The following is a 264,745-nucleotide window of genomic DNA, read 5'->3' on the forward strand; positions in this document are numbered from 1 at the left end:
TATACACATGCCAGTGTGTAGTGTATCAGTAATATACACATACCAGTGTGTAGTGTATTAGTAATGTACGCATACCAATGTGTAGTGTATCAGTAATATACACCCACCAGTGTGTGGTGTATCAGTAATATTCACATACCAGTGTGTAGTGTGTCAGTAATATACACATACCAGTGTGTGGTGTATCAGTAATATACACATGCCAGTGTGTAGTGTATTAGTAATATACACATGCCAGTGTGTATTGCATCAGTAATATACACATACCAGTGTGTAGTGTATCAGTAATATACACATACCAGTGTGTAATGTATCAGTAATATACACATGCCAGTGTGTAGTGTATCAGTAATATACACCTACCAGTGTGTAGTGTATCAGTAATATACACATACCAGTGTGTAGTGTATCAGTAATATACACATACCAGTGTGTAGTGTATCAGTAATATACACCCACCAGTGTGTGGTGTATCAGTAATATACACATACCAGTGTGTAGTGTGTCAGTAATATACACATACCAGTGTGTAGTGTGTCAGTAATATACACATACCAGTGTGTAGTGTATCAGTAATATACACATGCCAGTGTGTAGTGTATCAGTAATATACACATACCAGTGTGTAGTGTATTAGTAATGTACGCATACCAATGTGTAGTGTATCAGTAATATACACCCACCAGTGTGTGGTGTATCAGTAATATACACATACCAGTGTGTAGTGTGTCAGTAATATACACATACCAGTGTGTGGTGTATCAGTAATATACACATGCCAGTGTGTAGTGTATCAGTAATATACACATGCCAGTGTGTAGTGTATCAGTAATATACACCTACCAGTGTGTAGTGTATCAGTAATATACACATATCAGTGTGTAGTGTATCAGTAATATACACATACCAGTGTGTAGTGTATTAGTAATGTACGCATACCAATGTGTAGTGTATCAGTAATATACACCCACCAGTGTGTGGTGTATCAGTAATATACACATACCAGTGTGTAGTGTGTCAGTAATATACACATACCAGTGTGTGGTGTATCAGTAATATACACATGCCAGCGTGTAGTGCATTAGTAATATACACATGCCAGTGTGTAGTGCATCAGTAATATACACATACCAGTGTGTAGTGTATCAGTAATATACACATACCAGTGTGTAGTGTATCAGTAATATACACATGCCAGTGTGTAGTGTATCAGTAATATACACATACCAGTGTGTAGTGTATCAGTAATATACACATGCCAGTATGTAGTGTATCAGTAATATACACATACCAGTGTGTTGTGTATCAGTAATATACACATACCAGTGTGTAATGTATCAGTAATATACACATGCCAGTGTGTAGTGTATCAGTAATATACACCTACCAGTGTGTAGTGTATCAGTAATATACACATACCAGTATGTGCTGTATCAGTAATATACACCTACCAGTGTGTAGTGTATCAGTAATATACACATACCAGTATGTGCTGTATCAGTAATATACACATATCAGTGTGTAGTGTATCAGTAATATACACGTACCAGTGTGTAATGTATCAGTAATATACACATACCAGTGTGTAGTGTATCAGTAATATACACATGCCAGTATGTAGTGTATCAGTAATATACACATTCCAGTGTGTAGTGTATCAGTAATATACACCTACCAGTGTGTAGTGTATCAGTAATATACACATACCAGTGTGTAGTGTATCAGTAATGTACACATACCAGTGTGTAGTGTATCAGTAATATACACCCACCAGTGTGAGGTGTATCAGTAATATACACATACCAGTGTGTAGTGTGTCAGTAATATACACATACCCGTGTGTAGTGTATCAGTAATATACACACGCCAGTGTGTAGTGTATCAGTAATATACACATACCAGTGTGTAGTGTATCAGTAATGTACGCATACCAGTGTGTAGTGTATCAGTAATGTACACCCACCAGTGTGTGGTGTATCAGTAATATACACATACCAGTGTGTAGTGTGTCAGTAATATACACATACCAGTGTGTGGCGTATCAGTAATATACACATGCCAGTGTGTAGTGTATCAGTAATATACACATGCCAGTGTGTAGTGCATCAGTAATATACACATACCAGTGTGTAGTGTATCAGTAATATACACATACCAGTGTGTAATGTATCAGTAATATACACATGCCAGTGTGTAGTGTATCAGTAATATACACATACCAGTGTGTAGTGTATCAGTAATATACACATGCCAGTGTGTAGTGTGTCAGTAATATACACCTACCAGTGTGTAGTGTATCAGTAATATACACATATTAGTGTGTAGTGTATCAGTAATATACACATACCAGTGTGTAGTGTATCAGTAATATACACCCACCAGTGTGTGGTGTATCAGTAATATACACATACCAGTGTGTAGTGTGTCAGTAATATACACATACCAGTGTGTAGTGTATCAGTAATATACACATGCCAGTGTGTAGTGTATCAGTAATATACACATACCAGTGTGTAGTGTATTAGTAATGTACGCATACCAATGTGTAGTGTATCAGTAATATACACCCACCAGTGTGTGGTGTATCAGTAATATACACATACCAGTGTGTAGTGTGTCAGTAATATACACATACCAGTGTGTGGTGTATCAGTAATATACACATGCCAGTGTGTAGTGTATTAGTAATATACACATGCCAGTGTGTATTGCATCAGTAATATACACATACCAGTGTGTAGTGTATCAGTAATATACACATACCAGTGTGTAATGTATCAGTAATATACACATGCCAGTGTGTAGTGTATCAGTAATATACACATACCAGTGTGTAGTGTATCAGTAATATACACATACCAGTGTGTAGTGTATCAGTAATATACACATGCCAGTATGTAGTGTATCAGTAATATACACATACCAGTGTGTAGTGTATCAGTAATATACACATACTAGTGTGTAATGTATCAGTAATATACACATGCCAGTGTGTAGTGTATCAGTAATATACACCTACCAGTGTGTAGTGTATCAGTAATATACACATACCAGTGTGTAGTGTATCAGTAATATACACATACCATTGTGTAGTGTATCAGTAATATACACCCACCAGTGTGTGGTGTATCAGTAATATACACATACCAGTGTGTAGTGTGTCAGTAATATACACATACCAGTGTGTAGTGTGTCAGTAATATACACATACCAGTGTGTAGTGTATCAGTAATATACACATGCCAGTGTGTAGTGTATCAGTAATATACACATACCAGTGTGTAGTGTATCAGTAATATACACCTACCGGTGTGTAGTGTATCAGTAATATACACATATCAGTGTGTAGTGTATCAGTAATATACACATACCAGTGTGTAGTGTATTAGTAATGTACGCATACCAATGTGTAGTGTATCAGTAATATACACCCACCAGTGTGTGGTGTATCAGTAATATACACATACCAGTGTGTGGTGTATCAGTAATATACACATGCCAGTGTGTAGTGCATTAGTAATATAGACATGCCAGTGTGTAGTGCATCAGTAATATACACATACCAGTGTGTAGTGTATCAGTAATATACACATACCAGTGTGTAGTGTATCAGTAATATACACATGCCAGTGTGTAGTGTATCAGTAATATACACATACCAGTGTGTAGTGTATCAGTAATATACACATGCCAGTATGTAGTGTATCAGTAATATACACATACCAGTGTGTTGTGTATCAGTAATATACACATACCAGTGTGTAGTGTATCAGTAATATACACATGCCAGTGTGTAGTGTATCAGTAATATGCACCTACCAGTGTGTAGTGTATCAGTAATATACACATACCAGTATGTGCTGTATCAGTAATATACACATACCAGTGTGTGGTGTATCAGTAATATACACATATCAGTGTGTAGTGTATCAGTAATATACACATACCAGTGTGTAGTGTATTAGTAATGTACGCATACCAATGTGTAGTGTATCAGTAATATACACCCACCAGTGTGTGGTGTATCAGTAATATACACATACCAGTGTGTAGTGTGTCAGTAATATACACATACCAGTGTGTAGTGTATCAGTAATATACACATGCCAGTATGTAGTGTATCAGTAATATACACCTACCAGTGTGTATTATCAGTAATATACACATACCAGTTTGTAGTGTATAAGTAATATACACATGCTAGTGTGTAGTGTATCAGTAATATACACATGCCAGTGTGTAGTGTATCAGTAATATACACATGCCAGTGTGTAGTGTATCAGTAATATACACCTACCAGTGTGTAGTGTATCAGTAATATACACCTACTAGTGTGTAGTGTATCAGTAATATACACATGGCAGTGTGTAGTGTATCAGTAATATACACATGGCAGTGTGTAGTGTATCAGTACTATACACATACCAGTTTGTAGTGTATCAGTAATATACACATACCAGTTTGTAGTGTATAAGTAATATACACATGCTAGTGTGTAGTGTATCAGTAATATACACATGCCAGTGTGTAGTGTATCAGTAATATACACATGCCAGTGTGTAGTGTATCAGTAATATACACCTACCAGTGTGTAGTGTATCAGTAATATACACCTACCAGTGTGTAGTGTATCAGTAATATACACATGGCAGTGTGTAGTGTATCAGTAATATACACCCAACAGTGTGTAGTGTATCAGTAATATACACATACCAGTTTGTAGTGTATCAGTAATATACACATGCCAATGTGTAGTGTATCAGTAATATACACGTACCAGTTTGTAGTGTGTCAGTAATATACACATGCCAGTGTGTAGTGTATCAGTAATATACACGTACCAGTGTGTAATGTATCAGTAATATACACCTACCAATGTGTAGTGTATCAGTAATATACACATACCAGTTTGTAGTGTATCAGTAATATACACATGCCAGTGTGTAGTGTATCAGTAATAAACACATACCAGTATGTGCTGTATCAGTAATATACACATACCTGCTATATTGATGTTTGCAGAACACTCTGCAAAAAAACATAAAAGAAATTTATGGATAATTCTTCAAATTACCAAAATATACAATACAAAAAACATTACAAATTTGTTTATATTGAATGTATAATTTCCATGAAATAAATGTAATTTTAAATATAATATTTGTTGGTAGCAAAATCATTCATGCACCAAGAGAAAGAAATCGGTGTGGTAATTGTGACGTCATAGACATTTGTAAGACACATCTTTCAGAAGCTTCATAGCAAATTGTTTTATCGAATGCATAAATTTACAAAAAAAAACAGAATTATTTCAATTATTCAAAACTTACTGTCGCCATCTTGGTCGTCAGCTGTTAAGATAAAACATATATGTAATGAATGAATAAATAATTACAATATATATGGTATTTATATGAATTGCATGTATACGTGCGCAATATCGTAATGTAATTGTTATCGCGTATCTCTTTGAAATTAAAGTGATTTATATAAATGTAATTGTCATTTAAAATATATATTAGGTACTACTCACGTTCATCCGTGTTTTCAGCAGCTTGAAATAAAAACAAAACATTTCACGATATCAGAATGACAAGGAAATACATTTATATTCGTGTTGTCAGGAACACAAAATATATATCACCAAATTTTAAAAATTGCTCACAACGACAATTAAGCGGTTTACAGTACTGCTACAGAGCAGCTCGTCAGAACGAGAAGTAAAATAACCTTCAGATTAAACGTGGGAAACGATGGATTGTGGGAAAATCACACACATGCGCAGCGCGACGACCACCGCGCTTTAAGGTAGCTCACTTCCATTACAACATTAAAAAAATTGTTGTGTGATAATTAACATAAATGCAAATCATTTATTTACTGGGAAAGAAGAATGTGTTTTCAATAAAGTATGTTTTAGACATTACGTAATACTCACGAGCATCGGTCGGGTCCTCTGTTGATAGAAATATATACAAAACATGTAATTAGAACTACAGACTTCCTGGAGGCGGAGCTACGTCACGGAATGTTCTACGTTGCTAAGACGCGCACCACTGTACACAGGGAATCTGTGAGAGCTGTTGTGAAACGCCGATCGAAAGCCGTGGCGAAAACAATTAAAAAAATTCGGCAAAGGAGCACCCCAACGTATATAGGTTTACATACAACTACGTAGTCAAGCACACCGATGCCAAATACTATTGAGCAATGTACCCAATGTGTATGTTACGAAACTGGACTGAACTGTATGAATGTACCCCCATGATACGTCAACAGGTGTCACGTGACACTATGTTGCACGTGGCCTGGTCTTTCAAGACCCGGGTACAATTTTATTTAATTTATTGTTTACCATCCATCTAGGTGGATGTCTAAATAATGTCCAATCAGATCAGTCGTTTTGTGTCACGTGATTTACCTCTACAATAACGTGTACATGGCTGAATACACACTTTGTCGTGTTATCGAGCTCACCAAGTGAATGTGACTATGTTATGCTATGTTTGGTATGTATCCCCCCATCTCCTGAATAAAGTTATGTACAGTAATTACCACCTATCTACTGTTAGCCTCGATTCACAATTCTGACATGTATTTTATTTAGTGTAAAACATACCTGTTAACATAACACAAGCATCATCATTGTCTGGATTAGAGTCTGTTTTCATTTTAAGCACTGCACACAGACAGGTGTACTGGTCACATTTGGCCGTGTCTGCTGGTAATGTGATATCACCCTCAACGGTGCCAGTTGCATTACTTCCAACCGATATAATTTCACTATAATCTGCCAAACTGGACTCTACGGACTTATCCTCGTATTGACAGGCATCTGTGTAGTAGAAACGAACGCCTAATAGGGTGTCTGCGACACTCGAGATTTCACTGTACGGTAGACTGAAGGACAAATTCCGTTCTTGTTTGCACATGGATTTGAAGAGAGTCTCAGTAGTAAACGATGCTCCTGCTTGTGTATCTAAATAAATAAATAAATAAATAAATAAATAAATAAATAAATAAATAAATAAATAAATAAATAAATAAATAAATAAATAAATAAATAAATGAATGAATGAATGAATGAATGAATGAATGAATAAATAAATAAATAATTTATAAATAAATAAATAAATAAATAAATAAATAAATAAATAAATAAATAAATAAATTAGTTTGATTAACTAATAATATGACAGAACCCCACACTCTCCCCATCACTTTCGCTGCATATGAAAGTTATTTTCACGAATGATGCGGTGTCTCCTGCGGCCGTACTTTCACTCGGCAAGTATATTCATGTACCCTAAGAAGAACACATTTTACTTCTAAATATTGTTTATTTCTCCTATGTTTCAAAAAAATGGTACCCCTGAAGGGACTACTTTGTTTGCTCTCAGATCTCATTTGCATATGGAATTCGGAAATACCGATTTAAATTCAGGGACGAATTAAAATATACTACAAACAGAACATATGTAATATTATAAATTAAGTTTTCGGAAAAATCCACGAAAAAGTTGGTATATATATCTGTCTTTGCATATAGTAATACGTCTGTATTTGCGTATAGTAATATGTCTGTATTTGCGTATAGTAATATGTCTGTATTTGCGTATAGTAATACGTCTGTATTTGCGTATAGTAATATGTCTGTATTTCCGTATAGTAATATGTCTGTATTTGCGTATAGTAATACGTCTGTATTTGCGTATAGTAATACGCCTGTATTTACGTATAGTAATACGCCTGTATTTGCGTATAGTAAAATGTCTGTATTTGCATAGAGTAATACATTCGTATTTGCATATAATTATGTCAGTATTTGCGTATAGTAATACGTCTGTATTTGCGTATAGTAATACGCCTGTATTTGCGTATAGTAATACGCCTGTATTTGCGTATAGTAATACGTCTGTATTTCCGTATAGTAATACGCCTGTATTTGCGTATAGTAATACGTCTGTATTTGCGTATAGTAATACGCTTGTATTTGCGTATAGTAAAATGTCTGTATTTGCATATAGTAATACATTTGTATTTGCATATAATTATATGTCAGTATGTGCGTATAGTAATACGTCTGTATTTGCGTATAGTAATACATCTGTATTTGCATACAGTAATACATCCGTATTTGCATATAATTATATGTCTGTACTTGCGTATAGTAATACGCCTGTATTTGCGTATAGTAATACGTCTGTATTTGCGTATAGTAATATGTCTGTATTTGCGTATAGTAATACGCCTGTATTTGCGTATAGTAATACGCTTGTATTTGCGTATAGTAATACGTCTGTATTTGCGTATAGTAAAATGTCTGTATTTGCATATAGTAATACATTCGTATTTGCATATAATTATATGTCAGTATGTGCGTATCGTAATACGTCTGTATTTGCGTATAGTAATACGTCTGTATTTGCATACAGTAATACATCCGTATTTGCATATAATTATATGTCTGTGTTTGCATATAATTATATGTCTGTGTTTGCGTATAGTAATATGTCTGTATTTGCGTATAGTAATACGCCTGTATTTGCGTATAGTAATACATCTGTATTTGCGTATAGTAATATGTCTGAATTTGCATATAGTAATACATCCGTATTTGCATATAATTATATGTCTGTATTTGCGTATAGTAATACGCCTGTATTTGCGTATAGTAATATGTCTGTATTTGCGTATAGTAATACATCCGTATTTGCATATAATTATATGTCTGTGTTTGCGTATAGTAATATGTCTGTATTTGCGTATAGTAATACGCCTGCATTTGCGTAAAGTAATACGTCTGTATTTGCGTATAGTAATATGTCTGTATTTGCATATAGTAATACATCCGTATTTGCATATAATTATATGTCTGTATTTGCGTATAGTAATACGTCTGTATTTGCGTATAGTAATATGTCTGTATTTGCGTATAGTAATACGTCTGTATTTGCGTATAGCAATACATCCGTATTTGCAAATAATAATATGTCTGTATTTGCGTATAGTAATACGCCTGTATTTGCGTACAGTAATACGTCGGTATTTGCATATAATAATATATCTGTATTTGCATATAATAATATATCTGTATTTGCATATAATAATATATAGTAATACGCCTGTATTTTCATATAGTAATATGTCTGTATTTGCGTATAGTATTATGTCTGTATTTGCATATAGTAATATGTCTGTATTTGCGTATAGTAATACGCCTGTATTTGCATATAGTAATATGTCTGTATTTGCATATAGTAATATGTCTGTATTTGCGTATAGTAATATGTCTGTATTTTCATATAGTAATATGTCTGTATTTGCGTATAGTAATACACCTGTATTTGCATATAGTAATATGTCTGTATTTGCGTATAGTAATATGTCTGTATTTGCATATAGTAATATGCCTGTATTTGCATATAGTAATACGCCTGTATTTGCATATAGTAATATGTCTGTATTTGCATATAGCAATACGTCTGTATTTGTATATAGTAATACACCTGTATTTGCGTATAGTAATATGTCTGTATTTGCTTATAGTAATATGTCTGTATTTGCGTATAGTAAGACATCCGTATTTGCATATAATTATATGTCTCTATGTGCGTATAGTAATACGTCTGTGTTTGTGTATAGTAATACGCCTGTATTTGCGTATAGTAATATGTCTGTATTTGCGTATAGTAATACATCCATATTAGCATATAATTATATGTCTGTGTTTGCATATAGTAATATGTCTGTATTTGCGTATAGTAATACGCCAGTATTTGCGTATAGTAATACATCTGTATTTGCGTATAGTAATATGTCTGTATTTGCATATAGTAATACATCCGTATTTGCATATAATTATATGTCTGTATTTGCGTATAGTAATTCGCCTGTATTTGCGTATAGTAATACGCCTGTATTTGCGTATATTAATACATCTGTATTTGCGTAAAGTAATACGTCTGTATTTGCATATAGTAATACGCCTGTATTTGCGTATAGTAATATGTCTGTATTTGCGTATAGTAATACATCCGTATTTGCATATAATTATATGTCTGTGTTTGCATATAGTAATATGTCTGTATTTGCGTATAGTAATACGCCTGTATTTGCATATAGTAATATGTCTGTATTTGCATATAATTATATGACTGTGTTTGCGTATAGTAATATGTCTGTATTTGCATATAGTAATACGCCTGTATTTGCGTATAGTAATACGCTTGTATTTGCGTATAGTAATATGTCTGTATTTGCGTATAGTAATACGCTTGTATTTGCGCATAGTAAAATGTCTGTATTTGCATATAGTAATAGATTCGTATTTGCATATAATTATATGTCAGTATGTGCGTATAGTAATACGTCTGTATTTGCGTATAGTAATACGTCTGTATTTGCATACAGTAATACATCCGTATTTGCATATAATTATATGTCTGTGTTTGCGTATAGTAATATGTCTGTATTTGCGTATAGTAATACGCCTGTATTTGCGTACAGTAATACATCTGTATTTGCGTATAGTAATACATCTGTATTTGCGTATAGTAATATGTCTGTATTTGCATATAGTAATACATCCGTATTTGCATATAATTATATGTCTGTATTTGCGTATAGTAATACGCCTGTATTTGCGTATAGTAATATGTCTGTATTTGCGTATAGTAATACATCCGTATTTGCATATAATTATATGTCTGTGTTTGCGTATAGTAATATGTCTGTATTTGCGTATAGTAATACGCCTGTATTTGCGTAAAGTAATACGTCTGTATTTGCGTATAGTAATATGTCTGTATTTGCATATAGTAATACATCCGTATTTGCATATAATTATATGTCTGTATTTGCGTATAGTAATACGTCTGTATTTGCGTATAGTAATATGTCTGTATTTGCGTATAGTAATACGTCTGTATTTGCGTATAGCAATACATCCGTATTTGCAACTAATAATATGTCTGTATTTGCGTATAGTAATACGCCTGTATTTGCGTATAGTAATACGTCGGTATTTGCATATAATAATATATCTGTATTTGCATATAATAATATATCTGTATTTGCATATAATAATATATAGTAATACGCCTGTATTTTCATATAGTAATATGTCTGTATTTGCGTATAGTATTATGTCTGTATTTGCATATAGTAATATGTCTGTATTTGCGTATAGTAATACGCCTGTATTTGCGTATAGTAATACATCCGTATTTGCATATAATTATATGTCTGTGTTTGCGTATAGTAATATGTCTGTATTTGCGTATAGTAATACGCCTGTATTTGCGTATAGTAATACGTCTGTATTTGCGTATAGTAATATGTCTGTATTTGCATATAATTATATGTCTGTGTTTGCGTATAGCAATATGTCTGTATTTGCGTATAGTAATACGCCTGTATTTGCGTATAGTAATACGCTTGTATTTGCGTATAGTAATATGTCTGTATTTGCGTATAGTAATACGCTTGTATTTGCGCATAGTAAAATGTCTGTATTTGCATATAGTAATACATTCGTATTTGCATATAATTATATGTCAGTATGTGCGTATAGTAATACGTCTGTATTTGCGTATAGTAATACGTCTGTATTTGCATACAGTAATACATCCGTATTTGCATATAATTATATGTCTGTGTTTGCATATAGTAATATGTCTGTATTTGCGTATAGTAATACGCCTGTATTTGCGTATAGTAATACATCTGTATTTGCGTATAGTAATACATCTGTATTTGCGTATAGTAATATGTATGTATTTGCATATAGTAATACATCCGTATTTGCATATAATTATATGTCTGTATTTGCGTATAGTAATACGCCTGTATTTGCGTATAGTAATATGTCTGTATTTGCGTATAGTAATACATCTGTATTTGCATAGAATTATATGTCTGTGTTTGCGTATAGTAATATGTCTGTATTTGCGTATAGTAATACGCCTGTATTTGCATATAGTAATATGTCTGTATTTGCGTATAGTAATATGTCTGTATTTTCATATAGTAATATGCCTGTATTTGCGTATAGTAATACGCCTGTATTTGCATATAGTAATATGTCTGTATTTGCATATAGTAATATGTCTGTATTTGCATATAGTAATACGTCTGTATTTGCATATAGTAATACACCTGTATTTGCGTATAGTAATATGTCTGTATTTGTGAATAGTACTACGCCTGTATTTTCATATAGCAATACGTCTGTATTTGCGTATAGTAATATGTCTGTATTTGCGTATAGTAATACATCTGTATTTGCATAGAATTATATGTCTGTGTTTGCGTATAGTAATATGTCTGTATTTGCGTATAGTAATACGCCTGTATTTGCATATAGTAATATGTCTGTATTTGCGTATAGTAATATGTCTGTATTTTCATATAGTAATATGCCTGTATTTGCGTATAGTAATACGCCTGTATTTGCATATAGTAATATGTCTGTATTTGCATATAGTAATATGTCTGTATTTGCATATAGTAATACGTCTGTATTTGCATATAGTAATACACCTGTATTTGCGTATAGTAATATGTCTGTATTTGTGAATAGTACTACGCCTGTATTTTCATATAGCAATACGTCTGTATTTGCGTATAGTAATATGTCTGTATTTGCATATAATAATATATCTGTATTTGCATATAGTAAAACGTCTGTATTTGCGTATAGTAATATGTCTGTATTTGCATATAGTAATACACCTGTATTTGCGTATAGTATTACGCCTGTATTTGCATATAGTAACATGTCTGTATTTGCGTATAGTAATATGTCTGTATTTTCATATAGTAATACGTCTGTATTTGTATATAGTAATACGTCTGTATCTGCAAACAGTAATACATCCGTATTTGCATATAGTAATATGTCTGTATTTGCATATAGTAATACGTCTGTATTTGCATATAGTAATACACCTGTATTTGCGTATAGTAATACGTCTGTATTTTCATATAGTAATACGTCTGTATTTGCGTATAGTAATATGTCTGTATTTGCATATAATAATATATCTGTATTTGCAAATAGTAAAACGTCTGTATTTGCGTATAGTAATATGTCTGTATTTGCATATAGTAATACACCTGTATTTGCGTATAGTATTACGTCTGTATTTGCGAATAGTACTACGCCTGTATTTTCGTATAGTCATACGTCTGTATTTGCGTATAGTAATACGCCTGTATTTGCATATAGTAACATGTCTGTATTTGCGTATATTAATATGTCTGTATTTTCATATAGTAATACGTCTGTATTTGCATATAGTAATACGTCTGTATTTGTATATAGTAATACGTCTGTATCTGCAAACAGTAATACATCCGTATTTGAGTATAGTAATATATCTGTATTTGCATATAATAATATATCTGTATTTGCGTATAGTAATATGTCTGTATTTGCATATAGTAATACGCCTGTATTTGCATATAGTAATATGCCTGTATTTGCGTATAGTAATACGTCTGTATTTGCGTATAGTAATATGTCTGCATTTGCATATATTAATATGTCTGTATTTGCATATAGTAATACGCCTGTATTTGCGTATAGTAATATGCCTGTATTTACATATAGTAATATGCCTGTATTTGCGTATAGTAATATGCCTGCATTTGCATATAGTAATATATTGTCTGTAATTGCGAGTAGTAATACGTCTGTAATTGCGTGTAGTAATACATCTGTGTTTGCACATAGTAATACGTCTTTATTTGCGTGTAGTAATACGTCTGTAATTGCGTGTAGTAATACATCTGTGTTTGCACATAGTAATACGTCTGTATTTGCGTGTAGTAATACGTCTGTAATTGCGTGTAGTGATACATCTGTGTTTGCACGTAGTATTACGTTTGTGTTTGCGTGTAGTAATACGTCTGTAATTGCGTGTAGTAATACATCTGTGTTTGCACATAGTAATACGTCTGTATTTGCGTAAAGTGATACGTCTGTATTTGCATATAGTAATACGTCTGTGTTTGCACATAGTAATACGTCTTTAATTGCGAATAGTACTACGCCTGTATTTTCATATAGTAATACGTCTGTATTTGCGTATAGTAATACGCCTGTATTTGCATATAGTAACATGTCTGTATTTGCATATAGTAATATGTCTGTATTTTCATATAGTAATACGTCTGTATTTGCATATACTAATACGTCTGTATTTGTATATATAGTAATACGTCTGCTTCTGCATACAGTAATACATCCGTATTTGAGTATAGTAATATATCTGTGTTTGCATATAATAATATGTCTGTATTTGCATATAGTAATACACCTGTATTTACATATAGTAATATGTCTGTATTTGCGTATAGTAATATGTCTGTATTTGCATATAGTAATATGTCTGTATTTGCGTATAGTAATATGTCTGTATTTTCATATAGTAATATGTCTGTATTTGCGTATAGTAATACGCCTGTATTCACACATAGTAATATGTCTGTAGTTGCATATAGTAATATGTCTGTATTTGTATATATAGTAATACGTCTGTATCTGCATACAGTAATATATCCGTATTTGAGTATAGTAATATATCTGTATTTGCATATAATAATATATCTGTATTTGCATATAGTAATACACCTGTATTTACATATAGTAATATGTCTGTATTTGCGTATAGTAATATGTCTGTATTTGCATATAGTAATATGTCTGTGTTTCCGTATAGTAATACGCCTGTATTTACATATAGTAATATGTTTGTATTTGCATATAGTAATATGTCTGTATTTGCGTATAGTAATATGTCTGTATTTGCGTATAGTAATATGTCTGTATTTGCGAATAGTACTACGCCTGTATTTTCATATAGTAATACGTCTGTATTTGCGTATAGTAATACGCCTGTATTTGCATATAATAATATATCTGTATTTGCATATAGTAATACACCTGTATTTACATATAGTAATACGTCTGTATTTGCGTATAGTAAAATATCTATATTTGCATATAATAATTATCTGTATTTGCATATAGTAATACACCTGTATTTACATATAGTAATACGGCTGTATTTGCGAATAGTACTACGCCTGTATTTTCATATAGTAATACGTCTGTGTTTGCGTATAGTAATACGTCTGTATTTGCGTATAGTAATATGTCTGTATTTGCATATAGTAATACGCCTGTTTTTGTGTATAGTAATATGCCTGTATTTACATTTAGTAATATGCCTGTATTTTCGTATAGTAATATGCCTGTATTTGCATATAGTAATATGCCTGTATTTACATACAGTAATATGCCTGTATTTGCGTATAGTAATACGTCTGTATTTGCATATAGTAATACGTCTGTATTTGTATATAGTAATACGTCTGTATCTGCATACAGTAATACATCCGTATTTGAGTATAGTAATGCATCTGTATTTGCGTATAGTAGTACGCTTGTATTTGCGTATAGTAATACGTCTGTATTTGCATATAATACGTCTGTATTTGCGTATAGTAATACATCCGCATTTGCGTATAGTAATAGTCTGTATTTACGTATAGTAATACGTCTGTATTTGCATATAGTAATAAGTCTGTATTTGCATATAGTAATACGTCTATATTTGCGTAAAGTAATACGTCTGTATTTGCGTATAGTAATACGTATGTATTTGCGTATAGTAATACGTATGTAATTGCGTAAAGTAATACGTCTGTAATTGCGTGTAGTAATACGTCTGTATTTGCGTATAGTAATACGTCTGCAATTGCGTACTGTAATACGTCTGTATTTGCGTATAGTAATACGTCTGTATTTGCGTATAGTAAAACGCCTGTATTTGCGTATAGTAATACGCCTGTATTTGCGTATAGTAATACGCCTGTATTTGCGTATAGTAATACATCTGTATTTGCGATAGTATTACGCCTGTATTTGCGTATAGTAATTCGCCTGTATTTGCGTATAGTAATACGCCTGTATTTGCGTGTAGTAATACGTCTGTAATTGCGTGTAGTAATACATGTGTGTTTGCACATAGTAATACGTATGTAATTGCGTGTAGTAATACATCTGTGTTTGCACATAGTAATACCTCTGTATTTGCGTATAGTAATACGTCTGTAATTGCGTGTAGTAATGCGTCTGTATTTGCACATAGTAATACGTCTATATTTGCGTATAGTAATACGCCTGATTTTGCGTATAGTAATACGTCTGTAATTGCGTAAAGTAATACGTCTGTAATTGCGTATAGTAATACGTCTGTATTTGTGTATAGTAATACGTCTGTAATTGCGTATAGTAATACGTCTGTATTTGCGTATAGTAATAGGTCTGTAATTGCGTATAGTAATACGTCTGTAATTGCGTATAGTAATACGTCTGTATTTGCGTATAGTAATACGCCTGTATTTGCGTATAGTAATACGCCTGTATTTGCATATAGTAATACGTCTGTGTTTGCACATAGTCATACGTCTGTATTTGCGAATAGTAATACGTCTGTATTTGCGTATAGTAATACGTCTGTAATTGCGTGTAGTAATACGTCTGTGTTTGCACATAGTAATACGTCTAAATTTACATATAGTAATACGTCTGTATTTGCGTATAGTAATACGTCTGTAATTGCGTGTAGTAATACGTCTGTAATTGCGTGTAGTAATACATCTGTGTTTGCACATAGTAATACGTCTGTATTTGCGTGTAGTAATACGTCTGTGATTGCGTGTAGTAATACATCTGTGTTTGTACACAGTAATACGTCTGTATTTGCGTGTAGTAATACGTCTGTAATTGCGTGTAGTAATACATCTGTGTTTGCACGTAGTAATACGTCTGTGTTTGCGTGTAGTAATACGTCTGTAATTGCGTGTAGTAATACATCTGTGTTTGCACACAGTAAAACGTCAGTATTTGCGTGTAGTAATACGTCTGTATTTGCATATAGTAATACGTCTGTGTTTGCACATAGTAATACGTCTTTAATTGCGTGTAGTAATACGTCTGTGTTTGCACATAGTAATACGTCTAAATTTACATATAGTAATACGTCTGTATTTGCGTATAGTAATATATCTATATTTGCATATAATAATTATCTGTATTTGCATATAGTAATACACCTGTATTTACATATAGTAATACGGCTGTATTTGCGAATAGTACTACGCCTGTATTTTCATATAGTAATACGTCTGTGTTTGCGTATAGTAATACGTCTGTATTTGCGTATAGTAATATGTCTGTATTTGCATATAGTAATACGCCTGTTTTTGTGTATAGTAATATGCCTGTATTTACCTTTAGTAATATGCCTGTATTTTCGTATAGTAATATGCCTGTATTTGCATATAGTAATATGCCTGTATTTACATACAGTAATATGCCTGTATGTGCGTATAGTAATACGTCTGTATTTGCATATAGTAATACATCTGTATATGTATATAGTAATACGTCTGTATCTGCATACAGTAATACATCCGTATTTGAGTATAGTAATGCATCTGTATTTGCGTATAGTAGTACGCTTGTATTTGCGTATAGTAATACGTCTGTATTTGCATATAATATGTCTGTATTTGCGTATAGTAATACATCCGCATGTGCGTATAGTAATAGTCTGTATTTACGTATAGTAATACGTCTGTATTTGCATATAGTAATAAGTCTGTATTTGCATATAGTAATACGTCTATATTTGCGTAAAGTAATACGTCTGTATTTGCGTATAGTAATACGTCTGTATTTGCGTATAGTAATACGTATGTAATTGCGTAAAGTAATACGTCTGTAATTGCGTGTAGTAATACGTCTGTATTTGCGTATAGTAATACGTCTGCAATTGCGTACTGTAATACGTCTGTATTTGCGTATAGTAATACGTCTGTATTTGCATATAGTAATACGTCTGTATTTGCGTATAGTAAAACGCCTGTATTTGCGTATAGTGGTACGCCTGTATTTGCGTATAGTAATACGCCTGTATTTGCGTATAGTAATACATCTCTATTTGCGATAGTATTACGCCTGTATTTGCGTATAGTAATTCGCCTGTATTTGCGTGTAGTAATACGTCTGTAATCGCGTGTAGTAATACATGTGTGTTTGCACATAGTAATACGTCTGTAATTTCGTGTAGTAATACATCTGTGTTTGCACATAGTAATACGTCTGTATTTGCGTATAGTAATACGTCTGTAATTGTGTGTAGTAATGCGTCTGTGTTTGCACATTGTAATACGTCTGTAATTGTGTATAGTAATACGTCTGTATTTGCGTATAGTAATACGTCTGTAATTGCGTATAGTAATACGTCTGTAATTGCGTATAGTAATACGTCTGTATTTGCGTATAGTAATACGCCTGTATTTGCGTATAGTAATACGCCTGTATTTGCATATAGTAATAGGTCTGTGTTTGCACATAGTCATACGTCTGTATTTGCGAATAGTAATACGTCTGTATTTGCGTATAGTAATACGTCTGTAATTACGTGTAGTAATACGTCTGTGTTTGCACATAGTAATACGTCTAAATTTACATATAGTAATATGTCTGTATTTGCGTATAGTAATACGTCTGTAATTGCGTGTAGTAATACGTCTGTAATTGCGTGTAGTAATACATCTGTGTTTGCACATAGTAATATGTCTGTATTTGCGTGTAGTAATACGTCTGTGATTGCGTGTAGTAATACATCTGTGTTTGTACATAGTAATACGTCTGTATTTGCGTGTAGTAATACGTCTGTAATTGCGTGTAGTAATACGTCTGTAATTGCGTGTAGTAATACATCTGTGTTTGCACATAGTAATACGTCTGTAATTGCATGTAGTAATACATCTGTGTTTGCACGTAGTAATACGTCTGTGTTTGCGTGTAGTAATACGTCTGTAATTGCGTGTAGTAATACATCTGTGTTTGCACACAGTAAAACGTCAGTATTTGCGTGTAGTAATACGTCTGTATTTGCATATAGTAATACGTCTGTGTTTGCACATAGTAATACGTCTTTAATTGCGTGTAGTAATACGTCTGTGTTTGCACATAGTAATACGTCTAAATTTACATATAGTAATACGTATGTATTTGCGTATAGTAATACGTCTGTAATTGCGTATAGTAATACGTCTGTAATTGCGTGTAGTAGTACGTCTGTAATTGCGTGTAGTAATACGCCTGTATTTGTGTATTGTAATACGATGCTGCAACACAATATGCAGCAACATAGTATGTAAATGGTATTAAAACATTGACTACACACCGACGTACCAATGAATGAGAATAAAAAACAATACAGTAACAGTATCTATGTTGTAATAAAACACTGAGTATAGCATATCAGGCGATGACAATGAATATGACGTGTATTTATACTCACCCTGTGCTGTAACGGTGGATGTCACCATAGCAACAATAATCAAGACCAACATTATTGATTCTATATAGACAAAAAATATTAATAGCTGTAATTATATCTTTTGTGACAGACATAGACATGTTGAAGATTTAAAGGTATACTCAAAATAAGTCACATGACGTGGTCGCATAATTGAACAATGTAAAAGGCAAATATAATATGTTTTTTTATAATTGTATGAGATAAGTGATTCTAAATTGTTGATATGTTCTTTTGTAATAATCATTTAATAAGACGTCCTTTATACATTTACTGCATACATTCGCTTGTGGACAATACCTAAGAAGGCTTCTCTCAGTCAATATACTTTGGACAAAAGACCTAGTAAAAAAGAGACTATTTAGAAAAAAATTACAGTCTTTCATTGTAATTGTAGACACAATACGCTGAACGAAAAACTGCCCACTATTGAAAGTAAGCACCTCCCTGTTCTTTTTTCCATAACCATCATTATTATCCTGGATTGTACAGTTTATTCATTGGAAAACGCCCGCTTCTACTGATAAACAGTTTCTTTGTTGAAACCTGTTCTTCTTCACTCCTTGGCCACAGAGCTTTATTTCGAGATTGTGTTAACCATGGCATCAGAAACGCACCCTTTATACCATTCTCCTTCGCAGAGACTATGGGTCTTTTATTACTAAGCTAGGTAGTCGCCAGGGAACGCCCCCCCCCCCCAACAGTTGGGCTCTCTGTGGCTCCCTAGGCCAGGTTATAAGCTGGAAGAGGGAGAGTACCTATATACATGTTTTAAAACTTTTATAGACAGACTAACAACGCCTATTGTACGTTTGAATTGGGCATTACGCCCGTAGAATGCGTGCCTTAGAAGACCTTGCTGGTAGTGTATTGGCTTGCTTTTACCTGCTTTGTATGTCGTCCCAGTGCCAAACGCACAGGCGCATACTTTTCGATCTAACCGTAATGCAATCGGCTTTTCGATCGTCGTTATATCTGTTCAAATCGTCCAATTTTTGTGTGAGTTGCAGTATTTTTCATATTTCCCCCCGTTTTCCTCTACAATATTAAAGCATTGACGTCCATGATTAAAGCAATAACCCAATTTCCCCCCGTTTTCCTCTACAATATTAAAGCATTGACGTCCATGATTAAAGCAATAACCCAACTACCCTCCGCCGCGCCGAAGGCGAGTGTATTGATAGATACTAGTATTGTAAAATTCACGACATATATGTATGAACTTAGGAGCACGTATTCTAAACCATCTTTTATATGCAGACGACATAGTCTTGATGTGTCCATCTGTTGAAGCTCTACAAATGCTTGTGTCAATTTGTGAGAAATATGGAGTAGAACATGATAAATCTCACACTATAAAAACAAAATGTATGGTCTTCCTTCCCAGTGCATGGAAACATAATGGTATTCCCAACGTCTATTTGTATGGTAAATCTTTAGAATATGTTTCAGTTATCAAATATCTTGGTTACGTTGTGTCATCGTCAGGCAGTGATTGTCAAGATATGCAAAGACAGCTAAGGTCAATATATGCAATGGCGAATATGATTTTGCGTAATTTTGGTCTCGGTTCAGAGAATGTGGAATGTACACTTTTTAGAGCGTTTTTAAACAATATTAATTGTCTTAATATTTGGTGTAATTATAGTGTTCGGCAGCTAAAACAAAATGAAAGTTGCCTATAATAATGCCATACGATTAGTTTTTAAACTAAGACGTGCCTCAAGTGCTAGTTCTAATTGTGTCAGTAGAAATATTTTATTTTTTTCATCTCTACAGAGACAATTTTGTACAAATTTAATATGCGACTTTTTCAAAGTGAGAATGGTGTAATTTTCGATTGCATTAACTGCGATTCTTTTTATAAATCAATCTTTTTGGTACCATTACAGGCGTATTTTGAATGTTTATATGTTTGTTATCGTTTTATTTTAGTATGTTTCCTATTTTATTTTTACATTATGGGCTGTGTACCTGAAATAAAAAAATAATAATAGTATATACACGAGCCGTGAATTGTGCAATATCGAGTGGTATACACGACTTCGGCGGGAGGTTATTGTTATTATACTTATATCGCTGCTACGGGCACCGGTAGTTATCCTCGCAGTGTAATGACTCGTGACCGACACATTGTCCGTGTTCAAGATCTGTTTGTAACGTATGCGTCACACATAGTATTTGTGTATATTGGGCGACGGGCAACTGGGTATGCCCGTGTCACACAGCCGTATCAATAAGTTTTTTTTAAGTTTTTAATTTTTTTTTTTTTTTTTTTTTTTTAATTTTGTTGGCGTTTTTTTTTCACGTTGCATAACGCCATTATTGCCTACCAAGAAGACACATTATAGCAAACGTTGTACTGTGCGATAACTACATTGTGTATGTTTTTCAAATAAACCACAATTATTTATGACGATGCGCTGTTTCGTGCAAGTACGGAACTAAATAAGAAGCTCTGTGATGCAAGTAAAAAACTGCTTTCAAAACATTGCGTGGGTCCAGTTCTCGTTGAAAGTCTATGATTCAATAAACCCTTCCAAATCGGATAGGAATGCATGATGTTACGGAATTAAAGCGGGGGAGTCGTCACCTGCGCATGCGTCAGATGGCCATAGTGTGTCATTGTTTACAAACAAGCGTCTACCCATGAGCCTTTGCGTTTTTAGTGTGTGTTGTTATCGTCGCTTGGGACTCAATTCCCGCGCGTGCGCAGGTGACGACCCTCCCGCTTTAACACCTTCAGTTTAAATGATAACATATATGTACCAAGTAAACAACTGGGCGGACCATGCAAATTACATTCCTCATAATGCACTGGTGCAATCCCTGTGATTGCGGAGCCGCGCTTTACACAATGCTCTGTCGCCAACCAACAGTTCGTTGTTTGTATTTTACTCTATATAGTACAAGAAGTCGAGCGTTTAACTTGGTCCCAAAGTGAAGGCATTATTGCTACATTGTCACATTCCGACTTTTGTTCTGCAATTCTTCATGGAAACACATTCCAACAAAGCACAACAATGCGGACCCTGTGCGGAACTGAAATGTATTGCCCGAAAATCAGAAACCCAACGTACACAGAACTAGATAATTTATTTATTTACTCATAGACCCGGATTGTCTTTTATTTACCAGGGCCGCAAATGAGCTGGGCCGGACCGTCCTGACACCGAACCATAGAGGGTCACCCATCAATAGCACGTTGGTCTCGGCCAACCTCTTCATATCTTCCATGCATATTGCTATTTTATGTCCCTCGATTTTAAGTCTTTGAACGTGTTGTCGGCAGTGTTGAACTCGCGGTCTTACAAAATATTAAAGCGCGGTAGTCGTCGCCCTGCGCATGTGCGACATTTGTGTTGATAAACACTGATTTTTCCACAATCCAATGCGCTATTCAAATGGAAATCACAAGTATGAGGTTTGACCTGAGCCCGACTTGCACTGATTACCGCCGGTGACTCCTTGATAGCTTCGAATAACATGAAAATTACCTAATTAAAGCTTGGAAACGTCTCAGTTCTTACTCGTTGATCTGCGCAACAGTCAAAGTCGCCATCTTTTTTTATATGAGACCCATATATCTCGCTCATGCGCAGCGCGACGACTACCGCACTTTAAGGTTGCGATTATATCATGGAGGTGAGTTGATGCGTCGGTTGATCGCCGCTCGCACTGCACTGAGACTCGATCTCCCGTACATCTCTCCTAGTCTGCTTAGTATGACGATTACAATTTTTCAATTGAATGGTTCACTGTTTTCGACTATGCTATATCAATGTTACGTTCTTTCTTCGTCATAAGCAAGTATAATTCGTTATGACTGCATCCACTACTTTGAACTCCAAACAAAACGTGTAACGGGTCAAACTTATGCACCAATGTTACCACCTTAGTTTTATTGATAATATTTTGCAAGAGAAAGCCCTGCTGAGAATAGAAAACTAAAACGACAATGTTAACGTTAAATTAGATGAGCACACGCTCTGAGCGTAAACGGAAACGTTGGCTAACGAGGGTCGTTAAATAAACACACATTGTTTACGACGGGTAGCTTATCACCCATTATGTGAGAATCGTCAACAGCAAAGTATACAGATAAGGTGTTATCATTTAAATCATTCCAAAGATAAAAATTATGCAAATATCCACGAAACGGCAGTTGTGGCTATTTGTGTTAGCCTTTAAAATACTATAGTACTAGTTTGAGCAGCGTCTTTCCGAAATTTCGATTTTTGAAAAGTTAGGATGACGGTTTAAGTAAACGTTTTAACATTTTTTGAAAAATTAAGAAAAAAAAATCCCCGCTTGCTACCTTAATTTCGATTAAATTTTAATATAAATTATGAAAATATTGCTGGTCCTTACTTGGTAGGTATGTCGTCACTTGATTTGTGTAAAGTTAAATAAAGTGCCCATAACGTTGATACCATACACGCATACACACAAACCCTCGCACGCAGCTCAATCACTTGCACATTCTTCCCCGCATTGATAGGATCGGCTGATTACAGATACATCTCACCTGGGATGACCATACAATAAGGGTTTACCCCTGTCCTGTGCGAATATACCACAAACGTTGGAAGCCTAATCCGCTGAGCGCGATTTATTGTCTAACTGGTTAATCCGTTTAGGCAATACTTTTGAATGATTTTCATATATAATATGCATAATTCCAATTCCAAACCAAGCCAAACATTTGTTTCAAACGATTAACATTATATAATTACGTGAACAACGGCCAATAATCACCATCACCAAGTATATACTGTACTTTTAGAAATGTTCTACTCACTTGAATATATATAGTTCTCGAAAGAATGCCGATGTTGTGGGTTGTGCCTGACTGCGTTGTATTCAGATGTCGTCGTGTGTCTGCCCTGGTCTGCAATGTCTGTACGTCGAAACGGATTGCTATTATACGTTGTTTCAAATAACGACGTTGTCTCGAACATTATTCCTCAACCATTCAAAAGCACGGGAAAATGAATATTCATACGTTGTCAAGGACTCTGTTTATTGTTGTTAAATATCACGCATCTAATATTTATTCATCCAATAAGTGAAGTCGATGACGTAATCGACACACTGTTCAACGTCAGAAGACTGCGGGACGGGAATAAAAGTAGTTGGACACAAATTAAACCATGACAACTCACTGATACGTTAATATGCATAATGCAAATGACGTCACATCACGTGGCTCTGTGAATACCTAATCATTATTTTATTTATCTCAGTAATATTATGAACCCGTTTAATATGTCGATAATTACTTAGAATGAATTTATGACACAACACTTGAAGTTGTACATTAAAATAGAACAAATTTATTTTTGGCAAATCGGGGGGTCCACTGTTAGCAACTTTGGGATACGAGCCAGAAACAGTAGCAAGCAAACCGGTATACATGGAAAGCACCACAGTGGACCCCCTAAGCAGAAGTAGAAAACTTACAGCAAATAACAAGATTAAAAACTACAAGTCTTAAAACACAGTTACAAAATATTGCAAAGGTTACTGCAGTGAGAACTGTTAGTGGTTAGTAGATGAGGTGGTAGTAGGACAGTGGGAACCGAACCTACCAGAGGTGAGTTAGGGGTAGAGGCAGTGAGAGCTGCAACTACATGAATGGTTATTGGTAGAGCGATGAGAACCGCAACTACGTAATGACAAGGTTAGGTAGGTTGAGGCAGTGGGAACTGCAACTACAGAAATAACGACAGCGTGGCTGTACCTGGCAGGTGGTAGAGATGGTGAGGACCACAACTACACATGAATGGTTACTGAAATGTTAGTAATAAAAACACTTGAACAAAATTGTAAACTTTACACTTTGTAAACGCACCTTATGGTGATTATCTTGGGGAATAAATGAGCACAAGTAATTGCGAAGTCCCCAAATGATGCGATATAAAATATCGCAGAAAATCCCCAAGATTAAAGGAAATTTTTAATTAATATTAAAAAAAAAAATAGAATATAAAGTACAATTACTAGTACAAATTCAAGGCCTACTGCACTACAAATTAAGTGCATCCCTACATCAACTTTCCACATCCTGTTAATTTAGTCTACGAGTTGTTAGCCAAGGCAGTAAGTGCAGAGCCCAAAGTTACATCTGTAGTATGGATGTATCGCACATAACTATCTGATGACCACCGGCCGAGTGCCTTTATTAAGTGGTCCTGAATTCCGGCTTGTGCTGCAGACGATGCAGCTCCAATCCGAAAAGAATGTCCAGAAAATTTAGACGAGTCCAAACCCAGGCGGTTCAGAAGCTGATGTAAGTAACCGAGTTACACAGATCGAGTCAAAGGCAGGTTGTTAAGGGGTGCTCTGATTTGGAGGCAGGATTCTTTTTCAATCTAATGGCCAAATATTTTCGAATGGCAGCCACTGGGCACATACGATCGTTAGAAAAGTAATTTATAACCGAACCTCGCCGATACTGGTCCGTCTTTGAGGATTTGAGCATAATAAAAGCACGATCATCACCCCCAAAACTGACATCCTCAATGCAAAGATGAACGTTGCTATCAAAACTTTCCTTACAAATAGTAAATTCCCCGCAACGCAAACAACCAAAAAATGCCACTAAAATTACTGTTTGCACCAGAAGGTCAGTATAAGGGGAGAAAACCGTTTCATTTAGTGCTGAAAACATTTTGGCAACAAGTTCCGTTGTAAATGGGAGGCGAAGCTTAGTACGTTGTCCTGACTTTCTTTTGATAGAACGTAGAAGCAAATTTAATCGCACAAGAGATGATGCATTTGGTGATTGCCAAGGATTTGGTAAGCCTGCCTCGAGATAGGCAAATCTGACACCAGCTAAATAAAGTCTGGTAGTAGAATCGCTTAACATTAAGTGCCTGGAGCAAAAAGTGACAAAAAACATAAGTAGATCTTCCGAAATTTCAGGCAAACATGACTGAGAACATGGAACATTGTGCATGCATACAAATCTGACAAACTGGTGTAAGCCTGTACTGTAGGCTTGTCTAGTCTTAGGTGTAATTGATAAAGTCCAGATACATTTCATTTCTTGTTCTAGATGTGGAGAACTGCATCGAATGGTGGACACTGTGACATCTCTCTTGCGTTTTGTGCTAGCATACAAAACTTTTGAAATTGAAATCGTGAGAGTGCATCAGCAATTTCATTCTGTTTACCCGGGAGAAACGTAGCTGTCACAATGAAGTTATAGTCCATAGCACAAAGAGTCAGGCGACACAAAAGTGCATTGATGGTGTAACAGTGCGATGAAGCCCTCCCTTTCTTGATAATACGCACAGTGGCTTGATTGTCGCAGTTAAACTGTATTCTGTGCTGTGACCACCGTATTCCCCATAACATGGCGGCAATAACAATTGGATACAGTTCAAGTAGAGCCATAGATAATTCATCACTGCGATCCAAATTTAGTTCTCTTGGCCAAGCATCACTGAACCAGTATCCCTGAAAATAACCACCGAACCCTTTAGTGGAGGAAGCATCGGTGAAAATTTTCAAGTCTGATGCCCAGGTAATTTTACTGTTGAGGAACATGTGCATCCCATTCCAACCTTGTAAAAAATGTTTCCACATTGCTAATTCAAGTTGACAATCCTTGTTTAGTGAGATGTGGTGGTGCAGTTTAGATACCGACGCTGCTAAATTTAGGAGGTGGGATATAAATGATCGCCCTTTACTTTAGCTGCAAAGTTAAGGTGACCCAAAAGCGACAACATTTCCCGTTTTGTGATCGTTTTCCTCGAAGTGAACTCAGATATTCTGCTGATAAATCGGAGTTTCTTATTTTCCGGTAGAAAGGCCATCAAGTCTTTGGAATTTAGGATAATTCCCAAATATTCCAATTCTTGTGAGGGTCCCTGCGTTTTATGTGCTGCCAAAGGAATGTTCAGTGATTTGAAGATCAGAGTCATAATAGCCATTGTACGTGTGGCGTTCTCATCTGTATGGTCAATAGTTAGGAAGTCATCCAAAAGATGTAGAATAAACAGCACATTAAACTTTGTGCGATCCAGCATACAGCTTGGGAAATACTATCAAATATTTTTGGACTTGAATGTGACCCAAAAACTGCACAGGAAAGTTTAACCAGTAGTAAGAGTAAGTCGGTCGACGCCAATACACAATACACGTGTTATTCTTCATTGAATAACAATACAACAAATATTCACTACAATTATATAAAGAATCAATTCAAAGTATGAATATATTGAATCAATTCAAAGGTGATTCGCCAGTGACCTACTTTAAGGGTTGCGCAGTTCACTGACTCGTCAATTACTCAGCCTTGCACTGCCGATTTAACTGACAAACACTATGAAGTCACCCGTGAAAATTGTGCATGAGAGTATTGATAAACGTGAACTGTCTGTCTGTCTGTCTGTCTGTCTGTCTGTCTGTCTGTCTGTCTGTCTGTCTGTCTGTCTGTCTGTCTGTCTGTCTGTCTGTCTGTCTGCCTGTCTGTCTGTCTGTTATACTATCGCACACGACAATGAAAATAGGTCGACTGACAGGGGAGATAACAACGAGATTCTCAGTTCACTCTAGTCTAAAAATAAATAGTGTACGTGATATAGTGTAACAATGCATTGTAAATAAAGCTGTGCGTAACAATAGTGTGTTGTGACAATTATTTTTACTACTATTGTCTATTATCTTTTAATGTCTTTTATGACTTTGTTGACATAATAAATATATTTAATGTCTCTGGTGCCCTAGGTAACACAATCTCGGTCTGAAACTGGGTGGTTACCAGTAGACACGGACGTTTTCCAATCATATGAACTGAACAAATCTGGAGAATAATGTTGGTTATGACAAAAAAGCATGGTTAGAAGAATAAGAGTGATGTCTACTTTCAATAGTGGAAGTCTTTGTTCTAAGCAGTCTTTACTTACTAGTTTCTTTGTTCTAAGCAGTCCTTACTTACTAGTTTCTTTGTTCTAAGCAGTCCTTACTTACTAGTTTCTTTGTTCTAAGCAGTCCTTACTTACTAGTTTCTTTGTTCTAAGCATTCCTTACTTACTAGTTTCTTTGTTCTAAGCAGTCCTTACTTACTAGTTTCTTTGTTCTAAGCAGTCTTTACTTACTAGTTTCTTTGTTCTAAGCAGTCTTTACTTACTAGTTTCTTTGTTCTAAGCAGTCCTTACTTACTAGTTTCTTTGTTCTAAGCATTCCTTACTTACTAGTTTCTTTGTTCTAAGCAGTCCTTACTTACTAGTTTCTTTGTTCTAAGCAGTCCTTACTTACTAGTTTCTTTGTTCTAAGCAGTCCTTACTTACTAGTTTCTTTGTTCTAAGCATTCCTTACTTACTAGTTTCTTTGTTCTAAGCAGTCCTTACTTACTAGTTTCTTTGTTCTAAGCAGTCCTTACTTACTAGTTTCTTTGTTCTAAGCAGTCTTTACTTACTAGTTTCTTTGTTCTAAGCAGTCCTTACTTACTAGTTTCTTTGTTCTAAGCAGTCCTTACTTACTAGTTTCTTTGTTCTAAGCAGTCCTTACTTACTAGTTTCTTTGTTCTAAGCAGTCCTTACTTACTAGTTTCTTTGTTCTAAGCAGTCCTTACTTACTAGTTTCTTTGTTCTAAGCATTCCTTACTTACTAGTTTCTTTGTTCTAAGCAGTCCTTACTTACTAGTTTCTTTGTTCTAAGCAGTCCTTACTTACTAGTTTCTTTGTTCTAAGCAGTCCTTACTTACTAGTTTCTTTGTTCTAAGCAGTCCTTACTTACTAGTTTCTTTGTTCTAAGCAGTCCTTACTTACTAGTTTCTTTGTTCTAAGCAGTCCTTACTTACTAGTTTCTTTGTTCTAAGCAGTCCTTACTTACTAGTTTCTTTGTTCTAAGCAGTCTTTACTTACTAGTTTCTTTGTTCTAAGCAGTCCTTACTTACTAGTTTCTTTGTTCTAAGCAGTCCTTACTTACTAGTTTCTTTGTTCTAAGCAGTCCTTACTTACTAGTTTCTTTGTTCTAAGCAGTCCTTACTTACTAGTTTCTTTGTTCTAAGCAGTCCTTACTTACTAGTTTCTTTGTTCTAAGCAGTCCTTACTTACTAGTTTCTTTGTTCTAAGCAGTCCTTACTTACTAGTTTCTTTGTTCTAAGCAGTCCTTACTTACTAGTTTCTTTGTTCTAAGCAGTCCTTACTTACTAGTTTCTTTGTTCTAAGCAGTCCTTACTTACTAGTTTCTTTGTTCTAAGCAGTCCTTACTTACTAGTTTCTTTGTTCTAAGCAGTCCTTACTTACTAGTTTCTTTGTTCTAAGCAGTCCTTACTTACTAGTTTCTTTGTTCTAAGCAGTCCTTACTTACTAGTTTCTTTGTTCTAAGCAGTCTTTACTTACTAGTTTCTTTGTTCTAAGCAGTCCTTACTTACTAGTTTCTTTGTTCTAAGCAGTCCTTACTTACTAGTTTCTTTGTTCTAAGCAGTCCTTACTTACTAGTTTCTTTGTTCTAAGCAGTCCTTACTTACTAGTTTCTTTGTTCTAAGCAGTCCTTACTTACTAGTTTCTTTGTTCTAAGCAGTCTTTACTTACTAGTTTCTTTGTTCTAAGCAGTCCTTACTTACTAGTTTCTTTGTTCTAAGCAGTCCTTACTTACTAGTTTCTTTGTTCTAAGCAGTCCTTACTTACTAGTTTCTTTGTTCTAAGCAGTCTTTACTTACTAGTTTCTTTGTTCTAAGCAGTCCTTACTTACTAGTTTCTTTGTTCTAAGCAGTCCTTACTTACTAGTTTCTTTGTTCTAAGCAGTCCTTACTTACTAGTTTCTTTGTTCTAAGCAGTCCTTACTTACTAGTTTCTTTGTTCTAAGCAGTCCTTACTTACTAGTTTCTTTGTTCTAAGCAGTCCTTACTTACTAGTTTCTTTGTTCTAAGCAGTCCTTACTTACTAGTTTCTTTGTTCTAAGCAGTCCTTACTTACTAGTTTCTTTGTTCTAAGCAGTCCTTACTTACTAGTTTCTTTGTTCTAAGCATTCCTTACTTACTAGTTTCTTTGTTCTAAGCAGTCCTTACTTACTAGTTTCTTTGTTCTAAGCAGTCCTTACTTACTAGTTTCTTTGTTCTAAGCAGTCCTTACTTACTAGTTTCTTTGTTCTAAGCAGTCCTTACTTACTAGTTTCTTTGTTCTAAGCAGTCCTTACTTACTAGTTTCTTTGTTCTAAGCAGTCCTTACTTACTAGTTTCTTTGTTCTAAGCAGTCCTTACTTACTAGTTTCTTTGTTCTAAGCAGTCCTTACTTACTAGTTTCTTTGTTCTAAGCATTCCTTACTTACTAGTTTCGTTATTCTAAGAATTTGGTATAATCAGTCCTTACTTGCAATAAATACTTCATTTGAGTTGATAAACATTGATTTTCCCACAATTCAATTCTTCCAATGGAAACCAAAAGTATGAGGTTTGACCCTGGCGCGACTTGCACTAATTACCGCCGGGGACTCGATACCTTCGATACCTTCCAATCACCTAACAATACCTATTTTTAACAAACTTGATAACGTCTCAGTTTGTATTCGCTGATCTGCGCAATAGTCAAAGTCGCCATCGTTGTTCATATGAGACCCATATATCTCGCGCATGCATGGCGCAACGACTACCGCCCTTTAACTAATTCCCATAGCCAGAACACACCTAGACCCAAGTAATGTACGAAACCTTGCAAAATTATTACAGTTAATTATCCTGTTAAATAAATTAAAGTAATACCTTGGGAAAACATATTCTATCATTTAGGAATACGTCACAAACATCCGGGCATTTTCTGTGGTTATCATTTCGATACCTGACATTTTTTTCTAATTTCTACTGGTATATAAATCGCACACACAGACATTTAATGACGTCACAAACCAGTTTCGCATTTTACAGTCTGCTGGACGACGAAACAAGAGGACTTCGCTTGACACAGACTCACATGCTGGTTAGATTTTTATTCATGTTAGAGCAATGAACTAGTCAAAAACCACGTCTTTTAAAGTCGCCGAGAAAATTAACTGTGTTTAAAACCCACTAGAAAGTACACTGCATTTTGCTCGAGGATTATCCTTAGAATATTTTCAGATGAATTGTACAATTACCTGTGGTGTCACTCATTTGTTTACAGAGAATTTATACAATAATATACTTCTTATATTTCAGAACGAACTATTTTTAGTGGAATTACAAAACAGACCCCATATACGACGAATAAAAACGAATTACTAGTAAGTAAGTTTCCTATTTAATATTTATTGTGGTTATTTAGGTAAGGTATACGTTAATGTGTCCTTTCTCATAAGTGATATAGAAAATGAGTTTTGTTTTGTTTAATAACATATGCCTTACACAACAGTCAGATAATATGTATGCAGAGGGGTCGAACATAATTTTATTCAAAATTACATCGCAGACCCGACGCTACAATATACTTAAATGATTAGCGTCTCTGTGATATTTTAAGATACCGTATAACTAATAAAATAGGTAGGTTGTATCAATGCAAAGAGATGAAAATTGCAGTATCAAAGAGATGAAAATTACAGTATGAAAGAGATAGAAATTACAGTATGAAAGAGATGGAAATTACAGTATGAAAGAGATGAAAATTACAGTATGAAAGAGATGGAAATTGCAGTATGAAAGAGATGGAAATTGCAGTATGAAAGAGATGGAAATTGCAGCATGAAAGAGATGGAAATTGCAGTATGAAAGAGGTGGAAATTACAGTATGAAAGAGATGGAAATTGCAATATAAAAGAGATGGAAATTGCAATATAAAAGAGATGGAAATTGCAGTATGAAAGAGATGGAAATTACAGTATGAAAGAGATGGAAATTGCAGTATGAAAGAGATGGAAATTGCAGTATGAAAGAGATGGAAATTGCAGTATGAAAGAGATGGAAATTGCAGCATGAAAGAGATGGAAATTGCAGTATGAAAGAGATGGAAATTGCAGTATCAAAGAGATGGAAATTGCAGTATGAAAGAGATGGAAATTACAGTATGAAAGAGATGGAATAGATATATAAAAGAGATGGAAATTGCAGTATGAATGAGATGGAAATTGCAGTATGAAAGAGATCGAAATTGCAGTATGAAAAAGATTGAAATTGCAGCATGAAAGAGATGGAAATTACAGTATGAAAGAGATGGAAATTGCAGCATGAAAGAGATGGAAATTGCAGTATCAAAGAGATGGAAATTGCAGTATGAAAGAGATGGAAATTACAGTATGAAAGAGATGGAATAGATATATAAAAGAGATGGAAATTGCAGTATGAATGAGATGGAAATTGCAGTATGAAAGAGATCGAAATTGCAGTATGAAAAAGATTGAAATTGCAGCATGAAAGAGATGGAAATTACAGTATGAAAGAGATGGAAATTGCAGCATGAAAGAGATGGAAATTGCAGTATCAAAGAGATGGTAATTGTTGTATGAAAGAGATGGAAATTACAGTATGAAAGAGATGGAATAGATATATAAAAGAGATGGAAATTGCAGTATGAAAGAGATGGAAATTGCAGTATGAAAGAGATCGAAATTGCAGTATGAAAAAGATTGAAATTGCAGCATGAAAGAGATGGAAATTACAGTATGAAAGAGATGGAAATTACAGCATGAAAGAGATGGAAATTGCAGTATCAAAGAGATGGTAATTGTAGTATGAAAGAGATGGAAATTACAGTATGAAAGAGATGGAATAGATATATAAAAGAGATGGAAATTGCAGTATGAAAGAGATGGAAATTGCAGTATGAAAGAGATCGAAATTGCAGTATGAAAAAGATTGAAATTGCAGCATGAAAGAGATGGAAATTACAGTATGAAAGAGATGGAAATTGCAGCATGAAAGAGATGGAAATTGCAGTATCAAAGAGATGGAAATTGCAGTATGAAAGAGATGGAAATTGCAGTATGAAAGAGATGGAAATTGCAGTATGAAAGAGTTGGAAATTGCAATATAAAAGAGATGGAAATTGCAGTATGAAAGAGATGGAAATTGCAGCATGAAAGAGATGGAAATTGCAGTATCAAAGAGATGGAAATTGCAATATAAAAGAGATGGAAATTGCAGTATGAAAGAGATGGAAATTGCAGTATGAAAGAGATGGAAATTGCAGTATGAAAAGATGGAAATTGCAGTATGAAAAAGATGGAAATCGCTTGAAGACTCTTGTGAAAATGTTTCAATGTTCATGTGATTAGAGTATATTATGGCATTGGTGTGAATTGGATGTTTGCTGCTTGAATGTGTTTGGTGGTGTTTTGGTTTACCTATATGGTAAAGAACTGTTTTATGATAGATAGATAGATAGATTTGGCAAGGCCACCAATACATGTATGTCAGTAACATATTATGGTTTGGGCAAGGCCGTAGGAAGCAAACATTAGTTGGTCCGGCCATCCATCGAGGGCCGTAGGCCCGAGGCGTATGATGACGTGGGCCGAAGGACCATGTTTGCTCGGGGGACGTGCAGAAGTGGTCCGGCCATAGCCAGTACGGCGGTACGGTTCCTATGGCCTTGTTATATGTTACCATAATGCAACATCTTTTGTTGTTCAACACACTCCAAACTCCAGCAACGGTGACCAGTTTATGTAATTATATGTAGATTTTTTCGATACAATATATATCCAAGAACAGAAGAAATTCTTCATTGAAAAACTGGAAAAAAGACTACAGTATTTATCTTGATTTCAAACATTAACTAATGGAATTATCCTACATTATATACGCTCATTAGAGTAAAAGGCTGAAACAGTGATGCAGTTTCATGGCATAATTCATTGTTTTTTATAGAATAGTTTACTAGCCACAAAGTTTACATTGTTTTGAAAGAATGCGCTCTTAAATATTATAACTAATAAATTGCTATCCACGAGTATCTTTAAATGAACCATATCTGTAGACCGGGACCTTTTTTTTGTTTTTGTTTTAAAAAAAAATTAATTAATTGTTTTAAGTCCTTTTAGCGTGATCGCGAAAACTAACGTGACCGCGAAAGAAATCCTGACTGGACGCATCTGCGGGCATTTGACTGCTATTAATTATTCATGATGTCATTGATTATTCATGAGTGGGTGTTAATCACGGAAACATGTGAATGTTCTGCTGCTAGTCGTATCTTGTTGTTTGAACTGTAAATGTAGCTGACACGGGATACGCTCTTGTACTGTAGTGTGGTGTAGTGTAGGTTAGAATTATGGTGGTAGTGATGATGGGGTTTATTTATTTCACTCTTAAAAATGACAACTGAAATGTGATTCAAACATCGAAACTGCATTCTGATTCGTTGTCAGTGCCAGACAACAACGCAGGGGATCACCTGCAGATGCGTCCAGTCGTTGATGTTTTTCGCGGTCACGTTAGTTTTCGCGATCACGCTAAAAAGGCTAAATTGACAATTAATTAATTTTTTGTCCCGACTTTGCCAGTCTAAAAAATCTGGTACACGCTAATCTATGATAAGCCCCCAGACCTAGAGCAGTGAAATTTGCAAAATACAGTCTGACCAGATTGGATGTCGCCATGTCGCCATGTTGTCAGCATTTCAACATACAAGGACTATTATGGAGCACATCTTTACCTATTTGAAATATTTGAACAACAATTGACTCATAAAATGTCGGACCAAAATGCACTATGGCTGAATCACAAAACACTTTGTTAATTTCATATAGAGTAAGCTTTCTGTTTAATAGCCCTAAATATGTATACAATAAATTTCAATCTACCACGTTTATCATTTTTTGAGTCACTTCCAAACGTTGAGGGCGAAAGCCAATGTAAGTTGATATTCCTGTGTGAATACGCGGATTCTTCGTCAAACCTGCACGCAACTATGAAGACTTGTCATGTCGTATGTAGAACATTAAAAACACGTACACGTACTTACGTCGATGTGTTCCTGTGATAACCTCACAATAGTAGTAGTCAATGAAAGCCTGTGTAATTACGATTTATTAATGATGTGATCCGTCTCTATGGCAACTCGTTGTAGTTATTGTTGGTAACTAATTAACACCGAGTCACGCTGGTTACCATGTTTGATTGATGCAATGGAGCCTGTCGTTGCCAGAATTTTGCGATGGTCATCGTCAGAGCAAGTTGATAAATTGCGTGCGTATTGGTATGTTGAAGGACTAGAAACGAAAGAACTATCGTCACTGAGGAAAAACAGAATAACCGAAAAACTGTCGTCACAGAGGATAAAGAGAATAACCGAAGCAACTGCAAAATGTGTGCAGTATTGTATGTGGACATTGTTAGTACAATTAACGCATGCGCCGAGCTGTACGTGAAATTTTGGTAAAATCACCCATGCGAACCGACTTTTAAGATTGGACTATCAAGTTGTTTTATGTAACTATTTTAGATAGATAGATAGCTATATATTTAAATAAAATAATATTGGTATATTTCTTTATGGTTGTATATTTGTAATATTAATGTATTACCGTGATCCCGTCCGTGTGCTCATTACCATAAAAACTTAATTTAAACCAGTATATACAGCCTCAGAGAATCTGGCATGTATTTGTCATGAATTAGTTTTCGCGCATCTGCTGACGGACTTGGTTAGCTGGTTACTAGTGAATGGCTGTGTTATATCTGTCATCATTTAGGCTCATGCGAGGTCCTGGAACTTGACTCAGTGGTTTGGAACTATTTACGATATAACCGTCGCCATCCGGTCTACTATTTCTGACAGTTGGTATGCCTAGTTTATTAATATAGCGGACGATTAATCAGTAGTTATGACGTGTCCAGTACTTAGCGTGATTGGCTGTATTGTCATGATTTATATTTTCATGTATTTCGGTGAGGCCGCTTTTTGCAGTAATAGCGACTTCCAATGGTGATCCCTGGATGATCCACACCTGCTCGTAACTTGTCATGATCAGATTCATTCGTATGTTAGGGAATTAGTGATTGGAACAACTGGCTGATATAATGGTCGACTATGGAAGTTGGTTAAGTCAACGAGGCACCGATAAGTATGAGAGTTATGTCTGGCATCGGGGGCAATTAATCTGACATTATGGCGTGTTGAGTACTTTGCGTGATTGGCTATATGTGTGAAGGCCGTGCCTTAGAGACTTTTTACTTCTCTGTAATTGGTTAACAGTTGGAATGTGAATAAAACCGATCTCAGTTAGTTGTGGCATGCTCTCGACAAGGCATTCTTGAGGCGGCCGTGGGAGAGTTACAACGCGGCTGAGACCAAATGTGACACAATTCGATTCTCTGTGTGTCTTTGTTCGATAGAAAGGTGGAGAATTCCCCGAACTTGGTACCTCTGAAGTGAAGGTTTAATAACACACTCGAATTAATCTTCCACAGTATGATTGAAGGCTACGCCTTAGAGTCTTTGAACTTCTTTGTAATTGGTTAAGTTTTGATAGGTAATAAACGGTCTAAGGCCTTGGTCACGGAGCTCCACGAGGCGAGAGAGTCTTGGTCAGTCCTGGGCAGAGTCTCGGACGAGGCAGTTTGCCTTGAGGCGTTCTCGATATGGCTAAAGACTAGCTATTGTGTGTGTCTATTTGACTGTAAAGCTTAAGTGACTTTTCCGATCCCGTACCTCAAGTGGACGTGATATAGACACGACGACGAATATTCCCCCATGACATATTAATAGTATTTGTTTGACCTTAAATTTTACACACAATAATGAGATTATAGTTGTTGTATTCTATTTGTATCTGTAATGTTTTGACTGGACACCAATCTGCCTTCATGCAGTTGTGATTTATTCATTTTACAGCAATGTTATCATTAGTCTAGATCTGTACTGGTAAGGTAATATTTCGTATATGTTAATAGAGTGTAAATGAGCTTGGTTATTGACAGTTAAATGTAACCTTGTGCTTCAATACATCCTCGGTGTCCTAGAACACGATTGGGTAAAATTTAAATCCGACGTTTTAAACACATGGATATCGTATTGTTTGAATATGCAGTTTTTGTGAATGCGAAAAAATTCAATATTGGAAATGATCTTCTACCGCACCAAAAAATGAATAAGCGTCCTGAACATGCTGTTAAACCGACGATTTTTTTTTTTTTATAGATGATTATTCGTTCACCTATTAAGATTAACAATATATCCAACGTCAAAGGTTTTGACAGATGCGTAATTCTAACTAAGATGGCTACATTGCTGATCATGTTCTTCGCGTCAATGTGCCCGATAATAACCGGCACCGACGTATTCAGTAAGTACTTGGTGATATGCTTTTGCCTTTGTGTGGCTGATAATCAGCATCTTCTGTTGTTTGCCTAGAGAGACAAACACAATTCTTCACATTTATTTGTTTTTTGAAGTTATTCATTCTCATGTTACTGTCACTCATTACAATGCATGTTTGTCCGTGTCTGTAGTATTATTGTTGGTTGGTTGATGGAAGTCAATGGATGGTTATTTGGTGTGCATGTGGTATTGCTTTTCTGGGTAAAACCTCGGCGGACATGAGAAACGACCAACTATATAGGAAATGGCCAATCATGTTAAATTGCATGTTTTTGTCAAAAGGTGTGCATGAATTGGTATTGTTGGTGTGAAGTTCCGGTAATGGTTATTCACAATACTTGCGAGATTTTGCATAAACTACAAAATTACGTTTGTTTTCAAGTGGGAACAATAACTGTTCTATTTATTTATCTTCAAAAAACTAAAAAAAAAAAAAAAAAAAAAAACTGTGAAGCGGTAGAAAACTATTTTTGTATGCAACATTTTTCTTTCGAGTAAAATTAGACAATATCTTCCTAAATCAGGAAATGATTTTTATTAGGTCTTGAAATCAGCAATTCGTGTACGAAAAAATCAAGATTACCCAAGATACGTTGCGATGAGGCATAACAAATTTGCCCAGAGATCTGAAAAAGTCGGAAAAATTAGTGATACATTTAAAGGAGTATCCCCGCTCAGTTTGTACGATTTTCTTTTCACTTCTTGATTTTCATAAATAAATCCCTTTCTAGCCCTTACTCCATCAGACATAACGATTCAATGCCTATCATCGTGAATGTATTTGTTTTTTCAGCCAAAGCAGACCCTCCTGGTCCAGTGGTTGCTGGGATTGGTACCAATGTTATCATAACGTTTTATTTTAAAGTTGAACCAAATGAAACTTATCCATTGCTTATAGCACATAGCGTACATCGTTTCTATTCTAGTCTTTTTGATAGCATTCCCACAATTCAACGTACCACTAGGATTGAAGATGATTACTTTTTGGTTAATCTAACATTGCTCGATGTAGTACCCAGAAGTGCTGGAATATACGGTTCTACAATTAATTATACCAATTTTACATACGTCGAAGTGGTTGTGCCAGCAGGTCAGTAAGTGACACCAATACACCTAAACTGAAATACGCAATTTCTAACACTAAATGGAATTTCATAGAATATTCATGAAATGTTCAAATGAATTACATAACAGGTTTTATTATTTGGTCCATGTTTTGTTTTTTTGACTTTGCATGGAATGTGATTTCGAGATCAATTCATTATTTGTATTTTACCTAGAGTTATTTTTGATAACGGCCATTTTAGGTTTGACTTAATTATGGGCATCTAATTATAATTTCCTACTGGATGTAACTGATATTAATATATACATCATTCATGTATTTATCATAGTTCGAATTTTATGGGTTTTTGCTTTCGATAACTTTACACGGCCATCTTGGATTTGACGTAACTATATTTTCCCAAAAGATATTTCAGTAAATTCTTTCGTTTGTTCAAGGTTAAACAATATGATAATTGACATTAATTTAATTGCCGCCCAAAAATTTTTTTGGACTAAAAAACAGATTTCTAAAACAACAGCAATGAAATATAATTTTATCATTGACAAATTTGCTTACAATGTGATATTCAGTCACCAAAATTTAACCTAATTTTATACTGTCTGTCCAATGATATTTACTATAATCAAGTTTACAGGATTATTGCAGAGAAAGACAAGGAATTTGGGTTATATAGACAATAATAACCGGAGTGGTAGGGAACGGATGTATTCAAACAATACTACAAAGGGCGTGCTGCACAGGCCTGTTATAGAATTACACCGGTGAAAAAGGTAGAATTATGCCGTTGTGGGGTCAGTGCGAACACTGGTGTTCTCACTGGCTCCACAACATTTACGGTGTATTTCTAATCTCTGTGAACCAGGTATACCTAATGTGCGTACGTATATTCTAAAGTGGGATGTTTTAGTGATTCCATTTTATGGTTGTTGTGCGTGTTCTTACGTTTCGCATTCTTTCCACGCTATCGATAAAGAGACATTGCTCGAAACGTCTAGCTATTTACAATAGTTACTTTAAGACAACAGTATTGCTTAATACTATATAACTTATTTATCGGGCCGAGCAGCGTTTATTTAATTACTTATTTTACAATAGTTACCTTGTTTGAATACTAAAACAAAACTGTGATAACAAGAAACAATAAACCTGTCAAAATCGACGTTAAATTGGGGACTCTTCATAACATAATTCTTAAGTGTGTTTATTATGCAAATAGGTGATATGATCGACGCGTAACCGAAGGCCCCCTAGTTTACAGCGGCGAAGTGCATATGCCGAGTTGCATTATATTTTTCATTTTCATGTCCCATGTGTAATTACCTAGCTTCGTTGCTGTATAAACGTACATTGTCGAATACATGTATTACTATACATCAAGTATCAGCGTACTGCCAGAGTGCATACTTTGTAACCTTATACAGAACACCAATGATAATGTATTATTGTGTTCAACAGCATACTGGCTTCCAAATAACTACGTCGAAGTCCGTGCCGGAGATACAATAACTCTAACATGTATAACTTGGCCGATCTTAGACATGCTTTATTATTGGAACCAATCACAACATGGTCTGCTCGAGGAGTGTCTCTGACTATCATGATCGATAAAATCTCAATAACCGACGCAGGACGTTACGCATGTACCAGTCAAGACGTGAATGACTCTAGCATAACATACACTGAAATGCTCGACTTGAACGTTACAGAAGGTACTATAATGTCCTTGTCGCAGGTTTCTCGCCCATAGAATCAAGTATCAGCTCTCATCGATTATTACGTACTTTCCAAGTACCAAGTGCCTGACAGGTTTATTTGTAGTGACGCGAAATATTAACTCATTTGATAAATTGTGATCCTCACAATTTATTTTGTGTCAATTTATTCAAAAAATTAAAAGGCTTTCTACAAATGTTAACGACAATACACAATTGATAATTGACCCTCTTCCATACCCATATTCATAACATGTTTAACGGCAAGCCGCATGTCATATGTATAACACTGTTTTCCTTCTGATTTTCAGGGCCTTGGGATGAGTATGATGGCTCCGCAGGGGCAGGTAGGTGCGGGTAAAGATATCACTGCTCGGGTTAGTTTACACACACATACTTGAATTTTAATTTTAATCAACATAATTATAAACATATGAAAATATACTCGCACTGAACATAATCACAAAATGCAAAGTACGTCACGATATTAGAATGTATGGCATAAATGATTTTTTGTTTATGTAAAATAAGCATATCTGGATATACAATGTTGAGTGGAATTGATCTTCCCAGCGTAGTGGTCAATCCTTTTAAACTCTACCCATCAAGAGTCAGTGACCAGAAATTTTAAACTCTACCCATCAAGCCTCAGTGACCAGAAATGTATACACTCCCTGGCCATTATTGTATACTAGCACATATTTTTTCATCACAGGATTTACATCATGAATGTTTGTTTTTCGGGAATCTCTGATAAATAACTGGGTTCAATTCAATTTTATGCTGCAACGATTTCTGTTTGATACTTATGTACAATAAGACTCGACTATAAAGCTGGAATGGGCTGAATTGTTTTGGAAACAAATTTAGAGTGCACGGCGAATTGTTGATTCCAGTATAAAGATACAAGAACCAATATAACAATTAATGTTTAATGCTTTAATTTGTTCAGGTGATACATTTGATGAGTATTTCGTGAACGTTACAGTAAAACTAAAGTACTCAAATCAAAGTCAGTCGACGTCTGAACATGATGTACAATATCCTAAAAAGTTAATGTATCCATATACATGTATTTTGGACCGCTACATTATGTCACACAGATTTCTAAAAGTGTTTTTTTTAAATGATATAAACTTTCAAAGTTTTAGAACAGAATGGAAAATGAAGTTTTTTTGTTGTAATTCAAAATGGCTGTGGCTTATACAAAACACCTCACAAAGAATTTATTCTGTGATTATTTCTATGATAATTTATTCAAATTAGTTTAGGTTTATTATTCATTTATTCATAAAACGAAAAAACAACAACAATAGTAAACTATAAAGATAATGGTATTAAAGGTCAAAGAAGTCATGTATGCCAATGTTAATCTAGGAGAGTAGTATCTCGGGCGTCTCGAGACAACCAAGGAACCTCGTTGAAATGAGACACATGCGAATGCACTTCTGTTACTGGCCATGATTACTCAGCTATGTGAGTGTCCTGCGCAGGTTAACCCGACGACATATTCGTAATCAAAGGTCAAAGCTGTTATTAAAAGCAGATATGTTTTCTATGATATGTATTTATTGAGACATATCTGTCTTTCGATTTAAATAACCATCTTCTATTAATCACATTGCAGACACAAAGCCAAACGTGACGTCATTCCTGATGATAATTGGTGGGGTATATATGCTGGTACAACATTACTTATCAGTATTGTCACCGATGTATTAAGTTATAGAAATGTGTAGATGTACACACTCTTGTGACCGTGTTACAGTTTTATAGTTTTGTGCATTACAGTACCACGGTTTTTAACAATAATGTGCTTGAATTTCCTTTTTTTAAACATGTAATTATCATTTATGACGAATGGGGAACGGACTTCTTTACTTCTACTGTGTTTAGTGTTCTAGAATGATATTGCCGAAAGAGAGAATTCGTACCCGCTATACGATTTTTTTTTTTAGTTTTCAAAAGCTTCTTGTCGGTAGTTCTAAGAGCACGACTAGGTAAACATATTTGAATAAGATGTTCAATATATTTTTCGGTTAGATAGTTTAAGGCCTTGAAAGTTAATAAAATGATTTTGTATTGAAAACTGTGATAACGTGGCAAGCATAAAGAGACTGTAGGGCTGGAGTTATATATGCAGAACGCTGTATTTCTAACTCTTAGGAACATAACAGTAACTGATGTTTATGCTGTAGAGTCATTTATCTTGTAAAGTTTAAGAATACCCACATTGCATGCAATTACCTTGATTGTAAAACAATGCAGCAGAAAAGATATAATGGTTGACATAATTCTGCTCATATCGTCATAGTTGTTAATATTGTTGTGGTTTTAATTACTGGAAATGAAATGATTGTTGTTGTTTTGTTTTTTCGTTTTTCGCAAACATTTTTTCTTTTCCTTGGCAACAAATTTGAGTTTTTGAAAACAAATATTGTTAGTTGCTAATCTAAGTTCTTAATTTTTCGAATATTCATGAACATTGCCCTTTGTGTGTCACAAAATTGAAAACTCATTTATTGAAAATTAGTTAGTATACGAAGATGTATAATAACAAGGTTACCTCAAAGTATGCACGAAGACAGTACAGCGACAGTATAGACCAACACGTAGCAGAGGTCGATGCGACGGTGTACTGTCTGAGTGCATACTTTAAGGTATCCTCTTAATAAACTTATTACTATACATCTTTTGCATTCAGGGATACATCATGGGAATGTTTAGAACAGAATCAGCGAAATTCTTTGTGCTTGTTTTTATTATTAGAGGACGCTTACGCGCGTAATCATTCCATATTTGGAATTCGCATGTCCTAATATGGTAGGATGAAAATAGCCCGTAAAATACCGCAAAATCACGGCACGCTGTAACTGTAATGGTGTTACGGTGACAGATGTATAATAATAAAGTAATCATCACTGAAACATTACAGTGTTATTCACTATACAGTCAGATAATTATTAACTACTGAATGTTGTGCAGGTTTTGTTCATTGCCCTATGCGAGAATGGCTGATATGAACTCAACTTGCATGTCATTTGCTGACATAGACACTGGTCTTCATTACAAAAGTTAATACCATACAATTTATCTTCTTTTGCAGATTTAAACACGTAGTAAAAATAAATATTAGCAATACATGTGTGATATGTGTTTTCACTATCGTCAATATCTATTGCTGCTTTTTACATGTATTTTATAAGAATAGTCTTCACACGAGAACTTTTCTTGGATATACAGCCTGTCACTAGGCTTTGTTTGAATGAGCCTTTATACATATATATTTTGAAAGAATTTAAGAATTTAATGCGTATTTTTAATAATTCTGCACATGATTATTAATGTGAGATTATAAGGAGTATACCTCAAAGTATGCACGAAAACAGTACAGCAGGAGAATCGACCGACGTGCGATCCTGTTTCTCGTTTTACTAATTCACATGTTCCATTTCTACGTAATAGCCCTAAATGCGATTAGACTGTACCTTGAAAACTTTAATTCGTCTGCGGTACGCTGTGACACTCCTCTAGAAATATATAGTGTTCATAACTCTCCTTGTTTCGATCTTTTGTTTTTGTAATGGCATAGTATGCTAGTAATTTCTGATATATTTGTTGTTCTTAAAGTTGTTATTGTAATTTGAATATTAAAATTTTATCGACAGAAAGGAGCCGGGCGACGCCAAATGGCATAGAAAATAAAAGTACATCATTTCCTTATATCATAAAATTCAAACTATCACCAACCTATAGTGTGTTTATTAAACACTCACCATCGCGTAAAGCGCGGCAAAAATTATCTGTTTGAAGTAGTTTTACCCGGAATTTAGGTAGATAGACCTTATGCAACTCTAGTGACAGCCATTTACTTGAGGTCGAACGAGGACGAATTTACTTGGCTAAATGACGTCATTGTAGATGTTCTCTCGAAAATTTGAACAGCTAAAAAACGTCGGGATTGGGTCGTTTGCTACTATTCATAGTTTGTTATTGACCTGTTTATATTCACTGATATTGTCTATTGTTTCTATGTCCTACATGCTAGGAAAACAATTTATTTGTACATTTATCTCCAACGACTGCGGGCAGTATACACATGCCTTTGAAGCAAACGACATGTTCGCTTCACGGGAGAATCCAACAAGCCCATCAGAAACACCTACCCTAGTGACGTCATAGTGTAATCGTTCGACCTGAAGAAAATGGCTGCCATCATAGTTACATGTGGTCTGGAGAAGTAAATCCCATGAAAAGCACATCAAACTAATCGTTGTTTTGCGATTTTTGCGAGAAAATATTATGCTTTTGACGACTTCTATTTGCGATACCGTTTGGCATCACACGTTACGCAAAAAAAACATGGCTTTTCTGTGTCGATGATGTCTTAATATCTAAAAACAACAAATCTTAGAACATCAAACGTGAAAGAAAGAAATTACTATAATACCGTGATAGACACTAGAGACTGACACAAGAGTAGCAATGGACCCGCAGTTATTGGGAAAAAAGTTCTTAGACTGCCATTCGAGCTCAACAGTTAAATAGCGACAACGTTGTGGAACGCGATTAAAAAATGTTGGTTGTCGCATTGAACCACGCAGTTAGAAGTTTAAAAGACATACTTAAAATTCGAATGAAAGCCCAATATTAACTGACAATCATATGTACTGAGCGTATAATGTTAAATAATAGCGTACAAAGACGTGCAAACCGATTGCAAAGTTCTTAGAGTTGGCTGGAAGTTTGTCCTAAGTGGTTTTCTTTTCAAAACAAGAAGTGGAAAATCCTGAAAAATTACTCAAAAGTAGTGTGAAAGCCGATATTCGGAATATTAACAGCCATCCATACGAATTGGATATATAATGTTAAGAAATATAGTACAAATTTGTGCAAAGCGATTGCAAAGTCGATAGAAAGTGGTTGTCTTTTCTAAACCCGCAGTAGAAAGAAAAAAGCGGTGAAACGCCCGGTAAACGATCCTCCAAAACTTGAATTATCTTCTGAAGCATGTAGAGGTCATAGATCACATCCGGAACATATGTGTCATTACTATGAAGAAATAGCGTACAAAGTTGTGAAAAACAGATTGAAGAGTTGGTATATTTGATTGGAAAATCTAGCTAAGTGGTTGTCTCATCGAACCCCGCAGTTAAAAGTTTGAAAAAAATGCTCAAAAGTCGATGAAAGCCGAATATTAACATCCAACCATACGAATTGATCATATATTATGTTACAAAGTTGTGCAAAGCGATTGCAATGTGGAAGAAAGTTCGAAAAAGCGGTGAAACGTCCAATAAATGACCCTTAAATAGTTGAATTATCACCTGCAGAATGTAGATGTCATAGGTCAAATTCGGAGCACAGAAGTGCTATCATTATGAATTTGAAACATTTCCTAACATTAAATGGCAACCAATTAACGTCAATGGCGGGGCTTTACCTAAGATCTGATCCATAGATACTGTCTTTGTTTCACTCTATCCTCGGGGGGACATCCAGGTATGTTCACCGCCTGGCACACCACGGGGGGCACACCATCACAGTAGAAACAAGGCCGAATACTCCCAGAAAGGGATAGTTGTTGAGACTCTACTGAACAGTGTAACAAGATTAACCCTACATGTGCAACATTTATACATTCAGCTGCTCAGAATTACTTTCAAAGTTGAGTTTGTGCTGTTTCCTTGACTTTAGCTCGTGAAGAGCCCATAGAAATACATAGTACAGTGGTGCGCGTCTAAGCAACGTGGAACGTTCTCTGACGTAGCTCCGCCCGAGGATACAACAACTGCTAAAGCGCCCTCTATAATGAATATCGACTGGGACATCAGCTTAGCTCGAGAAGCATTGCATAAGCCTCCTTTCAAACTGGAATCGACGTCATTGGAAAATTTTAGTTGCAAACCAGTCTTCCAGGCTAGCTAGATTTCACGACGAATAATGAAAAAAAGCAGGATTTAATGCAACTTCTATTATTACCCCTCTCCGTCACACGAAGTATTCTTGCCCGGGTTGATTCCTGCGTGGAGTATACTAAATAATTGTTTCTTTGCAGTGGGAAAACAGAACAAAGCCGCGTCTCCGATGACCATGAGCCGGCGAGTTTAAAGCGGGGGATTCGTCACCTACGCATACGTCAAGTGGCCATAGCTTGTCATTGTTTACAAACAAGCGTCTACCCATGAGCCTTTGTGTTTTTAGCGTGTGTTGTTATCATCGCTTGGGACTCAATTTCCGCGCGTGCGCAGGTGACGACCCTCCCGCTGTCCCCAGTTGAGGCATGTGTTGTGGCCACATTTTCCAAGTATCTTTTTTCAGATTTCAAGTTCCCGTTTACAAAAGTACAAAAAGTTTTTGTTAAGCCAAATAGATAATCAATCCTACAACCTCTCTGGTACACCATCCATTGTACGCTAGCTGAGGAATCTTAGATAGCAAATATAAATTAGCTACAATGAGATGCAAATCAACAAAATAATAATCGTGAAGTTTCAGAAGAGTTATGTAAGTTCTGGTGGCACACACCTATAATCTGGTTGTGGTGCCGTCTATTCCCGGCGTACATTGCGCGAGACACACCGAGAGCCCATAGCAACATATGATTTGAACTCCCAGTCCGCTCATGAATGCGGTCAGCAAAAATGTATCGCTGGACTGACTTGTAGTATTACAAATACTGATAATCATCGTTTCTATAGCAACAGACTTCCTCGACACGCGTGGTACAACCTGATCTTATCAGTGCGTAATTCTCAACAGGTGGTAGATGTGTACACCGGACGGAGCCGATAATACACGTCATCTTTGGAGATGTCGTATACATATTAATTTATTTTACAATTAACTGTTTATTTTAGCGTGAAATTAACCAATAGCAAGAGTAACACGTCGGTATTGTTTACCAGTTATAAGAGTACACATGGACATAGGCATTTTATAATCACCTACAATCATTCATTCATTCTCTAAGGCCGTACTCGTGTGTCACTGTCGTGTTTTACTGATCTCCGGTGAGTATATATTCGATACATTATTTTGTTATGCATCTTCTTATTTTCTTATTTAAAGATTTCAAAAATTAAATTCCATATGAAATGTGACTAAATTACTCTGATGTTACCACATTTTGGTTTTTACATAAAACGTATAGCCAACGCGACAGTACTGAGATCCATTAACACTCGTGATGGGTAAGGGGTACTTACTGTCGCTACACGCAATGAAAGTTGGTGTACAAAACTATGCCAGTTCGCTTTTGACAAAAAAAAAAAAAAAAAAAAAAAGCAAAAAACACGTACTAGAAACATACGCGCTAACATAGTTGTTGATTTATTAGTTGGGATGAACACCGCCAAAGCGACAATTGATTACGCTCTTCTAGAGTATATTGCACAGTCAAAATTACGGTCTAATTTGAAGCAAACGCGTGTAAGTAAAACAAGTCCTTCCACTTACTCAATTTACTCGTATAAACGTGGGAATTTACTGATTAAACACATCTGTGGGCTGCGATGCATACAGAGACGAGATAACACGTTGGCGAACTGTCTACACATGTTTCAACAAGGTGAAGTAAAATGCAATATGGGATATTTTATCAAATAATAATGAAAATGATATAGAGCTACAGCCGGTTACAGTTCAATATGGTTCTTGAAGAATTGCTTGTTATAAAGTATATTAAATACCACTGATACCGGTCTAGAATATCCATGGATACACGTCTGATCTATTAGTGTATACAATACAATAGAGAACAGAGAATACCTGTTATAGACTACGAATTATAAAACCAGCTTCTCCATAAATCAAACACGATTTTCTTAAATTTCTTTGTTTTTCGGTCCTAATTCTACGCTGGTAGGTAACTAAGTATGCAATGTTTTTTTTTTTGCATTTAGTTATGAAAAGAACACAAAATTGTTTACATTTCTCTATATCTGTTACTAATAACATGACTGGGTCAATTTTTTAATATATTTCCCCACGTATTTCTGCTCCAGTGGCAATGAACATTTCAATATGCTGCATGTGACTTAAAAAGTGACTTCTAATTATCAAAAAAATACTCATTGTATCTACAAATATAAATATGATCCTTCGCAGCCAGAAACAAAAAAATCACTTGATCAAACAAAACGAATCGCTGTAACTTCTGCAGATAAAGTGCAATTAGGTTTTCCGAAAGGTTTTGTTACTTCAAAGCTAAGAGGGCGCTCATGATAGTTAATGATCTGTTTAGGATCGGGGTTTTAACCAACGTCTGAAAATGTACTAATTCATGCAGTAAAACATGTCTTTTTAGCTAGCATGTTATTTCAGCTAATTTAGCTAATCCACAATTTCGCTAAATTAAGATGTCGCTAATTAGAATAGAGTATGTTCTCACAGTGAGATTATTGGCACTTTAGCTAAATTAAGATTCAGTTAATTCATGCGTTGTGTCAAATTCGCTAAAATGATGTGTTGCTATTTCAAATACTTTTTTGATCTAACATATGTTCCGATCGTTCGCGGAATCAATGAACAATATCTATAAACATAAATGTAAAATACATTGTTTGTTTTCGTGAAATTCGAACACGCGCTGCGTGTGGACTGTAGCGCTTTAACGATGACTGTCAACATTCAATAGATATGGGTAAGTGGTTGGAATACGGGATCCTGGTGGCGATCACATGTCTGTGTGCATTTGTCAGCACAGACGAAGACAAAGAGCATCACAAAAGCAAATACTATCAAAATCCGACCAATCCGATGATGCTGGACTACACGGCCAGTTTGGAAGAAATCTCGTGGCGTGTTGAAGAATTGCAAGAAGACGACAAAGCTCCATTAAAGAAAGCTGGACAGGGAATGACAGTGCCGTTCAATTACATCGTCGTTCTGAAGGTAAACGAAGTAAACTATTTTATTGGGCATGTAATGGCGCTATACCAATACCTTTCTGTTTCAAAAGCACGTAACAACAGTCCAAATTTGCCGCTGTTATACAAAGTAAAATCGTCATTAATTTGTTATAACATTGTTTGTTTTACCATTATTAGGAAGGATATCTTCGTATGGCAGTTGATGATATAATTCAAAATGTATTCAACTTCTGTGAAGCTCATGAACTAGTGTGCATTTCGGAATACCAGTACTATACGGTTTTCAGTGGGTTTCACATGGAGATGCCGAATATCGTGATGGAAATGGTAAGGTTTTCACAATCAACCACGTGAATACTTTGGTTTATTCACGTGTGATCACTTTTACAAGTTGTGGAAAAAGAGATTAATCATTTGAACACCAAAGTAAACTTTTCTCACATTTGAAAAAAAAAAAACTTATCCATACCCTTTAATATGTTTTCAAAACGTGCAGACAATGGCCAGAAATTTCAGAACTTGGAAAATGCGCGTGCAAAATGTTGGCTGCGTCGATAATTTTGCGGGAAATACGCTGGGATTCAAAGTGTGATTGTGGTAATGTATGCTAATATATACACAGTATGCTAATGTATGCTAATATACACACAGTATGCTAATATATCCTCAGTATGCTAATGTATGCTAATATATACACAGTATGCTAATGTATGCTAATATATACACAGTATGCTAATGCATGCTAATATATCCACAGTATGCTAATGTATGCTCATTTATACACAGTATGCTAATGTAGACTATAATATATACACAGTTTGCTAATGTAGACTATAATATATACACAGTATGCTAATGTATGCTATTACATACATAGTATGCTAATATATGCTGATATATACTTAGTATGCTAATGTTTGGTAATATATACACAGTATACTAATGTAGGCTATAATATATGCACAGTATGCTAATATATACTAATATATACACAGTGTGCTAATGTATGCTAATATATACACAGTATGCTAATGTAGACTATAATATATACACAGTATGCTATTGTATGCTATAATATATGCACAGTATGCTAATATATGCTAATCTATACACAGTATGCTAATATCGGCTATAATATATACACAGTGTGTTAATGTATGCTAATATATACACAGTATGCTAATATCGGCTATAATATATACACAGTGTGTTAATGTATGCTAATATATACACAGCAGTGCTGATATACTTTCAAGTGTCATACTTGTAACTGCTTCTGAATTCTAGATTCGGCAATTGAAAGAGGTGTCTTTTGTTGAAGAAGACCAAATTTTTCAACTGGAGTACGCATCAGACGAAGACGTCAACGATCTTGAAGCCACCGTGGAAGTTGACGATGACGAAGGCGATGGGAATAAGGAAGCACTACAAGAAGAGCTGTTGGACGAGGACCGGAAGAAGGGAGTGCCACCCAAGAAGCGAGAAACCAGAAGAGAGAGAAGAGAAAGGCTGGAAGCAGAAATGACGGCTGAACAAAGACTAGAGTTACGTAAACAGCGACGATTGATGGAACTTGATGGGATCAGAATAGAAGCATTCAACGCTAGGAACAGGACTGTGGTGTGGAATCTTGATAGGCTTGACCAACGTATTTTACCTACCGATGATAAATATGAGCCTGCCGGTAAATGTTGTTTATTGATACAACACGAATATCTGATCATCTGTCGATATATTGATGTTAAGATAAAATTTGACACTCGAAAACAAATCTATTTTGCATCCATTCCATTAACTACTTGTAAATGTGTTAATGAATTGAACGATGACTCTATTTATATTGATATACGTTGTATCGGTGTAATGTAACCAAGTATCTAAAAATATCCTTAATTCTTTAATTGCTAGGTACCGGTGAGGGCGCCCATATATACAGCATAGGGACTGGTATACGTTTAAGTCATAAGGAATTCGAAGGAAGAGCATCCATGTTTTTTGATCTTCATGCGGACGAGGAAGTATGTATTAACAATTTTGACAGATATCTATGTTGTTTTTGTGTATTTTAGTGATTGCGCGGTTTGGATATATTTACCTTAGAAAGACACATCTATACGAGTTGTGCGTGTGTATGTGCGTACGTAGACGCGACAGGCAGCGGTCTTAAAATACCGCATATTACAAATGTTGTCCCACAGTACTGTTTTGACGATTTATTGTCCTATGTATTCATGTATTATGCCCGTGTAATACATCTTCCATTAAATTCAATACATCGCTTTCTGTCAGTATGACGTAGATGGATGTATACAATGTAGTTTATAGCAATTCGGTAACGTAATAATGACGTAGGTGGCCTGGGTCTATACAATGACTGTTTGATCGTGTGCCAGTAGTTTGGAATATAGTAAATCTCTCGATAAAATCGACACTACGAACTCATTTCTTGATTTTTATAAATTTCAATGGCAATCCAACCAGCTAATCAACGAGTGCATTGGGCAATGAGGTAGTTTGAACACTTTTCAATGCCAATTCATTGGCCAAAAGCAACCTCTCTTTTCAGTTTTAATTGTAAGACAAGGGAATGATTTTTTTTTGGTCGATTTCAGCATTGTTTGGTGTCAACAGATCAAACATTGATAACGTGAACGATATTATTGTCATCCATTCAAGTCATAGATTAAACGATTTGTAGTTAAAGGGCGGTGGTCGTCGTGCAGCGCGTGTTCGAATTTCATGTAAATAAACAATGTATTTTACACGCGTTGTGTACGTCGCTATGAGTCCCATATCGAACAGTACGCCGAGCGACGACTGACGCCCTTTAACAGGCCCGTTTTTTTTGGGGGGGTTGGGTTCGGGGGGTTCGGTCGAACCCCCTAAATTTTGGAAGTGAATAGATTTATGATCGTAGATTAGAAAAGAATAAAACAAACAGTATTAATTAAAATAATTATCATCGTTTAAATCACTTGACTCAGTGAGGTAACTATCAGACTCGGTCGAAATTGCATAGTAATGAGCATTTAGGTGACAACGAGCTTTAAATGTCAACCGTGAAGTTACGCCGTCTCAGTTCAACAGCTGCCAGTTGTTATAAATGGGAAAGCTTTTATTCGGTGATTCCGCGATGGTGTAATGAAGATCGCGTTCAAGCAGCTGATGTTAAATATTAAAGCAACATTGAAACAATAATGTAATGGTAGTCACTCTCTGAAGGATGTGGTGGTCCTGAATAGGTCCGTTTGTATTGTGCTAGTGTTCGCCCAGTTAGTAAAGTGTGGGGTTCGAACGGGATTGACACGACAACACGACACTGTCCTTTCATATTGGTTCATTAGTTTTGTATTCTTCAAGTTAGTGATGGCATATATACTGTTTTGTTCTATGTGTATCAGCCAAATGTAGTCAACTTACTGTATTAGTACGTGTAGCCTGTGTTATTGTACAGCTAAGGGTTGAAAATATCATTAAAAAAATGCCGAAGATTTAACATCACGAGTTGTATAGGTTGAAGAGCTTCTTGCAGCCAACAATTTACCCCACAGTGTTGCTTCAGCACTGAAACTATGCGATAAATCATATTTTTCAAACATATTTTTTACACGTTTTTTTGATGTCTTAGAAAATTTTCTATATTTTTAGTGGGTTCATAAAAAGGAGATGTAGTCATTGAAGTTTATTGAAACCGCTGCTAAACTGCTACTATATGCATATTATTTTACCGCCCTCTAAAAACAGATTTACAGTAAACCAACAAATTTACGTACTGCAAGAAACTTGGTAGTATGCCATTGGTTAGTGCTTTTAATTTGTTTGATGCAATCATTGTGCCAGCTATTTCTTATGGTAGCGATATGGCGGTACCAAAATTCGGAAATCGAGAGGGTACAGACAACATTTTGCAGATATCTACTTAGCATTAATAGTTGTACAAACAATGTAGCGATGTTGGACGAATGTGGAAGGCTGCCGTTATGCTGTGGTTATTTCAAGCGTTGTATCTTATATTGGTTAAAATTAAATAATAAATAGCTGGAACCCCAAAAAATGTTATATCATGCTTAAACGATTAGACAAGACCGGCAGACTTACTTGGGAAACCTACATAAAAATTTCCTGTTCAAATATGGTTTCGGCATTGCCTAGTTTGAAAAACAAGTTGGAGATACTGCAAATTTCTTAGGGATATTTACTCAAAGAATAAAAAAATGTTGTCAGCAAGAATGGCATGCCTCAATTTCACAATCATCCAGGCTGTGTACTTTTGAAAAAATCAATGTAATATTATAACCTGGGAGATTTATTGGCAAGCAATTATAGACTAAAATATATACTGACGAGTTTTCGCTGTTTTGGCCATAAACATAATGTTGAATTAGGCAGACACACACAAATACAGTTAGATCAATAAATTTTTAGTTTTTGCAGTGATACGTTTGAATTTAGCATGATAGAAAATGAAATTCACTTTGTTTTTATATGTTCATTTTATAATGATTTAAGGGCAGATCTTTTGTCAATAATTTTATGCAATTATGCTATACTGACAGTCTGGGCTTACTTCGTCGCTACACAAACTGCCACACCATATATCAACTAGCTCTGTATCTTTTAAAAGTTTTCAAGCGCCGAGATAAATATGAATCCAGCTTAACTTAGTACCATATGTTTACATGGATGTTGTATTGTTTTTAAAACGTGATATGCACTTTTCTACCCATTACATTTTGTACGGTGTGGTGAGGCTCTGTACAGAAATAAAATTACATAATTGACTAATACTAAAATGAATAATTGTAGACAGATTTCGACATGAAATTGTGTCACTTTTATGTGCGCTAACATCTGTGAAGAGCGAAAAAGCTCGTGAGTAGCATTCTACCTTCAAAATTTTTGGACAATAATGCTAAGATACGTACAGTCTTGTCTTTTTGGTGTACGACATTTTGCCGTAATGGATCAAGGGTGTGGGTGTGTTTGTCTGTGGGTGGGAAATGGCCTAGGACCCCTTCTCTAAAATGGTAAAATAGTTCAAAAATCTTATGTGGAATAACTTACCAACGTAACACAAAGTAAACCAAAGTAAACCAAAGAATATAAAAATGTATGTAACAGAGCTCAAACACACTTTTTGAATATTATAAAATTCACATCAAATATATCATTTATAGTTGTTTTCGAACCCCCTATTCAAAAATACGGGCCTGTTTAAACAGTGCGGTTTATAGAAAATTGTACGTTTCCATCAAATTGAAATTGGGTAATTCTCACGCGCCACAGACAGTGAGACCACAACTTTCTTACAATACGATTGAAGTTCGATATGGCACTCATAGCGACTTATACAACGCGCGTGAAATACATTGTTTGTTTACGCGATGTACACGCGTGTACTGATATGAAGTGAGATGCCATTTCTGCCTACGACTTGACTGATAATTATTGCTAATATAAGTCTGCACGTTTTGTCATCGCTACAGCATCCTGACTGTCATGGTCACGGTACTCAAGTCGCAGGCATCGCTGGAGGCAAGAAGTATGGTGTTGCTAAGAAGGTATCTCTACTAGCCGTGCGTGTTTTCACATGTGGTGGTTACTCACAAACAAAACACATAATGGCCGGTGAGTAGTCGATATAGATGAATTTATATGCGTATAGCGGATAACTTTAAAAAAAAATAGTATTTATTGATTTTCAGCCCCAAGTGACTGTGATGGTCAATTGGAATCATTGGATAGCCGGTGTCACCCGGGGGTGTCACGCGAAATATCTTCCCTACGCTAAACCTTCCGGGTGAAGTTGTTGCACATGCGCAGTGAAGTTCTTGAATTTTTGATGTACTAGTATTCTTCGCGATATACTTGCCGTTGGGTATACTACATGTAGTAGTTTAGTGGATTCTCATATATAATACGTTTAGGAAAATGAATGTTCTGCTGGTAGAATATGGTGTCAATGTCATCGGGAAACCATGGCAACTTCAAATATTGAATATTGATTCATCGACGGCGAAGGGCTAAGTTGGCCTCAAATCTAGGAAATTTCGGCCACGGACTCGGACGTTTCGGGCACATACATGTTTTATTTCTTATCGATTGAGTGCTTGCAGTTATATATTTATACTTAAATTATTTCTTTCTTTTACATTTAGTTAGTATGTCCATTGTTGCCAGTGCGGCGTAGTTATATTTGCATTTGTCACTACAATATTTAGTCTAGCCTGACGTGCAGGCGTGAGTAGGCCCTCGCCGGCCGAACAGCGTTAGACCTCACCAAGTGTGTTGTGTTTGGAGCACCGCGGAGGGCGCACCTCACGCAACTCGTCAGGCTATACTTCGTCCAGATGTTTATCAACATGTTTAATCTACACGTCATGATCATGTGCATATTTTCATGTTTATCTTATAAAGTAAATGCGCCATTTACGTTCGAAGTTAAGAAGGTAGTCCCAAATTTTCCGGTACATAATACTTCTATTTCATTTAATGCGATAATTACGTCCGATGTTCCAAAATATCAATTAACACGACATTGCTAAATATTCCGACTTTTAAAATGACATGTGCGCAATATTATCTACACTTTATTCAATGCGTTGTACAAGTGTCGTTGGTAAGCATTGTTTTAGTAGAATAGCGGAAAGTATATCGCACCGGAAATGATTTAATTGATTAATTCCTGGCTTAAATCACGCGTAGATGAAAGAGGGGGGGGGGGGGCAAGGGTTATTTTCGTTCAACGTAATTGCAATATTTTTTTGTTCGTACTACATAAATTGAAAAAATAAATTCCGTAATTCTGTAATCACAGGCTAGACGTACAACTTAATCGATCAAATATTTTTTTCGTACACTGTAAAAATGTGTCATTTTTCTCGGTACGTACAAGAATTTACATCCAAATAAAAAAATCGTAAAGAATAATCCAGGGAAATTACATTATAGAAACTGTAAAACGACTAGATGACACAATTCACTACAAAATTGAATGTCAAGACGTAAAAGGCCCTCTAACCGAATGAAGAGCATTACGAGGGTAATATGCGCGTGCATCTCCACACACGGCGCAGCAATGGCGGTGAATTTGAGCCGGAGAGCTCTTCGGACAATTCAATGTTCCTTTTTTTAACACTGTAAACTGTAAAAACGTCTTTTTATTCCTTGTAATTTGTAAAAAGCCCTTTTTATTTCCCGTAAAACCGTACCAGCTACCCCCCTTGCCTCCCCTCATGAAAGGGCGATAGTCATCGCGCCGCGTCGTGTTCGATATGGGACTCATAGCGACGTATGCAACGCGTGTAAAATACATTGGAAATTCGAACACGCGCTGCGCGACGACCACCGCGCTTGAACATATTGGATTACGATGTTCATTAGCAATCAGCGCAAACATGTATTGTTTTCTGTTGTTTCGTCTAATGATTGCTAAGTTATGCCAAAGATAAATAATATGCTGTCTCAAATCATCATCACAGTTCTTGAAACACTCGCTGTCAACGTTCACGAACATCACGTGACGTAAATGGATTTAAGGTCACGCCCTCTAGTGGCAGAGCGCTTCTCAGGCGTGAATGGTGACACGTAAGCCACTCTGCAGTCGTTCAAATGACGCCCGACTATACCACAGTCAGCTAGCGCACATCTGATATAATAAAATAAATGCGATATTTACTATATGGGGGCCGCCATCTTGAATGACGCATAAAACTAAATAAGAGACAAGTTGTGAAACGCGTTTTTCAGATTCCTACAAATCAGGACAAAAATACCAATCTTTCACAAAAATACGGTCCGTTGGGGTTATATTAAGCCAACCGATAACAAAATTCGGCCGAATTCGTCGTTTTTGTGTGGAAAAATCCCTTGCATACGAACACCTAATTACGCGAAGAACATAGAACACTAAGCCGGGGTATTACGTGTGCGCCAGCTGACCGTGGACTATACAACCAACAACATGATCGACATCGCTTTCACTCATATGCGTTATTAGAACTGTCTATTTGAAAGGATACATAAAGCTATGTAGTCAATACTGCAAAAGTTATCAACAAATGTAAACGTGACAAATGTTAGCATGTGATTTGTTTGATATTTACTCTGTTTGTATTTTACTCTTGCTCTTCAGGTTTTGATTACATCGCCGAGCATGGAAAGAAGGGTCCCATACAGATGCCGTTCCTTGGCGCAAGATCAAACGTCACCGATTTAGGAGTAAACAACTTGTTTAAATTAGGATTTCTCTCTATAGCGCCCGCTGGAAACAACCAGGGAAATGGATGCTTCCTATCGCCGTGCAGATCAGCGGGGGTGAGATTCTTTATCTCGTGAATTGTTTTCACTCATATTCCCACAGTGATTATAATAGGAACATCCGCGGTGGTCGTCACGCCGCGCATGTGCGATAAACATTGATTTTCCCATAATCCATCCTAACTGACTAAATCACGAGTACGAGTTACGAGTTTTGCCCTTTGGCACCACTTGCATTAATTACCATCGGCGACTCTTTCGACACCTTCCAAACACCTAATTGAAGCTTGGCAACCTCTCAGTTTGTCTTGGTAACCTCTCAGTTTGTACTCGTTGATCTACGCAACAGTCAAGCTCAACGTACAACGTTTTCCAAGAGTTTTTACTCAAAGCGGGGGAGACGTCACCTGAGCATGCGTCCGATAGCCATAGCGTGTCATTGTTTACAAACAAGCGTCTACCCATGAGCCTTTGCGTTTTTAGCGTGTGTTGTTATCGTCGCTTGGAACTCAATTCTCGCGCGTGCGCAGGTCACGACCCTCCCGCTTTAATTTATGTTCTACTTAGTTACTTTGCAAGTAGAACATTTGTGGATGGATGCGAACATGTGTCCTCACGTCAGGAAAATTGCGCCCATATTCGGGTATCAATATAGAACAAATTATTAGAGGTTACCGAAACTTGACAACCGTTGTGCATTTGGGTTTCTGTGAATATTTTATTTACATGTATGTCTATTCGTATATTCCCTTATTCGTTTATATTAGGAATAGCACTTTTGAAAACTGGAGGCTGAAGGATTGTTTAAAAAAAAAAGTGCATAAACAGTAAAATGCACATTTTCAGGACGACTCCATGGTGTAAAAACGAATGAGGAACAAAACAAATCGTCGTCCGGAATATATTAACACAAAATAAACAAATTATATTAACGCAAAATAAACAAATTATTTACACAAACATTGTGCATTTGTTTGTCCACCTGAGTCCGCCTACATTTTGCAAAAGCGTAAAAAGATGAGTATGTTTGTCAATAATGTTGATGTTTTTCTAACCAGGGTCTTTGTGTTGCTGGGTTACGGGACGATTTCCAGGATGAGCGTGTGCATTATTCAAATCACGGTCCTTGTGTTGATATCTTCGCACCCGGCGGTTATTGTGAAGCCGCCTACCACACACACGACGACATCATTCGGCGATGGGCTGGCACTTCCTTTAGTGTCCCTCACGTAGCAGGTATGGAGAATTATATTGAACCAATGTACCATGAATACAGTAGTATGATTGGATGATATCCTGTTTTAATTTATGAAAACCATTGTTAAAGCACGGTAGTCGTCGCGCTGCGCATGTTCGACATTTGTGTTGATAAACATTGATTTTCCCACAATCCAGTGCGCTCATCAAATGGAAATCACAAGTATGAGGTTTGCCCTGGGCGCGACTTGCACTGATTACCGCCGGTGACTCCTTCGATACTTTCAATCACATGAAAATTACCTAATTAAAGCTTGGAAACGTGTCAGTTCGTACTCGTTGATCTGCGCAACAGTCAAAGTCGCCATCTTTGTTTATATGAGTCCCATATATGCACAGCGCGACGACTACCGCACTTTAAATAGAGCGTACTGTACCATTATTCAAATTATGAATACAAAACATTGATACTACAGCTGTATCTTTCGTAAATTATTTTGGGCAAACGAACTAAAATTAAGGACATTATGATATATAGATAGTTTGTCAAAGGCCGTCAACAAATTTGCTGAGCCTGTGTGATTTATTGGTGCGTACATTCCGACTTATTTTGCAGGTGTCGCAGCGATAATTTGGGGCAACGAACCGGACCTGACCGCAGCTGAGGTCAGACAGAGGATTCTGGACGACGCCAGTGAAGTGCCGTTGAGATTCGCATTGGATTCACCACAATTGATTCTCTACACATCAGCCAACCCACAACCACAGCACGAATTCACCCCTGAAGAAGGTGAGTGTCACATGGCATGATTCACGTGACGTGTCATGTGATCAAATAATAATCCGATTGATGTGTTCATGAAATTATGAAAACATCCCAGTGTCGGGGTTGAGGTGGGGGGGGGGGTACCCCACAAAGAGTGAATCTTTAATCAGTTCCTCTAGATATATACCTGTAATAATAATTGTAGATATATAAACATTTATAGAAATACACATGATTAGAGATTTTGAATTAAATTGCAATCCTATATAGGGATCCAATTTAATCAAAATAATTAAATTATATGGTTACTCTGTATAGGTAATAGTAATATATCACAAATCGCGGTTTAGTTGTCGTCGTATATTCCCGACTTTGGTTCGTTTTTGAGTAGGTGTGATATTTTAATCATGAATGTTAAAATGATGTACACCCATTTCCAGACCCTTGCTAAAACAAAAAAACAGCGCCATCTGACGGAACATCTATAGCTTCCCGATGGAGGCATCCCTTCACAAACCCAAATGGGAGAAAGGGTTAAATATACACCGCTCAAGCTTTGATTTTAAAACTATTCATGTGCCAGTGATCAGTGTTTGGGTGAGTGGTCAATGTTTTCAATGAGCGAGCGAGCGAAAAAAAAATGCGATTAAAATGCGGTCGGTTTCCGGTCGGACAAGACCGCGTGGTCGGAAATTAAGCGATAAGTGGTCGATGTAAAAGCGGAAGGTTGGGCGAAATGAGTACTGTAGGACCATGTTTCTCCGACGAAGTCTCGACCGACAATAATGCTGACAATGGACGTTAGATAAACACGCATTGTTTGCAACTGGAAGCTTATCACCCGTTATATCAGAATCGTCAACAACAGAGTATACAGTTATCATTTAAACCTTTCAAAGATAAACATTATGCGAATATCCACGAAACGCTAGGCTTTTCTGGTAGTGTTTTAAAACACTAATTTGAGCAACGTTATTTCGCAATTTCGATCTTTTGTAAACCTGGGGTGATGTATCAAGGTCTAAAGTAACCGTTTTATCAATTTTTGAAAAATCAAGAAAAAAGTTAAAATTTCCCTTCATGCTACCTTAATATTGATTACTTTTCTTTCAAGAGACGTGTGTGCATTTCTTGAAGCGCTGAAATTCATAAACCCTGTACAGAATTATTTAACAGGAAAAAAAAAATGAAAATTTCGATGATAATAGTTTAACATAGTGCAACCTAAAATGCAATATTAGACATTTTTGTAGTCAAGAAAGTACCAGGATGTATAACCTTTGGGGGTCACGCTTACCGTATCCATCATGATTCACGTTAGCATCAGTAACTCTGGAAAATACAACTTGATCTTACATTATGCAGTAGTGCAGTCTTGCAATTCATTTTTTTAATTTGAATTATGGCTGGTCATACAAGACATAACAGAAGTTGGGTGTTCATTCTTAGAACGTGTTATAGAAATGTACTACTGTTTGGAATCGGTAATTCGTGTTTGTTCAAATATGCAGTTGTTATCGCCATGGTTACATCTACTTCTGAATAATTTAAAGCTGATTCCCGACTGTCATATATCATTTAAAAACCTGTATGAGAAATATTTGTGTAGTGAACTAAAATTTTGTATATTTTGTGTAATTTCGCAAGTACCACTATGATGCGTAAGGTGTTGTTACGTATTTATTGTTTTTGTTTTTCTCTAAGTCTTCTTGTAAGTAAGTATTAATGGGCTATCGATATTAAATAAAATTAACAGAACCGAACTGATTCGTTTCAACCTGCCACGTACTGTACGATCTGAATGTTAAAGGGGGGGTGGTCATCGTGCCGCGTCCTGTTCAATATGGGACTCATAGCGACGTATACAACGCGTGTAAAATACATTGTTTGTTTACATGAAATTTGAACACGCGCTGTGCGAGGACCACCGACATACAGTGGCCCCTCGCTAAGTCGCGGGTGTTGGGATCCAAGCAAAAACCGCGACTTATCGAGGGCCGCGACTTACCGAGGGACGTCGTGAAAGAGGGAGGTCGTGCATTGAAAAACATATAAAAAGCACATATAAACCCTCGGTTTAGTTAATTGATGTATCATCACATGTGTCAGGCAGTATTCGAATAAAATCATGATTATGTTTGCTGTAAACATTGCGTTGATTATTTTGTCTAATATTATGTGGACCGCTTGCTGTTGCTTGTGACTTCGACGGTAACAGCTTCCAAAATAAACCAGTTTCATCGCAATTATAAACATGTTCGTCAAAATAACCACCTTCATAGATAATTTCTCTCAATTTTTCGGGAAAAGTTCCGACAGCGTCAATGTTCCCAGATCGAGCTTCGCCTTGGATTGAGACTGCGTGTGTCGATAGCGTGTCTTCTTTGCCATCGCAAGAACCACCCTGAACTGGCCTTAAATTCAAAGTCGTCATATCTGAGTTGTATGCTTTGCATTGGGTGATGGGACCAGATAGTGGAGTTCCGGCAGACCGTTCTTAAAGAAACGTAAACAGCTTTATCGGTGTCATCATTGTCGGACACTTTCGCTTGTTTTTCTGTTCAGTCCCGCCTCTTGGTCAACTTTGAAAACAAATTTACTTTTCATTTTTTACCCACCCACGAATAGTGGGCTCAACCACGTGCAACTTAACTTGGTTTGACACGGTCGATCGCCGTGAGTTTATGGCGTACGAACAGGCTGTATAGCTTTCGCTTTGACATGCTGCTCAATTGAGAAATAGAGATCAGAATTCTATGAATTCAACTCATTGTAGCGAGTTTTTGTAGAGGTATACCAAAATGGGACCGGCCAAGAAGTACGTACGGTCACTACTCGACACCCCTGTTGACACCTTGAGTAAGGCCGCCGTCACCCATTGCGTCTCAGCAATTGACGGACAGTGGGTGTTAAGTTGTCTCTTTAACGGTTAGTTAAAAACACTATGCCACGAAACATTAGTCTTTGTACTTCAAAATTGCTGTCAAAACACAATAGAAATTTTGGGAGCCATCCAAGTACCCGCGACTTAGCCGAATCGCGACTTACCGAGGCGCGACATAGCGAGGGGCCACTGTATTTATATTTGCTTCTTCAAGGAGAAGTTTCAATTTGCTTTCGAGTGAAAAGAATGCTAATGGTTTGTGATGCCCATCGTCTGATAGTAAAGCGCCATATTCATTGTGGAAGGCGCCATATTCTCCGTGTAGCGCGCCTCGCATATTTGTTGATACGCGGCCTCTAAATCGAACACGACATGGTGCATCCACTGCGCATGGTGTTTCAATTTGAATTTAATTTACGCGTAATTGACAAGTTTTTATTATTTTGTTTACAGCTGAGTGTTACAGGGAAGGATGTGAACAATTTTTCCCGTTCCCAGAAGGCGTCGAGCTGCCCCCGCCAATAGAGGAAGAAGAATGAAACAATTCCATTGTTTGAAAACTAAGAAGAATGTTAGATAACATAGTTTTCAAGAAAAGATGATATTATAAGATTTACGAGCTCACTTTAATCTAGATAGAATTTGGAACGAAATATGTATTTTTAATAAGTCTATGTTTATGATTTACTAGTATTTTGAAATTGCTTCTTTGCAGCACACGATGATTACCACAAGAAAAGTAAGGTGAAATATTTCTGATTATTAACTTTAGAGTCTTGCGAATGCACCAATCAGCATACCCCTTTCATTTTTAATGCATATCTATTTGTAGAATCAAACAATTCGTGTTCTAAATCTAACGAAAAAACGCGGATTGGTCATTCGCTTCCATGACGCTTATGAATATTCAAATTACATTTCCCAAATAAGGACTTTTACCAACTAATTTTGGAATGTAATGGGGAAAAAAAATTATTTCAATACAACGAAATAACCCTCCAAAAACAAGCTGCTCTTTAATTGGCCAAACTGTATTTTCATCGGAAAAACACTATTTATGCAAACTATTCATTGTTTGGATAGCAACATCAGCAGCATGTCCTGGTAACGTTGAATTCTAGGAATTTAAATCATGATTTATGAATTAACATTGTCTAGGAAGAAAGGTCAGGTTCAATGATGATAGCTTGCTGTATGGATTTATTTTCTGAGAAAACAAACACAACGTTTACCTAGTTATTACAACATAAAATCCTGTGTGTGTGTAATTAATTGATGAGTTCATTCCACAGAGTTTTTTTAAAATAAATAAATAAACTTATAATGCTTGTATACGTTTATTAAATTTATTAATTTTATTTTGCAGGCCTAGAATAAATGCGCTTATTGAGTTCGTGCCAGACTATAATCTCTTCCCGTGGTCTCATAAAGTCGATGCGCTCTTGTATAGAATATATACGCCCTCTAAACTTGTTCCAGCATACAGTCTCTTTTTGAGGTCTCTCGAGCTTATATGCATTTTCTGAAGAATCCCCAAAACTCTTATCCGAAAATATATGTGCTTCCTTAAATTCTGGAATCTAGCCGAGAATCTTTGCTTTGAATCTATTCCTAGTTTAGAGTCTATGCTAGAATTTATGCTTGTGATGTATCCCTAGCGTAAAATCCAAGCCTTTGGTGTATCCCTAGCCTATAATCGACGTCTTTGATGTATTCCTAGCCTAGAATCTACACTTTTGATGTATTCCTAGCCTAGAATCTACACTTTTGATGTATTCCTAGGCTAGAATCTATGCCTCTGATGTATCTCTAGCCTAGAATCCACACTTTTGATGTATCCCTAGCCTAGAATCTACACTTTTGATGTATTCCTAACCTAGAATATACGCCTTTGATGTATCCCTAGCCTAGAATCCACACTTTAGATGTATCCTTAGCCTAGAATCTACGCCTTTGATGTATCCCTAGCCCAGAATCTACGCCTTTGATGTATCCCTAGCCTAGAATCTACGCTTTTGATGTATCCTTCGCCTAGAATCTATACTTTAGATGTATCCCTAGCCTAGAATCTATGCTTTTGATGTATCCCAAGCCTAGAATCTACGCTTTTGATGTATCCTTAGCCTAGAATCTACGCTTTTGATGTATCCCTAGCCTAGAATCTACGCTTTTGATGTATCCCTAGCCTAGAATCTACGCTTTTGATGTATCCCTAGCCTAGAATCTACGCTTTTGATGTATCCCTAGCCTAGAATCTACGCTTTTGATGTATCCTTAGCCTAGAATCTTCACTTTAGATGTATCCCTAGCCTAGAATCTACGCTTTTGATGTATCCCAAGCCTAGAATCTACGCTTTTGATGTATCCTTAGCCTAGAATCTACGCTTTTGATGTATCCCTAGCCTAGAATCTACACTTTTGATGTATCCTTAGCCTAGAATCTACACTTTTGATGTATCCCTAGCCTAGAATCTACACATTTGATGTATCCCTAGCCTAGAATCTACTCATTTGATGTATCCCTAGCCTAGAATCTACACTTTTGATGTATTCTTAGCCTAAAATCTACACTTTAGATGTATCCCTAGCCTAGAATCTACGCTTTTGATGTATCCTTAGCCTAGAATCTACACTTTAGATGTATTCCTAGCCTAGAATATACGCTTTTGATGTATCCCAAGCCTAGAATCTACGCTTTTGATGTATCCTTAGCCTAGAATCTACGCTTTTGATGTATCCCTAGCCTAGAATCTACGCCTTTGATGTATCCCTAGCCTAGAATCTACGCTTTTGATGTATCCCTAGCCTAGAATCTACGCTTTTGATGTATCCTAAGCCTAGAATCTTCACTTTTGATGTATACTTAGCCTAGAATCTACACTTTAGATGTATCTCTAGCCTAGAATCTACACTTTTGATGTATCTCAAGCCTAGAATCTACGCTTTTGATGTATCCTTAGCCTAGAATCTACGCTTTTGATGTATCCCTAGCCTAGAATCTACACTTTTGTTGCATCCCAAGCCTAGAATCTACGCTTTTGATGTATCCTTAGCCTAGAATCTACGCTTTTGATGTATCCCTAGCCTAGAATCTACACATTTGATGTATCCCTAGCCTAGAATCTACACTTTTGATGTATCCTTAGCCTATAATCTATGCTTTTGATGTATCCCAAGCCTAGAATCTACACATTTGATGTATCCCTAGCCTAGAATCTACACATTTGATGTATCCCTAGTCTAGAATCTACACTTTTGATGTATCCCTAGCCTAGAATCTACACTTTTGATGTATCCCTAGCCTAGAATCTACACATTTGATGTATCCCTAGCCTAGAATCTACACTTTTGATGTATCCCTAGCCTAGAATCTACACTTTTGATGTATCCCTAGCCTAGAATCTACACATTTAATGTATCCCTAGCCTAGAATCTACACTTTTGATGTATTCTTAGTCTAAAATCTACACTTTAGATGTATCCCTAGCCTAGAATCTACGCTTTTGATGTATCCTTAGCCAAGAATCTACACTTTTGATGTATTCTTAGCCTAGAATATACGCCTTTGATGTATCCCTAGCCTAGAATCTACACTTTAGATGTATCCTTAGCCTAGAATCTACGCCTTTGATGTATCCCTAGCCTAGAATCTACGCTTTTGATGTATCCCAAGCCTAGAATCTACGCTTTTGATGTATCCTTAGCCTAGAATCTACGCTTTTGATGTATCCCTAGCCTAGAATCTACGCCTTTGATGTATCCCTAACCTAGAATCTACGCTTTTGATGTATCCCTAGCCTAGAATCTACGCTTTTGATGTATCCCTAGCCTAGAATCTACGCTTTTGATGTATCCTAAGCCTAGAATCTTCACTTTTGATGTATCCTTAGCCTAGAATCTACACTTTAGATGTATCCCTAGCCTAGAATCTACACTTTTGATGTATCCCAAGCCTAGAATCTACGCTTTTGATGTATCCTTAGCCTAGAATCTACACTTTTGATGTATCCCTAGCCTAGAATCTACACATTTGATGTATCCCTAGCCTAGAATCTACGCTTTTGATGTATCCCAAGCCTAGAATCTACGCTTTTGATGTATCCTTAGCCTAGAATCTACGCTTTTGATGTATCCCTAGCCTAGAATCTACGCCTTTGATGTATCCCTAGCCTAGAATCTACGCTTTTGATGTATCTCTAGCCTAGAATCTACGCTTTTGATGTATCCCTAGCCTAGAATCTACGCTTTTGATGTATCCTAAGCCTAGAATCTTCACTTTTGATGTATCCTTAGCCTAGAATCTACACTTTAGATGTATCCCTAGCCTAGAATCTACACTTTTGATGTATCCCAAGCCTAGAATCTACGCTTTTGATGTATCCTTAGCCTAGAATCTACGCTTTTGATGTATCCCTAGCCTAGAATCTACACATTTGATGTATCCCTAGCCTAGAATCTACACTTTTGATGTATCCTTAGCCTAGATTCTACACTTTAGATGTATCCCTAGCCTAGAATCTACACTTTTGATGTATCCCAAGCCTAGAATCTACGCTTTTGATGTATCCTTAGCCTAGAATCTACGCTTTTGATGTATCCCTAGCCTAGAATCTACGCCTTTGATGTATCCCTAGCCTAGAATCTACGCTTTTGATGTATCTCTAGCCTAGAATCTACGCTTTTGATGTATCCCTAGCCTAGAATCTACGCTTTTGATGTATCCTAAGCCTAGAATCTTCACTTTTGATGTATCCTTAGCCTAGAATCTACACTTTAGATGTATCCCTAGCCTAGAATCTACACTTTTGATGTATCCCAAGCCTAGAATCTACGCTTTTGATGTATCCTTAGCCTAGAATCTACGCTTTTGATGTATCCCTAGCCTAGAATCTACACATTTGATGTATCCCTAGCCTAGAATCTACACTTTTGATGTATCCTTAGCCTAGATTCTACACTTTAGATGTATCCCTAGCCTAGAATCTACACTTTTGATGTATCCCAAGCCTAGAATCTACGCTTTTGATGTATCCTTAGCCTAGAATCTACGCTTTTGATGTATCCCTAGCCTAGAATCTACACATTTGATGTATCCCTAGCCTAGAATCTACACTTTTGATGTATCCCTAGCCTAGAATCTACGCCTTTGATGTATCCCTAGCCTAGAATCTATGCCTTTGATGTATCCCTAGCCTAGAATATACACTTTTGATGTATTCTTAGCCTAAAATCTACACTTTTGATGTATTCTTAGCCTAAAATCTACACTTTTGATGTATCCCTAGCCTAGAATCTACACCTTTGATGTATCCCTAGCCTAGAATATACACTTTTGATGTATTCTTAGCCTAAAATCTACACTTTTGATGTATCCCTAGCCTAGAATCTACACTTTCGATGTATCCCTAGGCTAGAATCTACACTTTGTATGTATCCCTAGCCTAGAATCTATGCTTTTGATGTATCCCTAGCCTAGAATCTACGCTTTTGATGTATCCCTAGCCTAGAATCTACGCCTTTGATGTATCCCTAGCCTAGAATTTTAGATTTTTCGTTTTGCTCACTTTTGATTGACTAGCAGCCATCTTTGTCCCATAAATTAGTTAAACATGTCAACAACCATTTCTCATTAAAACTTATAGATGACATCCCCCATGAGTAAATTGTTCAAACATTTAGTCAAACAGCAAATGACATGACAGACATGGATGTACGCGATTTCTCAAAAAGTCGGAGACACAAATCGCGTATAAATAGATGACAAACATTTAATTTGTCGTAATTTGAGTCAAAATGATTCATTTCTGACACTCAAGTTCATTTGAATTTTGTACAAAGGCAAAATATAATGAGTTTCATATTCATGTTCATGGCATTTCCTTGACTTCTATGTCTGTTTTTGTCCACAAATGTAATTTAACCCAAATAAAAACAGGGACTATTGAGAATTTTGGTCAAATTATTGTTGTCAAATTAGTGTTATGAACATTGAACACAAGTTTTCTGACTTCACAAACTTGACTGAAGTGCTACCTGAAGACCAGCAAAGGTATATACTACTAAAGAAAACTTGAAGGGCTGGGCGAGACATCACATTTAGCCGTGACATTAGACTTGAATTCTAGTTGGTATACCATTATGCACCGCCTTTATGCATGTACTGTCTGTATTCTTTGCTTGTTCCTTTTTGTAGCAAGTAGGACACCACCATTTTCCATTCTTAATAAAGCCCACTGTTTGCATGCAAACAAACTAGACATTTCACTAGTTCAAATGTAACAGACTTTATCAATATTGATGCTATAGTGCAACACTGCCTGTCAAGTTGCTTAAAAGGCGGTAGTCGTCAACAAAGACTTTGACTGTTGTGCAGATCAACGAATACAAACTGATACATTTCCAAGCTTTAATTTGATAAATAGTAAAGGAGTAAACGGCGGTAATCAGTGCACGTCGCACCCAAGTCAAACCTCATATTTGTGATTCCCATTAGAAGAGGGCATTGGATTGTGGGAAAATCAATGTTTATCAACACAAATGTCACACATTTGAGGCGCGCTTTAAATTAAAATTAGAGTTATTAAATTTACAAATTTATGTTGCCCGTAACTTTAAATAATTAGTATAATTATAATTAATTAGTTTTAGCAACTAAATGTGGACGTTCAATAACAAAAATGTATATCTGCCCTAACTCGAAGTTCTGTTAACTGTTAAATTGAATATCAAGTTACAGTTTGGGCATGGTTTCTAAAATATGGGTGTGCTTATTTTTGCAACTCGATGTTCATAACTTGTTCGTAACTTCTATTAAGCATCTTGCATTGAGTACTGCTGGTTGTGTTTTCATTCACAGTAAAGCCATTTGCTGTGCTGAGTGACAAATGAAACGGCTTTATATTCACTTCAACTTTAGAGGGCAAAGAAAATCTCTGCTTCAGAATGACCACACCCTGTGATTGGGGAAGCAGAGATGACGTCTGGTAGCCAAGAAAACTAGAACAAATCACAAGAACTTGGACAAATCAGAATGCCAGTACCATTAAAATACTGTTCTTTTGTAGCTTTGTACCTATCACACTTTAGATGCAAACCTGCTAATTTTGTAAACCGATTAGACTGCCATCAGTATACTGCCCTTGATAGTAGTCGTTTGAAATGCAAGTGGCAGTGACATCATGGCATTGAACACACACACACACACACACTGGTAACAATAGCTTTTCCCAAATTTATTATTCAATTTAATTTTGCTGTGAGAAAAAAAAGAACAGCACTTTCACAGTGAATCCAAAATAAAAAAAAAATAAAATAAAAATAAACACCTTGTTGATGATATCATTGACATTTGTGAAGCTGCTAAAGTAACACAAACATTTGAACATGAAAAAAAAACAAAAAAAGGACTACAAACAAATGCCGATATGCTTGTGTACCTCTCTTCAAAATACAATTATTGTACCTCTCAGAAAATACAATTTTTGATGTTATATGCACCTGTCATTTCTTGAAAATTCTTTGCATGTATTTAGAAGTACCAGTCAAATGGCTCACGTCAGGTGGTTGATCAAGATGAACTTCAAACTTCATACATATAGAGAATAATTACATATGCTGTCAAGTCAATGAGCGTGATAATTTTCACATTTCGGTACTTGTTAAAGAAGCAATGACACGTTGGCAGAAATTGAAAAACAACCATGCTGTTCCAATCAATCAATCAATCGATAGACATTGATTACAGCTGAACTAAACTCACAAAACTAAAAGTAATTTAATTTTAACACAGATCAAAAAAAAAAAAATTAAAACAAAAAAACTTTAGATTGGGATTCAACAATCATCCACCAACATCCCAGGTGCAAGTAAATAGCTAACTTTGAAGCCATGAGTTATGTAAAAAGTTGGCAATTGCCAATTGGTTCAGAAACACAGAAGTACACAGTTCCTAGATTTCTAGACTGTTAAATAATTTAATGGCTACAACCAATGTTATAAACATGAGAAAACTAAATTAATAACACATACTACCTAGATTTACAGTCATCAATAACCAATTCATTTGTGTTTCAACTAATAACTACAGTATTTTTGTTTACGATATCTCCACCTACAGCAACAGTATTGCATATTACGAAATGACACACAGAAATATGTCGGGTAAGTTTTTTTTTTTTAAGTTTCCAAATTACGTGTCAATGTTAAGTGTACAAAGAAAATGGAAATAAAGCAGGACTTACACTCATTAGAAATTTGATGTACTTTTTGAATTCTACTGTATTAGAGATTCGCTTTTAATAGAGCAAACGCACAAATCTGAGTACTTGAATATTAATAACAAATTAGTGACAACTCTCCGAAATGCTATAAAGCATTCAAACATTTGCTTTACAATCAACTTACTGGATAAAAAAAAAAAACAGGACAGATGACTGTATTACAATCAAGTATTATCCAAGAGACCTAGTCTACGATCTGGTGCCTCCAGAGGGCGCAACTACCTACTGAACTGTCAATAAAACAACAGTGTAGAATAGAAGAAACACTTTAATCCACTCTAATCGAGACTGATCTGTACACAGAATTTCCAAAATCCATGGATTCTCATAGACTTAACACTGACACATATTTATCTATATATAGAACAATACTATTAAAAACCCAAACAAAACAATATTTTTTAATTATTCAGGCCAATTATTACAGAAATAAGCAATGAAAGGCTTGCTAGCATTTGTAAAAATACAATTGAAAATAAAAACAAATTATAAATAATTAACATTGATCCTCTCGATATCGCCTGTGCAGAGCCTACTTTCTACACGTTACTATGGTTACTTATAATATTACAAAAAAGTCTGACATGGGCTTTGTATATTTCCACCTATTGTTAAGGAGAGCCAATACAATAACTTGCATATAATCATAAAGACCTGAGAGTTCTGAAGTGAGGTTTTCCACCAACAGGACTTTTTGTAGTTGTTGAGTTCCTTGTTCTGCGATAGTTTTGATGTCATGCCTTTCATATTTTAGTTCAATTAGTTCGTCTCTTCTCTAATTAAAGCCAAATACTCAAATACCAAAAAAAAAAAAAAAAAAAAAATTGAAAACAATGGTGTTTTGATCTTAGGGAAATTTCAAAGCTAGCACAAACTATTTGGCACTATCTCTAGAAACTTTTCTTCAAATTGAAAACTGAACTGATCCAGGATATGTTAAATAATAAAATTAACAAACCGAAATCAATGGATGTGGGAAACTACTTTTTATAGCGAGTCTTAAATTGAAAGAAAATATTTGTAGAACATATGTCTTGTATAACCCAAACCAGCAGCTGCCAATGCAGGAGCTGAGTGATTATTATTACATAAGTGATCTGATAAGAAAACATTGTTGTAAACAAAGAGCAACATTTTCTCTTGATACAAATTAAGGGCTGACCATTTGAGATTAAGGGGGATGTTTTCACATACACATGTATCCAGTTGACACTTCTGTTCAAAATAGCAATACAGGTATTTCCATACCCTATTATAAAGAACTCGCTGGCAGCTGACTCCTTAAGTTCATTATTGGTTTCAAGGGTAAATTTTACTCAGCAGTATTATCACTGATACGGTTAACAAAACTTTGCTGATTTGAAAAATCTTTCTTACTTTTTGCCTTCACCCTTAAATTACTATCACTTATAGGCAAACATGCATCACTTCAAAACTCCCGGCTGTACAAGTGACAACATTTTTTGTTTGTTTGATTTTTTTAAAAATCCTGGCAGATTGCCAAGGACTTGGTAACTACACTATGATGGCAATATTATTATTTAGTAGAAGTGGAGATATTTAACAATCTAAGAAATTGGCAGCCATCAATAATTCCAGCGCAATTTCCGGAGCAATTGGAAACTCTGGTATCTCTGTTGAACTGTTGGTATAGCGCACCTTGTACGTGAAATACATACACACTTTACATAGCACATGAGAACTGCAGGAAAAAAAGATTAATAAGGTTAGGTTGAAAATTATAATGATCTGACCTCGTAGCAGGTGACATACATAAGTAAATTTTTTTTTTTTACAGCTATGACCTTCACACAAATATTTTATCTGATTTCCTTGTTGATTTTTGGTCAGACTGGCATTACCAACAGTTAGCATATGGCTCATACTGCTTTATATCCGATACATCAAAAGATCCAGACAAAATAAACATGACAAGTACAAAGTACAAAGCAGTTTTACTACTACATCAGTGTTTTCTCCAGATTTCAAAAACATTTAGGGAGATTGGTGCCCTTTGTTGAAAAAAAAAGGAAGAAAGATTGTGAAAATTAGGGGACTTTTTCACTCAACCTTCAGGTTGAAAAAAAAAAACATGTTTTTTTTAATGACTACTGCTACAGTGTTCATATTTTTTTTCTCCAATGCTTTCTCACCAATGAACTGTGAGTGGTGGCTTCTCAATAAATAAATGGTTAACAAGTACATGCACCTTTCTCTAACCTACAAAAAATTGAAATTGTACAACGTGCATGTGCATGTGCAGTCAGCAATATCAACACGAATAACCCTCCCAACAGTATTTTATGACAATCACTATTGTTTGTTTCTAGGTAACAGTATCAATACAAGGGTGTGTTGTCAACATTCAAATTCAAAATTAGCCAAACCCAATTTTGATCCCCACATGCACAAACACATTTAGAAATTAGACACATTTATCATATATTTCAGAGTGCCAACATGAATGAATTGTGTAAATCACACAATTGCTTACAGTATATTAGAGAAAACTTGGCTACATTAGACAATTACAAGCATGATATGGTAACTGACAGTGTCTTTATACTCAGTATACTGTAAACCACGTAAATTTTACAAGAATCAAATTTCAACAAGTTCTTGGGTGAAAATTTGTAGCACTGAAAATTTTACAAATTGCAAATAATTATCAAAAATCCTAGCAGGCAAAATTAAGCATTTCAGAGTATGTCATGCATTTGTAATATTTGATTTAAAATCCCACACTTACGGTATTTCTCTGAAGTTTACTTCATTCGTTTCATTCTCAGCAAATTGACCTATGGTTTGAATGAAACACAAACATAATGAGTAAAAGATTCAATGTATTCAAAACATTTCCGCACTGCATCCCACAAACCTGGTCATCTCAAGTCCTGGTGAACAAGTCATTGAAAATGACACAGTCCCCGTTAAGTTCTCTTTGTGCTCGTCATATTAAAGCGGAGGGGTTGTCGCGAGCATGTCCTTGAAACTTGAGTTCCAAGTGGCGTATACAACAGATTGTTTATTTACATCAAAACACGTGTTTCGTGTCATAGTAATATGGCCAAAATAAAAACAGTCGTTATTCAGCCATCTTTGATCTGATTATGAAACACACTGATATGTATGATGTGTGTGCCAAATACGAATGAAAATGGTACATAAATTGTGGAAATATAGTAGTAAGGCCAAAAAGTCAGATGGCTGTCAATCGGCCATCCTTGACCAGATTTTGAAACGAATTGTCATGGACATGCATCCTAACATGTATAAAGTACATGTATGTGCCAAATTTGAATGAAAACTGACAGAGCACGTCCAAGATACTGCATAAAAAAACAAAAACAAGATACCTGCCAGTCGACCATCTTTGATCCAATTGCAAAATAAATCGTCATGGACATGTATCCTAACATGTATAATCTATGTACCAAGTTTGAATGACAACTGACAAAGCATGTCCAAAATACAACATTTTCAAAAAACAAGATGGCTGCCAGTCGGCCATTTTGAATTGAATCACTAAACCACTGCATATGCATATGTCCCACATAAGGTACTAGGCACATGCAAAGAATGAACGGAATCGGTCCACAGGATTCTGAAATATGACGTTGGATAGACTGACAAACGGACAGACGGACACACAGACGGTCGGACAGACAAACTCAGGAACTCACGGACGGTCGGGGACATGTATCCTAACATGTATGATCTATGTACTAAATTTGAATGAAAACTGACAAAGCATGTCCAAAATACGCCATTTTCAAGAAACAAGATGGCTGCCAGTCGGCCATCTTTGATTCAATTGTGAAATAAATCATCATGGACATGTATCCTAACATGTATAATCTATGTACCAAGTTTGAATGAAAACTGACAAAGCATGTCCAAAATACAACATTTTCAAAAAACAAGATGGCTGCCAGTTGGCCATTTTGAATTGAATCGCTAAACCACTGCATGTGCATATGTCCCACATAAAGTACTAGGCACATGCAAAGAATGAACAGAATCGGTCCAAGGGATTCTGAGATATGACTCTGGACGGACGCACGGACGGACACACGGAGACCGAATTATAAGTCCCCGTTTTCGGACTTGGTCCGAACGGGGACTAATTAGGCACTGATGATTCAAATGTAATAATACACACGTATAACAACTGTTATTCAAAAATTCATAATTTTTAGGGAACTGACTACTGGCTTCAGGTACTAGGTTGGGCCAGGCTCAGTTGCATGGACAAACTACACTTTGTCGCAAGCTATTAATTAAAAAATTACACAGTGCGTAGGCTAATGGATTAAACTACACTGTGAATAATAGGAGGAAGCATGCGTATCACCACCTAGCAGTTGAACATTATATTATCACCATAGTCATAAGGTCATATTGGAAACCACTACTTGTTAACTTGAATGCATCATTGGTAATTGTTATACTTCGCAGTTTGTCATTAAAATCAAAACTAAGAACAAAGTTTGAGCTTTTTTACACTGCCCGAGTATATGTAGCTCTCTGAAAAGTACAACAAACATGGGACAACACAAAATGTGAATTTTGATGTTTCCACAGAATACTTAAGGTGTAACTGAATTGGGCCAATTGACTTTTTTTTTGTGTGCAAAATTTATTTATAAACAACATTATGAAAGTGAAAAATGTACATAAATTAAATAAACGATCAATAATAATGTTCTGGATAAGGAAACCCCCACGTCCAATTTCTTGGCAGACTCAGAACGAGGCTCCAGCTAGAGAACCTAATTAGCATACAAGGGTGATTTGTGACGTCAGGAGGGTGAATTTGTCATCGTGGTGTGTGGTTCTTACCGGGTCCACTTAACATAGCTTTTATAGTTCCTGATGTCAGAGCATGGTCTCTTTTAACAATGAACTCCTGTCCATCTGAGGATACTAACTTCACATACATAGCATCAGGGCCTTCACATCCACCATACTGCTTGTCCTCATCTCCCTCCTTGTCTTTGGTATCAGCCATTGCAGATCTGCCTGCAAAAGAATACAATGTAATTGTTTTTCGAGTTCAATAACTTTCAGAAGCTGCTTTTCAACAGTTTTATAGTACACTGTAGTAAGTCTCACCATAGGGCTTGCAGGTTTCTGCCCAGCCTGATTTGAGTGCCAGTCGCTAATTAATATTCATGAGCTAATTAATATTCATTTTTCCATTCGTTACGATTTCACTAATTTAAGGTAGAGATGCAGTTTATTCGGCTTGCTTTTTAATTGAGTAATTAGACAATGAAGATGGTATTATATATCCAACATGTTATATATTTTCTGAAAGCTTATTATACAAACTTTGTAAAACTTGTCTTTATTTTAAATATCCAGAATGCGTTTTTGATTTTGGGTCAAAAATATGCTTTTTTGGACAAAAGTGGTTTAAAAAAAATTAGCTTAAAAACTTCAAGTCCGTTTGTGGGTAAAATTACATCACTGGATACTTTGGTATACTACTAATTCAAATGCGTCCACTCATCTCTCTAACGGCTTTCAAAGTCGCACAGCATGACCTCAAAGTTCACTCTTTTCTATTTTTGCATAATTTATATATATGCCGTAATAAACTGTCTGGACGCATTTTGAAGGGGGGACACCTTGTCAATAATGTGTGAAATTTTCGAGGCAAATGGCCAAAGCGTCTATCAGCTATTTTAATTTAAAACCCAAAAATTCACCAAAAATAGAAGATCAGAAAAAGGCTAATTTGCATATTTGGGTGTTAAACCGGGAATTACTGCTTTGTCATACTTTGTCATACTTTCTAGACTATTGAAATTGAAAGTTAACGTATAGACATAGACATTTTATGTAAAATCGTTGGACCAGAACAACTGCTCTTGAATATATAAATCAGAAACACGTCATTCATACCAGTGTTTTGATGGGGTCGGTAAAAACACGTGTCAATGCCCAGTAAATATGACGTCATCTCATGAATTATTAAACAGGAGGCGGTCCTAGGAAGGTGACCTTTTATCACGATCAAAACATCATGGCTTCTCTTCGATGTATTTTCAATAAAAAATCTACGAGTATTTCAGAGCCTATGGTTTACCGTGAAGAGTACAAAGTGGGATATTAAATTATTTATCCTCGATAATTGTTATGTAGTATTGAGAACTAACTCCAGGAAGCGAACGCACAATAATGACAAATCGCGTAATCCTAGAATCGAAACGCGAGGCACAGAAGTTTTGTTCAGCGTTTCCAATCCCATTTTTCCCACTGCAACATATTTGTTAAAAGAAATATTTGAATTCTGTTCGTTTTTTAAGAAGGCATTTTTTTATTTTTTTACGATTTTGGTAACGCCTTATTCAGGGATTTTCTAAGACAGTCGCAGACAATCAGCGCACGGACGTACGTACAAAACATGCTGTTGTACTACCGGCGACGGTCGCCTGCAACGTAAAAGTTCAAAAATTTCGACCGGTTTTAAATAATTTGTGTTGGATTAAATAATTAGTGTTGGAAATCTGACATGTTTTAAGAGTGCAAAATTAAGGTGCATTTTCGAGCGGTTGAATTTTTCCGAATAGAAATCAGCAAATGAAAAAAATCGGAGTGCTAAACAGTGTGTTAGTTTTAAAAAAATGGAATCTCCATCAAATTGACGTAAACTTCCCCATTTTTCACGGAAAAAGCAAAGGTCGTGGCCGAGTTGCAGGCTAAAAAACTCAAAAATCAAAACAAAATCATCAATCAGTAAGTATTATGACAAGGAAAACAAAACATCAGACGCGGAGAAGCGGTCAGCGCATCAAAAGAGTTGTTAATGTATCAAGTTACCTCTCTCTGTGATTTATTTTTCATTGAAATTATTTGCTTGTTTTCAATTAATTTTAGCGTATCTCTGCAATTTATTTTAGCATTGTCAGTTGTTTGCTTCATTGAATTAAACGGAGTTCGTCCGGTTGCAAACAAAGCTGTCTCGCACTACCTAGCAAAACTTGCGAATGATCGAAGTACAGGTACCCATTAGACAAAAGATACACGAAAGTTTGTATCTCCCCGACCCAGTGCAATATATCCGATTAGAATCAAAGCTCACGTGTCCCTTATTTGAGGGACCAGATTCTGCCGTAAATTCGGGATGGGATTTAGAAAAAAAATAGGACTTTTAAGGTGTATTTTGGCGTCATTTTCGGACATTTCAATCATTCCTGAATGATGCGTGAATTGAATGAACTATGACCCGTACAATCTCGATTTGCATATTGTCAATCAAAGGTCCTGTTATTTGGTTACTCATGCAAATTAGGCAATTGGACATAAACATTGCCACGTGTGAGTGTTTTTTATTTTTAACCAGAAAATAAACAGCAATTTTAATGGTGTTCCAATAAGAATTCATTGGTCAAATTTTCACAGAATGTTCTTTAGATAAAAATCAATATAAAAAACGAAAAAAACTATTTTTGATTAAAATTCACAAATAAACTGCATCTCTACCTTAATTATTTTAACTTTTATTTTAAATATTTCAATGTAAAATTACTCTGCTTTGAAAAAGTGAAAAAATATACACTTTATTTTTGCAATCACGTCTAAAATACGTATTTTGAGACATTGACCTCTGACCTGGCAGCCATTTTTTTTGTCAAAGCATGTCGTCCGTTTGTTACGAACAAAGTGGAAAAAAGAATTTAATTGTTTTCTTTACTAATGGAATGCTGGTAAATCACATTACCGGTAATAGTGAAAAATAAGTATTTCTTGTATCGCTGACTGAATATAGCTTATGAATTTAATTTTATGAACGAGTCATGAAGCCAAAAACATCAATGAAGTTTACTACACTCGAGCGCAAGTGCAGATTAAACGAACGACAGCTTGACGCATCGCTGCCAGTGAAGTGAGCAAGTTATTGTTCAACTCGACAAATCCCACACACAACTAAACTTGCAATGGTAATCCTTCCTTCTGTTTATTTATTGTTGTCTTCCCTTCCATTATCTTGGTGTACGACTTATTCTGATCTGGTTCGTTTGTTAAAACTAACAGAATGTCAATCGGAGGTTAAAACAAAAACACATTAGGCCGATGTCACACGTTTACGTTGATTTTGAACAGCGGTGTCTTCTTTCATTAAAGTTTTGTTGTGTGCTATTTTTTGCATTGTGGTGTTGCGTGTTAAAACCAACAATGACAATAGAATGATGGTCCAGTGGCCGACATCCTGTGTGTATCATAAACAAATAGAATAGTGCCGGTCGCCAACTTTTTGTCCTGGACAGAAATTCTGAGTGCCGGTCGCATGCCCATCCTATATTTACAATAGTCTGTTACTGGTATGGCACATGCACAAGGAACTGCAGTTCTGCAAGACGGCTATCACATTTGCCAAGTAATTTTTTCAACAAAATCATTGCCAAATGATTGTAGTACAACACTGCGTTGTGTTGTGTTAACCATCCCACACTATTTGGAAATTCATGAGTACATTCGGCTGGCACGCCCCAGCATTCTGATTGGTCAAATGATCCTGTTTAGCATTGTTCTTGATATCTTGCACCCAGTGTCATGACTATCAGGGGTTTTCCTAGAAAAAAAAAACTGCAAGAGGGAGCACAGCAATTCAGCGGCGCCACTAAGTGGGGGAGATAGGGTTCTCCCTACCAGGGTATGGAGTTTTTGATAATTCTAAGTTAAAATGGAACATTTCATGGCTTCCTTAGGCCAAAATTACTATCAGTCAGGTCACAGTTGAAGACTGTGGCCACATGTGATCTCTGGACAATCAGAATTTTATGGTTGCAAGAGGATCTGCTTCCTAGGGTAAGGGAGTGCATGGCCATGGCATGAGGGCGCTGCACCCATTCAAAAAAATCCCTGACTATTGTATTTAGGCTTAAGGTAGAGATGCAGTTTATTTGACTTGCTTTTTAATTGAGTAATTAGACAATGAAGATGGTATTATATATCCAACATGTTATATATTTTCTGAAAGCTTATTATACAAACTTTGTAAAACTTGTCTTTATTTTAAATATCCAGAATGCGTTTTTGATTTTGGGTCAAAAATATGCTTTTTTGGACAAAAGTGGTTTAAAAAAAATTAGCTTAAAAACTTCAAGTCCGTTTGTGGGTAAAATTACATCACTGGATACCTTGGTATACTACTAATTCAAATGCGTCCACTCATCTCTCTAACGGCTTTCAAAGTCGCACAGCATGACCTCAAAGTTCACTCTTTTCTATTTTTGCATAATTTATATATCCATGTTAATTGCGGACTTGTTATTTTTGTTCCACTCGCCGTAATAAACTGCCCGGACGCATTTTGAAGGGGGAACACCTTGTCAATAATGTGTGAAAAATTCGAGGCAAATGGCCAAAGCGTCTAGCAGCTATTTTAATTTAAAACCCAAGAATTCTCCAAAAATAGAAGACGAGAAAAAGGCTTATTTGCATATTTGCGCGTTAAACCGGGAATTACTGCTTTGTCATACTTTGTCATACTTTCTAGACTATTGAAAATGAAAGTTAACGTATAGACATAGACATTTTATGTAAAATCGTTGGACCAGAACAACTACTCTTGAATATATAAATCAGAAACACGTCATTCATACCAGTGTTTTGATGGGGTCGGTAAAAACACGTGGCAATGCCCAGTAAATATGGCGTCATCTCATGAATAATTAAACAGGGGGCGGTCCTAGGAAGGTGACCTTTTATCACGATCAAAACATCATGGCTTCTCTTCGATGTATTTTTAATAAAAAGTCTACGAGTATTTCAGAGCCTACGGTTTACCGTGAAGAGTACAAAGTGGGATATTAAATTATTTATGCTTGATGATTTTTATGTAGTATTGAGAACCAACTCCAGGAAGCGAACGCACAATAATGAATAATCACGTAATCCTAGAATCGAAACTCGAGGCACAGAAGTTTTGTTCATCGTTTTCATTCCCATTTTTCCCACTGCAACATATTTGTTAAAAGAAATATTTGAATTCTGTTCGTTTTTTAAGGAGGCATTTATATATTTTTTTCCGATTTTGGCAACGCCTTATTCAGGGATTTTCTAAGACAGTCGCAGACAATCAGCGCACGGATGTACGTACAAAACATGCTGTTGTACTACCGGCGACGGTCGCCTGCAAGAAGAGAGCTCCAGCTCCTAAAAGTTTTAAAATTTCGACCGGTTTTAAATAATTAATGTTGGAAATCTGACATGTTTTAAGAGTGCAAAATTAAGTGCATTTTCGAGCGGTCGGATTTTTCTGAATAGAAATCGGCAAATGAAAAAAATAGGAGTGCTAAACAGTGTGTTCGTTAGTTTAAAAAAAAATGGAATGTCCGTCAAATTGACGTAAACTTTCCCATTTTTCACGGAAAAGCAAAGGTCGTGGCCGAGTTGCAGGCTAAAAAGCTCAAAAATCAAAACAAAATGATCAATCAGTAAGTATTATGACAAGGAAAACAAAACATCAGACGCGGAGAAGCGAACAGCGCGTCAAAAGAGTTGTTACCGAAATGTATCAAGTTACCTCTCTGTGATTTATTTTTCATTGAAATTATTTGGTTGTTTTCAATTAATTTTAGCGTACCTTTGCAATTTATTTTAGCATTGTCAGTTGTTTGCTTCATTGAATTAAACTGAGTTCGTCCGGTTGCAAACAAAGCTGTCTCGCACCACCTAGCAAAACTTGCGAATGATCGAAGTACAGGTACCCATTGGACAAAAGATACACAAAAGTTTGTATCTCCCCGACCCTGTGCAATATATCCGGTTAGAATCAAAGCTCACGTGCCCCTTATTTGAGGGACCAGATTCTGCCGTAAATTCGGGATGGGATTTAAAAAATAAATAAAATGGGACTTTTAAGGTGTATTTTGACGTCATTTTCTAAGTTTTACCGTAGTCATTGACGCCTATTCAAGAGTATGATGTTTATTGTGACTAGCGTGAATGGGTAAACTTCGTTTCGACAATGAGCAGTTATCACTGTAAACAATGTTAAATTATTCTTCACATGCTCAGTTTATTTTTTGAGAACAATTATTTAAAAATAAAATCTCTCAGTCAATCAGAAACTCGGATTCATGCCTTCAAGGAAAGTCATGTTTGGACGCTCACATCGATTTTGTTTTTCGTTCGGTGGGCTGATGCCTTCAGTGTAGCTTTTGCCTCTTCCGACATAGAAATCATCTGAATCTTCTTTCTACCTCTCCTTCTTTTCACACCACGCATAATGTAATGATAAAAATTAGAAAAAAACGCTGAGGAAATATAATGTTTGGTTTGCTAGCGAGCGAGAACTGATTTAAGATTAATTGCACATGCGCGTAATTGAATGAACTATGACCCGTACAATCTCGATTTGCATATTGTCAATCAAAGGTCCTGTTATTTGGTTACTCATGCAAATTAGACAATTGGACATAAACATTGCCACGTGCGAGTGTTTTTTATTTTAAACCAGAAAATAAACAGCAATTTTAACGGTGTTCCAATAAGAATTCATTGGTCAAATTTTCACAGAATGTTCTTTAGATAAAAATCTATATAAAAAACGAAAAAAACTATTTTTGATTGAAATTCACAAATAAACTGCATCTCTACCTTAAATGGATTAAAACAGTGATAAAAATAATGTGCCAAAAGACCATCTTGGCATACAGCATAACATAACTAAAGCAACAAGTAAATTATTCATTTATGCCATTTATACGCACTTATTTGCATAAGATACTGAAGGTAAACAAAATCGCAATTGATGCATTAAAATCAAATTTTTTGTTTGAATTAGACCACACGATGATCAAAAAGTTAAACATTGGCAGGATAAAAAGTTCATATTTGTTTTGAATATGTGTTTAGAGAAATCAATGCTTTGCCATTTGGTGGAATTTTGATGGCCAAGTCAGCAACCTCAGTTCACCTCATTTGAATATTTGAGTCGGAAATATCTACATCAGTTGACAAATGTGTCAAGATAACACACCATTTCAAGAGAGTTAGCATCATTCTCTCAAAACTGTAACTGTATTGTAACATCCGCAAAGGCATGGCGACAAGGTCTCGTTTCTGTCAACAGTAACTCCCACCAAAGCGGAAAGTCATTCAACATATGTGTTTGATCATTTAGTATTGTCACAGTGGTTGTTTTAATTCAATTTCAATACATTTATGCAGGATTTCCGGGGTTGTATAAGTTGCACAAACATAAATGGCAGTAGACACCAGGAGATGTACTGATAAGCTTTCTGGAAATTAGGTCCGATGAATGCATTTCTGTTGCTATTGTGTTAAACTTATCAGGGATCTCGCCAGCCCAACGTGGAGTATTGTTGTAATTTATTATTCGTACCATCAATTTCTAAAATGTATATATTCACAGTAATGAACGAACAAATAAAACTTCCGAACTTTCAAAGTTACGACGTGACATAACTTACTTCGCGATGTTATACACTGATTATTCCTCTTACTCAGTTATGATGCCAAGCAAAAAATGTTACTTCGTTTTTTTGATAATGTCAGTACAAGCTCACTATATTCATGAGGTTTTCATTTTGGATTTTTAGGGCTCAATACAATATATTAAAATGCACTTTTAAGTTTATGTGCACTTCTATTCAGATATGGTTCTTATATTGCAAATACCAAAAACAGATCTGGGACACAGTCAGGGTGCATACAGTGTAAAGGTGCTGACTATAAACAAAAATGATGTTAGAATTGAAATTAATGTTACAATTAGGAATGTCTACCAGCAATACATTACAAATAATGCAATAAATCAAATTACACACCTGTAATGAAAATATTAGTATTAAACACATACAGTTTTAATACCATGACAACGCTATTTATATTACTAGTAGTTTGTTTGAAACAATCTAATGCTGGAACTTGGTGTTGTTACTTGTAGTAACTATACATAGTCATTAAAGGCCCCTGTATACTATAAATACGCTCCTAAACAATAGGGATATTGTCATGCTGTAGTAAACAGCTCCAGCCAAGCTCCGGTAAAAATGTGTTTTCTCGAACTTACAGGTCGATTATGTCGTGCCAAAGTGGATGCATGTGACTATGAATATCACAGCAGTGACTGTGTGTAGTATTTATGACAATAAATAATGTACGAGCTGAGATTTTGGCAGATAAAAGTAAAAAAAACACGAACCGGGGAAAGGGACGCGCTACTAATCTTGAATAATTAATTACTGTCAATCAAAGTCACGTGATGTTGGACCGCTGAAACAGGTTGCGTCATAGGCTATGCAAGTGATTAACAACACTCATTAGCATAGCCACACCTCCAATTCACACTTGCCCTGGGCAAGTGAATTGGGCCTTTAATAGTGAATAGCAGTTGAATTGTTGTTGACAAAGTCAATTCATTACACAACACCATGATTTATTTCATGCAGTTGGGCAGTGAACTAAATTGGATATTTGAAAAATGAACAACTGTTTGTGTCTCAGTTGTTTACAGACAAGACTCTGTTTCTGTGAAAAATATATTACATTATGAGAATGATTGTACATTTACGATTTAAAACAGGAAGTAGCAAAAAAGAAAGTCTGATTGGTTTGACAAAAATGTTGTTTTTCTAAGAAACTCTTTCACAGACGATTCACCTAAAACCAGCGAATGTAATGGTAAAAATAAATCAACGAAGAAGACCCTGACAATGTTGGACAACATAATTGAAACCCAGACTGCGAATACGTGAATGACTAAGGGTTTGAAGCTACTTGATGTTGTCGTACGAATTCACACTTGTTAAGTACATGATCAACATAGTCAAAATATATTATTCCCCACTGTCTATTTGAACTATTTTAAACGTGGCATATAACAACAATGACACTAAAAATCAAAAGACATCAAAACAATACGTTCGACAACTTTTAACGGAGGTTTATTCGGAGCACGCGTTTGTTGCCATTTCATAGGTATTTCGATGACGGCATTAGTTCCGCAAACGAAAGGCCGCATTTTCTCAAAATACAGCCGCGATTATTGGGCGATTTTCACTCATGATCGTAATTCGTGTGATCATGATTTGCTGTATATACTCTTGATGGAATATGGTTATTTTAAACTCAAAGAATGTTGCTTATTACCTTCGAATTGTTGGTGGTATTTACAGCAGATCCGTGATGTTTTGTCCTGCTTCTTGCCAACCGGCGAGGCTGAAATACCCGGATGCTTAACCTGCGACCTAATTTATCTCGCAGTGGATCATGGGTATGACATGACCCGAAAAAATAAAATGGCGACGTCCACAAGTAAGCATGGTAAATTAGGAAATAGATTTAAGAAGAGGAAAAGAGGTGGAATGAAAGACATAATGTCCAACGCAAACTGGAAGACTGTAGATCTTGGTGACATGGATCTTTCTCAGATTGACGAAGCCGGAGAAATCGTGTGTTTTGAAGAATTGACAGATTATACCGTACTTACGACATCGGGGTCGAAAAAGCAAAAGATCGCGAAATCTCCAAAAAAGTCGGAGGAAAAAGATAAGGTACGGGTTTACCACATCTTGAAATAACTACTTTTTCACATTCGACACTGTGACGACACTAAGAAACTCCATCTTGGCTGAATCATGGACATACTCATATAAACTGTGTGTGTGTGTGTTTTGTTTTTTTTTCAAATGCCACTGATAAACTTTTGAGCAATATACCATCTCTAATGTACTCTCAAATAACAATCGTTGAGAGCTATGATGAGTGTTCTGTTCTTGTCAGATAAATGTAGCACTGTCATTGTCACTGTTTTTCATGTTCCTGTGAACAAAACTGTACTGTAACACGGTTACTAAGAAAAGAAGACATCATCAACCAAAAATTTCAAAAAAATATCATTTCTGATGCATTTGGGGTCCTTAAAATTGTTGTATATAGATATTAGGATGTTATTGGCACAGAAGAAGTATGGTTCCTTCCATGCGTAACACAAATGTGCGACACAGTATTGCAAATAGAAGCTGACAAAAGCAAAATATTTTCTTGCATCTCACCATCAAAACTATTGTCGAAGCTAAAACCATTACAAAAAATATTAGTTGATGTTCTTTTTTGGGGATTTAGTGCACCAGACCACAATGACAATATGACGTCACTTGAGAAGATACACTATATTTCAGATGGACTTGTTAGATACTCTGTAAGTGAACATGTTGTTTGCTTTAGATGCATGTTGCCCAGGGTTCTCCCCAGAAAAAATGCATAGCGCCAGGACTAATTTGCATAATAATTTGCATATCATTTACATATCTTTCCTTCATTGATTAACAGAACTTATTTACAATTATGAATATTAGTGAGCTCAGTCACAGGGCAAATATTTTTTTTTAATGGAATCAACACATTATGTTTCACAATTTAGAAGAGTTTGAAACATTCTCGAAATACAAATGCTGCAGACTAAAATCAAACACAAATACATTATTGTTGCAATTTAATTGTTTTGTAAAACGTTGAAGGAAATGCATTCAAAACGTTAAGCCAGATTTATGTTCACGAATCTCATAATTTTATTCACTCCAAAAACATTCTCCTTCAAAAAATCGATCACGTAATTAATTGACGTATTGTTGTAATTTATTATTTGTACCATCAACTTCTAAAACGTTTACAATTACAGTAATGAGCAAACAAATAAAGCTTCAAAACGATCATCAAAGTTACGACGTGACATAACTTACTTGGCCATGTTATACACCAGTTACATGTATAGCAATAATTCCTCAACAAATTTTACTTCTTTTTTTTTTTGATATGAAATGTAAGTAAAATCCGACTTATTTTTATCGGGAGCGATTATTTTTGATCACTTTATCGCTTCGGTAAAAAAAAAACAGACCCGCCATGATGTTTGTGAAACATTAGCATGTGTCCTTTGACCCGATGGGTCAAGAATTCCATTAACCAATCAAAATGCCGCATGGTAATGCCGGTAGAACCCGAAGTTTTCCGAATGGTAGTGATCATAAAAATTACATTGCGGAAGTAAAGGTCTCATGCCACTAATTAACCAATGGCTGCTCGTAGCCCTCAATTTAAATGCCTAGCAAGAACCAATGAAATTTTTTAAATATTATTTTTCTCAGGTGCTCCCTGTTTGAGGGCGTAATCACCTGGGTCAGAGGTGAGACCAACATGTGGTCTTTTGTTTACTACTTAGCGGCTGTGTACCTGTGGGTTTATTCTGTGTGTTAATGGATGTTCTAATCTTGGTGTTTTTCCAGTGATTTCTCTTGGTGCAATCCAAATACAGTAGGTGTGTCTTGTTTACCTGAGATTTGCAAGAGTTTGAGCTGGCCAACATGTTAGTTTTTTTCATATGGTTGATTACTGGCATGTTGATTTCCCATTTTTGAGCCATATTTTCAACTTTCTTCGTCATTTTTATATAGCAATCTCGTCATATGTTAACATTGTCGTCTATGGAAATTCAATTAGTGGTATGAGCCCTGAAGTAACAGTTTGCCTAGAACCACCTGAGGTTGTTGTTTTAACCATAATTATGGCTCTATTCACTGGAATTTAGTCATTTTTGGCAGATCTCATCTTACATAACCGAAGTTTACTTTGACCTAATTATTATAAGTTTTGACCTCTCATGACCTTGCATAGATCTGATAATTATGAGGTTGTGTGTTCAAGCACACATTTCATGAGATCAGCTCCATTTATTTGGCAGGTATAGTGCAAAGTAACTGGGAATCTTTTTTATTTTTATTTTACCACTTTTCTTGCTTTGTATTCAACTATTTAGACACAATGGAGTAATTTTTTATCCAGAAATGTCATATTTTGCTATGCGTTTCACCCATTTCTGTCAACCTCTTATATCTTGGTTGAAGATTTTGAAAATTTGTAATTTGGTATATTTTTTGCCCTAATCTTATTAATTGGCTGTGGTTGGGCTGTGGTCTGTAAATATAAATGTTTTTATTAAACTGGTCCAAAAATTTTATTCATTCATCAATGAATTATTCATGTCACCACTAATTTCAATGGCTCTAGGAATTCTGAGAAAAATGCTTAACCCCATTTTATGGGTTTTTTGTCTTATTTTCACATTATGGCAGACAAACTTAACAATTTGTAGTGCGGTCATTTCTAATGTACCCTATTCAAAGTTTAATGAGGTCAAAATCCCAAATATTTAAATAAATTCTCAAAATTGTGTTGTGTATCTTGTCACTGACAAGAGTTTTGCATACTGTCAGTATATTAGCCAAGTATTACAACTCTTTCAATTTCACAATTATTGCTCTTTTCTCAGAATTTTTGTGAATAGTTAGCTAATTAATCCCATCTTGAGTTTATTATTGAACAGTGCATGTAACCCCCCCCCCCCACCCACCCCCCCAATTAATCAGAAATCCTGTTGATTTGAATTTAATTTGATCAGGGATGTGTAATACGAGTATTTTATATTTAGATCCTTTTCTTGTTTGTATATTTTTATTTTTATTTCTTTTTAAATCATAAAATTGTTTCGTTGAACTACTTTTTTTCACATAAGATTTGATTAAGCTTTTTATGTTGAGCAAATTCTATGTGTGGCCATGGTAAATCAAACCACTGTTGTGTTTTGGTATATCCAAGGTTGCCCGTCACAGGTCTCCGGCCTAAATGCAGATACCGTGGAATTGTTTTTTTGTTTTTAATTAATTGGAGAAATAATGAGCTGATGAATTGAGACTTTTGATTCAGTAGAATTTTTTTTTTTTTAAATTATATTGATAAACTACTTTTAATTGTCATTATTCTATGTATTATTTCTAGAAATTAATTAAAATTACTAATCATGCCAAACGTTGGTCTGTACTTGTTTGTGGTGAATGAGAACATTATATTTTACAGTACTGCATCTAATAATCAGGCTTATATTCATTGCCTACCATCTATTTTGGTGTTATGCTGAGTGTGTATGTTGCCACTTTCTACAACTAATTGTCTGGGTATAGGGCGCCACCAAGTGGTATATTTTGATAAATAACTCCCAGGGTTTAAATTTTGGGGATTTTTTTTGCATGGGAAATTACTCGTCTAATGATATTCCATCATATATAAGATCAACAAGAACTTTATTAAACCTTCTTATTTCTCTTAAGGTCTCATGCCACTAATTAACCAATGGCTGCTCGTAGCCCTCAATTTAAATGCCTAGCAAGAACCAATGAAATTTTTTAAATATTATTTTTCTCAGGTGCTCCCTGTTTGAGGGCGTAATCACCTGGGTCAGAGGTGAGACCAACATGTGGTCTTTTGTTTACTACTTAGCGGCTGTGTACCTGTGGGTTTATTCTGTGTGTTAATGGATGTTCTAATCTTGGTGTTTTTCCAGTGATTTCTCTTGGTGCAATCCAAATACAGTAGGTGTGTCTTGTTTACCTGAGATTTGCAAGAGTTTGAGCTGGCCAACATGTTAGTTTTTTTCATATGGTTGATTACTGGCATGTTGATTTCCCATTTTTGAGCCATATTTTCAACTTTCTTCGTCATTTTTATATAGCAATCTCGTCATATGTTAACATTGTCGTCTATGGAAATTCAATTAGTGGTATGAGCCCTGAAGCGATGTCGTAGCACGATGTGTTGGCATCAATTGAAAACTGCATGACAGCTTTCGAAAGAGGTGATTTGCAATTTTTAAAAGGTAAATTAGGTCTTGAAAGAAGAGTTTTTACATGATTCGCAATGATAACAGTTCAAATGTATTTTACCAAATCACGCAATAAACACGTTTTTTTCTTGAGTAGCGTGAACTGATCGTGAACTCCGATTTGACCATGTTATATCGAGGTGGAATTGATTTTGAAATAATTTTAGCTTTCAATCTAAAGACTCTGTCTATCGCAGAAAGTATTTACTTACAAACAAAGAGGTGCTAATTCCACAAATTGGACTAGCCGCTACGTATCGTGCGACTAGGTCTATTGTTTATATATTATAATCCACAACTGGCAGGATGCATGTCGGTCGGTACGTAATTATACCAACAATCAGAAAATAGTCCACGTCGGAAGCATTTCCGTGGTGGTCACTAATTTTGAGTGACGGTCGGGGCCGACCGGCGTGGCGAACAAAGCTTTTTCATATCTGATATTGGCATGTCAAATATGAAATCAAGCGCCGAGGTGGGAACACATAGCGCCGAGGTCCCAAGTGAAGCGCCGAGATTCACAGGTATAGCGCCGCGGACCTCGGCGCTAAAAAGCCCTGGGAAGAACCCTGTTGCCCATAGTCTTTTGAGGGGAATGAAATAAATATATTCCCATACATGTTGAATGTAGGGAAAATAAACAACAACAGTAAATACCAAGAAGTACATAACAAACTACGATGTACTAATAGTAGCAGTCAACTCTTTCCTAGCATTTTAGCTGAGGGAAGTTCTACTACATGTCATTTAAAAAAAAGTAATTTTGTTTACGTCAACCTCATGAAAATGGCTGTCACTGGAGTTACGCACGGTTAAGCTTGTTGAATTCTTGAAAAAAAAACTTCAAACGTATCAATTGTCATAGTTTTTTCGCACTGGTGATAATGTTTAACGTACTATCGATCGGTGATAGTTTCGGTAGTGTGATATAAGGAAATCATATTGACTTATTTGGGATACCATTTGGTGTCACCAGAGGTACATTACTTGGGGTTTGTAACTACGGTGACATGATACCAAGATCCCGTCACAATCTCGCTCTCGCATAAGCGTTCCAACTCAGAAAAATGCGCATGCCCGAGGTAACTAGGATACTGGGATGTCCAGGTGGATCAAAATAGCTGCCCATGATATGACGGATTACGAGAACTATATTTTCTGTACATTTTCGATGTATTACATTTTTCACTATGATAGTGACAAGAAAAGTTTTATTTTTTCATTACAAACCTTGAACATTGATATATATCATGTCAGAAAGTCGTAGCCTCAGTCTCGCTATCTACGAGAAGAGACTTGAATGGGATCTTGACATGATGTCACCATACAGTACTATGCGAGTTGCAAACCCCAAGTAATGTACCTCTGGTGTCACTCATTTGTGTTACATTTATGGGGTGGGGGGGGGGGGGCTGAGGAACCACTGCTTTTCTGGTTTGTGTACTCTTATTCTTTATTAAAAATTTTAGAAATGCAATTTAAAATGCAAATATCGATTGACTTACTCTTGCGGAGGTGTATGGCTCCAATCAGTTTTTCCTTCCATAAATACACATTTACTAAAATGGCCAGTGAGTGAGTGTGGTGGGGTCTATAGGTCAATGAGAACTCTATCGGTTGACTGACAAGTTTCACATGTATAAATAAAGCTGTATATTTTTTTTTTCAAAAATGGACATTATGACATTCAGGTTTTGTTTCTAATAGGACACAGTGAAAAACACCAAGACTGGGGGAAAGAAGAGGAAACTTAAAGATGATGATGATGAACCACTGAAAAAAAAGAAAAAAAAAACAAAAAAACAAGTAATTATAAGAAGAAGTATATTTTCATTATACCCTTTGTATGCCAAAGCCAGTGATCACAAAATAGTTTCATTTTTAGTCTGTTGTTTTCCACATAAAATGTTGCGAACATTTTAAATTTTGTAATCAGGAGCTACAACTAATGTCACGTTTTGTCTGATTGGTTCAAAATTAAGATTGAATTCAGTCAAAAATACAAAAATAGTGAAGAAATTTACATAAATTTTAGCGGAGAGAAAATAATTTTGTGCTCTAAGGATTAACTATGATTGTTAACCCACTTTATTAAAAAATAATAAGCATTTCATCTGCTAGGGATGAAACAATAGTAAACATTTTAATTAAGATTGTCAGAGTATTATTTGTTACCTGGGGGTTAACTCATTGCTGAATCAAATTCATTTCTCTGAAATGGTGAAAGAAATACTTTATCACCATAATGCAAGTTTATCCACCGACGATAGGGCTTTGTAACTATTTATTGTGCTTCACATACATAAATAAAATCATGATGCAGATTACCAGACATGTACATTTGCAGAAACTTCATAAACTTAATGCATGTGAAAATGAGGGGGGGGGGGGTATTGAATGTACCTGCAATGAGAGATGTAGCTTCTGCCTACATAGAATAGTGAAGACTTCCTTCTGCAGATTAAAAAGGCTAAAGATGTGGATCAAGAAAACAAAGATAATCCTAAGCTTAACGACATTGAAGAGGAGGAGAAGACCACTGATGATGAGACAGAAGATGAGGAAGAATGGAAGAGTGAGTGATCCTAATATTAATGTGCAGTGGTCGTCGCGCAGCGCGTGTTCGAATTTCATGTAAATAAACAATGTATTTTACACGCGTTGTATACGTCGCTATGAGTCCCATATCGAACAGGACGCGACGCAACGACTGCCGCCCATTAAAATTGTTTCATGTGGATTATAAATTGTACTCTTGTAAATTTGTGCTGTTCTGTTGCAGAAATTGATATGTCGTCGTGGTTGAATCTGCTGATACCTGAGCCCATTCTACATGCCCTGGCAGATCAGAAATTTACCTGTCCAACTCCAATACAACAACAGAGTCTAATCCCAGCCATTAGAGACTATAAAGATATCATCGGAGCGGCTGAAACGGTGAGTCATTAATTGATGCAAATTCTAATTATAATAATTACTACTGTAAACCGCTTAATTTTCGCTACTAGAAATTTTCACATTTTGATGATTTTGTGGTATTATTGAAGACAAAATTTCATGAAAGTCAATGACACTGTGTCATAGGTCTGACTTGCAAAATTCACGAAAATTTGTGAATAATAAATTGATACCCTAAGATGCACTATGTGTCAGCACTAGCACTTGCAATTTGCACATTCAAAAAAAAAGTCAGGAGAGACAACAGTGACATTCAATGTCCAGAACTGTCGCCTGGCACAGAAAATATTTAAAAAAAAAAAAATGATTACCTATCAGATTCAGGTATATTCTCTCATGACTTGACTTTGCATTTAGTCATGACCTTTGAAGGTCATACATCCTGGTACTTTTGGATGTTCATGTACGTAGTCAAAGACTATAAAGTGTGAATACAATTCTAATTTTTAAGAAAGGGAAGAATGTGAATTTGTCTTTGGTGTTGGGAAAAGATGAAATTATGTATCGGTGTTTGCATTTTGGAGAAAGTCAAAATTATCTTAGACTTTTGTTTGGATGTCTTTTTGGATTTGAAGTTCATTTTGAAGGTACACCGCATACATAACAAATCTTGAGAAAATGATCACTTTTGTCAATTAACGAATTTCAAAAAAAAAATGCCCATGCAAATTTAATTATGAATTTAATATATCATGTTCCAGAAATAGATTTTTGATGAGTTGAATTTAAAATATTGAAAAAAAGTTATATTCGCTTGATTAGATTTTTACTGAATCGTCCCTTCAGCGAAAATAAATTCCAAGTGAAAATAAAGTATTTTACAGTATCAAAAATTATCATATGGCGTAATAGAACGTGACACAGTAAGAGACGTTGTATATGTGCAAACCAGTCTTCCAAACCTAATATGGCGCGTTTGGAAGGTAGGACAGTCTGTACTCTTTTTCGTACTACTGAGTGACCAGTCTCGTCGGGAAATCAAACTTGACACTAACCACTTAACCATCACTCAGGTGTTTGCCACTGTTTCCCGTCCCTATTTCTCTAGTATATTCTATTTAACTAATATTCGTGCTGTGTTTTTTAGGGAAGCGGTAAAACATTGGCTTTCGGTATTCCTATCCTGCACCATATATTAAACATACAAGAAAAAGAAAAGAGGCGCAAAGTGAAAGATTTGGAGACTGGCGAAGACCACCAGCATCAGGGTTGTAATGACTTGTTAGCATTGGTATTGACACCTACCAGGGAATTAGCGATACAAGTCAGAAACCATCTTGTTAAAGTTGCCAAATATACCGGAATACACGTATGTTGTTTACTAGTATACTCATCATATAAATTTCAGTCTAATATATATTGCATTTTTCAAGCCAGAGCTTTGTCGCCAGAGTTATGTATATTCTAAATTTTGTTACCCTCCTCAGATTGCAGTAGTCGTTGGAGGTATGTCGAAGCAAAAACAAGAAAGAATTTTGAAGAAAAAGCCACAGGTTGTCATAGCAACACCTGGTAGACTATGGGAACTTGTACAACAGGTAGAGATTCACTATCATGTTTTAATTGGAGTACAGTACAGTGATGGGTGGGCTGGACCATCATAGTCTTTAAGTAAAGAATATTATATTCCCTCATATGTCCTTTTAATTTCATAGTTTTTGAGTGAATATGTTTACTCCCTAACAGATATATCAAATTCAATATTATTGAATGCATTTCCAAAACATGAAAAATATTCACACATACATGTACAATCACTGAACAATCATAACTTATAAAAGACATCTCAGGCATTTTGGTCTTCTGGGTCTGCTTGATACTTCAAGCTATCAGAGAGCTCATACTAAAAATATTTTTGAGAATTAGTTCCCTTAAGTATTATATTGTGCTTATTTTACATATGTCATTATTAATTAATTCCTGACATTCCATTCATGTTGGAGACATTGTTGATTATTTTGTTGAAAATGGCCGCCAATCAGCCAACTATGATTAGATCATGAAAAGGATTGGAAGTGCACCAGCTTTGATTTAATAAAATCAGTCACACATATTATGTCCAAATTCATAAACCCCTGTTTCAGATTAACAATTAATTCATATGCTGTAACCATGGTAAGGTTCTTCACCTATTTTAATTTTTTTCCCTCCAATTCTTCCCAAATCTATTTATTGTGAAATTGTCTGTTCTGATTCTAGGGTGACACTTATCTGAACTCAGTCAGTGATGTCAGATATCTTGTTATAGATGAAGCAGATAGAATGGTGGAACGTGGTCACTTCGCTGAGTTGACTTCTATAATAGACTTAATCAATGGGTTAGTATAGTTTCCCTGTTTCCATGACAATGGCACTTAAATGTGTTCCTGATTTACCGATACTTTAAATAAAGCTGTCAGTCACTGGAATTGCACCATGGTATTGTGGGGATGTATTATCTGTGATTGTACGCTACATGTATTGTTAAATATTGATAATTCAATGAAGTAAAATTTGAGTTGTAATGGTAACTCAATTTCACTAAGGATTTGTAACATTTCAGTTACTGACTTTAATACCATGACAAAAATGGTGAATTGAAAGGTTCAATCAGCAATCAGCTAAACTGAGGTTAATTTACATACAACAGTAAATACATGCTCTGTCAGCTACTCCTTAATAATTCAATTCATACTCTGTGACATTACCGTAAATGACTAATTTGTTTATTTGGCAAGAATCGGCATTGTTGAAAAAAAGAAACATTCCACTAGGTCACATTTTTAATAATGTTATAATAATAATGAATAAACTTTAAAATTAATATCATCAGATGCAGATTTGCAAATTGGTAAAAAATGGAAAATTTTGATACTGTAGAATACATTGTACTTTATTTTTGCTATTTTTGCCTCAGTGAAACTAAAATACAGCGAATATACCTTTTTTCCTATTTTTATACATTCAACTCATCAAAAATCAGTAAAAATAAATTTAATAACATAACACCCAAAAAGTCTTACAAAACACTCAAAAAGCTTTTTCAGCGAAAATTAATTCCAGCTAAAATAAAGTATTCCACAGTATTTGATTTAGACACTATATAGTATAGTAATTTGGTGTAAATTATTGATTATGTGCTGTGTTAATTTACAGAAGTAAAAAAACACACAAAAGGCAGACATTTGTGTTCTCAGCCACGCTAACTATGGTGCACCTGGGACCAAAACGAAAATTAATGAAAGGAAAGTTTGACATGAACAAGACACAAAAACTGGGTATGTATTTATTTACTGACGATAAATGTATGTCATGTGATGCGCAGTAGCCAATGGGTGATGTTAAATTAACATATGCAGAGTCATGTGATATACAGTAGCCAATGGATGTTGTTAAATTAACATATGCAGAGTCATGTGATGCACAGTAGCCAATGGATGTTGTTAAATTAACATATGCAGAGTCATGTGATGCACAGTAGCCAATGGATGTTGTTAAATTAACATATGCAGAGTCATGTGATATACAGTAGCCAATGGATGTTGTTAGAATGATTCGCATATAGTAGGTTGTGTTTTTTGATAGATCATGTGATATGCATACTACTTATTTTCAGATTCACTAATTGATAAAATTGGAGTTCGAGAAGATAAATTAAAAGTGATTGATTTAACAAAAAAGGATGTTGTCGTGGATACGCTGACTGAAGCAAGAATTAATTGCTCTACAGATGAAAAGGTATTCAGTATGATGTCTGTTAGTGTTCACGTGTTCATCACAGGTTGAATTCCATTGAATCATATTAATTGAAATGATCTTATATTGATACTGTATTTGTTGTATCAGAAGGACATTTTTAATAAAATTGTTCACAAAATTGTATTTATTGTATGCAGAATTTCTGCCATGGACCAGCAGTATACTTTAAAATACTTTATTTTAGCTGGATTTAATTGGATTAGACTTTTTGGTGTTTTGTATGGAATTTATTTTCACTGATTTTTGACAAGTTGAATGTAAATTATAGGAAAAAGATATATTCGCTGGATGTTATTTCCACTGAATCATATTGAAAATGAATTCCAAGCGAAAATAAAATATTCCACAGTAATATATTATCATAGGCTTGATCAGTAAAATAGAATCTTTATTGACCACTAATAGACACCTCTGCCATTTACCAGTTTGTAAGTACATACACTTAGTATTCGAAACATTTCTGTCTTCTACGTAAGCACACACACTACTGATGTATTCCATTTAAGTGAGTTTCAAATTTGATAAAAAGTTTTTTTTGAATATTTTGAACAAGGGATTTTTCTTTCATAATATAGTGTTATGTTGCTAAAACATACACAGAAACGTAAAACTTAAGGAGGATGCAATGGATACTTAAATATCGTGATATTTTATATGTCACATTGGACCCATCTTGAAAATATCACAATTGGCTTAATGTCTAGTCACAGCATAATAATATTTGAACAGTTCAAATTTATTCAGTGATATGAGCACTGTCCCTCAATCAGTTTGTTTGAAAGAGTGCCAAATTTATTTGAAACTTGCAACAGTCTTGTATACCATTACTGTTGCACTGTGTACAAGATTGGAGAGATTTACACCTTGCCCTTTCTAGATCAGTCTGTAGAGACTGTGATATGAGGCAGTGTTCGTGTAGTGTTGGTATGTATTTTTAGCCCTCATTGAACTGAGTCTGAAAGGGAGCTCGTGATTTGGATTCCATTCGTCTGTCTGTCTGTGCAATCTCTTATAAAATATAATTTTGTTTTCCTCCACAGGATTTCTATTTATATTATTTCTTATTGCAATATCCCGGACGGACACTAGTCTTTACTAATAGTATAGACTGCATACGACGACTTATATCGATACTAACGTTATTACAATGTAATCCACTGCCGTTACACGCAAACATGCATCAAAAACAAAGACTGAAAAATCTTGAACGATTTACGTCAAATCCCCATGGGTTGCTATTGGCAACAGACGTCGCTGCCAGGGGATTGGATATTCCAAATGTTCAACATGTTGTACATTACCAAGTGCCGAGGACGTCAGAGGTGGGTGAAGATATTTAATAGTCATACATAATGATTATCATAAAATATAACAACTCCTAGAATGCGCCTTTTCTATAAATTAATATGCTTCAGAATAAACCAGTGGTAATTTCGCATCAGACCAATATTTAAGAAAGAATTATAAAATTGCCACGGCTAGAGAAGTCTATATGTTTATCTCACCTAAACTTACTTTTGATCTGCTGATCATTTCTCATATATTCTTATCTCTTTCTAGACGTACGTTCATCGTAGCGGGCGGACAGCACGTGCCACTAAAGCGGGTCTGAGTTTAATGTTAATCGGTCCCGATGATTCTGGATTTTATAGAAGAATGTGTAAAACGTTAAACAAAGGTATAGACTTAGTGTGATATTCTGAATATACTATGGATGTATCTGAAAATATACATGATGATGTATTTACAATATACTATGGATGTATCTGAAAATATACATGATGTATTTACAATATACTATGGGTGTATCTGAATATATGCATGCTTGCTGGTTGATGATGATGTATTTACAATATACTATGAGTATATCTGAATATATGAATGCTGGCTGGTTGATGATGTATTTACAATATACTATATGCATGATAGTTGGTTGACGATGTATTTACAGTATACTATGGGTATATCTGAATATATGCATGCTGGCTGATTGATGATGATGTATTTACAATATACTATGGGTATATCTGAATATATATGAATGCTGGCTAGTTGATGATGTATTTACAATATACTATATGCATGATAGTTGGTTGACGATGTATTTACAGTATACTATGGGTATATCTGAATATATGCATGCTTGCTGGTTGATGATGATGTATTTACAATATACTATGAGTATATCTGAATATATGAATGCTGGCTGGTTGATGATGTATTTACAATATACTATATGCATGATAGTTGGTTGACGATGTATTTACAGTATACTATGGGTATATCTGAATATATGCATGCTGGCTGATTGATGATGATGTATTTACAATATACTATGGGTATATCTGAATATATGAATGCTGGCTAGTTGATGATGTATTTACAATATACTGTATGCATGATAGTTGGTTGACGATGTATTTACAGTATACTATGGGTATATCTGAATATATGCATGCTGGCTGATTGATGATGATGTATTTACAATATACTATGGGTATATCTGAATATATGAATGCTGGCTAGTTGATGATGTATTTACAATATACTATATGCATGATAGTTGGTTGACGATGTATTTACAGTATACTATGGGTATATCTGAATATATGCATGCTGGCTGATTGATGATGATGTATTTACAATATACTATGGGTATATCTGAATATATATGAATGCTGGCTAGTTGATGATGTATTTACAATATACTATATGCATGATAGTTGGTTGACGATGTATTTACAGTATACTATGGGTATATCTGAATATATGCATGCTGGCTGATTGATGATGATGTATTTACAATATACTATGGGTATATCTGAATATATGAATGCTGGCTAGTTGATGATGTATTTACAATATACTATATGCATGATAGTTGGTTGACGATGTATTTACAGTATACTATGGGTATATCTGAATATATGCATGCTGGCTGATTGATGATGATGTATTTACAATATACTATATGCATGATAGTTGGTTGACGATGTATTTACAGTATACTATGGGTATATCTGAATATATGCATGCTGGCCGGTTGATGATGATGTATTTACAATATACTATGGGTATATCTGAATATATACTTGATAGTTATATGAATATATCATTTTATGTATGCTGGTTTGTTGTATTGCCAATATCAAATGCCTCTGAATGATTCATTTTGGGTATTTTAGTCACTACATGATGTATTCACAATACACTATACATTGAAATTCAGCTGAATATACCCACATGTGTATGTGATGTAATTATGATCAAATTTGATAGCAAAACAGCATTATTCAGATTTTTCTTATTACAAATACATTTTTTTTTTTCAGATGATGACATGCCTGTTTTTCCAGTTGAACTGAAGTATTTAGCTGCAGTCAAGGAAAGGGTCAAATTAACCAGAAAAATTGACAAAATGGATCACAAATTCCAGAAATTAAAACATCAAAATGATTGGTTTACAAGAAATGCAGAGGAACTCGATATAGAACTAGATGAAGATTGGTATCCTTTTAAGGCGGCCATATTAAAATGAAAAACAATAGCGAACTTAGAGGATCTTGTTTTTTGTATTTTAAACACTTTATTGAGTCATCCTATGGAAATACATGAAAGTTTGCACTGTATCTATATTACATATTTGTGGTGCTTTCTGGACTTGTTTGATGTGAAGTTAACCTTTTTCAGTAAAAGACTTTCTCACCAAAATTATTCTGCACTTTTTTCTTGTATACATTAATATTTCTGGAAATGAACCTTAATTTTTGAGGCAACAGACAAAATTTGAGACGATTTTCAGTTTTACTCAAAATATTTGGCTATTTTTGTCCCAATCATCTGAAGGAAAGTTCAGACTATAAACAAGACTATTTTGTGAGTTTGTGATGAAAAGAGGGAACTGGTGGTGAACAGGTTAATATCACTAAATGTGGTTGTCATAAAACTGTTAAATTTGACCTACTGTAAATGTGTTAAATCTCCGAGTGTGTAACCTTTGCATGTAGCATATAATCTTGTAACCAGCGGGGCACATTACAGTGCCAGATTAGTCCTACCATTTGTCGCTGATAGACCATTTTCCGTTCACTGCGAGAATCACGTGTTATGCGTGAAATCGAACGTAAAAACAGGACAAACAAAGGTCATAGCGTCGTAGTCGCGTCAAACATCGCGTGGGATTCGACAAACGCGAAAGTATTTCGGGGACATTTCCATGCTTAATAATGTGCTGTCCACATTTGATGATAGGCAATTTCGATTAAGTAAGGGTATTCGGAAGCAATATTCTTCTGTCGAAGATCGGCCGGTCAATGTAAGCTACGAAATAAAGAAATTCTATTTCAAAATCAAATCGTTCGATTTTTGCGGCAGACGTTCGACGCGCGTCTTTCATGCATCTCGCGAGATCTCGCAATTGTACGGAAAATCACCTATTGATAGCAATCACTGGGGATGTATGCGTTATCATATTTTTCTTAACTAACAAACCCAGTTTACACGATCTTGGGGACAGTGCAGAACAGAAAGATCATCGCAAACATTTGAAATCACTTAGAAGTAAGTAAAATCAAGGAAGTAATCTTTTCTCACTAGTTTTCTCGGTCAGTTATCAGTACTGATGAACAGTATAACAAACTGACACTTTCTTGCTGTTCTGTTTATTCTTATTAGTGTCGGTGAACATTTTTCTCATGATGCATTTTCCAAACTTTATCTTGTTGAGTGGTCTCAGACTGATGTTTTCATTGTTCAAACTTTTCACCACCAGACCAAATTTTTTTGGAACTTTTTCCTATATTCTACAATAATGCTGGTAATGAATAATTATGGATTTGACTCAAAAACATTGGTTATTTTTGTCTCAATCTTCTGAGGGAAAGTGCAGACTATAAAGAGGACTTTTTTTATAATTTTGTGATGAAAAGAAGGAACTGGTGGTTAAAAGTAAAAAACAAAAGTGTCACCGATTTATTGGCATGCTTTGAAGTTATCACCCTCTTCACCATTTTTACGTTCAACCTAAATTTTAGTGACTTCATAAAATGCACTAAAATTATTTCTCAGATTATGTAAATTTACATTTCAATCATTTAGTACCATAATGGTCATGTGTGTATTCCATTGATTCAAAAATATCAACATGTTAGTGAACCACTTGTAGTATTCCACTGCTGTATTATTGTGACCTGTGACCTTGTCTTGTAATTAAATATGTGGGCATGCTCAGTAGCGCCTAGCAACCAAGGAGCAGTCATCAGTTGGTTAAATAAACAAACCAGTCTTTTCCCTCAGATAAACTGTCTCATAATCATTATTTAAGAACATTACAAGACTCAACACTGATCTTGAAATTTCTACAAGGCACTGTTTTTGAAATTTTGCAATTGTTCACCTATTATAGAATAATACACATGCAAAAATGTACAGCGCCCTCGCAGTGAAAAGACTAAAATAACCTGAGTCAGTCTGTAAGAATATTCAACTCGTTGACAAGTTATAAATGTGCAAAATTGGATTCTTGTGAATAGTCTTGAGAATTTGGATTCTGACGGTTTCACCATTATCCAGAGAAAATATCAGACCAGAAGTGGAGATCAAGTTTGAAGGTTTAATTTTCACCAAGAAGTATATTTCTCAAAACCTGATTTATGCAAATCATATCATGAATATTCATAAATTAGTGATTCCAAACAGTTTGAGTTTTACACTTAAAAGTAATACTCGTTACCTAGTATACAGGTAGTATGCAATCAGGGATTTTTAACTTTAAAATTTTTAACAAGGGTCACAAAAGGAATTCCTACCAGTTTGTTTATCACTGAGAATAATTTTAGGTAACATTCAATAACAGTTCAATATTTTATGTTTTGTAGGTAATTTGAATTCAATGTTGAAGACCACTCTTTTCCCAAAAGGGTTTTCTGCACAGTACCCAACAAGAGGGGGTCAGTTTACCATGCCATATAAACAAGGTATTTATCCTGTTTGAACAGACTATACATTTGTCATCTTTCTCCAGGGTTTTTTAAACCCACATCCATAAGCAGCAATTTTTTCATAATTTTCAATACATGCAATGCTTGCTTCGGGCAGAAATGAACGTGCATGGAGGTAAAATGTAAATCAGCTCATATCTTCGATCCAGTCCAAAAAATGATCATGTCTAATTTTTCTCTGCAATGCATCTTTGTAGAATAGTTCTGATGTTGTCATATTCATAGTGATACACACTTTTTGTTGATTGGTTTTCCCATTTTATTTATTTGTTAGAAGACGATTTGTTTTGTTAACCTCTTTTGATCATTCCTCTTCTATGTGCATGCAAATAGGTTTTGTGTCGATGAAATTTCTATAACATTATTCCTTCTCAAATTCTGTGTTCTCAAATCAAATGTTTATCAATTTTCTACAACTTAAACACAATTTGTTCTCTCAGTTTCATCTGCAGTTGGTAAAAGCGCTACAGATGCTGTTGATGCAGTGAAACAAGGTACCCATGGAATGAAGAAAACACCTCTGGTCCGGTTTCCGAAAGGGTCAAAACAGAAAAACAAACATAAAAGGAAGAAAAAGAATAAGTGAATAAAATGTATAATGATTATATTAAACAAAAGTGAACCATTTTGATTAATATCTGATGTACGTTTTTATTGGTTTTAATTCCATCACTTGTGCAAATCATGTTCAAGTCTTGTAGGATCTCAACCAACCAGAATTCTTGTTTCAGACCACTTTCTAGTAAGACATGCACTGATTGGTGCACAAATCCCATCACAGAAGAACTGCAGTTTGAGTTGTAATTTCAGGTTCAGTCAGATGTAGAGATGATCTACTCTGGTGGTGACCGTGACTGACATCTCTGTATACATCTTATGTCAATCCTGTTTAAACCAGAATTTGATGTTAGAAAAACCTGCCAACAGACAAGCTGCTTTCTGATTGGTAGAGTTGGGTAGCCAATCACAATCACAATCTTGTATAAGGTAGATTTGCATTGACTAATAGTACATTTACATAATGTATATTCCAAAGCATATATCAGTGTCAAGTTTACAATAAAAGCCACTGTACACATTTTATTTATTCATATGAATATATTTTTTAGCCTTCATCTGTGACTGAATGAAGTTCTGAGCCATTCATATTTCGAATAGTCATAGGCAACTATTTTGTTTTTATTTAAAATTTTCCTCGCCCATTTGTCTGTCACGCTTGACCAAAAACTAACAGGGACTTCATCATTGAAAAATCTCAGCAATAGTTACCACATGGGCAGTACATGTTTGCATCAACCTCTACATACTGTCTTTGTGAATTCTTGTGATAACCTTATAGTACTACTAAAGTGGTGTAAATCTTGTGCAATCATTAAAACGACCCCAGGATTGTGTTGATCTGATGGTAGTTTGCATATGGTGAGTGTTTGAATAATTCAAATCATACCACTTGACGTTGAAACGATCTTTTGCCCCCTCCCAAACAACCTCAATTGGAAATTCAATAGCTCAGTCTGTAGTGTTCGAAATGCTTTTTTGAACTCATCAACTACAGATGTTGCACGGTTATTTGTAGCAATTACATTCTGCATACGTATAAAAAAATAGTCACATGACCAAGACTGGTACAATTTCTGCAACTTCACACATGATATGTAAATAACCAGTTTGTGCACAAGTAGATCTGGTATTTATGAACCAGGTGAATGAAAGTTGACAAAGTAGTTGAAACCACTATATATTTACGTTCAGATGATGTGCACATGTACTTTTCCACTATTGCCGCGTTACTTCAATGGTCTTGTAAACTCTGCCTTTTGTGAAATTTACAAAATACTGACAATTGAAACAGATTTGGGTAACTACAGGGACAGTTGCACAATGAGAGGATGAATTGCTTGCTGCACTATTAAAGTAGCAATGTATGATCAGACATTCAGAGAATGAACACTAAACAAATGTATATCAAGGTGTCGCAGCCTTTTATTGGTAACATACAGTGATAATCGACTACACAAGGTGACAAAAAAATTATATTTATCGCATCAACTATTTAGAGTCTACTTAAATGAAACAAATATTTCATCCAACAAAATCACCTGTAATTGATAAACTATGACAAAACTTTCTAATCGTGGTGGCAAATCAATATCGCAATTATAATAAATTTCTTTATGTTTTTGTCCATAAAACGTCAAAATACAATATAAAATGTGCTTAACAGTAACAGACAACAAGATACAATCGGCATATTTGTGATAAATATGGATGCAACATATCCACAAGAGTTTGCGAGGATATGGAAAGGTGAATATATACTTCAAAATTGTTTAATTCATACATCAACAGTTCAAATGACTAAAACTGAGGAATAAATATGATGTGGATAAATGAGTATAAAAGTGATTTTTTTTTTCGACACTGAAGAGAAGAGATTTATATTTAATTAGCATACCACCATATAGGAGGTAGTAAAATTACTCCGAACATTCAACATCACATTTTGCTAAGCAAATACTTTACATAAAGTTAGTCTCAATATGAAACTTTCATGAATTCACTCTGGCAACCATTTTGTATTGAAATCTTGACGAATTTAAAGCTCACCACATTCCTTCACTAAGTAAAATACCAACACCAAAAACCCCTCAAAAAATTGCATTGATATAGTCATTACATTTTTTTTTCAAAAATTCATTTCAAATCTATTCGATGATTATCAAGTTTCAAAAGTCCTAACTCTACAAACATGGAAGCTATCAAAAAATTGAATAGAACAATTTTCTGACAAAAATAGCGACTAAATTTAGAAAATTTTGACAAAAAGCTGTTTATTATATGGCCAACTGTATTAACTTGATGGTTTGTCATGGACACAAGATCTTACTAAAAATACAGGTTTAATCATTGAGTGTGGTACAGCGCAAGAGTTAAAACGAGAAAAATGTGTAAAGAATTTGCATGTTATTCTTCTGCATTTTTTTTTTGTGAATTGTTGTAAACCTTAAGGAATTGCATGAACAAATCCCTTGAGAAATTATTTCAACATCGCAACAGCATGATTAAGCGTGTCACTGTTTTTAGTTTACTTTTTTTGTTCGAATCGAATGTTCTTATCCATAATTACACTAGATAATGGTTACAGTGTACTGATTTAATTTGAAATTAATAATACATTCGTACAGTTTGTTTTTAGAAAGGGTTGGTCTTCTGTTATTGCTGGACAATTTTATTAATAAATGTTGGCCAAATTATGCATTTAATGTCCATATACCAATGACATTTAAGGGAATACTACTTGACTCGTATAAATACAATAAAATTAACGAATGTCAGTTTTTTTCAAAATTAGTAAGATTGCTGTCTGAAGCAAAATTGATTTTCGTATACATTTATAACTTTCAAAGACAAATATATATCAAAACGAGTAAAATGTGTTGAGATTCTATTTAATTTGATATGGTATGGAAGAAAGTGCATCAGCAGCCATAATGGACCTAGCTTGATAAGTACAGGTAGTGGTTAAAACCAGCCTCAAATCTAGTGTGGAACCCTGTAAACCTATTCCGAAAAAAGTTTAATTTAAGAATCATATACAACCACACTAAGTTTGACGCCATAATGAATATCAATTTGTATTTATATTCTAGACGATGACATTTCTACGGACTCGATTTTCGTGGACAGACATTCAGCACCACTCGTTAGACTGGGAATAGTTTGGTGTTAAAAATGAAATTATACAAATTCTTGCAATACTTAGACAAATTGGAAGAGCTATCATCTTTAAAATGTTTTGTGGCAGTTATTAATATTCAACAAAAGGAAACCTGGTTTAATTAAATAAACACCTCTATACCGTAAAGGTTACAAAACATTAATGTGATGGTACTATAGAAATTCATTCTTTCAATGTGAAAAATAGACACCTCAATAAGGCTGGGAGTGCTAACTAAATGATTCAAGGAAATCTATAGAAATCATTGCCATGAAACAGTACTGAGAGAATTTTATTTGGCAATGTGGCAGACAAAGATTTAATAATGTATGTATGATTAGAGATATTTCATTTAAATAAGAATAGAACAAAAGATTCTCATTTGTAATTAATTTGTTTTATAAGATTGTGTACTAATTTTTATAACCATTGAAGTTGATATGCGATGACCCCATTCTGCGAGAGTAATGAATACTATGGATGCGAGTCGGTAATCACAGAAAAGTTCAATGATAGAAATGAGCAAGTTTAACCTTTTAGATGATATAAACGTACAATACAAGCCCTATAAATAAATCTCAGCTGAAAAAAAATATAGCAATTCAATTTTTCACCTATGAACTTTTCACCTATGAACTTCAAAAAATATCTTTGTCGCTTGTCAACTTCATCTATGAACCTCTGGATTAACAAATTATGAGTGTGGTCCCAAATATTTTAAGAGATCAGAAAAAATACCAAAATTACTTCACATTACAATTTTCTGAACAAAATAGAATTTATCACTGGGTGGGTATTTTTAGAACATTTTCACTACAAGGTTACATTGCATTGTGGGTACACATATGACACGAGGTAAGCAATTTATCTTAAACTTGCAATGCAATATGGGAATAACTGGCATACAATGAACAAGGTAATCATTAACATTGTGTCGGCTTTAAGGGGTTAGCATACGTTCAATGTGTTTTTTTTCAATATTTTTTTATTTTAAATTATTGATGGTTATGACAGTATCTATGACTGTGCTTTTATTCTAAACAAAAACTCCATTTTATAAGGCATATTTCGACGTTTTTTTTGATTGTTTATAAACACAGACGTCAAGTTATATATCGTGTCTCAATATAGTAGGGCAAAGACCTGTAAAAACTACTAGATAATCTTCGCTAATAACTAGCAGACCAACATTTCAGGTAAATCATAACATTTTTTTTTTTTTTGGTACAAAAACAAGTTCCATATTCAGCATTTTCCCATAACCATTGCAAGCAGAGCCATTCTCACGTACATTCCGCATTCTGCTTGACGGAAATAAGCCGCTCTAGGATCAGAGTCAACAGCCGGACTGAAAAAGACGAAAGCAAAATACTGAGTTACAACACATCCTCTAAATCCACATAATAGAGAAAAATTCCACATTGACACCAATGAGCTTTATTAGCAAAATAACTTGATGACAGTGTGTGATAACTTGATGACAGTGTGTGATAACTTGATGACAGTGTGTGATAACTTGATGACAGTGTGTGATAACTTGATGACAGTGTGTGATAACTTGATGACAGTGTGTGATAACTTGATGACAGTGTGTGATAACTTGATGACAGTGTGTGATAACTTGATGACAGTGTGTGATAACTTGATGACAGTGTGGGATAACTTGATGACAGTGTGGGATAACTTGATGACAGTGTGTGATAACTTGATGACAGTGTGTGATAACTTGATGACAGTGTGTGATAACAGTGTGTGATAGCTTATAAAGAATGCACGCATGTACCGGTAGCTATACCATTTAACTTGCATCACTTTAAAACAGATGTGAGTACAATTCTAAAGCGTTTCAACTGAATGAGATCAAGGGAAATCACAATATGGCAGGTAGTGATACGTCCCCGAAGTCCTCAAGAATTAAGGGAAATTTGCTTAATTTATTCCTCAAAAATAAAACAGTCATACAGCAAATAGGGATGAAAATAGAGGGAGCCAGATGCTCCTACAACTTTCCCAAGGACCCTAGTTTAATTTTCCATGGGCCTGTTCCCACACATCAAAGTTTTATCTTTATATTATGCAAAATGCGTCACGAAGGCACGCTGACTCCTAGCGAAATATACATGCAAGGCCCCCTTCATTTCATGATGGTCTTCCAAGATTTTGTTCTGTACAATTCTACACTTTACTTAGATCCCTTGCAAATATGAATTTTAATATGCGTTGTACCAGAGGTACATTACTTGGGGTTTGCAACTACAGTGACATGATACCAAGATCCCGTCACAATCTCGCTCTCGCATAAGCGTTCCAACTCAGAAAAATGCGCATGCCCAAGGTAACTAGGATACTGAGATGTCCAGGTGGATCAAAATAGCTGCCCACGATATGACGGATTACGAGAACTATATTTTCTGTACATTTTCCATGTATTACATTTTTCACTGATAGTGGCAAGAAAAGTGTTATTTTTTCATTACAAACCTTGAACATTGATATATATCATGTCAGAAGGTCGTAGCCTCAGTCTCGCTATCTACGAGAAGAGACTTGAATGGGATCTTGACATGATGTCACCATACAGTACTATGCGAGTTGCAAACCCCAAGTAATGTACATTGTACCTCTGGTTGTACTCAAATTCAAATATTAACAGGTAGTCTCTAAAAAATTGGGGCAGCAAGTTAGCAAACTTGCTCAAAAATTCGTTAACTACATTGATTTTTTTACTAAAGAAGATGACTTACTATTTGAATCTAGTCATTTCTAAAAAAAACACAATATTTTAAATAACTTTATGAAGTTTCACAGAAAGTTTGCAAACTTGCTGCCCCAATACTTTCAAGACTTGCTGCAATTTAAAGGGGAGACTGCTATAATTCTGACCTGATTTCATTCACTCTTGGCAACGGATGCATCACCACCATCCTGTCTTTAGCACGGGTCATGATATGCGGAGTCAAGACAAAGTGACCAGCAACCTAGAAAATAAGACATTATAAATGAGAACATTACATTACACAAATCAAACAACTTGACACTGGCCTAGAGCTATAGCATACCAAGCTTTCAAAATCACAAAACATCTTACAGCAATTCCAGGCACTGATTTGACGCAGAAGTAGTGAAAGCGCTTGGAAAGAAGCTAAACTCTTAAAAATTACAGAGTATTCTGACTACATATGTGTAATATTAGTAGTATCAGTAAATATTGATGATAACGATGTACATTTTTAAAAGTAAGAGTTTTCATGAGAAAAAGCAAAAGCGTGGAAGTTAAGTCACCATCACGCTGTACTGCATGAACATACATAAACCGTAAACAGGGAGCATTTCATTAATGTTTTTAAGAGAGGAAGCCACAATTTGTCCCTGTGTACACTGTGGTTATTAAACTGCGTACATTTCCAGAAGCAGTAGCTACATTGTCAATTGCACTTTTATGATGCACATAGTGGCCACTGCTGACTAATTTGCATTCCAAGCCTCATTTTCATGTCCCCTGCAACGATACGTATGGCGAGCTACTGATATGTTCTATCAATGTGAAAGCTGGGCTTGAAAGTCAAATTTGTCGGTAATGGCCGCCACATGATAAAAGTGAATTGCACCATTTCACGTCAATTACACATTGGATAGACCCTGCACTGCAACGGTTTCTATTTTTTTAAAGCAGGTGCAGTTAAAAATCAACTACGTAATCAATTCTAGTTACATGTCAACATCGTCAAGACGTGAACGGAATGTAATACTGTACGACACATACCCTTTTATATTCGTCCTCTGTGTTGAATCTTTCTCTCTGTATACGCGTCATATATAAAACGTCAGTGCCTGGCAGCGCTTCTTCTATCGATGTATATTCCTCCTATTGAAATGTACAATTTTGATTACATGCATTTTTGTTGACATCACAAGTTTTTGCTGAATGAGCTTTTTTTTTTTTACTCTTTAATAGCTTGTAAATTTCTATTGCCCTTATGATTATTATAGGACCTAACAAGCACAAGTCTTGCAATAAATAATTCATGAAAAAAAATCTAGCCAAAGACCATTTATTCGGCTGAAGCCTTAGATTTCACCACGATTTACTGTATGTTGCGTGCCCTTAAACAATGATGAGATTCACTTCAGCTCATTTGCATCATCGAATCAGAACTCACGATAGAAACGACACATTACTTAATAAAATTAAAATGGTCCAATATAGAAATGAATGTGTCGCTAGCTTTTTCTCTGAATGAGCTTACTGACCATCCAAAGAAAGCGCTTAGTGCTGTATCTATATGGAAATAATGTGTTTGTTGCAACGAAGAACGGATCGAACAAGTACATATGTTATCAGTTTCGATAGTTTTGTCAGTTTACATAGTGTAATCTGTTTCAAAGTTTTTTTTTATTATACAATTCTGTCAATAAGTATTGTGTAACCTTACCTGGGCAATACCTTTCTCACTAACATAGTCATACACAGGTCGGGGCATTTTCAGATTGGCAGGGGACACGTAGCGTAGCTGGATTTTGTACAGTGTTAATAGACGAGCCAATGAATGTACAGTGCGACCGTGCTTCAGATCACCGACCATCGTGATCTGTAAAGAATATCAAAGACAATTGTAATTTGGAAATGGCATCAATATCAGCAAGATTATTCACTACACGGCAGGGCATGTCATTTAAATTTAGACTCAGGTGTGATCACTATCATTCTCGCAATTGAGATATTTTAATGAGATTTATGGAGCATAAGCTCACTTAATTGCATTTTCAAATGACAGGGCCTGACATGTCAGATGACAATTACATTAATCCTTGCTCACTGTGAACTTTCTTTTAAAACATGACAACCATATGTTGGAAATATCACTATGGATTGACCCAAGAATTAAATTAATACCATAAACCTCAATTTGTAAACTCGAAAAAAAGAATCAAGTTGTTCAGTTTAAAATTGACAGGAGATACGAGGGTTAATGTTTTGGGAAATAAATATTTTCATGTCAACAGATAGAGGTCTTTAATTACACTGATTGTCGTAATAAACTCCTCTGCACTTAGTAGTGTAATGCCTTGAACTTGAAGATTCTCAAAGTATTATACAACTTTTAACCAAGAAGTCTAACAGGCACCCACAATTGTATTTTTTTTTTTTAAATTTCAAAACACTTTTTGGCAAGTTGTTTGAACACCACAGTAATGTGCAAGTGATTGGAAATGGTAGACTAAAACATTCCAGCTGGAGTGACCTTATATTGCCGGTACTACACAGTTTTGGCTGCTTGTTATTGTTAACTGATTTGTAACTTGTACTGACAAATTTTGGGTACATTTTTAACCAATTTTTGCAAGACATCTCAGCTTTTCAAATTGTTACGTTGATGTCCATAGAGAGTCTATAATTGTGGTGCGAAACCTAGATGTAAAATTATGCACTTTAAAATTGGCGTTTCGTGATATTCCAGGAATCATAATACACCTCACAGATAGATGGCACGTTGTTACCAGTGAATAAATCTACATGTACTTACAGTCAAATTATTGACAGTACCGATTTCTTCTCTGATGGTGAAAACGTCCAACAATGCTTGCGTGGGATGTTCTCCTACGCCGTCACCAGCATTGATAACTGGTCTGGTAGCGTATCTTGCGGCATCACAGACGCTACCCGGTTGGGAATGACGTAGGACAATTACATCACTGTACCCTGCCATTGTCTGTATAGCATCTGTAAGACAAAGTACAAATCTGTTAGGGCTGATCTCATATTCAAACATGCGGGTCAAACCTATGAAAACCTATGAAAACCCAAACCGCCCTAAACCGCCCGAACAAAACCCAGTTTTGCGGTTTGGAAGTTTAAACAGTAGACAGTGCGGTTCAGGACGACCGCACGAATTTGCATAAAAACTGCGGTTCGAACTGATCTCATTCACACCTCATTCAAGCTGTTGTTTATTTTTAGGATTGACAGAGTTTACATTGCTTTTTGAAGACTAGATAGTTGTCTCTAAAATGTGTCGATTTATTGGTGCACAGTAGTCATTTTACCGTGTGCCTTGCCTAAAAAAACACTCTTTTATATATCGGTGAACAGCGTGCTGAATAAATTGTTTTGTTTTGATAAACTGTTATGCTCAAGTCTCAAATTGAGCAGAGGACGTGAATCAGACTTTTCATTGGGCTGGACAATTGATATGTATCAAAAGACGAACATTTGTTGATACAACGTTGCACTTGAGACTTACGCTACTGTGTTCAAGCCTTTACTACTGTTGTGCGTTCAATTTTCAGTTCTTTCAGGAGTGCGGCATCGCAAAATCCGGAAAAACAAATGCAGCGTACGCCATGAAAATTTATTTTGATTTGCTGCACATAGGTTATTTGCAGTTTTCTTATTCAATTTCTAGTGACACAAAGTATCAAAACAGAAAATTAAATTAAATTAAATGGACTCGCGCTGATTATTTACGGCTATTCATCTGCAGACGAGACTGCTAATAAAAAACGAACCCTGACCTCTGAAAATACCTTATTCATAGAGTGCCTTGTACCTAAGACCATCGCCCAGGGCGACATAGTGCACGTTGCGATATCGCAATCGATGCATGCTGGGTGACAAGGGGAAATCCAAGATGGCTGCGTTGAGAGCATGATTTTCTGCGGTATTTAAAACAACACCTCGCTGCCTACTTCGCCCACAGTCCCTCAAGGCACTGTGCTTTGATGTATTTTCTAAAATAATCGTTTATTTTCAATTAACCGTGGGTTCGAAATGTGTGCATTTTGTCACAGAAAAGTTAGATATCGACAGCGGTAAATACCCGTAATTTCCCCGCAATGCCGTCAGCTGACAATGTTACAGTGGTCGTAGCGCCAGAGTCGTAGCATTAGCCCAGACTTTAGTTTTGACACAGTGATAGAGGGACTGTGGTTTTCAGATGCCTTCATAGAAAACAATGTTGCCATTATCGATTTAATACTTTCATCATATTTTGATAACTCGCAGTCTCAGACTTTGCAAACTTAACCAAAAAATGTGTTCTATGAATTTTTGAACTGACATGGACACAAAACTGACCGTACTTTTTGCAGACAAAATGTACCAGTTCGCTCCATGGATAAACATATTTTACTGACTATGCCAAATATATATATAACGTAAGTAATTTATCCTAAGAAGCTGCTCATTAAAATTCTAGTGCATCTTTTCCCTGTTCTGTTTCAAACATTAATTTACCATATATATCACAATAGAGAGGGTTTATGGTATCACTTGATTCACATTTAATGACAAAATATAACAAACCATCACGTCTGTAATTAATTCCAGATAAATTGAATAACAATAACAATTGTATTGACTTGTACCAAAATGTAAGTTGTGGGAAACTGATTATTATTACCAATCACAGAAATAAATATAATTTTCATCACATTTATAAATGACATGATGTAAATAGATTTGTGAAACAAATGCAAGTTTGTTTTCATTAGCATTTACATGTACAAGACTTGCAGAGAAAAAAAAAAAAAATCGCTGCTGTAATTCTTAACACTTCAAAATATAACACTCAGTATGAACATGGAGCTCCATAGTATACATCTTATTTTTTTTCCTACTGAAACCAGGCTGAAACAGTATTGTAAGAAAAACCTAGGTTTCCCAAGGTCTGTCTTCTTTGTTCTCTGTTGTTTGTTTTCAGTGGGGGCGTTAATGGGCAGTTAATCCAGAGGTTAGGTTCAAACCTACTACTAATTTGCATATTGTAGGTCGAGTAGGTCTGAATAGGGCAGGCCGGTTTTACCCAGGTTAACCCAGGTTTGAGCCAGGTGTTTGAATATGAGATCACCCCTTAACACTAAATATTATTTTCAAGTTATGTTTGGCATTTCTCGAGATTCAATATCACTTTTGTCTTAAAAGAATTTGTACGTGGACATTGTAAGGGTAAGCAGAAACTATACGCCAGGTTTACAGTGTTCAAACTAAGAATATGGCTAATATCTGAGAGGAGCAAAACAACCACTCAACGGAATATAGTCATCAATGGTGATTTACAGCGAGTGTAAAGTAATAATATTTCCTTGATAAGCACTGTATGATATTTACAATAGTGCAATAAATTATTTTCATCATAAACAGCCAGATGTTTGTTCTGAGTTTTGGTGTACACTTACAGCTTGGATTTAAAAAAACAACAGGAGCTTGAGTTTACCCACTTATCTTAACTTTGCGATGCATACATTTTGGTTTCTATTCTACATTTATACATTGACACTTGCATTTCCTCGCATTTTACTGAGACGCTATAAACCATGGAAAAAAAATCTTAAGTCTGGGGAGAGCTGTATTAAGTGACAGCAGCGACCAACCACAAGAAATCAGAATCTTAATATAAGGAGTACCTTAAGTTTCATCAAAACTTGAAAACAAAAGATGACGAAAGTAGGTCTCACCTTGTAGTGTTTCTCCTTTTTTATGGGATGATGCGCTTTCATTAAAATTCAACACTGTACCACCTAATCGATACATGGCAGCCATGAATGAACTACTGGTTCTAGTACTGGGTTCATAGAACATACTGGCCATCACTTTACCCTGAAAACAAAAACAAGAAAATTCAATTAACACTGATTTTTTATTCATACCTCCAATACATAACTTGGTCAATTATTAAAACTGTATATTCATAGAAACTGGTCATCGGTAAATTTGTAAAATTTAATAATGTTGCAGTTTCTAGTACTTTTACAACTATATTTACCTTAAGAATATAGTCCAATGATCTGTCTTTCTGTACCATTATCCTCATGTGGTGGGCCACATTGAACAAATGATGCAACTTGAAAATAAATAAATAACATTGTGAGAGTCAGAGTCAACAACATGGCATTCTTAACATTTTCACAACCAGAATTTCTCACTCTAATTTTTCTGCACTTTCTTTCTTGTATTTTTCAATATGTCTGGGAATTGATCCTTAATTTTGGAGCCAAGAATTTGAGTCAATACACCTTAATGTCTAGATTCCCCTGAATAATTATGGTTTGTAATGCGAGACGTGACAATGTAAAAACCTGCGGTTTATTCAAAACCCATTCATTTAGCCAATTTACTAGCGAGTTTTCAAATCGACTGCCCCAATACTTCTGAGACTCGCTGTAACAATATTCTTCTAATAACATTATATTCATACTCAACATGTATTATCATGTATTTTAAAGTACCGGTAAAAATTTGTACCAAAATATAAATCAAAAATTGTACAAATCCAATAATTTATAATAAATTGGTACAAAACTTGTTTGAACTGATCTGAAATAATGTCATCTTGGCGATGCTCACGAAATATTTGGATTGTACAAACCTGTTTGTTTACCTAATCATACCGACCAGAAAGTCGGTGGAAATAATAAATTCCATTTATTACTCGTAGGCTTAAGATTACAGCCCCAATCGGACACTGTAAGGGAATATACCCTGTTCACAAAGAACACCTTAGGGTAGCATTCCCTAGAGAAAAAAAAATCTCTCCATAGAGGCCACCTCGCATGCGGGGTGGTCACGCTTACGAGGTGTGATCCGATAATCCCACAAATGTTTCCGCTGCCACAACGAGCCGCCGGAAGCTTGTGGGGAGGTGGGTGTGTTCCACGAACTTTCTGGTAGGTATGATTAGGTAAACAAACAGGTTTGTACAACCCTAATAGTTTACCTACCAGAAAGTCCATGGAAACAAGTCATTGAAAATGACAGTCCCCGTTAAGTTCTCCTTGTGCTAGTCATATTAAAGCGGAGGGGTTGTCGCGAGTGTGTCCTTGAAACTTGAGTTCCAAGTGGCGTATACAACAGATTGTTTATTTACATCAAAACATGTGTTTCGTGTCATAGTAATATGGCCAAAAATAAAAACAGCCGTTATTCGGCCATCTTTGATCTGATTATGAAACACACTGATATGTATGATGTATGTGCCAAATACGAATGAAAATGGTACATAAATTGTGGAAATATAGTAGTAAGGCCAAAAAGTCAGATGGCTGTCAATCGGCCATCCTTGACCAGATTTTGAAACAAATTGTCATGGACATGCATCCTAACCTGTATAAGTACATGTATGTGCCAAATTTGAATGAAAACTGACAAAGCACGTCCAAGATACCGCATAAAAAAAAAACAAGATGCCTGCCAGTTGACCATCTTTGATCCAATTGCGAAATAAATCGTCATGGACATGTATTCTAACATGTATAATCTATGTACCAAGTTTGAATGAAAACTGACAAAGCATGTCCAAAATACAACATTTTCAAAAAACAAGATGGCTGCCAGCCGGCCATTTCGAATCGTTAAACCACTGCATGTGCACATGTCCCACATAAAGTACTAGACACGTGCAAAGAATGAACGTAATCAGTCCAAGCGATTCTGAGATACGACGACGGACGGAGACCGAACGGGGACTAATAAAAAATTCCATTTATTACTCACAGGCAGAGTAGCATGCTCACTGGAGGTGGGGAAGCTCCGACAGCTGAAAAGTATATTTTTCGACCTCAAAAAGGAAGGTCCAAAATCAAAAATGAGAAATCTAAAGCTACTCACCGACAAGGAGTCTAGTCCCAGGATAAAACCAATTAGGCGACTCTCCAGGGACCAGGTGCCCGAGGCTAGATCCCCAATTTAGGGAGGCTACTAAAGCCGGTCCACTGAACAATAAATAGGGCCCCCAACAATTTTAATGCATTGAAACAGTATATTGCTCGGGTTCGATAGCGCTGAACAAAAACCGGTAGCGTCAAGCAAAGGAGGCTGGTTTTGACTGAAGGCACTATCGCGCTAATGCTTCCGCGCATAGAGCCCCTTGGTGGTGCGGGCTGGGTTAGCAAACAGTCTGACCCTTCACCACTGGACCCAACCTGTAGAGGCCCTCCTGCAGTGCTGAGAGGTTTCTCAGGTAATAGTTAATGAAGACATTCTGAGATCTCCAGAACCCTGCTCGAAGCACCTGCTCGAGCGAGGCCCCAGACATCAAATCCAATGAGTTAGCTACCCCGCGCACCTCGTGTGCCTTCACCTGGTGGCGTTCCAAACGGACCGATGAAGAAGCAGTTAACCAATACGCTTCTACGACCATATCAACAATCCACCGCGAAATGGTGATATTCGAAGCAGGGTGGCTCTGTTTGCCCGCCTATAACAGACAAACATGCGCTTCTCACTGCTCCTAGACACCTTGGTGCGGTCGTAGTACCAGCTCAGAGCTTGGACCCGGCATAGAATCCATTCCAGACGATCCTCCTTGCCCACTATGCAAGTGTGGCATAGGATGGCAGTTGGCTGGGATTCCTGGCAAGAAATCCCAGCCGAGTCTTCAAAATAACCAACGAGTTCATAAAGGAGGCACATCCGCCACTAAAGGACAGGGACCCTATCTCTGAGCACCGCCTACATGATGCTAGAGCCAACAAGAAAACTGTTTACCTAGTGACAATTCAGCGTCTGCCTTATCCATAGGCTCGGAGGGGGGGGGTGTCGTAACGCTGTTAGACCAACGACAAGTCCCAGTCAGGAAAATTAGCTAGCCCCTTGGCGCGTGGACCCTTCGAGCGGAAAGACTAATCAGTTGTAACATAATAGAACTCAAAACCAGTTTCAGTCCAACAGATTCTATAAAACTGGGAATACAATGTAAAACTGACCGATATCCAAGAATTGTCGATATAGATTTTCCTTGATCAAAGATATAGGAAACAATCGGCTACCTCGCTAATAGAGGGACTGAGATGATCAGTCTCCCTTCCGTCACACCAGTCAATATACGGTCTCCATCTGGAATCGTACAAACGTCTGGTGCCATCCGACTGTGCCAAAGCAAGGAACCTGGACAACTCTGCAGAAAAGCCTAGTGCTTGCACGAGTTTATTGATCACCTCCACGAGCGAATATGGAATAGCACGGGGCTTATCGGTAGAGTGCCATCCGGCTGGGACAACAGACCCGGAAGATCCGGCAACCCCATGGAAGACTCGACTAGAAGTTCCAGCAACACTGGGAGCCAGAACTTCACAGGCCAATAGAACACCACCCAAGTCAGGAGACAGGTGGGCTCGAGTCACAACTTCTCCAACACTTGGTGCCCAGTTGAAAGTGTGAAAAGTGCAAGCGCTTGTCTCCGGGAGGAGCGACATGAACGTCGTGAGCTAGGCATTCCAGTGATTGGCAAACAGAACTACCTGGGGCATGTCCCAGAGACAAAATTGTCGGTCCGCCACCCATTGGGGGGGGGGGGGGGGGGGGGACTGCCACTTGGTGTTCTGGAACCAAAAACATCTCGAGAATGCGCCCGCTGCTGTTGCGTATCCCTGGAAGGTGGTAAGCCGAAAGCTCAACCTGGTTATCCAGGCACCAAAGAAAAATCTCCTCCGCTAGCTTTGACAATGTGAGGGAACGCTTCCCTCCCTTCCTTGATGTACGACACTGACGTGTTGACTGTCCGAAGCAGGACTCTGGTGGTGTGCAACTTCCTGAAAAAAAAATTTCAGACAGTAGGACGGTCTGCAACTAATGTGGCGGTCCAAATATGCGAACGGCCACGTCCCCTTGGACCCTCAGATGACCGCCCCCTCCCTGGGGAGACGCATCTGTAATGAGAGTCAGCGGATCTAGGGGTGTTCCTCTTTCCAAGTACCATGCGTCCTTCCGGCAAAGAAGGGCTGTCATCCCTTGGTCGGACGATTAAACCCTGAACGTCAGGTTCCGCATGTGGATCCTGTAGTCCAGTGAGCACTTCTGAATCGGAAGAGACCGGAGAGCTGCTAACGGAACCAGATGACGAATTGTAGTCATTTGCCAAAATGCTGCATCAGTTCGCGCATCAACACTGATCCCGTCAACCGGAGTTGGCTGGCGAGCTCTACCAGAGAGCCGCATCGCTCTTGCATAGGGCGAACGTGCCCATTCTCCGTGTCGAACTACATACCCAGAAAAACCAGGCTGGACGACGGTATTGGGTTGGACTTGGCAATGTTTAATAAAAAAAGCCCAACTCGTGCAGGAGCACCTGCGTCAACTCTGGTGAAACCATACGGTGCTGTGCACTGACAGAAGTACCGAAGCCGGTGTTTCCATCCTGAAGCGCTTGAGTTCCACAAACCGGTTCCGCCGACTGAGGTCTAGGACTGGACGCCAACAACCAGCGAAGGGCGTACTTACTACCTGGGCTGCCTTGCAGTTTTGGTTTGAACCATTGACCAGACGGACTAGCTACCTTGGCCAACAGAGACGATTGCTTCAATTGGATCCGCTGATCTTCCGTAACCACCCAACCGTTTACTGCATCCACTAACTGGCCCCTAAATAGCCGGTCACGCCCCCCCAAAGCCTTCTCCGCAGGAGATCAAACTCGTCTCCAAGGATAGGCACACAGACCCAGAACTGCCTCATGCTCAGCCGAAACCGCTCCTGCCAAGAGGACAATATGGACTTGCAGGATATCGCACATAGCGACTCTCTGCGCCGCCAGGAACTGGCCCATCTGCCCAAGGTTTGTTGCTGAGCATCCAGACAGTCGGAACTTAGCAAGGTGAGCTGACACTCTAATGCTAGAGAAACCCATTCTAAAAAAAGTTCCGCCCATAAAGCCCTATGTACTAGTAGGCTCTGGTGCCGGTCAAATGACCACAAAACGTGGCCTTCCCAATCTGCACTACACGCCTTAACAAAAGTATGGTTACCGGGACCCGTGGAGACGGCTGGGTTACCGCGCGAGTGTCCCACTCAGGGGAACCATCGACAGTTCGTGTAGCCCCAATGGGGAATTAATTGACCGAACGAAAGGCATTGGACGTGACCGCTTCGAAACCAGGTTCAAGCTGTTTGTCCTTTTCCCCTGAAGGGTACCAATAGCCCCCTCCAGCGCCCTCTGAGCCCCCTCCATAGTCTGAGTCACACGAGGTGCCCAGGGGAGTTGGCCGGCGGACGTAGTCTCCACGCCGGCAGTGAGAGAGGAGAGCGCCGAGAGGGAGATTTCCACTGGCCCGTGCAAAACAAGAGTCTCATGGCCGTCACTGCACGGTTCACAAGCTGCGACCTTAACTGCATATACAGAATATAAGGGAAGCTGGACAGCTGGGCTCCGGTTGGTTGGGTATCCTGTGACTGTCCCGCCAAAGTGGGGACGAGAAACGACAAAGCCCTTGCCCCCCTCCTGTCGGGGGTGTGGTCGCTGTCCCTCATAAGAGGGTTGCATACCAACACTGGAGCCAACCTGCTTCGCACCTGAGCCATAAATCACAAACCCCATTAAGGCAGTCCCTGTCCCTGACACAATTAAGACAGGGGTGACAACACATATGGGAGCAGAAGCGAATAGCAGGAAGAGCACGTCTTACGTTCCGTCTGAGGCGGGACGTTCTTCGTCTTTTTTTGAGACTTGGGCATATTAGAGTCCGCAAAAATTACGAAAGTGAGACAGAAAAAGGAACGAGTAAAAACCTTTACCGTAATGAGTCGATCACCACACTAGATACTGTGTACTCTAGATAACTGTAACCTGTCTTTCGTCGTGTTTGTAACGCAGAGCGTAAAAATATAGCAGCCGTTGCTAAGCAGAAACGAAAGGGAATATCGGATCACACCTCGTATGCGCGCGGGGTGGCCCCTTAAGGGGAGGTCTTTTTTTCTATAGGGAATGATACCCTAAGGTGTTCCATGTGAACAGGGTATATTACCTAATAGTTTCCGATTGGGGCTGTAATCTGTAGTTAAGCCTACGAGTACTAAATGGAATGTATTATTTCCACGGACTTTCGGGTAGGTGATGTAGTAAACTAAGACAAACGTGCATTTCTAGAAATACTAGTGCAAAATAAAGTCTGTGTCCATCTTGTTGTTTTTTCTATAGAATGCACGTTTGTAAGAGTGGACTATTGCTTTTTTAAATAGTGTGATAACTTTATTTTGAATGTATTATATTCTACTATACCATTGAATGAAGTAAGTACACGGGCCGAATTTCACCATGCACAGAGTAGCTTATTGCTTATCTTATTTAATCCTTGACAAAACACATATCTTACCTGGTCTTTGGTGAGCTTTGTCGCAGTCAGGATATGTTTACCAACCAGGCCGTGATTTGGGTAATGAGGCAACAGCACAATGCCGGGAGCTTGTCCATGATGACTTGGCGGTGTGATGCTGGCACCGCGGAAAGGAACCACATTGTGCTCTATCGGTGTTAGTGGTGCCTCTGAACGGTTAAAAAAGCCCATTTTAGTACTGCTAGCAGATGGAAACACAGTGGGGGATGATGGAACGGAATGCAAGGGTGATAAAAGCGGTTTGTTAGTGGTTAAAGAAGGCAGACGAGACGACAGTGATGGTATTGGAAACGTAGGAGTGGGAGGTGGGGCATGAGGAATCGTATCAGAATAGAGCGAGTCTGAATGAGGAAAAATAGAAGATGATAGTATAGAAAGATTATGGCAGATTGTGCGAGTATGAAATAAAACCAAGAAATATACAAGTAAGTATATTGACATGTAATTTAAATAACGACATAAACAAGTAAACTCAAAGTAAACGTATACTGTTTGCAGTGGCTGACGAGAAGACGTGCAGTGATGTGTAGCGAGACGTTTTTGTGCTGTATGCGAGTGTCTATTTGTATCAGGCCAAGCAGTACACGTTTACTCTGATTTCACTTAGCTTTGACAATGCAGTGTGTTCAGTCTTTTACTTGCTTTACGCCCGTTTTAGAAAACAAGTTTTTTAAACATGCATGTCAACGGACGCATGATTTTTAACCATTTCACCAACAGACCTATCTTTTATCCCACCCAAATTATTTAGCACTTTTTTCTTGCATTCTTCAATATGTCTGGAAATGAACCCCATTTTTGGAGCCAACAGACAAAATTTTAGTCAATTTTCCCCAAAAAATTTGGCTATTTTTGTCCCAACATTCTGAAGGGAAACAAGTCATTGTCAATGACACGTCCCCGTTCCGTTCATATTTGAGTGACATATACATTCAAAGCAGATCATGACCGAAATGCACCTGCATATGTACAACACATTGTGCTAAATCTGAACAAAATCCATCCATGCATGACTGAGATCCGGTTCTGGAATTGTGAAAATATGTGATTTTGATGCATTTTCGGCCTTAAAATGGCCATCATTCCGCTATTGTTAAGCAGATCATGAAACAAATGCACATATCTATTTGTGACATGATGTACCATGTGTGTGTGAAGTTTGAACTTGATCAATCCAGACATGTCTTGGATACGGATCCAGAACTGAATTTTTTAACAAAATGGCCGCCAGTCGGCCATTTCGAACTTGATCCGAAAAAAAAAAAGACGTGCATCAAGGTCCTATTATGTTTAATGTATGTACCAAATTTGAACAAAATCCATCCATGCATAACTGAGATACGGGTCCGGAATGGTGAAAATGTGCGATTTCAATGCATTTTCGGCCTTAAAGCGGCCGCCATTTGGCTATCGTTAATGAGATCATGAAACAAATGCACATACATATTTGTGACATGTTGTACCTTGTGTGTGTGAAGTTTGAACTTGATCAATCCAGACATGTCTCGGATACGGATCCAGAACTGAATTCTTTAAAACAAAATGGCCGCCAGTCGGCTATTTCGAACTTGATCCGAAAAAAAAATGACGTGCATCAAGGTCCTATTATGTTTAATGTATGTACCAAATTTGAATGAAATCCGTCCATGCATAACTGAGATCCGGGTCCGGAATGGTGAAAATGTGCGATTTCAATGCATTTTCGGCCTTAAAGCGGCCGCCATTTGGCTATCGTTAATGAGATCATGAAACAAATGCACATACATATTTGTGACATGATGTACCTTGTGTGTGTGAAGTTTGAACTCGATCAATCCAAGCATGTCTCAGATACGGATCCAGAACTGAATTCTTTAAAACAAAATGGCCGCCAGTCGGCCATTTCGAACCCGATCCAAAAAAAAAATGACGTGCATCAAGGTCCTATTATGTTTAATGTATGTACCAAATTTGAACAAAATCCGTCCATGCATAACTGAGATCCGGGTCCGGAATGGTGAAAATGTGCGATTTTGATGCATTTTCGGCCTTAAAATGGCCGCTATTCGGCTATCATTAATGAGATCATGAAACAAATGCACATACATATTTGTGACATGATGTACCTTGTGTGTGTGAAGTTTGAACTCGATCAATCCAAGCATGTCTCAGATACGGATCCAGAACTGAATTCTTTAAAACAAAATGGCCGCCAGTCGGCCATTTCGAACCCGATCCAAAAAAAAAAATGACGTGCATCAAGGTCCTATTATGTTTAATGTATGTACCAAATTTGAACAAAATCCGTCCATGCATAACTGAGATCCGGGTCCGGAATGGTGAAAATGTGCCATTTTGATGCATTTTCGGCCTTAAAATGGCCGCTATTCGGCTATCGTTAATCGGATCATGAAAAAAATGCATGTGCATATGTCCCATATAAGGTGTGATGTATGAGTGAAGTTTGAACATAATCGGTCCATGCATGTTCGAGATACAGGTGATCACGGACGCACGGACGCACACAGGGCAAAACATAAGTCCCCGTTTTCGGACTCCGTCCGAACGGGGACTAACAAATACTGTCTGAATTATTGTAAATGAAGATGTAGTGTACACAACACAAACAAAACTGTCTCATAACAGAAAATGACTGATTCAACACTACAATGAATGTCACAGTATTCTCAAACACCATGCATCGGGAGTTATATGCAGACAATTGTATAATTTTCATCACGATTCTTTTATGTCATTTCTCCACTTACCAATCATCTGGTCACCAGATCCGGCCGGTAGACTTGTACGATGTATCCGCGGTGGTAGTGAGAATCTATCAACTGAAGTAATCTTTTTAGGGGAGCAAGGAGCTGATGTAGTTCCGCCCCCTGTAGGTGGGACTTGAACAGTGAGTGGGGCAGGTAACCCAGCTGGGGTGGCTCTGACATCTTGACCAAAACCCGGTGGCACCAAAATCTATGATTGAAACAGAGTACCAAATAAACTTATCACTTAGAGAGCATTTAATAGTAAACAATTTAGCTAATTACAGACTCTTGAATTTGCAATATCACTTTGGATGATCTGCGGAAAACCTTCCACTGACCCCTTTTGACAAAGGTTTGGAAGTCCACCTAAAATAAAGTTATGCAAAAATCAAAATATACAAATAGCTAGGAATGATTATAACACCAACAAATTGTTGGTTTCGCAGGTGGTTGTCACCTTTTTGGGACTACTTTATTGCATGCATCAAAATACATACTTATGTAATGGTGTTATGTCAACTGATCACCCAAGTGTATTGATATGCAAAAAGTAGTGCCGTCGATGCAACTAAAAATGGTGGGATAAATTAAACAAAAAGTTAAACATGATGTTTCATGTGTTTCTGAGTCAACACTTCACCGATAAAAAAAAAAACGCAATATTCATCCTACCTGTCCATCTATGTAAGCTACTTCATTTCTCATTACAACTCGTCTGACCGTACCATGAACACGACGACCAGCAAATGGCGTCCATTTAGCTTTACTAAATTTAGTATGCTGCGGTATGATCCATTCCTCGTCCAAATCAACTTCAATATAAGTGTCCTTCTGTTCTGGCAAATTAAATATCTTTCTTGGATTGTTGTACAAACGATCAACAATATCCTGAAATACAAAAATTACATTTGTAAGTAAAACAAGCAGCCTGTTGGCCGAGATAGCTTTGCTGGTCGCAATGAACATTTCAATTAATAACAGAAGATATCATTAGAAAATGAACAATATGTACAAGTATCAAAATCACTTTTTACCAAGAACATTCACCAAAAATAGAGAATGTGAGATTTTGACATGAAATGAACAAATCTGAGAAAGAACCATCCAAGGTACTTGCATATCAAATTTAAAAACATTCTGACTTGTGGATTCGAAGATGAAGTTGAAATTGTAAAGTTGACGACGCCGGACAAATGGTAATATGAACAGCTCCGCTGTATCGACTTTGTCAACAGCGGAGCTTAAAAGTACTGTCTAATTTTAACTATAGTGGCTTTATTTACTAAAAGGAAATCAATGATGGTAAGATTATGTATGTAGATGGATTAGAAATGTGGTGGCTAATAATGGTAAGTTGTCTCAAGTAATCACTATTTTATTAATGAAGCCCAACAAAATGACACTTCCCATGGTGCATCCCACCTTAATACTGTAAAACGTGTCTTTTTCGTGAGCATTTCTTTTTAGAGAATTTAGCGAGAGAACTAATTCGCTAATTCAAGATGTCGCTAATGACTTTATTATATAATCAAAATGGCCAAGGCTTGGGGATTTGTATACAGTGATCCGGAACATAAAAATCTGGGCGTTTCCTAATTACACTTGACAGTTTCTCTTTGTTTTTATGGAGGTGATAACTGCGCATTTGTTTTGGCATGCAACAGACAAGTATTGTGAAAACAGGAAATCAACAATGACAAGAGCAGATTTTACTACAATTCATTTTCAACATGTCTTACAGTATGCTCACAGATGTGACAAAAAAAAAATCTGTTGAACTCGTGTAGGAATTTGTCTTTCAAGCATTGCTCCAGATCTGTAATAGATTTCCATTTTGTCCCAGGGGTAATCACAAGAATGACTTTGCTCTTTATGTATTCATCTAAGAATTTCGCTAAGTGGCTCTTACATCAATTGTCAGTCTCCCCTCGTGTACTGCAGTCAGTAACAGTGGTAACATGGTCTCTAATCCTGGGAATCCAGGGGGAGGCTTTGCACTGTTTTTCTCATCTTCAGTATGTGGAGCTGAAATTTGAAAAAAAAAACATTTTTAAAGAAATTAAATATTCAAATATGCATTATAAAATATTTTTGAAAAAGAAGAAGTTACTTACCATGGTCCGTAGCAAAGCAGTCAATAATATCCATATTCTCCCACAATGCATCTTGGTCAGCTTTGGTTCCAAGCATTGGTCTAACCTGACCTCTGCCATGACCTAAGACATCCAGATCTCCAGAGGTCAAAAACAAGTGATGCGGGGCAACTTCACAGGTTACTTGCATTCCACGATCCTTTGCAGCACGAATAATCTCAATCTGAAGAATAAATAAATATGTTCATGACATGAGTGTGCAAGTCTCATGTCACCAACCAGCCCATTAGCATTCATAGCACTCAAATCATTTAGTGGTTGTTAGCCAATGAGCGTTTTTGTTTTTTACTAATTTGGGCTGTCTACCTGCTCGCTATCTGTTCGGATGTCTGTCTTGATGTCCATGTGCGTCTGGATCGTTTTCTCAAATTCTCCAGCAGATATCAATGAAACTTGACAGGTTGATGGAAAATCTGCTTAAAAGGCTCTGTTTTTTGTTTTTTTTTAAATTCGAGAATCCTGGATTTTGTCGTGAAAAAAGTTGATTTTGGTGCTTAATGGGTTAAAACAATGAGAATTACGCTTAAATCTTGCCACATTAAAATCAAAATTCTACAAATATACCGACTGTGTGCGACATAAAAATACAGTACTCCATTCATTCTGATTCTCAAAAAAAAAAATGGAAGATTTTTCGGGGCACCAGACGTATTACCAATTTTCATAATAAAATATGGTCAACATCTTTCCTTTTATACAACCAGAGCAAATGACTCACCTCTTCTTTTTTGGCTACGTGAGCAATATGCACGGGTCTGTCATGGAGTTCAGCAATAAATAGTATGGCAGCGGTAGTTCGTCCCTCAGCGTGGGCCACAATAGGCATGTGACTTGGCCAGTTATCAAAGTGCTGTTAAAAATTTAATTTTAAGAAAACATGGGTATCTTTAAACAAATTGGCTTTATTTTTAAATTACTCATGAATAAATATGTGAGTGAATCAGGTTAATATTTAACAAAAAGCAATTAGAAAAAATATTAAACAAAATTCTCCTGAAATCTTTGAGTTTAATCATTAACCCTCACCTGGTCAGGTCAATGAATTGTAGATGAAGGTTAAATAATTTATCAACAAATTTAAATTTTTGTACAAAAGCTTATTATTGTAGTATCGTATAGTATACAACTATAGTGAGCTTGGAGAACTCATTCAAGTAGGTTTGTGAAAAGAGGTTCAGTTTTGTTTTTCTTCACACAATCTCACTCATTGAAATGTCAACAATGTGGTACAATCAAACGATTAAATTAAATCAAGTTTCATCACCTTCATCCATGTGGACATATCGTCCAGTCTGAGTGATGTAAATGTCTCATTCAAGTACATTTTCAATCCCGCAGAATTGGATGCGATCTTCGGTAAAGTTTCGGCATTATCAGGTCCAGCACCCAGATACAATCCATAATCGCACCGGGCACCAATTCTTGCCAACTACCAAGAGTAAAACAAACAAAAATTTATGAATAAACAAATACCAGAGAAAAGAACAATGGTGATGTTAGCTCTGATTAATTTTGTCATTGTTACCAGGTAACTGAATGTATGAATCGGAAACTCTTAAAATAGTCTTGTTTATAATCTACACTTTTGGGACAAAAAAAAGTCAAATTTTTTTGAGTAAAAACTGAAAATTGACTCAAATTTTGTCTGTTGGCCCGAAATGTTAGGGTTCATTTCCATTTCCATTGAAAAATATTAGAAAATAGTACAAATTTGGCGGGAAATCTGGTGACGAAAAGGTTAAGAAAGTTTCCTTAATTTTTGTTATTTTATGCTGTTGCTTACAAAACCTTGTAAGAAATGTATGCTCACTATTGAAATAAGATGTGTCCTGTGGTAAAAATATTGCGTAATTTCATTCACGTACACATGTTTGTCTCAAGTTGTTTGGGAAATTTTGACAAATACTATTCACCACATGATAATTTCACTTGAAAGCGCGGTAGTCGTCGCCACACTTGTGTTGATAAACATCGATTTCCCCACAATCCAATGTGCTCTTCAAATGGAAATCACAAGAATGAGGTTTGACCTGGGCGCGACTTGCACTGATTACCGCCAGTGACTCCTTCGATACCTTCCAATAACATGAAAATTACTTAATTGAAGCTTGGAAACGTCTTAGTTCGTACTCGTTGATCTGCGCAACAGTCAAAGTCGCCATGACGACAACTACCGCGCTTTAAAATTTATTAAACTGTTGTGCCTTAAAATCAACAGACAAAATCTTTTCAAAATAGTATAGACTGGAAAAATTATAATAATGTGGTCTTCTTGCTACATGGTGATATGTAATACATACAAATTAAACAATTCATCAAACGGAGAGAAAAAATTTAAACACTGTGCTATTCAACCTACAGGTAAACCTTACAGCCAGTTTATATTCAGAATGGAAACAGCAGGGAAACAATTGTTGTCTTGTGTGCCTTAATGCAATAGCCACTTGTTAACCCTAGTCAAAAACATTGTTGAGACAACATCAATAGATTCTATTGCCGTTATATGACTATTGGGGCTTGTCACATCAAGATGCAATATGGATGAGAATGCGCCTTGGAAAGCAGGTTCCAAAAAGAAAAGCAGAATTTACACGGAAAAAAAAAAAACAATCACAGGAAAAGGTATCACTAAAATCCTGACAACTCACGACTAACCTTGTGTGCCAGTGCAAACGATGCTTTATCAGTGACTGGTGGGTTGGTATTGGGCATTACTAACACCGAAGTAACGCCACCAGCCAGTGCTGCGGCAGTACCAGATGCAAAGTCCTCCTTGTGTGTAGCTCCCGGTTCACGTAGATGCACGTGAATGTCAATCAATCCGGGTAATCTGACAACACGTGATGACGCAATAACGTCAATGTGAGTTTTCATTGGTGGAGCCCCGCCAACACGTCGTAATGCCTGAAAAAAAATATATATAAAAATTTGAGATGAGAAAAGTGAGACAAAGTAAAAGTTATACACAACTATGTGATCTGGGACACTGCTTGTAATTCATACCATAATCTATCAATTTAACGCCGAAGCCAGGTAAAATGCAAACCATTCCAAAATTTGACTAGTCATAATATGTCTATTTTTTTTTTTGTAAAAAAACATTCATATACACTTACGATGTTAATGACACTGTATAATACTTCCCTGAAGGGCTGGGGTGATTCAATAAAAAGGTAAAATCCAGTAAATATATTTTCCCTATATTTTACATTCAACTAATCAACAAATCAAACCAAAAGACTTTAAATTAATTCCAGATAAGATAAAGTATTTTACAGTAAAATGTCATATAAAAAATACAGGAATATTTGTACGATTTTTGGGGGAGATGTTGTCCCTGAAAATGCCCGTTTTGGTTAGTGCTCAAAAGCGCATTTATACATAAAATTTTCTCAAAGACGTCAGCAGACACTCGTCATTACCACCAGTTTTAGATCAATCTGAGCTGCAGGTAGGGATTAATGCTACTTTTGGTGAATATCACAAGTGACACAAGTGACTGCTGACGTAAACCTGAGAGAAAATACAGTGGGATTATATTTATTACATGCATATTTCTACACTACGAAGTAAAACGACCAAGTGTCGATAATGGATTAATAGCACCAAATACAAATACATGATTGTTTGCTCCTTATATGCTAATTTTGTCAACGTCACATTTCATACCTTTCGTATGCTATGTTGTGATTCTGGTTGTTTGTAATATTTGCTCGATTTTTATTTGAAATTTCAGCAAATTTTTTTTGAGGGACTGAATAACCCTCTGAAAATTCACACTTGAACTTGCCAAAATGAAGTGTTATTAGCACAATCCATAGCTTTCTGACCGTATAAAAACCTGAAAGCTCCAAACAACCATCAGGCAGCGCATACAACGAAAAACGTATGGCAATGTACGACTTCACATTGTGGGCAAACAATGAAGTTTTTGATCTGCCTTGTGTGCCCCACGTTACAGTGGAGCGATATGAAAGCGACAATGAAATTAATCATATTATCAGCTTTGCCTTGGTTGATACCATCAAAAAATTCATTACTCACCTCTACAAACAACTTTGTTTTCTTAACATCAGTAATTAGCGGAATTTCTTTATCTACAGCCATGCGCCGAGTACGGTAGCCATGCGTAATAAAGTGAGATGCTCGGCGTGATCCTCCATTCCTCATTGGTAGATTGATTACCAAATCAAACTGTTTCTCAACCAGATAGTCTGCGATGCTACGCTGTGAATGTCCACTGTCTCCATTGTCCTCAAACGGCCAATCAATTGACTCAATCTTAATAAGTTTAAAGAAATGTGAATTAGTACAAAACAAATAAATTTACGTTGAAGGTCAATCGAGAATACATTGTGTCATAGGTCCCATCTCGACATAATAACTACATTCTATTTGACAATTGTACAGGTTGTCATCAACAGTCATTGTTGTATGTGTTGACATGTGCTACTAATAAGGTTTGTATAAAAAGTGTTACAACATATACTATATTAACCTAGGTTGTTTTATGTGTTGACCTGACCCTGAAGTTCAATGAAAGGTCATGTTGATATTCTAGTTCAATCTGTTACAATGTCAGTTTAATCCAAGTTTAATAAGCTACCTTCACTTCATCGTCAACATGACAGACGACTGCAATACATATCATTATTTGAGTGAAACGCCTGTGACAGATGGTATACACTATAAAACCATTTATTTTCGCTTGGTTTTAAGTTCACAAAATTGGCCAGTGAAACAATAAGTTCTATTGTAACACTACAAGTTCACATGGATACAATTTAGCGAATCTCACTTAACAATATTAATCAAAGAAAGCTTAGAAAGAACTCCCATGTGCTGAGAGTATTGGAGACACAAAATTACTTGAACTTGAGATATTGATGAAAACGCAGAAAACTAATTATGCAAATAAGGTCTGCACAATGTACCAAGTTTCATTGAAATATGATTAGAACCAAAAAATTATTAACTATTATGCTAATTAGAAAATTAATATGAACAGATTTTAACCCAAAATTAGGGACGACGTCAAACGATCGAAACTTATTTGCTTTAGTTTAGGGGTGGGGGGGTGGGGTTTTGACCTCAAAAAGTTTCTATTCTACAAAAACGATTTTATTATTTTTTAATGAAGTCAAAAAAATACTGGAGTATTTGTAATTCGTTTTTTTCTCTATCCAATCATGGACAAAAATGAAAATCAAAGAAAGCTTAGAAAGAACTCCCATGTGCTGAGAGTATTGGAGACACATTAAATATAATTCGAAATTACTTAGCTGAAAACTAATTATGCAAATCAGAAAATTAATATGACCAGATTTGAGTGTAAAACTAATGAGGTCTGCGCAATGTAACAGAAAATCTATGTCTCCAAGTTTAATTGAAATGTGATTAGAACCAAAAAATTATGAATTATTATGCTTATTAGGGAATTAATATGAACAGATTTTTACCCCAAACTAATTAGGTTTGTACATTGTCCTACAGCATCTTTGTACTAAGTTTCATTGAAATGGAATAATTAGTACCGTGAAAACTCCAAAATCTCGACCCCTCTAAAAATTCGGCCGCCTATTTATTTGCCGGGGTTCGGTGTTTTATTTACCTCCAAATTTTCGACTCCACTAAAAATTGCCGACTCATTCTTATTCGAAAATTGCGACCAGTTTTAGTTTTCCCCCAAACGAAAAAAACCCCGATGTGAGCGTTCAAACGGGACCTTCCTCGAAGGCATGAATCCGGGTTTCTGATTGACTGAGAGATTTTTATTTTATTGGTAACGAAAGTATATTCTAAATAAACGAAGTTTCAAATAAAAACGAACACAAAAATCTCGGCATGCTGTGTTTCTGAATTGTTGATTATTACTGTACTCAGTAGTGATTATAATAATGTACACAAAATAAATTTGTTGAATGGTTATGAAATACAAATAAAAGTCAACTTAGTTTCATCGTAAGCGAATGATTCCGGTCTCGTATAAACGTTTGATGCTGTAGGATATCCGCCATGTTCTCTTAGGTCAAATAGGTCAAATCGCTAATTAACCAATCAAAAAGCTGGATGATGCCAACGTGTTCAAATTACCATAGCTTATTTAAATATGTTAATGTTATTGAACGCAATGCGGAAGAGATTGGTGTTGTAGTACGATATTTTGGCTTGGATTTTGATGCGAAAACGGCATGATTTTTTTTAAATAAAAAAATTAGTTGTTTTTAAAAAATAAACTGGTCATCTGAAGAATAATTTAACATTGTTCACAGTGATAACAGCTCATTCTCGAAAGGAAGCTTACCCGCTCACGCTAGTCACGATAAAAATCATACACGTGTACTCTTGAATAGACAGACGTCAATGACCACGGTAAAACTTACTCTATTTTAGCCGGCAGGATTGATTGAAATGTCCAAAAAATGACGCCAAAATACACCTTAAAAGTCCCATTTTATTTTCTTAAATCCCATTTTATTTTTTAATCCAAGGGCGAATTTACGGCAGAATTTGGTCCCTCAAATAAGGGACACGTGAGCTTTGATTCTAACCGGATACATTGCACTGGGTCGGGGAGATAGTTTGCTAAACTTCCATGTATCTTTTGTCCAATGGGTACCTGTACTTCGAACATTCGCAAGTTTTCCTAGGTAGTGCGAGACAGCTTTGTCTTTTGACCTATTAGTTTTGTGCTGACCTCTTCTCCGCGTCTTGATGTTTTGTTTTGCTTGTCATAATACTCACTGATTGATGACTTTGTTTAGATTTTGAGTTACAACTCGGCCACGACCTTTGCTTTTACCGTGAAACATGAGGAAGTTTACGTCAATTGACGGACATTGCATTTTTTAAAAACTAATGAAGCACACTGTCTATCATCTCCATTTTTTCATTTGCTGATTTCTATTCTGAAAAATTCGACCGTCCGAAAATGCACCTTAATTTTGACTCTAAAAACACGTCACATTTCTAACACCAATTATTTAAAACCGGTCGAAATTTTGGAGTTTTTACGGTGCTTTAGATATCAGTGTGAAAGCTTAAAATTGGTTAATTATGCAAATTAGGTAATTAATATGTACAGATTTTAACCCACAATTATTCAGGTCTGTCTATTGTCCTACAGCATCCATGTACATTCATTGATATGTGATGTATAGTACCTGAGATATCAGTGTGAAAGTTGGTTAATTATGCAAATTAGGTGATTAATATGCACAAATATTTACCGGAAACTAATTGGGTCTGCATAATTCTAGATTCATTGAAATGTGATGATTAGTACTTTAGATATCAGTAGAAAAGCTGAAAATTAATTATGCAAATTAGGTAATTAATATGCACAATTATTTACCCTAAAACTAATCAGGTCTCTGCATGGTCCTAAAGGATCTATGTACCAAGTTTCATTGAAATGCGATGATTAGTACTTGAGATACCCGTGGAAAAGCTGAAAATTAACTAATTATGCAAATTAGGTGATTAATATGCACAAATATTTATCGAAAACAATCAATCTCTGCATAGTCCTTGAGTATGTAAGTACCAAGTTTCATTGAAATGTAATGCTAACTACTTATATCAAATGCTGAAAATTAATTAATTATGCAAATTAGGTAATTAATATGTACTGATATTACCATAAAAACTATCAGGTCTGTGCAGTGTCGTATGACATCTATGTACCAAGTTTCATTGAAATGTGATGATTAGTACTTGAGATATCAGTGGAAAAACCGAAAATTGACTAATCATTATGCAAATTAGGTAATTAGTATCCACGGATTATTACCAAAAACTAATCAAAACCTAGCATTAGTTCAGAGCATCTATGTACCAAGTTTCATCAAAATCCAATGAGTGGTTGTTTAGATATCAGTGGTACAGTCATGGAACCACTAAAAAATAGCTAATTATCATGCAAATTAGGTAATTAATATGCACGGATTTTTACCAAAAATTAATCAAATCTTCGCATATGTTCAGAGCATCTATGTACCAAGTTTCATCAAAATCCAATGAGTGGTTCTTTAGATATCAGTGGAACAGTCATAGAACAGCTAAAAAATAGCTAATTATCATGCAAATTAGGTAATTAACGAGCATGGATTTTTACCAAAACCTAATCAAATCTGCGCATTGGCCCAGAGCATCTATGCACCAAGTTTCATCAAAAACCGATGTATGGTTCTTGAGATAGCAGTGGAACAGTCGGACACACATACACACATACATACACACATACACACATACACACATACAGACACACTAACTGCAAAGACTCCCATTTTGTGCTTCGCACATGGGAGTCAAAAACAAACATCCAAGACGAGAAAATGGTTTGGTCCGAGTGTAAAGTCTTTTTACACCCACCCGACAACCAACTGCTACGCCATACTACTGTCAGATTATCAATTTGTATTTAATGGCAAATGTAGTCTGACGCCATGGTAAATATTTATCAATTAAGTTTCAGTGGGGGGTTTGGAAAAAAACTAAAGGAATTATGTTTTTTGTCCTACATTGAACTTTTGATGTTGTCCCTTAATAAGGCAGTCTATTGTCCTAGAGCATTTATGTACCAAGTTTTATTCAAATGTGATGATCAATACTTGAGATATCAGTATTAATTAATTATGTTAATTAGGTGATTAAGAAGCATAAATATTTCCCAAAAACTAATATGGTGTATAGTCCTAGGTTCATTGAAATGTGATGGGTACTCTTTAAAAGTGTCATTAAAATCCAATGAGTGGTTCTTTAGAAATCAGTGCAACAGCCATAGAACAGCAAAAAATTAACTAATTGTGCAAATTAGGTAATTAATATGCACAATTATTTATCCCAAAATTAATCAGGTCTCTGCATAGTATTAGATCTATTTCGCAAGTCTCTTTGAAATGATTAGTACTTGAGATATCAGGTGAAAAGCTGAAAATTAACTAATTATGCTAATAAGGTGATTAATCTGCACAAATATTTACCCCAAAACTAATTAAGTCTTTGCACAGTCCTCAAGTAACTATGTACCAAGTTTCATTGAAGCGTGATCATTACTACACGAAATATCAAAAGCTGACAATTAATTAATTATGCAAATTAGTTAATTAATATGTACCGATATTACCCTAAAAATAATCAGGTCTGTGCAGTGTCATATGACATCTATGTACCAAGTTTTTATTGAAATGTTATAATTAGTACTCGAGAAAAGCCGAAAATTGATTAATCATTATGCAAATTAGGTAATTAATATATACAGATTTTTACCCCAAATTAATCAAATCTGCGCATTAGTTCAGAGCATCCATGTGCCAAGTTTCATCAAAATCCAATGAGTGATTCTTCAAATATCAGTGGAAAAGTCATAGAACAGCTTAAAATCAGTTAATTATCATGCAAATTAGGTAATTAATATTCATGGTTTTTACCAAAACCTAATCAACTCTGCGCATTATCCCAGAGCATCTATGTACCAAGTTTCACTAAAATTTGATTAGTGGTTCTTGAGATAATGGTGGAACAAAAAAAGTGACATACATACATACATACAGACATACAGACAGGGCAACTGCAAAGACTCCCTTTTGTGCTTCGCACACGGGAGTCAAAAACTAATGAATTTACATAAACATATCAATGGCAACCAAGATATTACATTTATTATAAAGCTGTAGAAGGAATATCTAGCAATTATTCATGGCTTGTCTAATCTTACCTTTATTCCATGCTCTGAATAGAAGTCAGCTGTACCAATACTAGCATACAACCGATACCCTAGATTCTCCAGCGTTCTTACAGACGGCAGTAATTCACTCTTAGCCTGGACAAAAAATAATAATAGTCGCATATTCCGGGTCAGTATGTCATGTATATTACAGGAAATTTTAAGAATTTGGGAGCTTAAGGTTTGGGTACTAGCAGTAACAAGACTTGAAATGAAGCAAAATTTTAATTTGGTCTTTGGATATCTACTGAAATTTAGTTTACTACATGTAGCAATTTAAATTATTTCCATGGCGACACATTTCACACAGACCCAACGCCTTAAACTGTAAAAAAAACACTTTATTTTCACTGATTCATCTATTGAGAAAATACATTTCAAAATGGGAGAAAAAAAGTACAGTACTGTAAAATGACTAATTTTCATTGGGTTTAAATTTCGCTGAATCACCATTTCAGGCATATTTAAATTAACTGTTTTATCATTTAGATAATTTCGCATTTTTCAGTCAGCGAAATAAGCAAAATAAAAAACCCAGTGAATAATTAAACCTTTTACAGTACTTATTAATATCACGAACATGTTGCTAATTTTTCATGAATGCTAGAGGGAATACAGAAAACATTCTGGTGAAAATTCCAATGGAGTCTTCAATTGGTCAACTGTCATGATATTTTGTCGCCATGAATGTAACAAACTTGTATCAAGTAAATTTGTAACTGAAAACAAAATTGAGATTTAATTTTGTTACATGTTACGATTATCGTTTCCATTGTTACCAGCAAATCCTGTTAAACCAGATCTGTAATAAGTGTGCCCTTTGAACATTTTGACACGTCACTGACACATTTTAAAAACGCAATTTAATTCACAGTCCCCGTTCGTTATCAAATTTAAGATATAGTTTTGTTTATAGTAATATAATATAATATAATATAGTATGGATAAAATTTGAACATAATCAGTCAAAGCATATCAGAGATGTGGTTCAAGAAGCGCATTCATTTAAACAAAATGACCACCAGTCAGCCATCCTGACATGCATCAGGAACCCGTAACTCCATCCATAAACCCAAGATTCAGTTCTGTAATGCCAGAAATACTTGTCATGATGTATAATGAATATATACAATTTGATCATAATCAGTCGAAGCATGGCAGAGATATAGCACTAGAACTGTATTCATTAAAACAAAATGGCAGTCAGTCTGCTTTTCGAATGGGGACTAATAAATTTACTTTCTCTGAAAAAAAAAAAGATTTGAGAGCAAAGCATATATCGATTGTGAAAATGAGGCTTCAATTTATTGATTTAATGTTCTCCCAACATTTCTACATGTACTTGATGACAGGGGACATAACTATCAGACCCATCCCCAAGGTTGACAAATCAAACACGGAATGCTGCAGCGCAATGTATAATGCTGTTGAAGTCTAAATTCACTCATTCAATTTTCCACTTTTCTATAGTGACCCACAAAAATCATGAACCAATGAATGTCAAGTGAACATGCTGTCTTAATTAAAGTCCACTTACTTTATAGCTACCGATGGAGAGTAGGATATTTTTCTTTGGAATGATAAATCCAGTACTGATCAGTGCTTTCAAATACGCCTCGTATCTATTCTCACCAAAGCAGGCGACTTCACCCGTACTTGACATCTCGACACCCAACATGAAGTCAGCTCCAGCGAGACGAGAAAATGAAAACACTGGGCACTGCAAGGAAACAAAAATTTCCTGTCAGAGTTACTCACAAACTACCATCGAATTTATACTGTTCATACGAAAAATCAAAATCAGAAGTTTCATGATAATAATTATGGGGAAACGTAACTGAATTGAACTGAACAGCAAATGTACTGAGAACTTCGTTTGGTACACAAGGTGTTTCGTTCATAGAAGTCTTTAAACAGAAAAACTTTCCTGAACTCAAGACTCATGGAGATGGAAAAACTTTTTGGTTTATTTATTCTGTTCAACCAAGACAGATCGTCAATTTCAAAATTACATATGTATATCCAGCTTATTAGGTCAGTGCTTTAACAGTTATAACAAGGGAATATAATTGGTATGGTTGCTAAGGTAACAAACAAGTAGCAGACTTACCTTAACACCCACTCGGGTGCCATTGCCAAATATGCATTTGACCGGTTCAGTGTGCTCTCCCATTATGGCTTGGGTCGCCATAGAGATGAAATCGTGTTCCAATGTTTTAGATACAAACGGGAAGGATCTTGACACGCGTAAATTACACTCAATAACTTTTAATTTGTTATCCTGTAATGATCAAAGCAATAAAAAAAGATTGATTAAAGATCGATATCTCAATTGATAAAAAGTGTATGGACACATTGTCCAATTTTCATTTCAGCATACATGTTACACAATTTATAAATATTAAAAATGACTAATGGATTTTTGAACCGTGTCAGATCACTATTGTGTGTAGACAATGCTTAGAAATTGTCATTAAAATTGTCATTGATATATTCTGACCCAATGTCATATAACTACGAATGCATTATTCTAAGCCTCCACGACATGCACCTATCGCTTTTTCATTCATGATAACCTTAGGATGAATTGCGAAATCTAGAAATAAATCAAATTGTATATCCAAGAAAATTATAATTTTTTTTCGGTGTGAAATTTTTTGAGTAACATTTTGCATGTTTCTTTAATTTTCTAAATTTGCAACAAGACTAGAACATTTTAAAAAAAATGTTTAAAAAGTATGTACATTATGTGACAACATAATGAGTAACTCCCACTAACATAGGGAGTCTCCTACCTTAGCAATTAACTGCATGTTAAAGGGTCCAGTGACTTCTAAATGTCTGCCAATAGCAGTGACTATAATCCATATCTTGTCAATGGTTTCCTGATTCAAGTCTTGAGGTGGAGTGACAAGGGTGGCGTCTCCTGAATGAACACCAGCATTCTCTACATGTTCAGATATAGCGACAGCAAGGACTTCACCGTCACGAGCAACAGCATCAACATCAATTTCCTAAAATTCAAATTGTGAGAAACATTAGAATATTAAATCCAACCTTTTAAGTGTGCTAAGAATGTTGAACAAACATTAAACGTAAAACAATTGAGAATTTTTTTTACCTTCGCTTCAAGTATAAATTTTGAAATGACAACTGGATGGTCTTTGGAGACTGCTACAGCATCCCCTAAATACGTTTCCAAGTCAGTGTGAGAATGCGCTACATTCATTGCGGCACCGCTAAGAACATAGGATGGTCTGACAAGAGCAGGATAACCTACGGTATCACAGAACTGCTTTGCTGTCTGAAAAATCACAACAATCAGTTAATCAGTGCCAGGAAAACCATGATGATTTGAAGACACAAAATGCAATAACTGGAATTTTATTAAAAGTGATAATATCTGTAATTATCTTTCTTCTACAATTCTTATTTTTAATAGAGCATTTCCTGTGTCATTACTGTATGTTTGTAATGACTAACACCGAAATGTGGACCTTCAAAGCATAGCAGATACATGTATGCTATATATCGACATTATACATTAAATCACTTGCAAGTGAAAAAAGATGGCCGTGATGTTACACCTACAACTCCAGATGGCACCATTCAGAAATTACGGCACAAGATGACATTTTACTGGGGCCCTGGGTGGAATTTCAAATACGTTGTCATCCTGAGATGGCTGGTCACTGGCGTCATTTCCCATTATGTGTTATTTTCCACTGTCCCCATTACGTGATTGAATTCAACAAAATGGTGACTGCCCATTCCTTAGTTGTATATATGCAATTGTGTCAAACACAATATTTTGGTGAGATTTGATCATCTTTAAATGATCAATTAAAACCCAAATTTTTTTTAAAATCACAGCTACTGTTAGTTTAATTTTATCAACAGGCAAAGATTGTTATCAAAAAAAGCTTTAACCACTCAGTTCTCATGACAGACACAAAAATACTACAGCCTTACTTTCAAATCAGTAAGTTCTTTCCACAAAGGTTGTTCAATACCAATCGTATCCAACATACGAGAAAATTTGAATCTATTCTCAGCGTTATCAATAGACTCCGGTTCTGTTCCCAGAATACGACATCTCTGTCGGTGAAGCGACATGGCGATATTGTTCGGTAGCTGTCCTCCCATAGATAAGATAATACCTTGCGGGTTTTCCCATTCGTAAATATCCATTACAGTCTGAGGAGGAAATAAATCATGAGTGGTTGCATTCCGACTTGCGTAAAACGCCATGGAATTATGTAATGTTATGGCAATAGTTACATGATTAGCACTTGGATTGCAATGCAATTAAATAAAAACATAAAGACAATTATTCATAGATCACAACCTTAATTGATGTTTACCTTGAAAAGAAAAACTTAAAGTGCTAGTCGTCACAGACCATATCATTTTTCGATTTGGCCCCCATACAATATAAAACATGTGAAACGCACATACTCATTGGAATACATTGTCTACTAAATTCAAACGTGTCACTTTAGCGTTTAGTTAGGGCTTACCTCAAACGATACCTCAATCACCGCTAGTCGTCACACACCATATCATTTTTCGATTTGGCCCCCATACAATATAAAACATGTGAAACGCGCATACTCATTGGAATACATTGTCTACTAAATTCAAACGTGTCACTTTAGCGTTTAGTTAGGGCTTACCTCAAACGATACCTCAATCACCGCTAGCCATCACACACCATATCATTTTTCGATATGGTCCCCCATACAATATAAAACGTGTGAAACGTGCATACTCATCGGAATACATTGTCTACTAAATTCAAACGTGTCTTTTTAGCGTTTAGTTAGGGCTTACCTCAAACGATAACTCATCAAAGTATAATCTATCACACATATCATAATCTGTGCTGACCGTCTCTGGATTGTAATTCACCATAATGGTTTTCCGACCAAGCTAAAACACGAAAAAAACAATATTTCTTGTACAGTTCAATGTAAACAAGTCATTGTCAGTGACATTCATCTTTTTACACACCTCGAGCATGTCTGAATACTTTTTTTTAAATACATGCATGTTCTGTATTTGCTCAATAAAAGCACATTTCCCATGGAAGTGCATGTAAATAAAGTATTTAAATAACTGTTTACTGGGTCATCCAATTATTACTTATTTTGACCATAGATATGCCTGCAGTTGCTACTAATCCAGTTTCCATGGAAATATGTTCCAAATACGACAAATATTGTAATAATATTCCATTTCTCGGGATAAAAGTAATTGCTGTATTGGTCTGCAATCACTAAATAAATGAAATAATTAAAAAACAAACATTTACGCACATCTCAGATTAAATGCAAGATGAATGGAGCACAAGCCATGTTCTGACTATAATGCAAAGAAAACCAACATTACCAGCAGCACTACTGTCATGGGCAAGTTTTACTTTATATTTAAGAACTTTAAAAAAAATTCAAGACTTCTGTAAAATTTACTAACGTTGTACGAGCAAAGTCACTGGGATTCGAGTAAAAAACAAGCAGCCTGTCGGCTGAGATAGCTCCGCTGTTAGCAATGCACATTTCAATTAAAGAACTGAAGATATCATTAGAAAATGAACAATATGTATAGTATCAAAGCAACGGACCTTGCTGTTTTCAACAAGAATTCAAAAATATCACTTTTCACCAAAAATGACAAAAATAACCATCAAAATTAAGTAATTGAAGATATCACCACGAAATTAACAAGGTCCATATGTAATACCTATATATGTAGTATAAAAGCAATCAGACTTGTGGTTTTCAACAAGAAGTCGAAAATATCACTTTTTACCAAAAATTACAAAAATATTCACCAAAATTAGAGAATTGAAGATATGATCATGAAATAAACAAATCTGAGAGAGGTCTACCCAAGGTACATATACACCAAGTATCGAAGCATTCAGGCTTGTAGTTTAAAGAAGAAGTCGAAAAAGTAAAACATTGACACGGACGACGACACCGGACAATCACTCATATGATAAGCTCCGCTAAATATTAACCATCAAAGGTTTCTGAGCATGGAAATAACCCAAAAATTGTTTCGAATTAGTCTTATCCCATGCAGTGTATGCTACTACAATGCTATGACCTTTGCTTGTCCAGTTTTTACATTCAATTTCTCATATAACGCAGGCTTTCACAGAGAATAGAAAATAGACTACTGTAAAATAATATATTTTAGCTGGAATTAATTTTCACTGAAAAGACGCTTTGGGTGTTTTGTATGAATTTATTTTTACCGATTTTTGACTAGTTGAATGTAAAATATTGGAAAAAAGGTGTATTCACTAGACATTATTTTTACTGAATCATCCCTTCAGCGAAAATCAATTCCAAGCGAAAATCAAGTATTTCCAGTATTTAGCGACATGCCCAAATTCATCCCTTGTGTCACCCTCCTCAAATCAAAAACTGAAATTGGAGGTTGCCACAATACTGATACAAGAATAAAGTAAATTACTTTTCTGAGCTCTGTGATGCATCTAACAGCACACCAATCAAACTCAACACTGCTACCAATACGATAGACTCCAGATCCAAGTACCATCACATATCCACCGGGGAAACTCAAGTCATTGGTTCTAGCATTGTACGTCGTATACAGATAGTTCGTCTGGGCTGGCCATTCCGCTGCTACTGTGTCAATTTGTTTGACAAAAGGTACAATGTCTTCAGCCAGCCTAGCTTTTCTCACAGCCAGCTCAGTACTATAATAGCAGGGAAAAAAATTCGTTGTTACTCAACTATTACAACAGGCTGTACATTAATAACGCATTCAATTACCATTTAGTACAGCCAGATCTGAAGGCCTTTGCCACAATCTGGCTACGGTGTGTGGTGCGAATTGCGTGGACGGGTTTCATGTTCTCTGCACGTGATAAGCTCGGTTATTAAGCATCCTTTTTTGGGGGATGCCCGGTGGCCGAGGTGAAGATGAGTAGCTAGGCGATTAGGTGCTGTACGTGAGCACCAGTTTGAGTCACACATGCAGTACAGTACAGATATTTTCAACCCAAACTGAATCACTTTGCTGTGTGTATATTGTTGAATTTTTAATGTATTGTATTTTGATCTCTTTAAATAAAGTGTTAAATAAAATAAACCCTAACCCTAATCCCTAGGAAGTTTATTGTCAGAATAATGCCCTGGAGAAATTTGTTTAATGCCAAAACAGTTATTAATGTATCTGTCACTATTTTCATTTTCAAATACTTATTTTTTTTATCCAAATCAATCTTCTTTGTAGGTGTATAATCACAGGATTGTGTTCGAAATGACAATAACAATGACCATGATTACAAGATCTTACTACTTATTACTTTGTGAATATGCAATCGCATGCCATTTGAAACGAATGTTATAGAGTGTATAAAATAACACAAAAACTAGAACTTGAAATTGTAAGATTGTTGAAATTCAGTAATACTAGCAACACAAGTTTTTTTTTTACAAATGCTTCAACAGTCATATAGAAATGAGCGATTTGAATAACTCAAACGACGAGAAAAAATACATGCAGCTTTCACAGACCTCTCGATAATCTTTGCAATCTGTTTATCGGAGCATCCCAACTGTTTGGCAGTACGCAGAAGGTCAGAATCTAAATCACGCGACTTGAATTCTTTTAATTTCGTTGTACAGTCTGTGATGTTTTTGAATTTATACAGAAACCATTTGTCAATACAAGTCAAGTCGTACAACTTATCAATGCTGTAACCGGCTTTCAAGGCTGCGGCCAGGACAAAGATTCTTCTATCAGTGGGAGCCTTCAGCACCTGTAAAATAAATTAACCTATTAACAAATGTTCAATAGAAAGAATCAACTAACAAAAAGTACCGTAAAATCTGTATTAGAAGCCGCATCCCTCATAGACGTCGCGCACCCATTCTTTTTGAATAAATGAGAACCAACAATTCATTATTTCTCGCATGTGTAGATGTTCTAATAGAAGCCGCATCCTATCTGTTGCATTCTACCATTTTAATAGAATCCGCAGCTTCTAATGCAGATTACAGTATGTACGTTTTAGCAAATGTATATTTTTTTTTTTATTACATAAAATATGATTTTAAGCAGCAAGAAAATTTTTTTTGGGAAATTAAAATAAAATATCAAATGTTTTGGGGGATTGAAAACAAAATTTGAAATTTTTTGGAAATAAAACAAAATGTTCAAATATTTTGGGAAATTTTTTTTTTGGCTTTTGGCATTACTGCAGCTATTTTACTTCAAAAAATATTGTGCCACTGTGATATTAACACCCATGATGTTGCAAATAGTTTATGTCAACACCAACATTAAAAACATAGTTGAACTCTGGTGACCTTGCCCTTTGTTATATAATATAATTCCCTTTAACATAGTTTGTTTCAATATAAATATACATTGTCATAATTAATTTTGAATACAAAAAAGTTTTGGGGTTGAGCTAACAGTGGGGAATCAGTCTACCGAATGTCCTTTAAAGATGTAAATATCTTACAAAAACATTTGTGCCTTATTTGTTTAATTATTTTAAGGGACATAATTTCCAGCTTTATTCAAAGTAATTCAGATATTTTAGTATAAAAACAAATGCCTCATTGCAAAAAAAAAGTGCTGCATTTAGACGTGAATAGATTCATAAAACATGCAAGATAACAGAAAATCTTAGCTGGCTTTTGTCCAAGTATTTTGTACAGGTGTCTGTCAAAAATTAATGATTCACTGAGACAAATATGAACTGCCTCATTGTGTGACTACTGTATTCTATGAAAAGTAAAAAAAAAAAACACCCTTTATGAATAGCTATCATGTTGCAAGCTCTGCTTTGTATGCAAATCAACTTAAATAGTTAGTTGGTGTCCAGTGGAGGGAGAAGTCAACAGTACTGTTGCCTCCTGAGAACCTACATCTTCAAACACTGCAATCTCTGAAGTGCGTTTTTAAACTAGTATTATAAAAACTCTATCATTCTGTTCTAATAGCTGAAACATATTCCTGTGAGTTTTCATTTGTCGAATGAACTGTTTGTCAAATACAGAATACATATATTTTAGAACAATTTTCTTTTTAAAATGTGGATGAAATGTTTTGCTTTTTATGTATTTTTTATGTATTGTTTTTGATTTGATAACTTTCAACTGAACAGATTTTCTATTAGCTTCAGATCTTGATCAAAGTTTGGCACCCAGTTCATAGGAGTGCTTATATTGATTTTCTGACATCTTGTTTTCTGTAAAGATTTATTGGTAGGTTTGCAAATGTGTATCAGACTGTGCAATCTCTCCACGAGTTGGTTTTGAAACCCAGTAAGGGATTCTGAGATACATTACCAAGGATATTATTACAAGATAAATCATTTGCTTCATTGAACACATACAACAATGCATATTTCCACTGAGATCAGTGACCTTTGATGTGTATCACCAGTGATCAGTCAAGTAGAAACAGTCAAAATATTTTATCAGTTTTTCTCAATTTTTGCATGATATTTTCATACAGGACATCTGTTGTTCAAACTCAGGGAAGACTTTATACTGATGAACAAGGTGACCAAGTTTGATGAAGTTTGGAATAGAATTAGTAAAGTTATCATGCACACAATAACAATTATTAATTTTTCCCTTAATATACCTTTCCCTTCCATCTTTGATGGTACGGGCAAGGTAAAAATGACAAGTTCCCAAACTCAAATAAACTTACTGATTAGTTTGGACAAAAGTTACGTAATTTCATTCTTGGTAATATGTCACATTTGTTCGATTACCAATGACATTCGGGGCATTTTGAGCTAAAAACTACCAAGAAAAAAATTGTGACTTTACCTCATCAGATACTTTGCTGACATCAGCATCAAATCCTAAGTTAGACTCATCAACCATACGCAAGGCTTTCTGGAATGCTTCTTCAAACTTTCTTCCTACAGCCATCACTTCACCAACACTTTTCATCGAACTGCCAATCTGTGAAACACCACGTAGTAATAAATATACAATGCTGTGCTTTGTAGTGATCATGAGTAACTTAGTGGATCGAATATTTAGAGTTCAAACCATACTGAAAAATGGGTTGATCCATAAACTGGGCAAGTATGAAGAGAACAAAGCCACAGATAGAGAATCATTTACTAGTGAATGCGAATATTGGTTATAGTTTTCTGGTGCTTTGTTTGAATGAGTCTGGTTGACACCGGGACAAATTACTATATCGTATTTGCCCTCTCAGTAGTGCATGTGCATATTAAGTAAATTACAGAAGTGTTTCATCAAAAGTCATATTTTAATAATTCAGTATACAATACTGTATTTACTCTATAAGTAGTGCATGTGCATAGTAAATTACAGAGGTGTTTGTATAGTCAAAATATGTAACATTTAAATGATTCAGTATACAACCAATGCCATTTTTGGTTTATACACTACAGTTCTCGCGAAAGTTTTTGGCTTCACTTCAGCTTCGCTTCAGCATCGCATCGTTATGGCTTCATCGTCGCATCAATGTCGCGACATTAAAAAGTTTGGCGGTTATCGCTTCGCTTCATTGTGGCATCATTATGGCGACAATGTGGCATCAGCATCGCTTCATCAATGTACTAACAAGCCGAAGGACCATGAAGCTAAATAGAAGTCCCGCGCATGGACTGAGTGAAAGAAAATATTCCTAAGGCTAAAACAAAACTTAATATTACACCTCTTTGTGCATTTGTCAATTTTGCATATATTTGGTATGACAGTATGTTCATAAATATCTGGAAAAATCTCGTCTTACGTTAATAATTTCATGTGTTTGAAATGTCTAGCGACAGTGTCCCAATACTTTGTTTGAAATATCGATCCCCGTTGGTTTCTCCAAACTGTCCCGACGTCTGTCATTCAACACAATCAGCATTTATTTATCGTAATTTATGGGGATCATGTCCCGTAATTTGCTGGCTGTGAAACCAAATAATTAAACAAGTACTATTTATTATATTTTTTTTATAAATTATATACCTCGCAAAACTACAACTGAGCATAGAGTATCTTGGTGAAACAGTCGCCTTGAAATCGATGGAACCGGCTTCAACCAAAGACACTAGTGTCTTTGCTTCAACTATCCATTTCTCACCTTGAAATAAAAAAAAATCGAAGAGCATCGGGGGATATATTAACCGGTGTTACCAATCGCTAGCTTTATTTTATTTGAATTCATAAAATTCATGAGTTTTTTGACATTTGTTGGCAACTTCGGCACTAAAAATGGTTGAAAATGTGGGTGTGGTTCTCTCGCAAAGTCCTGTTGATAATACAGACAAAACAAAACATTTAACAGTTTTTTTTTACCTTTTTACTGACTTTAGTAAATTTCTTCAAATCCCATCTTGGTATTTTCACAACGCAGTAATCCAAACTTGGTTCAAAACACGCCGTAGTTGAGTTTGTCACAGAGTTTCTCAATACGGGTAAGTGTATACCCAACGACAACTTGGCAGCAACATACGCTAGTGGATATCCGGTAGCTTTACTCGCAAGAGCTGAACTACGAGATAGTCGAGCGTTCACCTCAATGATGAAATACTGCAAACAAAATCAACATTGTATATCAGCAATGTATTTTTAATGGTTTTATTCAAATAAGGAAAGTGGGAAAAATTCTTAACGAGTGGCCTGCAGCACAGTGACACTGAACATGTAGATCACTAAATCAAGAGACATTTTCGCCACATGCTTCTTGTCCAAGAGAAATTTGTTATTTATTTTAAGTTTAATTAAATATAAGCACATTATTAATCTGCATGAATCTGATTTTTACCCAGCAGCAGTGTTATGAATTCCATTACAGGCAGATTATTATGTTGGCATCTAGAGTTGCAATGTACACTTGATGAACTCTTAATTCATATAGCTGATTCACCCACCATGAGAAGTGGCATCACCCCTTACCAAATATGGTATGAAGGCTTACCGTTGCTGTTAAGATTGGAACCAACAAATATGGTGAGGGATGAAGAAAAACAACCTGATTTATAAGACTGCCACAAGCCGCAAAGATTATACTAAAATGATTTTACAAATTTGAACATTGCCTGCTGTAGCTTTTTTTTCTGATAGATATTGGTTATAGCTGGCCATTCGTGGAAGCTTAACTTAGCAGTTGATGTGTTAAAGGAATTGAATTCCTCCACAATACAACCAGAGTTATGCATGCATGCATGCACGCACACACACCCACCCACCCACCCTTCTCGTCTGCTGTTGAATTATTCATACTTTACTTTCCAATGCGACTTAATTTCACTTGTTTTTTTTTTTTAATTTTGGGGTAATTAATGTCACCAGCGATTGAGTGATAACAAATCAGAGTGCAGCAAATCGGGGTTGATCTTCCCGACGTACGCCGTGACTTGTTTTGTCACATTGTTGCCGTTGCGTGCAATGGGCAAATTATTGCTACACTAGTTAATTTTTTTTTTGATTTGGAGGCTCTGCACCTTTGAAAGACTTCGCAACATATTGCAGACTTCCGTTTTTATCACTGTCTTTGTATGGCTAACAAAAGCGGGATTACCTTTCGATCAATACATGTTATTGTTTGAAATACGTGCAAGACGAGACTGACACTTGTAAACAAAAACATAAGCCTCACGGGCGAGTGACCAAGCGTCACGGACAAAGGGCAAGCATCACGACCGAGTTTCCAAGCGTCACGGTACCGTGTCGCTTCAGAGGCCTGGGGAGAACACTGCACACACACACCCACACACACCCACACCCACGCACACACACACACACACACAAAAGCTATGTATCCCAGTACATCATGCGTTGTGAGTTCATAGCACAGAATTACTCAACTTGGGAGAACAGAAATTTCATCAGAAACGTGTCCAAGACCTTCAACGAAATCTTGTTAAGTGTGAAAACTTCAGTTCAACATTGGTAATGTGCCAGAATTTTCCCCAAAAAATGTGTTGCTAACTTTTTGTCCATATTTTTTTCTAGGCTTATAGGTTGATTAAAATTTACAAAAACACACGCAGGTTTATTTTTTAATGTGGTCATATTAAATTTGCAAAGAGTTAAAAACACCATTGGAGTCAAAGAATTTGTGACTTGCAATGACAACTGGAAAATTTTACTAATTACACAAATCTAAATCTAAAATGGAAAACTGCTAAAAGAAATCAGTTGTCATAGCAACACATATCAGACCAGACTTAAGTCGCCACACAATATGCATACAGTTTTAACAGCCCCATATCACACAAGGTTAATTCAACGCTATATGAATATTTATTAAAGCAGTGAGTTAATGAGGCAGGTGACGACTACTTGAAATGTCACACACTGGGTTTTTACCTCAATATCTCCATTCTGAAACAGACAAAAGATATGGAATTATGAATACATGCGTTTTAATTAATGCACGTTCGCTGAAAGGGTTGAAAAATCCAACAATTGGACAGGTAACAAGACGAGCAGCCTATCCGCTGAGATAACTCCGCTGTTAGCAATGCACATTTCAATTAAAGAACAGAAGATATCATTAGAAAATGAACAATATGTATAGTATCAAAACAATCAGACTTGCGGTTTTCAACAAGAAGTGGAAAATATCACCTTTTACCAAAAATTACAAAAATATTCATCAAAATTAGAGAATTGAAGATACCGTATTTGTCTTCAGTTAAGCGCCACCTTCAATTAGGCGCCAGTGCCACAAAAACTTTGTATTTTACACCTCAATTAAGGTAGAGATGCAGTTTATTTGGCTTGCTTTTTAATTGAGTAATTAGACAATGAAGATGGTATTATATATCCAACATGTTATATATTTTCTGAAAGCTTATTATACAAACTTTGTAAAACTTGTCTTTATTTTAAATATCCAGAATGCGTTTTTGATTTTGGGTCAAAAATATGCTTTTTTGGACAAAAGTGGTTTAAAAAAAATTAGCTTAAAAACTTCAAGTCCGGTTGTGGGTAAAATTACATCACTAGATACCTTGGTATACTACTAATTCAAATGCGTCCACTCATCTCTCTAACAGCTTTCAAAGTCGCACAGCATGACCTCAAAGTTCACTCTTTTCTATTTTTGCATAATTTATATATCCATGTTAATTGCGGACTTGTTATTTTTGTTCCACTCGCCGTAATAAACTGTCCGGACGCATTTTGAAGGGGGAACACCTTGTCAATAATGTGTGAAATTTTCGAGGCAATTGGCCAAAGCGTCTATCAGCTATTTTAAATTAAAACCCAAGAATTCACCAAAAATAGAAGACGAGAAAAAGGCTAATTTGCATATTTGCGCGTTAAACCAGGAATTACTGCTTTGTCATACTTTGTCATACTTTCTAGACTATTGAAATTGAAAGTTAATGTATAGACAGTCATTTTATGTAAAATCGTTGGACCAGAACAACTGCTCTTGAATATATAAATCAGAAACACGTCATTCGTACCAGTGTTTTGGTGGGGTCGGTAAAAACACGTGTCAATGCTCAGTAAACATTACGTCATTTCATGAATTATTAAACAGGGGGCGGTCCTAGGAAGGTGACCTTTTATCACGATCAAAACATCATGGCTTCTCTTCGATGTATTTTCAATAAAAAATCTACAAGTATTTCAGAGCCTGTGGTTTACCGTGAAGAGTACAAAGTGGGATATTAAATTATTTATCCTCGATGCTTTTTATGTAGTATTGAGAACCAACTCCAGGAAGCTAACGCACAATAATGAATAATCGCGTAATCCTAGAATCGAAACGCGAGGCACAGAAGTTTTGTTCAGCGTCTCCAATCCCATTTTTCCCACTGCAACATATTTGTTAAAAGAAATATTTGAATTCTGTTCGTTTTTTAAGAAGGCAATTTTTTTATTTTTTCCATTTTGGTAACGCCTTATTCAGGGATTTTCTAAGACAGTCGCATACAATCAGCGCACGGATGTACGTACAAAACATGCTTTTGTACTACCGGCGACGGTCGCCTGCAAGAAGAGAGCTCCAGCTCCTAACGTAAAAGTTTTAAAATTTCGATCAGTTTTAAATAATTTGTGTTGGAAATTTGACATGTTTTAAGAGTGCAAAATTAAGGTGCATTTTCGAGCGGTCGAATTTTTCTGAATAGAAATCAGCAAATGAAAAAAATAGGAGTGCTAAACAGTGTGTTCGTTAGTTTAAAAAAAAATGGAATGTCCGTCAAATTGACGTAAACTTCCCCATTTTTCACGGAAAAAGCAAAGGTCGTGGCCGAGTTGCAGGCTAAAAAATCATCAATCAGTAAGTATTATGACAAGGAAAACAAAACATCAGACGCGGAGAAGCGGTCAGCGCGTCAAAAGAGTTGTTACCGAAATGTATCAAGTTACCTCTCTCTGTGATTTATTTTTCATTGAAATTATTTGGTTGTTTTCAATTAATTTTAGCGTACCTCTGCAATTTAATTTAGCATTGTCAGTTGTTTGCTTCATTGAATTAAACGGAGTTCGTCCGGTTGCAAACAAAGCTGTCTCGCACCACCTAGCAAAACTTGCGAATGATCGGAAAGTTTGTATCTTCCCGACCCAGTGCAATAGATCCGGTTAGAATCAAAGCTCACGTGTCCCTTATTTTAGGGACCAGATTCTGCCGTAAATTCGGGATGGGATTTAGAAAAAAATAAAATAGGACTTTTAAGGTGTATTTTGGCGTCATTTTCGGACATTTCAATCATTCCTGATGTCTAAAATAGAGTCCAAGTTTTACCGTAGTCATTGACGCCTATTCAAGAGTATGATGTTTATTATGACTAGCGTGAATGGGTAAGCTTCGTTTCGACAATGAGCTGTTATCACTGTAAACAATGTTAAATTATTCTTCACATGCTCAGTTTATTTTTTGAGAACAATTATTTAAAAATAAAATCTCTCAGTCAATCAGAAACTCGGATTCACGCCTTCAGGGAAAGTCACGTTTGGACGCTCACATCAATTTTGTTTTTCGTTCGGCGGGCTGATGCCTTCAGTGTAGCTTTTGCCTCTTCCGACATAGAAATCATCTGAATCTTCTTTCTACCTCTCTTTCTTTTCACACCACGCATAATGTAATGATAAAAATTAGGAAAAAACGCTGAGGAAATATAATGTTTGGTTTGCTAGCGAGCGATAACTGATTTGAGAATAATTGCACATGCGCGTGAATTGAATGAACTATGACCCGTACAATCTCGATTTGCGTATTGTCAATCAAAAGTCCTGTTATTTGATTACTCATGCAAATTAGGCAATTGGACATAAACATTGCCACGTGTGAGTGTTTTTTATTTTTAATCAGAAAATAACCAGCAATTTTAACGGTGTTCTAATAAGAATTCATTGGTCAAATTTTCACAGAATGTTCTTTAGATAAAAATCTATACAAAAAACGAAAAAAAATATTTTTGATTGAAATTCACAAATAAACTGCATCTCTACCTTAAGCGCCAGACAAAGTTGAAATTTTGGCACGTAATGATCGTGAATTGGACGCCGGCGGATCGACTACCGGTTACCGGTTCGTAGCGATGGACGCGATCGCGGAAGTCCCTCGCTGTTACTGTACGAATGGCTTTTATGTAAAAAAAATTGGTTTTGTTTCTAACAATTTTTAAGAAATCGGTCTATAATCTCTTGAAACATGTCTTTTTAGTCTACTGTAGAAAATATCAGCGTGGTTTTTAATTTCCCAGTAAGTCCATAAAAACGAAATTAAAACAACGCGAAAATGTTCTGTTTCAAATGCGCTGTTGTCACAGTAAACAGTGTTAAATTATTCTTTAAATGCTCAGTTTACTTTCCAAAATTAACTAATTTCTTGATTTGAAAAAAAAAATCATGCCGTTTTTCCCACCAAAATCAAAGCCAAAATATCGCAAACATCGGCAAATCACTTCCGCATTGCGTTCATACATTATTTAAATGAGCTATGGTAATTTGATCACGTTGGCATCATCCAGCATTTTGATTGGTTAATTAACGACTTGACCTATCAGGTGAAAAAACGCGTTCCAGGTCAAGTCCTAGACAGGAAGCATGGCAGACATTGAATCGCGCCGAGCGTTTACATGCGACCAGAATCATTCGCTTACGATGAAATTAAGTTGAATTTTACTTGCATTTTATTTTTTGTACGTTAACTACTACTGAGTAATAATCGTAACCGTGGAATGCAGCATGACCGGATTTTGCTACCGTGATCATTGACTACTAAGCGTTGAATTTGTGTTTGTTTTATTTTTCTGTTGATTGTAGGGCAAACTGTGAATGTTTTCTAAAGAATGATATTTTTTGTATAACTTTCTAAACTGTCTGAAAACGGGTCATTTACTCAGTATTTAAAATAAAGGCTACAGTGACTAAGCGTCAGACTGTAATGTAAAATATTGTCAATAATCTATCACCAGAATGGAGCAAAAACAATGGCTTGTAACACAGTTACCGGTACTAGAACTTGAAGTGCTTGAAATAAGCGCCATTTGAAACAAAGTTGCTCAAATTTAACCACAAATAAGTGCCACCATGACATGAAAGTGTAACAAAGTGGCGCCTAATTGAAGACAAATACGGTATCATCATGAAATGAACAAATCTAAGAGAGGTCTACCCAAGGTACATATACACCAAGTATCAAAGCATTCAGGCTTGTAGTTTTCAAGAAGAAGTCGAAAAAGTAAAACATTGACACGAACGACGAGGGACAATCCCTCATATGATAAGCTCCGTTCGACAAAGTCGACAGCGGAGCTAAAAAAAAAGGGCAGTAAACCTGACAATCAAAGAAATTTTATCTAAAAGCAACTCACCTCCTGAGAAAGTGGATTCAGAGCATACTGTATGTTGCATTCGCCAACAATTCCAAGATGGCGGATCACTTTTATTGCCGTGGTTCGTAGTTTATTATACTCTATATTGGTTAGCGTCTGGCTCGGAGCCACTACGATAGATTCGCCAGTGTGGATGCCCAAAGGATCAATGTTCTCCATATTACAAACCTATGAACGAGAGGAAAGTTTAAAAACATTTGTTCATTAACATTTACTGAGTTTTCTCCTGCCCGTAACTATGTTAAACATTCAACTCATAAGAAACCCTGCAACGTACCACACCACACTGCAGTACAGTACACAGAAACTTGCGTGGTCTGTTGTAAAAATGTCCCAATTTGTCTGTGTAGGAAAGGTTGATTTTGCCGTGTAGATGTTCGATAGCTCGTCAGAATCACCCACTCTCGTATGGGAATCGAATGATGGACTTATAACTTGATAATAGTCTATTTAAAATAACTAACTTGCAATAATACAAGATGTCCATTTGAATTGTTTTATGCTAATGTAGTCTATCGGCACAATTTTGGCTTCAAGAAAATCAAACATTGCAGTGTTCTTTAGAAAATGATTTTCAGATTGATAAAACAGAACTCACTGTGATACAATTGTCATAGGCGTCTCTCACAACCTCATACTCGACCTCCTTCCAACCTTTCAATGATTTATCCACCAATACTTGATTAGTATGTGAAAATGCCGTGACTGCCAGCTCTCTTAGTTCCTCACTGTTGTCAGCAAATCCTGATCCCAATCCACCCAGCGCATACGCTGCTCTCACGAGTACTGGGTAACCAAGACGTTCTGCTGCCTGTACAGCCTGTAAGTAGAATCAAGTCGATACAATTGTTAACTTTATATACAAAGGATATTGCAATTGTAAAATGATAATGAAATTCGACAAATTACGAGTGTAATATTTGATAATTTCTAATGTTTCATGTCAACTCAGGCAGTTGGAGATATTATCACTTAGGAATACAAATGATTTTGAAGAACGAGGTATCAGAACTCACTGCTACCTCAAATGAAACCATACAAAAGTACTGTGCTATGTGATTTCAGTTAGTTGTAGCAGAAATATTGTGCAATTATGTATGTAACAATACGTTTACTCTATTACTGTAAAATACTTATTTTGGGGAGGAAATTTATGTTTGCTGAAGTGATGATTCAGTGAAAATAGAATCAAGCAAATATATCAGTAGTTACATACAAGTTACCAATGAACATAAACTCCATACAGAACACCCAAAAAGTCTTTTCAGCAAAAATTAATTCCAGCTAAAATGAGGTGTTTCAATCCCTGAATTTGCATAAACATTTTGATAAAAATGACCTCTGACCTCACCTCATCCACTGTATAAGCAGCTTCACTGGGGGCAACTTGTTCCCCAATTTCTTTCATTTTATCAGCAAATATTTTTCTGTCCTCCGTAGCAACAATGGCTGAGACAGGAGTTCCTAAGACGCGTACATTGAATTTGTCTAACACGCCTTGCTTTGTTAAGCTGAGACCACAATTCAACCCAGTCTGCCCACCAAATGACAGCAAAATACCATCGGGACGTTCACTTTGTATAACCTGAAAAAAAAAATTACAAAGCATTACATATGCAAAGAATTCATTAAAAAATCAAAATTACATGCTTACGAAATAAATTTAGGCATTGTAATACATATTCTCAAAAACAGGCAGGTACTGTATTCCACATTTAAACCAAATAGTTTTAAAAATATTGAATTAACTGAAAAATTAATTAAATATGCAAATGAAACATTAAACTTTTTACCGCAAGTTTTCATCACAAACTAGTCCATGTTTACATTCTGCACTTTCCTTCAGAAAAATTGAAAATTGACTCAAATTTTGTCCGCTGGCTCCAAAATTAGGGATCATTCCAATAAATCTGGGCGAGAAAGTTTGGTGTTGAAAAAGTGAAAGCACTACAGTTAGCGCTCAACACCACATGAACCTATCCCTCACAAATGTTTTTACAGGGTTATTAAATTTGAGAAATTTTAGACAAAATTTGTCAATTTTACATATTTAAGACATTTTTACATACAAAAGTTCATTTAAATCAAGATAATGTTGTTTTTCTTTGGGGGGGGTTACAGATAAACACCAAGATGAAAAGATTTGATCTCAACATGAACAGCCATTTTAGAAATTAAAAGTCATTTCTAAAGAAATATTTTCTCCTACAAAGTCATAAATGCATAAGACTTTCATCTGAACTTACCTGTGCTACATATTCCGGTGTTATCGGAAGAAAATAAACTTTATCTGCCAGACCTTTGGATGTCTGTATCGTGGCAATATTTGGATTGACCAATAAAGTATGGACGCCTTCTTCCTTCAGAGCTTTTATGGCCTACAAATAAAGAAATGAAAGTCAAATTTTATTAAAACGTTTTTTCCAAGAAATAGAATCATCCTTCCTAGCGAAACACATTTTCTATACTTTTCTCTAATTTCACTCAGTATCAATTTTGAAATAAATAAACAACACTTCATGCTTCCTATTTGTTCAGATCACCGATATAGTATTTATTTATAAGCAACTTTTACAGAAATAGACCGCTTTTGAATAGAAATATTTTTCTGGGAGGTGCTATCAAATAATGGCAGTGAACAGGTTGATGATAAAAATAGCATGCCGTATCACTATACCTGTGATCCAGAGTAATCAAACTCCCCAGCCTGGCCAATAGACAGGCCTCCTGATCCAAGGATAAGCACTTTCTTTGGCTTAACATCCATGATGACCGAGATGTCAGGTTTGTATGTCATGGCACTGTGGAGACGTTCTTTTATACTTGGCCTGAAATGAAATGAACCAAAAAATGCAATGAAATAAATTGTAGGTGCAATGGTAGTAATATTTTAAATGTTTTCAAAATGCTGGTTACATGATTTGGGGAACAGTTTTTGTCGAACTCTGGAAATTGCAGGTCCTGTCCCATTCATTGACAAAATGGACCTGTTTGGCTACCTGCTAAGCTACCAAGCTCACGAAGGAGGAGGGGGCGGCAAATCGACAAATCCGGTCAGCAGAAACACAGTTTTAGGCTGTTATTTCACTATTATTACCAATTTCAGTTTAGTACCACACATACCACGTTCAGTAACCTGGCAACCATGTAACAACACCCAGAAACTCAAAACTCGTCTATTGCATAAATTAATAAGGCATCTGCAATACTTTTGAACACACTTTCATCCGCTTCTATTAACAGATAAATTCTAAATTTGATCACCGGGATTCCATTTTGATTCAAAATTCCCACAAATATTAGTCTTCTTAGAGGACAAACTGGTTGCTACATACCCTTGTATATCACCTCTCTTAGCAGCTCTCACAGAGTCCATAAAAATATCAAACAGAAACTCCAGGTCTTCGGGACCAGCCATTGCTTCTGGATGAAACTGAACACTGAAGAAAGGCTTACTGTTATGGATTATCCCCTCATTGGACAAGTCGTTGGCATTGGTGAAGAGGACAGACCAATCAGAAGGCAGAGTTTTAGCGTCCACAGCAAAGCCATGATTCTGCGTAGTAATATAACAGCGATCAGTGCCGTTGTGAATGCACGGTTGATTGTGTCCACGGTTACCATACCTGCAAAAAACGAGGAATTATTTGTTCAGGATTTCATTGCTCCAGTGTACAATGTTAGAGTTGAACATATTAAAGATCTGACTTCTTAACTCAACAGTATTATTCCAAGTGAAATAACAGAGTACAGATATCCCAAAGATTGGGTGGCACCAAAGTCAGAAAATAAAGTGGCCATCCAAAACTATAAGAAATAGATTTCAGTCTTATTGCTATTTTGTAAAAACTGAAACTTTCAATAAAATTAACTAAAGATCTGAATTAAGAATAATGTTCAATAAAGACAATCCATGGAAAGTGGGTCAATGTGCAGAGCTTTGCAATCCCACTTGTGACTGATTTAAGAATCCTAATTTATCCTAGTTTATTGTGTTAATAAGGGCAATGCAAATTTGAATATTTCAATGACACATCTGAAAATCATGAATATTCATGAGATGAGACTGAGATTAATTATATTCCTTGCAAGTTCATCACGACTTACTTCAGTTTGTAGGTTTTAGCATCAATTGCCAATGCTGTTAACTGATGTCCAAGACAGATACCAAAGACAGGTTTTGGATTTTTTTCATTCAAAATGTTCCGGAGATTCTCAATAGTTACGGAGCACGACTCCGGATCACCAGGGCCATTACTCAAAAATAAACCATCAAATTCTGCAGAAAAAAAAAAATCTTTATTTACTGAATAATTTGGACAAAAACAAACATGCACAATTATTATGTATCATGGGTAATTTAACAAACTCCAGTGTAATTTGACCTTACCTTTGCTGTTCAGCTTGTAATCGAGCGGTACCACCGTGACACAAGCACCTCGCTTGGCAAGGCAACGTATTTGATTATTCTTTATGCCGCAATCAACAGCGACTATTTTGATCGAGCCAGATTTGTTGTACGTTACAGGTTTCTATGAAAATAAAACGATCAATAACAACGTGGTGGTGGAAATCTAGAGATTCGTATATCAAAGATGATATATTTTAGACCCCCAATGTAGCAAAGAAAAGTGTAATTGACATCAAGAAAAAAGGATTTTTGAAGATGTCTTTGAAAATGTCAGTGAAATAAAACCAATTGAGGTATACTAGAAATCTGAAGTGAAATTGAAGGAAGAAGTGGACCATGAAAAACTCAGGGGAGGCGTGATGGCAGAAAAACTTTGCAAAATATTTTCCCTTAACTTAATTTCGTGCTTATTTTAGTCAATTCACCGTAATTTGTTATTTCTTCTGTGTGTAATATTTTTTTTCTTAAGAAATAGACATGCAGGATTATTTTAAATCTCGCCACCCCCAAAGTTTATAATGATCCACCCTTAATGGATTATATCAGAGGTACATTACTTGGGGTTTGCAACGCGCATAGTACTGTATGGTGACATCATGCCAAGATCCCATTTAAGTCTCTTCTCGTAGATAGCGAGACTGATGCTACGACCTTCTGACATGACATAGGCAGTTTGTAATAATCAATAAAACATGTATTACCACATTCATAGTGAAACAAATTAATACATCGAAAATGTACAGAAAATAAAGTTATCGTAATCCGTCATATCGTGAGCAGATATTTTGGTACACCTGGACATTCCAGAATCCTAGTTACCTCGGGCATGCGCATTCGCATTTTTCTGAGTTGGAATGCGTATGCGAGAGCGAGATTGAAACGGGATCTTGGTATCATGTCACCGTAGTTGCAAACCCCAAGTAATGTACCTCTGGTTATATTCATACATGAAGTAGTGAAAATAATAAAATTGGATGTTTGGAATGTGTTACAATTACCATTAAATTTGTTAACCATGTTTGTTTTATTTTGAAAATATTCACATTTAAACTGTTTAGATACAGCGACAAAGTAGCATTTTCACGACTGTTTAATACTTACGTTAGACGAGACTTCAGAAACTAAGTGACGTTTATTTGGATCATCCAAAGATATACTTTCAGGATTTGTTCCATCAATAACAACCTACAAAGTAAATTAGTCATGGCATATGAAATTGGATCTATTTTATGTCTTGCATCAGAATACAAATTTTCTTAGTGGTGTTATACGATATCTGATCACAACATGTATTAATATTTTACAATTAATATAACTACAAATCTTGGTTTTATACAAAATTTATCAGAATTTTTGAGAATGCAGGAATTTTATAAAACAAGGGAACATGCCATGGCCATGCACCCCCTTACCCCTGGGGAGCAGATTCTCTGGCAACCATAAAATTCTGATTGACCAGGGATCACATGTGGCCACAGTCCTTAACTGTGACCTGTCTGATAGTAATTCTGGCCCCAAGGAAGCCATAGAATGCTTGATTTTAACTTAGAATTATTAAATACTCCACACCCTGGTAGAGAGAACCCCATCTCCCCCACTTGGTGGCGCCGCTAAATTGCAGTACTCCCTCTTGCAGTTTTATTCTAGAAAAACTCACAATCACAACCATTTAGCAGACTGAATCTTTTAAAATGAATTAATTAAGGGAACTGATCATTACCACCCAGCCGGTTTCCTGTGAGTTTGACTCGGTTTACCGTACCGGTCGTTGCTTTACCGTACCGGTCGTTGCTTTACCGTACCGGTCGTTGCTTTACCGTACCGGTCGTTGCTTTACCGTACCGGTCGTTGCTTTACCGTACCGACCGTTGCTTTACCGTACCGGCTGGACAATTACCGACTATTTATCACCTTCGATTAATGAATGCATGGTAAACAAAGCCCCGGTAACTGATCGGCGCCCTGCCGGTAACCGTGAGTCATGCATAAATTAATTGGGCATTTTGCAAACAATAAGAATTTTTTTTTACCCATTGAAAGTGAATAATTTGAAAAGGACATGACTTGTACAACAGTGTTACGTCCCAGTCGACTATAGGACTCGATGGTTTAATGATTTGTTTATATTTGCCAGTAGCTCACACAGTAGAAAGAAAGTCGGACAACCATCGAAATATAAATAAATTAAATAAAAAAGTCTTTCTGAAATTCTTCGCATGTGTTTCTTTCAATATACGTGTGTTATTCACATATTCATGATCGCCTGCACACTACACAACGACAGTCCTACATCGTAGCTTACCCACGACGTTGAATATAACGTCCCAACCTGTCGCATGAATTCGATGATACTTGCATAATGTGCCAGCATGACTCGCTTGGCCTAGCTCACATGTATTTAAATTCGGGCTTGGGCGTTCGAAAATCTGCTTTGATACTTTGTTGACAATAACATGCGCAACGCATGCACGTAGTCCAGATAAAATTCAAGTGCGTAAAACGGAATTTGACCTTGCTCTCACACCCAGTGCGAGCGATGTATTTGAACATAGTTTGTTGTGGGTATATTCTACAAGTATTATCGATGACTTTGTGTCAGAGTGACTGTATCATTGAAAAATGCGTTTCGAGACGAAAAACAGACTTGTGTTTTTCCGAATGAATCCTCAGTTTCACACGTATTGTTTTCTTGTGAACGACTTAAAAGTGTCTCTGGCCACATGGGGTTGTCGGTTTTGCGTTTAAAGTACAAGTTAAGTGCCGTCGTTAACACCCAATTGATAAGCATAATATTTTTTTTCTAAAAATATACGAAACAAAGGCTAAAATGGGTATAAATCGAGGTAACACTGAATGACAAACCACTCGTCTTCAGTATCACTGGACACCACATCTATCTCCACTCGCTCCCGACTTTAATTTTTCAAGTATTTCTACCCATTCGCATAATATGGCAACAACAGTATATATCGAGTGGCTCCAGCCAGCAAAAGATTTTGGAAAACGAGAGTATGTTGTCGCTTCGAGAATCAAGACAAATGATTTTAGTGTCGGTGACACCGTACGTGTAAAGTATAGAAGCTCAACGTACAAAGCAAAGATTATAAAGTTGCCTGGTAAGTGTGTAGTTATATTTCAAGTATATTATACGTTTGTCTTTTCTACCCAACAAAAACGTACTTTACGTAATTTCAGGGAAAGTTAATTTACAAGCAATACAATGTACAATACAATTTCACCCGGTATTTATACAGCAAAAGAAATCGCCTCTCTGCGAAACATGTAGTGTTCGTTTTTATTTTCATGTTTTGTTTTTTTACAATATATCTGTTTGATTTACAGAAGCCTCAAATGTAGAAAGCGAATCGGATCGGGGATCGAATGTTGACGAGGAAGAGGAAGAGCCAACTGCCGATAACGCGACCACTGCCGACATAACGCTTAGTGATTTTCACATATCTGACTTCCCTATCACTCCACCGCCGACGCTACCAGAACTGGATGAAAGTATTTTGAAAGCTCTACCAGAATCATCGCACATGACAATCGTCACAATGTTGTCAAGGCTGTTAGAGAATCAAGAAGAAATAAAAGCAAATCAAGAAGAAATGAAAGCGGACATCCTCAACATCAAAGAACAACTTGCCGTGCGACGCGACTATCAAATGCGGAAACAGATGACATTGCAGCACGCACCCCCACCACCACCACCACTACAACAGCAACAGCAACAGCAACAGCAACAGCAACAACAACAACAACAACAACAACAACAACAACAACAGCAGCAGCAGCAGCAGCAGCAACAACCGCCTACAGTGCAGTCAGAAGTGCAGCCACCACTGGAAAATCACCAGCAACCACAAACAAGTATGTCAACCCCAATACGACACCAGACCATGACGCCAATACTACAGCAACCAACTACTAATATCCCGACACCAGGACCTCCACCATCAATGACAGCATCACTGCGCAGAAACATGTATATACCGCCGGTGTATGCAGCTGTTGTTGGTGGGGACATCGCCCTGGGAAAAGCCGACAGTGGCGTCCAGATGAAAAAAGAGAACTACGACTCGTGTCTAGTTCAGTGCAAAGGAGCACAGTCACTTGTGCTGAAAATGATGGACGTGTTGTTCACTAAAACCGAGTTAGCAAATTCAAATTTAATTGGCGGCCCAACGAAATGTGGTACTGTGGTAAAACACAAAGAAAGACTTCCCGGAAAAATCATCGACATGCTCAGACTACAAGCACAGTTACAGTTTCCAGAGCAACTGACAACACCAGTCGAACTTTCTCGCTTACGAGAGGCCATCAACGGCAAATGTCGCAAGACTAGACTACCCGAATAACAGATTTTTTTCACTGATTATTTGCTTTTCAATGTCTGTCCCTGTGTTGTGTTGTAATAAAATCGTTTTACTTTAAAAATTTGTTTTATTTTTATTATTAGTGGCCCCTCGCTAAATTCTGTTGAGCTTTGTCGACGGTTTTGAAACATACTTCACACCTACTGACCGTCAATTACTGTAATAAAAGGGTGACGGCGGCTTGACTCAAGTCGTCTGGGGTGTCAAGTAGCGACTTTACGTACTTCTCGGCCGGCGTCTTTAATATAGCTCTATAAACACTGATTTTTTTTCAATATTTAGGAAACGTTTTTTTTATCCATTTTCAATGCATTAACCCCCTTTCTAAGTGAGAGGTCACTGTATATTAAATAAATTTCTAGTTTGGCAACTTTGATAAAATATACGTCATAATTTAGGTCAACATTTTTCCATTGCTTTTCGACCTCATTTTGTGATTTTGTTTATGGAATCGACCGTAATCGAACATATTTACACACCCCCTCCAACAATCCCCAATGTAACTTTATTATAACAAAACAGAGTGTGCAAGTGTGCCGGTATATCTCTTTTTGGAACATGTGATTAGCCCTGAAAGGGGCCGTTTGGTTTGGGGCAGAATACGATTTAGACTGGAAAGGTCGGGACTTTTTTTTTTGTTTTACAAAAAAAAAAATATAATTACAGCCAAAACAAAGTCAGCTTGGACATTCAGTTGTGAGACATGACAAAATAAACGGTGCCAGCGATATATTTTGCGAATGAAAGAACAAAATAAACGCAATCAAAGGCGCCGACCACGCGCGTTCGAAATAAACTAATAGAACGCGTTGCGACTAGAAATATCGCCTGCATCTATCATTCACGCAAACGCACACACATGCTATTTCCGTATGTTGAATACGTTGGTAACGGAAGGGACAAGTTTAAATCATCTTTGTATTAACACAACTCGAAAGCAACAGTCTCACACTGAATATATGTTTATCAATTATCGAACTAAACATTCAATGAAGCGGACTGCGATGGTTAAGACGAAAAACATGTGACAGTACGATTATGCTCGTCTACTACACGCCCGGGGACTACACGTTCAAGTATTCAACTTCCCAATACAAAACATGATTAGTATCAGCAATAAATTATAGTACTGCCTGGATAATTGCGTATTATTAGTTGACATCAGACAAATCCCTGTACAGGATTTTTCGAACAATGTCTCAAATTTACGAAAGAATATTCAAATAAGTTGGGATGAATATGAATTGAATATCCATCTTTTGAAAAATCAGCTAAACAGTTTACCACCACGATTGTGGTGAATTGGCGAGTTATCAACGAAGACGACCGGGCGTCTCCGGTCATGAGCTGGCTGGTTCGAATTTATCCACTTTTACAGTGATGAATATTGCGTTCGAGTTGAGTTACTAGTAATTACAAGCCTGATTTACATTTTTCTTGTGGCTTTTTTCGTCAATGTATTAAATATAAGTGCATTGGGAAATGGCATAATTATATTGCGTGAGTGAAAGACGCTGGTGAGAATGTGTCGGAACGCGTTCTATTAATTTCTAACGCGCGTGGTCGGCGCCTCTGATTGCGTTGATTTTGTATTTTTATTTTCGAAATGTTGGCTGAGTTTTTTTTTTGTTATGTCTCGCAACTGAACGTCCAAGCTGACCTGTTTTGGCTGTAATTGTCAATTTAGCCTTTTTAACGCGATCGCGAAAATTAGCGTGACTGCGAAAGAAATCCCTTTAGCGGTTAGGTTAGTTTTCGCGATCACGCTAAAAGGACTAAAAACAATTAAATATTTCTTTTTGTAAAACAAAAAAGAAGTCCCGACTTTGCCAGTCTAAATACGATTCTGCATTTCTGTGGCATATCCTATCTTCGAGGGTGAAACATTCTGTTATGGCGGGTCTTGTCTGCAACTGAGGTGAATGTGTACGACCTACAGTGGTTACACATGCCAAGATTGAGCTTCTGATATTTTGGCATGTGGGCATTTGGAATTTCTGGTATTCGCGAACTGCTTGCTTCAATGAATGTTTGAAAGTGTCCCTCATATTCATTACTGGAAACTGGTGATGGTAACCCATAAGTACGCAGAAACTGCATCACATCATGAGCGCGGACAGGATTGCTGCTGCAATGATCACATGACTGATTTTGACATTTTGTGAAACAGAGTGTCCCAATACGTCTTTCAACATGGGCAATCATCATTTTCATCTCAGCTAATATTTCTGCATTTTGGGGTTCTCTCAGTTTCTTTGCACCTCCACCCTGAACCAGTTTATGTACACGATCGTAGTCATTGTACACGCGATTTACCACTCCATCACAGCTCTCATACTGTGGTGTAACCGGGTATGATCCATGTTTAACATTGCTCCAGTAGTTTTGCAGGCATTCCATAGCATTGTTGAAAACCTGAGTAAAAATATACAAAATAATAAATTTTGAATTTAAACACCTCATTTTAAAATTATGATTATTAATAATCACAGAACTCCTAATTCTGTGTTGCAATTTACAAGAAAAATGCTAGGGAAAAATAATGAATTGAATTTAGATATTAAAAAATGAAATAAATTACACATGAATTAAATATATATACTATAAATATATAAACTTGCCTGTACTTCTTTCTTTTTTCTTTCACTGTCTGGGAGTCTCTGTTGATGAGGTGAGGTGCTATCTCCTGGCAGTTTGTCAGGCAAAACAACACCAGCCAATTTTTTGGACAGTGTTGACCACCCCCTCTCAATCATGTTATAGGCTGAATAACCAGGGCAATATGAAGTAAGGATGAGGCAGTCCAGATTGAGGTCTCTCCATAATCTCATGTAGTACATCATGTTTGTGGAATGATTTACATTGAAATCACTGCCACCATCCAGCACGCAAATAAGTACGGGTTCATCCCGATTTTTCATGACATCAGTAAGATCTGTCACATGTGCTATGATGTTACATGGCCGATACGAGTCTACGCGATTTATTACTGTCATGGGGCCGGTTCTCGAGAATGAAAAACGATCTCTTCCGAGATCATCTTTCACCAAAACATCATCCGGAGAAGAGTGTTCTGTCTTGAGTAACATGTACCCAGCTGGGGTAATTAAATACCCAGGATTGGGAAAGTCGTGGTCGTTGAAATCTGGAGTGTCGCGTCTAGGAAAATAACGTGTTTGCTGGTGATAGCGAGAGACAGCCGGTACGCCGATTTTGACTTTGTTCATGTTGTCACATGATATGGCAACACATGATTCGGCATACTTCGACGCCAATTCCATACAGTATTTCACTTGTGTGAAATAAAAGTGTGAATTTTCGTCTAGTTTCCGCTGATTGTTGGTCGACGTTTTTGGAATCTTGGCATCAATGTCTGCCGTATACAGCGCAGATGCCTTGAAGCGTTTATTGGGCGCGACCATCCATCGTGATATCGTCGATATGCTCAAACCGCGTTCCCTCACTTCGGGGTGATTACTGAATACGGCATCTTTCACTTGTTGGCGAGTAACACCGCAATTACCAGTTGTCTCCCGACGCCTTTTGTGAGCCTCAAACCCATTTTCTTCTACGTAAGTCTTTGCTGTTTCGACTACTCCAGGGAATATATCTGAAATACGAGGTCGACCAGAACCAGGTCGCTTTCCTCCGATCTTATTTTTTGTGGTGGGTGGTACGCACTTGGTGACTGTCGTATCTGGCTGTGGAACATCTGCACAAAATACCCAGTCCAATTCCAATCCACTGGCATCATGCCATTTGCTCTCAGTCGTTTTCTGTGGTGTTAGGTCTGTACAAAATACCCAGTCTAATTCTAGACTGTGTCCATTGAACTGGCTGTACTCGGGGCCCTGAAAAGGGCCGATTGCATTTAATGCAACGCTTTCCGAGCAAGGTTGGTGTATCAAATCATTTGAATACATAATAATAATTGCCGAAAATAAATCACTGGAAATTTGTGGAGAACGAATTACAACAGTGTCAAATTGAACCGGTCAACTAAATTATTCAACATTGCCCCCTGCCTTTATAATAAGTTGCCGTGTGTTGCCATGGTGACCATCAAAACATTTGCCTAATTTCGTCCGATCCATTGTAAGCTGATATTCAAGTCTCGGGTGTAAAATCGAAAACAAAAGGTTTGCGTGTTTATAAAAAAATAAATACATGTATTATATGCAAAACACGCATTTACTACTTTGTATCAAATTGGATATCGTCAAATATTTAGCCCAATCACTGAATAAAAAAAACATCCAAGCACACATGCACTGGCGCCAGATGAAGTGAAAAAACGCCTTGGTGAAGCTCTCATTCTCACTATGGACGTACTGGGAGCTCCATGGTCTCACAAAAATCACATGTAGCATTATCACGCGCAACTTGAATGTAAATATTATTCAATAATAATGGTAAAGTTTAATCTCTGGCAAATAAAAAGACGCAACAAATTGAACTGGTGGTGTAATTGACCTCGAAAGCTACCGCACAGCAAACATGAACAAATTGATTTATAAACAGACTATAACTACAAACGAAACAAATTCTATTCAAATTAATTCTACAGTTTTGCTTTCTCTGGCGATCCTGTGCATAAAACTGAAATTTAAACAGGTCGGCATTTTACCGGTAAACCGGAAAATCAATGCATAAATTAACTTGTCAGAAGTGTGAATTGCCTCCCGCCAGTACGGTAACGGCCTTGCCGGTACGGTAAAGCAGCGGCCGGTACGGTAAAGCAGCGGCCGGTACGGTAAAGCAGCGGCCGGTACGGTAAAGCAGCGGCCGGTACGGTAAAGCAGCGGCCGGTACGGTAAAGCAACGGCCGGTACGGTAAAGCAACGCACGCCGCGGGAGACTCACAGGAAACCGGCTTGGTGGTAATGATCAGTTCCCTAAATTAGATTGGGGATACTGTGGAATACTTTATTTTTGCTGGAATTTATTTTCGCTGAAAAGGCTTTTTGGGCGTTTTGCTTGGAATTTATTTTCACTGATTTTTGATGAGATTAATGTAAAATATAGGAAAAAATGTATATTCACCGGATTTTATTTTCACGGAATCATCCCTTCAGCGAAAATAAATTCCAAGCGAAAATAAAGTAATCTACAGTATGGAATATCAGGATGTTTGAACATGCTCCACAGAATATGTAATACATAATTTAATCATGTCTCCACATTATCCGCAAGTTACTATGTATCAAGTTTCATAGAAATCTGTTACGCAGTTCCTGAGAAACAAATTAGACTTAAATTTGGTTAATTAGTATGCAAATTAGGTCATCAATGTGTACATATTTCAACTAAAATCTAATCAGGTCTTCACATTATCCCAGCACATCTAATTACCAAGTGTCATTGAAATCTGTTGAATGGCACACAAGAAAATGCTTAAAATTGACTGATTAATATGCAAATTAGGTAATTAATATGCATGTATATCAACTAAAAACTAATCTGGTAATACATGCATTCACATGGAAACACTAACCACAAAAACTCAATTATGTGTCAAAATTGCTTTCCCAGAAACACAATATTCTGAAAAGAAATGATTTTGTTGCAAGTCCTACCTTTCCGAGTAAAGTGCCATGCTCTCTAATCTTTTTAGTCAAATCACGGGTATCAATTCCTGGAAATGAAAACAAAACAAAAATGATGTACAAGAATGGAGGACTGTATTATTAATTAATTCATCATATGTTTTTTTCCAATCATCTCGGCTATCCATGGAGGCATTCAGCTCACAATTAGTTAAGCTATTAAACATAAAACAGACGTGGAAAAAAAAAAGTGTATATATATATGTGTGTATATATATATGTATATATATATATATATATATCGTACTTATCCAGGTAAGAGCCCATACCCCCCCCCACCCCCCCACTTTTGACACAATAAAGAAGTTGAGGTCATATTCGGGCACACGCCCAGGTTCCCCTCCCCCCCCCCACACACACACACACACACAAAATAATGAAATACTATTTTCTATTCGTTGACTGTGGCTGTATTAACAGTTGACTTTCTTGTAGTCTGTCGTGATGTTTATAAAAGTTCTTTAAATATAACTGTTCATTTCGTAAAACAAGGGGTGAACGCGAAATAGCTGCGACAGCGAAATACCTATTTTGCTTTTGCCTTCAGTGCAGCGCGTTCACCGCTGATTTACATTTATCTTCAAGATTTTTTTTTCAGAATCATAACAGTCAGCAAGTCTATAAAAATATATATTAAAGCAGAAACGATATTTTTCTTTTTGAAATATGTCGTGGCCCTAAAAAGAGCCGGCCATTCGGTTTGTGCTTCCTTAGAAACGATTCAAGTCAAGCAAATCGTATAAGGAGAGCCGCGAAGCAAGTGTCGCACTCTGTCGGCCGTAGCGCCATCAACAATTAAACCAAAGTTGCAATATTGTAGCAGCCCATACTGAGAGAGTGGTTGAAATCGCGTTATTTTGGCTTTAAAAAATAATTGGTAGCAGCTTGCGAATCCATAACTGGGGCCAGCAATTTTGCAATGTCATGCCAAAGACTGCCAAATTTGTTATCATCTTTCATCACTGCTATTGCATTCCTGTCATGAAAACTATTCTTCTGTCGTTGGATAAAATAAAAACTTTCTATTTCAAGCCCACCACGATATCCATATAGTGAGACATTCCAATCGTCGGAACTTGCTGAATGATAACTTTCACCGTGATTGATAAGCGTATGATAAAAAAGCAATGTCACAATTTTACCTTTATGATAAAATACTAGTAGTGATGTCATTCTTACCCAATCAGTAAAGCAGATGCATAAAGGTTAAAGATGATTGCCAGACGGTAAACAAAAGCATTGTGTGCCATCGCAGCAGAGCGACCCCATTTTTCTTGCCTGTTTAATATGATTAGACATGAATGAAAAGTGCCAAGCTGACAGACTGCGAAATCCGTGGATTAAAAGTGCTAAGTCCAAATTCCAAACTTCAGGAATAAGTTGTAGGGATTTTGTTCAATGGCTACAGTGACGCCGACTTGGACTTCAAGGGTTTTGAGTTTGACAAGGATGGCAATGTACGTACAAATAAAGATCTGACAAGTTTCATTGTAAATTTGTAAATTATTATTGATCTTGTATGACAGTTGATTTTTAATTTGTCGAGGCCGGAAATAATTTTATGCAGTTTAACCCCTGACATTTTATTTCATTTTGAGTTCACGCGTATTGGGCGTGTTTGTCGGCAAAAAATTCTAATTCAAATGATTCCTCACTGTCGATTTTTTATTATTTCTGGTTTATTTGTCACATCATTAGCAATACATTATTTTTGTTTTACTTCTAATGTTGCATATTGATCATTTATTTCTGTTCGATTAGCATGTTTTTTTTTTTGCCGGGATATCCTGGTAAACGCCCACCCCTATTTTTTGACAATTTTTCATGTTCAGGACCCTGAGCTCTTACCCAGATAAATACGGTATATACATATATATATATACACACACACCGGTATATATATATATATACATATACATGACATTTGGCATCACATAAATAATTTTTTTGTGGATTAGTAGTGTTGCCCTATAACGGCAATATTTTTCAATTTTATAGTTTATACATAAACAGTTTTTTAACTTTAATGACAAATGCTTGTGTTAGAGGGAAATTTCCACCCCCCCCCCCAATTACTAGGTAACACATCTATCTAACAAAGTTGTCAAACTTGACCTTCATCACACACAAAAACTTGATGAAAAAAAAAATTACCCTATATTTAAAATGAAAGATACTAGTAATCACTGGACTGTACCCATTTTCATTTTTTATTTTTTTGTTAATTATTAATGGTTATTTTGATATTTTTTTATATTCAAAAGTAGAACGGTTTGTTAGGATTTAGCATTTCAATTGAGAATGTCTGAAATGTGGAGTGCCCATCTAAAATAGGAGGAAGACAGACGGCTGGATAAAAGCCTGCATCATATACAAAAACAAAGTGAAGTGCATTTACAATTGAGTGAATGACTGAATCAAGTACTTGAAAACAGATCAAACATTACAGTATGGCTACCACATTATTAGATCAGTAGCCTCGCTCTTTTTAAAAATTAACCTTTTCACCACCAGTTCCTTCTCTTATATTCGCACTTTCCTTCAGAAAATCTGGACAAAAATAGACAAATTTTGAGTAAAAACTGAAAATTGACTCAAACTTTGTCTGTTAGGATTAGGATTCATTACTAAAAATATTAAAAATCTAAGAATATAAGAAAAAAAAGAAAAATCTGGTGGTGAAAAAGTTAAGCTAACATCACATACAATATTAAACCACACAGCGATATTGCTAATAATTTTTAAAAATTTACAGCTATCTAATGATTTTTGGAACCTCGGCTGAAAGATAAAAATATTACCTCTCAGATTAATTAGAAATAGGATACTCTAAAAAGAACTGAATGTCAAATTTATTTTCACTTATTATTTGCTACTCAAGCATGTCAAATAATTTTAATTTCATAGTTGACAATTCTCACTGAGATCAAAGAAGATTATTGACATACAGGTGACCTTTACAGAGATTAAGTTGTATAACCAATAAAACTAACGATAATGTTCTGAAAATTTGTTTTCAAAAATAAAAGCAAAATGTTTATCTATAAAGCCCTTAGCAGTCTATTCAAACTAAGGCCAAGAAAAATGTGTCTGAGAAATTTTTTCTTCAAAATTGATGAAAGCACAGATTTGAAATACATTGTACAATAAATTGAGCAGAATATACGATAAATACTTCACATCACATTATGTTCTATATGGTTGCCATAGCGATGTGTACAACCTATGTAAAGTACATAGTTGCGCAAAATTTTGACATGTAATCTGCTACCTTAGCGCTTTAAATTTGTCTACAATAGAACAAAAATAAATTTTCCTCACTCACATTTGCTTCAGAGAATAAAATATCTATGCACCATATCTACATGTATAGGATAGGAACAACCTAAGGGACGACGTCAAAAGATCGATGTCAGATACAAAACTTAATTCCTTTAGTTTTTTTTCACACCCCCCCCCCACCCCCCACTGAAACTTAATTGATAAATATTGGTCATGACATCAGACTACATTCACCATTAAATACAATTTGATAATCGGACAGTAGTATGGCATAGCAGTTGGTTGTCGGGTGGGTGTAAAAAGACTTTACAAATGCACCTCATTTGACGCACATATTTATTCTTGGACCAAACCATTTTCCCACCCCAAACTAAAGCAAATAAGTTTTTTATCCGTCATCCATCTTTTGACGTCGTCCCTAAAGTTGACTAAACCTTGCAAGAATTTTTTTGAGTCAGGATTTTGCTTTAAATTAAATTAAAAAAGAAAAGTTAAATTTCTTTATTCTCATATTCTAACATTGGTTCATATTTCACAATTTGTAAAGTTAACATGAATGTAAGAGCCATCATACTGATTAATTCTACTGAATATTTTTCAGGTCCTCATTTCTCAAGTAAACTAATATATAAATTGTAAATATTCTATTCTATTATTTATTAATATGTATTTTTTATAATAAGCTTATAGTATATTGTCATCATTATTTTATGTTATTGATGAATGAATTAACAATACAACTTCAGAGATTGAGAAGATGAATACCTGATGAAAGAATAGAAATCACGAACAGAGTTCATCTCTAGTTCGAAGCACCTGTCTGATGAGGACGCATATTTAATATAAATTTTAAATTAACATTACCATATTTACTTTATTAGAAGCTCATCTCCAATAGCAGTGCACATAAACCATAACTGTATCATACACAACCCAATATTTGCATAATTTCATGCATTAATAAATCAGATTTAAAATATGCTGTGTAAAAGGATTGCATAAATTCCATATTATATATTTGAAAAAGAAAATTAAATAGCAAATACTTTTGGTTAAGTCTAGATTCCCTTCACTTGCTATATACCAATGCTCATCTAAATCATTATTGTTTGCATAGACAGCACTTCCATTCAAAATGATCAAATTTACAGATATTACTAGCATTGTAGCTAGCTTTATCATGTAGGATTTCAACCAATCACACAGGTTTAAATCTCAGACTTACCATATATGGCAGGTATGTTGTATTCTTTCAGCCAATCAGAAAGCGACTTTTTGGCAGCCCAGTGACTATACTCCTCAGATAGGTCTCCAATCACTAGAGCAGAGACATGGATTTTGCTTGACTCAAACCACTGTGAAAGCCCGTACTCATCAACCTCGTTACTTGGAATTCCGTAATTTCCAATCAACGGGTATGTCAACACCAGGATCTGGGATTTGTATGAAGGATCAGTCAGGGATTCAGGATACCCAACCATACCAGTTTGGAAAACTAAAATAAAAATTATCAAAATAATGAAAGAATAATATTTGTAATAAACCACATATAACAGGTAAAATAATTTTTTTCTTATTTACATTTTTTTTACACTCAATATTTTGTGGGCAATGTATTCAGTTAAAGCGTGGTAGTCATCGCGCTGCGCATGTGCGAGATATATGGGTCTCATATAAACAAAGATGGCGACTTTGACTGTTGCGCAGATCAACGAGTACAAACTGCTTTAATTTAATTTTTATGTGTTTGGAAGGTATCGAGGGAGTCACCTGCGGTAATCAGTGCAAGTTGCACCCAGGTGAAACCTCATATTTGTGATTTCCATTTGAAGAGCGCATTGGATTGTGGGAAAATCAATGTTTATCAACACAAATATTGAACATGCACAGCTCGACGACTACAGTGCTTTAATGTCAAAAAAAACTGGAATAAATTGATAATAGTAAATATCTACTAGTTATATATATTGGCATATACAATATATATTTTGTATTTAAAAGATTAGTTGTCATAAATTATCAAAAATATGGCATCAAATTTTCACTGGGCCATACTGACTAAAACGCCGACCCCCTAAAAAATGCGACTTTGTGAGCTAAGTACCCTGTGGGCTCTGTCGGGAAAAGTACAGTAATATTTTAAATTAATTGCTGAAATAAATAGCACGGGTTCTCTTATTTGCTGTGAAACACAATTGTAAAAATGTAGCAGATTTCTTGATAATCGGTAAAAACTACATTATTATTATTGGTATATCAAAAATAACATCAGTGATCGCCATGGGGTTACTGACTTTGAGTTGGCGGGTGAAATGTGCATGGTAATCATTGGTGTGACATTCAAATTTCCCGGGAAATTTCAACAGCTGGAGATGTATCAAAGTTTTCTTTTTTATTCCACTTACCAACTTCACCCGAAACGCTTACACCTGCGCCGAACAATTTCCCTTCGTACTTTGAACCATCCTCGAGAAAAAGAGAAGCGGACATTCTGATAACAGATTTCTTCACTCCGCGATGTAACTAACATGTGCACGTTTTGATGCACAGTGGAGGAGAGTGATCGCGCACACACCGAACACGTGTTACGTACAAACAAAAGACGGTATGGTCCGAAAAGTTGCTCGGAAAAACTGCGATAAAGCGGGTATTACGGGTGCCTGAATTCCCAAATATCGTCCAGCGGATCGTGAAAATAGGAGTGATCTGTTGGTGGAAGCTGTAGAGTTGCCGTCATAAAGTATCTCTGAAATACCTATCTAAATATGACAGTCACAGAGAGAGAGAAGTGATCGACTCGGCAGTCCGCCATTGAATGACGGCTTCCCGCCTATTAACATTAAGATGACGTCATATGTTGAAGGTTAAATGAGGTCATAGTTGGTCAGCGAAATTCGTCTTATCATGAACTTTCATTCATTTAACATCGAATATACCAACATAGAATTACATAAATGGGGCCTATATGTTTACTTTTCGAAGATAGTAATAAAAATGCTATATCCAAGAACAGGGTCCAAGAAGATCAAATACTCATCCTCTTTCGCGCAACAATATTTTATTCGACAGGAACACCATGTGCTTTTTAATAAAATTTAACTGATCTGTAAAAAATGACACATCGTGATCTACTTTTCTTGTGTGATAAAGGTTTAACTGAATTGTTGTGCGAATTATACTGAAGAATATTTATGTTTGGGGAACAAGGCTGTGAGGCAAAAAAGCGTTGATTTATATTTCCGCTGAACTGCATTCTGGTATTGTCCCTTGAACTAGTTCGTACGAGAGAAAATGGCTTCGTTGTTATGTCGTGCACGTGTTTTGGCTGTAGCTGGTCGTTCATTGATGGTATCATCAGTGAGGACCATGTCGAAACCCGGTGGTGAGTATTTCATGTGACTGTCTGATGTGTGCGAGCTCTGGAATACCATGTTATTGCCACGAGATGTACATCGTGCACACCGGCGTTTCCAAGATGGCGGATACAAGTTCATTTTTATTGGTGTGTGTAGTTGTCGTGCAACGAATATTATTATATTTATGACAAATTTCTGATGTCGTTCAAATTTACGTGTTCTTGAGAAAGTGTCTAATTTGTTGACTGATAGATTATCTGGTGATCGTAAAATCTGACATTGATTTGTCTTCTTATCCCAGTATATCTGCGTCAATAAGCAATGATTACGACTGTGAATTATTAATGGTTTGTGACCTGGACAGGAATTCAATTTGATTGAGTAAAGAATACATTAATATACGGCACATGTATATATTTATGTAATATGATGCACAAAAATAATCAGTGTTAATTTTTTTTCTTCGGAAAATCAGTTTGACCTTCACTACAGGCATTGTATCTTCTGGTATTAACTAAAAATATAAAGTTTATATATAAAGTTCTACATGTAAGATCTGAACATAGATACAAACAACTGAATTCATTAAACAAATAGAATAGTGACATGTGTTGTTATTTGGATGTGGCATTCAAATAATTATAAGGACATGAGATTGCATGAGATTCGCAACAAATCACTCAAAAGCTGCAAGGGACGCAGTTGGGATTAAAAACACCACTTATCATATTCACGTGTTGCCTGCACGCGTTTGTATTGTCGCGTGCGTTAAACAATGTTCTATTCGTGATCCACACTATGATAGTACAGTTATAGTACAAAGTTCAGAATGTATTATTTATTTATTTTTGGTGGTGGTAAGTGTTTGGCCTTTACTGTTCATTCTCGAAGCAGCTGATACTTTGATAGATTTATTAATGTTTTACTGTTGTTGGCATTTAGCAATGTCAGTAAAGTGTATTAAAAGTGCATGATATCCTTGTCACAGGCACAGAAGTTCTGATAGTTTATCTGCTGGAGACAACTTGCGTACCACAAGAAGACAATTTTGTTCGTTGGTTGTCATCCTTCAGCCTCCAGATAGACTATCACAAAAACAGTCTGAGCTTCTGTGGTCATAGAAATGCCATTTTTAATTACTGTGGAATACTTTATTTTCGCTGGAATAAATTTTCACTGAAAAGGCTTTTTGGGCGTTTTGCTTGGAATTTATTTTCACTGATTTTTGGTGAGTTTAATGTGAAATATAGAAAAAAAGTATATTCGCTGGATTTTATTTTCACGGAATCATCCCTTCAGCGAAAATAAATTCCAAGCGAAAATAAAGTATTCTACAGTACCCAAAACACTAGTGCATCATTTTTTTAAATTGCACAGTTTTCAGACTAAAATAGTGTTGGGGTAGGTTTTATGTCCATGTATTGAAAGCATGTTTTGAGTTTCAACATGGCAAAATCTACCCAGGAATTTAAACCACTGTGGTGGCCTAATTTGCATATCATTTACATAATAATAGAAATTTACCAAAGCACATTTACACCCAAACAATGAACAACATATTTTCAAAAACAAAGTGGCAGATATTTATTTGCTTTATTTTGGACACTTTTGTAATATTAATAAGCTCGATCACAGTGGAAATATTTTTTTATTGGAGTCAAAATTTTACGTTTCACAAGTTAGAAGAGTTAGAATTTAAAAATGAAACACTCTCGAAATGCAAATGCTGCAGACTGAAAAGAAACAAATAAATTGTAAAAGGTTAAATGAAACCCATTTGAAACGTTTCAGCCAGGATTATGTTCACGACTTTCATGATCTTATTTGCTACAAAATTCTCCTTCAAAAAATCAACCACGTTATTTGGCGGATTGCTGGTTATTCCGACCATCAGCTTCTACAACGTTTACATTTACAGGTATGAACAAATAACACTTCCAAGCAATCATCAAAGTTACGACGTGACATAACTTACTTCGTGATGTTATACTACCGGTTATATAAATAATTCCTCTTATTCGGTCATGATGCCATGCAAAAAATGTTACTTTTTTTTTTTTATGAAAAAAAACGTACGTAAAGTTTGAATTAGTTTTATCGGGAGCAATTATTTTTGATCACTCGGTCACTTCGGTGAAAAACACAGACCCGCCATGATAGTTGTGAAGCATCAGTTGACCAGCATGTGTCCTTTGACCCCATGAGTCAAAAACGCCATTACCCAATCAAAATGCCGCATAGTAATGCCGATAGAACCCGAAGTTTTTCGAATGGTAATGATCATAAAAATTACATTGCGGAGGTAAAGCGATGTCGTAGCACGATGTGTTGGTATGGATTTCAGATGAAAACTGCATGATTGTTTTCGAAAGAGGTGATTAGCAATTTTTAAAAGGTAAAAGAAGTCCTGAAAGAAGAGTTTTTACATGATTCACGATGATAACAGTTCAAATGTATTTTACCCAATCACGCGATAAACGTGTTGTTTTTTCTTGAGTAGCGTAAACTGATCGTGAACTCCGTTTAGCCCATGTTACTTCGGGGTGGAATTGATTTTGAAAGAATTTTAGCTTTCAATCTAAAGACTGAGTCTATTGCCAGAAAGTATTTACTTACAAAGAGGTGCTAATTTTACAAAATTGACTTGTATTGTTTAAAGTCGCTACCACATTGTGCGGCTATGTCTATTGTTTACAAATTATTATCCACTACTGGCAGGATGCATGTCGGTCGGTACGTTAGTATAATAACAATATCACAATAGTCCTGATCGGAAGCGTTTCCGTGGTGGTCGCTAATTTTGAGTACCGGTCAGGCCGACCAGCATGACGAGATCCCCAATGAAAAAAAGCACTGTGGTGGTGGTGTCAGACCGGTGTAGCGACAAATCAAAGCACTGTGGCGGGACCACCACGCTGTTTACATCCTGGGGAGATCACTGCAATGTATACAAAATTCCCCACTCCTGTTGCAGTGTTCTCCACAATCCAAATTAGCTGGTGGGTGGTCTAATTAGCATAAATTTGCATATTCATTTGCATATCATTTACATACAGAATTCTCGCATTTATGACATGAACTGCAATACACACTAAGTTATTTACTATTCTCTTTTTTTATTTAATTTAATTGGAACATGTTACAATTTTTTTAAATACAAACAGATTGGTCACTATCAATATTTACGAAATGCAAAAAGTTTGAAATCGGTGATTTATGCGTTCGCAAATTATTCTGCGTTCATGAAATGCAATTCGAGTAACCAAGAGCAAGTACAAAACATAATTGAGTTATAATGTAGAAAATATACGAGATGATTTGCCCACGAAGCCAAAACAATTTGTCAAAACAAAATCCATAACATTTTTATTTGTGGCATCAGTACTCGCCCGTGCCGACAGACGGTAAGATGCATTTACACATGTACGGCCACGATACGTTGCGTTTTCACACATTGTTTTGGAATTCAAGAAAAAAATGCTAGCAATCGGCAAAATAAAAGAATCTGATATGTTCTCAAAAGATTAGACCTAAAAAATAGATAAATTGAAAAAAGTATGTGGAAAAGATAACTAAAATATTATTCAATTACAAATACTCGCGGTAAACTAATCCAGCAGCCATGTTTGATGTTTATTACCGCTTTCCGAATTCAGTACAGGAACACCCAGAATGCGCTGTTCCCCTATGCAACTTAGATACTAAATCGTTACAGCGCCAACAGCGGTGGGTAGCAGACGGTCGTTGAATGGGGTAGGCCAAAAGGTCATCAGTTTGCCTTCTCCATGCTGTTTTCACAATGAAAATCGAGCGAACGTAAATACGGCTAGAATTTAAATTTTTGTTTGAGTTTACATGCAATCTGGTAATATATTTGTTTATTTTCTGTGCATATACATTTCGTTCGTACTTACTTCTTTCTTTCGTGATCGGAAGACGATTATTAAAAATACAGCTGTAAATTGAAACCACTGTAGTTGCGTATCGTGAGCAATAAGTGGCAACAATGTCGGGCAACAATGAATTCAAGCGATTGACACATTGCCATGAATACACTTGATAACTGCTTGCAGACTTCCAATGGACATTGTTTATGTTTGGACTGTTGAAACAATAGCAAAATAAAGGGTTGGGCAACTACCCTTTTGTTTAGGCTTGGGAAGAACAATGCAAGCTTTTTACAAATAATTTCAGCTGGATGTACGTTGGTGGGCGGGTGTTGATATACTGGGCGGCCGTAAAACTTGATGGGCGGGCCGCCCGCCTAAAACCCCTTGTGGAGAACACTGTGTTGTACACACACCCATTGCTATCATGTTTTCTTAGTTAAATTTGTATAGATTAAAGTGCCTGTGAAATGGCTGCTATTTTCACGTCTAAAATTATCAATTGATACATAAATATTATTAATTTTTATGTTTCTAAGCATGAATTATTTTTTTAAGTGAAAAAATGTGTTTTAAACTCAGTCTATGGCAACTTTATTTTTGTGTATTTTAAAACGAGGCTCCTTATTAGCTTCTCATTTGCATACAGAAATTCCCCTTGTGACGTCAGAAGGGGAAGTCGCATGGCAGCTTGCATTGCCAATACGTGTAAATAAGGCAAATTTCTTGTGCAGTTTTCTCGTCTTTGACTATATTGTCGCTTATGTACTTGTTCGTCGAGGAAGAATGGACCATAATGAACACATAGTATCAATTTTTGTTGCATGGGGTTGAGTTAGATGCGAAATATGTCCAATTGTCACCGACACCGGCGCACGTTTGTACACTGTTGCTGGACAAAATAGAATTTGACGTCGGAATTATCTCGTTATTTAGCAGGTTACTAAGCACGTCACTACACTGTTTTATTTCATCGATCGTCTGAGTAAAACTTTCAAAATTAAAATAAAAGAGAACATATTTTGATATTCTAAACATTAGACTATAGTGATCACTATAAAATAATTAAAAAAACGACAAATCACAGTTAAATACTAAATAAATGACAGCCGCGTGGAAATAAATTGACATTTTGTTGAAATAGGTGAACGCGACGGGTCACGGCAAGAGCAAGTGCGTTAAAAGCGGCGTTTAATTGGATAACAAAAATAATCGAGATAGACACACGTACAGATAAATTCAGAGTGGATCCGAGTTAGCTTGATCCATGGCGTGATTGTCATAATTATAACATTGTATTAAAACTTTATTTGGTGGAAACACATTGTCCAAGCCCTGATTCTTATTTCATAAATTATTACGCAGATCAAGCTGCAAGCATGGAGGTAAAAAAAAAAAACAGGTGTGAATTCGATATTCAACACCAATCACCAAACAATTCAGAAACTTTTAGCCTTCGAAAATGAAAACAGTTAGCAGTGTGTAAGGGCTGTGTAATTACCTGTTTGTCCGACGCTTCGTTTTTGTGACACTGTCAAAATTATTGCTACCTTTTACTTAACAGGAACTAAATGGTCTCTATAAAACGATAATCAGGATCGCAAAAAAAGTCAACTGATTTGAAACACTTGCCGGACGTCTCTCTCTCTCTTCTGAAATCCGCCTCGGGGATCATGGGCTGGTCCGGAATCTATTTCTTTCAAAAGTGTTGCGCCAGGTTTAAGGTTAACTGATGTCGCACCTTCGGATCGATTAGAAACGTGTGAATACATACACTATGGCTATACGTTTCACTGCAACTGCCCACAACACAACATCTAAAAACTCTCTCTAAAAAAAAAAAAAAAAAAAAAAAAAAAAAAAAAAAGACAAAAAAAAAATAAAACGCCGACCGAAAAATGTACATCGTTTAAAAGTATACTGAACGACCAGTGTTATTACGGCTCAGGGGTATGACCTCCTCTCACATTTTGTCATTTGGTGGCGCACTTTCGGCGAGAGTCGGAAATCCGGAAACAGTCAACCGTTTCACGATAGGTGGGCGTGGCTACAACACGAGAAATATCCCAAATTTACTTGGATACGAGTAATCATTTTCAGCAAAAAAAAATCAATAACTACCCTTTTCAGTGGGACACAGATCTAAAATGGGAAACGTCGGGGTGGGCATTGCACAGGCACTTTAAGGTTAAAGTTTGTTTCTCACTTCTCTACAGGTATACCTCTAAATGTGGATCATGCTACTGGTATGGAAAAATTGGAAATGGACATGAAAGAGGCTGGGTTAGAGGTTTGTGTTATTTAAATTTGAAGCTTTTTGGATGTCAAGTAAGATGCATAATAAAAAATAATAATGTAAATGCATTAATAATTCACTGGGTTTTAATTTAGCTGTTTTTGCTGATGGGTAAATGCCGCTGAATGTCATATTACAATAGAAAACATTGTTTCAGTGGCAAATTTATGAACTCTCAACCCCCAGTGAATATAATCAAAATAGTGGTTTGGTCTAACAGTAATTATATGTGCAAGTCAGCAATAATTGAAAATTAACAAGCATTTTCACAAATTAATTTGTGATTGATAATCTAGCACCTTTGGGGTCCCATACTTCAGAATTTGTATGGTGAGAATTGTCTTGGCGTATATCGATCAGTATGGTAAAGCTGATAAATGCTGCAGTAGTCTCCCCAGGAAACAAACTGCATGGCAAAATCATTGTCGTCAAGCTAGGATTTCCTCGCTCTTCATAAACGACCATAAACAATAATAACTAATGAAACGGATGTCTAAAGGCTGCGAAGTTTATTTGGGTCGGCATGTACACATTGAAAGTTCTGGTCTATTTGCGCAATTCACTGATCACGCCATAGCTGATGTCAAAAGATTATTGTAATGTTAAAAATTTAAATCGTTAATGAAATTAAGAAAAATGAAAATAGGGAGAAAATGTTAAACATGCTTTTCCATTGTAACTGGTTTATAGGAATCTGTGAAACATCACAAATTCAGTCTGTATGCTACCATACCCGATCACACCACAACTGATGTAAGATTTGAAAACAAAAATGAAAGTACTAATGATTAAAACATCAGTGAAATCAAAAAAATCATTGCAGACTTCATGCAAGGCCCATGAAATTTTGATGTCAAAAAGATCAAACTCCATTATGGCAGGTGACCTTTTGGCCTATCTTATTCACAGACTGTAGCCTATTTGTCGTTGAGGGCACTCTAATCATAATGTTATGTCGAGACAACTGAAATATCACATTCTGGGTACATTTGTATTAATTGAGGTACACAAGCTGCCACATTCTTGTTTAAATTAGCAACCAGCCCCCAAGTCAGGCTGGGCAGAACAAGTTATTCATAATTACTCAGAATTTTGCCAACAATACATTGGAGAATAGTGTGTAAGGTAGGACACTGAAGTCACTTAGAGTTGGACTTGCGTGTCGTGGGACATGAAATACGCAGGCATTTCTAATACAATGAGACTGGCATTTTTTAGAAGTTTTTTACTCAACCTCCAATAAATTCTCAATTACTTGATTTTGTTTTTGTATCAGGACAATAATTCATCTGTCAACAATAACACTTTTCCTTGATTGTTTTTAGGATCCTTTTGATCTGAAAGTCAAAAATGTAGTACCAGGAACCAGGGAGAGTCCAACACTAGTACCTTCAATTTTTGAGAAGCGCATGGTTGGCTGTGTTTGTAAGTAAATCAGTTTTTACTGTAGTCTGTATGCCTACCAATACATTGGCTTGTTTTTATTTTGATTAATTGGAGAATTTCTTGTGTTCTCTAACTCGGCTTGTCTACAAAGATTTCCTGAGCCAGAGAAAAGCTTTGTATATCAGACTGGCTTAATTGCAGAACGCCATATTGTATTTGACAAGCTGTCGAAAATGTTCATGCACACTTCAACCTGATAGACAACTATTAAATTTGACACACAACAGTTTATTATTTTTCTTGTTTTGTCAAAAATGCCAAAAAATCATCTTTTTAGCATATTTTTGACATTATTATTTCTGGCTTAATATTTCCTTTTTTTCTGCCTGTAGGTGAGGAAGAAGCTACCGTAGTCAATTGGATGTGGCTTGAGAAAGGCGGTGTACAGCGCTGTGAATGTGGCCATTTTTTCCAATTAACAGAAGCAGCACCTCTACAGCCTGTACAGAGAGTTTGAATCAGTACTGACAACATCAATCTCAATTGAGTAGATTATATATAAGTCATTATTTTATTGGGTTTCTGGATGGATTTACCGTGTGCAGTTAGCTCTTTATTTCCAGCATGAACTGTTGATCTCAGTGTCACTTCAACCCTTCAACAATAGATTTGCAATCAATTATACACCTTGGATGCAAAGCGTCGCAGAGATCTTGTTGAGAGCTGCAAATAGTGTCTCATGCTCTATCATCACGTTCCCTGCTCCCCAATTACCATGGTTACATGCATGTAGAAAAGGGAAGGCAATCAACCAAAGAGAATGAAACGCTGAGGGGCAGAAACAAATTGAGTGGCTCTCTCACTCTCAACAAGGTCTCTGCTGCTATTTGCATCAAGTTTATTGGGAAACCTCTCAAACATTTTTAAATTTGCTTGGCTTGTTCACTGGTACAATATTGTATTGTACCAGGTTGTCACCATTAAAGACCTCTTCAGTATCAGAAAAGCTTATTCATGCAAACATTTCTGTGGTTATGCTCCAGACATGAAACTGCTCAGATTTCAATTGTATCTGCATCTACTCGCCCTGCTGTCATTTCAAGTGAGATTTGTATTAAGTTAATTCATAATAATTACTGAAGGAGTTTATAAAATTATTAACATTATTCATGAACCTCACAGCCTGATGTCACATTTGTGTTTGGCTGTTGACAGATTTTATGATACTGTGTTTGTAAAATGTAATCTGAATAAAAATTTACCAGATATCAAATGTAACTGGAGTTTCTTTCTGTTAAGTTCTTGGCTAGGTGTTCTGTGACTGTGTGTACTCTTTTGGGTATTGGGCAAAATCAAGATTTAAGGAAAAGGGGGTTGGGTGCCTGCAGTGGGTATGGCATTAACAATGTTCTCTCCAGGTAATTTTAAATACTGGTTTTACCATGCTTGGTCACTAAAATGTAGTATTATAAAAAAAATGGCCATTCTGATGTGCATTATGTCAGCTGCATGTACAACCAGAATCCTCGATTCCATGGTTTGAAAGCATCCAATCTGACTTGCTCCAACATCCATGGGGTGATTGATCTGTGCAGAAATATTAAAATCATTCTTGGCTTTTGAAATGAGGTTAAGCTTATACCCTGAAACGTGCCTTATTTACAGTCACTGTGTTGTACAAACATTTCCGGATAGTTCCACAAAACTGACAAAGGTGAAATTTCAAAACTATGCTGAAGGGCCCAGGAACAGTACTTGGCCAATTTGTGAGCAAGTTTACTAACTTGTTACCCCATTACTAGTAAGAGACATTCTCTAAAGATATTCCATATTTGATTTATTGACATTGGGATATATATTACCTAAGGTAGAAGGGTGCAATTTCAGTGTGCCCAAATGTAACGATCAAATTTATACTCTGATGAATTGCACGAATTCAGAGTCCTCGAATAAATCATTGATGCAACTTGCATTTTTGTTAAATCTGAAATCTTGTGATTTCATTTAAAGCGCGAGGGTTGTCGCCTGCGCACATGTGGGAATTTAGTCCCAAGCGACGATAACGCACGTTAACAAATTCAAACACTCGTGGGTAGACACTTATTTGTAAATGACACGCTATCGTCATCTGACGCATGTGCCGCTGATGACTCCCCCCGCTTAAATGTAGATAATATCAAGGTACTTGATTGATTTCAAATACACTTTTTGACTCGTGTGCGAAGCACAAATAGGGAGTCTTTGCAGTTAGTGTGTCTGTTCCACTTCTATCTCAAGAACCATACATTGGTCTTTGATGAAACTTGGTGCATAGATGGTCTGGGCCAATGCGCAGATTTGATTAGGTTTTGGTAAAAATCCATGCATATTAATCACCTAATTTGCATGATAATTAGCTGATTTTTAGCTGTTCCATGACTGTTCCACTGATATCTAAAGAACCACTCATTGGATTTTGAGAAAACTTGGCACATAGATGCTCTAAACTAATGTGCAGATTTGATCAGTTTTGGGTAAAAATCTGTGCAATATTAATTACCTAATTTGCATAATGATTAATCAATTTTTGGCTTTTCCACTGATATCTCAAGTACTAATCATCACATTTCAATAAAACTTGGCACATATATATCATAGGACACTGCACAGACCTGATAGTTTTTAGGGTAATATCAGTACATAATAATTACCTAATTTGCATAATTAATTAATTTTCAGCTTTTGATATTTCAAGTAGTAATCATCATATTTCAATAAAACTTGGTACACAGATGTCATCAGACACTGCACAGACCTGATAGTTATTAGGGTAACATCAGTACATATTAATTACCTAATTTGCATAATTAATTAGTTTTCAGCTTTTGATATTTCAAGTAGTAATCACCACATTTCAATAAAACTTGGTAGATAGATGTCATAGGACACTGCACAGACCTGATAGTTGTTAGGGTAATATCAGTACATATTAATTACCAAATTTGCATAATTAAATAATTTTTAGCTTTTGATATTTCAAGTAGTAATCATATTTCAATGAAACTTGGTACATAGATGTCATAGGACACTGCACAGACCTGATAGTTATTAGGGTAATATCAGTACATATTAATTACCTAATTTGCATAATTAATTAATTTTCAGCTTTTGATATTTCAAGTAGTAATCATCACATTTCAATGAAACTTGGTACATAGTTACTTAAGGACTGTGCAGAGACCTGATTAGTTTTGGGGTAAATATTTGTGCATATTAATTACCTAATTTGCATAATTAGTTATTTTTTCCATGAATGTTCCACTGATATATAAAGAACCACTAATTGGATGTTAATGAAACTTTTAAAGAGTATTCATCATCACATTTCAATGAACCTTGGACTAAGCAGAGACCCAATTAGTTTTTGGTTTTTGTAAATAGTTATTTATACTTATTAATCATCTAATTAAAATAATTAATTAACACTGATATCTCAATTACTGATCATCTCATTTGAATAAAATTTGGTACATAAATGCTTTAGGACAATAGACGGGCCCGATTAATTTTGGGTTGAAATTTGTTCATATTAATTCTCTATTAATAATTCATAGTTTTTTTTGTTCTAATCACATTTCAATGAAATTTGGTACAAAGATATTACATTACGCAGGCCTTGTTAGTTTTATACTCGTATCTGTTCATATCAGTTACCTGATTAACATAATTAGTTTTCAGCTATTCCATCAATATCTCAAGTAATTTTGAATTAATTTTTAATGTGTCTTCAATACTCTCAGCACACAGGAGTTCTAAGCTTTCTTTGATTTAATTTAGGTTTACAATCAATGGTGTACCAATATTTGCACACAGAATCTTTTACCCCGGTAACAATGTAATACTGAGATGATTGTCACCTACTGTAATGAGGTTTTTAGACTAAAGTGAGTAGCGTGACCTGTGAGGGCGCTTTGACCACAATCTTGGTGCCGTCTCCCTAAAGACATTGCAAGACAAAAATCTTATGACATTATGCTGTGAACAATTATGAAGCAAAATAATGTTCACAGCAATAAAAATTTATATATAATATATAATGTCAACGTTCCAGAAAACCAAATCAAATTCTTAGTTTGGTTCAGAGGGGGATCCAGAATTATATTTTAATTTATTTTATTTTTTTATACATCAAACTAATAATTGGCCATCTCAATAAAAAAGCCATGTAATCTCTATCAGTGTTCATGTACATATAAATTACAGCGTTATTGTTTATGGTCAAAATAAGTAATATTTTAATGAATCAGTATATAGCACATATGATTTTGGGTTTATATACGTTTTTATTGAAGATGCGCTAATGTCACATTGACACGAATAAAAAAAAGTCAAGGTTATAATGTATGGAATGAGGTTTCATATAGTGCTCACTACGCAATAAAACTATTTTATGAGAATGTTTTTTTATCATCGCTTATATGGGATATGGCCGACTGCATGCCACTCACAAAAAGATGACCTGACATAGAAGACTTGGGTAGTATTGGTGTTGAATGGGGGATTGTCACTGAAAGTAGTCTCACCAAAAGCGGAAAGAGTTTTCTAAGGCCCCCACCCCTAACACTCCAGCGCATATTCAATTAAATTGAGGGAGAGGCGAAGTTATGATTTATAGTTGTGGGTGGGAAGGGGGACTAAAAAGCTTATAAAACATAAAACAGCCCAATCTTTAGAAGGTTGTAATATTTAGAAGAACTATTGGAACAGTTCTGGGGTACAAATTTAGATTTTGATTTATTCAGTTGCTAGAGGAATGTGTTATAAAAATGTCATCACGAAGGATTTTCTGAAAAATGGTACTGGTTTGGAGGTTTAGATTTTGATTTATTCAGTTGCTAGAGGAATGCGTTATAAAAATGTCATCACGAAGGATTTTCTGAAAAATGATACTGGTTTGGGGTTTAGATTTTGATTTATTCAGTTGCTAGGGGAATGCGTTATAAAAATGTCATCACGAAAGATTTTCTGAAAAATGATACTGGTTTGGGGGTTTAAAAATTGTTAAAATCAGATAAACCTAATTACCTGCAGTACCTGTATATTAAAACTAGGTACCCTTTGTTTACACAAGTAAAGTTTCTTGAAGAAGACTCAAAGACCGATTCATAAGCCATTCTCCATTGACCCCTTCACAATCTGTGCTCTCTCTGTTATGGGGAAATTAAGAATTTTTGTTCAAAATTAACATTAGTATGTATATGGAAAAAGTTTGGTATTTCTTGCTTTCCCTTCCAGAGTCCATAGCATTAGGAAAATCCTTTGAAAGTCTTTGGATTTTTTGAGGTCTGGAAAGTCTTTGAGTTGTCTTTAAATTACAGGAAAAATAAAAAACCTTTGAAAGGTCTTTACATTTCTTCATAGTTATTAATTCATTTTAGAAAGGCCCATTTTCTCCAGGGAACTAACATATCCTCAGAATTTTGAGCTTTGGTGATGATGTTGGCTCGAATTAAGGGTCAAAATGTCTTAGAAAAAATGCAAAAGAAAGTTTGGGAAAATGTCTGGAAAAGTCTTGGAAATCATTTGGCTCTTGCTATGAACCCTGCTTTCTCAATTATGAATTTTACTAACACTTCAAAAAACCTAGTGAGTTTTTGTTTGATGTAACAATGACATTTTCTAATATGCACATACACCGTACATTCCATTAGTGTTTCTGATTTTTCATCTAACGAACATTAATGTGTGTCCTGCAAAGTCTTCACATTTTTAATTTATGACAAATTATACTCCAATTTGTTCTAAAGTATAGAGTAATGAACAATATTGAAAAATATGATTTCAAACGTATTGCATCTTAAAAATTTTGTTAAAAAAATGTCTTGTCTATTATTGTGATAAGAATATATGTGATATTTCTATTAAAACATATTTATTTCCATAGAATAATTAAATCCATGTCTTGAAATATTATTTCATCAAACACACAAAAAACCAAATCATCATGTTTAGTTAAAGTGGGACGGTGTCACCTGCGTGGAAATTGAGTCCCAAGTGACGATAACAACACACGCTAAAAACGCAAAGGCTCATGGGTAGATGCTTGTTTGTAAACAATGACACGCTATGACCATCTGACGCATGTGCAGGTGACGACTCCCCGCTTTAATTCAGTATAGGTAGTCATAATAGGTGATTTTCCGAACAATTGCGAGATCTCGCGAGATGCATGAAAGACGCGCGTCGAACGTCTGCCGCAAAAATCGAACGATTTGATTTTCAACTAGAATTTTTTTATTTCGCAGCTTACATTGACCGGCCGATCTTGGACAGAGGAATATTGCTTCCGAATACCCTCACTTAATCGAAATTGCCTATCATCAAATGTGGACAGCACATTATTAAGCATGGAAATGTCCCCGAAATACTTTCGCGTTAGTCGAATCCCACGCGATGTTTGACGCGACTACGACGCTATGACCTTTTGTTTGTCCTGTTTTTACGTTCGATTTCACGCATAACGCGTGATTCTCGCAGTGTACGGAAAATGGTCTATTAGAAAATTGTTTCAAGCCTCACATCAAAATAACAGTACATGTATTGATGAAATGAAACAGCAATACTTAATGCCCCGTTTGTTCACAATAGCAGTTCTGTGTTTTCCAGTTGCTACCATGTATGTGACAATGTCTAAATCACAAGCAGAGCAGTTACTACTACAAATTGTTTAATTTCCACTGCTAGAAATGTTCATGATTTCAGAATTGTATGGTTTCATAAAGAAATATATTTTGAGAAATTGCTCACACTGTGTTGTAGGACCCCAACGAAAATTTCACTGCTACAAAATTATCTCCAATGAAATTTTGCAGTTTCAGTAAATAAAAATAAGCAGTTTTAACAGAAATTTGAGTGTTTCAGTTTAGTACTAGTTATGTTGATTTTGTACTGTAGACATACAGGTTGCTGTAGAAACTTGTTTGTAAAATAATATGAATACAGGTATATACAAAATACTGGTTGACATCATTTCCATCATTGCATCTACACTGCACACTCAGTAACATAGCAACCTGACAACTCAAAACACATCTAATATGCACACTGAGATGGAAAAGATGAAGAAAAAGGGAATGTTCAAATCTGCAGGATTATTTAATCCTGTAAAAAAAAGTCTGTGAATTATGTAAAACTCACTCAATTAACAAGCAATTAACAACATCAGAATAGTCATGGGCAATTTCACTGTGTTCCTGAAATACATACAGTCAGCACCAGCATATTTAGTACCCATAAATTTCAGGTATATCATAAAATTCAAAAGTATCACTACAACACTAAAATCCATACACCTAAGTAATGGAGGCTGTGAATTCCTGAAATTAGTTACAATGGTGTAGTTAATTATCATCACTTGAATCGCTCATAATTCATTGCTACCTTTGATTTTTATTATGAAAAATATTTTCACGAATTCTTATAACTGTACAATAAAACTTGTATCGCTTGACCTATGACCCCCAAACTCTATTGTCAATTACATTGAATACATGATGGATTTTGAATATTATTGATTATTATAATCAATTCCGTTTCTGATTTGATCTCTATCTTCTGGTGGTGGAAGTGGTGGTTTGATTCCTTTTCGCCGACGATTTATCATTACATTGTTCTGTAAGAATTAGAGAAAAAATAATCGAAGTTAAATTGAATGATGATTTGCATTCGTGTTTCTAATTTATACTGACTGCTAATTTAAAAAATAGATGTAGAACTGTTAATTGTGTGACTATGATTGCTAACACATTGTTGGGCTAAATATGCCACCCTGAGCAAAGAATAATATAAGGTTATTACGAAAATACCTCAAAGTATGCCTGAAGACGGTACAGCTGGAGTATTGACCAACATGCAGCGGAGGTGGATGCACAGCGTTACTGTCTGAATGCATACTTTGAGGTATTCTCGTATTAACCTCATTATTATACATCTTTTCTTTCGAAGGATACATCATGGGAATGCCAAAATCCAAAAGTTTAGAACAGAATCAGCAAACTTCTTTGTGTGGAGTCCGGCCAAACCCTGATGGCAGCCATGTTTGTTTTTATTATTAGAGAATGCTTACACGCCTAATAACTTGCATTTACTTATGGAAGGATGAAAATACCCCGTAAAATACTGCAAAATTACGGCATGCTGTAACTTATGGCATTACGGTGACAGATGTATAATAATACACAATATCCAAGATTATTGATCTTGGATTTGTTTCAGTAGAATTGTCATATGAAGGCACATTTATGCATGCAGACGTGGGTAAAATGATAGTGAAAAAATTTACACTTGCTGTAATGCCATGAATGTGGAATTGGGAGAAAAAACAATTGATTTTGGATTTTAAAAATATTTTAAAAAGCATTGAAATTAAATGAAATGATTTCATTAGTCACATCTTGGTGAAGTCACCTCAGTGAAATCATCTTAAAACACTCAAACAATACCAATTATTATTTTATTGCTGAATACACATAATGAGCACATTTGTTTGACAAAATTGTATTGTGTATCATGCCATGTACGATGTTGACAAAGTGTTTTCAATGTGTTATGCATGTTGCAACTTGTTGATTGAAATTGTGAAATGAGAGGTTTTTGATGGTACTCTGTTGACATGCAAGATTGCATGATACACAAATCAGCCACATAGTATAGCAACTTGTTATCTGTGCCTTTAGTAATAAAGTTGAATGTTTTATAACTACACAATTTCATACGTCCCGAGTGTTCCATATGTCCTACATAATGATGTACTATCGATGAAATACAAGCATAATTGGTTGAAAATACTATAGCTGCCAGTCGGCCATTTCAAACTAGATTGAAAAAGAAAATGACATGCATCAAAAGCAAACGATTGCATATAGTTTGAAACTAAAACAATTTACAAGCATATACAAGAAACGCAGAAGTGATAGTTTTTAGGTAATGTTAGCACTCAAATAATATTATTTTATCGGTGTACATTTTTACCACCAGATTTTCCCGCCCAATTTTTTCTGCACTTTTTTTCTTATATTTTTCAATATTCCTGGAAACGAACCCTAATTTTGGAGCCGAGAGACAAAATTTGAGTCAACTTTCAGTTTTTACTCAAAATATATGGCTATATTTGTCTCAATCTTTTGAAGACTATAAACAGAACTATTTCGTGAAATTGTTATGAAAAGAGGGAACTGGACAAAATAAGGTTAATTTAATTTGAATTGTTGTTATGATGATTTAATGTTTACATTGAATTTAATAATCATGATTAATAAATATGAATTGAATTACTGATAATACTGGTAATTGAATTCATAATGTATTACATTATGATATTAGTTGTTAATTAGAGTGAATTAAACCTATCCGGCCACAATGTGCAACACTCTCCACACAGATGGTGTTTGCTTCATTTACACGTATCTCTGCCACACATGAATTTGCATAGTGTAGCATGCTGGGAGGAAACGCCCTCTGTGTGGAAGGTGAATGCACTGTGACAAAGACTGTAGACTCTAAAGACTCTATAGTCCTTGCTGTGACCAACAACATGACAAAAAGTCAACTTCCCAATACCGGTACATGTATAATAAACCATAGACCTTAGAAAATGTCTATGAATAAACTAACATAATCTTCTTGTACTTATCACTCACCCAGAATTTTTTACAATTTTTATAAGTTACAAACTCATGATAACATAGATCTCTCTCATAGTTAGTATCACGAAGACATTTATACGACGCATTGGCCTCCTGGAAAAAAAAACAATAAAAGAATATAGATTAATGTTACAATGCACTCTTAGTGGATTGTCATACTATTTGTCAGCGAGGGCTCAGTAACATTGATGACCTCCACACTACCAATTTTTAGATGTTCATGGTTACTCGGTTCAGATCTTTGTGCAGCGTGTTACCGCACAGAATACAGAAACATTTAAAATGGAAGTCAAGGTAATAAAAATATAGATCTTTCATCTTTTTTTTCCCATCAATAATTTGGTAATTATTCAAGCACAAGCAATAATCATAGTTTTGAACTCAAGGTATGAAATTAAAAAATAAAGTTAACAGTTCATTGGACAGGTTGGAGAATAAATGTGCTTACCCTGTCCCTGGCAAGAAATATTAATATATCATTTGAAATAAATATTTTGGTTCATCATACATTTTTCATAGATACATCATAGGCATTTGGGGTTTTTCACACTGGACCAGTTAGTAAAAACTTGATATATTTAGTTACCTGTCCATAGGGACAGCCAATTTCTATATTTACCTGTCCCAGCTAAAAATCTACCATCCTGGGACAGGTGGACAGGTCGTAATTTCAATACCTGGAACTATACACGTCAATTATACGAACAACAACTTAATCAAATAATACTATTTCCATCAATGAACAAGGAGGCAATATGAAAACAAAATTCCCAAAATAATATCTATGTTTAATACATGAATATGCCATACCTCTGTAAATAACTTGAAGTGAATATAGATAACAAAACTAGTAAGAAATGTCAAATTGTTTGTTCAAAAAAGCAATAAAAAAAAAGTTGTATATAATTAAAAAATTTTGCAATATAAAATAAAAAGAAAAATTTTTTTGCACCAACAGACTTAGCAGTGAATGTCGTATAGGGCTCATACCACTAATTGAATTTCCATAGACGATAATGTTAACATATGACGAGATTGCTATATGAAAATGATGAAGAAAGTTAAAAACATGGCTCAAAAATGGGAAATCAACATGCCAGTAATCAACCATATGAAAAACATGTTGGCCTGATTTACAAATATATGTGTTATAGAGGTTTTTAAAAAACTCTTGCAAATCTCAGGTAAACAAGACACACCGACTGTATTTGGATTGCACCAGGAGAAATCACTGGAAAAACACCAAGATTAGAACATCCAAATACACACAGAATAAATCCACAGGTACACAGCCGCTAAGTAGTAAACAAAAGACCACATGTTGGTCTCACCTCTGACCCAGGTGATTACGCCCTCAAACAGGGAGCACCTGACAAAAAAAATATTTAAAAAATTTCCCAGAGTAAATTTATTCAAAGACACTAGAAAAAGAGTGTCTTTGATTTATTCCAACCTTACATAGTTCGGACACTGAGGGCGCTGTGATATCAAATTTCCTTCTCTAACAGTTAATTGAATATAATAATAATATGCCAATTGCTTCGGCCTGCCTAATTTACAAATATCATGTGTTATAGTGGTTTTTAAAAAAACAAGCCATTTTGGAATATAATAAAGTTGCAGCATAAAGAGCCTCAATGAAAATAGAAAACAGATTTGTTTGCTAGTGTTGCCATTACGACTCCCAGGTCAACAAATCGGTCAAGTTCATGAAAAGTGTTTGTTTAATCTATCAAAGAGGAATTTATGGAATTCACTTTTGTGTTTAGAAATGACTTAGAAACTGCCAGTACATAAACAAATACACAGTTTCATAAATGCAGCCATTTAGATACAAATCCGTAAACATTGTGACACTATTTTACCAATTACCACCAGCCTAGTCCACATGTTCCACTATGAATGTGAATATTGACACAGCAACGCTGCATAACCTATAAAAGAAAGCCTAAACATTTGAACTAAAACAGATGTTAAATCTACCATACATTTATATGTACCATTTATATGCATTGATCAGATTAACTGTACTGGAGATTAAAAACTTTGTACACAGGAAGTTGGATTTTCTTTTTTAAGTCTCTGTAGTTGCATATCCCTGTTTTCTAAGGTCTGTGAAATACCAGTAAGTCATGTTTTATTAGTGGTCTGGTATCTGGTTATAACTACAATTGTTGTACGAGCTTCTGTTGGACATGTGCTTCTGACAGAACACAATTAAGTACTGTATGCTGAATCATTCACCTAAGATATATTTTTACCATAATCACACTTCTGTCCTTTCTACAATTTCTAAATTAACAAAGAAATTATAGAAAAAAAAATTTCAAAATAGTGTTAACATTTGAATAATTTGACCTTGAAATTGGGTGCCTGTTATACCGAAGTTCAAAGCCCTGCATATTCTCTCAAGGGCTCATACCACTAATTAGAACTGCATAGACAACAATGTTAGCGATTGGGTGAATTTCTCAAAAGAAAAAAAAAAGGTTACAAAGATCAAAATATTGTTTTAATTTGTTGAAACTACATGTATGTAATAGAATTCTGGCCAGAAAAACACATGTTGGCCAGCTCAAATTCCTACAAAATGGATGTAAACAAAACAAACAGATTTGCCAGTATTTCTACCTTCAATATTCTCAGAAACACAGCCAGTTTGAAAATGTCTAATCAAGAGTTGCCCAGATCCAAGTCATCAGTACCGTTTAATAACAATAAACTAAGCTTATACACACACAAGTTTAACTGCTGATTGACGTATGTCCTCATACATCGCATTTCAGATAAAACATAGTGAAAGAAAACACATTGGCTTACAACAACCACAAGATTTGAGGGCTACATGTATGAACGCTAATAGGCTAATTAGTGGCATCAGACCTTAAGTAATATTTGAGCAATTCTTTGCTGAAAGTCACACCCTTCAGTGATGTAATAGGGTGGAAGGACGGCCATTTATATGACTGACTGATCACCTATATATTCAATAAATGTGAATATATATAATGTGTTTAAGATTTACTACATTCACAGTGATGAACATCTAAACTGAAGTCAAGAAAGGCATGTTATACTTATATTTAACCAAAACAGGTTTTTTTTGGAAATTGTTTTCATTAATTAAAATCTAAATCGGATGATTGGATTGGCTCAGTTAGTACACATTCCAAGGGGTTCTTCCAGACAGGGGAACAGGGCGCAGTGCCCTCATACCCCGGGCTTGTGCCCTCTTACCAAACCTAGAACAGTCAGTAGATTATGATCAGTTATAACAAATATAAGAGTATTACCAATGGTAACAAAGTTGTGCTCCCTCTTTTCCCTTTCCATGCCACCCTCACATATAAAATAGAACGGCTTACAACAGATGCCACTGTGGGACTGAAGTTATACAATGGGTAACTGTTGTTTGAGTTCATCGTACTCGACCGTATTAGAACCCATGCCCGGTCAAGCACCCACCCCCCACTTTTGAGCAATCTTTATATTTGGTAATCGGTTTTATATCATGATACAGCGTGGATATCGACCGCCGTGAATATGTTGTGAATGCGTAGACCGTGGTAACCGTGCGTAAACTACACTTCGACAATGGCCTGTTAATAAAAGTAAAATGCTATAAATATTTCTTGTCGTATTCAGTTTACCTATAAAAAATTGCTAGTTACCATTTTTTTTTTAAAAACCATGTCGTTTATTTGCCAAAATCAATTTCAACAGATCGTACTTCAACATTGATAATTTACTTCTGCATTGCGTTACCAGAAAGTCTTCGGGAATTTCTGAAGAATTGCGTTCGTACAACACAGTATTCTGATTGGTTAATAACAGACTTGACCCATTAGGTCAAAGGACATTGTTAAAAGGTTAAATGCAAATACATCATGGTGGAAAGTGCTTTTTATTGAGAGTTTGCGTACGAACCAACACATTCGTCAGTGGCAATAATGAAGAAGATTTTGACTTCAACTGTGTTCTAACAGACTCTAAAATTTTTAATCTCATAAATTTGGATGGTTTGTAATTAATATTATAATAAAATGTGCATATTTGAACATTTCTGTTCCTTCATTGTTAAGAGTCAATGACGACGCACCTAATTTTATAATTGTATTTTCCCTCAAAGGCGTAATATCCCCTTCAATCTGTCACATGGTGAATTAAAATTGCCATTTGCACTTTTTTCTGAGGGGGGTGCTCGGGTAAGCGCCCACCCGTAAAAAATCACGAATTTATGAGTTGAGGACCCTGGGCACTAACGTGGTTGAGTACGGTATAAAAATTTTGATTTATGAATGTTTCATCAGGTACATGCCTTAGTTGGCCTCAGTGAATATACCCAAATAGAGTTATCGCTCATAGCAACTCCGTTTCAACACTAGCCCAGAGGGTTCTTCCAGACAAGGGAACAGGAGCACAGCGCCCTCATACCCTGGGCTTGCGCCTAGTTATTGAACCTGGAACAGTTAGTAAGTTGTGATAACAAATATAGAGCGTTAATAACCAAAGTTTACCCCCTCATAAATTTGTTCTCTAGAAAAAACCCTGCTAGTCTGTAGAAAAAATAGGTTGTAGGATTCATATATTGGCGTTTCTTATGGATTTAGTTTGTTATAATTGAACAATATACAATGATCCTCCTGTTGATTTTTTATTGTTTCATTAGTGCCCAATGGTGTCATTTACAAATGTTATTCCATTGGCCAACAGAAAAACCTCTTGTTTCAGTTTGAATTGTGAAATTTAAAGATATTCATAAAAATTAACGGAAGGAGTTTGCTGTGTTGACACTATCAACATAAAGTTGTTAACAAAATTCTTATAAAGAGAAAATCTAGAAATCTCATGGACCTAAAATCTGAGGGCTTCATTGAATTGCTGTATATCTGTGACTTTTAGAAGGGGTGTGTATAAATAAAAACTTTGACCAGTCACGTGTGTATTTAGGTATGTATGTAGGTCAGACTCGTCGGTGTATGGAAATAAGGTCAAGAATTCGCCAGGTGAGATTTTCCGATCTCGAACGGTGTGCTGCAACGTTATTCGGAAATATGTGATAGTCTCGGGCCATGTGCACGAACACACCAACACTTTATAGTCCAAAAGCCGACAGGGAGCTAGCACGCCGCAGCTATTGACAAATACATACCGAAAGACAGGGATTGTTCTCTTCATCCAACAGTCTTTTGGCTTTTTTGTTTGGTCCCCTTGCCTTTCTATTTGGTATCCCGGATTCAGGCGGTCCGTCAGATCCCTCGTACGACATATTACTTTGGGTGAATATGGAAATTGTCTAGGTCATCAAGGCTCACTGGGGACAATGACCGATATTTACCGACATGAACTTTGCTTGGTGACTGTCGTGATCTTGCTGTCACTGTGTCACTGGTGCTTTACATATGACGGGAGAAAACTACAGGTGTTTCCCCGTTTACCTTGTACTTGCACGTCGAGCTCCGGCAAATACAAACAACACGTTGTTGAAAATTATAAGATGTCATCAGCGGTTTTCTCAATTACGAGATATTATTTATAATCTGAAACAAGTACCTTTTGCAATTTGGTGCAAAACTACGTCATATATTAGTCAAAATTCACTTCAGGATTGACCGATGGGTGAAATTATCCATCACTGAATGGGGTAGGAATACGTCATTGAATTACCCACAATGCCTTACGTATAAATATCAACATGGCCGACGTTTTGCCGAAAATCATTTAAAAATTCAATGAAAATCAAGAATTACTTTCTGGATCAGCAGCGATATTTCAAAGATCGGCTGTTGCGGTGGAGAGTGGTATAAGGTATGTATTTATTTACTCATATATACCGGGTGACGGCTAGTTTGAGGAAATTCTGTCGAGAAATATGGAATGAAATGATATCTTTTGTGCACACCCTTTTTGTACCTCCTGCATACTTCAACATGACTGCATACATTCCAACGCAATTTCTTAGATTTAGTAACAAATTGCGTTTGTCTGTGTGTTCTGGATGACACCGAAGTATTGCTACTGTTCGTGGCTTGTCATTACGCGTATACGCACAGAATTATTTTGCCGGTGATCGTTTGTGTCGCATTGTCTTCGGAGCTGACTGCAGTCGACATTGGAACTGTCAAAAGATTCGCCACCATCTCTCCGAGACAGCTGGCTTGATCTCGGACAGCAACGCTGAGCTAGCGAGTGATCCCCTCATCGCCATGACAAGCCATCTCTTGATCGCATGTCGCAGTGGAAAACAATCGTGTGATCGCCAAAACTAAACGGATTTAATTGGTTTTGAGTTAATATCTCAACTCGTAAATTTGCGTCTTTTTTTTCGTTTGTAGGCGGACGATCAAAACAATTTTGTAGATGATGCATCGAGTGCAACATTTTTGAATATTTTGGAAGATCACCACTTTTTTTTTGTTGAACATTCGCTCTAATATTTTTTGTTATTTTGTGAACAAAGAAACCGACAAATCGTAATGAAAATGTACGTCTTTGTTATAAATTCATGCAAATAAAAGTTAATTTGCATCACAAAAAAATGAATGAACGAAAGCAATCAAACGCGACTTTTTAATTGAGTCATTGGCATGTCCTACAGTGAACTGAACTTCCATGAAAACCATTGTTTTGTTCCATTTGAAATGTATGTATAATATTATATTTCCCTGTCAGAAATCCAAGTACGCCATTGTACTGCTGTTCTATTAGACCACCAGAACATTTGTTCAGTATATTATTGATTAATTTGTGCTAGATTTGAAAACCACTTTGTCATGCCATTATCCATTTCATTAAATGGACACTTTTTTGATGCAATTCCCATCAATTAAACAATCATAAACACACTCAATGGTATTAAGAATGTTTTTTTTTTTCAGGATTTATGCAATTCACAAAATTTTATTTTTGACATTTAATGTCACATTAATTAAATTGAATTAATAAAGGTTTATATAGGTTAATATGTTAAATATTTCATCGGTGGAAATTATCGAACTATAACGAAATCCCTAAATACAGAAACTGTTTCTCAAATATCCCGCTAGCTATGTAGTTGTACAATTTTGAAATCTTCTGTAATGATGACTATTTATATTTTTTATGTGTCTTTCCTTGACCTTTACCAAGAGTTGCTCACAAATGCTCATCTCCATTGACATTGTTCAGACATGTTGACGATGGTTATTATTTTTTCTTAGTGAAAAAGAAAAAAATGTTAAAGGAAAGCTTTCATTGTAAATAATATTTTTTGCCACTTCTTTTTGACCTGGTATTTTTTATAAATTAATTCCACAATGTGTATGCATTTTACAATCAGTGGGTGGTCAATATAACTGTGCTTGAAAGCAATACTAATAATAATCTAGCCCAGTCAGTGTTTTCATTGCATACATGTACATGTATGATGAAGTTTGAAAAATCTAGGATTTATTTGTTGTTGCCTTTCTGGTCTATTATCTTTGGTAATAACCTTTTCATTCTGTATTTTTGTTTTTCTACAACAGGCCTGTGCAGTTATTCCACTGTAGCCACTGCACCATAATGTCCAAAGACCTTCTTTGTAAGTACACTGCATGAGTGCAATTTTAATACTGTCAATATAATTGTGATTTACACATTACATTTAATTGTATATTTACACATTACATAGTAAACGTATGTATAAATTGAGCCAAGTTGGTGAGACCTGTGACCTCAATTCTTTCAGATTTGTAAACTGGTGAGTGTCAAAAAGTAATTCAACCTCTCCAAAAAAATCATTCATTGTTAGAACCATATACCCTTTGCTAGAATGGATTAATAAATAATATATTCATCTTGAGTTGTCATCTGGCTAATTTCTGAAAATATTCATCCATCCATAGTGTATGTACTGCAAACCAGATGTTGTTATTACAGTAGGATTTGTCTAAGCTGAATCAATACTCGCTAAACTTAAAACTTGTTATCTCAAGTGTGCTCATTTCTAGTTAGGGACTGGCAGAAACTTTTGTACATGGAGATAAAAGTCTGTCTTTAGTTGTCACTTGGGATGTCTTTTTTATTTTCTTCATTGATGATATAACAAAAATTCAGACTAATTTTGAGGTACTTATAATCACCCATACAATTTGCATAGCAGATGTACCACTGGTGCACAAGAACTTGTTTGAGAAACATGTGGAACACCACTTGTTTGTTATTTTTGCCATGATATTTTCTTCTGATTATGGTTATCAGCTTCTCACTTATCCTTCATGAATGAAAGAGTGAGTGAGTGTCTTACTAAGTTTGACCTTGGTATTCCTTGATTCAAGACAGATGGTCTTTGAGTATGTTTGAACCAGCTTGCATTTCAGTAAAACCATTTCCTGCCTCCCTGTGTACAGCTGTTCTGTTCTATTAATGATTTTTTTTTTTTTACAACATCCAGTTGATTGTTCTCATTTGGATTATTTGTTTTGTAAATCAGTGAAAGGTTGTGAGTTTGTGATGAAACACCGATATGTTTACATGTTTTCATATCACATAAAAAGGGATTCTAGCTATAAAATTAATTCTAGGAGTTGCACAGTTATTAACTGATGTGTTATGATAGATGATTCTCTGTTCAACTGTAAGATCTCGCGTAAAAGATGCGCGCTGAACGTCAGTCGCAAAAATCAAACGATTTGATTTTGATCTTAAATTTCTTTATTTCATAGCTCACACCAAAAGACCGATTTTTGACAGGGGAATGTTGCGTTTAAATATCCTTACTTCATCGAAATTGACCATCATCAAATGTGTACAGTACATTATTAAGCATGAAAATACAATGTATCCACCAAAATACCTATGCGTTTGTCAAATCCCATGCGATGCTAGATGCCACTACAACGCTATGACCTTTGTTTGTCCTTTTTTTACAATCATTATCGAGCATAACGCGGTCTTGCAGAACGGAAAATAATCTATTAGTGTGAAAAAACAGACTTTACCTCAAATATCACAAATTTAAAAGTTGAAACAGCTTTCTAAACATTACAGACACATGACTTTAATGATTTGTACAAGTACAAAGTAATATAGCATGTTCCCTTTGAGATAAACATTACATTAATCTAAACCGGTCTTACTACATTATCTACCTTCTGTGCTTCGTCCTTGGAAATAATATATTAATGTGCAAGTTGTGAATGTCTAATAATGGCAGTATGAAATGGCTTTTGTTGATACTCAGTAATTCGTTTTATCCTGAATATTTATTTTGTAAATTTGTTATCAGTAGATTGAAGCCCTAGTTTTTATTTGTGTCTGTACCCCAAGGCCGGAATATGTACTACCATAGTAACTATGATTACTAGGGACAACAATTTTATTTTGTAGAACTAGAAATCAATTCCTGAGATTGCATTGTGGGATATCATTTGCTGTATAGTTTCTGACTGTAATATTATAAGCAGTGCTCTTACTAGAGAACAAATATGTGGGTCAGTTTCGAAAGTACATTGTATGAGACGATTACATAATGTACCCATTCATGTGGAACTTAAGATAGGAACTGTTTTGTTCCCTTTATAATGGAGATAGTGTCTTTAAATGCATGTTCATGAAATGCCTGTTATAAAATAATTTAGTGTCAAATATTTAATATAAATTTGTTTTGTTGAATTTTCATTCATTTATAAATTGCCATTTGTCTCATAAGAGTTGAAAACAATAAATTTAAATATTTTTTTTTCCATTTTCGGTATCCTGATAGCATCAACCCAGGATGATGAAAACATAAAGAAGATTATATTTTCAATTCTTCTTAAGTAAATTTATTGTGAAATAGTCTTTTTTTTTTTAAATCGTTGATCAAATCTTACTCATTCCACTTAACCTAATAGTAATACAAAACGTACAATTATTAGTTAGGTTTTATTGTCACCTACTGATAATTGCTGATTGTTGAAGACAATGGAATGAGATTCTCTATTGTCTTTGGTTGAATGTTCCAAATTAAATCCCAGTGAATATGACTACCCTTCACAAACCAGCATAGTAAATCTGCTAATATTGAACCAAGTGAATAATTCTGTTTTCACATTACATTTATTTCTTCTTAGGATGGTATTGATGTACATCATCATGAATCACCAGGGCTCAAAATAAACTTAAACTTCTTGAAAGTATTGTGGTCTATAAATTTTAAAAAGTCTGTAGTTTCATGGTGGGTACTGCATCAGATTAGTAGAAGCTAAAAGTCTTGCAAAAAAACACAAATAAAATAGATATCACAGTGTTCTCCCCAGAAAAATGTATCAGAGTGGCGGCTAATTTGCATATAATTTACATACCATTAGCATATGTCTGGAGATAAAGAAAACAATAATGACAGGCTTGCATGGATGAAATTGTGTCTTTATTTTTTAACAAATTTATGTACAAGATTAAATGAATCTGCTGCTGTGTGATTTCTATGTAATGTTGATTCTTCGGACTTTCATGGAAGCCCAGTGATCTGCAGCTTTTGAGAATGCCGTGATTTTCTTTGCTTCCCACTTCTAATGACATGGCCTTCTTGTGCATCTCCGAGTGTGCGTGTTTATCGATAGCATATTTCCTAATATTTATACATGGCATAGAATTCCATACCAAAGAACTATTTCTGAATGTTTTTAAGTTGAATTTTCCACATATGTGACACAGCATTCCTAAAAGATAAGAAATAGGAGCGAATCAATACTTGTATTTAAAAAATATCGTCACGATCAACACGAAAATAAACAAATTGCCGCCATTTTGAAAAGTCGCTAAACTAAAAAATTGCCACGATAAAATTTACCCAACTATTTCAAAACACAATACTAGTACCGGTATTACCGGTAGTTATTTTGATAAATCGTAGCCAACAATTTTTGAACTTCCAGAAAGAAAGTCGTTTCCAAAAAAATGTTTCGACGATCGGCAAAAAATGAAGCCATACAAAAGTTTACTAAACTAGGTCAAAATACGCTTCCAAGTAAAACACTACAAATAAATACTTTTTTTACCTTTGCCATCGGATGTTTCTCTCAGCCACGTATATTTTGTTGTCCATTGTGCATCAAATCCAGAGTTTATTTTTTTGCACCTTTCGTTGTAACATCATCTTGTACCACTGCCGACAGGGGTACCGGTGACCGCGTTGCTGGTGGGTTTATCGCTCGCAACCAGGGGCCCAGCAGGGCGTTCTACGCGGAACCACGACGTAATATTTCTGCTGTTTGACATCGTTGCTTCTTCCAACCGAATATGCTACTGAGAAAATACTCGCTATTACCTCAATTAAATAGGGCGAAAGTGTTTATTGTCGAAGTACGAAGCTGTATTAGTCGGATGTCCATTGTCTTTGCGTAATTACTGACATGTTTCCATTCACACCTGATTTGGCTCACAGTACCGGACGCTGATGACGCTGACTCACAGATTCGCACGTGTATGTACAAGCTAAAACAAAGAGTAACAGGAAATGCCACAGAGTAGCGGGCAATCTCTCAGAGTAGCGGGCAATCTCTCAGAGTAGCGGCATAAATAATAGAGTAGCGGCCCCGCTACGCTAAAACGCTTTGGGGAGAACACTGTATCACATTGCTTAGTTTGTGTGGGATACCCATGACTTTAAAAACATACCGGTTAATGTAAAAACAAAGTGTACATGTAATTATTTTGTAAATCTCTAATACTCCATTTGAGCTGCTGCATTTGTAAAATGGTCACCCTAGGACAAGAATTGGTAGAGTGTGTGTCTTGCTACTGCTATTTTCAAACTGTAATAATACACTACACTCATATTAGTCACGTATACATTCACTGACTTTTTGTGTGAACCAGGAATAGGAATAATATTTATTTGGGAATATGAAACCAGGGAAGGTTAGTGATGTACATTATTACGGGTAATATATCAACATTTCCACTCATCTTCCACCAAAATATGCAACATTAGGAATGTTTACTTTTTCACTCCAATTCTAATATCTGCTTTTGTGTCAATATCATGTACATACTACCCTATAAATCTGTGTTGTGTGTGTCAGTGATTAGTGCTATGTATTATGAGCTGTCCTGCTGTTTTGGCAATAACAAAGCTCTTTATTTACTCTCTAGATATGCCACCAAAGGCCATAAAATCAAATGTACATCTGTTGTTTGTATTATTGAGTTGTGTTCTCTGGTTTCTTTGGTGAGATCTGCATATAAAAGTGAATTTTTGTGACTTTCCAGAGCTTGTGAATTTTGTTAAAATTCGTTTTTAGATTTTAAAGTATTTAATGATAGCATTGGAAATTGAATGCTATTGTTTCTTGTGTGATTTGACATATAATTATATACCTTGACCTTAATATTCTGGACAGCAGGAATTTGTAAACCAAATGAATCTATGTACAATCATAATGTTCAAAAGTAATCAGCCATGTAGTAAGACTGTACATGTAAAACAGGGGCTGCTGTTATTGTCATGAACTGCTGCTATAATCAATAAACCTTTTACAAAGAAGTTTCAAACAGCTTAAATAGGCAAATTTAATCATCCATATTCTGACACATTGTTGAGAATCAAATTTTGGTGACTGGTGTACTGTATTCTCTCTATTAGTCGCATTTTTCTAATGGATGCTTGCATGAATCCAATATTGCATGGATTGTGCATGCGCTGAATTATGATATATTTTGAGTGACCACTTCTTCTATGTAAAAACGCACTATTTTACTGTAATAGAGCAATTTTGGTACATATTAAAAATTTGCTCATATTTATACAATAAAATGCTCCTTAATAAAAATCAAATAGCAATAAAGAGCTTAGAATTAGTTATAATAATCTTAAAAAATGTTAAAAGCATGGTTTGGATGATGAAAAGTTTTCAGATTGTAAAGTATAAAATATTTAGTAAATATTATTCTAGAAGAGGGATAAGAAACATGCATTTTCTTTGATGTAATATTACATTACTTGTTTTTTCAATCTATATCAAAATTGGGACTAACAGATTTTGTTGTTACAATCTCTGTTTCACTGCACATTGTGTTTTTGTTTAACCTCAGTTACCAGTAATCCAGTTATAAAGTACACGGATTACATGGCAAGATGGTACAGCAAAAATCTATTTTTATTTTTTGTTGTTGTTTGCCTGTGTTTTCTTTCCATCTTTTAGAGATCTGAGTGTAGTTTAAAAATGTGTACATCTGGAAGGATTGTGCTTGACTGCTTGCTTGTCAATAACCTTGTATCATCTAAAAATCTGGTCTTTTGAAATTGCTCAAATCACATTGACCTTGCTTGAAATTATCATTCAATTGACAGTCTACTTTGTGTAAAGGTCAATTGAGGTCAGCATGGCTAACATTTTTTGACATATGAGAGATGAGAAAAATGTATTTATTGTTCATGTAAGGTCATATTCAGTTTGAATTGTCCCTGTCTACAAAAAGAAATCTGCTTTTAATTTTTCTTTTATTGAAACAATCATGTGTAAGCATTTATGGTGTCTATTTTAGAAGCAAAACTGGTATTTATAAGTGCTTATTTAGCCTAAAATAAACATTAAAGGTCATAGGGGTGATTGAAAAATGCACTGTTTTCTATCAACAGTAGAAAATTGCTTGTGCTGATAGGTCATTGATATCCATGATGGTGATTTATACATGTGTTTATACACAAGTTTAATCTAACTGCCATTCATGCCCAACTCTGGATTAACAGTTTAATCTGTTCATAGAACTAAATCCACACTAGAAACCCATTTGAACAACACTGATTGATAGTACTGGTAAGTTTGAGATCACTGACTGTTCTGGGGTCATAGGTCGGCTGGCTGTGGATGTAGCTTGCAATGTGTTTCCTGTCAAACAGTGTTTGAATACACATGTAGTAGATATGTGGTCAAATTGCATTAATGTCTTTCATATTCAGTTTGCTTCTTTCAAATAATTCATAAAACTCACTGGTGAACAAAAACCGTGAACATGATCCGAATTGAGATGAATTTAAATCTCAGCATGTGCTAAAAGCCACTTGATGCAGACGAACATTCATGTGTCTGAACTCATTTAGTGCTCAGAAACAAACACCTAGCAAGTATGATAATTGAAAAACAGATTGAAAATGAGGAAACAAAATTACTGATACATCCTGTTACCTGATACTAAAATGTATTAATTGTAGAAAAATATTGATGCAAATATTGTCTCACCATGTGAGTAGCATTCTACCTTAAGTGTACATGTTCATGATGACTCCCTGACTTCGGAAAATGCTCATTGCTTCTATATTTCCCCAAGATTCATAGGAGTTCTTCTCACCGGTTAAAATAGTTTATTTTACATATTGCCAATCGCAGCAGAAATAATTTTTAGGCCAAATAAAAATAAGATACATATGTATGTGTGTTTAGTAATCCTACCCTAGATTGTTTTGGGGGGCAAATTTGAAAATGACCATTGGATTTGGAAGCTTCTTACTTCCTCACAAAGTATTCACTTAAAAATGTCAGCTAATACACGTAGATCATCATGTAATATGAAAATGTTATTTGCTGAATGCTCCTGTATAACAGTATGGACCAGACATGCCCCACAGCATCCTGCCAGGGTTCTAGTCAGAAAATGAAATGTGTATGTCTAAAACTATAATACTGTGAAAGATAGAAGTTGCTAGTCAGTATCAACAGACTGTATTGGTATATTTTTTTTTTGATTATTTTGTAAATTACAGAAAGTATTCTCTCAAAACTGGACAGGTTTGTAGAAATTTAGCCTGTCAAATAAAATGTTCCTGTTTAAAATGTGAAGTGGAAAAAATATCTATTTTATTTTGTCTTATTTAAAACTACAGTATTCAAAGTAAATACTAGCACAATTTAACCGAAATTTTGTTTAAATAAATTATTATCGTATATGCTCTATTTAAAGCACATTCCTAATAGAAGCATATATAAACTGAAAATTGGATTTATTATATATGCTTGATTTAATTTAACCATAGAAACACCTGTCATTTACCCAAGCTGTATTTGTTTTATTTGTAACACATGCCCTATAGGTAAATGACAGGTAAAATTTATGGGTTGTGGTTTATGTGCACTTTATTAGAGATGCGCTTATAATAAAGCAGCTATGGTCAACAATATATTATACCAGTACATGCAAATGTCAGTAATGGAAAAATCATTTATTTAAGAAAAGCCCTGGCATTTCGTAGATACCCGTAAATTATTCAAGATATTATATGTGAACTTTTAATTATATTTATTTATTTATTTTTCTTGCAGGGTGTGAGGACTGTGCAAAATGCCACCCAGGAGAATGTACCACACATGGTCCACTGATTCGTGTAAAAGATAAAGTTATACCCAGCCACGCCAGGCTTACCATACCACACTACTTAGCACTTAAAGAAATAGAACTTAGAGCAGGCAATCAACAAAGTGAGTATGAAAAAGCCTTTTTATATTCATTTTCCTATGTACTGTACTTCAGTTCTTGTGTTCCATATCGCCTGGGATTCCTTCTCCCCAAATAAAAGTCGATTACAATGTATTATTGCTTTTTTTTTTCCTTCCATTTTGCTAAATTAGCATTAACCAACTTTCAGTCCGACATTACAAATTCGAATTACAGATTATATTTTTTCTTACTATACCCTAATTTTCATATACGTGTACTTATAAGGAAATCATATTTCTAAGCACGTCTACGTATTTGCATTGTGTTTTCCCCAACACAATACATACTGCAGTGTTTGACTTGTCTGTGTGCTCAGTTGTGTCAAATGTCTACATTGTCTTCTCTGCCCATGAGTTCATATTTTCTCATGTTTAATTTTTCAAGATGTGTAGATCCTTCCTGCATCTACTCGCTTTGCAAATACTAGTAGATTACAATATTAATTATTGGATGATTTAATTATTGATTGTTTATGAATGATCACCTTCCGAATAAAAATATGCTGTCAAGAGGCAGATATATGTATGTGCATCAAAGCTTGCATGTGGTCAAGGTCATGTGCACACTGCTTCATTATTGATATTAAATTTAATCAGCTGAGTTGCATTTCTAAAATTATATAAAGTATTTTTGTAAATTGTTCGCATTATTCTGGTGTTCTCAACTGAGTATATACTGGCCTGATTTTTTTTTTCTCGCTGTATTCTGACAAGAGCTGACGATCATTTGTCATATAAATGAAGGATATCAGCTTCTCGTGTATAATTTCTATGCGTTTTATTTTGTTGACGCAGCGTCGTATTGTTTGATTTTCTCATTTTGGCCAGTTCTATAGTGAACTGTGGTTGCAATTACGACTCCTAGCGTGTGGATTTGAATCCCTCCATTCAGTGATGATGAATGCAATTGTGGAGAGGTGTGAAACAAATTGCCGATATGTCATGCTTGAAGACAGCTTTCAAGTAGTCAATGATTTCTTTTGGGAAAATTGTAACTACATCAATACTACGCGTGTCCTTGAGATGTTACGTAATTTATAGATCCAGTCAAAGAACTGACATTTAAAATTTTGAGATGTGACGTATTTATTACAACAATGGCTCTTTTTCATCCCATGATGTTACAGTGAAACGTGACTGCTATTATCTCGCTAAAATATTCACAAAGCTGTCATAGTTTTTTATCATGCGCATTTCAGGAACTGTCACAATATTCTAGTGTTACATAATTAATAGCTTTTTCAATTATTGAATTAAATTCACTTTAGGTTAAACATTCACATAATTTTATTGGAATCCTACTTTTTTCTCTAATATAATTGACAGTTTTGAAAAATCGCCTCGAGAATAATTTAGATTTTGTAAAAATAAAATTGAATATTGCTTATTTAACTGTGAGGTTGAGGTAGTTGATAGTTATGTCTACCAGTAGTTAGTAGAAAAATTCTCAAATACTAAAGCAATAGCAGTCTAAATCTTTTTTAATGTTAAAGTTGAGATCTGACTTGTCGAAATTTGTGCTGAAGAAAAACATAGATTTTAATAAATTATAAAATCTTTAAAATGAAATCAATTTAGCAATTGCATACACGCCTGTTTGGTACATTATTAATTGTATCACAGTCACAGCAGATTTCCATTCTTTCTTTAAAAAGCATACAGGATGGATGAATTCAACATCGAAGCATCATTCACTTGGAAGCAAGTGTTACGACAAACACCTGATCCTTTTGTGTCAGATTTTCCAACTTACCATAAACCTGTTTTCATACAACGTAAATCCATATAAACTAGATCTGATATTAAAAGGTTAAAAACATGTACCCAGAACTCAGAAGGTCACTTAAAAATGAAAGTTTTGTTCCAGCCCCCAGAGAGTTTAAAGTGACTTCCATGCAAATCATGATCCTGATAGTTTTCAAGGTAAATTTTTGAATACTTACATGTGTTGGGTCACAAGGGGTCACCAAAGATCAAGAAGTACAAATTCGTATTCATAAGTATAATGAATCATGACATTACAATGTACATATAGATTGAAAATAACAGAAAGCTAGGATAGGATAGGATCAATAAATATAATACAAATAAAATTGGTGAATAGTTATTATAATCTTAAATTATGGTAATGGTTCTTTATCAATCGAACCACTGTCCAAAATGTCTGATCACTGTAAAATCATGATTTATTTTCACAAACATTTAATTTCTCTATTTTGATGTTTTGAGCATACTGTAAAATACTTTGTTTTCGGTGAAGGGATGATTCAGTGAAAATAAAATCCAGTGAATATATCGTTGTTCCTATATTTTGGATACAATTCATTAAAAATCAGTGAAAATAAACTCCATGCAAATCAGCCAAAAGATAATTTCAGCGAAAATTAATTCCAGCTAAAATAAAGTACTGTGAAACATGTTGAAAAAGCGGCATGCAATTTTAGCAAATTGTGGTAAAATAACGTAATAGCAAAATGTTGATTTAGCAAATCTCTCTTGTCATTGTTGATTTCTTTGTTTGGCGGCCATTTTGAATTGATAATAAAGTCATTAGTGACGTCTTGAATTAGCGAATCAGTTCTCTTACTACATTCGCGAAAAAGACATGTTTTACAGTATTTTACAGTATTTGAACCAGTGAAACATTGAGTTCTGTTTGTTTTTTTCATGTTTAAGCGGATTATACTCATCTGCCAAAATAGGGAAATCAAAACTCAGTAAATAATGCATTTACAGTATATTGTAATACAACAATTACCAATTTTCAGAATATATCTTGAAAAGAATACTGACAATAAAAATATAATAATCTTATCACCTCACAGCATAATAATTATATATAGTTCCTTGATATTTTCATGTTGATGTAGCAAACACAAGTGATTACTGCCAGAGTGTTGTTTCAATCTGAGCCATTGAAAATATCATGAGGTTATTTATCTATTTAATTATTAGCTCCGCTGTCGACTTTGTCGAGCGGAGCTTATCATATGAGTGATTGTCCGTCGTCGTCCGTGTCAATGTTTTACTTTCTTGACTTCTTCTTGAAAACTACAAGCCTGAATGCTTGGATACTTCGTGTATATGTACCTTGGGTAGACCTCTCTCAGGTTTGTTCATTTCGTGATGATATCTTTAATTCTCTAATTTTGGTGAATATTTTTGTCATTTTTGGTAAAAAGTGATATTTTTGACTTCTTGTTAAAAACCGCAAGTCCAATTGCTTTGATATTATATATATTGGTACTACATGTGGACCTCTCTTAGGTTTGTTCATTTTGTGATGATATCTTTAATTCTCTAATTTTGGTGAATATTTTTGTCATTTTTGGTAAAAAGTGATATTTTCAACTTCTTGTTAAAAACCGCAAGTCCAATTGCTTTGATATTATATATATTGGTACTACATGTGGACCTCTCTTAGGTTTGTTCATTTTGTGATGATATCTTTAATTCTCTAATTTTGGTGAATATTTTTGTCATTTTTGGTAAAAAGTGATATTTTCGACTTCTTGTTAAAAACTGTAAGTCCGATTGCTTTGATACTATACATATTGTTCATTTTCTAATGATGTCTTCAGTTCTTTAATTGAAATGTGCATTGCTAACAGCGGAGCTATCTCAGCCGATAGGCTGCTTGTTTATTTATTTATTACATTTTTACGTCATAAAAAGTGAAGCGATAGTGTTGAAAGTGGAACTACATGTATTGTCTGGTACATGTAATACTAAATCAGTAAATTTTAACCATAGACACACCTCTGTCATTTCTATGTCCGCGCATACACTGCTAATAAAGCAAATAACCACACAAATGGGTTAATTTAATCTGATGTTTGTTCACTCAATGCAACATAATATTTCAACGTTTAAATACATAAATGAGTCACATGACTGCGCTCTTGCAAGCTAAATTACACAATACAAATGTAGTTTACTCTCCCCAACCCAGGTCCGTCAAAATTCAGAGGGAAGCATTACTACAATCAACTAAATGTGAAAACAAAAAAAACACTTAAAGTAGAAGGTTTATTCCTGCACAAAAGGAATGAATAAACACCATTCAAACAACACGGCATTTTGACATTTAAAATGTTTTTAAATATTCATCGTATGATTATTATAAGCAGTGGTTCTGCTGAATCGACAGGAGAGGGATTATTGTTTTGTAATAACTAATTTAATCTCTCATTTTCTTTATTTATAAAATACCAACCACCCTATGCACCACCTACTCATGAGCATCCATTTACATTTTAAAAAAAAAATCCATGTAGTCACTCAAGTGTCGACCTTCAACCCTATTATTTCTCGTTTGATGTAATATTGAAGTTTGTACATTGCTACTTCCTGTAGTAAATCATAAGTAAACCTGTTCTGTGTTTGATGCTATAATTGTATAATTTACATCACGCACCCCATTACAGTTACCTTCTATATTCATCGCCTCCATAGATTATGGATTTTCAGCCATCAGATACTTCAGCTACTAATATATTTATACTGAAATTATGATTTCTGTTTTACTTGAGCATTTTAGTGTACCATTTTCAAGATTTATGCAGAGTTCCTATTTTTTACCTTATTTTTTGATGTAGTTGTATTTTATGGCATTTTAATAGACTAATTTTAGAGTTCTCTCGTTGCTATGCGATTTCATGATAAAAAGGGGGGTGATTTTATGATCAGTTCCCCATAAAACTGATTGCTGCTGTTTCTGCAATCTTTCCGGTTATAAAGCTCCACGGCGTTTCCCCTCCACATCCCAGGAATGTATGTATGTATGGATACCGATAATAAAAATTCATCAATTCTGTGATTTAATGATTATTAAATAGACTTTTTTCATATTATACGAACATTTCATAATCTTCCTATTAGTAATATTGTTATTCAAAGACTAGCATCTGGATGACTATAATAAAACCTACTCTGTACGGAGCATACAGACTTTATACGTACAGCTCTCCCCTGTACACTGTATCTTTACATATATTACCGTAATGCAAAGTCTGCTTTACAAATTGTAATGTTTAAGTGTTTGAGTTCAGTTTTATCATTGAAACAAGCCTCTCTTAATCTAGTTAGATGAGTGGATGAATTGAACAAATATCCGGTTCATTTAATAGTTCATTTAATATCCTTGTTAATTGCGTATTTTAAAGGTCAGTTTTGCTGTCTTTGACAAATGTGACTGGTCAGGTCACAAAATAATACATATATTGGATTTTATTTTCTTATGTACAAAGTTTGTCTTTATTTTTTGCTACGTGTGTGTGTGTGTGTGTGTGTGTGTGTGTGTGTGTGTGGTTTGCTGCTATTGACGCGGAAATAATTTCCCTGTCTTTTAGAAGCCTATCGGTACTCAAAAATAAAAATTCCACATTTGCTATATAAGAAGCACTTACGTTGTCCCGAAAGCTTATTTCTGTATACAGTATTTACTCTATTAGAAGAGCATCTCCAATAAAAAGCACACATAAAGCTGGCTTTCCCTTTTCATAGAACATATAATTTTTAAAGCGAGTTCTCATTCGTTAATTTCAACTTATTCCTTAAAGCATTTATCTATGTTACTGATATGAAACATACTCAAGCATATAATTAGCTCCCTTGTTGACTTTTGACGAAGTCGAGCAGAGCAAATCATATTACTGATGGACCTGCGTCTGTCTCAACTTCTTACATTTTTTACTTTTTCTTGAAAACCGCAAGTCCTATTGCTTTGATACTTGGTTTATATGTACCTTGAGTGGACCTCTCTGAGATTTGTTCTTTTCGTCATGATATCTTTAATTTTAATTCTCTGATTTTGAGGAATATTTTTGTCCTTTTTGGTAAAAAGTGGTATTTTAATGTACAGTGCTCATCGGTGTACCAAAATGCAAGGTTCAAATTAATTTTAACCTACAGTTGAAAAAAGAGAGATTAACCTGGTGTATGATTGGCCACACAACCAAACACCTTACAGTCAATCCAATCAGAAAGCAGCTTATTTGATCAATAGGTTCTTTGAACCAATCAAATGATGTCTTGTATAAATGCTTAAACTCAACTGCAGAACTAGATTTTTTTTCTGCGGATAATAAATATCTACAATGAGTTGGCCCTATGCTTGCCAGCATGTGTGCCTATCCAAGTCAGTTATTGAATGTTTACATATAAACAACATATGCAGATTTTGTTGTTGTAATATCTATCTTCAATTTTTATGTTACAATATTTCTTTAAATGGTAGTTGCATTGGTATTTTACCTATGTAGAATCGTTCTAAATAACTGAATTTTCAACTATAAATCCATATTGCTGAATTATCATCTCGCTAACTCACATTGGATTAAAATCAGATGTTGATACAGTATAATTGTTACCGGGTAGTCATCATTTTCATAAAAAAACATTCACTTTGTGATTTGGAATAATGGTACAGGATTTTTGATGATCAATAATGAAATGTGAAAATAAATGTATATCATTTTAACCACAACAAAGGAACAGGCAGTTTTTTTCATGAGTGGTGTTCCTTTTGATTGTACATCAACTTCTGTGGATAAACACACAGAAAAAAAATGATGAATATCGATCATGCGTAATAGATAATACAAACCTTTTGATGATGATGATGATGACCCTTGACATTTGACCTTTGAATCTTTAACATTTAGCTCCAAGGTGTTGATTGTTGAACATGTATGTTGAAAACAAATCAGCATGTTGAATGTTACTTGATTGAAATTTTGGTTTCTTTGAATTATTTAAACGAGTATCTTTTCACATTCATTATTACCCAGAAGGCATTGTATTAGATTTCCTTGCGGTATAGTTTCATTTTACATTTTCACTTGCAGCTGTATGTATACATTAGACATTAAAGACATTCAATATGAAAATGTAATTCCTTGTGCTGTTATTTACTCTCTTTATTTGATTATTTTTCACTGAAAGAAATTTTCTTGATTTGACGATTTTATGGTGTTCGTAATTAGAAATTTTTGCAAAAGTCGCTGACACCCTGTGTCATACAACTGCTACAATGCTACAAAATTTCACGATTATCACTGACTTGGAAAAATCATGAAAATGTGAAATTGTACAGTCTTTTAGGCATTTTACAGTATTTTACACTGAAAAAAATTATACCAGAATGCTTATTGTATGATAGGTTGACAATATCATTTACCAATTAATGTTGCAGATCCTTTGCTATTCACTTAATGGGGTATCCAAATTTAGAATTAATCTTAATAGTCAATGTGCTATATATAAATACCACTGGAAGGTATTTTTATTCATTGAATGTCAAACGTTGCATAACACCTTTCACAAAATTGTGAAACTGACCTGTAGGCAATGAAAGATTACTGTAAACTGCTATAATTTTGCAGAAGAAATATCACAAAATTTTGTAATGCCCACTCAGTGTAAATTTCTATAGGGTCAAACAGTCTTTGGTGTCAGTGATTGCCACATATTTTTGCTTTCATGAAAGCTTTAAAAACGTGAATTCACAAAAATATTCTAGCAGCGAAAATTAAACTCATACATGTATGAGTAGTGTTTGCGCCTTGAAGAATTCCCAGGGAATAATGTTGATACAAACAGTATTCTGATTGGTTAATAATTTTCTTAATCTGGCCTATGATGAACTAAAATTATTATTTGTATGTTCTTTCAAAAGGGTTGTTCGACTAAGCGCCCCCCCCAAAAAAAAACACATAATTTTTAGAGTTGAGTACCCTTGGCGGAAGAGGATGATATCTCCATTTTGTCCATATTATTACCGCATCAAGTTTGTTGTTGGTCACATGGTACATGAACACAACATGATTACTTGGTGACTGTCATTTTAAGTTGATAAATGATTATTTTAAAATTCAGTTAGTAAAAATGAGAACGTTTTGTACTGATTTAATTTCATGAGAGACTAATTTTCACGAGTTGAGGAACGAATCAGGACATTTTGACAGGAAATGACCTGTATAAAATATTTTTATATATCCTTGAATTATCAATATATGCAAAGCCCTGGCGATTTACAGCATTCATTCTCCTATAAGCTAGAAAACCGATTCTGGGTCCACTTGGGAATGTCAACATTTGCATGGCGTTGTAAGACATGAATGCATTAAGTGGTTCTTTCTTTTGTTGTATTTCTGGTTGTATTTCTTTTGGCTCATTGGAGTCACCAAGATAATGGTTATGATTGGATCATTTCAGTGTAGAATACTTTGAGATCAATCAAGTAGTTGCTCAGATCTCAGACTTTTGATAAGCAGATCAAACATGGATTATTTAACAAACTAACTTTTAAAATGTAAAGCCTAATATTAAAGATCATACTGTATTTCCTCTATTAGAAGAGCAGCTCCAATAGAAGCGCATGTATACCAAAAATCACATTTTAAAATATGAAATAAAACACACACTTTACATAAAGCTCATGCGCTACTAATAAGAGCAACTTGGGTATTATTGTTCATGCCTCTAGGATCAATCATAGCGGGTAACTTTCCTTTTCTCTGATAACTTCTATTCTGTTTTAGTTTTAGGTATTTATGCCAGGAAATTAATTCAGAAAAGGACCCAATTTGGTCCCTTCTTAGCGCCGAGGATAGCGAAATACGAAAGGAGATATGACAACACTAAGTTGCAATTCAAGGTAAGACCTGTGTTTTTTTTTTTTTGTTTTTTTTTATAAAAGACTTGTGGCAGCATCCCTGCAGTGAGAGGCAATCAAGCACTGATTGGATAATAATACCTGATAGTTGTATCTTTTCTGGGTTCTATACCAACATAATGAATACAGTACTCAAATACATTCAGAGGGGAGTCTGTGGCCTTGACAGAAAAGTAATGATTAAATCAGTACTTATTGGAATAATGCTAAAAATCAGTAATGGTTGTCAAGTGGTTTTGTCCATTAAGGAGATGTCTAGATCGCTGGTAAAATGCGTTTCAGGAATACTCAGCATGTAATTATTTTCCATGCCTACAGACGTACATCTCATTTTATAATCAGTTGCGAGAATCTTTGGACTCGTACATACTGCATGGCATAGTTGTACATGCATGGTAGAGAAATACAGTGTAATTTACTTTTCTTTCAGTGTGAGATTACATTATTACCTTAATTGGTTGTACATGTATGTGCTTTTTTGAAATCTAAACAATTGTTATTACCTTTATTTATACAATAACAGATTCCATTTAAGGCAGAGGATGTTTACTTAAATAATGGAAAAATATTTTAATAAATGTAAAAATTATGAAGTGGCGTGCAGGGGTCATCAGACTTGCTTGTATTTCATTTGTGTGTGAAATGTTACGAGCAAACAACATAAGAAAACACGTTCGAAAATAATTTTCTATATTTAAATGACCTGAATTTCAATTGAAAGAACTTGTAGTGTGTTATTTAAACAAATGTAGAAAAAATAATGAATATTCTCATTCATACAAAATTTTTTTTGCCTATTAATGCATTGACCTCGTAACAAGGAACTGTATCATAGTACACATTATATTGTGTTATATTTAGAATGGATATGTCATTTGGTGTTCTATGAACTGGAAAAACTTTACGAAAATTATCAATGAAATGCTACTATATCATGTGAGTTCAAGGTAGCGGGGTACACGTGTTTTAAAAATTGTAGTATAGGAGAACATGACTGGTCATTTGTTTGCGACAAGATGTTATGAACAACCATTTCTGGCATTGCCTTCATCCTATATTTCTGAACTCTCCACAGTTTGTTTGCAAGTTATTAAAATAAGAAGAGTTTGTCTTGGATTTGTTATTTGCATTCTTATTATAAATCAATTCCAGTTATATGTCTGTGATCTTAACTTAGACAAATATTGATTTAAGAAATCTAATAAATTCAGAGTCAAGGATTTCGATTTTTGAATTATCGCAATCTTCGAAAAATAGATGTCAGTGTGATCTGGCACCAAGAAGAGTACCCAAATTGGTCAGTTATCTTGTCTAACCCTGCCAGGCCATCAGTCTTGCTGGTTGCGTCAATAAATTGTTTCTTCGGACCATGCCCCAGCATTGATGTGATGTGACCCCCCCCCCCTAGTACGGGTACGAGGGCATCAGTCTTGTTAACAAAAAATAGTTTACTGCCATGACTGATGACTGACTCTCATTGTTGTCATTTTTTTAACAGATCTTCCAGAATGGTATGGAACCATTAATACTAGACACTTCCAGTGAATCTTCTTGTAACTGGATGATGTTTGTCAGACCAGCTTCCAGTTTTGAAGACCAGAATGTTGTAGCTTATCAACATAAAAATGACATTTACTTTACAACAATTAAGGTAGGTGCAACAATAATCAAAACATATCCACGTTGACATGTGCTCTATTTTGTTTGGTCATTGAACTTTGAGCCTTGTGATAAACTTTTGGAATGAGATATGAGGTCATAGGGCTTCTAGTGAAATAGCTATAAAAGTTGGCTTATTGTACTAAATTATTTAATCAGCTTGTTTGTTGCAGAGATTTTCTGTCAGATTTTGGTATTATTGGTCTGTGTGTGTTCTAACAACACTAACCAACTGGTGTTTGTTTTCTTCTGTAGCCTATCCCTCCACACTGCGAATTGAAAGTCTGGTATGCAACTGAGTACTCTAGATACATGTGTATAGATACACTGGACAAATCTTGCTGTAAGTATTAACTCCAGTCATACATCCTCCTTCAGCACAGCTTTCCTCTTGGTAAGCAGTGTAATTTGACCATAGCTTAAATTATAGCTAGCTTAAAAACTTTGCTTGCTAAAATACACACGACAATACACACTCTAGAAATTGTATTTTTTTGTAGAATAGCTTAGAGCCACCTTGGAAAGTAAAGTTATGCTTGAGCTCTCCTGTAATTCGACCATACAATGACTTGGTTGATGGATTTAATATTGCTTCAATTTTTCACGAGGCACATTTTCACAACTTTTACAACATTTTGTCACTTTTGGAATTGCATATCCTGCATGCTTTTGGGTAGTTACCGTACTTATCCGGGTAAGAGCCCATGCCTGGGCAAAGGCCCACCCCCCACTTTTGACACAATAAAGGAGTTGAGGTCAAGGGGTCTTTTTCTACACAAAAAAAAAAAAAAACTATTTTCTATTCGTTGACTGTGGTTGTATTAACACTAACACTAACAGTTGGCTTTCTTGAAGACTGTCGTGATACTTATAAATATTGTTAATTGCGTAAAACAAGGGGTGAACGCAAAATAGCTGTGACAGCTTTCTGCCTTCAGGGCAGCGCGTTCTGAATCTAACAGTCAGCAAGTTTATAAAAATATATATTAAAGCAGAAACGGTAGTTCTCTTTTTGAAATATGTCGTGGCCCTAAAAATGGCTGGCCGTTTGGGTTGTGCTTCCTTAGAAACGATTCAGGCAAATCGTATAAGGAGAGCCACAAGTGTCGCACTCGTTCGGCTTTAGCGCCGTCGACAATGAAACCAATGTTGCAATATTGTAGCAACCCGTACCTGGGAGAGTGGTTGAAATCACGTTATTTTGGCTTTATAAAATATTTTGTAGCAGCTTGCGAATTAATAACTGGGGTCAGCAATTTTGCAATGTTCGCCTGCCAACTTTTTTACCATCTTTCATCACCGTCATAAAAACATTCTTCTGTCGTTGGATAAAAAAAAAACTTCCTATTTCAAGTTCACCGCGATATCCATATAGTGAGACATTCCTACCGCCGGAACTTGCTGAATGATAACTTTCACCATGATTAATAAGCGTCGAGTCTGATAAAAAAGCAATGTCACGATTTGACCTTTATGATGAAATACTACTAGTGATGTCATTCTTAGCCAATCAGTAAAGCAGATGCATAAAGGTCAAAGATGATTGCTAGACTGTAAACAAAAGCTTCGTGTGCCATCGCAGCAGAGCGACTCCATTTTTCTTGTCTCTTTATTAGCTCCGCTGTCGACTTTGTCGAGCGGAGCTTATCATATGAGTGATTGTCCGTCGTCGTCCGTGTCAATGTTTTACTTTTTCGACTTCTTCTTGAAAACTACAAGCCTGAATGCTTTGATACTTGGTGTATATGTACCTTGGGTAGACCTCTCTTAGGTTTGTTCATTTCATGTTGATATCTTCAATTCTCTAATTTTGGTGAATATTTTTGTAATTTTTGGTAAAAAGTGATATTTTCGACTTCTTGTTAAAAACCGCAAGTGCAATTGCTTTGATATTACATATATAGGTACTACATGTGGACCTCTCTCAGATTTGTTCATTTTGTAATGATATCTTTAATTCTCTAATTTTGGTGAATATTTTTGTCATTTTTGGTAAAAAGTGATATTTTCGACTTCTTGTTAAAAACCGCAAGTGCAATTGCTTTGATACTACATATATAGATACTACATGTAGACCTTTCTCAGATTTGCTCATTTTGTGATGATATCTTCAGTTCTCTAATTTTGGTGAATATTTTTGGTAAAAAGTGATATTTTCGACTTCTTGTTAAAAACTGCAAGTTCGATTGCTTTGATATTACATATATAGGTACTACATGTGGACCTCTCTCAGATTTGTCCATTTTGTGATGATATCTTCAATTCTCTAATTAATTTATTTTGGTGAATATTTTTGTAATTTTTGGTAAAAAGTGATATTTTCGACTTCTTGTTAAAAACTGTAAGTCCGATTGCTTTGATACTATTCATATTGTTCATTTTCTAATGATGTCTTCAGTTCTTTAATTGAAATGTGCATTGCTAACAGCGGAGCTATCTTATTGAGCTTGTTATGATTAGACATGAAAGAAAAGTGCCAAGCTGACAGACTGCAAAATCCGTGGATTAAAAGTGCTAAGTCCAAATTGTGTGGGACGATATCGACGAACTTCAGGAATAAGTTGTAGGGATTTTGTTCGACGGCTACAGTGACGCCGACTTTGACTTTGAGGGTTTTGAGTTTGACGAAGATGGCAATGAACGTACAAATAAAGATCTGAGAAGTTTTTTTTCAAATAGCTATGAATTTTTATAATTTTTACTGTGTAAATTTGTAAATTATTATTGATCTTGTATGACGGTTGATGCGTAATTTGTCGAGACCGGAAAGCATTTCACGCAGTTTAACCCCTGACATTTTAATTCATTTTGAGTTCACGCGTGTTTGTCGGCGGGAAAATCCGAATTCAAATGATTCCTCACTGTGTATTTTTATTATTTCTGGTTTATTTGTCACATTATAAACAATACATTATTTTTGTTCTATTTCTAGTGTTGCATATTGTTCATTTATTTCCGTTGCATGTTTTCATTTGCCGTTCTATTCCCTGCCGCAGTTCGATCGAACTGCGTGTTGTCAATTTTCAAGAATTTTCTTTTTTTTTGCCGGGGATCTCCTAGCAAACGCCCACCCCTTCTTTTGGGCAATTTTCCATGTTCAAGACCCTGGGCTTATACCCGGATAAATACGGTACCAGTTCAAACAAAAATAAACACTCATTTAAGAACACTGAACCACTGGTATTTTTGTGCTTTTTAACAAATCAACACTATTCAATATAAATTAAAAAGGCTTTACTTTCAGTGTGGGTTCTTAAGAATTACAGTGACTTTCACAGCAAAATGTGTGGCTGTGATTTGGCTCGAAGTATAGCCACTGTATACTATAGGTCAGGATTGACATTTTGAAATGATTGAACTTTGAAATGGAAACATCGACATCGGCTTGAAACAACAACAAAACGTAAAAATAATAATGATAACAATGGTGCGAGGACCTCAAGTGTCACATGACACAAAACTCAAGTTGTGATAGATCGGTTCTAAACCAATCACTGATCGCGGTAATAACGTCATAGGTCAAATACAATTTGTTTGATATAATAGAAATACGAATAATCTAAACTAAACATCAAAGCTATTGCTGCACAGAAATAATGCAAATGGAATAATTATTATAGAAAACATTTTCATGTCTAACTAGACAATTTAACTCAATTAACAAACACACCTATGATTTGCATCTCGCCCCGACAAAATGCATCGTCACAAACTCTCAGTCAAAACAGTTATTGTAATTCATAATTCAGTGTGGTTGTCTTTCCAAACTATTTAGTTTTGCCTGATATGATCTCACATTGCAGCCTGAGATATGCAAGGCGCATACTAAAAATAAAGATGTATGTACATACATTATTGGTAAAAAGTACGAGACTAGAGCAAGAAACAGACACTTTTTTGCAGTTTGACAAGACTTGATATTATTCTCACCGACGTCAATTTTAATATTTTCACCGATGCAAATTGCATCATTACCAAGAATATAAATGTTCACCAATTTGGGGGGCGAGATTTCAAATTTCCACTGTTTACATTGACAAGAATCCACGATCTCATTTCTGCAACAAATTCTCTCAATATATTGATCGAGGCGAATCCAAAAATTCACTTCTGTAGCCTCGTTATAACAAACTCTTTGGGGGGGGACATACAATTAGTTTGTTATAGTGAAATGTTCACTATAATGAAGCACATACTGTTAAAGTCCTAATATAAACCGCATACGTAATAGTAACCGCACCCCCAATTCCGGCTTCAGGGTTGAAGAGTTCTTAACAAAAATTGAAAACTTGAAAAGTACCTATTACTAACCGCACCCCCAATTCAACAAGACCGTGACTGACTTCATTGTTTCAACCAGCTGTTCCAAAACGGCATTGTTCCTAATCCTATTCATTTGTTTCGACAACATGGCTAAAAATATTCACACCTATTTATTGTTCAGCGGTGATAAGATGTCAGACAGGCAATGAAACTGCTTTTGTTCTGGCAGCGACCTCTGTCAATACTCTTTCTGAATACTTCGGTGTTTCGTAAGTTTTAGACAATGAGCTTTATCACCGTAAAAGTGTTAAACTGAGCATTGAAGAATAATTTATCTTTCGAAAACAAATAATTTCTTGATTTAAAAAAAAAATCATGTCGTTTTCCCATGGAAATCAAAGGCAAAAGATCGCACTACATTATCGGTAAATCTCTTCCGTGTTCACCATGAGGTCGCTGAACTGTCATTAATATATTTAAATGAGCTATGTAATTTAGACACGTGGGCACCATCCAGCATTTTGATTGGTTAATTAGCGACTTGACCTATCCGATCAATAATACGTCCCGTGAGCATTCAAAAACATGGCGGATATCGTATCCGCTGTTAACATGTGACTGAAATCATTCGCTTATGGGGAAACTAAGTTGAATTTTACTTACATTTTATAACAAATCAACAATTTATTTTTCGTGCGTTATTGTAATCACTACTAAATAATAATCACGAATATCAACACTTCGAAAACAAGTAAGTTATTCACTTGTGACCCGCAGCATGGCCGGATCGAGCTATTGTTATGTGATCATTTGCTACTAAGCAGTGCATTCGTGTTTTTATTTGAAACTTCTGTTAGAATATACTTTTCGTTACCAAGAAAATTAAAAAAATAAATGCATATTACATTAAAAATACCGAGTATTTTTTGTATAATGTTGAATTTTTTTTTGATTGACTGTAATTTTTCAACATTTCGTAACGCCTATTTTAGAACCAAAATAAGGCCTTTCACTCTTCCCCGACACCTATTCAAGAGATTGTACGGTGTATTGTTTGTTTTGTTCATGTGTTGTGGACAAAAAATGACCACGCCCATTTAGTGATTGCATTTATGTACGTAATAGAAACTGCACCCCGAACTTGAGCTTTTGATCCCAATTTTTAAATTGATACATTGTAATTTAAACCGCGGTTTATAATAGGACTTTAACGGTACTACATTGGGTTTGTTGTGAGCGGGAGACATGCTATGTGTTCATTATATCAAGAAATTCATTATAAAGGTGTTCATTATATTGAGGTTACAGTGTAACTGTGAATAATAAAAGGTTGTTAAAATGAGACTGTCAGTCTTGCATGCATTACCAAAAGACTTCATACGTTTTACTGGCTCTCTTTGGTAAGCACAATGTGTTGCCAATAAGACTGACCTTATTGTTGTGGCATGAAATGTATTGCCTACTTTACTGATATGTATCCAGAGCTGCTCTGTGGGATGACTTGGCATTCAGTTCTTATATTTAATTCAAACAATGTGTTGCAATGATTACTAAGCATAAATCCTGAACAACTCTAATTTGACTGACTTTGTTAAACCATAAACAAGACATACCATAAAATCTGTATTAGAAGCCGCATACCTAATAGAAGTCGTACCTATTCTTTTTAAACAATTGAGAATCAAAAATTCATTGTTTTGCATATGTGTAGATACTCTAATGGTAGCCGCATCCCCTCTGTTGCATTGTACCATTTTAATAGAAGCCACGGCTTCTAATACAGATTTTACAGTGCTAAAAGTGAGATTTGGTTCTGTTCGTCTATCTGTGTGACCCAATTGTTTGGAAATGTTTCTTGTGATATATATCTTCCAAAGACTACATTGTGTTCAGTGTTGTATCAATGTTGATTTATCTCAATATGGTTTTCTGACAGCCATTTTTGTCCCTGCACCCTATTGACTGTCATGTTTGGGTGAAAGATTTTTTATGTGCTGTGTATGTACTATATTTGTTCTCATAAAGGCATGTATTGAGTTAAAATTCTTTCAAATATTCCGATAACTTATTTTAACTGTAGACACATCACTCATTTACGCTAACTGTAAACTGACACTGAAAACCCAAAATAAAAATTCAATTACAGGCTCCAACTAAAAACAATCAAAAACACAAACTTAAAAACTAAGTCATTTGAGCAGCGTGAATGACTGAAGCAGCAGTTGGGTTGTTTGCTACAGTGAGTTTGGAAACAGATCCTGTTGATTATATCCAGTCATGTAGTGCAGGTCAATAAAACCTGACCACTGAGCTGTTTTTAACTCAAACTTTTGTTGTGATTAGTGGTGATGACTGTTTCAACTATACTGGTCAATGTTGTGGTTCTGTTCAGGAAATGTTTTGATATGTTGTGATACCACTGCTGGAATTTCTTTCATTCCTCTCAAATGAACTTTGGTTTGTAAAATCGCAAGCTATTTAAGAAACATTGACAGAGTATATGTTCTTAACAGCATAATAGAAAGATGTAAAATTTACTTCTAGTTCTGATGCTAAAATGCTAAAATAGGAGTTGACAATCGCCTTGTAATATAGTAAATTATGTTATGGGGAAAATGTTGTTAGATTCATTATGGCTGTGAGTGACTTTTGCTGGGGTCCTAGGGAGTCACAGTGACTTTCACTAGGGTCCTAGGGAGTCACAGTGACTTTCACTCGGGTCCTAGGGAGTCACAGTAACTTGGGTGAAATTTCATTCTAAATAAGTTACAGCCGGCACATTGTAAACTTGATTTGAGTTTTCATGAGCAATCATAAATACCAGCAAACAATCTTATACACAAAATTTACTTCCATGAAATGACGCCTACTGTCAGGGTAGTCAGGTACATGCGTCTTGTATGTATGTACTAATGATGTGGTTTTTCCATTACAGGTGATATAATTGTAGAACCAGTGTCAATATTACCATCTCCTCCCCCTCCTCCTCCACCTCCTCTTCCGCTTCCACCGGTTACTACGTTAACAACACTGCCAACACTGTCACTTCCAAAGGAAATAAAAGAGGTTAGTTTCTTGTTTCACAAGTACCCCTTACAAGTGTCATGAAGTCTGATACATTCCTATATCATCTTGTTATCCCATCGACATCCATAGCAGTTACTTCATGCTTTGGAGAGTGATCTGACAACATTTTGAGCGTCTATAGTGCGTTTTTGTGGCCACCTACAGATAGTGCTCTTTCATGTGTAGTTTTTGTGATCAACACTAGAGGGCAGTATGTCATGAATCTATGTTCATGATCAAATATTGGCGCCCTCATACTATAGGAATGCTAAGACTTGGTTGATCTTGTGAGGAAGAATACTGTATTTGCTCAGTTAAAAGCACACATATAAAACAAAAATAACATTTGTTGTATTCTGGGTCTATTTAGTGTAAACACCTTTATTTTTGCTTGCAACTAATTTTACCTTTTTTTCCTATACTTTACATTCAACTCATCAAAAATCTGTGAAAATAAATTCCATGCAAAACACCCAAAAAGTGTTCTCAGCGAAAATTAATTCCAGCTAAAATAATATATTTTACAATAATCATAGACACACCTCTATCTTTTATTTAAGTGTCTACGCTATTAGTAGAGCAAATACAGTATTGTGTCACCTACATGAGCATGTGTGCATGGCTTGTGATAATTCATTTTTAAACAAACTTGAAATAATAGTAATTGAGTTTCAGTGGACAAGTATTTGAATAAAAAAAAAATAGCTACATTAAAATTATATAACACACTTACAGGATTGTCCCAAGTGATATTTCATTAAAAGAATGCTCAGTGCTGATATGAAGGTCTACTTATATGTCTGTTTGTGCAGCTGTTTTCATCATACCAGATTCATTTCATAGTTATAGTAATAAATCACTGTTGCTACTAGCAACACAGTTTCAGACATTGTCTCGCTTGGAGATTTAGTGATTTACGATATGCGTACTGTTACAGGAACTACAATAGAAAATATTTGGTCTAGTCCTCGTGCAGGAGAAAAGTTTGTTTTATAAGGAAATAAACTATGGCTCATTATCTCTTGACTTTGTGCTGTAAAAACAACTAAAATGATAATTTGGCCCAGACTTTTTATGTAGACTTCAAATTAGTTTAGCATGATTTTCAACAAAGTAGTACACCATTTTTGTAAGTTGTGCCCGTCTTTAATATATTTCTGTGCAAAGGATGTTCACCGCATCTCTGCTTTGATTTTAATCACCCATTAAAAATACGTTTTTGGCTGTATTATAAAAACAGAATGTTTGTATAACTAAACAAAGAAGGTGCTCCTTATTGAAAGGATGTAATACACCTTTCCAATAAATCTCGCCCTCTAGTGACAGTATCAATTTAATCTGTAGTCCATCAATAAAGGTTGTTATCGAGGAAGGAACATCTACACAACCAAACAGTTGTTTGTTCTAAACAATATTTCTTTTCACCATATACATCATTTAGACTTCACTTTGTCACTAGAGGGCGTCATTTATAGTAAAAATGTAAAAAAGCATGTTTAAAAAATTCTTTGTCATAGTCTCTTAAAGTTATCCATATCCTTCAGTCATGCATAAGTTACTCTGAAACTTTTATCATCTCTGAATACCCGTTTAGTTTTACACTCACTCAATTTCACCATTTGGCTTTACTTTTGTGAAAAATCAGTTTCACAGACATTTTTTTCTGCAAATTTTTCATCTGTAGATTAACTTCATTTGACTAACACCATCTGTTGTTCGTGTAAGATTCAGATATTCACTGACCTTTTCAGTTTGATTTTTATGTTGGATTTGTGCAGAACCTCAACGGTGTGGAGACAAATTCAACAACGTCAAATGGCAGCTCAGATCCGTGGAAGTGCTCCAACTGCAATCACGTATTCAGTACATTTGCACTCTTAGAAGAGCACGTCTGTGATTCGAAACCGCCGAAGCGGCGTGGAAGGAAACTAAAGCGAGGCAGAAATTCGTTGGTGCTTCGAATGGAACGAAAGAAAGAAGTTCGAAAGTTGAAGAAAAACAAAGGTAAGAGTTCACGGTTGACGCCGGATAGGAAGACGTTCAGCTGTGAAGTTTGCGGCAAAGTGTTCCTGAATCCAGAGAAACTGAAGACACACACTTACACCCATACTGGTGAAAGACCATTTCAATGTTCATATGTAGAATGTAAGAAGGCATTTGTTTCTAATTATAAACTGATGCGCCACATGGCGACACATTCGCCCCTTAAAGTACATACATGCAGTTACTGCGACAAGAAATTTCACCGTAAAGACCATCTCAAGAACCACCTGCATACCCATGATCCTAATAAGGAATCATTCAACTGCAAAGAATGTGGCAAAGTGTACAACACTAAACCAGGTTTTCGCAAACACATTGCGCTGCACGCCGCCGCCGCTGGGGACCTTACTTGCAAGATTTGTAATAAAGATTTTGAGAGTACAGATATATTGTTAAATCACATCAAGGTCCATTCTGGTAAATCGAATGGTGTCAAGGAGAAGAAGCACAAATGTGAGCACTGTGATCGGCGCTTTTACACTCGCAAAGACGTGAGACGACATCTCGTTGTGCACACCGGGAGGAAAGATTTCCTGTGCCAGATATGCGGGCAAAGATTTGGACGCAAAGATCACTTAGTTCGGCACAGTCGGAAAAGCCATAGTGGAGAGTCCGGTAAAAACCGACTAACACCGATCAACCTACAACAAAGCCTTCTGCCTGTTGTAACGTGTACTAATGACACACAGTTAGTACAGACAACGCTACCACCACCGCCTCCTCCTCCTCCGTCACACCCTCCTCCACCACACCCCCAACAACTTCAGCAAATACAGTTCCAACTTCAACCTCTTCCTATCAGGATACCTCCTCCCCCTCCCCCAAAGCTGCTCAATAAGCTTTTACAGTCTCCTACATGTACCATGCAAAACAGTTTTGTTAACACAACTTTCATAGATACAATTTGTTCTACTAGCTCGATGAACACAATTGACACTATCAATACTATTAATACAATTAACTCACTTAATCCCACACAATGCATCAACGCCTTTGATGCCCTGCAGACCAAACTCAGACCTCCAACTAAAGCTGCAACTAAAATCTATGATGTAAAACCCCCTGTTATACCTCCTAAAGTCGCGCTGGAAGTGTCTGTGGAGACGACCAACAACTTGGATGATACAAAGGGGCCTGCTGTGATTACGGAACCTGTCAATGCAAGCACGGTGGATCTCGGCCAGTTGTTGGGTTTCTTGCCACTTAATGCCGGTCAGCCGACACTTCAGCAGCCGTCACCCCCTCCCCTTCAGCAGCCATCGCCGCCCCTCTCACAACCATCACCGCCAATACCGGTCCAAACAACGTGCATGTCGCCCACTACCTTAACGCTTTCAACTCAGGCTATAAGCCAGGACTGTGAACCGATAAGTCCAGACGGAGGTTTACAACGGTTACAGAATGCTACTCTGACGCAGATAGCTTTCTCCACACCACTCCAGTCTCTACCCAGGTTCCACCAAGCATTCCAATAGTAAATAATTTACAAACCAACTATTCAACCAAAGAATTTCCAATCTGACCAGTTGACTGCCATGAATTTCAACATTTGGACCTCGTTCCCAACCTTAATAAAAATTTTAACATTTGTTGTGGTTTTAAATTGTCTTAGAAAGCGATTGTGAAATCTGATTCAAATTTGATATGTCCTCAGCACTTATTTCTCTTGCTACAAGAAATCTGAAAGCATTTTCGTCTGTATTTTCAGTCTTAGTTCCTTTCATGTCTATTGTGAACTTAGCAGGTACATGTGATGTCATTTTGCTGTAAACTACCTCATGTTGTTTTTATGTTCATGCCGATTAGCTCATTCTGAACCCCCTGTCAAGTCGATGGAAGCTGCCAGACTGTCTGCAAAACAGTTGAAACCATTCTTTGTTGGGGGTGTCAGGTTTTTAAAAATGGGGTTGGTGGTTGTGATTAGTTGCAGGTTCATTGAATCACTGTTTATGATTAGTGTTTAGAGTGTGATCGTCAGGGATAATCATGTGTAGTAGATTTTTTAAGAAAAGAAAAAACAAACAAATATATGTGGCAATCATGTTTTTGTGGATGTGTGTTAATATAACCATCAGGGAAGACGTTGAGAAATGAAATGCCTAGTTTAGAGAAATTTTTTTAATATATATAGATAGTAACAGTGTAGCGATTTTATTGACGCAATTGATGTGAAATTTTGCCGAATATTATGGTGCTGTCTTGCTTATATGTCCTGTTGTTGTGTTGTGATTTTACGACCAATTTTTTATTTGATTATGAATCCACTGACTCCTACACAATGTACAACTGTTGGATCGCTCGTTATTATGTCCAAGTTACCTAGCTAACTGGAAGCTTCCTGTACGAAATGATGCAAAGCATTTTTACAACTGTTCCTCCAATGAATTTAGGTTGGTGTGATTCCAAGACGACAATGACACTGTAGACATTTTCACTCTCGTTAGTCATAACCTCATTTGTCACAACAGTGAAATTCTTCAAAACAGTCACACATATTCACACATATATTTGTGAAGCCAAGTTGATAGGTATACTTGGATAGACAATCTGCCAATACTTTTTTTTTTATAAACATACAAAGGGTGCAGATTATTCACTACCCGTGATTGCAACTACTACCCCGGTAGTACAGTATGCACTAAAATTGGAGTATGTATAAGAAATTTACATACCAATATTTTAATAAGAAATACAAGTTATAATTAAGACAGGATTTGTATGGGCTTGCATTCTGTCAATCATATCACTCTGGGGTATGGTTGCTAAATGTAAACACATCTCGGGGCCCTAGAACCATGATTATCCAAAAACACAAATGGAATTTTTTAAACGACCAGCTGTGAGTTTCCACATAAAAACTTTACACATACATACTGGTTTGACTAAATTTGAAATTATATAATCACGTTTGTTTGAGTGTTCTCTGATAGTCTAACTGTTCAACTCCCCGTAATATAACGGCGACACTGAAGTTATTATTTATTTATTTATTTTGTAATAATTTGCAATTATGAACTTTAATTAATATATACCGGTATATATGATTCTAACACTGTACTTTACATAAGCATGGGTGCTTTTAACAGAACAAGTATGTTGTTATTGGCGCCATGTCTGTTTCATTTAGATAAAGAAAAGGTTATTGGCAGTTGGATAAAAAAAAAATTCAAGGTGGGACTAGTGGATTCTAAACAAATTAGAAAGAAGACTTAAAAGAGTATCAAGTAAAATCATAGTCGGCAAGATTATGTTTGTGTAAATTACTCTTACATTTTCTATAGTACAAAATTTAAAAAAACTAAACTGAATTTTAGAATGTTTTTGAGTAGAACTTTCTGCATGTACAGACTTCTGCATACACTGAATGTTTTTTATGCAGTTTGAAAACATAGTAATTTTATTTTAGATTGTAGACTTGTTTTTCATCACCATACTATTATTGTGGAAAAGTAATATAATACCTACCAAAGATTTTTATTACTATTATAATGTATAAAAAAGTGTTTCATTACTGTTTTTTTTTTTTTTTACCTTAGAGATTTCACTTGTTTGTTATCTGTATAATATATTTATTTTCATTGTATTTGTCCATTTATGTTTAAAGAGATGTGCAAATGTTTTTTTTTCACACATTTGTAGTTTAATTTTTTACCAACAGAAGCCATTTATTAATTTATCCTAAAAAAGACACTTTTTTTTTTTTTGCATCATTGCCAAACGATGTTATTGTTGCATTATTTCTTCACATTTTTCCTATTTATTTGTGGCTGACTTTGCATTTTCTCTCTGCCTCACTCTTTGAGGTAGGTGCCAATTTAATTTTAAGTATAATTTTCTCCCTTACAAATCATGCCTATCCCCACCCCTTATACAAATCGAGATGACCAAAACTAACATGATGGTAGTTATGATGGTCGCATCAACCATTTGTTCGACAGGGGTGGGTAGGTCTGATAAAATTTGTTCATTCTAAAATATATTGTAGTGCAATATTGTGAGTACAATGGCCACTTTTCTACTATCTTAAATCAAGATAGAATCGAAAGCACTGGTTCTGTATTTCTGCTTGCCACAAAGAGGATGACAGTTTCACCCAATTTCACCACCTTCCCAATAAAAAAAGTTGCGAATACTTCACTGCCAGTGATTGTCAAGTCTGTGAGAAACAATGAAAATGTTTTACCGATGACTTTGGGCTGTTGTTCCATGCTGCCCTGTTATTAGCAATGTATAAATTCACTGCCTTTTTTTCCCCCAGTGATGCTATTTTAATAAATGTTGAATGAAAACAAATTTTAAAAATCTAAATTAGAGAAAATTTGGATGATATGTTTGGATTCTTAAAAGCAGCATTTTAAATTACTTTACATGACGTGAATACAACTATGCAGAATGTGATTTTTTTAATTTTTTCAGCAAAATAAATTCTTGCTGCACAAACTTGTTTTTTTAGACCTTGTGAGCCTGTGGTCGTTAAAAAGTTTTAAATACCTATTCTATGTGTCAAGTCGCACCTTGCTCGTCTGATTCCTAGAATTGTTGAAATTGATTTCTCTGTGACCATTTATAATAAATACGCCTCAGAGCCTCGATTTGAATCAGAATAGCAGGGGACCCTCTACATACGAGTGGGGTCAGTGTCATTCTCGTAGTGGTGGTAACGTAGTGTAACGTTGTAATATGCAGGAAAACTTGATTGTCTGTCTGTCTCCGTGTTGAGAATCGACAGAGGTCTTTGGTGTGGTAAACTATAAAATAAATTTTAGAAGTGACCCTGTAGTAATGAACTTTGACCTCTGCGTGTCCTAGGTATCTTTAATAGAAACTGTGGTAGCCCGTTCAGTGTTGAGGGGGCTATACCATGTCATTGCAATAATGGAATCTTCCAATTATAATTACTCTTAATTACAATTCTTAGTGTTTTCAATGATTGGTAATTTTAGATTGCCCAGGTTCTGTAAATTTCTTTGTAATTTTGTGCTTTAGACTTGGTGCGCTGATGTTATATCCCCAAAACAAAACGACCTTGAACTGCGACTGCGGCAAAATTGTTTGGATTGATTGATTGATTGATTTGTACCAATCAAGTACTGTACTATGTGGCAGTTAGACAACATGTTGCAACCATCATAATTTATATTAATAGATGAAATATTAAATACCTTTTGATTATGTGGAAGATAAAAAGCAACATCTGAGCTGTTAATTACGTGTCATGGTGCCAGACAGCAGCATTGTATGAATAGTACCATATTTCCTATAGAAGTGCACACAAGCCAAAAACTTGTTCTTTACTACATTGGACAAGCAACAACTTCAAATAGTCTTTTTGGGCTTCAAGTCTAAACAGTTTACATGACATTCTTTCATTCGAAATAATTCCCATTTATGATTAAAGTGATAAAAATTATACAAATGTCAAAAGAATGGCACTAAAATAAACACATTGCCTTAATCGTGTGTACTTTTATTATAAAAAAAAAAAAATTAACACAGAATTTTCCTGCCATGTCGCCTCGGTCAGTTCAAGGTCGGTTTGCTTGTATACTGAGTTATAACAGTGTACTTTTACTGTCGCTGCTTTGTATAAAGCTATCCAAGTCTATGGTTCGTACATAGCTATGTAAATGCAGTCAACATACCGTAGTACCTCCACCTATCCCAAGTGTACCCATGTGTGCTCCAGCATTATCTACATATCCACTCAGATTTGACAATTCTCTTGAATGATTATATTTCAGCTTATTACCAGTGCAATTCTATTTTTCAGCCCGTACCTTGCCTTACATTGTTGCAATACAGATTGATAATCATGAGTACCTGTCAGGTGATACCATTTCTTAGTAGGGGTGAAGAGGGTTGTAAGCTCCTCGCGATTGGTTGCTGGACTGTCTGAAATTTTCACTTTAGCATTTGCCTGTTTGCCCATGACACTCTTAAAGTTTTTATTATTATATTTAAATTATGAAAAGAAAATTTACATTATGCGTTTTTGTTATGCAATACTGATTGTGTGTTTTCACATAAAATGCCCCAAATCTTGGTCACATACAATTGCTGGTTTCCATTATGACAGTCTGAGGAAAATTTAAAATCGGTGAGTTGTTTGCATCTACTATTACCCTTAGCTCGTAATCTAAGAACAACTTGGTGATAGAGTACTGGAAACATTGCTTTCTGCCGTTCATACTCAAATAGCTACCTTCCCTCTCCAATCTTAAATGGTATCACCTACTATACATCCTTGTGGATTGTAGTCTATTTTACTTCATTGTGTTCTCTGATCTGAGTTCCATCCAACTAGTTTTCTATTTTAAGTACACTACTGTATGACTGTAGGCTTAACCATGATGTGACACCATATCTATTGGTGTTTAATTTTGTAGTTTGACTCTCCCTATCTACCTTACCTGTAATTCCTGCCTTTCACTTCATTGTATGATATCTTTATTGAAATTAAATGAATCATGTAAATTAATACATTCAAACGTAAACTTTGTCTGTGTATGAGTGTTTGTTTTTTGTACTGTGAGTGCTTGTCAATATATTACATGCAGTTGTTCATCTTGTGTTTATGCTTGTGTACCATTTACTGGGGTAATATTTACATTGACAGCCAGTGTGCAGTTTTTAGCCTTGTACGATCAGAGTTATTTCCGATCCCATGCTGCTTTGCTACTGTTGCGTTCCCCTCTGTTGCCTGGTGGGTTATTTGCATTACAATCAAATACCACTGAGGGCAGTATACATTAACCGGAAGCCTTTGTACTTCAAATTCAAATCCTTTGGAATTCAAATATATGTAGACTGGCAAAGTTGGGACTTCTTTTTTGTTTTACATAAACAATATAATTAATTGTCAATTTAGCCTTTTTAACGTGATCGCGAAAACTAGCGTGACTGCGAAAGAAATTCCGACTGGACACATCTGCCGGCGACCCCCTGTATTGGAGTAAAAACCTGAGCGGAATCACTCCGGTGATTATGCTAATTAAAAGCTGTTGACTAGCACTTGACATTGCATCAGAGTGCAGCTGTGTCCGTAATAATTTATCTATGGTAATGTACGTGACCTTTCACTTCTGAGAACCTGGCGAATTTGAAAGACTACTATACATATACATCGGACATTTAAATTGATGTGTTTTCAGTAAACATGCATGAAAGTATCGCCTTTGCGCTTAGAAAGTTAAAGTGTCTATCTCTGCGATCGAATCAAAGACAGATTATTGAAAGTTATTACTCCAGTAAGGACGTGTTTGTTGCCATTCCGACGGGAAACGGACAATCACTAAAGTACGAAGTTGTCCCTTTCTGGATACATCAATGCCGTCGGGGGAAGCTGAGAGACTTACCGGCGACAATAGTTGGGATTATTTCTGCTTTGATAGCGTTAATGAAAGAACAAGTCCAGAAGCTCAAATTTTTGGGTTTGATGTGTTTACTTTCACACACCCACTCATGAATAATTAATAGCAGTCAAATGCCCACAGATGTGTCCAGTCGGGTTTTCTTTCACGGTCACGTTAGTTTTCGAGATCACGCTAAAAAGAATATTTCTTTTTGTCAACAAAAAAGAGGTCCCGACTTTGCCAGTCTAAAATATATGGTAAGTCAGTTACAGCACATAGAATTCAGTAGGGAACACATCTGGAAGAAAAATATTTACCATGCATTTGGTAGTATGTTGGATGCCCTTATAAGCTTCCTAAGTTCAGGGTGAAGAATCAGGTGAAGAAATTAGTTTCCTAATTCAATTTCATGCATTTAAAGTGGGATGGTCGTCACCTGCACATGTGCGGAAATTGAGTCTCAAGCGACAGTAACAACACACGCTAAAAACACAAAGGCTCATGGGTAGACACTTGTTTGTAAACAGTGATGCACTATGGCCATCTGATGCATGCGCAGGTGACGACACCCCCGCTTTAATGTCTGTTCAAATTTGAAGTGTAGTTGATCTTGATGTTGAAAGAATACATGTCCAGTATTTTATCTAAGACATGCTTGGACGGATTTGTCTAGTCTTGGTAAAAATTCAATTGTGAATTTTCTTCGGCTCTTGTTTAATTCATGCAGTGTTTAGTTCATAATTTATAATAAAACCATGAATAATAGTTTGCATATTGTCAACTCATTTGATGCACTATCACATTAATGAGTTTACGTTTTGACTTAAATATAGGGCTCTATATTCAATAGCAGAAACCTCAATTGATATATAAAGCTCCGACTTAAATAAAACCAAAATGAAAACAAAGCTTGTAAAGAACTGTCTGTTAAGGGTGTTGAAGACAATGAAGTACAAACAAAAAATATTGTATTTACTATATTATAAGCACATCATAAAGTAAAAATTGTTTTAAAGTATGTATTTTGACCACAGACAACCTTGTCGATTACATTTAAGCAGATGAGCTTTTAATAGAACAAATACAGCATTTATTAATATAACTACAAGCAGTAATAGAGTGGTTCAAGGTGGCTATGGTATAACAATTATAAATAATTGCTGAAATCATGACCATAGATGACGATGTGATGCATCTTGTCCGACAACACAATTATAGTGCTCGTTGCATGTATCTGCAACAGTACTTACGATATTACAGTTATGCTTATTTTTGAGGTCACATGACTCTATATGGACAAGTGCTATCTGCCTTCATTATATCACTAGTTGCATGTTATCTGCAACAGTGCTTGAGATATTACGCATATACATATGAGGTCATAGGAACCCATTTACATAAGGTAAGTACATGGATTTTGATCCCAAAACACCTATTTACTAAAGTTCATTGAAATTTGATGAGTGGAACACCTGTAAATTAGTTAGTAATTTCCTAATTTGCTTAAATTAACCTAAGCACATAATTTAACCCTAAACGTAAAGCTTACACCTGTGTACCAAGTTTAATTGAAATCTAATTGAGATATCAGTGAAAAAGCTTAAATTGGCTAATTAATATGCATGGTTTCAACCAAAAACTAATCGGGTCTGGGCAATATCCCAGAGCATCTAAGTACCAAGTTTCATGGAAATCTGTTGAATGATACATAAGAAACAAGTGAAAATTCTTTCTGTGAATAGATTACGTTTTGTGCCACGTATTTTTGAAATCTGCACTAACACTCCCACCCCACCTGCACACACATTAACCAAAAAAGGTTGGTCTGGCAAATTTCCCTGCCAGGCTCCCCCAGTCTTCCTCGTCTACACATGTAGGGCAAGTTATGGGGAGAGAACAGATTTGGAAATATCTGCATTTGGAGTAGGTATCCAATGTTCAGTTGGTGCGAAGTCTCCGTGCGGCCATCTTCGCTAGCCAAGATCTAAGTTTATTCGGCCAAGCCTCTAAACAGACCTTGGCAGAACGACCATCAAATACTGTAAAATACTTTACGGTATTTTTGCTGAAGGAATGATTCAGTGAAAAATAAAATCCAGCGAATATACTGTTTTTCCTATATTTTACATTCAACTCGTCAAAAATCAGTGAAAATAAATTCCATACGGAACACGAAAAATGTCTTTCCAGCTAAAATAAAGCAAGTATTTTACAGTATGCGTATTCTAACAGCGCCCCCGCTAGTCAGTTGCGGCTAATCATTTTCCAATCAGTTTGCGTGTTACAAATCCCTCTTTGGCGTTTCATTTTAAACAAAATGGCGAAAGTTTTTGGTGTTGGTGTCCTCAAGCCTCATCAGGTACAGGCAATCGACGCAGTTTTGTGTGGGAAGGTTGTCTTCATATCGACAAAAACAGGAAGTGGAATGTGGTTTTATAATATGGTACGTCCAAGCTGATTGGGCGCCTTGTTTCGAGGCGCGCCCAATCAGATCTCACTGCTTAAGATACGCAATTAGCCTATGCGATCTCGCACGGTAACGTGTAGACCCCTATAGGTCGAAGACACGGGACCGTGCGATTCGGACGATGCCGCACGGTACAATAAGGGCATTCTTTCATCTTCATAATTATAATTTCACAACATGGCGTTAGTTCTCTATGACAACCAAAATAAACTAAGCAGAACACCATCGCATCCTTCAGAACCAGTAGCCCACTGCATACCACAGGCGCTCGGAACGTTTCTTGGCTAATAAAAATGTCCTAAAGTGGGATCGGCATAGTTAGTCAGTCGCCGGTACATTCCCCTACCACTCATATAATAACACAAGGTAGGAAAGCGTTGACACCATGACATCGAAATTTCCCGAAAATAACACGATTTTCCAAATTATATTTCGATCCGCTTCACAAAACTCATGCATGATATCGGTAGAAACTATCGATCGACTTATATTACCTTTTCCGAACTAAAACGGGTTAAAAACTGTGAAAATAGAAATACCAGAGCAAAAAGGACAAATCCATCTCCGCGGATATTTTGAAGCTGAGACCCGAGCATGCGCACTTCCCAAACATGTACGAGCGTACTGCTTTAGTCTAAAAATTTAAATGTTGTATTGTTGTATGTTGTATCATTGTACGTTGTATTTTTAAATTGAATTTTCTTGAAAAATAAAAATTGAGCTAATAGTTCGCAATATAAAAAAAACATCTGCATCGGTTTTTGATGACGCAGTACGCGCGTACATGTTTGGGAAGTGGAATACGTTTTTTACACCCCACAACAATTCCAAAATTTCACAAAATTAACCCTGAAATTTTTCGTGGAACAGCGCGGCATGCGTTGTTATTGGAATGATCGTGTTATTATACCAGAGAATGCCGATTACCGGCGATTGGTGGACGAAAGATTGAAGTGAACCTTGATAACCTTCAAGTTGCACGATGACTTATCTAGCATTGGAATGCAAATCTGTGTCTTAATTAGTCTATTTTACCGTACCCCAGACCATTCGTCCCGGTGTTATCGCTATCGCCACACGAGACTCCAGCTTGTCTCCTATACAATTTGACTGCGCACATCCAGAAAGTAGATGTAGCTGTGATTGGTGGAATACTAATGAGTTGAGTGTCAATCAAACGTCCACGCTATCTTTAGTAAACAAAGTCACCTGACACGCGCCATTTTAGTTTTGATTAGTTCATCGGATCGGAGTGTCGGTGCTCGCCATCCATAAATCAAATCAAAATGATTTCTAAGGAAATTGTCGCTAAGTACATTTGAACTGCGGTCATCATTGCAAATTGAATGTGAGAAAGTTATGGAACGTCGTTTTGAACTTGAACGTGGTCGGGCAGGCGATTTCAAGGCAGCACGCTTAACCCTTTCGTTCACAGGTTGGGAGATATTAGAATGACTGACAATTTCACGCCACTGTTTTACATTATTGGCGGATTTTTCTGCGCTATCAATCTTTCTCTTACAAACTAGACATAGATGAGACGACAGAGTCGCTCCTTTCACAACGTCGCACTGGATCAAATTGGAAAGACGATTTCCATAAGTTATCCCTCCTGCTTTTCCTGGCTTGAATAAATTCACACACGACTTTAACTGTCCACAAACTCGAAGACTACACGAACACAGTCTACAATAGTCGTCCGCAACAATATGTATGTATTTCTTCGGTGTACTGATGCACGAATGCACCGTGACACGGTGTTTCTCGGGTGTCGCCATCGCTGAGAATGCCGCCGGCGCAATTTTTCATCCAACTCGCGATTCTGTTTTGCAACATTTTATCAATATTCCCTTTGACAAAATCGCCGACAAAAGCACCGCTTTGCTGATCTTTTGTTCTATAATTCTTAATGCAAACACCGACCCTAGTAGTAATTAGTAACGTCGCCTAGTACATATGAACGGTCGTCATTGCAAATCGAACATCCTTTTGAAATTTGGACGTCGGGCAGGCGATTTCAAGGCACCGCACTTAAATATTAGCAACATATTTTTCTGAGCGGTTGTTTATTCTCTTTCAAACGAGACATAAATGTGACGACATAATCGATCCCTTATCCACCGCTAAGAATGCCGCAATGTTTCGTTCGTTTTGCAACATGCCACAAATCGTCGAAAAAAACACCACTTCGACGGAAGCTTGCGTAATAAGGGGGTTAAAACAAGAAAACAAATGCCATGTTTAATACATATCGACCTGTTTTACTTGCGAAAGATAACGGAACATGAACTCGTTTCGTGCGACTTCGGAACCCGAAGGAACACACCAACAACGTTGAATTTACCCGCTATCTTCCAAATATGGTATATTAATTTATTCAGTTGTTTATTTAGAGTGACGTCCGCGGTCGAATGCGATTGGCTATCGATGTCAGTGCAAAGGTCATATGAATATTAAAATTAAGTGGGCGGAAGGAAAATTGTATAGGAGACAAGCTGGAGTCTCGTGTGGCGATAGCGATAACACCGGGACGAATGGTCTGGGGTAATTTTACCGAAAGTGGCGTATACGAATCAAAGTAGACTTCTCTGTGTGATTGAATTACTAGTATTGAAATTAAATAATTGTTGCTCTAAAGAAATCATAGTTTATTTTAAAACTGCTCTTTTCACTAGTGACATAATTATTTTGTATTTTAGTTGCATTTTCAATTCTAGTCGTGTTTTGTCTATTGGGAGTGAATTATTATTCCCGGAACATGGATTCAATTATCCAACCTATTTCCATGATTCGATCTTGCAGCATGTTACTTTTGAGGGTGTGATTACGTAATAAATATAGGGTAGATTCAATGATTACTTTTAAATCCCATGACGCATTGCGTCTGGGCTTTATCACATTCCTCTTCATGGATTTATGATTCCGATGTTCGGGTATGAAAACACATAGACGATTCTGACGTCACCTTCTAGGATCCGTAAAACTTTACCTAAAAATGTTAGTTTTCGCTTGAGGGAACACTGCGGGGTTTCACAAAAGAACAAATCCAAAAATCTAGTAGTATCCGACTCCCATCATTTGTGAAAATGTATTGAATTTATATGTTCATGTTCAATCCAATATATTATCCACACGTGTTTTACTGCGTGGAGCATTTATAATTTGAACGGGAAGATGATGTGAAACGGTAAAATAATGTTTGCCACGGGGCGTCGTACACTGGTGCCACGGGTCACGTTGCCCCAAAAAACCAACTCTGCGACGCCTGTGATACGTAAGCACTGTTTTTTTTTACTTACCCGGATTATATGTTATTTTTGTGCAGATTTTAAAACATCATTTTAAAACATAATCCATTGAACAACCTATAGAATGAATATAAACAAGACCTGAAATGTCACAGTCCTCGTTATTTGATTATTAAGTAGTACAAGGAACATCTGCAAACAGGTGAATGAATATGTAATCCATGTCGGTACAACTCATCTTAAAGTGATTTCCCATAATCTAGTTTTGTACTGGCAACTAAAAACTTCCTCTGACCCATGTTCAGAATCTCAGAGTACACAAGTGCAACAAAACTATGTGTCATACATGTATATACTTGATCAAGAAACTGCATTCATTAATGTGAGTGAACATGACTTCTTTGTTAATTCAGGTCTTAGTATATTACCAGGACCTGGGTTTGTTTCAAAATCACCACTGGGCATCAGAATCATTTTCATGTTGTCAAATAAAATTTGTTATTAACACAGTAAGGTTTATTATTTAAAATGTATTCATTGTACATAGAACAACATCTGTTAATTGTAAAGGCTAGTACATATAATTTGAGGAGCGTGGTCATTACGGTCAGAGGCACATCTACTCGTGTCAAGGTGTAATCCTACCACATATGAACTAAATTGGCCCAGTGGTTGCTGGGATAAGAGCAAATAACTGCATTGATCTACTTTGCATATTTTTGTTCTATGTCTATTTCTTACGCTACGTATCAGCCGATACTCCTCCCACCGCTCATATGGACTGCGTACAGTTGATTATAGTTCGTGGGCTCCCTGGGATAAGAGCAAATATCTGCCTTGGTCGAATTTGCATATTTTTGGGAGGGTGTGGTCATTATTTCTAAAAGCACATTCACTCGCGTCAAGGTGTAATCATACCAAATATGAATAAAATCGACATGGTGGTAGAGATAGCAGCAAATAACTGCATTGATCTAATTTGCATATGTTTTAGGAGGGCATGGTCATTACTGTCAGAAGCACATCTACTCGTTTCAAGGTGTAATCCTACCAAATATGAACGAAATCAGCTCAATGGATGCTGAGATCAAAGGAAATAACTGGATTTCCAATATACTCGATCGCAAACCTTGATATGTTTACAGCGGGTGCAAGATATTTACATACACCTGACTCCCGCGCCTGGTAGGCAGTCAAACATTTATCAAACAATCATGTTTTACTCATTGTTGATAATGAACACTATACTATTTCATGCATACACATGGTCGTTCATTTAATAAATTCTATTTTGAACGTTTCGCTCAAATAATAAACCTAGTTGATACAAATATTTAAAACGCCCCTAACACATAATGAAATTATCTAAATTATCCTCGTGGGAACAGTTTAGTTTTGAATGCAGTTTCTGATTTTGAAAAATTATTGCTATTATGTCAAATCGTGTAGAAAATTACGCTGAGATGGAGATTATTCTCCTCTTGCGAATGATCGACGAGGAAGTTCAATGGGGCAAGGCAACGACGCAAGGGATTGTGCGGCATTTCTGTCGCATCGGTTGGACACGTTTCAACAGGATTCGTCGACTGAAGGTTATACAAGAAATCGTTGTGTTTATCGAATTTCGTCTCAGATCTTTGAATCTGGTATATGGAGACGTGTGGAGGGAGCGTGTTTAAACCGAAGAACAAAGAACAACGACAGAATATTCATACTGTTTAATCATAACATATATATATCCTTCGTTCTTCGTTCTTCGGTTTAAAGAAACCCCACCCTAATCTTAAGAACGAAGAACAAAGAACACACATTGATATTCAATTAAATGCATTAACATGAGTCATCGTTCATACTGTTTAATCATAACATATATAGTCTTCGTTCTCCTGTTTAAAGAAAACCACACTCTAATTTTTAAAACGAAGAACAAAGAACACACATAATACATGTTGTATTCAATTAAATACATTTACATGGAGTCATCGTTCATACTGTTTCATACATTTAAATTCAGTCATTGTTCATACTGTTTAATCATAACATATATAGTCTTCGTTCTTCGGTTTAAAAAAACTCCCACCCTAATCTTTAAAACGAAGAACAAAGACCACATATTTTTATAAATACATTTACAGTGGCGGATCCAGCAAAATGTATTGGGGGGTCCAAGCTTCGCTTAAGATATAGGGAGCGTAAATCACAGAGAAGCTATGCGTTATCCAGATGATATGAATCGTCATGCGTTTGGGGAGGCATGCGCCCCCACCTCTGAATCCGCCACTGTACATTTACATGCAGTCATCGTTCATACTGTTATGAGGGGGAAATTCTTCTCCTCTGGGGTTCTCCACACGTGCCAAGAGGAAATCTCGTCTGGTCTCTATATCGCGTCCTCTTGAGGTACGGGATCGGGAACGTCACTTACACCTTACAGTCAAATAGACACACTCAAAGAAATACGTTTCAATTGTCGTCTTTAGTCGGTCAGTCGAGTACTCTATAAGACACAGCGCCCTGGGGAAAAGCCCCCAAGACTATCGCAAGGCTGCCCCAAGACTAGCCCAAGATTGCGTCTGTCGTGGTGTACTCGCCAAGACCAACTAACTCAACTTTATTCATTTTCAAAACTTTAACCAATTACAAAGCAGTTTAAAGACTCTAAGGCGTGGCCTTCACACATTCAACCAATCACACTAAGTACTGGACACGTCATATCTTTTGATTAATCGTTCACTATATTACTAATTGCGAATACCAACTGTCAGAAATAGTAGTCCGAATAGCGACGGTTATATCGTAATTAGTTCCAAATCACTGAGTCGAGTTCCGTCCAGGACCTCGCATGATCCTAAACGATGACAGACATAACACAGCCATTCGCTAGTAATCAGCTAAATAAGTCGGACAACAGATACGTGCAAACAAATTCATCACACTGTTTAATACACTTACATTCAATTATAACGGCTTTCACCATTTACACTCCCACAACATTTTATTTTATTGAGAAAACAACACATAAACAAGGGACTGTATGCAAGTCTATATAAAGTTTTGTTTCGGGTGTTAACTCCAGACATGTTTAATGTACCATCACTTGTTTTGGAATGTTGTAATTAAATATTTACACTCTACTCTGCTTAAAGACTTAACGATTTTGTCTATTCAGTTCAATTTGTAATGGGTTGAATTACATATAGGAATCGATATGCTGATTTCTTATTGTTCGTATCAAAAGCTATACGCTTATTACAATACCAAATATATGGTCATTGTGGTAATGTCGTATATTTGAAGTTTTAGAGGTGTTTTATTTACAATGGCCTGAACTTAAATACATGCATAGAAATCACCACACTCGTTTCGTCAATCATTTCGGTTATCTAATGCCTTATTTATTTCTACAGTCGTTCATTTACATGGGTATTAATATTAACATCCAAATACAAGCATCTCCATCAACACACAGTGGCGACTCACATCAGTAAATCAAATCTTAACGTTCTTCGAAAGTTCCATTTAATAATTTTTATACTAACGTGATTGATGTATGCAATCATACATTGTGTTCGTATACTATGTCACATACGTTATAACAGTTACACCTACATTGACTTCTCCAACAATGGAAATTGTTTATGCAATTGACCAACTACCCAGTGATCATTTTGTTTGACACAATTTAGTAGACTAGATTATGAGATGAGATCACTGCCAAAATATTTTTATTCGTTATTTTGACATTACTTTATCGTTATTTCATCGCATTTTCACCATTATCTTATCAATTTGTCATTCATTATGTGTTATTTTAATATTATTTTGTTTTATTCCCATTTCTTTACACTCGTGTTCCTGGGGGTCATATTCTCATTATCCAATTCACCTTGATTCAATAACTACATGCTACTATCACTCATAATACCTTAGCCTTCCAGTTCGTCTATTGGCTTCGGAACATGGACGACCAGGTTAAGACTATCTATATTGGCCAAATACTCGGAAATGCCGTGTAAGAAATCACGTAACATGCAGTTACTCTAGATCTCATTTTGGCTGTGAATTGGTCCTGTCCTACGACAAAGAGTTCAAGTGTAGGTTAGATGCAAAATCTACATTGAGTAAGAGTATGACTGAATACAGAAGTAGTGTTACGTTTAATGTTTTCATCAAACTCACAACCAAAATACCGAATTCTCTATTAAACTGAACCATCGCTAAATGTCATCATTGGTGCGTTACGATTGTTTTCTGAAAATAGCGGGCCGATGATTGCTGAGTCAAGTACACTTCGGCAGGAGCTGAACTATCGTTCCCAGATTATCACAATCTCGTTCCCGTTAGAGAGCCCGGATCCAACTTGGTATGTGCCGAGATTCGTGTGCCTAAACGTTCGGGACGTTCCGAATTCCACCGCTCAAACACGTTTTTGAACGATATTCTTAAATTTGAGTTTGCAACAGTTGAACAAATTTTCAGATTTTTTTTTAATTCGGCGAGAAAATCTGAGTGACACTGATGATCACACAAAACATACAATACCGAAATATTTTCACACAAAAATGCGTCTAACATTGATGAACAGGTTTACGAGAGCGGGTATGCCCACTGTAAGATTTGTCAATGGGAGGAAGAGTTTTAAGTGGTTGACCGGAATTGAAATTGCATGACGTGGCGAGAAATATACAACTATAAACACATGTTTATGAAAGAAATCAAACACACGTGATACCTGTCATTGGGACACGTGATACAAGTGTGTGGGTGGTATTTTTTTAAAAGGAGCTCTCATATCAAATTATTCGTGCTCGGCACTCATGTTTAATGATTCAAATGTGTATTTCGGATTAATTTATTCTAATCATCATCGAAATTGTAAGATGATTTACGATATTAGGTATGCAAATTAATATGCATCTTTCTTTTAGAAGGAGTTGTTTTATTGTTTTTTTCTATTAATATTTTTGTTGATTAGTTTATTTTTATTACTTCCTTATTAGTGTATTAATACTGAATACTTTCACTATTATCTATAACCATTGCCACCTTCTCCGGAGAGTGAGTAAGTGTTAATAAATGAATAAAAAGTGGTTATCGTACACGCATCTATAACAATTTTCCGACATTCGTACTAAACTCATCGTATCTATCTAGTTACTGAATCTATCGAATTATCGTATTATTGTCGAATTGTGAATTGACCAGCTGCATGAGATAGAGTCGATAGATCTAATTCAGAGTATGAGGGTCGAAAATGGCGATCCATATGTTAAAGAAAAGAGTTAACATGCGAGTATGATGAAGTTTATTTATATCAACAGAAAAATTGTTGATAAAACTCTGAGGGTCGTAAAATAGTACAGGGACGCGGTGCTGTAATAGCATAGTTTGATTGAATATTACTGGAACGTTTATCAAGTTCCCACGTGTATACACGATATGACCTACAATTGCGATTAGGTTTAATTCACCACCTGAACTACATTTATCCAGAAAAATACCGACTTTAGATTCATTATAACATTATGTTGATCCTTTGTGATACTTTCATGGTCTTGCAATTGCGAAACTTTTGATATATGACGAACACGCACTCTGCACATGTGCGCGGTATCTCTTGCTGATATTGACGTCATAGTTTATCAATGAACGTATAGAACAGTTGCTTATATTGAGTTTGCAATATTAACCGAATGTGATGGATTAACATATACTAGTAAGTCGAGACTCCGCATTATTGGATAAAACAGCAAAATCACACAGGTTTGTGAAAACTAAATTCAATTATATAGTCGACACTTTAGCTAAATTAAGATTCTGTTAATTCATGCCAAGAGTCAAATCGTGCAGTTATTTCAACGTGTTCTACAGTATGTAACAGGCTAAGTGAGAACTTATTGTAGATTCATTGGTATGTCGTTTATTTATAATACTATTGTGATTCACTGTTCTTCCAAACCTGAACAAATATGGTATTATTTCTATAATTATGGTAGTAACCATATGCGCTATTTTGTTTTTTCACACGTTTGCGCGAATGGTTCAAGTACGTTTTCGTTATTGTATTGGAATTGTCCTCTGAGTAGAATGGAGGGGATATATCCATGTGAAAGCGATTCAAGTGTTTGAATTTAACAATACAGCCATTTTTTTGAGAATTAGAGAAAAAAATGAGATGTCTTGTTTTTGTTGACTATGTGATTGGTGATTAAAGATTGACGTCTTATATTCTGAGAATGCTGGTAAAATACGTGCCCGTCTGGAATGACAATTCACATTAATCACGGAATAATGGCATGGCATGAAAACATCTTACCGTTTTTAAAACCCAGCCTTCACGTACAAGTATGTTGGCATGGGACGTGCAAGATCTGTACCTGAATAACCGTTTGTATTACTCTTACTAGTGCGTTAGTGGTACAAATTATTACGCAATATATGTTATTTTAGTGCGTACCAGATTACTATATTTAGTCTTGCTGCCAGTGTGCAATGCGTTGCAATATATTGTATATTAGGATTCTGTTGATACAAGGTATATAATGTAAATATCTGAATTAATTCACTCCGGTCCTCTCTGGCAATTTTCTTAATTATCCGAAACTTAGAAATATCCCATGTGCTACACAGCGTTATCACGCACCCCTCCCAACATCCCAATATCGCAACGGCCTTTATTTCGTTGGGATATAAATGAAGTTTTCTAATAGTCTACCGTTTTCCGTTCACTGCGAGATCCCGGGTTATGCGTGAAATCGAACGTGAAAACAGGACAAAGATCATAGCGTCTTAGTGGCGACAAACATCTCAAAGTAGTTTGAGGGATATTTCCATGCTTAATAATGTGTTGTACATACTTTATGGATGTCAATTTCGATGACGTAAGGACATTCAAACGCCATATTCCTAGTCAAAGATCTGCCTTTCAATGTGAGCTACGAAATAAAAAAAAGTCGACAGACGTTCGGCGCGCGTCATTCACGCAACTCGCGAGATCTTCCAAATGTGCTTCATGTTTTGGTACGCATGGTTCAACACGCACATTTGGTGTGAATGTACAGAACCAAAAACAAATGATGTAACATATGTCGCATCTAGAAAAAAATCAAAAACAAGTTAAGATCATTCGTTTATGATCTCTAAATAATGTTTTGCCACGTATGCACTGATATGTCTACAAATTAGTATAGGGTATAACCATAGACCCTCTAAAAGAGGGTCTATGGTATAACGTAGCATTGTGGTCATATTCCATGTTTTATGCACAAGATGGTAATTGTGAAGGTGCAGTTTTTTTCAGAAACACACGCGGGTTTTAAAGCACAAACTCATTTAAATAATATCTAAAACGGGAATAGCCCCAATACATTGGTCAATTGTAGTGGACATATCCAAAAGAAGCAAATTACGTTACGTTACATTCATAGTCAGCTGGCGCACACGTGATAATAAAATAAATCCTGGGGTATTTGAAACCAAAAAGTGTCATTCCAGCTCAGCAGCCAATCAGCGACGGCTTTACAGTCAGATGACAATTTCGGTTTTAAATACCCCAGGAAAGTGTTCTATGTTCTTCGTGTAATTAGGTGTTCGTATGCAAGGGATTTTTCCACACAAAAACGCCGAATTCGTCCGAATTTTGTTATCGGTTGGCTTAATATAACCCCAACGGATCGCATATAGTAAATATCGTATTTATTTTATTATCACGCATGCTCCAGCTGACTGTGGTTACATTAAACTAAATCAAAGCTCATTTATCAATTAAAAAAATGACAGTGGTTTTAGATCGAGGTGCAGGGCTGATAAGCAACAGGTATACTTCTGTTTCGACATCAGCTAAATGAGTTGCATCATCCGTGGGTAATGGCTTAGCAATCTGCTTCTAATTAAGCTGGGATGATGGTATCCCGCCCGCTCCGGTTTAATATACATCCGGGTACTACAGCAGCATACGCGAGAACAAACCAAAAAAAATGGCCCTCGTGGGATCTGATGGCCAATCTGTGAATTACGTGGTGATAGTTACTGCAATCCACAGATAGTTCAAAATCATTTGGAGATAATGAGGAAAAAAGTGAATGAAAATTCTACACAAAGAACACGCAAAAGAAAAAAAAGTATTTTATGTAATTAAGGTTGTGACATGAGAAAGTGCCTCGTAACACCTAATTGCTCAAAGATTTTCCTCCGCATTCTCCTCACGTAGCGTATATAATACGTGAAAGATACTTTTTTTATCGACGCAAAATTTTAGCCCGCTTCACAACAATCATTGCCTTTCAATTGCCATATTTAGAACTTGTAGAGCATGTAAAAATATCAATATAGTATGCAATACTCTCGTATTATTAAGAGAATAAGTCACGCAGGAATTGCATAGAATTATCTACTGGGCGAGACATTTTTGGTCATTCAATCGCCCTATGAATTACAGATGTTTCACAATTCATTGAAAACTACAGGAACTCGTGTATGAAATATATCATGATTGGAACCCCAGTGACATGTTTGATCAAATTTCAAAGGCATATACTGATAAAGAAATTTAAGATATCTGTTTCATAACTCATTTGCTTACACAACACATTTGACTGTTCCCATAGTGTAGTGTGACTCAACATATGTGAGCACACAACATTGCGCAATATTTCAAGCTATATCATAAGTATGCAAATCATGGCTGTGCATTATGTTTACCTGCGCTGTCAGACTAGTATTTTGAGAACGTCAATTTCTATCTTGACGACACCTCTATAACAAGTACCTTTACTAATACACTAGTGCACAGTCGTCCACCCAAATTTTCTCCTGATAATAAAGTTCTATTAAAATAGTTTAAAATGTTTTGGATTGAGTGATATGTTCGGAATCATGATTCACCACTTAAAACGGGAGGGTCGTCACCTGTGCACGCGCGGGAATTAAGTCCCAAGCGACGATAACACACGCTAAAAGCGCAAAGGATCATGGGTAGACGCTTGTTTGTAAACAATGAGACGCTATGGCCATCTGACGCATGCGCAGGTATCGACTCCCCCGCTTTAATTTATGAACTTAATGAAATCCCAGACGGACAGATATTGAAATGTGTATTAGTGGATATATTCTAAAAATAAAGGTAAATTAGAATAATAAGATGATGGGACCTAATTAATTTACATATATTCCATATGCTTACAGAAATGATTGATAAAGAGTTGCAATGAATCAATATATAGCGACGTAATACCGGTAGTTACATGCATTGCGTCATCGTGTATATCATAAACATCGGTCTGTTTAGTTTTAGAAAGTTGTAGAATATCACTTAGACTTGCTTGCAGTCTGTTGCGATTCCGATAAAAAATTCTTGAAAAATAAATATAAATTGCGTGAACGATGGGTGAACGCAAAAGTCACGTGACCGCGAAATCCCAACAGACTTGCCATCAGTGTAAGCGCCCTCACATTACATGTTGGGATTTCGCGGTCACATGACTTTCGCGTTTCGAAATATAATCTATCATGTGTTCACAGTGTATCCAATGGACATGTATTGTACTAAACGAAGTAAAAGGCTCATACCACTAATTGAATTTCCAAATCGGAGTTCACGATCAGTTCACGCTACTCAAGAAAAAAACAACGTGTTTATTGCGTGATTTGGTAAAATACATTTGAACTGCGAATTGCGAATCATGTAAAAACTCTTCTTTCAAGACCTAATTTACCTTTTAAAAATTGCAAATCACCTCTTTCGAAAGCTGTCATGCAGTTTTCAATTGAAATCGATGCCAACACATCGTGCTACGACATCGCTTTAGGGCTCATACCACTAATTGAATTTCCATAGACGATAATGTTAACATATGACGAGATTGCTATATGAAAATGACGAAGAAAGTTGAAAATATGGCTCAAAAATGGGAAATCAACATGCCAGTAATCAACCATATGAAAAAAACTAACGTGTTGGCCAGCTCAAACTCTTGCAAATCTCAGGTAAACAAGACACACCTACTGTATTTGGATTGCACCAAGAGAAATCACTGGAAGAACACCAAGATTAGAACATCCATTAACACACAGAATAAACCCACAGGTACACAGCCGCTTAGTAGTAAACAAAAGACCACATGTTGGTCTCACCTCTGACCCAGGTGATTACGCCCTCAAACAGGGAGCACCTGAGAAAAATAATATTTAAAAAATGTCATTGGTCCTTGCTAGGCATTTACGAGCAGCCATTGGTTAATTAGTGGCATGAGACCTAAAGACAATGCCATGTATAAATATAAAGAAGTTTTACGGAAACGAAGCCAGGCATTGACTTACCACGTAAAAATACTTAAATGAACAATAAAATCAGTACAAATGGCGTAATACAATTACAACGTGTCAGATCACATGCAATTAGGATATGCAAAATACATTTACCGTCGCCTGCAATCACAAAACAGAACAGACACTAAAATTATCTTGTTTAAAAATTCAAAATGAGTACTACGTCGCCAACCGTTTCGACGCACACAACCCGAGGCTTAATCTTCAGCAAGTCGAAGGACGACAGTACAAGACTTGAACAAACGATGTAGTCGCTGAATGGCCGAGGGTTCTTGCAAACCTCACGATGACACGTTCTTGCAAACGTCCGTAGAGCAGCAACACAATCTCTCCAATTTCGCTTGACGTGAAACAATGTCTGCCTTGGAGAACTCGTAACGACGAGGCAACTGAATCGGACATACCACCACGTGACAAAGGTTGGCGACTAGGACATGCGTCTGTAACGACTCAATGAAAATGATCAACGAATTGAAATTGACAAGTGACCTGTATTTATAGTAGACAAAGACTCCTTAAGTTCTGGTAAATTATTTCAATACCAATAATTATTGCCCTGTCGTTGGCATATTTATAAATATGGAATTACACAAAATAGATCACACGAACATTGAAAAGATGGCATTCAACGAATGCTATCGCTGGAATCGGAATTGGTATTTCTTGAGGGTAAAACATATATTGCATGGTGAATAACGCAGAATGTTAACACAATTATTACAAATTTGAAACAAAACAGTTGTTCATATGATGATTCTCAAAGCATGATGTTTTCGCCAAATCATCCTACAATCATGAGCACACACAATCCGATGATTCTATCATTTATCTTGTCTTATTAAATCTAATCATTACATGAGATGCGAATCAAAAACCTCACTGAGATAAATACATCATTACTGGCAAAATTCGATATTAAAAATGTTAATAATTGGCCTGGAAAGCCACACCTGAAGATATGGAACCAGATATCCAGGGAGCATAGCGTATTTATACTCATTAAAATACTCGTGAAATAATAACTTACAAATGATGTTAACAGAACACGCTGCAATTTGTCAACTGCATATAATAAAACACTACCACTATTCCGGTTAAAATGTGTTTGATTATGTCTCAAAACGTACACGCTACTTAATTGAATATGGATATATAACATGTAAACACCCACAGTCTTTACTTGCACGTGCTATCAAAATTGTCATAACATAACAGGGTCAATAAGGACATAGAAAACACACATGCGTATATAGCATAACAACAAATTTTATACATCTGTCACAGTATCGCCACAATTTACAGCGTACCGTAATTTATGGAATATGGAATGATTACACGCGTAAGCGTCCTGTAATAATAAAAACAAACATGGCTGCCACCAGGATTTGACCGAACTCCACACAAAGAAGTTTGCTAACTGTTCTCTAAACTCTTACGATTTCGGCATTCCCATGATGTATCCTTGGAAGGAAAATATGTATATTAATAAGATTATAACGAGGATGCCGCAAAGTATGCACCCAACCAAATTTGCCGAGTTCGCAGTTTTTCGCCGATAAAAAAATAACTAAAGCAAAAACTCGCGGTTTTTCAGCATTTTTGTAATAAAGACATTATTCTCTATCAATAATCCGCCCACAACAGGAACATTTCTACTAATTATTGTGTTTTTTCGACGTTTTTCGAAAAACCTGCGATTAGGCTGCGAACGTAGAACATTCCAGAGGGGGTGAAACGGAAGAGCATCGCCAGGCGATGGAAGCGGGGCTCTTTGGCAGAGACCGCAAACTTATCGTGTCCAGCCATTGGTTGGCCACATAGAGGTCAAAATACGCGTTCTATTTTTACACGTTAAATTTGGCTCTTCCGTTTCACCCCTCTGGAATGTTCTACAGGCCAAATCGACAACCCAAACACAAGCATTTAATATGTATAGTATAGTTTACACCTCGTAGCCGTAATGTTTCATATGTAACAGCCACTTATATGGTCAACATATGCAAAATAAATGCATAAACTATTCTGTATATGACTATATTTAAAGTCCTACAGAGATACCTCTGTGATAGTGATAGGGTGGTTTGATTCCCTTATTTGGTAATTTGTGTTATTGTACATGATTTTGGAAATAAAGAAGAATAACAAATATGATTAAAACAATTGTGTAGAAGTGGAGTAATTTGAATATGAGCACATTTTATCATATAATTTGTGATGCGGTCAGCGCCACTAGCTTTATTTGTTTTCTTTCCTTTCTGGTAATTTTTTTTAATTTCATCATGAGTTAGTTATTGGTTTATTTAGCTCAATGTTCATAGGAATATTCTTGGACCATTTGTATGTTTGTTTCCATGTAATTGTTTAAAATAGTTGTACCATGACTCATAGTCAATAAGATTAGATTGATTTCCTGCCAAGTTTGATGTTCTTTTGTCTATGAATATGAAAATAATAATAACCAACTGGCGGAACAAAATGCTTATCATGGTACTCCATGTTTCCAATAAAAATAAAAATAAAAATCATGCTTCTCCAACAAAGTCATGTATCTGAAACTTACAATCATTTGTCTTAAAATTACGACCGTTCTATAAGGCTAATCTTATATTTGACATATATGAACTGAGTTGATAGACTACGTGGATCTTTCATTTGCATTATTTCCGTGTAAGACCAATGAATAGAATGTTTTTATTCTTTGATTTTGTTGCTGGCCTCTTTTCTTTTTTTCTTGGGTTAGGCAGTATATATTAGTGAAAGCTTCTGTGGTATTGGTACTGTTATATTCAGAATTGATGACAGGCCGTGATTTTTTGTTGATTTCACGAGAAATGCCGTGTTGTTTGGTACCATTCATAATGTGATCAATTGACTTTCGGTAAGATGGGTTTGCATCGGGCGAGTTTATTTGATTATCTGAAGTACTGGCCATCTGTACAGCACTATACTCATCTCTTGTTTCATCAGTATCATCTGATAGCAGGAAAAAAATATTTCTTGTGGAAATGGCTGTTGTTCGGTCCTCTTTGTTCTCAATTTAGTAACTTTGTCAGTTTTTTTCTTTCTTGATGAGCGACAATGAACAATGGACATAGTACTGAAAATGTCTTCATATTTTGTGTACAGTGAATGTACTGTTTCTTTTAAATTCCAATAAAAACTTTTAGATCATCATCTAGTACATCACTACTTTTTCAATCTGGGTTTGAATTAATTTTACTGTTTTCTTTGGGGCAGAGAGGTTTTCTTTTAATCGACGATTTTATTCCTGTAGACAGGAAACATTCATGTAGCTTTCCTGTAATTTCTCATTTGCTGTTATGTTTCTAAATTGGTGTTCCAAGGGCTGAAACTAATGTTCGTGTAGTTTGTATTTGCTTCCACGTTTCTCTTGTTCAATACATGTTTTTAATGGAAAAGATTTCTTTAGTTAACGGGTTATGACGGTAGGTGGAGCAGCCTGATGAGAGTCATTTCTTTTCTTCTCATTACATCTGAATAAGTATCAAATATTTGTCGATACATTTATTCTCTCAATTTAACAACTTCTAATGGTGGAAAATAATTAAACGAGAGTTGTTTACACCAAAATAGTATCAAATATTTGTCTATACATTTATTCTCTCAACTTAATAACTTGAAATGGAGAAAATAATTAAACGAGAGTTGTTTACACCATAATAAGTATCAAATATTTGTCCACACATTTATTTTCACAATTAAATTATTTGTAATGGTGGAAATTAATTAAACGTGACTTGTCTACACAGAAATAAGCCTCAAATATTTGTTGAGACATGTGTACTCTCAATTTAACAACTTGTAATGGTGGAAATTAAATAAACGCGACTTGTTTGATCATTTTACATCATTCCAACTTACCAGCAGACAGTGCATTATTGAGCTACAATTATTAACAGGAACATTTCTTGGCATTAAGGTTAGGGTTGGGTCATGTATGGTTAACGCAAATGACAAACACCAAATTGGTTGAAACTCAAGATGTACATCAACGGGTTATGGCATACATATAGTTTACACAAGTAGAAAACGACAAATTGTGGCTTAATAATGGAAATATGTAATATATCACGAGTACAAATCCCATCCCTGCCTGTCTTTTCTCACAATGGGATTTTTAAATGCCTTTGAAAACAGTTCTCCTAAAACTTAAATACCATCACTTGTGTGAAGACCCTCGTGGTACAGTTGACAAGACAGTGCGCTGGAAACATTGCTCCTTGTATTGACCCCCTGAGGATTGCTAATTCCCCCCTTTCTAACTCTTGCCCCCCAAAATAATATATCGCCCCTTTTAGAATGTATTGACCCACGAATTAATGAATATTCATGATCACAAAAATTGCCACATCATGAAAAAATTAGCATAAATTTAAAACATTTGCATAAAATGTAGGTACGTCTTCTGGAATTACGCCTCAAAATTAAATGTGCTTACAAGGTATCAATGGACTTGTATTGTAGAAAGTTCTCTTTGTAAGGTCTATGACTAAACTAATAAACGCGGTAAAGACAATACCGTGGCCTATTACGGAAACTAAGCAAGGCATTGACTTACCACGTAAAAATACTTACTGTAAATGAATTCAGTACAAATGGCGTAACGCAATTACAACGTGACATGTGACTCGTATCTATAGTGGGCAAAGACCCAGTAATCACCGCCCTCTCGTGAGCCTATATTAACACACAAAATAATACTTATCTATAAATACGAAATACGCCAACACCATACTTATGGCAGGGTTAAACATTAACACTGGGTATATCGTGTGGCGAATACCGTAGTGTTATCACAATTATTAAAAATTTGAAACAAAACAGATAACACAGTTGCTAATATAATGGTACACAACGTATGATGTATTCGCCAAATCAGCCTATAATCACGTGCACACACAATCCTAAGATTCTATCATTTATCTTGTCTTTTTAAATGTAATCATTACAACATCCACTTTTATGGTCAGCATGTGTTCAATGACACCTTTATCTTATAATCCGGCGAAAATGCGAAATAAATGTACAAACTATTTTGCTCTACTGTTCTCATAGTTTTTATAATTCTATTTAGAAATTCCTTGTGAGATAATTTGGTAAAACAATTTCCCCTACAGAGACACCCCTTTAATTGCATGGGTTGGTCTGATTCCCTGATTTGGTAATTTGTGTTATTGTAACAGAAGCACATATTGAAAAATTAAAAAAGTCTAGAAGTGAATTAATTAGAATATCAGCAAATTGTATCATTTGTGATGAGGTTAGCGCTTCTCGTTTTATTTGTATAACATAAATGGTATCAGATGTATCTGTGTTTCCATGTAATTGTTGAACATATTACCATGACCCAGGGCCAATATGATCAGATTGGACAGTATGTCCATACTTTAGCGTTTCAATGACATTTCAAAATCCTTTCGTGTTTTTAGAGATGCAATCCTCACTAAGCCATTTTTTTGTAACATGTTGAGTTACAGTTTTTAGACAATGTTTTTGTTGTATAATTTAGCTGCAGTTATTATTATCACAGTGCATAGAGCAATGTATTTTACAATGCTATGAAAGGTGAGTGAAGGGTGAAATGTGAAAATTATTAAATTTAGGAAAAGTCTTTCATTCAAAAGTCATTCGCCAAGATGTAATCAACTGTTCTCGTGTCATTGGTTGAATTCTAGAATTGGAATTTAGAGTTTTAATTGTTGTCGATATACATGGATTGGTTACGGTTTATCAAACATACTTGGTTTTCCCATCTTTAAAGTTTCTTGTTATTAGAGTTGTATTCTCTATAAAACTACCGATGAGAACATGACTTTAATCTTATTAATCGAGAAATAACCCATATACGATGTTATCAGAACACACATGTCAGCTGCATATGGTAAAACATAACTATTCCAGTAAAAATGTGTTTGATTATTTCTAAAAACGTACAGGATATGTAACATGAAAACATCCACAGTCTTTACTTGCAAGCTCATTTTGCAGTTTTGGAACGAATATGGTACACCCATATCAAACAGAATGCCATCGACCACGAGACGACTGAAACGTGCTATCATAATCGCCATAAATAAAAGGGTCAATAGGGACATACAAAACACATATGCGTATATAGCATAACAACAAATATTATATTCAGACCCCGGATTCAGACTCACCATACCAAAATACCACCAAAATTGACTGAAATTGAAGCTCAATATCAAGTATTCCCTGAATTCTGTCATGCTTCGTAATGGTATTACATTATATATATCTTATCTCATACACATTCATGTATATTTGAAATTAGCATATGTGGACCTTATTTTACACCAGTGACAATGATTAACTATTCTCGGGGCGGACATCGGGGCATTTTTACACTGTGGCAACCATCACGGTGAAAACACGGCCGAAAACTTGACAACGACAACGTTGTTCAAAAATCGAAGAATTGGGACATAAATTGAATGATCTTGATATTTTCTGTGGCTTGAATCCCACCCCTAAAATATTGAATACTTAAACGACATAAAAGCGGAACTTGATTCACTGTATGATTATGCTGTAAAGGGTTTAATTGTTCGGTCAAGGGCCCAATGGGTGGAAGAGGGCGAGAAAAGCACAAAGTTTTTTCTGAGGCTGGAAAAACGAAATCAACATAGAATTATAGGCTCCGAGAAAAATTTTAAACAATCTAAATCTGAAATTTTGGTCGAATTGAAAAAAATTATGCCACCCTTCACAGTTCAAATCACACAAATACAACGTTAGACGTAAATTTATTTTCGAGGTTAACCATACCAAAACTTTTGAATGATGAAATGAGTGAGTGTGAAGGTCATATTTTACTCGGGGAGGCGCATCGTTCCATGTTGTCCATGTCAAAAGGCAGGACACCTGGAAACGATGGTCTCCCAGTAGATTTGTTTATATTGTTTTTTGGTCTATTATTAGGTTTTATGTACTTAATTCCATTAACTATGCCTATGACCATGGCCGTCAAACTCTCAGCGAGTATAATTACTTTAATCGAGAAAAAGTGTAAGGGCAAGCAATATACTAAAAATTGGGGGCCAATATCATTAATCAATGTAGATGCTGAAATTGGTTTTTTTTATATTGCAAAGCGAATGGAAAAGTTTTTACCCAAACTTTTCCACTATACGCAATTAGCTTTCGCTAAGGGGACGAACGTCACGGATTTAATTAGGTTAATTGTGAAGGTACTCCTTAGTACTGATGAGAATAATATCCCAGGTATTTTAGTTGCAATTGATTTCGAAAAGGCTTTCGATGTTTTAAAGTGGGCTTTTTTGTTTGTTTATTTTGCATTGATTCGTTGGGTGAAATCGTATTACTGTAATGTGGAAAGTTCGATTATCAATAATGGTTATTTTAAAGTTCAGAAGGGGGTCAGACAGGGGGACCCTTTGTCCCCTACATTGTTTATTCTGGCGTTTTCAAGTGTTTTCAATCTCCATGCGGGCAAATCCAAATATTCAAGGTATTAAGTTGGGTGATGAACTTATAACAGATGTAATACATTTGCTGATGACCTATCATGTTTCTTGCAAGATGAATCTTCTGTCTTACATTTGTTTAAGCTTTTGAATTGCTTCCAAAAAGTATCAGGGTTAAAAGTAAACACAGAAAAAATGAAGCCCTTTGGCTTGGGCCCTGGAGAAGTCGAAAAGACACACCTTTTGGTATTAAATGGCCTATGAAGCCAATCAAGATTGTTGGTGTTTATGTTTCCTATAATGATACAAATTGGGCTGCTACTTTAAATTATGCGAAGCCAACGGAAAATTTACAGTTAACCTTGAATTTGTGGAAGCAAAGAACCTTAAATTTAATTGGTAGAATGCAGATGAGAAGAGCTTAGCAGGGAGTTGGACAAACTTATGTATTTTAATAAATTATTAAATAATAAAATGTTATATAACTTTTCTTTTACCACCCTTCCTGGTCTTTTACCCTCCTTTTGTTTATACCACTCTTTCCTTTACCACAACTTTGTTACGCGCTATTGGTATATGCAAATTTTAACGCGCGATGTAGACACACCCTATTATAGTAAAATATCACAAGGGTTGAAAAGCGCCAGGACTAGCTCCTGTCATGTCGCTCGATCGCAATGAATTTTAATTTGACCAATATTCAAGTGCAAATGCAATTGTGTCACTTTCTAATGCCATCTATGTCATTACAGATGCCATATATGTAAAGAAAACGAACTTTGAAAGGTTTGAATGCGTGATTTTATGCCACAGTCCTGGCGCGTTTCAACCCTTGGGATATTTTACTATAATAAAATGTGTCTACAACGCGTGTTAAAATTTGCATATAACATTAGTGCGTAACAAAGTTGTGATGAAGGAAAAAGTGGTATAAACAACGATCAGTGATTACTTGAAATCGATACCAGGAAGGGGGGTAAAAGAAAAGTTATACTAGTATAACATAGTATAACATTTAATAATTTATTAAAATACATAAGTTTGTCCAACTCCCTGTGGCTATATAAAAGTTTGTGTATCTTATGAGAATGGTCTCTGTACCAAAGAAAGTTTTTCTTGAGGTAAATAGAAAGTGTTTCAATTTTATTTGGCAAGGTCATGATCGGGTTGCCCGCAATGTTATGATTGCAGACATAGGAGAAGGTGGTTTGAAAGCCCCTGATATCTTTACAATGTATGGTACAATTCGTATAATGTGGTTGAAAAAGTACTTTGACCCTTCAGTGACCCATGCATGGAAAAAATTATTCTTAAAAAGGTTAAAGCCTGTTGGAGGCAACTTAATATTTAGTTGTAACTACGGACTTGAATATTTGAAAATCAATCTGTAGGAATTTTATCGTGAAGCCTTGGTAGCGTGGTCTACTCTTCAAAATTTAGATATTAAAAATCAAATATCACATCATATAATTTGAAATAACAAGAATATCCTAATTGATAACAAATCTGTATTTTTCCTACAATTGCCAATAAGGGTATCAGTTGCATTGGTGATTTATTTCCAAATAACACACCCGTTAGTATTGCTGTCTTATCTGCTAAACATAACCTAACCAGACTTGAAATATATCTTATGAGTTGTGTTTTTAATGCAATTACAAAAAACACGAGGGAAGCTTGGTCACATGTTTCCTATCCAAGGGTTTGCGTACTATTCAGTGCCAAATATTGTTATTGATGGTAAGAATATAACAGTATCTGTGCTTAGTAAGAATTGTATGAAAGATAACTTTCTTCGTGCAAAGACTATTCATCCAAGTAGTCCAGAGTATTTAATAAAAGATTTTAAACTCGACTTTGCTGCTATGTCTAAATATTACGTTTTACCATTTAGGACAGCAATTGACACAAAATCAAGAGAATTTCAATTTAAGTTACCACATAAAATCTTGTTTACTAATTATGATCTTTTTAAAATTAAGGTTAGTAGTCCCAATTGTTCGTTCTGTCATCAAGAAACGGAAACTACTTACCATCTTTTTTATTATTGTAAATATACAAAAAATATTGGTTTGCCTTTAGTAATGTATTTAAAAACATCTTTGGTCCAGATGCTCTTTCCCTCGGACAGATAATTTTAGGCTGTACTGGCTTTTCAGTGTTGGCGAATTATTTGGTACTTTTAGGGAAGCAATATATTTATAGTTGTAAAATGAGTATACCGAGTGATGTATATTTTCGTAAGGTGGTAACTGAAGCATGCGAGATTGAAAAGCATATAGCTATATCTAAAAACAAATTGGAATTAGATTTACGGAAGTGGTCTATTATTTCTGATAGTGTGTAAATTTTTTTCATTTCAGTGCATTAGCAATTATCCGTTTTTGTTTTGTTTTATTTTCTGTTACTTTTGTTTGCTTGTCTTTGTCGCTTTGTATCATATAATTAATGTTTACTGTAATTTATGTGATGAAATGAAATAAAATTGTGTAAAGAGAGAAAAAAAGGCCGCGAACTCTAGTTTTTGTTGAGACTCTCCTGAACAGTGTAACAAGATTACCCTGCATGTGTAAGAGTTTAAACTCTTTTGGAGCTTTCCATAGAGCTCGGCTGTCTTCTTGTCTTTATGATCAATAACTTCTAATGTGCCTTCGGCGGAGTTAGCTAAGTGTTTCTTGCACATATTAGCCACGGTTTTGATCGTACGGTTTTGAACTTGATGTCGCACTGGATTTGATTATTATTTTCAATAAATTAATAGTTAGTATCATCAGCTGTTATATCTTTTATTTTAACATTTTTATGAGTTGGTTCAGTATTAGCATAAGATAATAAGCCTCCAGTGGCGACAGAGTATTTGTTTGAGTTCAAATAAACATCGGTTGGTTTGTCACACGTAGCATTCTTGGGTTGAAGGGCTCAGAAGTCAGTTGAAAAGTGGGCCAAGAAAGTATTTCAAAAATTGTTTTCTTTGCCATAAATGTTTGGAGTAAAAAAGACGGTGAAAATGGGAACCGTAAATGTAGAAACATCACATCAAAATGAACAATAAATAGTAAAAGTTCGAGTGTACAGTGGCGTATACACATTGCAACAATCAAGACGCGTTGTGAACGAAGTACAGTCTGGAGACAATGAAATAGAACATGATTTTATTCACTAAAAACAAAGTCGCCATGTTTCTAGACACACGACATACTCGAGCGAAAGAAAACGATCAATAATTGTTGATAATATTACTGAATCAGCTAATTATCCACGACGCCCAGGGAAGCAAAGTTAGGTATGTAAATCAATCCGGCGCCGAAAAAACTGTGATCATAGCCAATGAAGTGCGAAACTGCATTTCTTAATATTTTATATAAACAGTATATATTACAAGACACATACATTACTACAATTGAATTAATTATACAATTAAGAAGACTAACATAATAACAGCAATAACATGTCTTCGCAATGAATCAGTGTCAGATAATTACTCTTCTTTGTCGTCAACTTCTACGTCATAGGAAAAAGTGTCGGATACTTCCTGTACAGGCATGCAACAATCTGTCATGTATAAAATTAGTACACTGTAAATCTAGGTGTTTTAAAATATGACACATTTGTGTCCCCACTTTAAAATCACTTTTAAGTGATTTATAATTAAACACATTAAGTATTTTTCTTAAACTCGCAAATGAGTTATTTCACAACACTACTGTTTTAAAATAAAACAGTTTTACTGTTTTGTGATAAAACATTCATAAACTTGTCCTCACTTAAAAAACATTTAAAGTGTTTATAATCTGCATAATAGCAAAAAAAGTGTATATTATGAAAACACTTTTAGTGAAACATTGCAGGAATGTTTCCGCCTATAACATATTAGAAAGACGTTTTTAAAAGTGTTTCCATCAGGAACATGTATAAAAAGTGCTTATTATCACAACACTTTAAAAAGTGCTTTTACTAAGCACACATTTTATTTTTATGAAGTTTTTATAATCACGACACGTAGAAAAACGTCTCAACCGAAGACGTGTTTTAATAAAGTGATTTCACTAGTCACACATTGAAAAGTTTCCACCAGAAATATGTATTGAAAAAGTGGTTATCATCGTAACACTTTGAAAAGTAAAACACAAACCGAATAATGACAAGTGCACGTAACAGAGACACATTCTAAAATGTATTTACACTGATAACATGGTAAAAAATCATTAACATTATCATTTTTGAAAACAAAATATATCAAATGATGCGTTTCATGATGAGGCACTTTGCACTACTGTACAATAATCATAACAAACGATAAAGAAATCACATAATCAAATAAGAATGTGTTCCTAAATATAACATTAATAAGGTAAGTGTAAATTTAAAAAAATCAGTCATGTATAGTTGTTGTAAAGGATATTATCAATCGCGTGAGTAAGTGTGTTTACTAGTACTGAAACTCAAACCTTTCGTGAAACTGTAGATACAATACCCAATATTTGCGAACATTGACACTTAAAACAGATATGCAATTAACTGAAAGTGCGTCAAGACAAAACAATTTGTAAGAAAAGTGTCGTGTACATAAACACTTATGAAACATGCATAGTCGAGTGTTTTACCTTGAAACATTACATGTGTGTTTGTTTTAGAAAGGGCTTCATGATAACACAATTTGGAAGAAAAGGGTTTTAGTGTTTTATTCTCATGAACACAAATGTGTATTATACATTAACACTTTGAAAACATTTATAGTTTTGTGTTTCGGGTTGAAACATCGTTGGTGATTTTGCTTTCTGAAGTGGTTCACATTGAGCATTTTTCGAGAAATGTCACATGTTTAAATCACATGTGAGAATTTGACTGGAACTACAACTACCGTTCACCAAATGCGGATTAATAAAATCCGTTAGACCACGAGGTACTTAATTCACCATGTGTCTCGATTTCTAGTTGTACTTAGGTTGGTGAGACCATATAGGTTGGTGCGTGACATAAAATTATTTTCTGGAGGAAATGTCATGACCCATCTCATCATGCGTTGAATTACGTCACTTTCGGTGATTGTCTAGTTGGCATATACACCATAATGTTTACTAACGAGTCCCCAGACTTGTCCGACCGGAAACCGACTGTATTTTAATTTTTTTGCTCGCTCGCTCATTGAAAACACCGACCGCTCGCCCAAACACTGATCACTGACACGTGAGTGGTCGAAATGGTGATTTTGATAGTAACATGTGAAAATAGAACTAGTATTAACTATTATTAATTTCTGATCGACACTTCAATGCAATATTTTATTTTAATGAGACAGTTACGTGACAAAAAGCATAGCTAACCTCTTTTGATGGAGCGGAGAAACAAAGACAATATTAATGATTAATTCCAAAAATAACGATACCAAAACCACGTCGGTTAACAGGCGATCGGTCTGGTAAAATTTGACATCCAATTTTCAAAATTAAGTCACGATCAGTGAATGAGCTCGATCTATACGTACCGTAAATTATTCTCACAAAAAATATTTTCGAATAAAAACGGCCACATGCTCTGAAAAAATCAAACATAGCTTGACATGTATGAATAATTTATTAGACTTCAGAAAAAAAACGTGTCAAATTTGGTTATAGTCTTAAATCAGGATTCACACGGAAGTCTTTCAGTATTGAAAATAATCGACCCTACTCTGGTTTACCCTATTTCACAACTAGCAAAGAAAACTGATTCGCCATGTTTTTTTTTCTTTTTGAACTGAGGTCAAATCCCACCCGGTTGTCAAAATATACCGATATTTTTTCAGTGAATAATTTTGAAGTCTATCTCAGCACGGAAAAATATGTGAATCGACGCCGTAGATTGTATGATACAACGACCCTACAATTAGCATCAAATATGCTTCGTTACAACATCAATGATTGGCTGAGAGTCACCTGATCGGCCTGGGTAACAGAACTATATTTGTCCGTATTATCAACAGGACTTTGCGAGAGAACCACACCCACATTTTCAACCATGTAGTATTTCCTACCTTCATGAACGGCCTTCATGGGCTAATTTAGGAAATGTTTAAAAGTCATCCACAACCACAAGAATAATGAGAAAAAAATATCATGGATACAATGCTGTTGGAAAACGTTATTAGGATCAATACAACCCACAATTTTTCCACCTTGACCTACACTTTAAAGTTAGTAGTACATACCAGTAGAAATATTACAGAACACGTTTAAACATATTACGGTATGCAAGTTGATTCTAATAAATACAAAATGTTCTCTACCTTCTTTTGCATTTTCTTCATCCACACTCTTCATTAGGCTATTACGGCAACGTCTTCTGGCACAGTACAATACAGCCAGCATAATCATCACTGCTGTACAGAGAACGAACGGCAGGGCGATTATTCCGCTAGAAGTGCCTGCAAGTGGGGATAAATTTAAATAGGTAAATCAATATATTTTCTGATTTTTTGTAAACTGTTACCTTGACATTATTACCAACTTTACCTCCTGGACTACTGTAACACTGTTTGCAGTTTGAATCGCGTAGTCCTTGCTTGCAAAGCACACAGCCCTGACACGCTCCGTGTAAAGAGTCGCAGAACTGGTTTGTAGCACAACGACATACATCAGCCGTTACCATTCGTACCCATAGAAAAATATATAGGAAACGCCACATCGCTTGAGGAGTATATCTGTAACTAGAATTTGTATGTGGAATGTGTGCTCTCTTAGCATCAACTATTATATCTAGTATATCATTTGAACACGTGATGCATCATACGATGCATTGACCAATCACACTATAATGTGATAATATGATAATGATATTATACATTCCAATTTATTTGCAAGATTTTTACATAGTATAATGACATATTATACATGTAGTAACTATCTAATGTTGAACTTTGAATAGTGGTGGAAATCGTTAATAAAAGATAATAAAAACATGTAATAGAAGGCTGTCTCTAGGCTAGACCAGTGTATCCCCACAGCAGGATACATTTTTTGCATTTTCCCACGAATTTCCACCAATAATAATTCAATTTTATAAAATAAGCCATATGACCTGAACACACTACCAGTTCCTAAATGATGGTTGGAGTCTAACTTAG

At 35.7% G+C, this 264,745-nt stretch overlaps 10 protein-coding genes and 1 long non-coding RNA gene across 13 annotated transcripts in view; 4 read left to right on the forward strand and 7 right to left on the reverse strand.

Annotated features, from left to right (window-relative positions):
• The window catches only part of LOC100374131 (uncharacterized), a 9,879-nt gene extending 2,906 nt beyond the window's left edge, over positions 1 to 6,973 (reverse strand). The window contains exons 1-5 of the mRNA XM_002737172.4: positions 6,620 to 6,973; positions 5,939 to 5,956; positions 5,534 to 5,554; positions 5,331 to 5,351; positions 5,002 to 5,028 (exon numbers count right to left, since the gene is read on the reverse strand). Of these exons, the coding sequence (XP_002737218.2) occupies positions 5,002 to 5,028; positions 5,331 to 5,351; positions 5,534 to 5,554; positions 5,939 to 5,956; positions 6,620 to 6,932 (400 nt within the window). The 5' untranslated portion in view covers positions 6,933 to 6,973. The remainder of the gene's footprint in view (positions 1 to 5,001; positions 5,029 to 5,330; positions 5,352 to 5,533; positions 5,555 to 5,938; positions 5,957 to 6,619) is intronic.
• A 19,489-nt stretch (positions 6,974 to 26,462) lies between these two features.
• On the reverse strand, positions 26,463 to 26,999 carry LOC146731626 (uncharacterized). Its single transcript, XM_085492965.1, has one exon. The coding sequence runs from the start codon at positions 26,997 to 26,999 to the stop codon at positions 26,463 to 26,465; it is 537 nt and encodes a 178-aa protein (XP_085349091.1).
• A 20,377-nt stretch (positions 27,000 to 47,376) lies between these two features.
• On the forward strand, positions 47,377 to 63,008 carry LOC100373975 (uncharacterized). The gene is made up of 10 exons (XM_085492861.1): positions 47,377 to 47,445; positions 49,071 to 49,327; positions 49,483 to 49,632; positions 50,593 to 50,989; positions 51,214 to 51,323; positions 54,792 to 54,933; positions 57,440 to 57,621; positions 58,623 to 58,800; positions 59,378 to 59,551; positions 62,865 to 63,008. Exons 2-10 carry the CDS (start codon positions 49,073 to 49,075, stop codon positions 62,948 to 62,950), a joined length of 1,674 nt encoding a protein of 557 aa, XP_085348987.1. The 5' UTR covers positions 47,377 to 47,445; positions 49,071 to 49,072; the 3' UTR covers positions 62,951 to 63,008.
• A 6,614-nt stretch (positions 63,009 to 69,622) lies between these two features.
• LOC100373373 (elongin-C) lies at positions 69,623 to 84,915 on the reverse strand. The gene is made up of 4 exons (XM_006819505.3): positions 84,821 to 84,915; positions 75,533 to 75,712; positions 73,440 to 73,488; positions 69,623 to 72,392 (listed from the first exon to the last, which is right to left on the reverse strand). Exons 2-4 carry the CDS (start codon positions 75,699 to 75,701, stop codon positions 72,251 to 72,253), a joined length of 360 nt encoding a protein of 119 aa, XP_006819568.1. The 5' UTR covers positions 75,702 to 75,712; positions 84,821 to 84,915; the 3' UTR covers positions 69,623 to 72,250.
• Positions 84,897 to 102,714, forward strand: LOC100373822 (ATP-dependent RNA helicase DDX24-like). Its single transcript, XM_085492860.1, has 15 exons — positions 84,897 to 85,224; positions 91,092 to 91,190; positions 91,845 to 91,959; positions 92,167 to 92,321; positions 93,430 to 93,651; positions 93,770 to 93,880; positions 94,542 to 94,660; positions 95,478 to 95,599; positions 95,938 to 96,059; positions 97,121 to 97,402; positions 97,641 to 97,758; positions 99,413 to 99,587; positions 100,576 to 100,640; positions 101,957 to 102,055; positions 102,520 to 102,714. Exons 1-15 carry the CDS (start codon positions 84,952 to 84,954, stop codon positions 102,663 to 102,665), a joined length of 2,223 nt encoding a protein of 740 aa, XP_085348986.1. The 5' UTR covers positions 84,897 to 84,951; the 3' UTR covers positions 102,666 to 102,714.
• A 1,330-nt stretch (positions 102,715 to 104,044) lies between these two features.
• LOC100373224 (multifunctional protein CAD-like) lies at positions 104,045 to 173,857 on the reverse strand. The gene is made up of 39 exons (XM_006819504.3): positions 173,437 to 173,857; positions 172,257 to 172,526; positions 167,720 to 167,778; positions 158,869 to 158,952; positions 157,747 to 157,888; positions 157,464 to 157,635; positions 156,692 to 156,982; positions 156,034 to 156,184; positions 155,603 to 155,734; positions 154,708 to 154,941; positions 153,955 to 154,176; positions 153,336 to 153,524; positions 146,851 to 147,084; positions 145,354 to 145,491; positions 143,077 to 143,321; positions 142,007 to 142,253; positions 140,357 to 140,455; positions 139,496 to 139,720; positions 138,645 to 138,827; positions 138,319 to 138,537; positions 137,634 to 137,804; positions 137,061 to 137,243; positions 135,515 to 135,619; positions 129,841 to 130,077; positions 128,452 to 128,700; positions 127,061 to 127,225; positions 126,515 to 126,646; positions 125,758 to 125,959; positions 125,553 to 125,668; positions 124,316 to 124,531; positions 123,644 to 123,851; positions 120,876 to 121,237; positions 114,560 to 114,637; positions 114,252 to 114,393; positions 111,323 to 111,519; positions 110,231 to 110,386; positions 109,561 to 109,662; positions 108,681 to 108,775; positions 104,045 to 107,145 (listed from the first exon to the last, which is right to left on the reverse strand). The coding sequence occupies exons 1-39, from the start codon at positions 173,519 to 173,521 to the stop codon at positions 107,043 to 107,045; spliced, it is 6,840 nt and encodes a 2,279-aa protein (XP_006819567.2). The 5' UTR covers positions 173,522 to 173,857; the 3' UTR covers positions 104,045 to 107,042.
• Positions 164,010 to 166,199, reverse strand: LOC144356671 (uncharacterized). Its single transcript, XM_078011317.2, has 2 exons — positions 164,765 to 166,199; positions 164,010 to 164,558 (listed from the first exon to the last, which is right to left on the reverse strand). The coding sequence occupies exons 1-2, from the start codon at positions 166,064 to 166,066 to the stop codon at positions 164,010 to 164,012; spliced, it is 1,851 nt and encodes a 616-aa protein (XP_077867443.1). The 5' UTR covers positions 166,067 to 166,199.
• Positions 173,858 to 174,259: 402 nt separating the features above from the next.
• Positions 174,260 to 183,130, forward strand: LOC100373074 (cytochrome c oxidase subunit 5B, mitochondrial-like). The gene is made up of 4 exons (XM_002737166.3): positions 174,260 to 174,413; positions 180,491 to 180,564; positions 181,896 to 181,995; positions 182,349 to 183,130. The coding sequence occupies exons 1-4, from the start codon at positions 174,323 to 174,325 to the stop codon at positions 182,471 to 182,473; spliced, it is 390 nt and encodes a 129-aa protein (XP_002737212.1). The 5' UTR covers positions 174,260 to 174,322; the 3' UTR covers positions 182,474 to 183,130.
• A 6,234-nt stretch (positions 183,131 to 189,364) lies between these two features.
• LOC100372929 (coiled-coil-helix-coiled-coil-helix domain-containing protein 7-like) lies at positions 189,365 to 197,046 on the reverse strand. The gene is made up of 3 exons (XM_002737165.4): positions 196,792 to 197,046; positions 191,634 to 191,732; positions 189,365 to 189,607 (listed from the first exon to the last, which is right to left on the reverse strand). Exons 1-3 carry the CDS (start codon positions 196,906 to 196,908, stop codon positions 189,503 to 189,505), a joined length of 321 nt encoding a protein of 106 aa, XP_002737211.1. The 5' UTR covers positions 196,909 to 197,046; the 3' UTR covers positions 189,365 to 189,502.
• A 241-nt stretch (positions 197,047 to 197,287) lies between these two features.
• Positions 197,288 to 233,275, forward strand: LOC100373676 (uncharacterized). Of its 3 annotated transcripts, none has more exons than XM_085493335.1 (8): positions 197,288 to 197,447; positions 199,145 to 199,200; positions 206,900 to 207,055; positions 215,617 to 215,732; positions 217,249 to 217,401; positions 217,665 to 217,752; positions 224,608 to 224,738; positions 226,490 to 233,275. In XM_085493335.1, exons 2-8 carry the CDS (start codon positions 199,182 to 199,184, stop codon positions 228,254 to 228,256), a joined length of 2,430 nt encoding a protein of 809 aa, XP_085349461.1. In that variant the 5' UTR covers positions 197,288 to 197,447; positions 199,145 to 199,181; the 3' UTR covers positions 228,257 to 233,275. The 3 variants fall into 3 exon arrangements, with proteins under 3 accessions (XP_085349461.1, XP_085349463.1, XP_085349462.1); XM_085493337.1 differs by having other exon boundaries at positions 226,517 to 233,275; XM_085493336.1 differs by having other exon boundaries at positions 215,623 to 215,732.
• On the reverse strand, positions 201,992 to 202,925 carry LOC144356673 (uncharacterized). Its single transcript, XR_013421481.2, has 2 exons — positions 202,640 to 202,925; positions 201,992 to 202,300 (listed from the first exon to the last, which is right to left on the reverse strand). It is a non-coding gene; the product is annotated as an uncharacterized LOC144356673 (long non-coding RNA).
• Positions 233,276 to 264,745: the final 31,470 nt, after the last annotated feature.

This window comes from Saccoglossus kowalevskii, chromosome 18 (assembly GCF_978046115.1).
Source record: "Saccoglossus kowalevskii chromosome 18, keSacKowa6.1, whole genome shotgun sequence".
In the NCBI taxonomy this organism is placed as follows: Eukaryota; Metazoa; Hemichordata; class Enteropneusta; family Harrimaniidae; genus Saccoglossus; species Saccoglossus kowalevskii.

Bases quoted from the DNA above. Each gene is read 5' to 3' on its own strand.
- LOC146731626 (XM_085492965.1), bottom strand. From the start codon at position 26,999: ATGTGGAAACATTTTTTACAAGGTTGGAATGGGATGCACATGTTCCTC.
- LOC100373224 (XM_006819504.3), bottom strand. From the start codon at position 173,521: ATGTCCGCTTCTCTTTTTCTCGAGGATGGTTCAAAGTACGAAGGGAAA. The intron at 172,527-173,436 runs GTAAGTGGAATA...TTTTTATTTTAG, and splicing joins AAGCGTTTCGGGTGAAGTTG to TTTTCCAAACTGGTATGGTT. The intron at 140,456-142,006 runs GTAATTTACTTT...TTCGTGTTTTAG, and splicing joins GCATCACAGAGCTCAGAAAA to CTTGGTCGGAAAACCATTAT.
- LOC100373822 (XM_085492860.1), top strand. From the start codon at position 84,952: ATGACCCGAAAAAATAAAATGGCGACGTCCACAAGTAAGCATGGTAAA. The intron at 85,225-91,091 runs GTACGGGTTTAC...TGTTTCTAATAG, and splicing joins AGTCGGAGGAAAAAGATAAG to GACACAGTGAAAAACACCAA. The intron at 95,600-95,937 runs GTATGTATTTAT...ACTTATTTTCAG, and splicing joins GAACAAGACACAAAAACTGG to ATTCACTAATTGATAAAATT.
- LOC100373074 (XM_002737166.3), top strand. From the start codon at position 174,323: ATGGCTTCGTTGTTATGTCGTGCACGTGTTTTGGCTGTAGCTGGTCGT. The intron at 180,565-181,895 runs GTTTGTGTTATT...GATTGTTTTTAG, and splicing joins TGAAAGAGGCTGGGTTAGAG to GATCCTTTTGATCTGAAAGT. The intron at 181,996-182,348 runs GTAAGTAAATCA...TTCTGCCTGTAG, and splicing joins GCGCATGGTTGGCTGTGTTT to GTGAGGAAGAAGCTACCGTA.
- LOC100372929 (XM_002737165.4), bottom strand. From the start codon at position 196,908: ATGTCGTACGAGGGATCTGACGGACCGCCTGAATCCGGGATACCAAAT. The intron at 191,733-196,791 runs GTATGTATTTGT...TTTTTTTTCCAG, and splicing joins AGAACAATCCCTGTCTTTCG to GAGGCCAATGCGTCGTATAA. The intron at 189,608-191,633 runs GTGAGTGATAAG...TAATTCTTACAG, and splicing joins AAAATTGTAAAAAATTCTGG to AACAATGTAATGATAAATCG.
- LOC100373676 (XM_085493335.1), top strand. The intron at 207,056-215,616 runs GTGAGTATGAAA...ATTCTGTTTTAG, and splicing joins TAGAGCAGGCAATCAACAAA to TTTTAGGTATTTATGCCAGG. The intron at 217,402-217,664 runs GTAGGTGCAACA...TTTCTTCTGTAG, and splicing joins TTTACTTTACAACAATTAAG to CCTATCCCTCCACACTGCGA.
- LOC100373975 (XM_085492861.1), top strand. From the start codon at position 49,073: ATGGGTAAGTGGTTGGAATACGGGATCCTGGTGGCGATCACATGTCTG. The intron at 49,633-50,592 runs GTAAGGTTTTCA...TCTGAATTCTAG, and splicing joins CGAATATCGTGATGGAAATG to ATTCGGCAATTGAAAGAGGT. The intron at 58,801-59,377 runs GTATGGAGAATT...CTTATTTTGCAG, and splicing joins TAGTGTCCCTCACGTAGCAG to GTGTCGCAGCGATAATTTGG.
- LOC144356671 (XM_078011317.2), bottom strand. From the start codon at position 166,066: ATGTATTCAAATGATTTGATACACCAACCTTGCTCGGAAAGCGTTGCA. The intron at 164,559-164,764 runs GCAAGTTTATAT...ATTTTTACTCAG, and splicing joins GAAAAAAGAAAGAAGTACAG to GTTTTCAACAATGCTATGGA.
- LOC100373373 (XM_006819505.3), bottom strand. From the start codon at position 75,701: ATGGCTGATACCAAAGACAAGGAGGGAGATGAGGACAAGCAGTATGGT. The intron at 73,489-75,532 runs GTAAGAACCACA...TTCAAACCATAG, and splicing joins AGCTATGTTAAGTGGACCCG to GTCAATTTGCTGAGAATGAA. The intron at 72,393-73,439 runs GTAAGTGTGGGA...TTTTTCCTGCAG, and splicing joins GTAAACTTCAGAGAAATACC to TTCTCATGTGCTATGTAAAG.